This window comes from Pan paniscus, chromosome 2 (genome assembly GCF_029289425.2).
Source record: "Pan paniscus chromosome 2, NHGRI_mPanPan1-v2.0_pri, whole genome shotgun sequence".
In the NCBI taxonomy this organism is placed as follows: domain Eukaryota; kingdom Metazoa; phylum Chordata; class Mammalia; order Primates; family Hominidae; genus Pan; species Pan paniscus.
In genome coordinates, this window is record NC_085926.1 from 45272524 (window position 1) to 45516316 (window position 243793).

The 243793-nt window shown below is 43.0% G+C and overlaps 1 protein-coding gene across 2 annotated transcripts; it reads left to right on the forward strand.

The window, feature by feature from the left end:
* The first annotated feature begins 80631 nt into the window (after positions 1–80631).
* Positions 80632–240514, forward strand: LARS2 (leucyl-tRNA synthetase 2, mitochondrial). 2 transcript variants are annotated; one of them, XM_003818489.5, is made up of 22 exons: positions 80632–80972; positions 83876–83941; positions 86726–86980; positions 92541–92669; positions 109776–109867; positions 111968–112028; positions 138579–138668; positions 150418–150561; positions 165902–166009; positions 168104–168263; positions 177302–177406; positions 180302–180417; positions 183118–183401; positions 187879–187977; positions 192039–192176; positions 204753–204853; positions 207713–207895; positions 209522–209691; positions 211851–211928; positions 215635–215746; positions 233506–233633; positions 239028–240514. In XM_003818489.5, the coding sequence occupies exons 3-22, from the start codon at positions 86747–86749 to the stop codon at positions 239205–239207; spliced, it is 2712 nt and encodes a 903-aa protein (XP_003818537.1). In that variant the 5' UTR covers positions 80632–80972; positions 83876–83941; positions 86726–86746; the 3' UTR covers positions 239208–240514. The 2 variants fall into 2 exon arrangements, with proteins under 2 accessions (XP_003818537.1, XP_008970068.1); XM_008971820.5 differs by lacking the exon at positions 83876–83941 and having other exon boundaries at positions 80799–80972.
* Positions 240515–243793: the final 3279 nt, after the last annotated feature.

Below are 243793 nucleotides of genomic sequence, written 5' to 3' on the forward strand. Positions count from 1 at the left end.
TAGTAAGAGTTGGCACAAAACAACCAGAATGTAATCAATAACTGCCAGCTTCTCTAATTTGTATCCCTTTCCAACTTAAGACCAACCATGGAAAGCCAAATGTGCTCCCCTAAGCAATCACATAGGATGCCCCACTTCAAGTTCTCCCACCTACAGCACCCTCCATACCAGCAGCCTTCTATTGGGGCATATCTGGAGCCTTCCCTTTATTCACTAACAAGCTTTCCCACTCCCCTGCCTGCCTGGGAGTCTCTGCCAAACGCAACTGATGCTGCTGACTTATTTGCTACAGCAAGCTCTGAATAAAGAGCCTTTATTTGTTCTCATTTGGGTGGACTTCATTTATTTACACACATGACCCCCATCTGGGCGTCATCAAAGCTACCTTGCTGGGTTTCATGCGTGTCCGTGTGAAGAGACCACCAAACAGGCTTTGTGTGAGCAACGAGGCTGTTTATTTCACCTGGGTGCAGGCGGGCTGAGTCTGAAAAGAGAGTCAGCGAAGGGAGATAGGGGTGGGGCCGTTTTATAGGATTTGAGTAGGTAAAGGAAAAAGGGGGGTTCTCTGGCAGGCGGGAGTAGGGGGTCACAAGGTGCTCAGTAGGGGAGCTTTTGAGCCAGGATGAGCCAGGAGAAGGAATTTCACAAGATAATGTCATCAGTTAAGGCAAGAACAGGCCATTTTCACTTCTTTTGTGGTGGAATGTCATCAGTTAAGGCAGGAACCAGCCATCTGAATGTGTACGTGCAGGTCACAGGGGATATGATGGCTTAGCTTGGGCTCAGAGGCCTGACACTGGAGACTTGAAGGGAAGACAGACTCGGGCATTGAGCTCTCTGTATTTGTCAGTGTTCAGGCGGGAGGCTGATTCTTTATCCGAAGTAGTGCTGGCAACGCCTAGCAATCAACCCAGCACCTTCCCAGTGTAGCAGAGAACTATGATGAATGGTAGGAGGGCCATCTGCTGGCAGACTCTCCGAGAAACAGCTGTCAAAAGGTGTGCGTGCATGCACACACATGTTTTCCCAAAATTGTTTGTCTTCTTTACAGAAAGAAAACCCATAATGGCTGCTAGTATACCTTTAGAGTTCAGAGCTGTACAAGTGACCCACATGATATGTTCTCCTTTGCAGAGAACTCACACTGAGTATGTGCCAGCTGTCTGGAGCTGGATCTAAACCCAGCTTTCTCACTCTCCAGGTGTGATCTTGGACAAGTTACTTGACTTCCCGGGTCTCAGAGTCCTCTTGTTTTATTCCATGGACATATCCATGCTGCAGTGCTGGTCTAAGTGTAGTTCACACACCACCTGCATCTGTATCTCCTGAAGTACTTGTTAAGCATTCAGTTTTCTGGGCCCAACCCAGAATTAATGAATCAGAATTTCTGGCACTGGGCTAGGATTCTGCATGACTAGATAGCTCCCCAAGTTATTTTTCTGTTCATTAAATTTTGAGAACCTCAGGGTTACTGTATTTTAGGTACTTGAGAGGTTACAATGATGATCAAGACCTGATACCCCTCTTCACTGAAGGCTTATGTACATATATATCCAAGGCAAAGCAAATTGCAAGAAACACAGAAATGGAAAAACCAAATGCCGCAGGAAGAAGATAGGAATTCCAGCCTGGGAACTCTGAGAAGACTGGTTGAAGGAAGTGGCTTTCAGTCTAGGTCTTGGGGGAGATGAAATTTCATCCTGCAGACATGAGGACAGGGACAGAGGTAACCAGCAAGCAAAAAGACACTGTTAACTTTTACTGCATAAATAATTATCCCCAGCTGGGTGTGGTGGCTCACGCCTGTAATCCCAGCACTTTGGGAGGCAGAGGTGGGTGGATCACCTGAGGTCAGGAGTTTGAGACCAACCTGGCCAACATGGTGAAACCCTGTCTCTACTAAAAATACAAAAATTAGCCAGGCATGTGGCTCACTCCTGTAATGCCAGCTACTTGGGAGGCTGAGGCAGGAGACTCTCTTGAATCCAGGTGGCGGAGGTTGCAGCAAGCCAAGATGGCACCACTGCACTCCAGCCTGGGCGACAGAATAGGACTCCATCTCAAAAACAAAATTATCCCCAAAATTAGTAGCTTAAAATACCCAATATTTATTGTTGTAGTTGAGTCCATGGGTCAGCCGGGAGGTTCTACAAATCTGGACCTTGTATGGCTGATCTCAGCCTGACTTGCTCAAGTGTCCGCAGTCAGCAGGCAGGTCTGCTGAGGAGTGGCTAACCTACAACAGCCTCATTCATTCTCCTAGTGTTGGCTGGTTGTCGGCTGGGTGGTTGGGAAGATGGCTCTGTGATACTCCAGCAGTGTACTAGCCTGGGCTTCTGCACTTGGTGGTGACAGAGTTCCAAAGGTAAGAGCAGAGCATACAAGGCTTCTTGAGGCCCAGGCTTGGAACTCGCACATCATCACTTCTGCTATATTCTGTTGACCAAAGCAAGTCATGGGCCAGAGCAGATTGAAGATGTAGAGAAACAGCCTCCACATCTTGCTAGGACCATCTGCAAATATGGCAGCCATTTGCAAACTCTACCACAGACTTCAGCGCAGAAAAATGCTGCATTCCCAGAACCCAAGACAGCAGGGTGTTTGTGGGAACAGTGAGAGACCTGAGAACTGTGGTGGTGAATGTCCAAAGTCTCTCTGTAATTGACTCTCTCCTTTAACTGTTGAATGCCCAGAATGGGCAGCTGCCAACAGAACCCTGACAGAGGGAGGGGCAAAAGGAACAGTTTCCCTCACTTTCTTCCCACCCCAGAAGGGAGGAATATTTTATAACTAACAAATATCAGAATCATTGATGCGTGTGAGTTTTTAAAAGCAGACCAACTCTTAGTCTTATTTCCCTTTCTAATTCTCTACAGACAATGCACCCGTTATTACCTATTCCCAAGGCAGACTCCCCTGCCACTGCCCTTCCCTTGGTATGCCACTGCCAGAGTCAGATCCAATGGCCAGATGGAGGCCTGCCTAGGGAGCTGGTATTGGGGAAGAAGAAGGTTTTGTTTTCCCTGCATAGTAAGAGACACATTGAGTCAACACTTTGTCCACAGATCACTGATTACAATTGCATAGGCCCATTCTAAAAAGCTCAGTTAGATGCTGCCTGCCTATATGATAGATAGTATTGTCTCTGTTTCATGGACAAGGAAACAGAGGGACAGAGAGGCCCCGGGACTTACCCAAGGGCATCCAGCTAGGAAAAAAAGAAGCCAGGGCCAGGCGCGGTGGCTCACACCTGTAATCCCAGCACTTTGGGAGGCCGAGGCAGGCAGATCATGAGGTCAAGAGATCGAGACCATCCTGGCTAACACAGTGAAACCCCATCTGTACTAAAAATACAAAAAAAAAAAAAAAAAAAATTAGCTGGGCATGGTTGTGGGCTCCTGTAGTACCAGCTACTCGGGAGGCTGAGGCAGGAGAATGGTGTGAACCTGGGAGGCAGAGCTTGCAGTGAGCCGAGATCGCGCCACTGCACTCCAGCCTAGGCGACAGAGTGAGACTCCATTTCAAAAAAAAAAAAAGAAAAAGGGAAAAAGAAGCCTGAGGTTTGACTATGGAGTAAATGAATCCAAGGAAAGGATAGAGTTTCTGTACCATGGAGCATTTGAGGAGAGAAGAGCCCTGTTGATCTGGTTTTTTGGAGAGGAGGTGTGGTACTGACTTGTTTCTATGAGAAACCTGGCCTCAGGCAGGGGAGGGCTAGTGTCTATTTAACAACTAGCTCTGGAGAGAGTGGTAGCTCTGGGTCTTAGTTTGCTGATTACTGTGGTGTAAATACTCCGACCATGGCTCATTTCAAACTGTCAGCATGACGCTTCTGAATAGAGCCAGGAAGAAATGCACATGATGGGCTCTCCTGAGCTGGCACAAGCTGGCTCCAGTGCACTGTGGCCAAGGGGTGTGCATTAAGAAACATGAGCCAGACACACCGGCTAGAATGAAGTGATTCCACAGGTAGACAGAGGCCTCTGGCTGGTTCAGAGTGCCTAGCAGGGGAGGCTGAGGCAGGCAGATCAAGAGGTCAGGAGCTTGAGACCAGCCTGACCAACATGGTAAAACCCTGTCTCTACTAAAATATTAGCCAGGCATGGTGGTGCATGCCTGTAATCCCAGCTACTCAGGAGGCTGAGGCAGGAGAATTGCTTGAACCCAGGAGGTAGAGGTTGCAGTGAACCAAGATTGCGCCACTGCACTCCAGCCCGGGTGACAGAGCGAGACTCTGTATCAAAAAAAAAAAAAAAAAAGAATGCCCAGCAGTCTCTTTGCTGACTGCACCATCCTATGGCTTCTTTGCCATGCCCTTTCTGAAGAGCTTGAGCCATTTGGAGCTAAGGAACCCTGGCAGGGCATAGGGGGAAGGAGTTAAGAACTTCTCTCTTACACTCTATCTCAGAAGGGAAAGAATCTACGATCTTGACAAGTTTGGGGTTTGAAAAACAATGAGTTTCAACAAGGTCATAAGGGCTCTGCGGGGCTGACAGGAGAGCCAGAGGAGGATGAGTTTCCTGACCATCAGGGCCCAGGTGTTGTTAGCACTAGGGAACGTATTAGAGTCACGAAGCACCAACGTATGTTACTCGTGGCGAATCTGTACTGGTCTGCAGCAACCTCGATTCTTGCCTCCTCAGAAGAAAGAATTCGGCTGAGGGGCCCAAGATAGAAGGAGAGACCGAGGCAAGTTTTAGAGCAGGAGGGAAAGTTTATTAAAAAGATTTAGAGCAGGAATGAAAAGAAGTATAATTGGAAGAGGGCCAAGTGGGCAGCTTGAGAGATCAAGTGCTCTGACCTCTGACTTGGGGTTTTATACGTTGGCATGCTTCCAGGGCCTTGCGTGCCTTCTGCCCCTGATTCTTCCCTTGGAGTGGGCTGTCTGCATGCACAATGGCCTGTTAGCCCTTGCGAGGGGCCAGCCACAAATACGGTGTGTTTACTGGAGTTATACGCATGCTTACTAGAGACATTCTTCCCTTACCAATCTCTAGCATTCCTAGAGAAGGTCATATACCAGTTAAATTCTGCCACTTTGCCTTTTAGTGTACGTGCATGAGTGCACTCACCTAACTCCTGAAATCTTATCAGGAAGCAGCTGATCACCAGTTTCAGGTGTTTCTGTTTATTGGGAGACTGCCTTTCCCTGGTGCTGGCTGCAATCAATTATTATTTTAGAATGACAGTTAAGGCCAGCGGCCGTGGTTCACACCTGTAATCCCAGCAATTTGGGAGGCCGAGGCAGGTGGATGTTCTTTACTAAAAAAAAAAAAAAAAATTAGCTGGGTTTGGTGGTGGGTGCCTGTAATCCCAGCTACTTGGGAGGCTGATGTGGGAGAATCACTTGAACCTGGGAAGCGGAGGTTGCAGTCAGCCGAGATTGCACCATTATACTCCAGCCTAGGCAACAAGAGCAAAACTCCATCTAAAAAAAAAAATAAAGAAAAAAAGAAAGACAGTTAACAAACTGCCTATCACCTGATGGTCACCTGACACTCCTGGTTGTTGTTGGTGGGGCTCTTCTGTCCTGCTCATGTCTGATTAGCTACCTACTGTAACAGTGGGACAGGTGGCTGGGAAGGCAGAGAGAGGGGAAGGGGACCTCTGTTTTAACTGTGTTTTCTTAGACTCTGAATTTATCTGTTTGACATCCTTTCATCACTGGGCCAATTCCTCTCTTTTCTTATTTTCTGTATTCTTGATGCTGTAGCATTTCTGACCTTGCTGAGAGAGACTGCTCCTCCCAGGGCTAGCCAATTATTAGAGATAGCAAAGGGCTCCCTTGAGGATGCCTTTCATATGAAAACTAACCAAGCCTGAGCCCTGGATTTACTCCCTCCACCCCGCCCCCCGCCCTACATCAACCCAGGGCCCAGTGAGTGTCAGACAACTAGGAACAACCCCTATGGCCCCAAAGCCATCCAGAATCATTTACTCCTAAACTGCTTACCCTATCCCACCTTATCTTTCCCACAGAAACCCTAATAAATAAAGGCTCTGGCCCAGGCTTTCCCCTTTATGATTTGCTTTTGACTCAAGGATTCTCTAACTCAAGAGTTAATTAGGCAGTTCTGGGCCTAATGAGGGCATGTACAAGTTTCATCCACAAGGAAGGGTGGTCTGTGGAGCTACCATTTCTGCCACAGTTCCAGGGTGAGCTTAGGTCAGGGCAGCAGGGGGCTTCCCTCCCCCAGCCCCAGGAAAAACAAGTATTAATGTGTTGGAGTTAGGGTAGGGGTCCAGATAAATCTTCCTCAATATAGGTTTAGCCACGCAGCTTTACCTGAAGGCCTACAGCCCTGGTCTGTCTGGGAGGGTGTGACTCCTGAACTGGAGTCACTCCAAGGCTCAGCGGGGAGCTGATCCTCAGGGCCCTGGGAGCACAGTAGATGTTCCTTTAGACATTTAGAGGCATGATTCCAGGAGGGATTTGTGGAGGAGGAATCACAGGAACTGGGGCTTTGTTGACTCCACCATTTGGCCTAAGTCATCCTCCCTCCCTCCATTTTCTTGCAAGTCCTCCCAACTTGGGAACATTTTGTTAAATACTCCCATGTACACACCACCCCCTGTTCACCATGTTCCTGACACTTAGCTCCTCAGTGGGTCCCCTCCCTGGCATTGAAACGGAGGCAGATTTAATACGGTATGAGCATCGTAGGGAAGGGGGCAATAGAGTCAACATGCCAACGAGCCATGGCAGGAAGCTCTCCTTCCACTACAGCTGAAAGATAAGATCTGGAATGGCCCCGCTACCCTGCCAACCCCATCTATCCTCATGGGGGCTGCTCTGGAAAAGGGAAAGAGGCTGAGTTGAAAATATTTGTTCTGTTTATTTCATTCTGGTCCCACATAACAGACCTGGAGGCAACGATGAGCTCTAGGCTACAGACAGGCTGCCTTGTGGAAGGAGCCAGCTGGTTGCTGAAGGACTGTGGCTGCCTCTCAGATGGACTTGTTTGTCTTACAAAGCCCAGTCCGATTGTCCCCAGTGCAGATGGCAGCTGGCATAAGACCCTAATTGGAAGAGGATCCTGTGACCTCCAAACCAATTAAATGATTTCTCAGGAGCTGGGAACAGCTGCATGAGGAAAGCGCTTGTGATTGCTTTGAGAAATGGGTGATTTTTTTTTTTCTCCCATGGAAGTCGCTTTAGTGATCTTAAAAGGTGTTGGCTGTGGGTGCTATTCAGGTCCAGAAAATTGGTCTCGGGAGAAGGAAGAAAAGTGACATTAGCAACCTGGCTTTTTCAAAACAGGCTCTAACGAGGCTGAGCTGGGTTGTTGGATAAATCATTGCTTCCAACTATCAGGAAAGTTGCCTGGCCCGGAAATAGGAGAAGGAACTGCAGATACACTTCTTTGATTGGGCAGAGAATTTAGGGGATTCGGGTTTGGAGCCTAAATCGTCACTGGAACTCCATTCAGGAACGTCCCTTGGGTGATGAAACTGTTCTATGTCTTGATTGTGGGATTGTTGCAGGATTATACGCATCCATCAAAACTCACAAAACTGTAAACTTCAAAGGGTCAATTTTACTCCATGTAAACTATTCCTAATTTTAAAAACACACATACACAGTATCCTCTAGGCCTGCTCTCCTCACCTAGACCCAGGCAGGCCTCTGTGTGGTCTGTTAACCCCCTGCCCTGCTCACACCTTCTGGGGATCCTTGTGAAATTTTTAGAAAACAAGGAGGAGGAGAAAAAAACACCAACATAGGATTATGAACACGGAGAGATCTCTAAGTCCCCGGGGAGTTCTGATAATCCCGATGCCCAGGCCACCCCTGAATGGTGAAGTCAGAATCTCTGGGGCTGGGACCTGGCCTCATGATATTAAAGTTCCCCACACGCCAGGTTGCCTGTAATAACAGACTGAGACCCCCACTCTAAATGATGAGTGGTTCATCTTTTCAATCCTTCACTGTTCTGTCTTTGGAGATTGTGTCAGAAGACCACATTTGAGGCTCTACATTCTCCCACCCCTGTCCACACCACCCCAACCCTCAGGGGCTGGGTGCCCCCAGATTTCTGTCTTGTTGCTATGGGGATTTTCAATAGGCTCTTCTCTCTCCCACCCAAGAATCAATTTGGAACTCTGGCCGCGGGCTTGGACTGCCTCCTGCCACCTGCCATTCCTCCTTAACTTCCTGCTAACATGTGTACATATCGTGTCCCCAGAGGAAGGAACTCTGGTTCCAGCTCCCCGCACTGTGGGTGAGAGTCCCCATGAATGCTAAGAGAGGGCACATCTCTCAGCCTCTTTGAGCCTCAGGCTTCTCATCAGCACGATGGGGAGGGTTGATGAGAGGATGTGCAAGGATTCACTTTGGAAATATAAGCATTCAAAGTCTAATTAATATTTCTTATAGATGGTGCCCTGGGGGTGGGACCTCGTGTCCTTCATCTCTTGATTTCCGACAAGAGACACTGCAGCATCCTCACATGAACCCCCGATTATAGTTTGCCAAATTAATTATTATTAAAGCCTGTTTCTCATAGAGAAAAGAACCAAGCCACTTTTGGGCTGAGAAATCTTCTGGATCCCAGTAACAAGTGGGTGGGTTAGCTCAGAGCTCAGTGCAGGCCTCTAAAACGGCAGAGCTCCTGTTGGGGAACCTGAAGTGTCCCAGGTTTCTGAGGACTCCTGTCCTCACAGAAGCCCTGTGACTGTGACTTTGCCCATCCGCCAGGAGGCAGGACAGTGAGCTCTGCCTGCCCACGAGCGCTGTCCCTAGCACAGCACTGGATTGTTCTGTTTCCTTTGAGGCACTGATGAGGTACGAGACTGTCTCCTCTGGAGGGGAAAATTAAGAGGCACAGTGGGGAGCTGTGTTGTGTTTTGAAGCTTTTCCAGAATTGATTTTGTTGGGAGACATTTTTTTTTTAAAGAGTCCTTTCTTGAATGTTGGCAGAGTGGACAGACTGCCAGAAAAGGCTGTGATCCGGACACCCCACCCTGTCTGCGTGAGGTTGCCCCTGCCCCTCCGCAGTCCTAGGGAGGCTGCCCATCCTACCCAGGGTGCTGTGGGCTCCCGCTCAGGGGAAACAAGCCCAGGTGTGTGCTGCACTTGGCAGATCTGCTCAGGCAGCATCCGCATTTGTTTCCCATGGTTACTATAACAAAGTGCCACCAGCTGGGGGCTTAAAACCACAGACATGTATTCTCTTGCGGTTCTGGAGGCCAGAAGTCTGAATCAAGGTGTCTCATGCTCCCTCTGAAGGCTCTAGGGGAGAATCCTTCCATGCCTCTTCCTGGCTTCTAGTGGTTGCCCCAAATCGTTGGTGTTCCTTGGTTTGTAGCCAATCTCTGCCACTGTCATGATGTCACAGAGCCTTCTTTCCTGTGTCTTTATGTGACCTTCTTGGGAGGATATTAGTCATTGGATTTAGGGCCCACCCTAATCCAGCATGACCTCATCCTAACTAATTTTATCTACAGAGACCCTATCTCCAAATAAGATCCAATTAGACCTGAATTTTGGGGGGACACTCTCCAGACAGGTACATTATTCTTGGGTCTCGCTCACTCCAAGGCCATAGCGCCCTCTCCCGAGACCCTGCCCTGTGTTTTTACCCCAGTACCCATTGAGGAGCCACCATGGTCATGAGTTGGCATCTAGTGCAGAGCCTGATTGAACTCTATCAGAGGGGTCTTGTAGCAGCCTGAGCAGGGTGAGCTCAGCACCACTGTTGAAGACTGGCATTGTGGTGTGAGGGAAGGGGCAGGAGCCTGGATCCAGGAGACTGAGGTCAAGTTCCAGCGCACCCAGCTTCTCATGGAGGGACCTTGTGCCCTACTGCTGAGAAGGAAGCCACCTGCAGCCCCACGTTTAATGGGATAAAGTATAAGACTGTCTACATTAAAATTATCCCCCCATTCTCTGCAAGAAATTCCTGCCCAGTAAGAAAAAGTTATAAATAACTTTATTATTTGTTTTATTAACTTTCTGAAAATCCATTTATCTGCACTTTTACTTATCACTCAACTAGACTTCATTTGGGTAAGAAGACCCTTTCTCAAACAATGCATTGTTCATTTGGGCTTATCAAGCAACTGTTTACTCTTAAGGTTCATTCAAACTTTCCCCACTCTGTGTCTCCCAATCCTCAAAGTTTATATCAGTAACTTCAGGCCGGGCGTGGTGGCTCATGCCTGTAATCCCAGCACTTTGGGAGGCTGAGGCGAATAGATTGCCTGAGTCCAGGCGTTTGAGACCAGCCTGGGCAAAATGATGAGACACCATCTTTATAAAAAATACAAAAATTAGCCAAGCGTGGTGGTGCACACCTAAAGTCCCAGGCTGAGGTGGGAGAATCACTTGAATCTGGAAGGTGGAGGCTGCAGTGAGCCATGATCACACCACTGCACTCTATACTGGGAGGATGGGAGTGAAGAACTTCATCTAATCCCAGCCAGTCAGCTGCACCTCAATGAAGACTCATCTTAAACCATATCCCCCAAATCACATAGATATGCCACCCTTGAGCTGCCTGTTCTGAGGCAGTGGCCTCTCTTGAAGAAAGCAATCAGCTGAGATCTGCCAGCTCCACAGGTTATTTAGGTGGCATTTTGTGGGGAGTTGGCAGTTGAAGCCTCTCTGAGTGTCCATCTCATATAATATACACACACACACACACACACACACACACACACACACACACACACACACACACATATATATATATATTTTTTTGAGACAGAGTCTCGCTCTGTCGCCCAGGCTGGAGTGCAGTGGCACGATCTCCGCTCACTGCAAGCTCCGCCTCCCAGGTTCATGCCATTCTCCTGCCTCAGCCTCTCTAGTAGCTGGGACTACAGGCGCCCGCCACCACGCCCGGCTAATTTTTTGTATTTTTAGTAGAGATGGGGTTTCACCGTGTTAGCCAGGATGGTCTCAATCTCTTGACCTTGTGATCCACCCGCCTTGGCCTCCCAAAGTAATGGCATTACAGGCGTGAGCCACTGCACCTGGCCTCCATCTCCTATATTTTATATGTTATATACAGTACATGTAAAATATATCAATGCATATATATTTTATATATTACATATAAACATAATTTTGCTTTATATAGTCTGTAAAATGGGGATAACAGTTCCTACTTTACCTACCACACAGGTTCATGGGCTCCCCACTCTTTGGCATCCTGCACCAGAGAGGACAGTGCAGACCAGGGAAAATTCTCTCCAGCCAGGAAGCAGTCTGAGCCTGAAAGGAACAGTTGCCCACTTACATTTGGAGTCTCTTCAATGTGATGTGTCTGTGTAATAATTCTGTAAATTATAGGCCACTGTCTAAACCTTAGGGACAATTATTAGCAGTTAGATATTTTTGTCCCTCCACCCTCAAACAGAGGTTTTTGAACCAAATAGCAAAATTTTGTGAGCTAAAATTGGCTACTTTTATAGAAATTCTGGGCCCTCAACCAAGAGTTTCTTTTGTTAATTAGACATAGAAACCCCCAACCTCCCTGGGGCTCAGGATTGACTTGGATGATGTCGGGTTCCTGTGGGGAGATGGGGGCACAGTGCCAGGCAGTCTCCTTTGTCTTCCTCCACCCACCCTCTGTGCCTCATGTTGCTCTACCACACGGGAGTCACAGGAATAATTACTTGTCCAATAAGCCAAGAAATTAATATTTAATAATTGGGTACCTACTGAAAGTTTAGTAGAGCTAGACCGATTTTAGAGAGTTTTCTGATAGGTATTTTATGTAAAACGGAGAAGGAAATTTTGCTATTTTGAAGTTGCGCATAATTCCTCCTAGGTTTAGCAACATATTGTGATGGCTTCTCTGGGTATATCTAACATAGACAGTGATTCTGGGGGTGAAACTTCTGCCGATCAGGTAGTTGTGAACCGAGCAGCACATCTGTAGTGTGGCCAAGAGAAAACCAAGACACAAATCAACCTTCAACTTTCCTCATCTGTCCCTACAATGTCTTTGAGACTTGGTTCTGAGTCAGGACCCCATCAAGGTTTGGGCATTGTGTTCAGTCCCTGTGCACCTTTAGTCTGTGTTAGTCTAAAATAGTTCCCCAACCTTTTTGTCCCTTATGATGTTGACTTTTGGAGAAGATGATCAATTTCTTTATTGAATATTCCACCTTCTGGATTTTGTCAGATTGTTTCTTCATGGTGTTATTTAACTTGTTTCTCTCTTATGCAAAGTGAAAGTTAGGGCTCAAGTCTTGATTAGATTCATTTTTGGGCAAGAACATAGATTTTTAAAATAATCTTTTTCTGTGATAATAATACCAAGTTCATTGTAGAAAAACTTAGAGAAAAAAAAAATGAAGGTAGCCTGTAATCCTGCCATCCTGCCATGCTTATATTAATTTATACATCCACCAGCCATGTATGAGCCTTCTCATTTTGCCAAAACTTCACCAAGCCAGAACTTTCTTTAAAAAAATTTTGAAAGGTAAAAAAAAAGATATCTAATTTGAGCTTTTGTACCTATTTAAGGAAACTGAGCATACTTCCATATGTTCATTAGATGTGTTTCTTTTTCATCTAATCTATATTTTTTTCTGTGGACGCAAAGAGTCCTTTATCTATATTAAGAAGAGTAATCCTGTGTCATATATCTTGGAAAATAAAAAGTAATCTTGGATCTACCTGTTGAGAGAACTCTGGGGCAAGGCACAGAGGAAGCCCTTGGCATGGTGCCTGGCACATGGGAGATGCCCAGCACAGGCTGGGTGCACACTGCCCTTGCAGAGGTCTACCCCCAGGTGATCCCAGGAAAGCCCGGGGTCATGCCCCCTCCTGTGGCCACAGGGACCCTGTGATCAACCACCAAGTTGAAGCTCAAAGCTCCTCCTGACCCTGCCTCCCCATCTCCCACTTACTTCATTCCCCTCTCCCCAGTCGCTCCTCGTGGATCCAGCCCCACTTGGATTTGCCCCTTGATTTTCCCTCGGCTGAGCTACAGCACAGAGGAAGGTGCCTACCTTCAAAGAAAGCCTGGCCCAGGCTGGCCCTGGGCATGAGGGCATGAGAACATCTCCTGCAGGCTAATTATTTGGTGCCCCATGAGGCTGATTTTTTAAAAGACATCTGTAATAGGAAGTAGATAGAAAGCAATTTCCTATTTAAAAAAAAAAATCAGCATGCAGAAAGAGCTTTTGTCCTTTATGTTCCCAGAGTGGCTTCTCTAAATCTTCCTTCTGTGTTTTCCATGTTGCAGTCACCACTGGCTGGTCTACCTCCTCCAACCAGACGGTGAGTGCCCAGAAAGGGGAGACTTCCTTCAGTGGTCTTGGAGTGCCCAGCACCTGGAGCAGTGTCTGGCACAGAGAAGGCGCTGGGATGAATTACTCACCCTATTTCTCTAAAAGCCTGCAGTAGACACATGAGCGCCAAGAGAGGAGCAAGAAACCCAAACATTACTGATCTCAGACCACTGTGGACACAGATGCTCAGACCCTGATGGCTTGGGTCCCCATGCACAGGCTGCAGAGGGAAGCCCAGGGACTCCCCCTGCTCCCTTCAACTGTTCCAGGATTTTCATTTTTCCACATCCTAAGTCACATTCAGCTCATCTTGTCATAGATTAACTTTAAAATGTAGCAATTCAGCTTGGAGAGGGAGAGAGAGAGAGGAAAGAGAAGAGAGCTGGAGGGAATCTGAAAGCGGTCTGGGAGTGGAAGGGCCACCATGCTGCCCTGGACACCAGGAACAGGAAATCGGATTTGAGGCAGAGAAGCTGTAGGTGGAAGGGGCTTCAGAGAAGGCTCTAGGCTAGCTCGAACAGTTTACAACAACCTGATGTAGCTCTTCCCCACCACCTGTATGGTTTAAATCATTTCAGCATTTAAAAAAGAAAACAGCCCTGTTAGAAATCTGCTGTTGGCAAAGAGGAAAACATAGAAAATGATACCAATCATCCATTCTCTATTGTTTCTTTCTCTGGGCCCCATAGTGGCAAGATGCTCTCCTCTTTCTGGGCCCTCGCAGGATAAATGCAACTTCTAGGAATAGGATTCAGCAACCCACCCACCAATGCAATCCAGACGAGAACAATCCGCTCACCCTAACCACTTCCTTGTGTCCCTGTGCAGTTGCTTCTGTCCTCAGGCAGCCACTGATCTGCCTTCTGTCCTTATAGCTTTGCCTTTTCTAGAATTGCACATAAGTGCACTCACATAATACATGATCTTTTGACTTCTTTAACATAATGCTTTTTGATTCTTCTGTGTTGTTCCATGCATTGCTATTTTGTTCCTTTTTATTGACAAGTGGTATTTCACTGCATGCACATTCTACAGTCTGTTTTTCCATTCACATTAATGGACATTTGGGTTGCTCCCAGGTGGATCTGAATAAAACCACTATGAACATTCATGTACACATCTTTGCATGACCATATGTTTTCATTCCTATTAGGCAAATATCTAGAAGTGGAATGTATGGGTCTTATAGTAAGTTTAGGTTTAACTTTAAAAGATCCTGCCACATTGTTTTCCAGAATGGCTGCACTGCTCTGCATTTTGCCTGGCAATGTATGAGAGATCTGCCTGCTCCACATCCTTGTCAGCCCTTGGCATTCTCCGTTTATTTTGTTTATTTGTTTTAGCTATTCTCATCGCTGTGTTGTGGTGTATCATTGTGGTTTTACTTGGCATTTCCCCAGTGATGCTGAGCATCTTTTCAAGTGTTTATTGGTAATTTGTATATCTTCATTGGCAAAATGCTCAATATTTTTGCTATTTTTTTGTGTTAGATTGTTTTATTATTGAATTGCATAATGCTTAATATTTGTCAGCTAAATTTCTCTATGAAAATTTTACTCCAGTCTGAGGAGTAAATATCTGATTTCTGTCTCAACTGCTTTATCACACTTAAAGAGACAGATTTAATAAGAGAAAAACTCAAAATATGTTTCTATCCAGGTTGTGCTGACCACCACAAAGCTATGTCTGATCTACTGTGCATGTTAAAATGAAAAAAAAATTTGTGATCCGAATCCTAAGTATGGCTAATATGACTTTTGTTTCCCTTTTTCATGAAGATAAACATGGAACAATACTTGTCTAGGAAAACACCCATGTATAGGTTGACAACCACTTTTTATTTTCTATCTCAACTAAAGTTAGGTCATCCCAAGCAGAACTTGAATAAATCTATTCTAGACACAAATCCCTTAGCTTCTTGATTCTCTGATGGGTCATTGCTTGGAATGAGAAAATTCTTACCTCAGAAAATTCTTGGCTGGCATTCTTGGAGTTTCTGATTTTTACATAAGGTTCTAAATATTCTGGGGACTCTTCTATACAGTGCGTCTCTGCTTCTGGTTCATCCAATTCTCTACCATGGTGGGACACAGAATAAACCTAGTAAGTTTGGTAATTTAATAGATGTTACCATCTGTAGACTGCTTACCCTATGCCTGGCCCCTGGGACTTTGAGTCCATTGTCTCATTTAACCCTCACTTAAAACCTGAGAAATGGCTGTGATTATTATTCACGTTTACAGGTGGGGAAGCTGAGGGTTACAGAGGAGAACTAACTAGTCCAAGGCCTCACAGCCAGCAGGGGAAGGGCTAACATTCAGACATCAGAGCCCGTGCGGCTAACCACTCCCCTGAACCATCTCTCATTCTGTGTAGCACAATTACATCGTCTGTTCAGTCAGAACACGGTGGTGCTTGTACAGTGGCCTCCTGGGCTGGACACACAGTCAGGCTCTCCTCTTTCTATTCAACCTCACTCTATTTGGAGAGTCCGAAATCTAGTACTGTGTTTCCCAGACTGCTTGGCTGGGGATCTGGATGTGAATGAGGTTCTGCCAATGAGATGCTTCAATGCTAGGTTAGAGTTATGGGTTAAATTGTGTTCCTCATAAAGATCTGTTGAAGTTCTAAGGTCAAATACCTGTGAATGTGAATTCCCCTTATTTGGAAATAGGGTCTTTATAGACATAATCAATTTAAGAACATTTAAGAAGGTGTCATTAGAGAGGACCCCAATCTAATATGACTGGGGTTTTTTTTGTTGTTTTTTTTTGGAGATAGAGTCTTGCTCTGTCACCCAGGCTGGAGTGCAGTGGCGCAATTGCAGCTCACTGGAGCCTCCGCCTCCCAGGTTCAAGTGATTCTCTTGCCTCAGCCTCCCGAGTAACTGGAACTACAGGTGCATGCCACCACACTTGGCTAAGTTTTGTAGTTTTAGTAGAGATGGTGTTTCCCCATGTTGCCCGCGCTGGTCTTGAACTCCTGACCTTAAGTGATCTGCCTGCCTTGGCCTCCCAAAATGCCAGGATTACAGGCGTGAGCCACCGTGCCTGGCTGACTGGTATTCTTATAGGAGGAAAATGCCATGTGGAGACAGACACACAGGGAGAAGAACTCCATGTGACGCAGAGGCAGAGTGTGGAGAGACGCAGGCGGAAGGAGTGCCAAGGATTGCTGGCCACCACCAGAGGCTGGGAAGATGCAAGGAAGGATTCTACCCAGAGTCTCAGACAGAGCATGTCCCTGTGGAAACCTTGATTTCAGACTTCTGGCCCCCAGAACTGTGAGAGAATAAATTTCTGTTGTTTAAGCCATCCAGTGTGTGGTTCTTTGTTTTGGCAGCCACAGAAAACTAATACAGGAAGGGAGACGTGGTGCAGAGAGGGCTGGCAGTTAAGCCCCTTTGGGCATGAGTACTGCCGTCACAGCTTCGTGGTGGTGACCTCCTGCCTGTAGACCTCGGCTGTGAGGCTGGATCTTGAAGTCCACAGGCCAGTGGTGCCCCCAGACTTCACTTTCCCACCCCTTCCAACAACTTTTGTAAGCACAGTTCCCTGTGTTAAATCCTTTTCTGCTCTATTTCCTGTACTGAACCCTGACTGACACAAACTCACGCTGCTAAATACCAGGTAGACTTAAAAGCGGAGAAGACTCTCATAGGAAACGAGGGCAAGCTAGAATAGAAAGGCAGCTGTGGGGAGGAGGACTTCAAAACTGCCTGGCCCTGCATCCTCCTCTCTCATCTCCAGGTTAAGCATCCTTCTGGCCGGCCGACAGACTGCGTCTCTTGCAGAGCAGACATCCTAAATGTGCCTCACCCCAATTTAGTTTGCAAGCTGTGCTGGATTGTTATGTTGTCAGTGTTTACTCTGGGAACAACACTGTCCCAAATCCTGTTCCTTGTGTAGTGTGGGGTTTGATGTGGCCAACATTGAAGTTCTGCGAGATATGTGAGGCAGAAGCGAAGGCTGGTGCTGGCTGGAGGCACTGAGAGAGGGGCCCACTCATCAGCCCGCACCCTCCTTGCTCCAGTTCTCCCTCCTAACTGCCACACCCGCTGGCCAGCAATGGCCCAAGACACTGCCATATGCCTCACTGTGAACTCCGCCTGTGGTTCTCACCTTAGGATAGCTAATTCCTCATTTTATTGTCCCAGAACTAAAGACACTGACTGCCTGCAGTTCCTGCATTCTCTCCGTTTTGTAGGGCTTTGTATACTTCCTCCTGAAATTAGGATACATAGGATAGATTTCATTCCAAGCCTTCATCTTTCCTCTGTTTGCTTCCTGTGATTAATGTAGCTGTGGTGCTTGTCATATTCTGAGGTTAGGAGCACAGGTAGGGGAGGACAAGCAGGGATTTAAGAGTTATTGTTGGCAGCAGGATCCACCTGGTGGTGGTCACAGAGCTCACTGACGCATGTTGTACGTCTCAAGATGCCAAAATCACAAAAAGATTGGAGGGTTAAGAAAACCCCCGATGAGAAACATCCAGGCTCCTCATTCTGCCTGCCTTGATCCTTCTTCTTTATTAGAAGGGGGTTGTTATGGTGATGGAAGAGGGCTGAATTGGAAAGGATTTGTTGTTTTGTTATTATTTATAGACATGGGCATACCTTGTGTGAACCTTTGTGACAATTTTCTTCTTTGAGCTGAGCTTGAGACATATTCCGTTAGCACTGGTGGACACCAGGAGGGAGGAGGAGGTTGTTTTCTAGGATTCCCAGAGCCAGGTCAGCTTCTATCTTCTTGGCATTGCCCAAAGACCCCCAGGGAGCCACAGCTACTAGCAGAGTAGAGAACAGAGAGGACAGATGGCCTGGTGGCAGGGCACTGGCATGTTTTATTTGTCATGTTTTCCATCCACCTCTTGGGCTCTAAAATTTGTGTATTTTTTAGTGAACCTCTGAAGTAGTCATAGCCTTTGGATGGGTACAAACTGCTTTAACTTGCAAAAGAGATACAGAGCCTGGCTGGAGAACTCACTTGCCAGACTTGGGTAATCTGTCCTTAAGGAAATTCCTGGGCTATTAAAATCCTTTCCTAATATTGCAGCCAACACCATGTGTATTTACATATTGGAGAATCCTTGGGAAGTCCTCTCAATAGCTATGGCCACACTTCTGTCTACACCTGAAATCTATGGACCACCCAGCCCGTCTTGCCCTTTGCTTCTGTGACTCAGGAAAGCAATCACATCTCTACAAGCTCTGGGAAGACTCCGCTTACTTCACGCCCACTGCACTTGACTGCCAACATTATCCTTGAAGATGGAGGCTGTAATTATACCAATCACTCTGCCGGATAGACCTGGAGTATCCCCATGATTAATGGAAGAGATTCACTCAAAACACAAGATGTCTCATTTTCTAGTTGGGTGTACAAGCAAAATACTGCAGAAACATAGCCTCTACTACTCGAGCTAAAATGTCTCAGCGGGTTTCCTTTTGTTCCCAGGCAATTGGAAACAGCAGGAATATCTCCTTAGAACCCAAAACGATATTCAGGATGAGGAGGCATTAGAGGTCTCAGGTGGTTTTCTGAAAGAAGCTTTAAAAATATCTCATTTCAAAAGTCATTTTATATAAGTTCACTGCAGAAAAGTTGGGAATTAAAAAATATATATAAAGGAAACTGAAAGTCATCCATAATCCCACCAGCCACAGATAACCCTTATTGGAATTTTTGAGCACCTATTTCCATCTATTTTCAGTGCATATATATAGTAATGGTTTCCACAAAATATTCTGTTTTCTGACCTTCTTTTTATTTTACCATACCCAAATTATGATAAATACTGCCAATGAACACATACGGAGCATTAGTGATGTACCAGGACCAATTTTCCATGGTCTGCTGGAATTACTTCATTCAATCCTTCCAAGTACTAAAGGGAAAGATAAATTTATTTATTTATTCATTTATTTTTGAGACAAAGTCTCACTCTGTTGCCCAGGCTGGAGTGCAGTGGTGCAATCTCTGCCCACTGCAACCTCCAAATCCCAGGTTCAAGTGATTCTCCTGACTCAGTGTCCCAAGTAGCTGGGAGTACAGGCACATGCCACTACATCTGGCTAATTTTTGTATTTTTAGTAGAGACGAGGTTTCACCATGTTGGCCAGGCTGGTCTCAAACCCGTGACCTCAAGTGATCCTCCCACCTCGGCCTCCCAAAGTGCTGGGATTACAGGCGTGAGCTACCATGCCCGGCCAGGAAAGATACTTTTATCTCTTCCATTTTTACAGGTAAGGAAACTGAGGTACAGAGGTGTTAAACAACTTGCCCAAGGTCCTTAGCTAATTACATAATGGAGTTAGGATTCAATCCATGGCAGTCTGGCTGCACACTCATGCTCTTGGCGCCCATCATGCTGTGATCAGGTTTCCATGGCTAGCTCCCCCCACCCCCGCTTCCCGTGAGCTATTGACCTGAAAAGTCCTTGGTTCTTCCTGTCACAGCCTATGTAGGTCTGGCACCAAGGTATGCTGTGGGGTCCTTTTCTGAGCACCTACTATGTGAAAGGTACTGTGGCTGCAACTTTAACAGGGACTTATCATCAAGAATCCTATCAACAAGAATTCTCAAACGTGGTAAGGAGCCAGACACCAACTTCCTGGCATAGCCAGGGAATTCACAGAAAGACCTCCAAGGGGCAGACACCCTGGAGGCAACTGAGAGTGGTGACCTGATGTTAGGGTGACCTGGAAGTCTGCCACAGCCCAGCTTTCAATGCCTAAAAAAGGTGCTGGCTCAGAATAGCTGTGAATCCTGGTGGGGTCAACCTGGGCAGTGGTGTTGCTTGGGATCAGGCAGTGGAAGTACCTGAGAAGTACTGAGAAGCCTATCTGTTGCCATGGTACCCAGACAGCAGGAGGCAACCAGCTCGAGAGAACAGCTTCTGTGACTTCTGCACCTCCACAGGAAGCACTTTACAGAGGAGAGGACAACCCCCAGGTGGGAGTCGGGGCCTAACTCCAGCCTCAGGACAAGGAGGAGAGATGACATTTCCAGCCATGGTCGGCTCTCATGTAGGAAGGGCTCTGGGAAGGCTGAGCTCTGGCCACACTGCCAGCCTTGGCCAGGGCCACTCGTCATCAGCACCACAGCTGAGTGTTACCTGGGATGGGCTGTGGTGCCACTCCGGTGCCTCCCTCCTCCTTCTATCCTACAGGGACTACCATGAATCCTACTTACCGCACTGGAGAGCTGTGCAGATGGAAGGAAGTGGGAGATGTGGAAACACTTTCAACAACTGAAGCAGCAGGCCAAGAAAAGGTATCAATAGCTGTGCTTTTGCCCACAAAAAAGTGAGTCTTCTTCATTAATGTATGTCTTGAACATGGAACCCGTCCCCTCCAGGTTGTTGACTGGGCTGTGCCCCCTGTTGTCAGAGAAGTGTCAGTGTCTGGGACCATCTACTGGTGATATTTCCCTGCTCAGAAGAGTCATGACCACAGACCCCGGGCATTTCCTCTTGGCAGGCACTGTGCCCAGAGTTTTAGGAACAGGCTCACTGAGTCCATACATCAGAAGGTAGGTCCTAGGGCCACTCTTGTACAGAAAAGGAAATGAACCTTGGAGAAGCAGGGGCCACACTCAAGGCTGTATGGCTACTGAGGGGCAGAGCCAGATCCCAAACCCCTCACTCCAACATGGTGTGTGACTGTCCATCTGTGACACGTGCAGCTCCCTTCAGCCTGGAAATGAACCAAAACTTCAAATCCTTTGGGCTTCACTTGGAGCCATTTTGTTCAGGCAGAGATTCTGGGGCCCTGGGAAGTGGTGATATCAGAGGTAGTGGATGGGTTCTGTCTTCCCTGGTCCCAGAGTCCAGGTGCTGTGTGTTCCAGTCCCCTCTCAAAGCCCACCAATCTCTCCAAGAAGAGCTCCAGGTGGGAGCTTTGCCTGGCTTAGGGCCATAACTGCAGATCTGAGATTAGCACCTGCCATGCATCCCGTGCTCCATCAACATGCACTGGATGAAGGCTGCAGGCAGGACTCCTGACCCAGCAGTGAAGCTCGTTCTTATTGGTCTTGGCCAGCGTTCTCAGCCACATTCCAGCTCTCTGTTCTAATGAAGTCATTTACATCCCGCTCCAGTTCTACCTCCTCACCTTTGCTTATGACATCCTTCCTATCAGGTATGCACCCCCAACCCCCATCCCCAAGTCCCAGCCCAAATTCTTCCCTGTTAAAACTCCCTGTTAGACAGGCTTTCGTCTCTGCTCAGCTCTTGGCACACCTGTTTGAGGTGTAGGAGCCTCTCCAGAAGAGCCCCTCCCCTCCTGCAGCCCCTCTCCCTCTCCCACTCCCACTTGCAATTTCATCCTCACCACTTCTTCTTTGTAAGGAACCATTGCATCAAAGCTATTGTATTGTCACGGGAGATAGAAAATTATAAAGGCATTACATTTTTAGAACAATGTTTGTAGAATAAAATTAGCACTAGACATATTTCAGTCCTAGCTTCTTTTTTAAATATGAGATTGTGCATTTCCAAGCCTAATTTTTATATGCCCATTTAAAAATTGCATTTTCCCATGTACTCTCATCGCCACCAGCCCCCTTTCATTATGAGCTCAGGCGAAAGCTGTGGACTCTTACTCACATCACACAGGTTTATTTCACATGACACACGGCTTCACTGAGATAGAGAAGGCCCTGCCTTCATACAGAGACCTAAGTCAAAGCAAAGGGAATAAAATCTAATCCCATGCGTTCATTCAGCACATATTTGCCGAGCATCTACAACATGCCAGGCACTGCTTTGCAGATCCAGCAATGAACCACTGTTCTGTGTAGGGAGCCAGAACCAAGCAGGCAGGTGAGCAGCAGTTAGCATGTGTTAGGTAGGGGAGAGTCAAGGAGAAAACTAACTCGAGTCATGGGAATGGGGAGTACCTGGATGAGGATGCTAACAGGTGAGGGAAGGCCTTGCTGCAAAAGTGATGTTTGAGCAGAGATATGAAGGAGCTGAGGAAGCTGATCATGGGGCTCCAGGCACAGGTAGGAGCAGGAGCAAAGGCCCTGAGGTGGGTGTGTGCTTGGCAAGCCAGGCATACTAGAAGGCAGGCGGCCCAGGGAGGGTCTGGAGCCCAAGGCTGGACTCTCTGGCAGATCGGAAGGTTGGACTCTCTGGCAGATCGTCGGGGCCTTGTAGATGACTTTAAATGACTTTGGCTTTTGCCCACGTCAGCTGGGAAGCCTTTGCAGGATCTTCACTCATGTTTTTAACTTATGTCTTAAAGAAAGACTCTAGCTGTGGGTAGAGCACAGACTCAGGAGCAGGGACAAAATGGCAGCAGGAAAGCCAGTTTGGAGGCTGTTGTTGGTCTAGTGCTTTAAATGCTTTAGTTACTGCATTTCCTGATGATTTGGATGTGGGATGTCAGAAAGAGAAGACCACGTGATGCCAAAACAATGTTCAAAGTACCCCTGCACACATTATTAGAGTCACTGATAACCCTTGGTGGGGCATATGGGCAGGATGTCTCTTTATAGATGGGGAAACTGTGGCCCAGAGAGTAAAGGGGCTTGTCACACATTGCAGGTAAGAAGAGGTTGTGTAGGGGTCAGCATGGGGTTTTCCCAGTGGTGTTTCTCAGGGCTGTGTCACTGGCCACTCCGAGACATTTTATATCACTGTCCTAAGTTTTAAGAGAACCCAGGGAGAGCTGTGCAGGGCAGGAGGGGAGGACCCGGGCTGTGGTCTGAAAAGGGATCTGCACAGGGAGCCGCAAGAAAGGACTGAGCATACCAAAGGCAGGTCTTGGCGGCTGTGGTCAGAGGCTGTCTCTGCCTGGAGCCCCATGACTGGGGCTTCTCCCCATACTGCAGAGGTCCTTCTCCACCCACAGAATGACCATGACATCAGCACTATCCACCCTGTGTCCACGTCCCTCTGGCACAGGACTGTGGAGTAGGGTCTACCTATTAGCACCCACAGCTCCCAGCTCCCATTCCAGAACCTTCTTCATGGTGGGCACAGCATGAGTTGTCCACAACATACAAGTTTCCACTGGCCTTGGGACCAATGGGGAAACCCAGACCCTCTGAGGTAATTCAGGGAGGAAATGGGACAAACATGATACCTGAAGGGGCTCCCCTGCTCCACAAAAAGATAATTGGCTTTCGACACCTTATCACCCAGCTTATGAGGTGGAGTTCTGGCCAGAAGCAGAAGCCAGCCCTATGGTTCAAGAGACTTCAATGATGGGACTGTTCACAGAGGGTGAGCAGGTGAAGGAAATCCAGAGGCTAGCCACAGTGCGGGGCTGTTGTCACCTCTGGACCTGAAGACTGGAGGAGGAGAAAGAGTTATTCTCAGAGCCTTGAGAGAGCTGGGGCTGTGAGGAGGGGCCACTCCATGGGTGCTGCGGTCATAGCACCACCATGGCTAGAGAAGGGGCCAAACAGAGAAGGCCTCTCTGGCTTCTCTCTCCTCCCCCACACAGGTCTCTGCCAGTGCTTCCCACTGGCTGACTCAACCAGAATCTAGAAGGTGCGGGGACCCCTGGCGATGCAGTCCTCGGGACCAGCCTCCTGGTGCACAAGGCAGGGCAGAGAATGGATGAGGGGAGAGGCCAAGGGAAAATAGCATACCTACAGCTGCCTCAACCCTGGGGGGAAAGTGGACTTAAAAACCACATTGGGGCCGGGCACAGTGGTTCACACCTGTAATCCCAGCACTTTGGGAGGCCGAGGCAGGCGGATCACGAGGTCAGGAGATGGAGACCATCCTGGCTAACACAGTGAAACCCCGTCTCTACTAAAAATACAAAAAATTAGCCGGGCATGGTGGTGAGCGCCTGTAGTCCCAGCTACTCGGGAAGCTGAGGCAGGAGAATAGCTTGAACCTGGGAGGCCGAGGTTGCAGTGAGTCGAGATCGCGACACTGCACTCCAGCCTGGGAGACAGAGTGAGACTCCTCCTCCTAAAAACAAACAAACAAACAAACACACACATTGGTTATTCATTACCACTTTCGACAGATCCATGCTTAAGTTGCAGCTGGAGAAAATCAGTTTTCTGGAAAGAACATCCTGGTAGGAATAATGATCGGGTACTAAAACCCAGATACTGTGAAAGTCAGATTCAGGAGGGCTTTCTAAAACAGAATTCAACAGTCATGGCTTCAGATGCTGAGATCTTCCAGAAGGCAGAGGGATAGACTGTAAGGCCCATGAAGTCATTTCCAGCTCTAGTATTAACATACAGGAGTCAGTATTTTCCAAAATGGCCTATATCATTTTGATATAATGGAAATCTACATTATTTTCCAGGAAAAGTATATATATTAGAATAGCAACTGAGACTACTATGTAACCGTTTTCACAGGAAAAATGCACCTTGATAATTGGGATGGTGTAGATAGGTCTTCAAGTCCTTGTAAATTCTAAATAATTAGGATGTTTTAAAACCAAAAGGAATTCATTGTAAACTGTAATTAAATATTCCTTCTTAATTTAAATATTATTTCTTAAAAATTAATGCGTTCTAATTCCTCTTTTTCCCCATCTAAAATCTAGGTTTCCACGGAAGACCAGCTGGCCTTCTAATTTGAGCAGAATTTGCAACCGATTATAAAGTCAAAGATCAATGTTTAACAAAAATCAAGTCAGCCTGGAAATCTTTTATTCTCCTGAGCTGTGTAGGCAGCTTTTCTGATAGGGAACGCTCACTCTGCGTTGGCGTTTTGGAGGTGTTCTGCATTTGAAAAGCACCCTGCAATCTGCTTTCCCCCACAACACCCAGGCAAAGTTGACAGCATTTTCCCCTCAGTCCTTTCTATTAGTGCCGCAGGACAAAGGCTTGGTCACAAAGCTCCAGATTCACTATATCCATCCAGCTCTGCCAAATGCAGATCACAGTTTAACAATCTAACTTCTCGAGAGAGGTCTGCACTCCAGGCCCTGTGCTAAATGGGGAGGAACAGAAATGAATAACATATGGTCTTGGCACCGAGGACTTAGAACTGTGGAGGCAGAAACACACACACAAACAAAAACATATGACATAGTATTATGGGAGCCACCAGGAACAGCTGTTGGAATCCAGTTGGGCACAAGGAAGGGAATGGTCCCTTCTCCTCAGTGTTATTCAGCTGGCTGTAAGTCCTGGGGCTTTCCAAAGGATGGAAAAGAGGGATCTGGGACCAGCATCTCAACACACGCACTTTGTACCAAAGCTCCCAGCCCACCCACCTTTTCCCAGGCATCTCTGCTTCCTGAGGTTTCTCTGGCACCTCTATTACTGTGTTATCTCCAGGTTTCGGGGTCTGCTCACCCAAACCCTAGAAAGAAAAGCCCAGTACTTTCTGTGAAAGCCAGGTAGTGATGTAGAAAGTATCTACTCTCTCAACAGCAGGTACCCAAAACCCTCGCAGAGAAGCCAGCCTGGGGAAATACGATGATAAACTTCTTAAAGGCAGAGAGGGGAGGTTACAGGGTAAGAACCCAAAGGTAATGGTTAATGAGAGAGTAAAAGGAAGTTGTTGTGCTCCTGAGAGGAAGAAGGAAAGAGAAAGGAGGCAAAGGCACAGAGAAGTGGAGAGAAGCTGGAGGGTTACTGAGAGGGTGGGTCCCTGGGGTGAAGGTCACAGAAATGACCCACACTGGGGGCCAAAAGGAATTTCTAAGAATGAGGACGTCTGGCGCCAATTGTAAGTCGTAAACCCTTCTTCACATGCCATCACCATCACTCTCCCAATATGCATGCTCATGTGCACACACATTTTAGAGAAGACACTATACTCAGTAATACTTGGAGGTCTTTTGGTCAAAAACAAAGTGCTGAGCCTCGTGCCTGGGTGAATGCCCTTTGGCACAGAGATGGGGCCTAGATGTAGGGGCAGGTCCAAATTTCGTGGAATCTGAAGCTCAGTCTGGTGAGATCCTCTTATGGGAAAAGAATATTAAAATATTGCAAATTGGACAAAACAACACAACTACATGAACACTTTGCTGGGGACCTCCCACAAGTAAGTGCCTTGAGTTGAAGCTTCATTAGCTTCCCTAGAAATCTTCCTCTGGGAAGACATGACCATGGAAAAGCCAGACCCCACTTGGAAATCCTCAGAAAACTTGGAAGGGGCCTTTGGGCTTCCACAGGCTGTGCAGTGGGGGAGTTGAGTCAAGCTGATCTAGATTGTAGGGGCTGGCTGGATGTGACTTGACAACAGGGCTATAATCACTTTCCTAATCTCAAGAACAAAGTGTAATCTCAGAAGAGGAGAGAGCAGGGCTGAAGGAAATGCTAAAGGCAGTGCAGTCAGATGCAGAGGATGATCCTGAGAACTGGTGTTCCTGAAGGGATGAGGGGAAGAGTGACCACAGGCCTGTGGGGTGATATGAGCCTACTTTTTAAAAGCTCTTAAAGTCTTATTAGAAAATTGTGATGGAGAGCTCCCCTGCCCTCTCCGCCCTCCTAGCACATGCAGTAAAATCTTTCCTCCACTCTGATTACCCTCATTTTGGAGCTCAGAAAGAAGCTAATCAGAGGGCTAACATTGGAGAACCTACTTCAAACGCAATTTAGAATTCAGCATGATGAAGGGAGTCATCGGGTGTGTGATTGTAAAGAAGTATTTCAAAGTAATTAAGGCATGAAGGTGCAGGGCTCAGTATCTGGGGTGGAGAGGTGGATAGGGTCAGGAGAAACAGGCCAGTTCACCACCACTATCAGCTCCCAATAGTGGAGAAAGAGGGATGGACGCCAGCCAGCAAGCAAACAGCAGTTGTGCATCACACCCATAGTCACCTCTTACTACATTTGCAAATGTATCTTTCATTCCTGGTACCCTCCTCCAGACACTCTTGCACTCCCAACTTCCTTCTATTTTCAATGCAAAGTATCATTTTGGTGGCTATTGCCATTTAAGGAAAAAAAAAAAGCAAGAAAAAGGGAAGCTTTATGCTCCTTAGTGCTTGTGAGAGGGAAACATTTTACCTATGTTTTATAATGGGGCCAAGCAAATTTGGTCAAGATGGAACCCTTAATGTAATGGCCTCTTGCTGTGTCAGCATCAGTTTGAAGAAGAGGGAACCTGCCTGTGCCTGCACCTAACAGGAGGCCAGTCTGGCTCAACCCCATACTTTATGGGTGAAACACAGGTCCGAGAGGTTCAGCGCCATGCTGAAGGTCACACAGCAGTTTAGACGCAGGAGCAACACTACCTTCTTCCATTAAATAATCTAGGTCTTTGGAGCTTCAAGTGCCTGTTGGAGAGTGGGACCCTTTTCTTATCTGTCAGGCTCAGCATCACCTCATCATGGATGATAATGTGAATGGCACCTCCTGGAATGTACCCCATGGCAGCTGAATCCCAGACCTCTGAGATGGGCTCTGGGCCTCGGCCCCTTGCAGATAGGGAGCACAGGCTACCTGCACTTGAGGTCTGCACACAGGAGAGCCGGTGCCACGCTGGGGAGTCTGCAGTCAGATGTGGCTCTCTTGACAGTCAGTACCTGCCCCTTAGGGTTTAAAAAATGAAAAAAAAAAAAAAAAAGAAAGAAAGAAAAGGAAAGAGAAATCCCTCCAATCTCTGATCTTACAGAATAAGGCCAATTCCTCGTTTTGATAGAATCAAAACCTAAATCCATCTTTCCAAGAGACCAAAGGAAGAGACAAAGTTCAATAGATGTTTTTTCTTAAACAGTTGGATCCTATTTGAAAAGGAAAGGGTTTCTCTCTGAAGCTGAGAGACAGTAAAATGAGCATCTCTGCAGCATCAAGACTTCAGAAGTGTGGTTTGTCCTGTCCCCATCCACCCAGAGGCCGAGGGAAGCTGGAGTGTGTCAGGGTGTGGCTGACAGGACATTTGAACAGGGGATGCAGAACTGGAAGAGATGGTAAGTTTCTAGAAGCACTGGGAGTCTCCTGATGTCCAGTGACTTCCAAATTGCACCCTTTGGTTTCAAGGAAGGCAGAGCACAATGAGCAGCTCTAATCAAAGCTGGTTCTGTGATGAGCCTCCCAGCCCCATCTAAAATCACTGGGTTTAATTGTCTTGCTCTAAAGTACATGGATTCTAAACCCAGAGACCTCATTTTACCTTTATTACATTTCTAGGCTCTCCTTGCACCTAGGAACAGGCCATTTGAGTCAAAAGCATAGCAAAACTCATCAATCCAAGACCAAAGAGCAAGCAAAACCCATAGTATATTTCACCTGGAAGAAAACAACCTGTTGTTTATTCTTAAACCCAGACACACATTGCTTTGCCACCATGTATACCCCATTTTATCCTTCCAATACATTTAGCCAGCAATTGATGGGGATTTTCCAGAGCAATGTTCAAATATCAAATATCTGAGAGGTTGGACATCCTATCCCCAACAGAATAGGGCCTCGCAGCTAGAACAGCCCCTGGCATATAATAGGCGTCTAAAAACATTTGTTGAATGAATGAATGAAAAATTATTTTACTAGGAGATACCCAGAACGAGTCTTGCTGATACCCAAGGAGTGAGTAGGTCATTGCATATTCCCTGACCACCCCTAAAGTGGACACAGTGTGGGCAGGGAAAGGAAATAGTGCCCCAGGTCACAGCCCTGGAGGACCTGACTGTGTAATTTTAGAGGGAAAAATGCACTTGGAAGTTACGTAAGTTAGTAAACTTGCATCAGAAACAGAGCAGTGAGGAGGCAAACGGGGTAGTCCATCTGAAAGAGATGCCATTCACTCATCAGAACTGCTCTGAATGCTTCCTTAAAGCTGGTGGCACACTGGTGGCTGGGGGATGATGAATCCTGAGCTCACCCGCTGTCCTCCCACAGTCTTGAGCCTGGTGAAGTGGAGAGACGGGGAGAGGAATGCCCAGAGACAGAAAAAGTGTAGGTTTTAGACTTTAAAAGATATTGATTTAATAGTGCTTCCCTTAAAATTAAGGTAGAAATTTGATCAAGAATTAAGGAGCAAAAATTCTATTTTAAGTCCATGAAATTTAGTTTATGAAATCTACTTTTAGAGCCAAGGCAGAGAGTGTAGATTATGTAGTCCATCCCACTACCCCTTTATTATTGGATGTGGAAACAGAAGCTCAGATCAGCCTAGGAGCTGTTTTCCATCTAAGAAAGAGGGTTTATATGCCTCAGGCAAGGAGTTCGCAATCTTTAGACAGTCATATATGATGGGAAGAGCATACAATACAAGAACTATTTTCACTGCGGTCATGGAATTTTATTGACTTTTAAAATTTCATACATCCTTAAAGCTGAACATGAGATTTGTGTGCTTTTTCAAAGTGAGAGTATACACCTGACCCACGCTTCTTCAAAAGTATCATGGTCAGAAAAGATAGGGAAAGGCCCAGACACTGCCCAGATCAGAGGACACTGGGAGATATAATGACTGAATGTGCCCTGAGCAGTGTACCATGAGGATGTAAGATGTTATTAATACTAGAGGAACTTTGATGAAGGGCCTACAGGAATTTTCTGTACCATCCTTACAACTCTCTTCTATAATTCTCAAATTATCTGAAAATAAAAAGTAATTATCTGAAAATAAAATTACCTGAAGGAGAGTAATGATGTGTTAGACTGTATTTTCTACAAATGGTTGCGACAATGTTTCTGGTCCCACATGCTCTCCTAAAGTTTGCCACTCCCTCATCAAGAGGTGGAGCCCATGTTCTCTCTCTTGAATGGGGACAGATTACTTAACTTCTTTGTGTCTCAGTTGCCTCTGTAAAATGGGGAAAAAATACTAGCATTGTTTTTATTATTAAATAAGGGGATATATCAAAGCACTTAGGCCATGCTTGGAAATGTTGGATGTCATTATTATTGCAGGACACAAGTTAGGAACCCAGTTATCAGTACTGGGACACACTAGTCAGAGCTGAACAACAAAAGCAACTTAATACTGAATCCCTGAAGTTTCTTAAATTCCTTCTGCTTCAGGGGATAATTCTTCCTGGGTTGGGGACACCAAGTTTGCCAGGGGGATCTGGCAGGAATGGGATGGAGAAGACAAACACAGAGACCAGAAATGGACATAGCATGTAGTGCACTTGTTTAGGGAAGGAGTAAAACCCCAAAGTCTGGGGTGATCAGGAATGGTGTCAAGGAGATGGTGATCTGAAGTTGGACCTTGAAGGCTGGCTCAGGTGCAGGTGTGCAGAAAGGCAGGCGAAGTTAGCAGAGGCAGAACACGAGGCGTGTTCTCAGGATCTGCCTGACTGTAGGTAGGGGTTCCCACAGATGAGCTCCAGGAGATAGAGTCAGAAAGGTAAATTGGGGCCAGGCCTTGATTGGCTTTGAATGACCTACTCAGGAGTTTGGGTCGCGGAACAACCTAAGCAGAAGACACATTTCAGGAAGTGAAGTCTGGCCAAGGGTGAGCTGGATTGGAGAAAGAGGAGAACAGAGAGAGAGAGACACCAGGTGGAGGTGAGAATTGACAGGAAGTTGAGAGAGGCTGGGAATGTGGTGACCAATTCCCTGCCTGGTCCTCGCAAGCAAAGAGCAGGCAGTGGTAGGGGTGAGGGGTCCGCTTGGGTACAGTTTTAGTGCTATTTGCCTCAAGTTATCCTTCTTCCTTGATTTTTACCAGTAGACAATGGTAAAAAATAATCTGTACATTTCATTATTTAAAGGCTGATGGACTCTTGCCATGAACTCAAAGATTCCTGTCAATTTCATAAGCACTCCGTAGCCAAACCCTCTTCCTCCAAGGTCACACAATCCATCAAATGGCACAAGGTGGAGCTTATACCTGAGACTGGCCACTCAGGGCACTAAATCAACATACTGATGGTGATTGGTCCAGAGGTTGTCCTTGGACCCCAGTGAGGCCAATCAGAGTCCTTTCCTGGGATTGTAAGGACTTCGTGAGAAAGAGGGACCCCTTGTGGTAGTTTTAACAGAACGCCACAAGTTTTTGATACTTCTCCCTTAGAACTAGAGCCCATGTAGCCCAAGATGCTTCTCTTGAATCTGGGCAGGATTGTAACTGCTTTGACCATAGACTATAACAGAAGTGATGCCATTTGACATTTGAGGCCATGGCCTAAAAGATCTCTGGACTCTGTCTTGTTTGCTGAAACACTTGCTCTTAGAGCCCTGAGCCACCATGTGGAAGAAGAAAGACAGAAAGAATGAGAATAAACCCCCAGTCATTTAAGCCATTCCACTCAAGGTGCCAGACACAGTAAAAAGGCACTTAGATGATACCACCCCCCAGCCATTTGAGGCTTCCCAGCTGTCAGCTCTTATGAATTGAATGTTTGTAACCACCCCCAAATTCATACGTTGAAGCCTCAACCCCCAACGTAATGGTATTTGGAGATGGCCCTTTTGGGAGGTGATTCGGGTTAGATGAGGTCCTGAGAGTGGGGCATTCGTGATGGGATTAGTGCTCTTATAAGAAGAGCTACCAGTTGGCTTTCTCTCTCTCTCCACATGCATGTACTGAGGAAAGCCCATGCGAGGACACAATGAGAAGGTGGCTGTCTACAAGCCAGGAAGAGAGCCCTCACCAGAACTCAGTCAGGCTGACTGCCTGTTGTCAGACTTCCAGCCTCCAGAACTGTGAGAAAATCAATTTCTTTTATTTAAGCCGCCAAGTCTGTAGTATTTTGTTATGACAGCCCAAGTAGACTAAGACACCAACTGAGGTCCCAGACATCATGGAGCAGAGACCAGCTATCCCACCATGCCTTGTCCAAATTTTGACCCATAGAATCGACTAACATAATAAACAGCTGATGTTTTATGCCACTAAATTTGAGGATGATTTGTTGTCTTAGTTCAGGTGGCTATAACAAAACAACACAGATGAGGTGACTTAGCACAAATTTACTCACAGTTCTGGAGTCTGGAAGTACAAGATGGAGATGCAGCTGATTCAGTTCTTGGTAAGGGTTCTCTTCCTAGCTTGCAGACAGCCATCTTCTTGCTGCGTGCTTGCATGGCTTTTCTCTTGTGCTCTTTGGAGAGCACAAGCTCTCTAGTATTGCTTCTTATAAGGGCACTAATCCCATCATGCAGGCACCACCCTCATGACTTCATCTAACCCTAATTACCTCCCAAAGGGTCCATCTACAAATATTATCACACTGGGGAATAGGGCTTCAACATATGGATTTGGGGGAAATACACATTTAGTCCATAGCATTTTTTATGCAGCAGTAGATAACTGGAACATCCTCCTTCCAGAGCCTGGGTACTGAGGACCATGTAAGCCTTGAGTTACCGAAGGCCATATCTGCTGAGAAGTGGAGACAGAAACGAGCTGTCAGGGAGCTGGCAATGAAGAGGAGGAGAGACAGATCCAGCCTTCCTTGATGATACTGTTCAAACCTCTGGATCAAGCCAGACCAGATCTCCTCCTCAACTTTTCAGTTACATGTGTCAACAAATTCCTTTTTTTAAAAAAAATTTCTCAAGCCAGTTTGATTTGTCCTATGTCTCTGAAATGTTAACTAGGATAAAGGGATAAAAAGGATTAAAAGAAGGAAGAGAGAAATGGGCGATGGGGGAAATAGGACCAGACCTGTGTCCTATTTTCCACTTAAATGTAAGTGGTATGTATAGCAGATGGTCTTGGTTGCCTGTTTAACATCCACACTCTACCTTCTCTCCTGTTAACAGAATCTCAATATTTTGCAAGTGCCACCTTTAGGCACAGAGTTAAATCCAGATTGGTTCTAAGCTCATCAAAGTAGTCCCATGCCCCTTATCAGTGATTGGCTTGAGAGTGAGCATGTGACCAAGTTCCTCCAATGAGAGAGGTGGTCTCTGGGAGGAGCCTCTGGGAAAGACGTCCTCCTCTCAATAAGAAGACTGAAATGGGCCCTCTCCATCTCTGAACAGTGTCTACTGGGATGTGACACCTGGAATGGCCACAGACACCTTGTGACCATAATGTGCCACTGAGCAGAATAACTAGCAGAGAAAGAACCTGAGCCTTTGATGATATAAATCTGTTGATTGTCCTTGCCTGAGGCATACCCTCTTCTGCCTTTTGTTATGTGAAATGACAAACCAGTGTGAATGGCGGTCTTCAGCTACTTGCAGCCCTGACGTTGCAGAACCTGAGGGAAGCTGACTCACTCACCTTATTTTACTGAGGAAGGAACTAAGGCCCAAAGGGACAGCTGGGTGTTCAGGCCACACAGCTAACTCGTGGCAGTGTGAGACAAGAGCCTTACTTCCCTTCTGTTAACACAGGCCTCATCCTATCATACTGCTGGTTCTAGAATCTTCCAGGTCATTGTACTGCCCCCCCCATCTCCATCCCTACCCCAACAATTAGTCCAGAGCCTTCTTTTTTTTTTTTTTTTTTTTTTTAGACGGAGTCTCACTCTGTTGCCCAGGCTGGAGTGCGGTGGCGCAATCTCGGCTCACTGCAAGCTCCACCTCCTGGGTTCATGCCATTCTCCTGCCTCAGCCTCCTGAGTAGCTGGGACTACAGGTGCCCACCACCACGCCCAGCTAACCTTTTGTATTTTTAGTAAAGATGGGGGTTTCACCATGTTAGCCAGGATGGTCTCCATCTCCTGACCTCATGATCTGCCAGCCTTGGCCTCCCAAGGTGCTGGGATTACAGGCGTGAGCGGTGCTCCCGGCCAAGCCCAGAGCCTTCTGTAGTCAGATGTATCTAGGGAAACTCATCTGATTTGAATCCAGCAGGCAATATTCCATCTAATTAAGCAATTAGGAGCAGGAAGGCAACATCTCTGGAGCCTACCTGAGTTCTGTAATGAGCCTTTATAAACCACACCGGTTGTTGTGACAGATGCTGGGGTCTGCCGAGATCTCTGGACGCAGAGTTTTGCTGAGTCCCAGTGGGGGCTGTGGCTGTGGCTGTTTATAGAATCTGAGGTCTGCATTTGGATAATTACTTCCATGTGATTATCAGATTAATGTCACCTGGGCTAGAAGGTGTTTTTGCTTAAGGGAAGAAAAACAAAACCCTTTGAGGATGCCCAGTGATTGTGAACTTGAAAAGAGCCTGATCCTTAAAAGGTAGTGAACCAGTGTGGTGAGGCCAGACTACAGCCCCACAGTCAAGGCCAGCAGGTGTGCCATAGACACACAGGCCAGCAAACATACATGCCAAGAAAGTGTGTCTGTCGATGAGGTAGGGAAGAGCCTGAATGAAAATGTGTTGATTTTCCTACTTCCCTCACACACGCATACACTTAAACACACCCACACACATGCACTGCAAATTCACTGAGAAGCAGGGAGCAGCAGGGCTTCTGATCAGCACCCTGTAACACAGGAGACTTCTGTCAGGAAAGATTCAGGCTGGAAAATTCAGAAAGAGGACAGCTTGGGAAAAGGCTGGTCCCAATAGGAGCTACTTCCATCTTGGACACTGGAGCCACTGCTGTTGTTGTTACCTAAGGGTCAGACATTCAGCTCAAATTCACAGGCAGTAATATTTCAGCACCAAGACAAATATCTTTCTCTCAGAGGAATTCCTCAAAGATGTTTATGCTGCTGGGAAAGATGCCACTGGTCATGTGCCTGCCACTCAGCCTGACAAAAACGCTGGTCTGTGGGTAGGAGGCATCCAGTAGATGCTACAGAACAGTGTTTTCCCTCAAGGCCAATGGAGGGGGATGAAGTCCTCAGGTGGCACCTTGTGGGCAGGTCTAGGGGTTTGTATGCTTTTTTTTTTTTTTTTTGAGGCAGAGTTTTGCTCTTGTCACCCAGGCTGGAGTGCAATGGCACGATTTTGATGCACTGCAACCTCCGCCTCCCAGGTTCAGATGATTCTCCTGAGCCTCCCAAGTAGCTGGGATTACAGGCACCCGCTACCACACCCAGCTATTTTTTGTATTTTTAGTAGAGACAGGGTTTCGCCATGTTGGCCAGGCTGGTCTCGAACCCCTGACCTCGGGTGATCCACCCACCTTGGCCTCCCAAAGTGCTGGGATTACAGGTGTGAGCCACCGCACCCAGCTGGGTTTGTATACTTTTATGGCTCAAGGGCCTGTTTCCCTAAGTGGCTCTGTGTGGTGAGGGGTGGGTATACAGAGGAATTGGGGCAGAGAGTCAGTGGCCCTGTGTACAAGAGGGAGTGTGTGTGTGTGTGTGTCTTTACACACAGAAACCTGTAGGAATTTGTGTATCTCTGAATATGAGAAATACCTGGTGTTTTGGAAAGAGAGCCTTGAGCCAGGAGTTCAGAGCCACATCGATAGAAATAGGATATGAGCTAGGTATGTAACTGTCTAGTAACTACATTAGAAATAAATGAAGCCCACGAAATTATTTCAAAAATATATTTTAACCCAGCATACCCACAGCATCATTTCAACATATAACCAATATAAAAAATATATAAATGAGATATTTTTTCTGACTAAGTCTTTGAAATCTGGTGTATATTTTACTTACAGCAATATCTGAGTTTGGACTGGCCACACATAAAGTGTTCAATAGTTACTGGGTAGCTCATGCCTACTGTATTGGACAGTGTAGGTCTAGAGACTTGAATTTGACTTCCTGTCCTGTTTATTTCCAGCTTTGTGACCCTGAGAAAATGATTTGTTTAGAGCCTAAATGTCTCCATCTGTATAATACTAATAACAGCCCACCGCATGGCAGTTGTTTCAGTTCGTACCTAGCACATGCTGGGTGCCTAAGGGGACAAGTCAGTGCTGCTGAACTGGCTTGTACAGTGGTGTGTTGCAGCTGATTCATGACATTTCAAAAGAGCCAATTGTTAACTGTTTGGGAATTTTGCAAACTGGTGTTAAACCGTGGATCTCTTCAATTTGGCCATGGAGGGAGTACATTTACTCCATGGAAATCAGCAAACAAGTCACCCCTGCCACTCCAGAGGGCTGATTGTTAAATATTGACCTGCACACCACGAACTTGCATATGTTTGTATGTGATTGTAGGGGTGAGTGTGCACTGGAGGCTGCTTTCCCGGCTGGCTTTCCCTCACTGGCTCCTTGTTGTTTCCCTTTAGGAGTCCCCGTCTCGTGGTGGCCCTTTCCAGTTATTTTCTCCCACTTTGAGAGGCCTTCAGAAACGAAGGGAAGCTTGGACGGTTCTCAACATGCTACCCTAAGCCCTGTCATCTGGCTTTCTGGAATGCCAGAAATTTTGTGGGTGCATTTCCCAAATCAGAGCAGAAAAGCAAAATCAACAAATTTGGGTGACTCTGGAAACATTGCTAGAAAACGCAGGCATCGAAAGGGTTTGGGGGTTGAAATTTCCAGACCTCAGGCCAGGCGTGGTGGCTCATGCCTGTAATCCCAGCACTTTGGGAGGCCGAGGTGGGTGAATCATGAGGTCAGGAGTTCAAGACCAGCCTGGCCAAGATGGTGAAACCCCATTTCTACTAAAAATACAAAAAATTAGCCAGGCGCGGTGGCAGGTGCCTGTAGTCCAGCTACTCAGGAGGCTGAGGAAGGAGAATCATTTGAACCCGGAGGGTGAAGGTTGCAGTGAGCTGAAATCGTGCCACTGCACTCCAGCCTGGGTGACAGAGTGAAACTCCATCTCAAAAAAAAAAAAAAAAAGGAAATTTCCAGATCTCTGCCTCCCTTCTTTGACTAGAGTTGACAGCCTTAAGTGTGTCCTTTGCTCTTAAAACCAGCCCCAGCTACCAGGGCCAGCCTGGAGGTAGAGTTCTCTAGGATGCCAGCCAGCCCACAGGGGACATCCCTGCTTTCCCTGCCCTACCCCTACTCCAGACCTACCTCTGTTGACCTGTTCTTCAGGCTCCAGGGCTTTTTCCCTACCCAAAAGATGTTGCCTTGATGGTTCTTACCCATAGGAACCTCCACAGGTGATGATCTTCCACAGGCACCTCCATCTCCTGCCTCGTTTCCCCCCCTCCCGCTCCCCGACCCGGGACTCCAGCCCTAACCTTGGCCATTGACTAGGTGGGACAGGGAGACCTCAAAGGAGCTAAAGAGCTTTTCCTTAAATGTTCCTGGGACGTTAAAATACCTCAACATTAATAGAGACTTTTTAAGTGGAAGAAAATGCCAAAAATAGAGCTGGTCAAAATGCTGCAAAATGTTCCATGCCAAACTCAGAAAACGACAGAGTAGAGAGGATAGATTCTCCTTAGCAACACTCTGGCCAATTAATTCAACTCCCTGTATTCTCCCCCAGCAATATGCCTTCCCAGAGTCTCTCCCTTGCCCCCACTCCTAAAGGAAGATAATTAACATCCGAGCAGAGGTCTCTGAATGACATTCTGTCAGTGCTTCTGTCTAGTTCAGTACCATTTCTGACAATGACTTATGAAATGGAAATAATGTTTTAAATGTAAATTTCTTAATTATAGAAGTTAAGTTTCATTTAAGAAAAATTTTTAAATAGAGAAAAGAAAATAAAAAAACACTCATAATACCCCCACCCTAACACAACCACTGCCATCATATTTGTGCTTTTCCTGTCATCTCTGTCCCTATAAATAAGTTTTATTCTAACGTCGTGAGGTTTGTCTTGGCCTGGTTTCCCCAGAATGCAGAGACTGAGACAAAGGTTTCCATGCAAGTATTTTATTGACAAATGTGATTCCAGGGAGCAAAAGCAAACGGTGAGGGAGCAAAGCAGACAAGGCTGAATGATGGAACTGGCCACAGCTGAGTACAACTCAGAACCATCTGAGGAGCCATATCAATGAGCGAGGAAAGAAAGAAGGAAGCATTTTTCCATGGCTTCCCAGCCCCCATTTGTCAAAGGCTTTCCCCATGGGGTGTTGACTCCGCCACACTTCTGGACTGCCCTTGCATCAGTGCTGAGTGGATTTCCTCTAAGTCCAGGCAATGATGTCAACAGAGAAGCCCCAAGGTGAGAGGCTAGAGAAATGGGGCATTTATCAGGGTGCACCTGTGAGAAGCTGACTGGAATTGACCCACAACTGGTTACTCCAGCAGTGGCTAGACTAAGAGATAGGTGGGGCCAAGAGGACCTGAAGAGGTGTTCAATACAGTCTTTGTGATGCACACGTAATTTTATTACTGGCTTTTTCACTGAACATTATATATTTTCCATATTGATCAATATTTCTCATAAGTTTTAATGGTTGCTTGTTAATTTTCTAAGTAGATGGAAAGAGGCACATTTTGAATATAACTAATTTCTACACATTGTGTCATTTACAAACCAGTGACAAGTCAGCCCGCTGAAATGACCTATGAAGGGTCATTTTATACCTTTGTAGCATGTAAGGAATTGCCTTTCCTCAACCCATGTGGGGAGTGGGAGGACATTAATCTCAGTGCTAAACATTTCTGCTTCTATTTCAGCTATCTTTGGAACACAGACATCTTTGGAACAGGTTGATGATTGGAAGTCAAGGAATGAAAAAAAACTTACTGATTTCAGGGTTCTAAAGAAAATCTATCCCTTTTCCTTCTCCCCAGTGACAATATTTAGTAGGATTGTTAGAGAACCCTGGATAAAGACAGGATTAGGACTGCCTTCTCCACTTCTCATCCATTCAACAAGTATTTATTGAGTACCCGCTGTATGTCAAGTACGGCACCAGGCACTGGGGACCCAGAAATAAAGGACCATCCCTGTCCTCAGGCCATCTGGTGGACACAGGCATGTAAACGATCAAATATTGTCATGACAATGCTATAATAGGAAGCCCAGGACACAGGAAGGTAAGAGGTGGTTTGACAGTTATTCATCAAATGGGTGTATCATTAATGTATTGCAGCACAAAAAATTACCCTAAAACTTAGCTACCAAAAACAATCATAAATATTATCTCCCATGGTTTTGGTGGGTCCAGAATTGAAGAACACTTTAGGTGGTTCTGACTCAGGGTTCTGCACAATGTTGAATCAAGGTGCCAGCCAGAGCTGTAGCCATCTGAAGGCTTGACTGGGACTCAAGGATCTGCTCCCAAAAAGGCTCCCTCACATGGCAGTTAGCAGGAAGCCACAACTTCTCACCATGTAAAACTGAACTGCTTGAGTGTCCTTGTGACATGGTAGCTAGCTGCCCCAGAGCAGGTGACCCTTGAAAAGGAGATTGACATAGCCTCAGTAATCATATACCATCACTTCTACCCTCTTATATTAGTCCAGCAGGATGCTATTCAGTATAGAGAAGGACTACTCAATGGAAATGGAGATCATCTTGGATGCTAGTTACCACAATGGTTGATGGATTCCTTCAATTGCCATTTATTAAGCACCTGCCTGGAGCATGGCATTCATTCAGGACTGGGAATACCAGCATTGTCCGGAGTAATTGAGTTCAGTAACCAAGTCTTTGTTCAATTTTGTATCTCCGGGGCCTGGAACACAGAAAGCCTCAATAAATGCTTATTTATTTGTCAAAAGGAAGTAAAATATAACAGTTAGGAGCTGGGTCTCTGGAGCCGGTCTGCCTTAGTTCAACTCCAGGCTCCTCCTTTGCACGCTGATGCTTTTCCAATAAATCTTGTTTAACCAAAGTTGGTTTGTGTTGCTTACAATCGAGAACTCTAATTGATACAGTCTTAGTTTTTCCACCTATGTACTTTTACTAGTTCAGGATCCTATCCAGGACTCCACATTGCATTTAGTTGTCCTGTGTCCTTAGCCTCCTTTAGCCTGGGACAGCTCCTCAGTCTCGCCTTGTCTCTTCTGACCTTGCCACTTCTGAAGAGTGCTGGTCAGTTATTTTGTGGAATGTTCCTCATGAGGAGCCATATGAAGACCTTCAATGATCAGGGAGAGAAAGAAAGAAGGATTTTTCCATTGATCCCTTTTGGGATTGTCTGAGGTTTTGTCATGATTAGACTGAGGTAATGCATTTTGGATAAGAACACAACAGAAGTGATATTGTGAATCATATTAGAGACACATGGTAGCAACATGTCTTAGTACTGGTGATGTTGACCTTGATAATTTGGCTAAGGTTATGTCTGCTCCCTTTCTGTTTTCCCTTTGTAATTGATAATTATCTTGTGGCAAGATACTTTGAGACTATGCAGATATCCTGTTTCTCATCACTCTTTTGCCCAGCCAGAGCTGTAGCCATCTGAAGGCTTGACTGGGACTCAAGGATCTGCTCCCAAAAAGGCTCCCTCGCATGGCAGTTAGCAGGAAGCCACAACTTCATTCAGGACTGGGGATACCAGCATTGCCGGGAGTAATTGAGTACGGTAACCAAGCCTTTGTTCAATTTTGTTTCTCCAGTGCCTGGAACATGGCAGGGTGCAGTGGCTCATGCCTGTAATTTTAGTATTTGTTGATGGTTTCTGACAACAGTTATTACTGTGCTATTTGCCTAATGCTGATTTCCTATCTCCATCATTCTGTCTACATTTTAAATTGGAATCCTACTGTAAAGAGGAGCTATCCCTTCTCGTTTTGTATTTATTCAAGTATTTATTTCTATCAATATGGACTCATGGATATTTATTTTATTTTATAGATGATAATCCCTTCCTATCATTATTTATTGCTCAAATTAGCTCAGATTTGGCCATTGGGAATTCTCTCAAGTTGGCTGCTGTATGTATGGTAGTATTTTTAAAGTATCTTCACTTTTGCTGGGCATGATGTCTCATGCCTATAATCCCAGCATTTTGGGAGGCCAAGGTAGAAGGGTTATTTGACAACAAAAATTCAAGACCAAAAATTATTATTTTTTAAATAGCTGGATGTGGTGGCAGGTGCCTGTAGTCAGGTGTTTGGGAGGCTGAGGCAGGAAGATCATTTGAGCCTAGGAGTTCGAGGTTACAATGAACTATGATCATACTACTGCACTCCAGCTTGGATGACAGAGCAAGACCCTGTCTCTAAAAGAAAAAAATAAAATATCTTTATTTTTATCATAAAAGCAATATATGCCTGGATAAATGGTACATAAAACCTCTCTGTACTATTTTTGTAACTTCCTATAAATCTATAATTATTTCTAAAACAAAGTAAAAAAGTAATATATGCTTATCATTTAAAAATTTCAGGAAATTTACATGGCAGGGTGCAGTGGCTCATGCCTGTAATCTCAGCCCTTTGGGAGGCTGCAGTGAGAGGATCCCTTGATCCTAGGAGTCTAGGACCAGCCTGGGCAGCATAGGGAGACCCCATCTCTTAAAAAAAAATTTAATTAGTCAAGCATGGTGGTGGGTGCTTGTGGTCCCAGCTACTTGGGAGGCTGAGGTGGGAGAATTGCTTGAGCTGCAGTGAGCTGTGATTGCACCACTGGACTCCAGCCTGGGCAATAGAGTGAGACCCTGTTTCAAAAAAAATTTTTTTTTCAGGAAATACAGAAAAGTACAAAAAAATCATCATCTCCTCTCTTAAACATAATGTGTGTCTGTATTCTGATATTTTTCTCTACACACCATTTTCATATCATTTTAATTGCCATCATAACTTAATTGTGGCAACTCAGCACCAACATTCGAGTTTTGTAATGGAGAGAATGTGGGCCAGAGAAACAGAGATTAATAAAACCATTAATACCACCAGCTCTGATTTGCATGTGTCCACCCCATACACTCGGGCTCTCCCGGTGCTTGGCCTCATCTATTCCCTCCCCCAGCCATGTTAGGGAGGATGGTGTGGGCAGTGCTGATCAGTGGGGGTATTGGGAGGGTCTTGATCTACTGTATCAGGGAGAAGAAAGTATCAACGTCATTAGAAACAAAAGGAATTGAGCTTCTAAATTCAGGAAAATATACACAGATCAGGCTGACTTTGCAGAGGGAGAGAGAGAGATTATTAGAGGGAGAGAAGAGAAAATCAGAAAATGTTAAAATGTTACATTCTTGCTTCCAGGAAACAGAGGGTATGCAAGAACCCTGTGGGTGTTTAACCAAACAGTGTTAAGGTTCGGTCAAGGATGGACTTCTCGCCTCCACTCTGGGTTGCCCTGACAACCTCCTCCTTCTGGAATTGACATTATAGTGAGAAAGAAGGAAAAACAGGCTAATGAAGAAAACAGTAATTAGAGGCGGAACCAGCTGTGGTCTGGCTTGCTCCATCTTGGGGGAAGGTTGGGGAAGGACCTGGGAGGGGTGGAGGGCTCTTGGGATGGTGCTGCAGACAGAGGCATGAGACCTGGAGAGACATTCCTACACAATGGTGAATTTGAGTCTGTGTGCAAGAGACACCAGGGCCTCTCTCAGAAATTTTGATCCAGCCAGTCAGTGTGAATTAAATCTCAGTGGTGACATATCCTTATTGCTTCACCTGCTCTCTTTGAAATGGTCAAGGATGCTTAGAGGGGAACCCCATAACCCCAGGCTCAGGAAATAGCCCCCACTCACTCCTCTGGTTGGGCTGAGTCATCCCATCAGCTTTGGGCTTCCCTCTCTCCTTTTCCATCACAAAAAAAAAGGACTGGTATCTTCACAGGAGAGAGTGGGAATAGAAAGGGGAATAGACAGTAGTTATTACTCTCTTCTCTTTCCAGATAGGGAAACTGAGGCTGGGACATTAAGTAACTTGCCCAAGTTCACAAAATTAAGAAGCGGCCGGGATTCAAATCCAGGTCTGATCAATTCAAAGTATTTCCTTGGTAATTACCTCACTCTGTAATATAGAGCAGTGATTCTCAAACTTTCACTTGCATTGGAATCCCTTGGATGGCTTGTTGGGCCCTACACCCAGAATTTTTGATTTGGTAGCTTTGGGGTTTGGCTCAAGAATATGCATTTCCAGCAAGTTTCCAGATAGTATTGATTCTACTGGTCCTGGGACCACACTTTGAGAACAGCATATGTAAAGCAAGCTATTTAACCCTTGGACCTCAAGTATAGTCTTTGTAAAAGGAAGAGCAGGACTAGATCTGTTATCTTCAATTCTATCCTGAGGATCCCTCCATTTATGAGACATGTCTCAGCCGTGGGACAGAGATAAGGAGTCTTAAGAAGTTCAGGTCCCCTATCCTGACTTCAGGCAAAGCAAGTCCCCTTGAACTCCTTTACATATCAGAGTTCCACGTGAGATTTTATTGGAAAAGAGATTTCTACTATTAAACAAAAAACCAGGAATTATAAACTACTGAACAAAAAGATGTTAAAATACTGTTTGTTCCTGATATTTATTGCTGTGGCTTAAAACACTGTTAGTTTATGTCATGTTTTTGTGAATCAGGAATCTGGGCAGAGCTCAGCTGGGTAGGTCTACTCTTCGTGGTGCCCACTGAGGTTATTCAGTGGTACTAAGAATATTTGTACTCGTGAATATGTATTATTCTTGGAGCACCAGGCCCAGAGTAAGGGATCCAAGCGACAGAAAGAGGAAGGAACTGATCTTTTAACTCCAGCCTGGAAACTGGCACAGCGTCATCCTGCTGTCTTCTGTCACATAATCAACAGAGCTCCCCCTCCCCAGATTCGAGGAGAGAGAACAAGACCTCTCTTCTCAGTGGACATGATATTTTGTGGCCTTCTTTAACTTTTTAAAAATTTGTTGACTTTCATTTTAGGTTTGGGGGTACATGTGCAGGTTTGTTAATGGGTAAATTGTGTGTGGCTGGGGTTTGGTGTACAAATGATCCCAACACCAAGGGAGTGAGCATAGTACCTGATAGTTTTTCAGCCTTCACCCTATTCCCCCTTCCCCACTCTAGTAGTCCTCAGTGTCTATTGTTCTCATCTTTGTGTCCGTGTTTAGCTCCCACTTATAAGTGAGAACATGCAGTATTTGGTTTTCTGTTCCTGCATTAATTTGCTTAGGATAATGGCCTCTAGCTGCATCCATATTGCTGCAAAGGACATGATTTTGTTCTTTTTTATGGCTGCATAGTATTCCATGGTGTATATGTACTGCATTTTCTTTATCTAGTCCACCATTGATGGGCATTTAGGTTGATTCCATGTCTTTGCTATTGTGAATAGTGCTGTGATGACCATACTGAGTGCATGTATCTTTTTGGTAGGATAATTATTTTTCTGTAGGTATATACCCAGTAATGGGATTGCTGGGCCAAATGGTAGTTCCATTTTAAGTTATCTGAGAAATCTTCAAACTGCTTTCCACAGTGGCTTGAAATAATTTGCATTCCCACCAACAGTGTATAAGCATTCCCTTTTATCTGTAATCTCATCAACATCTGTTATTTTTTAATTTTTTTGGCGGGGCGGTGGTTTCGGGTTTTTTTTGTTTTGTTTTGTTTTGTTTTGAGACAAGAGTCTTGCACTGTTGCCCACGCTGAAGTGCAGTGGCAAGATCTCAGCTCACTGCAACCTCCACTTCTAGGTTCAAGCAATTCTTGTGCCTCAGCCTCCCAAGTAGCTGGGATTACAGGCATGTGCCATCACACTTGGCTAATTTTTGTATTTTCAGTTGAGACAGGGTTTCTCCATGTTGGCCATGCTGGTCTCAAACTCCTGGCCTCAAGTGATCTGCCTGCCTCAGCCTCCCAAAGTGCTGGGATTACAGGTGTGAGCCACCATGCCCAGCCTATTTTTTGACTTTTTAATAACAGCCATTCTGACTCTGGTGTGAGATGGTATCTCATTGTGATTTTGATTTGCATTTCTCTATTGATTAGTGATGTTGAGCATTTTTTCATATATTTGTTGGCTGCGTGTATGTCTTCTTTTGAGAAATGTCTGTTCATGTCCTTTGCCCATTTTTAATGGGGTTAAGTTCCAATAGATTCTTAGACCTTTGTTGGATGCGTAGTTTGCTAATATTGTCTCCCATTCTGTAGGTTGTCTGTTTATTCTGTTGATAGTTTCTTTTGCTGTGCAGAAGCTCTTTAGTTTAATTAGGTCCCACTTGTCAATTTTTTTTTTTTTTTTTTTTTTTTTGAGACAGAGTCTCACTCTGTCACCCAGGCTGGAGTGCAGTGTTTTGATCTCGGCTCACTGCAACCTCCACCTCCCGGGCTCAAGTGATCCTCCCACCTCAGCCTCCCAAGTAGCTGGGACTACAGACATGTGCCACCACACTTGGCTAATTTTTGTATTTTTTGTAGACATGGGGTTTCACCATGTTGCCCAGGCTGTCTCAAACTCCTGGGCTCAGCTACCTCAGTCTCTCAATGTGTTGGGATTATAGACGTTAACCACCATGCCTGGCCAATTTTTGTTCTTTTTGTTGTTTTGGGGGACTTAGTCATAAATTATTTGCCAAGGCCAATGTCCAGAATGGTATTTCCTAGTTTTTCTTCTACGAGTTTTATAGTTTTAGGTCTTACATTTAAGTCTTTAATCCATCTTTTTTTTTTTTTTTTTTTTTTTTTGAGACAGAATCTTACTCTGTTGCCCAGGCTGGAGTGCAGTGGCATGATCTCAGTTCACCACAACTTCTGCCTCCCGGGATTAAGCGAACTCCCCTCCTCAGCCTCCCAAGTAGCTGGGAGTACAGGCATGCACCACCATGGCCAGCTAATTTTTGTATTTTTAGTAGAGATGGGTTTTCACCATGTTGGCCAGGCTGATCTCAAATTCCTGACCTCAGGTGGTCCGCCTGCCTCGGCCTCCCGAAATGCTAGGATTAGAGGCTTGAGCCACCGTGCCTGGCCTAATCCATCTTAAGTTAACTTTTGTATATGGTGAAAGGTAGGGATCCAGTTTCAGTCTTCTGCATATGGCTAGCCAGTTGTCCCAGCACCATTTATTGAATAGGCAGTCCTTTCCCCATTGCTTGTTTTGTCAACTTTGTTGAAGATCAGATGGCTGTAGGTGTATGGATTTATTACTAGATTATCTATCCTGCTCCGTTGGTCTATTTATTTGTTTTTGTACCAGTACCATGCTGTTTTGGTTACTGTAGCCTTGTAGTATAGTTTGAAATCAGGTAATGTGATGCCTCCAGCTTTGTTCTTTTTGCTTAAGATTGCTTTGGCTATTCAGGCTCTTTTTTTGTTGCATATGAATTTTAGAATAGTTTTTTCTAATTCTGTGAAAAATGATATTGGTGGTTTGATAGGAATAGTGTTGAATCTGTAAATTGCTTTGGGCCGTATGGTCATTTTATCAATACTGATTCTTTCAATCCATGAGCACAGAATGTTTTTTCGTTTGTGTCATCTCTGATTTCTTTCAGCAGTGTTTTGTCATTCTCATTGTATAGATCTTTCATCTCTTTGGTTAACTGTATTCCTAGGTATTTTATTCTTTTTTATGTGCACCTATTGTAAATGGAATTGCATTCTTGATTTGCCTCTCAGAATATTATCTTACAGAAATGCTATTGATTTTTGTTCATTGATTTTTTACCCTGAAACTTTACTGAAGTCATTTATCAGTTCTAGGAGCCTATTGGCAGAGTCTTTAGAATATAGGTGTAGAATCATATTGTCTGCAAAGAGAGATAATTTGACTTCCTCTCTTCCTATTTAGGTACCTTTTATTTCTTTCTCTTGCTTGATTGCTCTGGCTAGGACTTCCAGTACTGTTAAATAAGAGTGGTGAGACTGGGGATCCTTATCTTGTTCCAGTTCTCAAGGGGAATGCTTACAGACTTTGCCCATTCAATATAATGTGGCTGTGGGGTTTGTCACAGATGCCTGTTATTATTTTGAGGTATGTTCCTTTGATGCCCAATTTCTTGATGGTTTTTAACATGAAGGGATGTTGAATTTTATCAAAAGCCTTTTCTGCATCTATTGAGGTGATCATGTGGTTTTTGTTTTCAATTCTATTTATGTGGTGAAACATGTTTATTATTTGTATATGTTGAACCAACCTTGCATCCCAGGAATAAAGCCTACTTGATCATGATGAATTAACTTTTTGATGTGCTGCTGGATTCAGCATGGTAGTATATTGTTGGAGGGTTTTTGCATCTATGTCCATCAGGAACATTGACTTGAAGTTTTCTTTTTTCATGTGTCTCTGCCATGTTTTGGTGTTAGAATGATGCTGGCTTTGAAGAATGAGGTAGGAAGGAGTCCTTTCTCCTCAATTTTTTGGAATAATTTCAGTAGGATTGAGACTAGCACTTTTTTTTTTTTTTGAGATGGATTTTCACTCTTGTCGCCCAGGCTGGAGTGCAATGGGGCGATCTTGGCTCACTGCAACCTCTGCCTCCAGGTTCAAGTGATTCTCCTGCCTCAGGCTCCCGAGTAGCCTGGATTACAGGCATGTGCCACAATGCCCAGCTAACTTTTTGTATTTTTAGTAGAGACGGGTTTTCACCATGTTGGTCAGACTGGTCTCGAACTCCTGACCTCAGGTGATCCACCCGCCTTGGCCTCCCAAAGTGCTGGGATTACAGGCATGAGCCACTGTGCCTGACCAAGACTAGTTCTCTTTTGTACACCCGGTAGAATTTGGCTGTGAATCCTTTTGGTCCAGGGCATTTTTTGGTTGGTAAGTTTTTAATTGATTCAATTTCAGAACTCGTTACTTGGTCTGTTCAGAATTTCGGTTTCTTCCTGCTTCAATCTTGGGAGGTTGTATGTTTCCAGGAATTTATCCATTTCTTCTAGGTTTTCTAGTTTGAGTGCATAGAGGTGTTCATAATAATCTGAGGATTTTTGCATTTCTGTGGAGTTGGTTGTAACGTCACCTTTCTCATTTCTGATTGTGCTTATTTGGATTTTCTCTCTTCTTTCCTCTGGGTTTTTTTGTTTTGTTTTGTTTTGGTTTTTGTGGTTGTTGTTGTTTTTCTTTTTAGCAGAGACAGAGTTTTGCCACGTTGGCCAGGCTAGTCTTGAAATCTTGGCCTCAAGTGATCTGTCTGCCTTGGCTTCCCAAAGTGCTGGGATTACAGGCATGAGCCACCATGCTTGGCCTTCTTTTTAGTCTTGCTAGCAGTCTATAAATATTGTTAATTCTTTCAAACAGCCAACTTTTGGTTTCATTGATCTTTTGTATGGATTTTCACATCTTAATTTCTTTCAATTCTGCTCTGATTTTAGTCATTTCTTTTCTTCTGCTGTTTTGGGATTGGTTTGCTCTGGTTTTTCTAGTTCCTCCAGGTGTGATGTTAGGTAGTTAATTTGAGACCTTTCTAACTTCTTGATGTAGGCATTTAAATGCTATAAATTTTTCTCTGTACACTGCTTTAGCTGTGTCCCAAAGATTATTATTATATATTTTTTTGAGTCAGAGTCTCCCTCTCTTGCCCAGGTTGGACTGCAATGGCGTGATCTTGGCTCACTGCAACCTCCAACTCCTAGGTTCAAGCGATACTCGTGCCTCAGCCTCCTGAGTAGCTGGGATTACAGGCATGTGCCACCATGCCTGGCTAATTTTTTGTATTTTTAGTAGAGACAGGGTTTCACCGTTTTGGCCAGGCTGGTCTCAAACTCCTGATTTCAATTAGAGGCATGAGCCACTGTGCCCGGCCCCAAAGATTATGTTTTGTTGTCTCTCTGTTTTCGTTAGTTTCAATTTTTTAAAAAATTTCTGCCTTAATTTTGTTCTTTACCCAAAAGTCATTCAGGAGCCAAGTTGCCTAATTTCCATGCATTGTATGGTTTTGAGAGATCTTCTTGGTATTGATTTCTGTTTTTATTGTACTGTGGTCCAAGAGTATGGCTGGTATAATTTCAATGTTTAAAAATTTGTTGAGATTTGCTTTATGGTTGAGCATGTGGTTGACCTTAGAGTATGTGCCATGTGCAGATAAGAAGAATGTATAGTTTGTTATTTTGAGGTGGAGTATTCTATAGATATCTATTAGGCCCAATTGGTCAAGTGTCAACTTTAGGTCCAGAATATCTGTTAGTTTTCCGCCTTGATGATTTAACACTGTCAGTGGGATGTTGAGGTCTCTATTATTGTGTAGTTATTTAAGTCTTTTTGCAGGTCTCTAAGGGGCAAGGAACTGAAGATGTCTCACACCTTACTGTGGAGGTCAGAGGGCTCCAGAAACTTTGCTCTTCTGACCACAGGCTACTCATCTTCCTAGATCCCGTTTTGGGGACTTGAGGAATGAACAGCCAGAAGGATGTTTGGCCATTACAGGGGCAGGACAGCACTCAAATCACCTCCTCCAGGAAGCCTTTCCTGATCTATTCCTTCCCTGCCTGCCCTCCTCTTTATCTCCAGGCTGAGAGATGTGTGGCTTCTCTGTATTCTGTAGCCACTGTGTGCTTACCATCATCACAGAGTGAAAGGCTTCATTGTCTGTCTCCACTAGTAGACCCTGAGCTCCTGAGAATGTTCTTTGGTGTCTTTTTTCTCTTTATCCCCAGGACATTGTTTAGCACAATGGTGTTTAGCACAATACAGGATGTTCAGACACTGTCTGGTGGATTGAATTGAGTTGTTCATATGTGGTTAGTTCAATTCAGAAGAAAGTGTGGTTATTTTTATTGGGATTAGTCTTTGCCTTTGGATCTGCTAAGCAAATTTAATATGTAAATAGGACTCAGGTGAAGAGATGTTAAGTACTCTTTAAAAAAATATTTTCCAAGACCTTAGGCAGCCTCTATTTGATGAACAGTTGGTTAATTTCAAATGATTTAAATGTATTTATTCAAGTAGATTCAATAGGACTAATCTCTAGTAGGCAAAATTCTGTTAATTCTTCTTTTCTTGTATTGTGTAGCCTTAGAAGTCATTCACTTCGATTTCATTTCCCTTCTTTCCTTCCTTCCCTCCTACCTTCCTTTTTTCCTTCCTTTTTCTTGGTAAGTTTCATTACTCAAGCTTCCCACTCATTCAGATGGGCCTTTGCCCCCATAATTAAAAGACTGAGTAAGCACTGGGAAGTAACCAGTGGTCATGTGTCTTGACTTTATTTCTGCATGGCTTTGATGTTGCAATCGGCTCTGTTACACCGGATCTATCAGTTAGCTCTCTGCTGCTCACAGGGTTGCCCATGCAACGGCAGCATCAGCATTCCCTGGGAACCTGTTAGAAATGTAGAATCTTAGGCCCAGAATCTCAGATCCAGGCTCAGGGATCACCCAGACCATTTGATCCCAGGGTGATTCATGAACATACATGTTTCAGAAGCAGAGTTTTAACTAACCTGAACAATGACTCTCCCCAGGCCCATACTTTGTACAGGATGTGGTAACTGAACCAGGAATTGAATACGTACCTTTTTGCAGTTTATCAGTACTAATTCACCTGTACCTTTGCTGGATCTACACACCAAACAGGTTTCCTTGCTTACCCAACCCACAACTCCTGGAAGGGGCAGCCCTACATATAATACCAGGGGCTGGTATTCTTGAGAGCTTACATTGCACCAGGCATGGTACCTTCTGCTTTATATGTGTTCTTACTCCTTATAGCAGACCTGTGAGATAGGTACCGCACCTACCCCCTTGTTTGTAGACAAAAAGCTGAGGTTTAGAGAGGTGAAATGGTTTGTTTGCTGCCAGCCAGCAGAGTGCTGGCCTGTAAAAAGGGCTCTATAATTGAGGGCTGTTAGCATCCTCATCCTATGTCTGGGGACAAGGTGATCCAGATTTAAATGGCTACAGAACAGTCCAGTGGACTGGCAGATTGCATTGTGGTGGTAATTACCTGCTTTCAACCCTTTGTGAGCTCTAGAATGGCATTCCCCTACTCAGGGCTGAGGGCCGGGGGACACTATCTCATTGCCTGGCCAGTCCCAAGGTTACTACCTCTTCCTCTTGCATGTTCTTCTTCTTCTCCTTCTCTTTCCTCTGTTTCTCAGTTTTCTCCTTCTTCTGCTCCTCCCACTTTTCCTCCTCTTCCATTTCCTTCTCTTGCTCTTTCTTGTCTTTCCCCTCCTTCTTCTATTCCTCCTCCTTCCCTTCCCTCCATTTTTTTCTCTTCCTTCTCAGCTCAACTCCTCGTTCTTCCTTCCCTCTCCTTCCCTCTTTTCTCCTAGGGCTCCAGGTAGAGAATGTAGATGATGATGATGGTAATGGTGATTTTGATGTTATCATTTGGCCAGCCTGGATTTCTAGTTTCTTGTCATCTTCCCCTCTGGTGGGAAAGGGATCATTCAGTGTAAGAATTTGAAGGTCTGCTGTGAAAGGCAATCATTATTAGACAGAGAAAGGCTGGTTTGTCTTACATATTTAGAAACTATGTTTGGAAGAAGGGAGAAACATAAAGGGTAAAAAAAGACTGAGGGAAATGAGGCGGGAGAAGAGAGAGAGAAAGACTAGAAAGAAGGGGCTTGAGGGAGCTCCTCAGATACTTATTCTGATTGATCCGAAAGGCGATTAATTCAGCTGTGTTTGGTACCATCCTCTCTACTTGGGTGTGTTTGTCATCAGCCACCAGGAAGCCACTGTCAGGCGAAGCACGTGCTGGCAAGCCCTTCCAGCCACTGAAGGATATGGTGGTGCAGTTACATCATTGTTGTTATTCATATCAGCTGACCAGTTCCCCAGCTCCCTCCTTGAGCCTTGTGCTTGTTAAATCTTTTACAGACACAATCTCTACACCCCATAAGTTGGGCAACATAAGAAACTAAAGCCTACGTGTTCTCTATTCATCTGCTGTATAATTGGGCCTGGAAAATACTTAACTAGGTCTTTGGGAGCAATACATAATTTGCTGTCCTGTGTATATAAGCTGAACTGCTGATTGAGGATCAAAGGAGCATGATCATTGATTTAATTAACTTATAGACTACTTGGTGGGGGGCAATAGACATACACATGAAGTCAGGGGCTAATTAACCCTACAAGAATATAAGAGACACTAAAAGTCACTATGACTAAATGCCCAATTGATGGCAGAAATGTAAGAGATATAGGATCCATTAAAAGTTCTTTATTAGAATTGCAGATATCACCAAAAGATGGGCAAGATACATTTAATACATTTGCAAATAAATGTGTGTCACCTATAACCCATTCTTAGACTAACAACAACAAATTCTAAATATCTGCAGGTCAAATGTAACTCAATACTGTTTTATAAAATACAGTATTTCTTCAAATAGGATCATCTTTTTCTAGAAGCAATCACAAGGCCTAAGGAGATTTGCAGCAATGGAAAGGATTTTTTTTCTCCCCTGTAATGAATAGATTAAAAGCTTAATCCCAAGGTCTGTCTCTGAGTCCAAGTATAATTGTGGTATGAGTCATTCTGAATGGGTTTTTTCATATATACTCAGCACTGTAAGGCATTTAGGGGAAAGCATCAAAGTTTTGAAAGATAATAAAAGAGACAACTTTCAGCAAACCTTGTGACCCTGAAAGGGATGCCCAAGTGAATCCCTTTCAGTATCAGGCTCCTAAGAAAACACTGATTTTACTTCAGGACACTTGAGGCCTGGATTGTCTTGTGAGGAGTTTCAGAAGGGCATCCACTCCTATATTCCTAGTTACTGACCTGTCAGATGCTGGCTTTGCAAAGATCGTCGTTAGTCCTTTGGCTCATCAATGCCAGGCCTATCCTGCAGGTCAGCGTGAAGCAATGTGAAAAAATGGTCCATCCAATTCCTGAGTCTATTCCCAAGAAGCAAGGCTTACAGCTAGTGGGAAATTGATTTATTATCAGTGCTTAAAAGAGAATAATTTAAAACTTTCTTGGGGTTCAGAAGAATAAACACTTGAAATAAGACCTGTTTGGACATCGCGTGGGTGAAGTGATGCTCTAAAGAAGTTGAGGCTCAATTTGAGGAAAACTGGGACAGATGACCTTCAGAGCAAGAAACAAAGCATGCCTTTCATCTTTACCTTTGTGCATGGAGGGGAAAGATTGACTACATGGGATGATGGCTAGTTGACAGGCCTGTTGCTTTTTATTCAACAGACATTTAACTCGTATTTATCAAGCAAGTATGTGTAGCAAGGATTGAGGGAGGCAGCCCAGCTTTAGTGGTTAAGAGCATGAGCTCTGGAGCCAGACTGCCTGGGTTCAAATCCCAGTCTAGCACTTGCTAGCTGTGCGGTGTTGAGTGGTTTTTCTTAATCTCCCTGGGTCCCAATTTCCTCATCTGCAAAACGATGATCATAGTACCTATTGAGAGGGTTTGTTATAAAGCTTAGATGGATTAATATTTATTAAGGGTTTAACACACTGCCTGATGACACATATTAAGTGCTCAACAAATATTAGTTGCTGAGGTTGATAGGTGCTGTGTCAGATGCAAAGATAAATCCAGAAGAGGGAGATAGCCAGGTACAGACTTTACACACAAATGATGTCCACATAAGAATGTTGGGTTTAAATTGCTTTTTTCCCTATCTTGTATCTATGTTCCATTCAGAAAGTAACAGGAGTAGAGGGCTGTCCCCTGGACTGGGGCCTAAGAGAAGGTATAGGGAACTCAGGGAGAGGCTCCTCCTCAGAGAATTCTTTTCTGCAGATTCATCCAGTTCAGCAAGCATGAGCCCTGGGGCCCCACCAATTCAAGGAGGAGCTAAATTGGCAGATGTTTATTGAGCCAGGACTATAATCAAGGAAGCTGGCTGGCTGCTGCAGGAATGGAGAAACAAACATTTACTGAAAGCCCCATGTGCCAGGCATTATATGAGGCATTTTCCATGAATTATTGTACTTACAAGTGGCACCATCCCTAAAAGGTAGGCATTCTCATTTTTACCCTATTTACAGGTGAAAAAAATCAAAGGTAGGTGATTTGTCCAAGCTCACACATCAGCAAGTGACTGAGCCTCAATTCTTCCCCAGAACGGTCTTCTTTCTGAGCTTATTCTCTTGCTATGGTATTTCCCGGGGTGTGTACAAGACTCAGTTCATGTCCTCAAAGAACTTACAGTCTGGCAGGAATATCACAGATGAAAACTCCATACCATTTCTTCCTCCACTGAATGGTCAGTAATAGGGAGAGATTTCTTCCTTTCCTATACAATCTTAGTATTTTTTTTTTCTTTTTTTAGGTGAGGTCTCACTCTGTCGCCTAGGCAGGAATGCAGTGGCACGATCTTGCCTTGCTGCAACCTCCACCTCCCGGACTCAAGCGATTCTCCCACCTCAGCCTCCCAAGTAGCTGGGACCATTGGTGCACACCACTACGCCTGGCTAATTTTTTTGTATTTTTGGTAGAGACAAGGTTTCACCATGTTGCCCAGGCTGGTCTCAAGTTCTTGAACTCAAGTGATGCACCCGCATCAGCCTTCCAAAGCACTGGGATTACAAGTGTGAGCCACAGTGCCCGGCCTCTTAGCACTTTTGAACCACTTAACAGGATGCTTGGACTGACTCTTTAAATTCAATAAAAATAACAAAAACATTAACTGCCATTATCGAGTGTCTTGAATGTGGCCAGGAACTTCATATGATAATCTCATTTAATCCTCCCAGCACAATGATCCTGTTTACCCACAGAGCAAGTGAGGCCCAGGGAGGTTTAGTAATTTGCCCAAGACTACATCATAAAAGTGGTAGGCCTGAGCTTCAAAGCCAGGCTATTTCCACCCAGAGTATGAGCTGTTAATGACTAAGCTATGATGTCAGAAGGGCCGTGTCACTCCTGTTTGCCTTGTACATGCAGTTGTTCCTCATTGTTCACAGTAGTAGTTAGTTATATTCTATAAAGATGTCTTGAGGACTGAATTTACAAACACCAAACCATTATTCCTAGGGAAGACAGGATTAGATTCCTGCAAGCCTCTAGTCATAACATTTTTGTCAGCTGATGAATACATACCCTTGTCTTTTGTGTGTTTCCAAATATGGTCTCTAAGCGTATTTTCTCTGTAAGGCACATCACAGCCTTCCTGCCCTTAGAAACACTAGACAGCACTTTAGCACTGTGGCTGGGACCATTTCAAACAGAGAAATCCCAATAAAATGCACAAAAATGTAAAAAGCATGACACTGAATATACTGCAAAAGGGACACTGCTTACAGGATTAGCTGAAACAAGAAGGCAGAGCATCACCTTGCTTAGCCTCAGCCAGGAATGTGCACCTAGGGGAGCTCAAATTTTTCACCCTCTCTGCATGTCTGTCAATGATCTTAAAAGTGCTGTATCGATTTTAGGGTTACACATCAATTTTAGCAAGTAAACAAATTCTCAAATATGAAATCCGTAAAAAATGGGACTCTACTATACTCCTCACCTTTTAAAAGATTACATCTAGGAGAGGCGGAGCAAGATGGTGGAATAAAAGGCTCCATGGATCCTCTCCCCAACAAGGACACCAATTTAACAACTATATACACAGAAAAAACACCTTCATAATAATCAAAAATCAGGTGAGCCCTCATAGTACCTGGTTTTAACTGCATATTGCTGAAAGAGGCACTGAAGAGATAGAAAAAAGTCCTGAATCGCCGACGCCACCCCTTCCCCATCCCTGGCAGCTGTGACCTGGTGCAGAGAGCATCTCTGAGTGCTGGGAGAGGGAGAGGATAGCAATTGTGAGGCATTGAACCCAGGGCTGTCCTGTTAGAGCAGAAAGGAAAACCAGACCAAACCCAGCTGATGCCTGCCAAGGGAGGGAGCATTTAAAACAGTCCTACCCAGCAGTCCAAACGTGAGTGCCTGCAAACCTTGCCTCCAAGGGCCAGAGTGCTCTCAGTCTCTAAATAAACTTGAAAAGCAGTCTAGGCCATAAGGACAGCAACTCTTAGAAGAGTCCTGCTCCTGAACTGGCCCAGAGACAGTAGAGTAGGGGGACAGGTGACCTACTGAGGCACCAGCTGGGGTAGCCAAGGGAGTGTTGGCATCACCCTTTTCCTAACCCCAGGCTGCACAGCTCATAGCTCCAAAAAAGACCCCTTCCTTTCGCTTGAGGAGAGGAGAGGGAAGAGTGGGGAGGACTTTGTCTTGCATCCTGGATACCAGATGAGCCACAGCAGGATAGGGCACTGGTCAGAGTTGTGAGGCCTCATTTCCAGGCCCTGGCTACCAGATGACATTTCTAGACATACCCTGGGCCAGAAGGGAGCCTGATGCCTTAAAGGAAAGGCCCTAGTTCCAGCAGCATTCATCACCTGCTCACGGAAGAGCCCTTGGGCCTTGAGTAACAAGCAGCAATACCCAGGTACTGCATCGAGTCCTTGGGTGAACCTCTGAGACTTGGTGGCTTCAGGTGAGACTCAGCATATTACCAGCTGTGGTGGCTACAGGGCAAAACTCCTTCTGCTTGAGAAAAGCAGAGGGAAAAGTAAAGAGGACTTTGTCTTACACCTTAGGTACCAGCATGGCCACAGAGGGATAGAGCACCAAGCAGACTCTTGGAGTCCCTGATTCCAGAACTTAACTCTTGGATGGCATATCTGGATCTGCTCTGGGCCAAAGGGGAGCCCACTGCTCTAAAGGGTGAGTCCCAGCCCAGGCAGCATGCACCACAGCTGACTTAAGAGCCCTTGGGCCTTAAGAGAACATTGTTGGTAATCTGGCAGTTCTCTTTGTGGCTTGTAGTTATGGGGAGGCTCCTCCAACTTTGAAAGGGGAGAGAAGAGTGGGAAGGACTACATCTCATGGTTTGAGTGCCAGCTCAGCTGCAGTACAATAGAACACCAGGTAAACTTATAAGGTTTTTGACTGTAGCCCCTGACTCCTGGACAATACAACCGGACCCACTTGAGCCCTGAGGGAACTCTCTGTCCTGAAGGGAAGGACACAATCCTGGGTGATTTTTGCCACCTGCTGATTGTAGAGCCCCAGGGCCTTGAGAGAAGATAGGCAGTAGCCAGGGAGTGGTTACAGCAGGCCTTGGGTGAGACCCAGAGCTATGTTGGTTTCAGGTCTGACCCAGTACACCCATAGTGGTGGTGGCCATAGGTGTGCTTGTGTTAATCTACCCCCAGCTATAGGTGGCTCAGAACAGAGGGAGAGAGACTCCATTTGTTTGGGAGAAAGTAAGGGAAGAAAACAAGAATCTCTGCCTAGTAGTCCAGAGAATTCTCCTAGATCAGGTCTAAGACCATCAAGGTAGTACCTCTATGATTCCGCAAGAACCACAGTGTTACTGTGCTTGGGGTGCTTTCTAAAGCTGATATAGCTTAGATGACCACACCCAAGCCCTTTCAAATGTGTGGAAAGTCTTCCCAGGGAGGATGGTTACTAAAAAGCCCAGACGGTGAAGACTACAATAAATACCTAACTCTTCAATGCCCAGACACCAAAGAACATCTACTAGCATCAACACCATCCAAGAAAGCATGACCTTGGCTGGGCGCAGTGGCTCGTGCCTGTAATCCCAGCACTTTGGGAGGCCAAGGCGGGCAGATCACGAGGTCAGGAGATCGAGACCATCCTGGCTAACACAGTGAAACCCCATCTCTACTAAAAATACAAAAATTAGCTGGGCGTGGTGGCGGGCGCCTGTAGTCCCAGCTACACGGGAGACTGAGGCAGGAGAATGGCGTGAACCTGGGAGGCAGAGTTTTCAGTGAGCTGAGATTGCACAACTGCACTCCAGCCTGGGCGACTGAGTAAGACTCCATCTCAAAAAAAAAAAAAAAAGAAGGAAAGCATGACCTCACCAAATGAACTAAATAAGACACCAAGGACCAATCCTAGAGAAACAAAAATATGCGACCTTTCAGACAGAAATCAAAATAGTTGTGTTCAAGAAACTCAGAGAATTTCAAGATAACACAGGGAAGGAATTCTGAATTCTGCCAGATAAGTTTAACAAATAGGCTGGGCATGGTGGCCCATGCCTATAATACCAGCACTTTGTGAAGCCAAGGTAGGTAGGACACTTAAGGCCAGGAGTTCGAGACCAGCCTGGCCAACATGGTGAAACCCTATTTCTACTAAAAATACAAAAAAAAAAAATAGCTGGGCATGGTGGCACATGCCTGTAATCCCAGCTACTAGGGAGGCTGAGACACGAGAATTACTTGAATCCAGGAGGTGGAGGTTGCAGTGAACTGAGATTGCACCACTGCAGTCCAGCCTGGGAAACAGAGTAAGACTCTGTCTCAAAAATAATAATAATAATTAACAAAGATATTGAAATAATTAAAAAGCATCAAGCAGAAATTCTGGAGCTGGAAAATGCAATTGACATACTGAAGAATACATTGGAGTCCTTTAATAGCAGAATTGATCAAGCAGAAGAAAGAATTAATGAGCTTGAAGACAGGCTATTTGAAAATACAAAGTCAGAGGAGACAAAAAAAAGAATAAGAAACAAGGAAGCACACTTACAGAATCAAGAAAATAGCCTCAAAATGGCATATTTAAGAGTTATTGGCCTTAAAGAGGAGGTAGAGAAAGAGATAGGGGTAGAAAGTTTATTAAAAGGGATATAACAAGTTTAAATACATATGTGCCCAATACTGGAACATCCAGCAAGTATTATTAGAGCTAAAGAGAGAGATAGGCCCCAAAACAATAATAGCTGGAGACTTCAACACCCTACTTTCACCATTGGACAGATCTTCCAGATAGAAAATCAACAAAGAAATATTGGACGTAATCTGCACTATAGACCAAATGAATCTAATAGATATTTACAGAATATTTCATCCAACAAATGCAGAATTCACATTCTTTTCCTCAGAACATGAATCATTCTCAAAGATAGACCATATGATAGATCACAAAACAAGTCTTAAAACATTAAAAAAATTGAAATAATATGAAGCATCTTATCTGACCACAATGGATTAAAAGTAGAAATTAATAAAAAGAGGAATCTTGGAAACTATACAAATACATGGAAATTAAACAATATGTTCCTGAATGACCAGTGGGTGAATGAAGAAATTGAGAATTGAAAACTTTCTTGAAACAAATAATAATGGAAACACAACATACCAAAACCTATGGGATACAGCAAAAGCAGTACTAAGAGGGAAATTTATAGCCATTACCGACTTTATCTAAAAAGCAGAAAAACTTCAAATCAACAATCTAACAATGCATCTTAAAGAACTAGAAAAGCAAGAGCAAACCCAACCCTAATCAAGATCAGAACAGAAATAAATGAAATTGAAATGAAGAAAACAATACAAAAGATCAATGAAACAAAAGTTGGTTTTTTGGACAGTTAAAATTGACAAACCTGTAGCCAGACTAAGAAAAAAAGAGAGAAGATACAAATAAATAAAATCAGAAATGAAAAGGAAGACATTACAACTGATACAACAGACATTCAAAGGATCATTAGTGGCTACTATGAGCAACTACATGCCAATAAGATGGAAAATCTAGAAGAAATGGACAAATTCCAAGACACATACAACCTACTGAGACTGAACCAGGAAGAAATCCAAAACTTGAACAGATCAGTAATGAATAATGAGATCAAACCCATAATAAAAAGTCTCCCAGTGAAGAAAATCCTGGAACCATATGGCTTAACTGATGAAATCCACCAAACACAAACCAATACTTCTCAAAGTATTCTAAAAAAAATAGACCAGGAGGGAAAACTTCCAAACTCATTCTACAAGGCCAGCAATGACATATCAAAAAACCTGATAACAAAACCAGATAAAGACACATCCAAAAAAAAGAAGACTGGCCGGGCACGGTGGCTCATGCCTGTAATCCTAGCACTTTGGGAGGCCGAGCCGAGTGCATCACCTGAGGTCACGAGTTTGAGACCAGCCTGGCCAAGATGATGAAACCCCGTCTCTACTAAAAATACAAAAATTTAGCTAGGTGTAGTGACGGTTGCCTGTAGTCCCAGCTACTTGGGAGGCTGAAGCAGGAGAATCACTTGAACCCAGGAGGCAGAGGTTGCAGTGAGGCAAGACTGAACCATTGCATTGCAGCCTGGCAACAAGAGTGAAACTCTGTTGAAAGAAAGAAAGAAAGAAAGAAAGAAAGAAAGAAAGAAAGAAAGAAAGAAAGAAAGAAAGAAAGAAGAAAGGAAGGAAAGAAGGAAATGAAGGAAGGAAGGAAGGAAGGAAAACTAACTACAGGCTAATATCTCTGATTAATATTGGTGCAAAAATTCTCCACAAAATATTAGCAAACAAAATTCAACAACACATTAGAAAGATCATTCATCATTACCAAGTGGGATATATCCCTGGGATGCAAAGATGGTTCAATATATGCAAATCAATTAACACGATACATCATATCAACAGAATGAAGGATTAAAATCATGTGATCATCTCAATTGATGCTGAAAAAGCATTTGATAAAATTCAACATCCCAGCCCACTCCTGTGATCCCAGTACTTTGGGAGGCCGAGGCAGGTGGGTCACTTGAGGTCAGGAGTTTGAGACCAGCCTGGCCAACATGGTGAAACCTGGTCTCTACTAAAAATACAAAAAAAATTAGCCAGGGATGGTGACGCATGCCTGTAATCCCAGCTACTTGGGAGGTTGAGGCATGAGAATCGCTTGAACCAGGAAGTGGAGGTTACAGTGAGCCAAGATTATGCCACTGCACTCCAGGTTGGGTGACAGAGTGAGACTCCATCTCAAAAAAAAAAAAAAAAATTCAACATCCCTTTATTATAGAAACCCTCGAAAAAGTGGTTATAGAAGGAATATACCTTGACATATTAAAAGCCATGTATGATAGACCCACAGCTAGTATCATACTGAATGGGGAAAAACTGAAAGCCTTTCCTCTAAGATTTGAAACACAACAAGGATGCCCACTTTGAATACTGATATTCAACATAGGACTGGAAGTCCTAGCTAGAGCGATGAAACAAGAGAAAGAAATAAATGTCATCCAAATTGGAACGGAAGAACTCAAATTATCCTTCTTTGCAGATGATATGATCTTATATTTGGAAAAACCTAAAGACTCCACAAAAGTAACTATTAGAACTGATAAACAAATTCAGCAAAGTTGCAGGATACAAAAACCAACATGCAAAAATCAGTAGCATTTCTATACGCCAACAGTGAACAATCTGAAAAAGAAATTTAAAAAGTGATCCCATTTATAATAGCTACACATAAAATTAGATACCTAGAAATTAACAAAAGAAGTAAAAGATCTTTATAACAAAAACTACAAAACACTGATGAAAGAAATTGAAGAGGACACCAAAAAATGGAAAAATAATCCATGTTCATGTCTTGGAAGAATCAATGTTGTTAACATGTCCATACCCAAAGCAACCTGCAGATTCAATGCAGTCACTATGAAAATACCACTGACATTCTTCACAGAAATAGAAAAAACAAACCTAAAATTTATATGGAACCACAAAAGACCCAGAATAGCAAAAGCTATTCTAAACAAAAAGAACAAAACTGGAGGAATCACATTACCTGATTTCAAATTGTACTGCAGAGCTATAGTAAACAAAACAGCATGATACTGACATAAAAACGGACACATATACCACTGGAACAGGATAGAGAACCCAGAAAATATCTACACAACTACAGTGAACTCATTGTCAACAAAGGTGCCAAGAACATACACTGGCAAAAAGACAGTCTCTTCAATAAATGGTGCTGGAAAACTGGTTATTCATACACAGAAGAATGAAACTAGACCCCCTATTTCTCACTATATACAAAAATCAAATCATAATGGATAAAAGACTTAAATCTAAGAGCTCAAACTATGAAACTACTTCAAGAAAACATTGGGCAAAATATCCAGGACACTGGTCTGGGCAAAAATTTCTTGAGCAATACCCCACAAGCACAGATGATCAAAGCAAAACTGGACAAATGAGATCACATCAAGTTAAAAAAAAAAAACTTCTGCACAGTAAAGGCTACAGTTAACAAAATGAAGAGACAACCCACAGAATGGGTGAAAATATTTGCAAACTACCCATCTCACAGGGATTAATCACCAGAATATATAAGGAGCTTGAATAACTCTGTGGGAAAAAGAAAAGTAAAAATCTGATTAAAAAAATGGTCAAAAGATTTGAATAGACATTTCTCAAAACAAGAGATACAAATGGCAAACAGGCATATGAAAAGATGCTCAACATCTTTGATCTTCAGAGAAATGCAAATCAAAACTACAATGAGACATCATCAGGCAATAACAAATGCTGGCAAGGATGCGGAGAAATGGGAACCCTCACACTGTTGGTGGGAATGTAAATTAGTACAATCACTATGGAGAACAGTTTGAAGGTTCCTCAAAAAACTAAAAATAGAGTTGCCATATGATACAGCAATCCTACTGCTGGGTATATGCTCAAAAGAAAGGAAATAAGTATATCAAAGAGATATCTGCACTTCCATATTTGTTGCAGCAGCGGTTCGGTTCTGGGATGGCTGCAGCAGCTGCTAAGGTTTTTATTACACACAGAAGGAAAGAGAATCTGGGATCTAGTATTCCTAGCAGAAGTCCTGTGCTTCCCCCTGATTGCTCTGGCTTAGGTCATGTTTCTGACTGAACTGTCTCTGTGTTCCTGGGATAGAATGAGCTGAGTGGTTTACACCGCACCTTAGACCTGGGGATGCAGGTCAAGTCCATAGACTAAATGGCCCAGAATTGGGTCAAGGGGTAGTTTCCTAAAGGGAATTCCAAAAGTGGTGATTAGGAAAGAGGGAGGAATAGATGCTAGGAAACAATAGATGATAAGTCCATCTATACCTTAAGCGATTTGGTTATCACAGCTGGGGCAATTTTATTGAAAAGTAATTCATATAGTAGCATGAATCTTGAGGTTTGCCTTCATCTCCAAACTGGGAGACTGAAAGTTGTTCCCAGAAGATCTAAATCAACGTCTAAAATGTGACAGCTGCCAGGCAAGGTGGCTCACACCTCTAATCCCAACATTTTGGGAGGCCGAGGTGGGTGGATCACCTGAGGTCGGGAGTTCGAGACCAGCCTGACCAACATGGAGAAATCCTGTCTCTACTAAAAATACAAAATTATCCAGATGTGGTGGTGCATGCCTATAATCCCAGCTACTTGGGAGGCTGAGACAGGAGAATCACTTGAACCCTGGAGGCGGAGGTTTTGGTGAGCTGAGATGGCACCATTATACTCCAGCCTGGGCAATAAGAGCAAACTCCATCTCAAAATAAATAAAATAAAATAAAATGTGACAGCTCAGGTAAGAATATACCTGGTTAAAGCATGGAAATAAATACCAAGTTGGAATTATGTATTACTCTTACACTTCTAGGTCATTTCTAGTGAGTTTGCCTTACCTAGAGGGGTAAGCAAGGAGGAATAGTCTTGTTTTTACCTTAAGGGGACGAGATGGTCAAAGCAATAAAGATTCCCATTCCTGGAGATGTTTGCCACAGGCTTTTATATTAGCCAAATAGAGTGCAGAGCAAGCAGCAAGAAGTAGGGAAAATGAACAGAGGGCAGAGAAATAATGTCACACTGATTCAAGTGACACAATGTTAAGGGATTCCACAAATAACTCAGCAAATTGATCATTAAGAAATTTTAAATACTACTTAAATTAATCCAGAATGCCTAAACCCTGGCAGGTTCCAACAGAGTAGGTGAGGCAAGGTGAGGTAGGAAGGGGGTGAGGAGGTAGCATGGTGGGGACCACAAAGACCATCTGAGAGGGTGGTTGGGAAGCAACAGTAGAGAGGAGAGAAAGAGAGATAGAAAGAGAGAGAAAGAGGGAGAGAGAGAGAGAGACTTGGAGGGTCAGGTTCCAGAATATGAAAGACACACAGATGGGAAGACAGGCAGAGGCACCCAGTCATGGAGTAGAATTAGACACAAAGATTCCCTGGAGGGCAGAGAGCCTGGCCAGTTCATCGCTGTAGGCCCATTTCCTGATGCGGGGCCTGCCTGTTGCGGGGTTTGCAGCATTGGCTGAATGAAAACCAAGGCAAAGGAGACAAGCAGAGAAGGACGACAGAGCTGGAGGGCGAGACACAAGGGTGGGAGATGTGCGGTGGTTCAGGCTGAAGATCAAATGCAATAAAAGAAAACACGTAATTACATTGGGAAGAAAGTCAATTTTGCGGGTGTCCATGTGTAAAAAGTAAAGTAGAGGTTCCTTTTCAAAGACTTTCCTCCCCATCTAATTAGGAATAAATAGTAACTTCTCTTAGAAGCAAAATTTATTGAAAGACCTGTGCTAACATTCTTAAATATCTGCTAGCCATAATAAGGAAATCAATGTACTTTATGTTCTTAGCTCCCACAATTTAGCTTAAATATTTGCCCTAGCATGCTTATACTGGTCCAAGCAAGCATTAGGTCATAGCCTGTTCCTCTTCCTTACTAGAAAGTGTTTTTACCTTTCTCAGCATTCCACAAGTTACTTCCTCCTTCCTTTGTTCCCTTCTACCTTTGCCTCTTTTAAAAAGTTCTAAGTTGCTAGCCAATCAGGACAAATACAGAATGTGAGGTCCCGCTCCAGCCAGTGGAAACCAGACACAGCAGTAGGGTGAATGCGTCAGGTTATAAATGACCCTGTTTCCTTTGTTCAGTGTACTTTTGTGGCAAAACTGCTGGCAAGTGTACCCTTTCTGCAGGAAGTAAAAATGGCCTTACTAAATAAATTAAATTTATGTTCAAGTGCTATTTCTTTATGGCACCAAGGAACAAGCATTTCAAACACATTCTACAGAAGCTTCCTATGATGTGGAAAACCAAGATAGTGTAATTTTTGAAAAAGGACTAAGCTTAAAGTTAAAAAGTAATAAATACTTATTTTTTAAAGCATTATTTATTTTTATTTATTTATTTTTATTCTTCCATAGGTTATTGGGGTACAGGTGGTATTTGGTTACATGAGTAAGTTCTTTAGTGGTGATTTGTGAGATTTTGGTGCACCCATCACCTGAGCAGTATGCACTGCACCATATTTGTAGTCTTTTATTCCTCACTCCCCTTCCATCCTTCCCCCTCAAGTCCCCAAAGTCCATTGTATCATTCTTTTTTTTTTTTTTTTTGAGATGGAGTCTCACTCTGTCGCCCAGGCTGGAGTGCAGTGGTGCGATCTCAGCTCACTGCAAGCTCCGCCTCCCGGGTTCAGCCATTCTCCTGCCTCAGCCTCCTGAGTAGCTGGGACTACAGGCGCCCACCACCATGCCCGGCTAATTTTTTGTATTTTTAGTAGAAACGGGGTTTCACCGTGTTAGCCAGGATGGTCTCGATCTCCTGACCTCGTGATCCACCCGCCTCGGCCTCCCAAAGTGCTGGGATTACAGGCATGAGCCACCGTGCCTGGCCCATTGTATCATTCCTATGCCTTTGTGTCCTCTTAGCTTAGCTCCCACATATCAGTCAGAACATACGATGCTTGGTTTTCCATTCCTGAGTTACTTCACTTAGAATAATAGTCTCCAGTCTCATCTAGGTTGCTGCAAATGCCATTAACTCATTCCTTTTTATGGCTGAGAGGTATTCCATCATATGTATTTATCAGTTTCTTTATTCACTCGTTGATTGATGGGCATCTGGGTTGGTTCCACGATTTTGCAGGTGTGAATTGTGCTGCTGTAAACATGCATGTGCAAGTATCTTTTTCGTATAATGACTTCTTTTCCTCTGGGTAGATACCCAGTAGTGGGATTGCTGGATCAAATGGTAGTTCTACTTTTAGTTCTTTAAGGAATCTCCACACTGTTTTCCATAGTGGCTGTACTAGTTTACATTCCCACCAGCAGTGTGGAAGTGTTCCCTGATCACTGCATCCACACCAACATCTACTGTTTTTTGACTTTTTGATTATGGCCATTCTTGCAGGAGTAAGGTGGTATCACATTGTGGTTTTGACTTGCATTTTCCTGATCATTAGTGATGTTGAGCATTTTTTCATATGTTCATGGCCATTTGTGTATCTTCTTTTGAGAATTGTCTATTCATGTCCTTACCCACTTTTTGATGGAATTGTTTGTTTTTTCTTACTGATTTGTTTGAGTTCATCATAGAGTCTGGATATTAGTCCTGTGTCAAATGTATAGATTGTGAAGATTTTCTCCCACTCTGTGGTTGTCTGTTTACTCTGCTGATTGTTCCTTTTGCCATGCAAAAGCGCTTTAGTTTAATTAAGTCCCAAATATTTATCTTTGTTTTCATTGCATTTGCTTTTGGGTTCTTGGTCATGAAATCCTTGCCTAAGCCAGTGTCTAGAAGGGTTTTTCCAATGTTATCTTCTAGAATTTTTATAGTTTCACATCTTAGGTTTAAGCCCTTAATCCATCTTGAGCTGATTTTTGTATAAGGTGAGAGATGAGGGTCGTTTCATTCTCCTACATGTGGCTAGCCAATTATCCCAGTGCCATTTGTTGAAAAGGGTGTCCTTTCCCCACTTTATGTTTTTGTTTGCTTTGTCAAAGATCAGTTGGCTGTAAGTATTTGGGTTTATTTATGGTTTCTCTATTCTGTTCCATTGGTCTATGTGCCTATTTTTATACCAGTACCATGCTGTTTTGGTGACCATGGCCTTATGGTATAGTTTGAAATCAGGTAGTGTGATGCCCCCAGATTTGTTCTTTTTGCTTAGTCTTGCTTTGGCTATGCAGGCTCTTTTTTTATTCTATATGAATTTTAGAACTGTTTTTCCTAATTCTGTGAAGAATGATGGTGGTATTTTGATGAGGATTGCATTGAATTTGCAGATTGCTTTTGGCAGTATGGTCACTTTCACAATATTGATTCTACCCATCCATGAGCATGGGATGTATTTCTGCTGAGACCAGCTCGGTTGGAGAGACCCTAACCCAGCAGCGCTAGAAGAATTAAAGACACACACACAGAAATATAGAGGTGTGAAGTGGGAAATCAGGGGTCTCACAGCCTTCAGAGCTGAGAGTCTCGAACAGAGATTTATCCACATATTTGTTAACAGCCAACCAGTCATTAGCATTGTTTCTATATATATTAGATTAACTAAAAGTATCCCTTTTGGGAAACAAAGGGATGGGCTGAAATAAAGGGATGAGTTGGGCTAGTTATCTGCAGCAGGACCATGTCCTTAAGGCACAGATCGCTCATGCTATTGTTTGTGGTTTAAGAATGCCTTTAAGGGGTTTTCTGCCCTGGGTGGGCCAGGTGTTCCTTACCCTCATTCCAGTAAACCCACAACCTTCCAGCGTGGGCATTATGGCCATCATGAACATGTCACAGTGCTGCAGAGATTTTGTTTATGGCCAGTTTTGGGGCCAGTTTATGGCCAGATTTTGGGGGGCCTGTTCCCAACATATTTCCATTTGTTTGTGTCATCTGTGATTTCTTACAGCAGTGTTTTGTAGTTTTCCTTACAGAGATCTTTCACCTCCTCGGTTAGGTATATTCCTAAGTATTTTATTTTATTTATTTATTTATTTTTGGCAGCTATTGTAAAAGGGGTTGAGGTCTTGATTTGATTCTTCACTTGGTCGCTGTTGATGTATAGAAGAGCTACTGATTTGTGTACATTGACCTTGTATCTGGAAACTTTGCTAAGTTCTTTTATCAGTTCTAGGAGCTTTCTGGAGGAGTCCTTAGGGTTTTCTTTTCTTTTCTTTTCTTTTTTTTTGAGACAGAGTTTCGCTCTGTCACCCAGGCTGGAGTGCAGTGGAGCAATCTTGGCTCACTACAACCTCCACCTCCTGGGTTCAAGCAGTTATCTCCTGCCTCAGCCTCCCAAGTAGGTGGGGCTACAGGTGCCCACCATCACACCTGGCTAATTTTTGTATTTTTGGTAGAGACAGAGTTTCACTGTATTGGCCAGGCTCGTCTCAAACTCCTGACCTTGTGATCCACCCGCCTCAGCCTCCCAAAGTGCTGGGATTACAGGCGTGAGCCACCATGCCCAGCCGTCTTTAGGATTTTCAAGGTGCATGATCATGTTGTCAGCAAACAGTGACAGTTTGACTTCCTCTTTACCAATTTGAATGCCCTTTATTTCTTTCTCTTGTCTGATTGCTCTGGCTAGGACTTCTAGTATTATGTTGAAGAGGAGTGGTGAGAGTGGGCATCCTTGTCTTGTTCCAGTTCTCGGAGGGAATGCTTTCAACTTTTCCCCATTCAGTATTATATTGGCTGTGGGTTTGTCATAGATGGCTTTTATTACACTGTATGTAATAGGCATGTCCCTGTATACTGATTTTGCTGAGAGTTTTAATCATAAAGGGATGCTGGATTTGGTTGAATGCTTTTTCTGCATCTGTTGAGATAATCATGTGATTTTTGTTTTTAATTCTGTTTATGTGGTGTATGACATTTATTGACTTGCATATGTGAAACCATTTCTGCATCCCTGGTATGAAATCCATTTAATCATGGTGGATTATCTTTTTGATATGTTGTTGGATTTGATTTGCTAGTATTTTGGCAAGGATTTTTGTGTCTATGTTCATCAGGTATATCAAACTGTAGTTTTCTTTTTTGGTTATGGGGTGATGCTGGCTTAATAGAATGAATTAGGGAGGGTTCCCTTTTTCTTTTCCTTGTGGAATAGTGTCAAAAGGATTGGTGCCAATTCTTCTTTAAATGTCTGGTAGAATTCTGCTGTGAATCCATCTGGTCCTGGACTTTATTTCGTAGAAAAATTTTAAATTACCATTTCAATCTCACTGCTTGTTACTGGTCTGTTCAGGCTATCTAATTCTTCCTGATTTAAACTAGGAGGGCTGTATGTTTTCAGGAATTTATCCATCTCTTCTAGGTTTTCTAGTTTATGTGTGCAAAGGTGTTCATAGTAGCCTTGAATGATCTATTGTATTTCATTGGTGTCAGTTGTAATATCTCCCGTTTCATTTCTTAATGAGGTTATTTGGATTTTCTCTCTTCTTTTCTTGGTTAATCTTGCTAATGGTCTATCAATTTTATTTATCTTTTCAAATAACCAGCTTTTAATTTCATTTATCTTTTGTATTTTTTTTTTTGTTTCAATTTCATTTAGTTCTGCCCTGATCTTGGTTATTTCCTTTCTTCTGCTAGGTTTGAGTTTGGTTTGTTCTTGTTTCTCTAGTTCCTTGGGGTGTGTCCTTAGAATGTCAGTTTGTGGTCTTTCAGTCTTTTTGATGTAGGTGTTTAGGGCTATGAACTTTCCTATTAGCACGGACTTTGCTGTATCCCAGAGGTTTTGATAGGTTGTGTCATTATTGTTGTTCAGTTTGCAGAATTTTTTAATTTCCATCTTGATTTCGTTTTTGACCCAGTGCTCATTCAGGAGCAGGTTATTTCTTTTCCATGTATTTGCATGGTGCTAAACGTTCCTTTTGGAGGTGATTTCCAGGTTTGTTCCTCTGTGGTCTGAAAGTGCTTGATATAATTTCAATTTTTGTAAGTTTATTGAAGCTCGTTTTGTGGCCTATCATATGGTCTATCTTGAAGAAAGTTCCATGTGCTGTTGAATAGAATGTGTATTCTGAAGTTGTTGGATGAAATGTTCTGTATATATCTGTTAAGTCCATTTGTTCCAAGGTATACTTTAGATCCATTGTTTCTATGTCAACTTTCTGTCTTGATGACCTGTCTAGTGCTGTCAGTGGAGTACTGAAGTCCCCCACTATTATTGTGTTGCTGTCTATGTCATTTCTTAGGTCTATCAGTAATTGTTTTATAAATTTGGGAGCTCCAGTGTTAGGTGCAAATATGTTTAAGATTGTGATATTTTCCTGTTGGATGTGGCCTTTTACCATTATATAATGTCCCTCTTTGTCTCTTTTAACTGCTGTTGCTTTAAAGTTTGTTTTGTCTGATATAAGAATAGCTAACCCTGCACACTTTTGGCGTCCATTTGCATAAAATGCCTTTTCCATCCCTTTATTTTAAGTTTATGTGAGTCCTTATGTGTTAGATGAGTCTCCTGATGGCAGCAGATAGTTTATTGGTGAGTTCTTATCCATTCTGCAGTTCTGTATCTTTTCTTTTTTCTTTCTTTTTCTTTTTTTTTTTTTTTTTTGAGACAGAGTCTCACTTTGTCACCCAGGTTGGAGTGCAGTGGCACAATCTCGGCTCACTGCAGCCTCTGCCTTCCAGATTCAAGCAATTATCCTGCCTCAACCTCCCAAGTAGCTGGGATTACAGGTGCATGCCACCACACCTGGCTAACTTGTTTATTTTTAGTAGGGAAGGGGTTTCACCATGTTGGCCACGCTGGTCTCAAACTCCTGGCCTCAAGTGACCCTCCCACCTTGGGCTCCCAAAGTGCTGAGATTATAGGCGTGAGCCACCACACCTGGCCAGGTCTGTATCTTTTAAGTGGAGCATTTAGGCCATTTACATTCAATGTTAGTATTGAAATGTGAGGTACCATTCCAGTCATTGTGCTATTTGAGGCCTGTGTAACTTGTTTTTTTTGTCTTTTATTTTTGCTTTTTAAATTATATTTTTGTTTTATAGGTCCTGTGTGATTTATGCTTTAAAGAGGTTCTGTTTGGATGTGTTTCCAGGATTTGTTTCAAGATTTAGAGCTCCTTTTAGCAGTTCCTTTAGTGGCAGCTTGGTAGTGGTGAATTCTCTCAGCATTTGTTTGTCTGAAAAAGGTTATCTTTCCTTGATATATGATGCTTAGTTTCGCTGGATACAAAATTCTTGGCTGATAATTGTTTTGTTTGAGGAGACTGAAGATAGGGCCCCTATCCTTTCTAGCTTGTAGGGTGTCTGCTGAGAAATCTTCTGTTAATCTGATAGGTTTTCCTTTATAGGTTACCTGTTGCTTTTATCTCACAGCTGTTAAGATTCTTTCCTTCGTCTTAACTTTAGATAGCCTGATGACAACGTGCCTAGGCAACGATCTTTTTGCGATGAATTTCCCGGGTGTTCTTTATTCTTCTTGTATTTGGATGTCTAGATCTCTAGCAAGGCCAGGGAAGTTTTTCTCGATTATTCCCACAAATGTGTTTTCCAGACTTTTAGAGTTCTCTTCTTCCCCAGGAACACTGATTATTGTTAGGTTTTGTTGTTTAACACAATCGCAGACTTCTTGGAGGCTTTGTTCATATTTTCTTATTCTTTTTTTGTCTGTGTTGGACTGGGTTAATTTGAAGACCTTGTCTTCAAGCTCTGAATTTCTTTCTTCTACTTGTTAAGTTCTATTGCTGAGACTTTCCAGAGCATTTTGCATTTCTAAAAGTGTGTCCAATGTTTCCTGAAGTTTTGATTGTTTTTTCTTTATGGTATCTATTTCCTTCTTGTATTGTTTTTTGGATTTCCTTGCATTGGGCTTCGCCTTTCTCTGGTTTCTCCCTGATTAGCTTAATAACTAACCTCCTGAATTCTTTTTCAGGTAAATCAGGGATTTCTTCTTGGTTTGGATCCATTGTTGGTGAGCTAGTGTGATTTTTTTGCTGGGGGGGGGGGAGGGGGCGTGTGTTAAAGAGCCTTGTTTTGTCATATTACCAGATCCGGTTTTCTGACTCCTTCTCATTTGGGTAGGCTCTGTCAGAGGGAAGGTCTAGGGCTGAAGGCTGTCATTTAGATTCTTTTGTCCCACAGTGTGTTCCCTTGATGTAATACTCTCCCCCTACTCCTATGGATGTGGCTTCTTGTGAGCCAAGATGCAGTGATTGTTATCTCTCTTCTGGGCCTAGCCATCCAGCAAGACTTCCTGGTTCCGGACTGGCATGGGGGGTTGTCTGCACAGAGTCCTGTGATGTGAACCATCTATGGGTCTCTCAGCCATGGATACAGCACCTGTTCTGGTGGAGGTGGCAGGGGGGTGAAATGACTCTGTGAAGGTTCTTAGCTTTGGCGTTTAATGTTCTATTTTTGTGCTGTGGTTGGCCTCCTGCCAGGAGGTGACACTTTCCAGAGAGCATCAGCTGTGGTAGTATGGAAAGGAACCGGCAGTGGACGGGGCCCTAGAACTCCCAAGATTATATGCCTTTTGTCTTCAGCTACCAGGGTGGATAGGGAAGGCGCATCAGCTAGGGGCAGGGCTAAGTGTGTCTGAGCTCAGAGTCTCCTTGGGTGGGTCTTGCTGCAGCTGCTGTGGGGGATGAGAGTGAGGTTCCCAGGTCAGTGGAGTTGTGTACCTAGGAGGATTATGGCTGCCTCTGCTGAGTCATGCAGGTTGTCAGGGAAGTGGGGGAAAGTCGGCAGTCACAGGCCTCACCCAGCTCCCATGCAATCTGAAGGGCCTGTCTCACTCTCACTGTGCCCCCGCTAACAGCCCTGAGTCTGTTTCCAGGTGGTGGGTGAGCAGGGCTTGAGAACTTGCGCCAGGCTACCCACCTCCCAGCTGCGAAAGAAAAGGGCTTTGGTTTTTCCCCCACCTGTGGAGTCTGCACACCAGATTCACACCCTCCCCTGAGTTCTGGCCAGAAGGCTTCTCGCCTGGTTCAAATTATTACAAAGTTAAGCTGGAGATTTCATTCTCCCTGTGGCATTTCCCCCCGTGCCTCTGGCCACTGTCCTGAAGGATCCCTGTGGTGCTAGGCAGGAATGGCCTGCCTGGGGACCCAGTGAGCTCCCAGGGCCTTTCCTGCTGCTTCTTCTACCCCTTTATTTTGCTCGGCACTCTAAATTGACTCAGCTCCAGGTAAGGAAACTTTTCCCACAAACTAGACCTTCAGTTTCTCCAGTGGGGGTGTTTAGTAGGGAGCGGAGGATCTCCGTTTCCCACTTTAGCAGTTTGGGCACTCACAGTATTTGGGGTGTCTCCCAGGTCCTGCAGGAGCAGTCCACTTCCTTCAGAGGGTCTGTGGGTCCTCTCAGGATTCCAGGTTTGTTCTTGCAGTCGTTCTGGAGCTAAAATTCCCTATGCAAGCCTCCGCATGCTGCTCTGTCCATCCGAGTTGGAGCTGCAATCTAGTCCTGCCTCCCACCCACCATGATGAATAGACTTATTGTTTTTTAATCACAAAAGTAATACCTGTCTGTTGTAAAAACTTCAGTAACTTAATACAAAGAATAAAACATTAAAGCCCACCTCTCTCTCCCTCTCCCTCTCCCTCTCCCCTCTTTCCGCCGTCTCCCTCTGATGCCGAGCCAAAGCTGTACTGCTGCCATCTCGGCTCACTGCAACCTCCCTGCCTGATTCTCCTGCCGAGTGCCTGCCGAGTGCCTGCGATTGCAGGCGCGCGCTGCCACGCCTGACTGGTTTTCGTATTTTTTTGGTGGAGACGGGGTTTCGCTGTGTTGGCTGGGCTGGTCTCCAGCTCCTAACCGCGAGTGATCCGCCAGCCTCGGCCTCCCAAGGTGCCGGGATTGCAGACGGAGTCTAGTTCACTCAGTGCTCAATGGTGCCCAGGCTGGAATGCAGTGGCGTGATCTTGGCTCGCTACAACCTCCACCTCCCAGCCGCCTGCCTTGGCCTCCCAAAGTGCCGAGATTGCAGCCTCTGCCGGGCCGCCACCCCGTCTGGGAAGTGAGGAGCGTCTCTGCCTGGCCGCCCATCGTCTGGGACGTGAGGAGCCCCTCTGCCTGGCTGCCCAGTCTGGAAAGTGAGGAGCGTCTCTGCCCGGCCGCCATCCCATCTAGGAACTGAGGAGCGCCTCTTCCCAGCCGCCATCCCATCTAGGAAGTGAGGAGCGTCTCTGCCCGGCCGCCCATCGTCTGAGATGTGGGGAGCGCCTCTGCCCCGCCGCCCCGTCCGGCATGTGAGGAGCGCCTCGGCCCGGCCGCGACCCCGTCTGGGAGGTGAGGAGTGTCTCTGCCTGGCCGCCCCGTCTGAGAAGTGAGGAGACCCTCTGCCTGGCAGCCGCCCCGTCTGAGAAGTGAGGAGCCCCTCCGCCCGGCAGCCACCCCGTCTGGGAAGTGAGGGGCATCTCCGCCCGGCAGCCACCCCGTCCGGGAGGGAGGTGGGGGTCAGCCCCGGCCAGGCCAGCCGCCCCGTCTGGGAGGGAGGTGGGGGGGGTCAGCCCCCGACCTGGCCAACCGCCCCATCCAGGAGGGAGGTGGGGGGGTCAGCCCCCTGCCCGGCCAGCTGCCCCATCTGGGAGGTGAGGGGCGCCTCTGCCCGGCCACCCCTACTGGGAAGTGAGGAGCCCCTCTGCCCGGCCAGCCACCCCGTCCGGGAGGGAGGTGGGGAGGTCAGCCCCCCACCCAGCCAGCCGCCCCATCCAGGAGGGAGGTGGGGTGGTCAGCCCCCCGCCCGGCCAGCCGCCCCATCCGGGAGGTGAGGGGCGCCTCTGCCCAGCCGCCCCTACTGGGAAGTGAGGAGCCCCTCTGCCCGGCCAGCCGCCCTGTCCGGGAGGGAGGTGGGATCAGACCCCCGCCCGGACAGCCGCCCCATCCGGGAGGGAGGTGGGGGGGTCAGCCCCCCGCCCGGCCAGCCGCCCCGTCCGGGAGGTGAGGGGCGCCTCTGCCCGGCCGCCCCTACTGGGAAGTGAGGAGCCCCTCTGCCCGGCCAGCCGCCCTGTCCGGGAGGGAGGTGGGGGGGTCGGCCCCCCGCCCGGCCAGCCGCCCCGCCCGGGAGGTGAGGGGCACCTCTGCCCGGCCACCCCTACTGGGAAGTGAGGAGCCCCTCTGCCCGGCCACCACCCTGTCTGGGAGGTGTACCCAACAGCTCATTGAGAACGGGCCATGATGACAATGGCGGTTTTGTGGAATAGAAAGGGGGGAAAGGTGGGGAAAAGATTGAGAAATCGGATGGTTGCCGTGTCTGTGTAGAAAGAGGTAGACATGGGAGACTTTTCATTTTGTTCTGTACGAAGAAAAATTCTTCTGCCTTGTGATCCTGTTGATCTGTGACCTTACCCCCAACCCTGTGCTCTCTGAAACATGTGCTGTGTCCACTCAGGGTTAAATGGATTAAGGGCGGTGCAAGATGTGCTTTGTTAAACAGATGCTTGAAGGCAGCATGCTCCTTAAGAGTCATCACCACTCCCTGATCTCAAGTACCCAGGGACACAAACACTGCGGAAGGCCGCAGGGTCCTCTGCCTAGGAAAACCAGAGACCTTTGTTCACATGTTTATCTGCTGACCTTCCCTCCACTATTGTCCTATGACCCTGCCAAATCCCCCTCTGCAAGAAACACCCAAGAATGATCAATAAAAATAAAAATAAAATAAAAATTAAAAAAAGAAAAATTCTAAAAAAATAAAAAATAAAAAAAATAAAGTCCACCACAACGAACTTAGCATTTTTTCAGAGATTCTTACCTTTTCGCAGACTTCTCTCCTCCAGTTACTTCCTCCCTTTCCTGCATCATCAATTTATCCTTGTATTTGATTATCTCCACCTTGTTACAAATGTATTCATGGATTTTCTTTTTCATTTTTCTTTTCTTTTTTTTTGAGACTGGGCCTCACTGTAGCCCAGGCTGGAGTACAGCAGGGCAGTCACGGCTCACTGCAGCCTCAAACTCCTGGGCTTAAGCTATCCTCTCACTCCAGCCTCCCAAGTAGCTGGGACCACAGGCATGCAACACCCTCCCTGGCTAATTTTTTAAAAAGTTTTTTGTAGAGACAAGGTCTTGCTATGTTGATCAGGCTGGTGGCAAACTCCTGGGCTCAACCAATCCTTCCATCTTGGCCTCCCAAAGTGTTGGCATTATAGGCATCAGCCACTGCACCCAGATTAATGCATTTTCTATTCCTTTTAAAGTCACCCAAGAAGGGCACTGCCTTCACTTCCATGGTATTGCTGCCAAAATACAAAACCTGAATAAAGCAAGAGGAACATTCTACAAAATACCTGATTAGTACACCTCTTCAGAAGTGTCAAGGTCATGAAAGGCAAAAAAGAGAGAGAGGATGTCCCAGCTTGCAGGAGACAAAGGAGACATAATAATTTAGTGCAAAATGTCCCTGGGCTGGATCCTAGCCTAGGTAATAGAAGGAAACTTGTGATAAAGACTATTTTTTATCTGTTTCTGAGAAACAAATTATCCCCCAAACATAGCAACTTAAAACTACAAACACAATCTCACACAGCTTCTGGGAATGGCTTAGCTGGGTGGTTCCGCCTCGGGGTCTCCAAGAAGTCTCAGTCAAACTGTCAGCTGGCGCTGCTGTCTTTGAAGACTACATGGGGTTGGAGGGTCCATTATACATGGACCTGGCTGTTGGCAGTTGGCTTCATTTCTTCAGCATATAGCCTTTTCTATAGGCTAATGATGTGGCTTACCCCCAGGGTAAGTGATGCAAGACACACACAGTGAGAATGACCTAGATAGAAGATGCAATATCTCTTATAACCTAATCTAGAAAGTGAGATACTATTACTTCTGCTGTATTCTATTGGTCAGACTAACTAACCGTGGTACAATGTGGGAAGAAACTACATGAGGGCATGAATACCCGCAGGTGAAGCTCATTGGAGGCTATCTTAGAGGTGGGATACTACAAAGAGTATTTAAGAAAAACTTAAAGCAAGCATCATATTTAAAGGTAGAACATTAGAGGCAACCCCATTCAAGTGAGGAACTAATGGAATAAGACAAGGATGCCCACTATCACAGCTATTACAACTCTTATCAAATGTGAAGAAGGCTTTCTTTGAGGACTGTTTATGATCTCTAGTATTGTTTGACTCTGACTTGTCCTTCAAGTTGAGTCCCGGCCGTAGGGGACAAATAGTGTTACGGGTGTGACTCTGGAGAGCCAAGCTCCTTTCATGAGATGGTGGCAAGTAAAAATATTTCTGAAGATCCATAAGTTAGAGTGTTAATAACAAACAACACTGTGAAAGGCATAAAATTAAACAAATGGCGATGGGTAGCAGTTCCTTTATTTACACTTGTAAAGAAATCTTTACACTCTTTTTGGGATATAAAATCCCAAAACTAATACAAACTCATCCCAGAAAACTAATCCCCAGCTAATACAGAATCTGTATTAGTTTCTTATGGCTGCTATAACAAATTACCACAAACTTGGTGGCTTAAAAAAAAGAATGCATTTATTCTCTTACAAGTCTGGATGTAAGAGAATCCCAAATCAGTTTCACTGGGCAGAAATCAACGTGTTGGCAGGGACTCATTCCATGTGGAGGCTCTAGGAGAGAATCTGTTTTCTTTTTCTTTTTTTTTTTTTTTGAAATGGAGTTTCGCTCTTGTTGCCCAGGCTGGAGTGCAATGATGTGATATTGGCTCACTGCAACCTCCACCTCTCTGGTTCAAGCAATTCTCCTGCCTCAGTCTCCCAAGTAGCTGGGATTACAGGTGCACACCACTACGCCTGGATACTTTTGTATTTTTAGTAGATAGGGTTTCACCATGTTGGCCAGGCTGGTCTCAAACTCCTGACCTCAAGTGATCCACCTGCCTTGGCCTCCCAAAGTGCTGGGATTATAGGAATAAGCCACCACACCTGGCCTGTTTTCTTTTTTTTTTAAATTATGGTAAAATATATATATAATGACAATTACCATTTTAACCATTTTTAAACGTACAGTTCAGTGACATTAAGTACATTCACATTGTTGTGCAAACATCCCCACCTTCCATCACCAGAACTCTTTTTATCTTCCCAAACTGGAACTCTGTATCCCTTAAATAATAACTTCCCACTCCCTCCCCATTACCCTATCCTCTGGCAATGGCCATTCTACTTTCCATCTTAGAATTTGATGGCTCTAAATACCTTATATGAAAGGAATCATACAATATTTGTCCTTCAGTGACCACCTTATTTCACTGAGCATTTGATTCATCCATGTGTAGTGTGTGTCAGAATTTCCTTCCTTAAAGGCTGAATAATATTCCATTGAATGTGTATACCATTTTCTTTTATATACATTTAAGCCGTGGATGGACACTTCGGTTACTTGTACCTTTTCGCTGTAGTGAACAATGCTGCTATAAACATGGGTGTACAAATATCTCTTTGAGGCCCTACTTTCAAACCTTTTGGGTATCTACTCAGAAGTAGAGTTGCTGGATCACATGAGAAAAATTTGTATTCCTGCCTTTTTCATCTTCAACTGCATGAGCTGCACTCCTTACATTCTTTGGCTCATGGTCCTTTCCTTCATCTTCTAAAACAGCACTGTAGCATCTTGTTTCAGTGATCACCTTGCCTCTTCTCTCAAATTTCTCTCTGCCTCCCTCTTATAAGGACCCTTGTGATTGCATTTAGGGCCACCTGGCTAATCCAGGATAATCTCCCTATCTCAAGATCCTTAATATAATCACATGTGCAAAGTCTCTTTTGCTATATAAGGTGACATTCGCAGGTTCCAGGGAGTAGAACCTGGATCCATCTTTGGGGGGCATTATTCAGCCCCATACAGCTAATAGAAAAAGCAAAAAGAATGCAGAAACATTGTTAATAGAAAGGTCCATAAAATCCTACTGTCCCTAGAGATCATCACAGGAAATAGTTTGGGATATAGTTTTTTATATTTCTTTCTATGCATATACTAACAAATGCCTTTCTTTTATTTCCTTTCCTTTTTTAAAAAACAAAAAATGAGGTAACATTCTACACAGCCCAGCAACTTGTCTGCTTCATTTAATAATGTATTCAAGCAAGCCCTTTAAGAGTGAAAAGGATTTACTTTCATGCTACTGCCTTCTTTGAAGTAAAAATAGCAACTTCCCAGTAAAGTAAGTGACTTTTAGAAAAATTCTATTTGAAATAATCTTCTAGAAATGTCAATGTTAACTGTAATTCACAATAGGCAAGACAGATTTTCAACCAAAATAAGGTTAGAGGCTGTATTTTGGGTAAATTAGAGAAAGGGGCACTCTAGTTATATATGGATGCACGTGACATACCTGAAGGCTAAACTGCATCAAGTGTGGCAGGTTAATATGCCAGCCAATGTTTCCATGGTATCAGTTTAAACTAAGCATCTGGTGTTTGGAGTGGGACCTGGTTGGAACCCTGTCTCCACCATCAACTACATATGTGACCTTAGGTAAGCTGTGTCCAACCTTTGGACCTCAGTGTCCTTGTCTTTGAAGAGGATTGGACTAGAAGTTCTAAGCTCTTTATGATCTTCCATTCTGCAACTTGAGAAGGGCACTATTCTGCCAGGATGGAGATCCAGTTTTGAATAACAAATCTTTGACTAATTTGCCTTATGACCTGAGCAAAACAGTCAGCTCTTTTGGGCCTCAGTTTATTTATCTGTAAAACGAGGAGACTGGACTAGAAAGGAGCTAGATCTTTTCTAGCTCTCGCATTCTAGGACAGCGAGTCTTCAAATTGAATGTGTCTAGGATCAGTTAGGAGTCTTGTTAAAATTCAGAGTCTGATTCAGCAGGTCTAGGGCAGAGACTGAGTTTCCCATTTCCAGCAAATTCCCAGGTGAGGCTGACGCTGGAGACCACACCTTGAATAACAAGGTATTTGGATGTTGAACTATTAGGAAACCTTGTTAAAGACATGGAAATGGGCAAAAGAGAATACTGTATGTCGCTTGGGTGGAGTATTGGGGGATTATCTGATGCTATAGGAGTGCATACCTTTGCCTGCCTCTCTGTTAACTAGCTATTGTTCATCTTTGTAAGAATAGAAGCTAAAATACGGAATATGAGGCCGGGTGTGGTGGCTCATGCCTGTAATCCCAGCACTTTGGGAGGCCAAGGCAGTCGGATTACTTGAGGTCAGGAGTTCAAGAGCAGCCTGGCCAACATGGGGAACTCCTTCTCTACTAAAAATACAAAAATTAGCCGGGCATGGTGGTGTGCACCTGTAGTCCCAGCTATTTAGGAGGCTGAGGCAGGAGAATTGCTTGAACCCAGGAGGCGGAGGTTGCAGTGAGCCAAGATCGTGCCACCGCACTCCAGCCTGAGTAACAGAGCGAGACCCTGTCCCAAATAAATAAATAAATAAATAAATAAATAAATAAATAAATAAAAATGTAGAATATGGATACAGTAGTCCCCCTTATCTTCAGTTTCACTTTCTGAGGTTTCAGTTACCTGCAGTCAACCAAGGTCCAAAAATATTAAATGAAAAATTTCAGCAATAAATAATTCATAAGTTTTAAGTTGCATGCCATTCTGAGTAGTGTGATGAAATCTTGCTACCTCCTGCTTGGGATGTGAACCATTGTGAATCATCCCTTTGTCCAGCATATCCACGCTATATAGCTGCCCAACTTAGTAGCCATCTTGGCTATCAGATCGACAGATCACAATAAGAAGGGTGAGGACAGTACAATAAGCTATTTCGAGAGAGACCACAGTCATATAACTTTTATTACAGCATATTGTTATAATTGTTCTATTTTACTATTGGGTATTGTTGTTAATATCTTATTGTGTCTAATTTACAAATTAAACCTTATCATAGGTATGTATGCATAGGCAAGAAAAACAGTATACATAGGGTTCAGTAGCACCCCAGTTTCAGGCATCCACTGAAGGTCTTGGAACATGTCTCGTGAGAATAGGAGGGACTACTGTAATCATGGGACGAATTTTGTTTGGTAGAGATACGATTTCAAGCCTGTAGGAAAGAAATGGCTCCCAAACATTACTTTTTCTTGTCCTATAGGATATTAACCAATTTTGCACAATCGGCAAATTCATTTCAGTATTCTTGACTGCCCACATATATGAGTTCTTCAAGTTCTCCTTTAAATCGGTTTTACCTTTTTGAAAATTATGCTTTAACATCACTGGTTCTTTGCAATTCATTGATTTGTTGATTTATTACAAGCATGAAACACTTGCCGGGTGTGTGGCACTGGGGGCATGGGATATACAAACTCCTTGAGGAAAGGGAAGGCATCATGCTTTCCTGACTCCCAGCACACTTGCCAGGTGAGAAAAGTACCTTACCCCAAACCTATTCTTGGCCAGGTAATTCCACTCCCCGCCCCAGGGCTAGAGGATTACGCAATATGGTGGAAGAAGGTGCCTCACTCATCATGCAGTCAATTAGGAATCAAGAGGTCGAGACCCGCCCAAGCCCAGGAGGCAGTTGTTGCTACGCTGGGATTCGAACCCTCGGGTCTGGGCTATATCCCAGGGCTCTTTTCACCAGCTGCCGCCTAGTTTATTCTGAGGCCACTAAATCAACGGCTTTCATCCGTCTGCTATAATTGTAATAATTTGAGTCCCAGACGTCTAGAGCTTTGCCGACACCAGAGCAGTTAAAGGGCGTGCCAGAGGCCGAGAGGCGGAGCCCAGGGCCGCCGCGCAGACGCCCCGCCCCGCCCGGCGGGCTGCTGGGAGTCGAGGACTGGGTTGCTCTCCTCCCTTCCCCGGTCCCGCCCCCGTCTGTCTGTGTCGACGGCGGACGCTATCGATAAAGTTGTTGTTTTGACAACATGGCGGCGCCCATGATCCGTGGCCCGGCAGTGCTCGCCTAAAGGTGGAAAACGAGGAGTAGAGGAGCCGCAGGCCAGAGCCTGTGAGCAGGTAAACCCCCGGACCGGGCGCAGCGAGATGAGAGACGAGGCCCAGTCTCCTCTTCCTCCGGCTTGGGAGATTCTGACTTGCTAAGGGCAGGAAGGGAAGGTGCGGGCTGTGTTAGGTGGTCCTGGAACCTTGCAGTTTCGAAACTGAAAATATCTGAGATCCAGGTCTTCAGGATCTTTGAGCCACCGACCCCATTGATAGCTCTGGACTCTTTCCCAGAAAAATGCACATATACACGTAGTTTTGTACTCAAGCTCCCCTCTCCACTACTCCCCTACCCCAGATCTTTGCTCCCCGGACTAGGGGTTTGGACCCAGTTGAAGGTCATCCCTTGCCTCTCTGGGGCCCACAGGTCGTTTTCACGTTAGGGCTCGGAGGTCCTCAGAAAGATGAGGTTCCAGACGAGAAATCTGCCTGAGGTCACAGGTAATTAGTAGCTGCAAAATCCAAGGTTTTTTTTGTTTTCACAAAACTTGGTTTCTTTAAGATGAATTTTTCCAGGTGCATTCCTGCACTTTCTTTTGAGTGTTGTACACAGATGTCCTCGTGTGCTTCTCCCCTGTGTCCTGTTTTTTTTTTCTGCCTCCTACTCAGGAGAACAGAAAAGGAAGGTGGGTTTTGTCTCACGGGTCAAAACCTAGATCATCCCACACACGCAGGGAAATGAATGACTCCCTCCTCAAGGCATCACTGTGGGCTCTGACGGCTCCAGCATTCAGCAGCCCGTCAGCTCTGCGTCCCAGCGCCTCTTCCGTGAAAGGGAAGACCCTGTGACTGCATGATGCACAAGAAGGAAGGCGGTCTTGGGACCACGGCCTAGAGGGCGGCCAGGGCACTCCCTCCTGCCTGTGCAGGGCGCTTCCTATTCTCAAAAACCTTCACCTTAAGCTCCAACTGAGATTGAGGTCAGGGTTGATTCTAAAGAGGGGTGGAGTAGTGGGAATTGATTCTTTGGAAGGTTGTGGAAGAAGAGAAGAGTCTTCTTATCTTAGAAGAAGATTCTGAGCATCTAAGGACGGAACTGGAGGAGCCCGAGCTAAGGAAGTAAAGGGCCAAGTTGATCATAAGTATAAGACATGAGCCACACCTTTCACATCGTCTTATTCTCACAGCCGTCTAATAAAATGGCTGCTCCTCACTGTCAATAAGAGGCAGTCCATCAGGGCTTTGGTGGAGGGGTACTTGGAGTGGCCAAGAACAAGGCCTGGGAAGTAAGGGAAAGGAATAGGGCTGAACCCTAGGAAGTTGTGTAATGAATCATAGCCATGAATACTGACTATATGTTGATTCTTATGAGTCCCCTTATGGAATTAGAACCTGAGTGGGGTCTTAGGGACTCCTGACTTCAAAGGATATGAACTATTCTTAAAAAGGTCTTAACACAGGTTATCAGATTGCCCCCCCCCAAAAAAAAGGTGGAATCAGTTTACATTCCCACCAGCAGTTGTTTAAAAAATGCATATTTCTTTTGCCAATCTGGAAACTAAACTTTTATTGTTTTAATTTGCATTTATTTGATTAGTAGTAAAGTTCATCTTTTTCATATTAACTATTTATATGTCCTCTTTATTAACCATTTATATGTCATCTTTGCTATTTTCCTTTGCCCATTTTTATTTTAATTTTATTTATTTATTTATTTTTGAGACGGAGTCTTGCCCTGTCGCCCAGGCTGGAGTGCAGTGGTGCAGTCTCTGCTCACTGCAAGCTCCGCCTCCTGGGTTCACGCCATTCTCCTGCCTCAGCCTTCCGAGTAGCTGGGACTACAGGCGCCCGCCACCACGCCTGGCTAATTTTTTTTTGTATATTTAGTAGAGACAGGGTTTCACCGTGTTAGCCAGGATGGTCTCAATCTCCTGACCTCGTGATCTGCCCGCCTCAGCCTCCGAAAGTGCTGGGATTACAGGCGTGAGCCACCAGACCGGGCCTTCTTTGCCCATTTTTATTTTTATTTTATATTTATTTATTATTTATTTATTTATTTATTTTTGAGACGGAGTCTCGCTCTGTCACCCAGGCTGGAGTGCAGTGGCGTGATCTCAGCTCACTGCAAGCTCCGCCTCCCGGGTTCACGCCTTTCTCCTGCCTCAGCCTCTCTAGTAGCTGGGACTACAGGCGCCCGCCACCACGCCCGGCTAATTTTTTGTACTTTTAGTAGGGACGTGGTTTCACCGTGGTCTCGATCTCCTGACCTTGTGATCCACCCGCCTCGGCCTCCCAAAGTGCTGGGATTACAGGCGTGAGCCACCGCACTTGGCCCTTTGCCCATTTTTAAAATTCGATTTTTAGTGTTTCTTTTCTCACACATGAGCTCAAGAGTAGAATAACCTTTTGTTTTTGCAGTTTTGGTGAACATTTTCTCATAGCTAATTGCTTGCTTTCCAATTCTGTTCTTAATGGTTTTGATATATAGATTTTTTAGCATCAGATTTATTAACATTTTCCTTTGTGAATTTTTTCATTGTTTTTATACTCAGGACAGAACATCCTGCACCCTCTTAAGATTTACTAAATATTCATCTGTGGTCCAGATGCGGTGGTTCACGCCTGTAATCCCAGAACTTTGGGAGGCCAAGGCAGAGTGATCACGAGGTCAGGAGTTAGAGACCAGCCTGGCCAACATAGTGAAACGCCGTCTCTACTAAAAATACAAAAAATTAGCCGGGTGTGGTGGCGGGCGCCTGTAATCCCAGCTACTTGAGAGGCTGAGGCAGGAGAATCTCTTGAACCCGGGAGGCGGAGGTTGCAGTGAGCCGAGATTGCGCCATTGCATGATCTCATTGCGACAGTGCGACTCTCTGACTCAAAAAAAAAAAAAAAAAATCCATCTGTGTTTTTATTTTTTTATGACACTTTAAAAATATTCTAATTTATTTATTTTATTTTATTTTTCTGCTTTTCAGATCCAGACCTACAGATAAAAAACATTATTTAATCTATCTGGGATTTACTCCGGCTTATGATTTGAGGTGGGGCTCTAATTTTAAGTTTTTCTCTTATTTGTTGAATAATCTATTACTATCTAATCTGCTCCTGCTTTTTTAAAAAAATGAACTTTAAATGCTTTTAAATACCCAGATCTGTTTCGGGATTCTCTAGTTCACTGGTTTATTTAAGCAAAGCAGAGGTCATTAGTAAGCCAGGTATTATGTGAACATTTTTAGAAAGCTTATTCTTGTTGTGTAGACAGACAGTGTAGACAGAGCAGTTCAAGTCACTGTATTTTATAATTTTGTTGTGCCCTTTTGTTTCTATTTGAGAGGATAGCCCAGAACACTCCTTATGTGTTCTTTGGGGATGCTGTCTAGGAGAGAAGTGGCAAGCATCCATCTATGTGTCCTCTGCTAAACAGGCGTTCTTTGGCTTGCAAAGGTATGAAAGTATTGACTTGGCAAGAGAACCATAAAATTTGTGACTTCTATATAATTAGGGAGTTCTAATTATAGCAACCTAAGCCCTAAAAATATATGCAATTGCCTTAAGTGTACAAAGTGTATGTATATTAGGTCAGTCATATGGAATTGCTAACATTTAACCAATTTCATATAGTTCAAATGCCTGTAATCAGATCTATGTACTTTAAAATAGCCAAGCCCAACTAATAGAGAGATTTCTTTTTTATCTTTTTTTTTTTTTTTTTTTTGAGATGGAGTCTTGTTTTGTCACCCAGGCTCTGGAGTGCAGTGGCGCTCACTGCAACCTCTGCCTCCCAGGTTCAAGTTATTCCTCTGCCTCAGCCACCCTAGTAGCTAGGATTACAGGTGCACGTCACCATGCCCAGCTAATTTTTGTATTTTTAGTAGAGAAGGGGTTTTGCCATGTTGGCCAGATTGGTCTCGAACTCCTGACCTCAGGTGATCCGCCTGCCTCAGCCTCCCAGAATGCTGGTATTACAGACGTGAACCACTGCCCATGGCCTAAGAGAGATTTTTTTTTTTAAGTCTGCACTTTATTCTATCCCTGAAGAAGCAAGAGGTGTTTAATGTAGTGAGAACTGATAATGTCAATGACTTTGGCAGACCAACTTGTAAGATGCCCACATTATGTTGCTGTCTTATGTGAGTTTGAAACTCACTGTTATAAGCCTATATTGACCTTCCTGGCAACATTTGTGTTCTAGTACCTTTGTGAAACAGGCCAAATCCTGATAGAAGTGGAATTTTGAGAGAATCAAAGAACATCAGCTTAGAGTGCCGGGTTTCTTTATTTCTCTCTGGTTTTGAAAAGATCTGTTTTCATCTGTTTTTTCACTGTAGCACTTCTTGAATGCTATTATGCCAGAAGGAGAAAGTTTAGGCTATTTAGTCTAATATTTATATCTTAAATATTTGATAAAAATCTCACCTCAACCCTTTGAATAGCAATAAAACATGAAACTTCTTCAATGAGGTCATTTCCAGTATTTACCTGTGGAAGAAGCCAACGAAACATTAAAATTGGATTTTGAATCACAACTGGATATCCTGGTAGGCCCCAACCTATGAGTTGTATTTCAAAAAATAGCACTCACTGTGACCACATGTTATATATTTTTGTTTCTTATCTGCCTCCCTTATTGTTTGTTTCTTATATGCTTCCCTGCTAGTATGTAAGTGCTATGAAAGAAGGGACTCTGGGCCAGGTGTGGTGGCTCACGCCTATAATCCCAGCACTTTGGGAGGCCAAGGTGGGTGGATCATGAGGTCAGCAGTTTGACACCAACCTGGCCAACATGGTGAAACCCCATCTCCACTAAAAATATGAAAATTAGCCGGGCATGTTGGTGCATGCCTATAATCCCAGCTACTCAGGAGGCTGAGGCAGGAGAATTGCTTGAACCCAGGAGGTGGAGGTTGCAGTGAGCCAAGATCATGCCATTGCACTTCAGCCTGGGCAGTAGAGCGAGACTCCATCTCAAAAAAGAAAAAAAAACAAAGAAAGAAAGAAGGGACTCTGTTTTTGTTTACTGCTATATTCCCAGTACTTAGAACAATGTGTGGGCCTAGTGGTAGTCAATAAATATTTGGTGGTGGCTCACGCCTGTAATCCCAGCACTTTGGTAGGCTAAGGCAGGTAGATCGCTTGAGCCCAGGAGTCAGAGGTTACACTGAGGTATGATTATGCCACTGCACTCCAGCCTGAGTGAAAGAGCAGGACCCTGTCTCTAAAAAGTAAGTAAATAAATAAATAAATATTTGGTAAATGAAGGAGAAACTAAATGAATTAACAGTCTTCTAAATAATGGTTATTTTCTGGTTCAGCCTACAGGGTATATTTAACTCATAATATGTATAAAAATTACTAATAGTAGTTCAGAATTTCTGGCCCTCCTGGGAGGCCTGTATTTAGACCCCTTCTGATATTTGAGCCTAACGCCAACTCAACATGTGCTTGAGCTCTTCTGAGGCTTAAAGACATAAGAAGTGAAGCCTGCTGGAGAGTCCCTGGGCTGGCCCATGGGGAGGGGAGGGAGGGCACTCCATGCCTTCCATGCAACTTGTGAGGTTGCGCAGGAGCTGGCCAGCTGATGGTCTCCATTTTTTCCTACAGGATTTTTGCATCTTTGATGTTAGGGGTTACTGACTCTTTACATTTTCTATTAAAAAGTTTGTGTTTAGCTCAATTGAATTGCTAAAGTATTCTTTTCAGGGAAAGAAATTATTAAAAGTAAGAGGAAAGCACAGGGCCAGAACACTGGACTGTGCCAAATGGAAAGATAAGCTCTGGGGAGGGTTTGAGGCAGCTCATAGTGTGCTTTCTGCCCTCTTTTTCAGGGCCTTCTCACCTTCTGAAGAATGGCTTCTGTTTGGCAGAGATTGGGTTTTTATGCCTCTCTTCTGAAAAGACAGCTAAATGGTGGGCCAGATGTCATCAAGTGGGAAAGGAGAGTAATTCCCGGATGTACCAGAAGCATCTACAGTGCCACGGGAAAGTGGACAAAAGAGTATACATTGCAGACAAGAAAGGATGTTGAGAAATGGTGGCATCAACGAATAAAAGAACAGGCCTCCAAAATTTCAGAAGCTGATGTGAGTGTTCTGAGAGATTCTAAGAGGGTAGAGAAGAGGGGTTGAAGGTTTGGACCCTGGGGTTAGACTACCTGGTTCAAATAAGATATTAAATATGTGACCTTGAACCAAATCATTGAATTTCTCTGTGCTTCAATTCTCTTATCTGAGTTGGAGAGTGATCATAATAGTGCCCACCTGCACTATTGGGAGGGGTAAATGGATTGGGAGGCATAAATGAGGTGATACAAGGGTAGTGCTTACAAGAGTTTCCAATGTGGTGGATGCACACAGTAATATTGCGCATGAGGTATATGACAGACAGCAGCAAACCAGGTGTTCTAGAGCAACATTTACTAGGGGAAGCTCATCAAAATAGGAGCTCTACCAGATGATGTGTCCTTTGTGGTCCATTGCATGGTGGGGCAGCACACAGGGATCTGGCAGGGTCATATCTGAGACTCCAGGAGAGGCACCTGGGCTCCTCGCTGGCTGCATGTTCTGAGAAGTAACTGCCCCTTCCCTGGCAATCATAGCCTCCAACTCTGTTCTGCTGCCTTAGCATCATGGTTTGGGGCATACCAGCCCTTTCACTGTTGTGACCTGGGGTAGAGTCTAACCTTGAGGTAGCAGCTACACGAGTTAGTGGACCCTTGGCTTCTGCACCAGGTACACCAGCTCGGCACTCTACCTGAGTTAATGGTGGAAGCATAATACTTGGCTGCAGCCAGTTTCCACAGAGTGCTCTCTGTTCCTTTTCTGGGAGGCCAGCTTGCTGGGAATCAGTCTGGAACGTGTTAACCCTTACCTCTTGATACTGGTCAAAATGACAGCTGGGAGATGCGATTGTTACATGAAATGTTTGAATCTGATTGGAGTTTTACTCTTAAATTCTGATCATCTCTTTGTAGTAGTTATAGTCAAATAATACAAACCCTCTATGTTTAATAAAGAGATTAGGCCCAAGGCAAGCAGCTGAATAAGTACAGCTGCACAAGACCACACCTCTCTAGACTTGCCTTTTCCCCATCTCCTGATTCGGTCATCACATTCATTCTTTCTCTGAGATTGGTGGTTATGAAAAATGAGTAAGGGGAGGAGAGCTATTTGTGTTAAACTGAAAGATGATTTTGGGCAATGGTTAGAAAGAAAAATTGCTATTGAAAAAGATGTAGTGTATAACAAGTAAAATGAAATGAAAAAAAGGGAAGGTTTGAATGTAATACATAATTTTACAATGAAAGCTTGACTTCTACCTCATTAGGAAGTGAAAAGCCCTTGTGTCAACATCATCAGACTAATGTAACTTAATAGATTTTGAAAACAAACTCTTAAGGAGCAGTTTAATTCTGAGTGAGGACAGTAAAATTAGCTTTTTTTTCCCTTTTGGTTTAGATAATCATTTATTGACTTCCAAATGTTTCGATGTTGTAGCTTACTGATTTTGTGACATCTCATTCTTCTTAAGCATACAGTTTTTTAAAATATCAAATGGATCAAAATAAATTGTTTTAGTAATTGGGGAGATAGCATAAGGGGCATTGTGTGTGATCCCCTGGCAGCCCCCTATCAGGGTTTGAATCAAGGAATGGCAAAGCAGAGTGAGCACTCAGTGAGTGAGCCAGAGCCTGGGCTGCAATGCTGGCTCTGCCCCAGGAAACCTGTGTGATCCAGGCCACATCATTTAATGTTTTGGATTCTGGGCTCCTTGCATTGTTTATCTCACAGAATTGTTTTGAAAATCAAATGAGAAAATGTGTGACAAAATGCATTTTACAACCTGAAGTGGTACATAAATAAAAGATACACGAAGATCAGAATGTGGTGTGTCTATCAGGACCTGAGACTATGACGGAATGCTCATGGATTTTGAAGCATTTATAATCGATCTCACTCTGGTATCAGATTCACTTGAAATCCACTCACATAAGTTTTTTGAAATGGAATGTCTTGAAATCACCATATTTATCATTTAAAAAAATAATTTCCATTTAATGAGCATTTAACCATGTGCCAGGCACTGTCTTTCAATTGATTATCTCATTTAATCCTGAAACAACCCAGGGGGTAGGTATTATCCTCATTTTTGGAGTAAGAAAACTGAGGCTCAGAAAAAGGTTTAGGTAATTTGCCAAGACATGGCAGAGCCAGGATTCAAAATCAAATGTGTGTTTGATTCCTGAGCTCATGCTTTTCCACACAGAAACCTTCTTTTGTCTCACCTTTGATTTACAGTTAGCAAACTGATCCCAGAAGGCAAAAGAATTTGCCCAAGGCCTCACAGCTAGTGACAAAGCTAGGACCAGAACTGGGGCTCCAGATTCCTATTGAGGTGCTCCTTTTACTCTGTCACCCTTTAGGCTCAGCCACAGCTTCAGAGCGTGATCTATAAAGAGGCAGAAGTCATCTTTCTTCTAAAGTCAGAAGCTGACAGAAATAATAGGACCCACTTATAAAAGCCATCCTTTCCCTATCATTTAAATCTTAATCTCTTTTAAAGGCTTAAATTCTTACACTTTTATATAATTATGAAAATTTCCCTTTCAGTCAGATTCTTGCTCAATTATAACAGAAACTCCCATCATTCCTTCTCTCTTTTCCACCCCCAGATGATAGAACTCATTTCATTGTCACAGAGGAAAATGACTTAATTCATGCAGAAAAGCAAAAGGCAGGGACAGACAATAAGCTAAATACCTTTTCTGTAATAAACAGAAATCTTCATGAATATTAAAGACTTTAGAAAACAATACTTTTCTATGTATCTTTTATGAACTCAGATTTGGATTTTGGCTTAGCTAGTATATAATTATTCATTCGATTTTGCTATTAATTTAATCTTTATTGAACAAATGTAAAACAAGAGATGCTAGTAAAGAAATTACAGGTAGAAAATGTTTGGGGCAAGATTGGTAAATTAAATACATAACAAACATTAGTATAATAAAAATAATTTTATGTAAAAACTTTCAAATGAAAAACTAGAAACAGCTTAGATCAAGGATTTTACTGTTTTCCTAGCTCCCAAAGAACTCTTAACAGCTATCTTCCCATATTCCTAAAAATTTCTGAAGAATAAGCCATAAGCCTAATTCATTGTAAGGAGTAAGGCATGAATTGAGTGGATAGTTTTCTTCTGATTCTGCACTAAGTAAAAGAATGGGGTCTTGTACCTCTTTGGAGGACTTGCTCATAAGCTGAGAAGGTTATCTGCCACTAACTTTCTTAAGGACAGTTATTAAGTTCCTGAGTTCCCACCAACCCCTGAATCTCAGGTCCTCTCTCAGATTTCTGTGGTTTTCCTAAGAGTTATAAATCTGCAGTTTCTAATTAAAGTGTGTGACCAATGTGTTGCTTTCCATCCTGTTTGTATAAATCCATTGTAGTTGTCATTTCAGCAGTTCCAGATGATTTTCTAATTTGTGTATGATCCAGATTTCTTAATTGTTCTCTTTTTCCCATCTCTTCCTTCAGGCAGCTTAACACTCCTTGGTAATTTCTAGAGGATGGGCAGCACAAAGAAAAGTTCTACTCTAGTTTTTGTGGGTTTCTTTTTGCCACGTGCTAATGGTTCCGTTAAAGGTTTGTTTAACTTCTTTGCTGAAGGAAGTTTACGAACTCCTTGGCAAGAATCTGATTTCTGGTTTCTTCTGCTCTACTGATTATATTTGGTTTATGTGTATTATCAGTCATGCGAACATTCAGCAAACAATATTTAAAAACCCCCTCCCACATATGTACATAAAAGAAGGGTTATGAATATTCTGTTTTGTGTTTATTTGCATTACTTCGGGGGAAACAAATTCTTAAAGAACTGGTGTAAAGTTCTAGGAAGGGAATAAGGCCAGGAAGAAAAAACAGAAGGCAGAAATAAATAAAAGCAGAAGTTCTGACCCTTAGTGACCAAACAGAATCAGTTACCCAGTTACCTGTTGCTCTTCCTTTCTCTCCAGCCCCTCCACCCTTGACCCTGTCATGAGATGATTTAAACTTGGGTGTGGGGAACCCTCCTGTTACTTGGGTAGGATTTGTGAAGTTTGCTGGGTAAAAAGTGCTCCATAGGGGCCAGTTATCAGGCTTTTGGAGCACAAAGGCCAACGAACATTTATCCAACATTTTATGAAACTCCTGCTGGCACTGGGGGCAGGCGTGGAGAAAGAGGTGATTAAAGCACAGTTCTTGCCCTTGAACAGTAGGTCCCCCCATGAACAGTAGGTCCCCCCAGTAGGAGTTAATTCAAGGACTACCATCTTTGTTTGCCTTATCCATTCATGTGCACACTCATGACGACATTCATCATTTTACCAGGGGAAGAATTAAGATGCCAGAAGTTAGTGATCCAATAAGGACTCATTGGCCTGTGTTCCTTCTGTTCAGATACATGTACAGTTGTCTATGTTTCTCATGATGAAGCTGCTTCTTTGGAAGCTGGAGAGTTATATAACCCTGGTCTGAGGCTGCTTATTTATCATCCCTGGAGAACAACAACCTTCTCCCTTTTTAAAAAGATCTTCTCATTACCTTCCCATTTCAACATTTTTGTTGAAAGATAGGCTCTCAATACAATGGGGAAACTCAGGACCCAAATTGGTACTTTAGGATCCTGTTATTACTGCTAAACCTATGTCAGAATGCAGCTATAGAGAATTTAGGAAGAGACTCCATTTTTAGAGATGTTACATCTATGTGATTCAACTATTGCTTCTTTGAATTATATGGATATATGTATGTTAGAGCTTCCTTCAGAAAAACAAACAGTTCTTTAAGGACCTAGATAGAAGCTGTCTTAAAAGAGAAGTGTTTTTTTGTTTTGTTTTGTTTTGTTTTGTTTTTTTAATGGAGTAGCCATTCTTTTATTCCTTTACTTTCCTAATAATCTTGCTTTCACTTTCTTCTACAGACTTGCGCTGAATTCTTTCTTGCGTGAGATCCAAGAACCCTCTCTTGGGGTCTGCATTGGGACCGCTTTTCTTTCTTTCTTTTTTTTTTCCATAGGTTTTTGGGGTACAGGTGGTATTTGGTTACATGAGTATGTTCTTTAGTGGTGATTTGTGAGATTTTGATGCACCCCTCACCCGAGCAGTATAGGCTGTACTCTATTTGTAGTCTTTTATCCTTCACCCCCCTTTCCACCCTTCCCCCCAAGTCCCCAAAGTCCATTGTATCATTCTTATGCCTCATAGCTTAGCTCCCACATATCAGTGAGAACATAAGATGTTTGGTTTTCCATTCCTGAGTTACTTCATTTAGAATAATAGTCTCCAATCTCACCCAGGTCACTGCAAATACTGTTAATTCATTCCTTTCAAAAAATAAGTTTTTAAAAGAGAAAAAAAAAAGATATATGGGTACTTAACACTTAGAGGTTGTTTGGCATTATTTTGGACATTCTTTAGCTTAAACCAGGGCTTTGAATTTTGCTTTTTGACATTTTAATTGATTGACATTCTGGGAACACTCTTTTTAAAAGGAAACTTTTAAAACGTTAAATTATTACTTTGCATAAAATGCCAAAATATTATGTATACATGCAGAGTTCCCAGAAAATGCTTAATAAATACTCATTGTCGTTCTTTCCTAGAAATCGAAGCCAAAATTTTATGTGCTTTCCATGTTCCCTTATCCTTCTGGTAAGCTGCACATGGGCCATGTGCGTGTCTACACCATCAGCGACACCATAGCACGGTTCCAGAAGATGAGAGGGATGCAGGTAAGAACAGGTGCCTGCTGGAGCAGCCCTTGTCTGCCACACGCAGGGTTGGCATGTAGTAATATGTGTTCAAGACAAATGAAGAAAACCAACTTTAGTTAAGATTAGGACAGCTTTGCAGATGGACATGAAAAGCTCAGTGTTTCGTTTTATGGATTAGAAGATATTATAATAAAGCATCTAGGTTAATTGGGGGGCAGCCATGAGTTGGGTGTTGTGCTGGGGTGGAGATCAGATGGGAATGGGGTGAAAGGTAGATACAAATGTGGATAACACTGATAATCTTCCCAGGAGATACTCACCCATGAGTAGAGAATCATTGTAGAACAAACTGAGGTCAACAGTACAAATACACATCAGTGCTATGAGTGGCAGGTGAGACTGCAAGATATTTCTTTCTGTTCTATTTGATATTTTCCATATTCTTTGAGCATGTATTTCTTTTCTTTTTTTTTTTTTTTTTTTTGAGGCAGAGTCTTGCTCTGTCGCCCAGGCTGGAGTGCAGTGACGCAGTCTCGGCTCACTGCAACCTCCGCCTCCCGGGTTCACACCATTCTCCTGCCTCAGCCTCCCGAGTAGCTGGGACTACAGGTGCCCGCCACCACGCCTGGCTAATTTTTTGTATTTTTAGTAGAGACGGTTTCACTGTGTTAGCCAGGATGGTCTTGATCTCCTGGCCTCGTGATCCGCCCACCTTGGCCTCCCAAAGTGCTGTGATTACAGGTGTGAGCCACCATGCCCGGCAGAGCATGTATTTATTTTCTAATGGAAAAAAATAACTTTTTTAAGAAAAGATATTTGGGGAGTAACAACTCTGGGGAGTTGGGGAAAGTGCCACTAAAGAAGGAACATCTGGTCTGGGCACCTGGCTCATGCCTGTAATTCCAGTGCTTTGGGAGGCCCAGGCAGGAGGATTACTTGAGCCCAGGAGTTCGAGACCAGCCTGGGCAATGTAGCGAAACCCCGTCTCCACAAAAAATACAAAAAATTAGCTCAGTGTGGTGGCACACACCTGTAGTCCCAGCTACTCAGGAGGCTGAGGTGGGAGAATCACTTGAACCTGGGAGGTCAAGGCTGCAGTGAGTTGTAATTGTGTCACTACACTCCAGCCTGGGCAACAGAGTGAGATGCTATCTTAAAAAAAAAAAGAATCTGATATGGGCCTTGAAGAATGAGGTGAAATTTATTGTGAGAGAGGAGGACAAACGCCCTTCCTTGGCTGATGTGGGCCATTCCTCTTTACCCCCCTGCCTGCTTTTTTTAAAAATTTTTTTGAGACAGGGTCTCATTTTGTCACCCTGGCTGGAGTGCTGTGGTTGCAATCACAGTTCACTGCAGCCTCGACCTCCCAGGCTCAACTTCCGACTCTGTCTCCCAAGTAGCTGGGACTATAGGTGTGCGCCACCACGCTCAGCTAATTTTTTGTATTTTTTGTAGAGACAGGGTTTCACCATGTTGTTCAGGCGTGTCTTGAACCCCTGGGCTCAAGCAATCCACCCACCTCAGCCTCCCAAGGTGCTAGGATTATAGATATGAGCTACCGCACCTAGCCCAGAGCCTAATCTTTACTAGCAATCTTTAGCAACACATCATCTTTAAGATGGGTGTTGGATAATCATAATATCTTCTTTAACCACCTACAAAATATGGCAGTATTGAAGAAGGGCTGAGAGCATGGCCCATTGAACCAAACTGCCAGGATTCAAATGCCAGCTCTTAATACTTACAAGCTGTGTGGCCTTTGAGTAGTTAATTAATTAACCTCTTCAACACCTTGTTTCCTCTCATCTATAAAATAGGGATAAAATAGTACCTGCCCCATTGGCCTGTTATAAGGATTCAAAGAGGATGACTGTGAAGCACTTAGATACCTAACACACAGTATGTAACCAATAAGTATTAGCAATTGCCAGCAGTGGACAGGAACCTGCACACACCAGCTCCTGAGAGCCAACTATGTATATCTCTGCCCAATGTTGTGTTTATTAGTCACCTTGGCAGCTTGAAATCTGCCATTGAGGGAGTATTTACATCATGGTAATCAGCAAACCTACAAGTCATGGCCTTTTCCTCCAGAGAGCCAATTGTTAATTAAACATTTACTGGAACCCCAGTGGCCATTGCTACTATGAACCTGTCAGGGCCTATACAAATGATATCTGCTGCCTCTCAGTTCTTTATATTTTATTTTAGCAAGGTAAGTACATCCATTGTCATAACTGGTTTGAAATTTTATGCTGAGCTGACATTGGCTGCAAGAAGTATTCCTAAAAGAGGGTCATGTTGTAATGTCTTTGTCACTTGAAGAGTTAAATAACTTTATACTACCAAATTCAGAGATTTGTGTTCCACTTTAAGATGGCTGAGGGTGTTTGTCTCTCTGGTTTTTGTCAGATGTTATTTTTCCCAGATAACTGTTTTTCATTATTTCTGCTGTGTTTATTAGAAAGAGGTGGGACAGGCCGGGCATGGTGGCTCATGCCTGTAATCCCAGCACTTTGGGAGGCTGAAGTGGGCAGATCACCTGAGGTCGGGAGGTCAAGACCAGCCTGACCAACATGGAGAAACCCCATCTCTACTAAAAATACAAAATTAGCCAGGCATGGTGGCCCATGCTTGTAGTCTGAGCTACTCGGGAGGCTGAGGCAGGAGAATTGCTTGAACCCGGGAGGCAGAGGTTGCAGTGAGCCAAGATCATGCCATTGCACTCCAGCCTGGGCAACAAGAGCGAAACTCCGTCTCCAAAGACAAAAAAAAAAAAAAAAAAAAAAAAGAAAGATGTGGGACAGAATGAATTGGCTCTTTGCCTAAAGATAAAGATAAAGACAATTCTTTATCTCACTGTGATAAAGAATCTAGTTGTGATTCTTTAATTAGATTTGTCTAAATTTTTTTTAACTTACGCCAACTTATTTCGGACAATTAGTGAGTGCAGGCAAATTGCCGACAATTAAGCTTTGTTTTGTTTGTGTTTTGAGGCGGAGCTTCGCTCTTGTTGCCCAGGCTGGAGTGCAATGGTGCGATCTCGGCTCACTGCAACCTCTGCCTCCTGGGTTCAAGCAATTCTGCCTCAGCCTTCCAAGTAGCTGAGATTACAGGCACCCACCACCACACTCAGCTAATTTTTGTATTTTAGTAGAGACGGGGTTTCACCATGTTGGTCAGGCTGGTCTCGAACTCCTGACCTCAGATGATCCGCCCGCCTTGGGACAGTTAAGCTTTTATAGCAACTGTACATTTATGATAGGGTGCAGGGAAGCCTTTTAGCAAAACAGGTGGTTGAGGGGCTTGTAGGTGGGATTCTAATTTCCTTGGATGGGATGAGATGTTACAGAGGAGGCTCAGGGCAGAGCTCCAGGCCCAAAGGAACTGGTACCCTTGCAGGCAGCTCAGGCCCAAAAGACAAGGAGTCCTCCTACCATATCTGAAGCCTAAGGTCAGGCTAGACCCAGAAAATGAACAACCTAGATTTGAACCTACCACTTTCTAGCCAAGCGACTCTACAGAGTCATTTAATGTCCCTGTATCCCACTTTCTTAATCTTTAACATAGGGATAACAATACTTTATTCCCCACAGGGTTATGAGGATTAGATAAGATAGTGCTTGTATCTGGCGCATAATAATCCCATAATAAGTGACAGCTGTAATTATTATTTATACTGATCTTATTCCTCAGAGCTGCTTAGGAAGGTGATTCGTCACCATTTAATAAATGAATCTTGTAATTCATATTATCCATCCTGTGGCTTGATTTGCTTCTTATGGTTGAAACCACTATTTGTTATTTGGTTGATGGTTTCTTAGTCTGTGTGATCAGCAGATACCTAAGGTTGTCTTTTTGTTTCACAGTTTCAGTTGCTGTGTTTAAGATAGCAAGCCCTCTTTTCAGGGTGTTCTCTAGGTTCTCCTGAAATTAATTTCTTATTAATTTTCATAGTTCATATTTAAGTCACAGCATCTCAGATACAACCACCAAATCTGGTGAAAACTTGTCTGGTCATTTTTAAGTGATGTGGGAAAAGAGAAACAAATCTTGGTTTCATTGTCAGTAATGTGAAAGAAAGTCTGTTGAGCTTCCTTGTCATTTTAAAATCTTTCCTGCCCAGTGTCAGGATTGGTCCCTGAGATTGAATAGACTTGGACTCAAGTTTAACGATCCTCACTCTAAGCAGGGAAGGAATATCTAATCTGGGCCTGCCGAACAGGGTCTGCCACATGTATTGATTAATTTAGTCAGTAAGTAATCATTGAGCACCAGCTCTATTCTTGAATGGAGATATATGAAATAGTTCTAAGGCACACTAAGAACAGCATTATCTCTGCCTCCCAGGTTCAAGCAGTTCTCCTGCCTCAGCCTCCCGAGTAGCTGGGATTACAGGTACACGCCACCACACCCGGCTAATTTTTGTAGAGATAGGGTTTCACCATGTTGGCCAGGCTGGTCTAGAACTCCTGATCTCAGGTGATCAGCCTGCCTCGGCCTCTCAAAGTGCTAGGATTACAGGTGTGAGCCACTGTGTCCAGCCAGTCCTTGCTATTTTTCAAAGTCCATTTAAATTCTTACTTCTACCATAAATCCATCCCTCAATTCTCCAGTTCACATTTGTTATGAAATAATTGAGCACTTATAGTCAGAACCACAAACTAGGGAGGTCTATATGTCATCCACATGTTGTTTTATCTGCCCAGTAATATAAGCTTCTCAGTGGCAGGAAAGGTCTTTCTAACTTCTTTTGTGTTAGCATGTCAAGTTTCTTTTTTTCTTTTTCTTTATACAAGATGGGGTCTCGCTATGTTGATCAGGCTGGTCTTGAACTCCTGGCCTCAAGCAGTCCTCCCATCTTGGCCTCCCAAAGTGCTAGGATTACAGGCATGAGCCACCACACCCAACCATCATGTCAGGTTTTTAATGGTCAAAGGTAACTAACATGTTTTTAGGTCTACAGCCTATAAGACCTAACAACTCCTTTGTTCCTAACAGCCTATAAGATAACAACTCCTTTGTTCCCAAGGAGTTTATAATCTGATAAGCCTCAACTGTTTGTGAGTTGATTGATTCAATGGATGTTTTTAAAAGCATACAACTCCTTTGTTTAAGTCTGGACTAAGTGTTCATTGTGCATATATAGCCCAGAATAATGTTTCTCAAACTTTAGAACTCACGTATCTCAGTGACAAAATCCTTGGGCTCAAGTTTGGTAAATATTGAATTAAAAGTTAAACTCTGTCATTCTAGATGATTACTTGACATTTAGATGATTATAAATACAAAGGCAACCACAGACACCCAATTCATGTGCTAGTTCTTGGTGATCAGGTTCATCAATCAGGAAAAATTAGACCATGCTGCTATAATAAACAATCCCCAAATCTCAGTGGCTTAAAACAACAAAATTTTGTTCCTTGCTTTTGCTACATGCCTAGCAGGAGGGCTCAGTTCAAGGTAGTCAGGACCTGGATGATGGCTGTTCTTACCTCAGTGAGTGCCTCCCCATCTCTGTGGCTGGGAGAAGGGGGTATGGTGAATCCCCACTGGCTCTTAAATCTTCCACTTGGACTCAAGTCACTTCCACTGACATGGCCACATCCAACCTCAAAGAGGGTAAAGAATATTCCCACCATGTGCCAGGATGGTGAGGAGGATCAAAATGTTTGTGAACAGCTCCAATGACCCCCACCTAAGGTGATCTAGTTGACCCAGAATATTCTTATCTTGGGTGATCTTTTTAAAAATTATTGATGTAAAAGTATACATTTAGAAACCATCAGGGAGACTAGCAGACCTCTCAATTGGAGCCTGTGGAATTTGAGAAACATTGCTCAGAACATGAAGTTGTTGCCATCAAGTTTGGCATCCAACCATTTATGCTCTGTAAAAATTTCTCTGTGTGTCCATGATTCTTAAACTTTAGGGTGCGTAATGATCCCCTGAGGAGTTAGCTAAAAAGGCAGGTTGCAATATAGTCCTGAGTGAGGCTCAGGAATTGGTATTTAAATAAGCATTTCAGGTAGTTCTGATGTAAGTGCTCTCCCAGATTTGGCACTTACATGAATGGGATCGGATGCTCCACAGAGCCAAATGGACATGGTTCTCTAGGTTGGAAAATACATCCCATTGAAATGAGAAGAAAACTAAAGGTCACAAGCAGCTGAGCAGACACACACAGATTAGACGTGGACTGTGTATGTAGAGGGGCAGGTGGTTTGGGGGTGATGAATCAATTAGGAAACGGGGTTAGTCAAAGCGGTGATGGTGTCTGCCCTACCCACATCATGGATTTGTTGTGAGGTTTGTGTATGTGAGATGATCACTGAGAAAACCCTCTAAAAACAATATGCAATTTTCAAGTGTAACCCAATTAATAGTAGCAATAAAAAGAGAGTCCTGAGGTTTGGATGTTTGAGCAGGGGCCATTTGAAGCCAGAGATAAATTATTCTCTTTCAGTAATCAGAAAAGGCTGTACTGCCAATCGGTTTCTTCTTAAACTCATAGAATGCCTGATGACATATTTAAAACTTAGCTCCATATGGTGATTTTGTTGTGTTTTCATATGTTGTATGCACAGATGGTTGGAAAATAAAATTCCCCACCTCCCACCTCGGCTGGTCTCCCCAGCACCTTCTGGTCCAGAAGCCGGGTGATAAAAGCATCAAGGTGCCAAGTCCCCCTCACAGAATTGGGCTTGGAATAATTTGTCTCAGGCAAAAAGCCACCAGGCATTGCCCAAGTAGAAGAGTTTTCTGCTTGGGCCTTTTTGCTATTCACTGCGGAGGAGGAAGAAAATTGAGGCTATGTGTCTGGCAGCTGCATAATCATAATATAATTATCCACAAATATCAGGAAGCAAGGGAAGTTCTTAGCAAGTAAACAATAATGTACGTTCCATCAGTTTTCAGTTTGCCAGTCAGTCAACAAGTGTTTATGAAGTGCCCGGAGAGTGCATAGCATGGCATTTAGTTTTCAAATTTGCAAATCTCTGTAGCATCTGAAAGTAGATAGTGAATTTCCAGGGCATATTCTCTCAGATGTCCTTCGAAGGAGAGAACGAACTGCTGGTCCAGTGCCTTGACTGGAAACTGGCTGATTTATCTGCCTGTCACATCCCTCCACATTCCCAGAGGAGGTCTGCTGCTTTGGGCCTAGGTACTGTCATTTGGTTTTTATAATCTGAAGTATTCACTTGATTTTTATCCCCAATCTGTAATAATGGTGAGTTATTACACTTGCTAAACAAAATTAAATATTGTGTTTCTCATTTCTTGGAAATAAGAAGTGTTGAACATACTCCAAAGACACCATGACACTCTGAAAATAGCAGTTTTTGGAGAAGCAGTAACCATGGTTGCTCTCAATTAGAAGCTGAATTGGTTTCAAATATAAAATTTTGTTTTGATGAAAGGGAGAGAAAGCTGGTAATCCCTAGAGAACTGGTTGGCCCTTTCATAGTAACAGTTACGCTGCTTCCCTCTCTACTGGGAAGGCAGATGACCAGCTGCTTGGGCTTCCTTCCCTTCCATCGCCAAACTCTACTCAGTCTTACTTCTTGTGTCGGATGAACAACTATATCTTTGCCTCTTTAAAATAATTCCTTCTTTTAAAAAATATATTTTAAAATTGTACATGAATTCCCATATTCCACCTATAACAAAAAGAAATACAACATAGATAAGTCTGTAGTCCCCTTTGGGCACCCATTTCTACATAAGGCCCCCCCGTCCCCAGGCAATAACCTCTGGCATTTTCCAGGTTATATGCCTTTAGAGCCTTCTCTGTCTGTCATATAGAACTGTGTTTTCTCCTGCATCTCTTTCTTCTGCTTCTTTTAGTTTGCTTGCCATCCATCCTGCCTGCCAACTCTGAGACACCAAGGCTCACCCTGGAGCAGGGCATGGGTGGGCAGAAGGCCCCACCCGGGTGTGCCATGGCCATGTGGCTACCGGGCCTCACCCCCTGGCCAGGGCTCTGACCCCTGTGTTTTTGTCATCAGTAACTCCTGGTCTTCCATGGTAACAGCTGGCCCCCACTCCTCTCTGATCTCAAAGTAAGGCAGGTTATGCAGTCCTGCTAGCGTTCTTGTGCTGGTCCTTGACCAGTTTGCTGTTAGATCCATCCCTTGCTTTTTGTACGGCAGAAGGGCTGACTCCTGCAGGTCCGGTTCCCAAGCTGGCCCCCTCCTGGTTTTGAACAGTAGGAAATCCTGGTAACATTGGAGGACAGGAGAAAGGGAGAGGCCAGAAAATTTCTCTCTCTCTCTCTTTCTCTCTCTCTCTCTGCCCTGGTTTGGTCTTCACTAATCTAGTTCCATCTGGGCAGTCCAGCCTGTTTGAGCTTCTGCAGCTGAGATCAGCCTTTGGGCTTTGTTAACTCTGCTTTCTCACTTTGTCTCTGCAGTCTAGAGATTGTGGTAATGTCCTGCCCTTCCAAACTGCTAGGTAGATTCACCCATTTCCTTGGCTTCCCACTCAACTTTAAACATATAGAGTATTAGTTAAACGAACCAGGTGGAAATGATGGTTTTTCAGACTTTGGAAGTTTATTTTGTGGATTTCCAAGTTATAGCTACTGGTACTTTTTCTTGATTCCATCTCTGAGTAGTATTACATTTATTATTTCAAAATTATCATTAGTAGTCTTCTGCCACCCTCTGTGATGTCACATTCCTATCTTTCCAAATTGACATGATACATATTTCAAAGTGTATTTTCAGTAGATGTTTTTAAAAATAAAATACGTGGAAAAAATGTTCTGAAGCTGCAGAATGCATTCATGTCCAAGAAGTTAACTTCTAGGAAGTTGAGAGGGTTCAGGTGGGCTCAAGCATATAAATAGAGATGCCAATAATTTATTTTTATTTTTATTTTTTTTTAGGGAAATTGCCTAGTTAGCACATGTGAGCTGTAAGTTCATTTCAGTCCAGTTACTTTTTCAACTGTGGATGGATTAAAATAAGTTATGGTGGTAGAAAGAAAGGAATTGGAATTCTAAAACCTAACAGGAGAGTTTGGAGTTCTTCCCAGTGAATGGACAATCTTGGCCATAGAGAAATCAAGGGCAAGAAAGTGTACCATGTATCTAGAGGTATTTGATCTGAACGGTGCATGAGACATGTACAAGGCTGGCAAGGGAAGCACCTGACCCAGTGTCTTTCACGTAAATAGGCCATAACAACTTGACCAAAAAATAGAAGCTGCTGTCTGTGGGGGAAGGGACAAGCTTTGGTATTTTGTAATCCTGTTGTAGGTCTTCACTTTGTTTCCCCCTTGACAGTGGTGAATCATCTTATAGAACAAAAGTGAGCTTTGCGCTTGGTCACTGGGCTCTAGGAAACCCAGGGTATAGAAACAAAGAGACCCTTTCCAATTTTGTGGAAATTTGGCTCACAGAGACATTTATTCCAGTGCTCTGGCTCATGGTGGGAAGAACAATTCTGACTTCAAGATGCAAAACAGCCTTCCCACAATCTGATTCTGTTATTCTCTCTAGGGCAAACATTTGTTTTTTTGTTAATTTTTGGTAAGAATCTGAAATATTAAGAAACTTTGAGATTTTTCTAACTTTATTTTCATGGACAGCTTAGATAACATGTAAGCTAAGAATATCTTTCCATGTTAATTCTATCTGAAAACAAAAATAGAAATGAATAAGTGTATTATGTAAATCTAGGCTGGTTTTTGTGACAGTCTCTGTATTGCCTTTATTTAAAAATATGGACGGCACCTAACAGAATGTTAATAGGCAGAAACATTGAATCGGTGCCATTTTGGCAGTTCTGACAAAGAAACCAAGTGGTAATTAAGTTTCCCCCCTTCTTGTGGAACAGTTACGCAACAGTTACGTTATTCTGCCGGTGACACAGCCCAAGGAGAATTTAAAGCACAGCTGGAAGCTGCTCAGGTGTTGTCCTTGAAGTATTGCAGAACTTTCTAGTAATACTGCCCATATCCCCAGCATTGGATTCTTTTTTTTTTTTTTTTTTTGCTCTTGAAATTTAAAAAGAAAAAGAGAAAGAATTGCAGAACTTAGTAGCAAATACAGAAGAATGTTTGTCATCTGTGGATCAAGCAATATTCAAGTGAAAATTGTAGCCTAAACAGTGTTTGTTTTAGTCATGATTCTTGTCTACCACGGACTAAAAACCCAGCTTAGACCAGCTTAAGCAAAAAGGGAGGCTTTGTTTTTACACATCCTGAAACTCACAGAATCAAAGGAAATGTAGGAGCTGGGCCCACTGGGTATTGGTACTAGGTCCTTGAAGTACATCAATTTCCCCAGTCTCTCTCCATTTCCTATTTCTGCTTCTCTCCACATGCCAGCTTTATTTTCTCAGACATTTCTACAAGCTAGGGGGCAGAGCCATCTGAAGCCCTTATGGCTTCTGACCAAGGAGAAAAGAGAGTCCTGTCCTCCTCCAGCGTTCCGCCTTACTCTGTACAAGCCTAGAGCTGTCTGGGGAAAGATTCAGGCACTTGCCTCTCTCTCTAGCCAGGGGGATGGGTTTTTAAGATTGGCAGTTCGTACTAACACTATATTAAGTTGGACGCAGAACAGTTTCCTAGAAGGGGAAGATGCTGTTTGAGAGGATGAAATGCTTTGGGTCTGCCACATTTAGTAAGAGGAAAAGAGACCTCAAGTCTCAACTGGATTGGGATATATCCAGTCAGTTTCTTAAAACTGCATAGAATAGATATACGCAGGGAATGTTAGAATTTTTAGAAAAGACATGTATGCACTGCGGGGGTCTAACTCACAGACCCTGACCCAGCAACAAATGAATAACGTACACTGACACAGATAGTATGCCTGTCAGTCCAGCTGAGCATCTGGGCCACTTACAGACTCCAAGGAGAGTGCTGTAAAGAGTTGCCGCCGAGGCCCCGACTCACTGGCCCTGCCGGCATTTATTCAGCACACATTCAATGACAAAGGCTTTGAGTAAACACCACTATAGGAAAATTGACCTGGTTCCCGACACCCCTAGTAGAGAGCAGTTATGCACCCGAGGTTGATCAAAGGTTGGTCTTAGGATCACATGAGTAAACAAGCTATTTAGATAAACTGCATTCCTTTGTACCTACTTTAAGCCATTTACTCAAGGTAAGGATTAGGCAGCTTTCAGCCATAACCCTATCCTGAGACTTTTGCAAAACCTTCCAGCCTTCCAAGAAGATTTGTGTCTATATCCTATAACTTCACTTAAAGTTTTTCTCACCAGCCTGACTGAACTCCCACAATGCACACTTACATATTTTGTGCAGAGATCCCTGATATAATGTTAAATGAAAAAAGTCATAAAATAATGTATATAATCATTTCTATTTTCTTTCTCTTTTTAAAATAAGCTTTTTAACTTTTTTAAAAAATTTATTTTAGGTTCAGGAGTACATGTGCAGGTTATATAGCTATACTCCTGCCAGAGTTTACCTAGATTATTTTGTGACCCAGATACTAAGCCTAGTACCCAATAGTTATTTTTTCTGCTTCTCTCCCTCCTCCCACCCACCACCCTCAGGTAGGCCCCAGTGTCTGTTGTTCCCCTTTGTGTCTGTGTGTTCTTATCATTTAGCTCCCACTTATAAGTGAGAACATGTGGTATTTGTTTTTTGGCCTGCATTAGTTTGCTGAGGATATTGGCCTCCAGCTCCATCCATGTTGCTGCAGAGGACATGATCTTGTTCTTTTTTTACGGCTGCATAGTATTCTATGCTGTAAACGTACCACATTTTCTTTATCCAGTCTACCATTGATGGTCATTTAGGTTGAGTCCACGTCTTTGCTATTGTGAATAGTGCTGCAGTGAACATACATGTGGATGTGTCTGTATGACAGAACAATTTATAATCCTTTGGGTATATACCCAGTAATGGGATTGCTGGGTCAAATGGTAATTCTGTTGTCAGCTTTTTGAAGAATCCCTACACTAGTTTCCACAATGGTTGAACCAATTTACGCTCCCACCAAGAGTGTGTAAACATTCCCTTTTCTCTGCAAAGGTTCTATTTCATGAAAACAAATAAGCAGGCTCCTATATATGTGTACATATGTTTGTATGTATGTATTTGAGTGGGGAGATAGATGTGGAAGGAAACAAAGGCTGGCGTTATTGGTTACATCATTGACGAGTAGTGACCAGGAGTTAAAAATAAACTTTGCCTTTATTTATCATTGTATTGTGCCATTTCATTTGTTAAATTAAGCTTGTATTACGTTTGTAATTTGAAAAAACATCAACTTATGTAAAAAGAAAAGCAGCCTATTCTGATTGACCTCAGGGTGGGTGTGGATGCAGGAACTGAAGATAGTAGCTTGGGATCATCTCAGCCTGGAAATCCAAGGTGTCCCAGATTCCCAAAACTGGGAAATGCAGCATAGGATGTGGCAAGCCAGCCTCCCCTGGGGCAACAGCAAGCTTGAGAGGTCCACAGGACTGCTTGTTCACTAAGCACATATCCCTTACAGAAAGCAGTTTTGAGTGGGTCACATCCACCACCACCTTCAATATGGCAAAGTCTACTGTAGCGCAGAGTCCTTGCCTGGGGCAATTGGAGGCAGGCCCCATCCTTCCAGTGCACAGATGGCTGCCTTCTGCTGATGGACTGCTCCTGGTCCAATCAGCTGTGGCAAGAACAGCCGGGCTGCTTTTAATCGAAGCACCTGATGTGAATCATTAATTATTCAGGAAAGAAGCACTGCTGGGCCTCTTTTACTGAAAAGGGGGCCAAGTACTTGATTGGCCCTTTGAGCCTGTGTGGTCCGTTCGGTTTGGGTAAGAACTTCCAATGCCTAGCACCAACCTTCTGCAGAGGCTTGTTAGAAGTAACCCACCCTTAGGAATGTACATGTTTGTGTGAGGATCTGTGTGAGATTCAGGTATTAATATCTTCCGTCCTCTTGTCAGAAAGCAACTATGTTAAATGTGGACAAAGAGATGGAGGCTGAAATTGTGGTAAGGGAATCAGTGATGTGCGATGCTGTGAGATGCTAAAGATCAAGAAAGCAGACAGCTGCAGCGGCCACAGCAGCAAGTGCTGCCATTTATTGGGTGCCTGTGCTGTGCTGGGCACCATGCTAGATGTGCCACAGACATCATGAACATGTCATGCTCCATAATTCAAGGTAGCTGCTTTCAGTCACCATTTATAGTTGAGACTCAGAATTAGTAAGTAATGTGCCTCAGGCTCCACTGATAGTAAACAGGCAGAGTTAGATTTAGGACCTTTGCCCTCAACAGGCTCCTGGAGAACAAGCCTTTGTTAGCATTTCCTATGCACTAGCCAAAGGAGTAGGAGCAGCTCTATTTTAGAGAGATGGTCTCAGTTCTTTAGATGGAATTGTTTCATTGGACTACTAAAAATCAACTTAAAAAATATTAATATGCATAGTGGAAGTATGCCTTTAAGGTAAGTGACTCCAACCACTGGAAGGGGTATGCCTGTTCTCTTACTGCTGCCTGCTAATACAGGGGCTTAGGAGAGAACAGATCTGGCGACTGGGATTGCAAGATGCACCTAGGTTGGGACACTTTGAAGTGTAAGTGCTTATGGGACCTGAGGCATAGGTGGCCAGTGGGCAGTACAAGTGTGCTTGTGCTGGACATAAAGATGGAGGAAAACTCCGGGTGCTCATATGCAGGTGGAAGTGTGGTTCGCTGCAGTCTTTCTGGGGATGCCATTTGGCTGTATATGTCAAACGTCTTAAAATTTTTCATACCCTTTTACCCTGTAGTTGCACTTCTAGAAATTTCTAAAGGAAATGTTAAGAGTATATACAAAGATTTATGCCCAAGAATGTTCATCCTGGCCTTTTTTATAATGGTGAAAAATGGAAATAACTTTTAGGAAAACAAATATAGCTGGTCATTCAAAGCAGTCACTAACAGGCTGCATTGACAGCATGTACAGTGAAAAAACAGGAGATAAAAAATACATATATAAATAATATATTCTCAATTTTTAAACATTAGATACAAATTTACCACATGTAACTGGTACGTATGGCTGTATGGTAGAATAACAGGTGAGTCTTATTTTCTACTATTTTTCTCTACTTACCAAATTATGGTGAATATGTAATTATGGAAGAAAACAAGACCTATTTCTTTAGTTGAAAATGTCCCATTCTGATATGCGTGTGTGGTGAGGTGGTGCCAGTAAGTGCCTCTCAGTATTCGTCATTATTTTAAGGAAATGTGTGTGAACATAAGCCTAGCTTCTCTGCATGATCAAAAAGCAAAGTAAGGAGCCGGGGGCAGTGGCTCATGCCTGTAATCCTGGCACTTTGGGAGGGAGAAGGATAGCTTGCAGCCAGGAGTTCGAGATTACAGTGAACTGATCGTGGCGCTACTGCACTTCAGCCTCGGCAACCAAACAAGACCCTGTCTCTTAAAAAAAAAAAAAAAAAAAAAAAGGCAGCAAAATAAAACTTACCCCAGGTTGACAGCCCATGAACTTGATAGGAAATAAGAGGGTCAACTGGAATGGGCTGTTTTCTATAATAGAAATATCAGAGTCTTCTTGGTCAGTCCTTCCCCACAGGCAGGCTTCAGAAAGAAGTGGCGTCTGTGGTTTTGTGGCTGGATTCAGTTTCAGAGAATGGTAGGGGACTGAATTTTGTAAGCAGTGTGTCTTTCCTGACAGGGGCTGGGAGCCTGGCTTCCTGAGACTGTCCCCTGATGCCACAGCAGATGTGTCAAACCATTTTTCCTGCTCATGGCATGTAGTTTGAGAGAGCTTGATAGTGAAGCTGCCAGCTCAGCTGTGACTGGCCACTCATTTGCAGACAAGAATGCCTTACTGGCCTGGGCTTGCTTAAGGTAATTGCTTCTAGACTCCTCACTCCTGCTGGGCCACAGTTGCTTGAACAGTCAAATAAGGGGTTGGGGGGTAGAGGATATATCTCAAAAGCTTCTTTGTGCTTGAAGATTTGTGATTCCTTGTTCTTTGGAGAATGAAAATATCTTCTAGAAGGTGATTAGAGAGCAGTACTCTTTAGAAATAATAATACTAGTGGCCAACATTATATACAGCACTTTACTGTGTGGCAGGCACTATTCTCAGCACTTTTCTTAACTCATTTAATCTTCACAGTGATCCAGTGAGGTAGTTATGCTATCATCCCCATTTTACAGACGATGAAACTGAGGAGAAAAGGAACCTACACATGGAACCTTTCTTATACCAAAAGCATAGCTAGTGGTTTGCAATTAATTTAAAAATATTGGCTATTTTAGGCCAGTCTCAGTGGCTCACTCCTGTAATCCCAGCACTTTGGGAGGCCGAGGCAGGCAGATCACTTGAGGCCAGGAGTTCAAGACCAGCCTGGCCAACATAGCAAAACCCCATCTCTACTAAAAATACAAAAATTAGCCGGGTGTGGTGGTATGTGCCTGTAATCCCAGCTACTGGGGAGGCTCAGGCAGGAGGATCACTTGAACCTGGGAGGCGGAGGTTACAGTGAGCCGAGATTGCACCATTGCACTCCAGCCTGGGCAACAGAGCAAGACTCCATCTCAAAAAAAAAAAAAAATATATATATATATATATAGAGAGAGAGAGAGAGAGAGGGGGAGGCTATTTTAGAAATTAGTGTAAATGATGTATAGGGCTTAGTCCAAAGCCTTACTTTTATCCAGTCTCAAAAGTTACTCTGTGGAATACCTTTTCTGCTGTGTTCCTGTGTATTTTTCTTAGTTTTCATCTATCTGGCTGTTTGGGTAGAGGTGGGGGTTTCCCTCCCTTACTGGTAGGGAAGAAAGGGATGAACTTCAGTACTTCAGTAGTTGGGCATGGTGGTGCACGCCTGTAATCCCAGCTACTCGGGAGGCTGAGGCAGGAGAATTGCTTGAACCCAGGAGACACTCCAATCTGGGCAACAGAGTGAGACATTGTCTTGGAAAAAAAAAAAAAGGGATGAACTTCAGGAAGAAATGGGGAGTGGACCTTTCAGGAGAGTATTGCCTCAATCAGGGGAGAGAGAGAGAGATAGAAGAAAGAAGTGTGAAACTCTTGTGTCTGGAGCAACCTGGAGCAGGGTGCTGAATGATGTACATTTAAGAGGGACTGTGTGCCGGATTCAGGCAAGCCGTGAGAAATGGACAGGTCCGGGCCACTGAGTAGGGTTGGGATGAACTTTCTTAGGTCTGGGTAGAGCTGGGACTGCCTAGAGCCACCAGTGTGGTCATTATGCGTGTGTTCTGCAGCACTGTCCAGCGCGGCTTTCTGCCATGATTTGAATATCCAATATCTGCACTATCTGGTTCAGTGTCCACCAGTCACGTGTGTCTGCTGCACACTTGAAGGGTGGCTAGTGAGACTGAAGAACTGCATTTTTTATTTTATTTACTTTTAATTAAGTTTAAATGTAATAGCTATGTGTGGCTACTGGCTACCATATTGGACAGCACAGCTCCATAAATGAAAAATACTGGCCAGGCGCAGTGGCTCACGCCTGTAATCCCAGCACTTTAGGAGGCCGATGCGCGCGGATCACGAGGTCAGGAGATCGAGACCATCCTGGCTGACACGGTGAAACCCTGTCTCTACTAAAAATAAAAAAAATTAGCTGGGTGTGGTGGCGTGTGCGTGTAGTCCCAGCTACTCGGGAGGCTGATGCAGGAGAATCGCTTGAACCTGGGAGGCGGAGGTTGCAGTTAGCTGAGATCGCGCCACTGCACTCCAGCCTGGGTGAAAGTGCAAGACTCTGTCTCAAAAAAAAAAAAAAAAATACTGACATGACATGAGCATTTGGAAAGCCTATACATTATGTGTGTGTATATATATATATATGTGAAACTGAAAGAAACTCTTTATAATTTCAGAAAAACAATTTGGGTTCAATATAGAGACTATAGAAAAGAAGAAAATAAAAAGTACTCATGAAAACACCTCCTCAGAGGTAACTTATTGGTGCTTTGGCATATACCCTTCTAAGTTGTGTTCTATGGTTATGTCATAGGTAGCCAGCTGGCTGTCAGATGCATAACCTGAAATCATCCAGCAAAAGATAAGTCATGTTAGCAGGAGAGAGTGCTGACTTTGCCCCAGAAGACAATACCAATGGAGTTCTTAGTGATTTGCCATGGTTGATGTTCCTCTTCTGGGTCCTAGGTCATCAACCCCATGGGATGGGATGCTTTTGGATTGCCTGCTGAAAATGCCGCAGTCGAGAGGAATCTACATCCACAAAGTTGGACACAAAGGTAAGTGTTTACAGGCATATTCAAATACTTGCATACAAAAACCTTTAAAAAAAATTTTTAACCTGTGCTTAAAAAATAGAAAGCAAAGCAAACAAAACACTGCAGCGTACCAAGAGATAAATAAGATTGTATATATTGGTGTTTGTCTTTTAACATACTGTATTCTTATCTAAGAAATATTCAGAGAGGGTTTTGGATATTTGTTCATGTGTTCATTTTGATGCTTTGTTATTTACAGTTATTTTTCCTTCGAGTATTTACATTCGGTAGGAAAAAGAAGAGGGTTAGGAAAAAGAAGAGGGTCGCATTTGTTAAATTTCTATAATGCTTCTGGTCTTCTTGACCGTAGTTTTACTATATCCGAATACTACATTATAATTTTCTCTGAAAATTCAGTTTATTTTTTGCCTTCACCATTCAGAAGCAAGAGGAACTTAGGCATTCCATGTAGAAATATATGGCCACTTTATTCTGGGTGTGGTTTTCTCCAAGGCGGAACACACTCGCAATCCCACCCAAGCCTCAGGCTTCCACTACACGTGGGCCAGTGGTGCTCATTCCTCTCCTTCCTGCTAAAGTCCTGAGGGCCTCACCCTAGAACTTGGCAGAATCCTCTGGGGCCACTGCATCAGCTCATTTCACAAAGGCCTGGGACGCTTCCCCATGCCACCCCTTAGAGAGACAGAAGGGCAGTTCCAGGGCCTGTGCCCAGTGTCTCTTACCTGTCTTTGTTCTAGCTTACCCAAGGATACATTGTAAAAGCATCTACTGTACTTCTGTCCATACTATGGCATCCAGGTCTCTTTTTTCTTCCTAGCCCCTAGCTTCTACTTTTCTAGTAATGTTTAATTCTAGATTAATTAATTTTATCACTAGATTTTATCTAGTGATAAAAAGAGGAGGAAATGATGATTCAAATAAAGTAGATCGAACATGGCTTGTGTTTGATATAAGGTAGACCAGGAGTTGGCAAACTACGGCCTGTGGGCTAAATCTGGCCCTACCTGTTTCTGTAAATCAAGTTTTATTGGAACACAGTCAAATCCATTTGTTTACATATTGTCCGTGTCTGCTTCCGTGAGACAGTGGCAGAGCTGAGTAGTTGTGATAGAGACTGATTGGCTCACAAAGCTGAAAGCATTCATCATCTGGCCCTTTTAGGTTTGCCAGCCTCTCTGCTGGTGAATAGCAGTTAAGATGATGGCCCCCTGAGCCAGGCTACCTAGGTGCAAATCCTGCCTTCCCTTCTTGCCAGCAGATCACCTTGAGCAAATTACTTAACTTCTCTTTACTTATTTGTGCTTCAGTTTACTTATCTGTAAAAGAGGGATAGTCATAGTTCCTATCTCATGTGATTGGATAAAGATTAAGCACTTCTCTGCAAAGTGCTTAGCATAGGGTCTTGCATTAAATAAGCTGCCATTAGCTAATCAGAGATTATACAGAAGATTTTTTCATGGTTTTTCATATTTTTAGTCTGCTAGAAACTAAAAGAGGATGCAGTAGAAATGAATTAGTCCTTTTTCTTTAAAAAAATGAAAGAGAAAAAGGTTTATTTCTTTATTCCATGTTATATTATAAGTTGGTTTACCTGTTTATCTCCCTGTTTCTCAATGGTGGATAGTTTTAGGTTTTAGGATTTACATTTTCATTAACAAAGCAGTGTGTGGTTTCTTTTGGATTCCCACAATTTATATATTAAGGCTTTTGTTTTCAGCCACTTTTAAACTTATAAATGCTTGCAAGCTTAAATAATATGGCTTAAATGCTTGCAGAATATTGACGTCTGGACGGGCCAGCAGTGCACATCTCAAAGGGGTTGCCTATTTGAATGGCCAGGGGAAGGGGCAGTCCTCAAGGCCAAAGACCATTGTGGTTTCTAGTGGATTCTGTATATGTCCAAATAATGGGTGTCTTCTAATCTGTTGGTATTTTTTGCTGATTCTTAATGGTTGATTTTTCTGCTAGGGCAAAGCAACACTTAAAACCCATTTGAATAATTTAGACTTTTTCAGTTTCCCTTTACATTCTCAAAGTGTAGTTTGTGTATGGCTTTAATCCCCCCTCTAAAAACCAAACCTTTTTCCCATTGTTTCACAGTAATATTAAACACATGAGGAAACAGCTTGATCGGCTGGGTCTGTGTTTCAGCTGGGATAGGGTAAGTCAACTCTTTTTCCTGAAAGGTCGTCATTTTAAGGAAGGACTTGATGGCAGGGAGCACTCCTCTTCCTCTTTGAGTTGGGAGAAGGCAAGGGTGGGAGGCAGGAAGCAGGAGGGAAGGATTAGCACTCTTCAAAAAAGTATCCTGAGTGGATAATTTGCTTGGAAACAAGTAATTTTCTGTGGGATTAAACTGAGAGTTAACTTCCTATTTAACTTTGGAGTTGGCTGTGATTTCTGTGTGGCAAAAGATTTACACAAGGATTTCTCTAGTTCTCAGCAATAGTTTTAAAAGACTGTTGGAATCTATATTAAAGTGATTAAATATCAATCCATCTGGTCCTTGAAGTAATTAGACATTGATTGACCATTTATTTACCTTTTGTTTTAAGTTCAGAAGTGAGGCTCATAACAGCCCATAATTATTCTGTCACATATAATCTTTTGGTGTTAGACACTTTCAAACTGTACATTAAATCAGTGGAGAATCAGTGGAGAATTCCAGACCCACGAGGAGTTCATGGAAAGCCACCTGGCTGTTTGGAACACTCATGTGTTGCAAACAAATTGTGAACTGGGCCCTTCAAAGCTGTGGCCCAAGGCCCACCCTTTAGACTTTGAAGAATAGTCTGTTAGGTAAGATGGACTGTTGCTTGTCTCCTCCACGAAGGGCCCCTTCCAATGCCACAGTCCCTCTTAACATCCCATTTACTCCACAAAACGATTGGGGTTTTCATTGCTGGGCCTGTCAAGTTTATGTTGTTTTCTTTACTAGAAGCATTGGAACAAATGCAAATGAGGCCTCCTCATCCCTCTCCCCAACAATTTCTTAAATGATTGAAATTTGATGAGTACAGTGAAAAAGAACAAAAGTCAAACACATTTGAATAAGCCCTGAATTATTATTTCCTCACACCAGAGTCAAGTTGTCCTGAGGTGCCAATAGGGAATCGCTCATAGAGAATGAAATACGGTCACAGGCAGAGAGAACTGAGTATTGGCCAGAGCTCTTTCAGGATGAGAGTGTTGATTCCTTGAGGGCAAAGTGGACTCAATAACCCTTTAGAGTGATAACTAGCCTAGTCCTTCACAGGAATATCAACCATAAATGACTTAAAAGTTGTTAGATTGTTTTCCTAATCATCACAGAGGATTAGAACATACAGAAAAGTATAAAGAACATAATGTGGCTAATTTAATATTTTGGTATGGTTCCTTGCAGTCTTTTATTTTGGAATTATAAACATTTATATAATTTACAAAGTTCAAATCAATATGCATATATTTTTTGTCTTGAATATTTTTATATCTCATTAACTATTTGAAAAAGTGACTTTTATAGCTGAGCAGTTTTTTGTTTTATGAATATATTATAATTAAGCTATCTCTTATTATACATTTAGATAGATTCTAATGTTTCTCTATTATAAATGCAGATTCTCAATCCTTCTTGTGCAAATCCGAAGTCCAGAAAGCTCTGAAAACTGAAAGTTTTTTCATAATTTATTTCACTGTTAAACCTGAATTGAACTGATATTTATCTCACTAAAAATGAGTATTCATATATTTTACTGTAAGAATAGTAAAATTACCAAGTAATATCCCAGACCTAGTTAGATAAATGCACTATTTTCTTTTAATTTCCAAAAAATCTTAATTCTGAGGCACATTTGGCTGACAGCATTTCAGATAAGGGATTTTGAACCTCTAATTCAATGATGTAGATAAATATCACCACTTCTACTACCATTGTCTGTTACTGAACACTTACCATGGGCCAGGTACAGAGTAGGTATGACCTTATTATCTCTTTGGATCCCTAGAGAGCTCTAAAAGGCAGGTACTTTTATTGACGTCATTTTATTGCTGGTCACCCAAGTGGCAAGGCTGGGCTGATGCATTGGTCAAGTTATGACTGCCGTGCTCCTCCCCCAAACTTAAGGCAGAAATCTTAGTGCAGATGATCCTGGACTTACAAGGGGGTTATCCTAAATTGAATAAGCCTGTCCTAAATTGAAAATATTGTAGGCATATAATACATCTAACCATCATAGCTTCACCTAACCTACCTTAAATGTGCTCAGGACACTTACATTAACGTACAGTTGGGCAAAATCATCTGACAACACAGTCTCTTGCAGAGTATCGGTTGTTTACCCTCATGACTGTGTGGCTAACTGGGAGCCGAGGCTCAGTTTTGCTGCCCAGCATCTCGAGAGTATCATACTGCTTTCTACTGAATGCATATCTCTTTCACATCATTGCACCACTGTAAAGTCGAAAAATTGTTAAGGCAAGCTGTCATAAGTTGGGAACCATCTATACACATATTTTATTATTTCCTTAAAATGAATTCTCAAAAAATCAAGAACAAATTTTGGTATTTATTGCCAAATTACCCTCCATAAAGGCTATACAAATTTCCTTTCTCAAGTTATACAGTTATTTTCATTTGTATTTCCTTTATTATTAGTGATTGTGAGGTTTTTTCATGTGTTTAATGAATGTTTGAATTTGAACAGGGTATGTATGTGAATGGTCTAATCATGTGTTTTCCCATATAGATAGGAGGTGTTTGTCCTTTTTTTAATGGTTTTTGTTACAAATAATTTTCCTCAGTCTGTCATTTTCCTTGCATTTTGTTTATAGTTGAATATTATTAGCATACAGATATGTACTTAGACCTTCTTTGAGATAGGATAAATAACATATTTTCTTCTTGATTCTTTGTGATTTAAGTTTTACACTTCACTGGAATTATTTTAGTATATGAGATAAGACAAGGAATTACTACTTTTTCTAAATCACCAGTTGATTAAAAAAAATTTTCAAACAATCCCTTCTCTTTGTTGATTTAAAAGGCAAACTTTATAATAGACCAAGTTATTTCGTCCTATCATTATACACCAAGTTCTGTTTGTGTTCATTTGATCCATTTATCCATTTATTATTTCATGACTAAACTATTTTTAATTACAATTGCTTTTAATACTTGGCAACAGAAGTTTTCTCTCATTGTCTGATATTAGCAATGCCATCTCCACTTTCTGTTGTTTATTAAAAAAAAAACTTTTAGCCTTTATTTGTTGACTTCTATTGGTACATCATTTATAGATACAATTAATTGAAAAAATTAAAAGATGGGCAAATATATGGGGGAAACCTTTGGGGCAATTTGGAGTCTTTGTGTTTAATAGGAAAGTGAAAAGCTATTTGTATTTATTTTCATAACTCGTATTTATTTTCATAACTCGTACTTATTTTCTAATTAAACTTTTTAAAACGTAGTTTTAGACTTCTTTTTTTAATGATGTCTTGCCTTTGGATTCTGTTTTCTATTATCTATAGAGACTTGAAAAGTATCAATTCCATTGTTCGATCTGCTAAAAGATAGCTTTAAGAGTGCTTTTTGAAAATAATTTGTATCAACATAAAAAATAGTGTATTTCTCTTGATCCTCATGTATGATAAGAAAAGTAGCAGGTAATTAACATTTCCCATTTTCTAAATCTATTTTCCAGGGGTTTTTTGTTGTTGGTTTTTATGGGGCTATATCCTGAGATGTTAGTCCTAATTTACTGTTTCATTGTTTTTGTTTTTGTTTTTTAGACAGAGTCTTACTCTGTCACCCAGGCTGGAGTGCAGTGGTGCGATCTCAGCTCATTGTAACCTCTGCCTCCCGGGTTCAAGTGATTCTTGTGCCTCGGCCTCCTCAGTAGCTGGGATTACAGGCACGCACCACTACACCCGGCTTATTTTTGCATTGTTGAAGAGACGGGGTTCTGCCCATGTTGTCCAGACTGGTCTCAAATTGCTGGCCTCAAGTGATCCATTGTGCCTGGCCGGTTTACTGTTATATTGCAATTTTTCTAATCATGTATCATTTCTTAACCATTGTATTTGATATTCACTTCCAGTTTTACAATCATATTCATAGCAATTATTTAAATTTTAATGCTCTTTAATTTCACAGCTTACAAGAAGACCTTTTAAAGGACAATCGTTCATTTAAAATTTTTTCATTTCTGAACATTTTTAAAACTTTGTTTTAACTCTTGGTTTGGTGTGATCTTCGCCCAGGTGTCACAGGTTACTTTCATAACTAAGAATGACTGCTGCTTTCACCTACAAACAGCAACTTACTGGGATATAGAATCTTTCATTCATTATCTTTTTTCTTTCTTATCTCTGTAGTAGACCTTGATCTATTGTCTTTTTAAAAAATACTTATAGGCTTGCAGGAAGTTGCCAGGATAGTACAGAGAGATCCTGTGTGCTCTTTACCCAGCTTTGCCCAATGATAACATTTTACATAATGTAATATAATATCAAACCAGGAAGCTGCCTTCGGTACAATACTATTATTAATAAGTAGAGTGCAAGTCTTATTCAGATTTCACCAGTTTTTAGATGTAATCATTTGTGTCTATTTGTGTGTGTAGAGTAGTATAGGTTCTCCTTAACTTAAAGTGAGGTTACATCACAATAAACACATTGTAAGTTGAAAATATCATAGAGTCGAAAATACATTTAATACACATAACCTAATGAATGTAATACTTTAGCCTACCTTAAATAGGCTCAGAACACCTATATTGGCCTACAGTTGGGCAAAATCATCTAACACAAAACCTATTCTGTAATAATAGTGAATATTGAATGTTGAATATCTTATGTAATTTATTGGTGTTCTATTGAATGTGTATCACTTCCACACTATTGTAAAGTCAAAATATAGGTCTAACCATTGTACATCAAGGACTATCAGTAGTAGTAGTAGTGTAGCAGCAGCATCAGTAGTAGTAGTTCTATATGATTTAATTACATGTGTAGATTTGTGTAACCACCACCACCTGATCCATTGTATTTTGATGGAGAAGTCTGAGGGCAGCCAGAATTGTCTCTGTACATATAGTAATCCTTCCATCTGTATTTTGATGCTTGTTTTTTTTATTCTTTTCTTCTTTGCCCTTGCCATTTTCCATTTTTCGTCAGAGTGTATCTCAGTGTCAATTCGTTTGCTTTAATTTTGCCTGGTGCTCAGTGACCACTTTTGATTAACAGTTGTAGGTCTTTCATTGTGACAGTTTCATAGGAGCCCTTTCTCAAGAACACTGTCCGTATACTCATTTCATTGTCTTCCATTGTTATCACCATCTCTCTCATGATTTTGGTCTCCTTTTTATTCTCTACCTTCTGGAAGAACTTTTTCATGTTTGCTTTTTATACCACTGATTCTATTTCTGTACAATCAATGTGGTTTTGTATGGTTTCTAGTACAGATATTAGTTTTGTATTTTTAGATTTATTATTATTTTTTCTTATCTCATTCAGTTCCCATTTTTTTTCTGAATCCTTTTGGCCAGATGCTCTATTTTCCTTCTTGTTTTTCTATCTTATTTATCTTCATAGACCTTATATGTTCAGAAATTTTCCTAAATACTAGGAGATGCCCTTGAAGATTTATTTTTGTTTCCTGTAATAAATGTTTTTTACAACTTTGGGATGCTGTGTTCTTGTCTGTTTGGGAATCTTTTCTTAGGCATCTGTATATTCTCCCTCATTTCCTGATTGAGGGGGACTAGTGTATCAATTTGGAGCTTTATCAGCCAGAGGGAGTGGAGTAGAAGCTGCCCTATAAGGCTGTTGTTCACTGAAACAAACTCAGAATGTGACCTCACACTCGTCCCTGCAAGCCATGTGGGCTAAGAGAGATTTAGAGTGTGGTTATCTGCAGAGCTGCGGAAGAGTTTGTTTGTGAATGGAAGTGGTCAGCAGCACAGCCACATCAGAGCCATGCTCTATCAGAATTTTTACTGGGACAGGCTTTTGGTGATTTCAGGCCCTTCCAAGTTTTGTCCATCAGTGCCTCATAGCCTGTATAAAGTAGGGTGAACATTGAGGTGTTCATGGTGTTCCCCACCATCAGCACATATATCTTTGCTTCTATTTGTCTTTCTCTCCATCATGTAATTTTCATCTGTAAAGAATCTGTTATTGCTGAATAGACAATATATAGCAGTATGTAGCTTTTAAGGTGAAGGCTCTTGTCTGTCTTGCTTGCTTGCTTTCGTGTAATCACAATTCCATCATCACACCTAAAACGCTTGATGACAATGCCTTAGCATCACGGAATCTCAGTTTGCAAATTTTTCTGGTTTTCTTATAAGCCTTTTTTTTTCTTTCCTTTTCTTTTCTTTTTTTTTTTTTTAATATTGTGGGTTTGATTGGCTACACTTCTCTTAGCCTTCTCTTCCCACCGTCATGTTGTTACAGTAGTTTAGGAGCAGTGCTCTCTTTCCATCCAAAACATATAGACTCTGAATCATTTCTGCCTCAGTTTATTTTAAAAGACAGCACGATTTGTATGATTACAAAGTGAAAATTATTATTACTTCAAAGCCCGTATTACCTTGGCACCTTATTTTCATAGAGAACTGGACCTCTGATAGGAGGCTTGAACTAATAACGAAGCCTCCAGAATAATAGAAAGACATTATTATTTTTTATCTTAAAAGAATTTAAAGAATAGCTTAAAACAAAAAGAACTTAAGGGCAAGAGAATGCATGAAAACTCAGTGGGGAAGATTCCCTTTGCAAGAGCTAGCAGTGGTTGCCTTGACAACATGTCACAGGCACCCGAAGTGTTTGACCCGCCCAGTCCTCTTTCAAGTGCTCACAGAGGTGGGGCACTTTGTCTAGCAGATCTCCGGCTCTGGATTACTTGTTCTCCCTCAGAGTCAGAAATTAACCTTTTCCTGAAGGTTTTTCCTTTAGTTAGGAGGGGAAAGGCAGTACCTTTGTTTTAGCTGAAAGATTTGGCAGCTTACCTATTTTTAGGATGGTTGGTGTTGACACATAAGGGGTAGTGTAGTCTGTCACCTTGAGGCCAGGGACCACATCTCATTAATAGACGGTACACTTGCAGTTGACCTCATGAGGAGCTGTGCCCACTCTGTGCTTGCCGGTCAAAAACATATGAGGTGTGTTTTTCATCGCTTCAGCCAGGACAGTGTTCTGGCAGTCTTCAGCCTTAACTAAAGAGGGATGTCTCCTGGGGCTGCCCAGCAAATGTAGCTCTTCAAGGAAGTTATTTGTTTTGTCCACAGCCCCAGCTGGTAGTCATGAGCCCTGTCAGGTCATCCCCATCAAGGATGTACACTCTGGCTAATGGAATAGAATTTCCTGATGCAATGCTTGTTGAGTGCTTTCAGGAGACAGGATCTTGGCTCATCTTGGAGACCTCAGTTTTGGTGATGGATCTGGCTATTAACACTTGGTGGGCATGGTCTGTTGCCCCTCTGAGCCTCAGCTTCTTGCCAAGGGAATGCTTCTTGTCATAAGATTAGGTTACTCTTTAAATGCCTTAGAAAATAAGGGTACAAAATCTCTCTCTTCCTGACTGAATCAGGCCTCCAGATCAGTCTTCTACATCAGCCAGGTACAACATTTGATAGAATGGGAGACTACAGTTATACGGATACGATGGGCATCAGGAGCAGTATTTAAAAGGTCTTGAAGATGAGATTGTTATTCCATGAAAATAACAAGGATTATTTTTACATATACTTACAGCAGTGGTTCTCAAACTTTGGCAAGCATCAGAATCACCAAGAGGGCTTGTTAAAGCACAGATCTCTGGCCCCATCCTCAGTTTCTGAATGTGTAGGTCTGTGATTTTGTTTTTCTATTCAGAAAAAGGAATCTTAGGAATGATCATGCTTCCAAACCTTATTAGGTAGGAATCAAAATACAGGCCCATCATCAATTCTTTCTGACATAAGGTAGAACATGAATGAATAATAAAAACAACTTTTGGAAAAACTAGGTAATGTTTTGCAAATACAAGACTTACTTTTAATAACTTCCTTTTACTGTGAAATGCTAGACATATATAGACTAGAGCATAAAACATGTATGTATAACTTAATACATTATAGTAATGTATAGCTACTACCTAGATTGAGAAATAAAACATCTCCTGCACCCAGAGGCTCGGCTCAACATGTGTCCTCCTCCAGTCACAACTCTGTCTCTCCTCTCTATAAGTAACCACTGTTCTGACATTGATGATCATTACTGCCTTGCTTTCCTTTTTTTTCTTTCTTTTTTTTTTGGGGGGCAGAGTTTTGCTCTTCTTGCTCAGGCTGGAGTACAATGGCGCGATCTTGGCTCACTGCAACCTCTGCCTCCCTCATTGAAGCAATTCTCCTGCCTCAGCCTCCCAAGTAGCTGGGATTACAGGTGTGCACCACCACACCCAGCTAATTTTGTATTTTTAGTACAGATGGGGTTTCACCGTGTTGGCCAGGCTGTTCTCAAACTCCTGACCTCAAGTGATCCACCCGCCTCGGCCTCCCAAAGTGCTGGGATTACAGGCGTGAGCCACCACGCCTGGCCACTGCCTTGTTTTCAATGTAGTTTTACCACTACATATGTGTTTGGGTTTTTTGGTTCTTTTTCTAGGATTTTTAAATTATGGTAATGTTCACATAACAAAAACGTACTATCTTAACCTGTTTTTTTTTTTTTTTTTTTTTTGAGATGGATTCTTGCTCTATCACCCAGGCTGGAGTGCAGTGGCGCGATCTCGGCTCACTGCAAGCTCCACCTCCTAGGCTCACGCCATTCTCCTGCCTCAGCCGCCCAAGTAGCTGGGACTACAGATGCCTGCCACCACACCCGGATAATTTTTTTTATATTTTTAGTAGAGACAGGGTTTCACCGTGTTAGCCAGGATGGTCTCAATCTCCTGACCTCGTGATCCACCCGCCTCAGCCTCCCAAAGTGCTGGGATTACAGGCGTGAGCCACCGTGCCCAGCCTATCTTAACCATTTTTAAGTGCCAGTTCATTGCTATTAAGTACATTCATATTGTGGTGCAACCATTATCACTCTTCATCTCCAGATGAACTCCTTACCTACGTACAGTTTTTAAAGTTGTATCAATGGAATAACATAGTATGTGTTCTTTGGTGTCTAGCTTTAACTCAACACTTTTTCCCCTCTATTTTTTATTATAACAATACAAATTTTCAAACACTTAGAAAGGTTGAAAGAATAGTACAATAAACATTCATATACCTTTCACCTAGATTCAATAATTATTGCTGTATTCGCTTTATCTCTTTTTATTTATACATATTATATATATATATATTTTTCCCCCTGAATTATTTGAGTATGTATTGCAGACATCATGGCTCTTGACCCCAAAGTACTTCAGCATTCCTATCTGAGTAAGTAGGAAGTTTTCTGACACAGCCATAATACCATTTTGAAAACTAAGAAAATTAACAGTAATTCCATAACGTTATTTATAATCCAATTTATATGGGAATTTCCCACTTGCCCCAAGAATGTCTTTTATAGTTGTTTTTACTCTAGATAAGTCCCCTGCATTAGTTTTCTGCTGTTACCATAACAAATTATCACAAACTTAGCATCTTAAAACAACATCAGCGTATTATCTGACAGTTTCTGTAGGTCAGAAGTTTGGGTGAGCTTGATAGGGTCCTCTGCGAGGGTCTTACAAGGCCAAAATCAAGGTGTTGGTAGAACTGTGTTCCTTACTGGGTCCTCTGGGGAAAAATCCACTTCTGAGATCATTTAGGTTGTTGGTTGAATTCATTTCCTTGGCAACTGTAGGACAGGTCCCTGTTTCCATACTGGTCATCAGCCAGGGATTGGTCTTTGCTTCTAGAGGCTGCTTGCATTTCTTCTCAAGCCTTCCACATGGCCCCCTCCAGCAATGCATTCCCTCTCATGCTTCAGATCTCTCCCATTCCAGCCAGAGGAAGATTTCTGCTTTTGCATACCCATTTGATTACATTGGACCACCTGGATAATTTAGGACACCCTTCTTATTTTAATTACATCTGCAAAATTCCTTTTGCCATTTAACTAACATATTCACAGGTTCAAGGGATTAGGGCATGGACATCTTTGAGGTGGTAATTCAGCCTACCACATCCTTCTGCATTTTTTTTTTTTTTTTTTTTTTTTTTTTTTTTTGAGATAGGGTTTTGCTCTGTCACCCAGGCTGGAGTGCAGTGTTGCGATCTCAGCTAACTACAACTGCTGCTTCCTGGGCTTAAGTGATTCTCCCACCTCAGCCTCCCGAGTAGCTGGGACTACAGGCACCTGCCACCACGCCCAGCTGATTTTTGTATTTTTTTTGGAGATGGGGTTTTGCCATGTTTTCCAGGCTGGTCTTGAACTAGTGAGGTCAAGTGATCCACCTGCCTCAGGCTCCCAAAGTGCTGGACTTACAGGCATGAGCCACCATGCCCAGCCTCTTTTTTTTTTTGAGACAGAGTCTTGCTCTGTCGCCCAGGCTGGAGTGTAGTGGCGCGATCTCGGCTCCCTGCAAGCTTGGCCTCCTGGGACTACAGGCGCCCGCCACCACGCCTGGCTAATTTTTTTTGTATTTTTAGTAGAGATGGGGTTTCACTGTGTTAGCCAGGATGGTTTCAATCTCCTGACTTTGTGATCCGCCCGCCTCGGCCTCCCAAAGTGCTAGGATTACAGGCGTGAGCCACTGCGCCCGGCCTTTTTTTTTTTTTTTTTTTAATTTTTTTGAGACGGAGTCTGGCTCTGTCGCCCAGGCTGGAGTGCAGTGGCGCGATCACGGCTCACCGCAAGCTCAGCCTCCCGGGTTCACGCCATTCTCCTGCCTCAGCCTCCTGAGTAGCTGGGACTATAGGCGCCTGCCACCATGCCCCACTAAATTTTTTTGTATTTTTAGTAGAGACTGGGTTTCACCGTGTTAGCCAGGATGGTTTTGATCTCCTGACCTCGTGATCCGCCCGCCTCGGCCTCCCAAAGTGCTAGGATTACAGGCGTGAGCCACTGCGCCCGGCCAATTTTTTTTTTTTTTTTTTTTTTTTTTGAGTCGGAGTCTCGCCCTGTGGCCCAGGATGGAGTGCCGTGGCGCGATCTCAGCTCACTGCGAGCTTCACCTCCCAAGTTCACGTCATTCTCCTGCCTCAGCCTCCCGGGTAGCTGGGACTACAGGCGCCCGCCACCACGCCGGGCTAATTTTTTTGTATTTTTAGTAGAGACAGGGTTTCACCGTGTTAGCCAGGATGGTCTCGATCCCCTGACCTCATGATCCGCCCATCTCGGCCTCCCAAAGTGCTGGGATTATAGGCTTGAGCCACCGCGTCCGGCCCAGTTTTTATTTTTTAATGGTTGTTATGGACTGAATGTATCCCTCTAAAATTCATATGTTGAATCTCTAATCCCCAATGTGATGATACTAGGAAGTAAAGCCCTTGGGAGATAATTAGGTTTAGATGAGGACATGAGGATGGGATCCTCATGATGAAATTAGTACCCTTAAATGAAGAGACCAGATAGCCCTCCCCCCGAGTCCCTATCTCTCCCTGCCATGTAAGGACACAGCAATACGACAGACTTCTGCAAGTCAGGAAGAGGGTCCTCACCAAGAACCCAATCGGCCAGCCCCTTGGTCTTGGTTTCCCAACCTTCAGAACTGTGAAAAATAAATGTTTGTTGTTTAAGCTACCCAGTCTGTACTATTTTGTTATAGCAACCCAAGCTGACTAAGATAAATCGCTTGTACCTCTACTTTTTGTTTTCTATATAATTTAAGAGACTAATACATTTAAAAAAATTATTAACCTAAAAGCTATTCTTGCAACTTTGGTTTGAAACTCCACTTTTTGTTGTCTACATAATTTAAGAGAAGAATACATTATAAAAAACAACTATTACTTTATGTTTTTGGACACACAGTGTATAAAGATGTAATTATGTGACATCAATAACTGAAAAGATTAGGGACAGAGCTGTATAGAGGCAGTTCATGTATGTTACTCAAGTTGAGCTGGTATAAATTCAAATGGGAATGTTATAACTTTTGGGTGTTAAATATAATCCCCATGGTAACCACAAAGAAAATAGTTATAGAATATACACAGAAGGAAATGAGAAGGGAATCACATTTTACTACCAAAAAAAAAAAAATCAGGTAAATACAAAAGACAGTAATGCAGGAAATGAGGAACAAAAAAGCTACAAGGCATATGAAAAACAAATAGCAAAATGACAGAAGTCTCTCCCTATCAGTAATTACTTTAAAAATAAATGGCTCAAAATCTTCAGTCAAAAGACAGATATTGGAAAAATGTATTAAAAAGCATGATCCATCTATATGCTGTCTCCAGCAGACTCATTTTAGATCCAAAGACACAAATAAGCTGAAAGTGAAAGGCTGAAAAAAGATATTTCATGCAAATAGTAATGAAAAGAGAGCAAGGGTGCCTGTAGTGATCAGACAAAATAGACTTTAAATGAGAAAAGGTTACAAAAGACAAAGAAGAGCATTATAAATAAAAGGCTTAATACAATAAGGTATAACTATTATAAATGTTTATGTACCTAATAATAGACCATCAAAATAACTGAATCAAAAATGGACAGAATTGAAGAGAGAAATAGACAGTTCCACAGTAATAGTTGGAGACTTTTGTACCCCACTCTCAATGGATAGAACAACCGGACAGAAAATAAGTAAGGAAATAGGGGACTTGAAAAATGCAATAAACAAACTAGGTCTAACAGACACACAGAACACTCTACATGACAACAGAGTACACATTTTTCGCAAGTGCACATGGGACATTCTCCAGGATAAACCATATATTAGGCCACAAATTAAGTCTAAATAGATTTTAAAAGATATATAAAGCATCTTCTCAGACCACAATGGTATGAAGTTAGAAATCAGTAACAGGAGGAAAACTGGAAAATTTGCATATTTGTGTAATTAAACAACACGCTCTTAAACAACAAATGGATTAAAAAATCACAAGGGAAATTAAAAAATACTTAGAGATGAATGAAAATGAAAACAACATACAGTCTTATGGAATACAGCAAAAAAGTGCCAAGTGGGAAATTTATAGCTATAAATGTTTGCATTAAAAAACAAAGATGTCAAATAAACAACTTTACCACTTACGGAACTACAAAGAGAAGAACAAAGTAAATGCAAAGCCAGCAGAAGAAGGAAATAAATATTAGAGTAAAGATAAGCAAAATAGACAACAGAGAATAGAGAAAATTAATGAAACTGAAAGTTGATTCTTTGAAAAAATCAACAAAATCGACAGATTTAGGATTGCTGTGTCTTCCTGGTGATTTACCCTTATATAATTGTGTAATGTCTGTCACTAGTAATTTTCTTTGGTCTGAAGTCTATTTTATGATATTTTACTATGAAGCGTATATGAAATATATTTTACTTTGAAGTGTACATTAAGTGTACTTTATAATATGTTAATATAGCCACTTTTTTTAACTTACTTCATCTTACATTAATATAGCCACTTTTTCTTTTGATTAATTTTTGCATAGTATGTCTTTTGTCATCTTTTTACTTTCAACCCACTTATTATATTTGAAGTGGGTTTTTTGTAAATTGAAAACAGTTGGGTCATTTTTAAAATACATTCTTCCAATCTCTTAATTGGCATGTGTAGACCATTTACATGTAATATAATTATTGATCTATTAAGACTTAAGTCTAGCATTTATTTGTTTTCTGGTATCTCCTGTTTTTGTTTCTGTTTTCTTTTTCTGCATTTCTATGAGTAAATTGAACCTTTTTTAGAATTCCATTTTGATTTATCTATAGTGTGTTTTAGTATCCCATTGGGTAGCTTTTTTATTAGTTGCTTAGGTGTTATGTTATAATGTAGCACAATCTACTGGTATGGTCATTTTACCAGTTTAAATAAAGTGTAGAGACCTTACTTCCCTTTGCATGCATTTACTTACTCTTTCCCATTTGTAACAATTGTTTTAAATGTTTCCTCTATGTACATTGAAATCCACATAGACAATGATAATTTTTGCTTCAACCATCAAATACAATTCAGAAAACTCAAGAGAAAGAAAGTCTATCGTATTTACCCCTATTTTTGCATCTCTCATTGCTCTTTTTTTATTAATGTTCTAAGATTCCTTCTTTTATTATTTTTCTTCTGCATAGAGAACTTTCTTTAGCCATTCCTTTAGAGTAGACCTGCTTAATGACAAATTCCCTTTGTTTTTCTTTATCTAAGAATGCTTGATTTCCCCTTCGTTTCTGAAGGATATTTTCAAGAGATATGGAATTTTGGGTTAACAGTTCTTTTCTTTTAGTACTTGAAAAATGTGCCACTTCTTTCAGGCCTCTGTGGTTTCTGATAAATCTGCTGTCTTTGAATTTTCTTCCTGTAGGTAATGCATTATTTCTCTCTGGCTGCTTTCAATATTTTTTTCTTTAATTTTCAGAAGTTTGATTATGATGTGTTTTGGAGTAGATTTCTTTGGGTGTATCTTGTTTGGTGTTCACTTAGCTTCTTGCGTCTGTATGTTTCTGTTGTTGCCAAATTTGAGAGAATTTCAGCAATTATTTTTTTGAATAGTTTTTCAACTCTATTCTTTTTACCCTTGCCTTAGGAGACTCTGATGACATGCATATCAGATCTTTTGTTATAGTTCCACATGTCCCTAAGCTCTATTCATTTTTTTTCCAGTCTGTTTTCTGTCTGTTGTTCATTCAGATTAGGCACATTCAGTTGTTTGGTCTTCAAGTTCACTGATTCCTTTGTCCCTTCCATTCTGCTGGTGAGCCCATCTACTGAGCTTTTATTTGTGTTACTTTATTTATTAGTTCTGAAATGTTCATTTGGTGGTTCTTTATAACTTTCTTTGCTGGGACTTTCTATTTTCTCATTTGATTCAGGTGTGTTCATAATTGCTTGTTGAAGCATTTTTATGCTGTCTGCATAAAATCCTTGTCAGATAGTTTTGACATTTGGGTCATCATGTTGTTGGTGTATGTCGATAATCTTTTCGCATTCAGTTTGAAATCTTCCTGGTTTTAGGTATGGCTAATGATTTTCTATTGAAACCGAGATATTTGGGGATTCTTTTAAGACTGAATTTTACTTAAACCTTATATTTTAGCAGGCCTCCTCTGATATTGCTATGGCAGGTGAAAGGGGCCACTATCTCTTTACTTCCAGGTGGATATGGAAGTCCGGGATCTCCACATGTTCATCACTTATACCTGAGGGGAGAGAGGGTCTCCTTGTTACTGCTGGAAGGATGGAAGTACAAGCTCCCCACTAGCCTTCCACCAGTATCACCCTGACTGTGAGTGGAAAAGCCACCTTGTTACTGTTCCTGTGGGTACAGCTGCCCAAGCTATAATTGTTCTATTTTTCTAGAAGAAAAATAACGTTAATTTTATCTGCAGCATCCTTTGAAAATGTTAGGATCAACAGGACAGAATCATCTGAAAGATGCTTTTGTGATGCCAGTTCTCTAGGTTTCCTGAATAATATAAGGGCTGTTTGTTAGATACAGGCATGTATCCCCACAGGGACTCCGCTGACACCATGGAGAGCACTGAACAGTGTGGAATTCCTGCCTCTCCATTCAACCTCCTCTGACACTGTTTTATCAAGGAGAGGGAGGTGTACCTCATTCCTGCTAGTTGGGGGTAGGAGTCCAGACTTGTCCTGTGGGCTGCACTGATACCACCAAGAGGGGGATGGATTGTTCACTAACGCCCAATAGGGCTAGAAGTCCCAGCTTTCTCCTCAGCTTCCTGTGACACCACCCTGGTAAGGAGGTTTCAATGCCTTATTATTGCCCCTCAAGGGTATAAGTCTAGGCTCTTCGCTAAGCCTTTGCTGGTGGGACTGCAGTTTTTTCTGTGGTATTGGCTGAAGTAGAATGGTTATTGTCTAAAAGTTTTCTATCTTGGCTAGGTTAACCTTTCCTGGTACTTTATCTAGATAGAGGAGTTCAGTCTTTCTTTTCTTCTTTTTATATTTTTTCCTTCTCTTCCCTCCCTCCCTTCCTTCCTACCTTTTCTGTTTTCCTTTCTTTCTCTCCTCTCTCTTCTTTCTTTTTCTTTTCTCTGTACTCATTGGCATTTCTGGGTTACCAGCTTTGTTAGCTGCAATTCTGGGGCTTACCGGGCATTTAAAAAGTCAACAGGACTTACCATTGTCATTCCTTAGGTACTCATGTCCCTAACCTGACTTCTCTTCTTCACTGTTTAGAGTCTTATGTTTCATTCATATATATATTCCAGAGTTTTTAGTTGTATTTAGAGAGAATCGGGAAAAGTATATTTACTCCACCTTCCCAGAAGTAGAAGATCAGCATGTGTGGTTTCAAAAATCCCTCACCTCTGGTGAGATTCTGATCTGTGCTTTCCTAACCCTTCTCTTAAAAATCACTGGACTCTCAAAATGATTTTCTATGATTTTTCCAAGTTTAGAGTTTTATTTCTTGTCCGTGTCACATATGAAATATTTCAGGTCATGGCATGTTTCTACTACTCATTGTTTATAGAATTTGCAGGCAGCAACACGGCTCATTTTGGGCAGTGCTGTCACTGTTTGCATCCGTGGAATTGATGATTGATATTTCCTCTTCCTCTGGATCCATGCCTGTGTCTAACAAATAGCCCTTATATTATTTAGGAAACCTAGAGAACTGGCATCACAAAAACATCTTCCAGATGATTCTGTCCTGTTGATCCTGAAATTTTAAAAGATGTTGTAGATTAAATTAATGTTCTTTCTTTTAAAAAAAACAAAAAACAAAAAACAGGGAACATTTGTAGTTTGGACAGCTGAAATACTGGCATCTGCCCAACTAGACTAATAACAAATTGCAACTCAAACCAATTAATCTCATCTGTAGTTTAATGGAGGGTTTTCTCTTCCCAACTGTCTAGTTAGAAAAGCCGTTTGTATTGTTAGAATGCCTTGATGAAATTCTTGTAAGCTGGCAAAGAGCAATTTCAAGAAATTAAGAGAATTGCTGCTTCTTGTCTGATTATGGATTATTTATAGAATCTTGTGTAGTTTGTAACAGGGAACAGTTTTCAGGTTACCATAAAAATGATAGTGCTCAAAAAATATTGGCCAAGAAAATAGAAAACAAAGGGGAGCTTACTGATCAAGCTGTTTTCAGTTAAAAAAGACAGTGTGAGATGTCTTTAAAACTGCAAAGACCATGATTTCCTTGCCATCAATACTCACTCTCTAAGTTGGCTTCAAGAGCACTTAATTAGAACATGAACATGAACCTGTCAAATGATTTAAGAATTTAGCTTTTAGCCCTAGATTTGAAAAACAAGACCTTTAAGAATAAAATGCATGCCCTGTAAAAAGTGTCTAGCATTTGTCATTTCCAATTTTCATTAAATGCTCATTTTCAGCCTAAAGTTAGTCCTAAGATAAAGGAACATATTGCATAAAAATGAGTTCTTAGACAAATGTTAGGCTCAAGATTAATTAATTACCCTGATATTAACACCTGTTCCCTCAATTCTGCAAAAAAGAGAACAGGAAAGATAAAGGAGGTTAGAGACAGAACCTTGGCAAAGATGGAATTTGACAGATGGTTGAAGAAAAAGGAATTAGGAGAAGAGGCTGAGAGGAAGCAGTCAGTGAGGCTGAGGAAGCCTGGGCAGTGGGAGTCATGAGGAATCACAGTTCAGGAAGGAGGAAGACGTGGCTATGTGGTCTAGGAGAGAGCTGCTGGCTGGGCCTATAGATGACAAGAAATCATTTGTAGTGGTACAAGTACTGGGTCACTTATGCTTGGATTCTAATTTTGCCTCCTAGTGGCTGTGTGACCTTAAACAAGTTACTTTGCATCTTAATTCTCTGATCAGTAAAATGGTGACTTACTCATTCAACATTTATTAAGCATCCTTTGTACCAGGGACTGTCCTAAGTACTTGGAATACATCGGTGGGGAGAAAAAGACAAAACCCTTTCTTTCATAGGGAGACCTTACCATTTACAGTTTCAGGAGGGGATGAAGACAGACAATAAACATAATAAATAAGAAAATAATGTAGTGTATTGGGAGGCAATAAGTGGTATGGAAAGAAAAAAAGGTAGAGTAGGTTAAGGGGAGAGCAGGAGGGCCAGGGGTAAATTGCAATTTTAAATTCAGAGGTCAAGCCCACATTTGGTAATAACTACCTCCTGGGATTGTGATGAGAAGGACATGAGAGGCCCCTAAACTGCCAATGCTGGACCAAGTACTTTGTCAGCCCCTGGTAAGCATTAGCTGTTACTGTTGTTATTACTGTTGTCATTCCTAAAAGAATATTCACCGTGCAGTTCCTTTATCTAGGAGTACTCCAGTTCACTCATGTTGCTTGATTACCGGCACCTCCTTAGAGCATACATGTTTAAGCCAGTCCAGTCATAGCTGGGCTGCACTTCCCATGGTGCCATGTCACTGCTTGACGCCCCTCTAAATCCAGAGACCTGGTTACTGGTTTTGCTTCTGCCACCCAGGAGCTGGGCAGCTTTGGGTGAGTTTCCTCGTGTATAAAGCAGTGCTCACCATCCCTGCCTCTCAGACCACTGCGGGAATGGTCTGAGAGGCAGGCATGGTGAGCGCTTCTTTATACGTGAGAATGTATAAAGATGAGAGGATGGGCTGGGTGTGGTGGCTCATGCCTATAATCCCAGCACTTAGGGAGGCTGAGGCAGGCAGATCACCTGAGGTCAGGAGTTTGAGACCAGCCTGGCCAACATGGAGAAACCCCATCTCTACTAAAAATACCAAAAAAAAAAAAAAAAAAAAAAATTTATCCAGGCATGGTGGTGGGCTCCTGTAATCCCAGCTACTCTGGAGGCTGAGACAGGAGAATCGCTTGAACCTGGGAGGCGGAGGTTGCAGTGAGCTGAGATCGCACCACTGCACTCCAGCCTGGGTGACAGAGTGAGACACTGTCTCAAAAAAACAAAACAAAACAAAGAAAAAACGATGAGAGGATGGAGGAAAGAGCAATTTGGGAAGCCTAGAGCTGGATCCCAACGTGTCCTATCATTTGTAAATTGCTGGGGGATTTGTTAGATACAAGAAGGGCTAATTCAGACTCAAAGTCAGGGCTGTACTGAGTGTCTGATCTTCACTCTCTGTCCCTCTCCTGCATAAGGACCATTTAGTAGCATCTAAGTGAGAAACCAGCCCTGTTCCCTACTTCCTCCTCCCTTGAAGCCCTGTTGGGGGTTGTGGGAGGGGAAGGCCATTCTCATTAGGTTTTCTGCAGCTTCCTTTTCAAGAATCATTTCTCTTCCAGCAAGAGAAATGAGCTGTCAGAAACTCTGGCTTTTTGTTTTGTTTTTTTTTTTTTTTGAGACAGTGTCTCACTCCATCGCCCAGGCTGGGGTGCAGTGGCATGATCTCGGCTCACCGCAACCTCCGCCTCATGGATTCAAGCAATTCCCTGCCTCAGCCTCCCGAGTAGCTGGGATTACAGGCGCCCACCACCATGCCCGGCTAATTTTTGTATTTTTAGTAGAGACAGGGTTTCACCATGTTGGCCAGGCTGTTCTTGAACTCCTTACCTCGTGATCCGCCCACCTTGGCCTCCCAAAGTGCTGGGATTACAGGTGTGAACCAGCGCGCCCAGCCAACTCTGGCATTTTTAAACAGCTGGTCATTGAGCACAGGTAGCTGCCTAATGAAGTTTATATATCTGTTGCCACGAAGGTGGGTTTAAAGTTGTTATTTCTAACTGGTTTTTTTTTTTATGTTTGTTTTGTGAAAACGGAGGATTGAATGTAAGGACTAAAGAGAATCTGTGTTGGGGTGGGGCTGAGGCATGCAGGGAGGATTTGAATCAAGAGCAGGCTTATGAGAGATCCCTCTTAGCATAGTGGTCGGAGTACTCTTATAGAAATTTCATACGAACCAAATCATGTTCTTAGCTGCTACTGAAGTCTGTTTCATTAAGTTCTGTAAAGACATAAAGGCAGGACAGGACCCTGTCTTTCACACAGTATTTGGGAGAGAGATATATTTGGGAGGAACTTCTTTGCAGTGGTTTTCAACACTGGCCCCACATTAAATTCCTAGAGGTGGGGCCTAGGCATTAGTAACTTTCAAAGTTCAATTCCAAGGTGTAACCAAGTTTGAGAACCAGTGCTTAGTGTAGAGGACTTAGCGGAGAGTGGCCGTCAGTGTCTTGGTTCTGGCAGATTTTCTCATGAGCCTGTCTCTCCCTCTTCCAACGCCGCAGGTGTACAGAGCTGTGGACTGGAAGCTTGAACCATCATCAGTGAGAATCATCTGATGTAGCCTGGATTGTTATTTTCTCTTTTAAGCTGCACAATAGGAATGCCAAGGCTAGTTTCTCTGCCTTTGAGCTGTATTATGCTTTTAGAATCCCTCCACTTTAGAATTAAAGGACCTGGGAAGGCATAAAAGACAAAGCCATCACTAAACATGTTTCCTTTTGATCCGTTGCAAATGACAAAAGTGCACATTACAAAAGATCAAAAAGCATGTGAACAACTCTCCTCTGTTTCCAAGACTCATTGTTTTGAAGGCAGGAGGCTCACAATGAGACTTGGGGAGGTGAAGTGATGCTTTGTTGCTAGAAACTGTGATGTGCAGTGGCCGCTCACCTTTCTGACGTGCTTACAGGGCCGCCGGATGATTGACTTGATAAACATGTTGCCTCGGGTTTTTTGTTTTGTTTTGTTTTATTAAATTCCTGGTAGCTAACCTAAATATCCTGAGGTTGTGATGCCACCAAAATACATGACGGCTTTGAATGAGCTGTTCTGAAATCTAGGGCCAATCACTGTCAAAGTGGACCGAGAAACCAAGACTAAATCCTGCCCAAGCAGCAGTGTGGGGGTGGAGGCAACCTAGCAGGCCCTCCCAGCCAGAGCTGACTGGGAGCAGCCTTGTGTGGATTTCTCCATCTGGTCATGTGTTTTGGTCTTTCCCTCATAAACACCATCTCTTTTTAGTCGAAAAGCCAATATTTGTTAAGGAGCAGAACACTATTTTTTACCCCAGTTCTTTCTCTCCCTTGTGCCTTGCCCCAGTAGGCTGATGGGTACATCAGCCCACCTCGAGTGGTACGGTAATGAAGCCAGCCTCACTCATCCCTGCCATCACACACTCTTTTTTTTTTTTTTTTTTTTTTTTTTGAGACGGAGTCTTGCTCTGTCGCCCAGGCTGGAGTTCAGTGGCACAGTCTCGGCTCACTGCAACCTCCACCTCCAGGTTCAAGCGATTCTCCTGCCTCAGCCATCCAAGTAGCTGGGATTACAGGCATATGCCACCACGCCTGGCTACTTTTTGTATTTTTAGTAGAGACATGGTTTCACCATGCTGGGCAGGCTGGTCTCTAACTTCTGACCTCAGGTGATCTGACTGCCTTGGCCTCCCAAAGTGCTGGGATTATAGGCATGAGCCATCGCACCCGGCCCATCACACACTGAGTAAAGCCAAGGGGTGTACTTGTTGATTTTTCCTGCAAGCCCAGCTGTATGCTTTGCACACGATTGCCTTTTAACCTCACAGCAACCCTCTAAGATGTGTTTCATTGCTTCTGTTTTCTAGTAGGGAAATGTGGTGTGGCCACAAACTAGTGAGGATGCAAGGACTTGAACCCAAGTCAGATAGCTCCAGGGTCTTTCCTGAGACCACACTCTCCCAGGCTCTTTCCTGGAGCAAGGAGTGTGAGCCTAAGGAGGCTTCAGTGGGGCACATGGAAGGTAGCCGAGTGCTGTGATTCTTCCTTCACAGACCAAGTATTATTTTATACCAGGAACAGTAAGGTAGGCCTCCGTGCCTCAGCCTTCTTAGACTTTGTCACTGATGAATCGCTGTGTCTCAGGAGCTGCTGGCCAGACTGGCTTAATTGTTAATTTGTGCAGAGTCATTGAGGTATGGGTGGCAGGTTGCAAAAGATGATGTTTTGAGCCTCACTTGTGTTCTAAGAGAGCTCAGATTGTGTGTTGGGCTCTGTGGTTGCCTGTGAATGTGCAAAATATTTTTAATGCTAAAAACCAGGTATTACAGAATGTAGAAATGCAGCTTGGAGGAACAATTCTAGTTGGAATCCCAGATTCGTAAATTTGATCTCTTGGCAGCTAGATTGCACTTTCTAGAGCTCAGGAAGATATAAAAGTTGACACTTTTATGTAGATTTATGTGGAGTGTGGCTGAATTGCCAATGCTTTTGTAGCTATAACTTTGAATTGCCTGACTTTTGTATTAAAAACAATGGTGCATTAATGTAGGCGTTGGCTTATTTGAAAAGCAGGCCAAAGGAAAAGCCTTTAACTTTTTATTTGACTTCTGTGGTGGTCTCCCTAAGGAGTCTTACCCACAAGCTATCCCACAGCTTGTGGGCAGATGTCAGCAACAGGAAGCCCCACCCCACAGACACAGGGTTCCCCCCCTTGGAGTTGCTGGCAGGGTTCAGTCTGGAATTTGGGTGCTGTGGGGCAGATTCTCATAGATGATCTTTAAACGTTTAGTTGTTCAACAACTATTTTATGGGAAGGGATGAACTCATGTTGTATCAAGAAAAACTGTATGCAACTTCAAAATAGGAAATTTACTACACAAATTTATTATGTAGATTTTCCAAGTCAGACAACTACTTGGAGGTACATTAAATGATTTAAAATTTAGGTAGTAAAATCAACCACTTATTACCAGTGAATAGCATTATGCACACATAATAGAGTTTCAGAATTTTATCTGCCTGCAACCCCAGACTTGACATGTCTCTCCTCTGGTTGGTCTCCGAGTTGGTAGAAGGCTTGGTGGTCGCATCATGCAGCATTCCTGTGTGCGCTGCAAGTCATGCTTAACAGAGATAGGGCTACCCCCGATGGAGAAGGGCAACTCACTTAACCGCCTCCATCTTTCCACTTTTGCTCATTGATGTTTAACATGTTATCAGTATGTATAGAATGGCCCCCAGAGAGTTGTTTGATTGATGCTTCTTTAATCAGCCTGTGATTATAGACTCAAACTGAAGAAATCTGAACTCACAGATCGGGGTTTCTCCACCTTGGCGCTATTGATTGACATTTGGGACTGGGTGATTATTTTGTTCTGGGGACTGTCTTGTTCACTATAGGTTTTTAAAGCAGCATCCCTGGCCTCTATCCACTAGATGCCAGTAGCACACATACAACATACACACCCCAGTTGTGACAAACAAAAATGTCTCCAGTATTTGCCAGATGGTCTCTGGGGAACAAAATTTTCCCGGTTGAGCACTCTTCCTTTAGAGAAGGGAAGAAAGGACTATTAACATCACCTCTGTGGGTACTGAAACCCCTAGAAGACCCTTGTCTACAGAACTGGGTTTTGAATAGGCACTTCCCAGTGAAAATATGAAAATAGACTCTTGATTTCTAGCCAGGTGACTAAAATAAAAGCTTTTCAGCAGTTTAATTTCAGAAAGATGGCTTTGATTATTTTGATTGAGATAAAGCATTAGAAGACTCAAAATAGCTGTTTTTGTTTTGCTTTGTTTTAATGAGAAAATCAGGGAAGGTTCCAGAGGGCTCTATGACTTTCAGGAGATGTATTTCTAAGTGGTGTCTGTTCCCAGCTGTGTTTATGATCCTTGTGAGACTGAACTCCTGGTGAGCCTTGCGAGTGTCTGTTCTGGCATTTCTTCATGGAGTGGACATTACTGAGGGTCGGTCGTGTGCCCTGTGTGCAGCAGATGGGAATAAAAGGGACAGGAGCACAGTGTCTTCCTCAGGGCACTCCCAGCCTCCTCTGGGCAGGTGAGTCACGCATTTCAGTACGACGGAACTTATGAGAGCTGTGAATATGCCTGGAAATGAACCCGCCAGTGATTTGAATAATGGTCCAGAAGCAGTGGTTTTCAAGCTGTACTCTTTTAGCAGTTGAGGTTGCTTTTTCTTCAAATGACATGTGCAGAAATGTAATATAAATAAAATAGATCAGATCCAAATTTGAAGCCAGGGTGAAAGCAGGGGCCTGTAATTCCCCACCCCTCCCTTTGCCTCAGAGCTGACACTTCCAAAGAGAATGCCCTTTCGTTACAGGTTTGACTGAAAGTAGGCTAACGCTTGGTTGGATGAAGATCATTGTTTTTCCTGACTAGATCTATCCTCTTTTTTTTTTTTTTTTTCTGAGACAGAGTCTTGCTCTGTTGTCCAGGCTGGAGTGCACTGGCGTGATCTCAGCTCACTGCAAGCTCCGCCTCCTGGGTTCATGCCCTTCTCCTGCCTCAGCCTCCCGAGTAGCTGGGACTACAGGTGCCCACCACCATTCCTGGCTAATTTTTTTTTTTTTTTTTTGTATTTTTAGTAGAGACAGGGTTTCACTGTGTTAGCGAGGATGGTCTCAATCTCCTGACCTTGTGATCCCCCCGCCTCAGCCTCCCAAAGTGCTGGGATTATAGGCATGAGCCACTGCGCCCAGCCCTTTTTTCACTTTAGGTAAAAGTGATTTTCAGAACCATCAACATAGATGAAGATAACAATGCTGTTTCATTGCTGTGTAATTTTTACTCTCACTCTAGGAAGCAGATTCATGGGCTTAGAGAAAAAAACACATATTTGTATATTTTATATATGTGTGTGTATATATAAAATATGTTGTATATGTGTTACATATATAATATATATTATGTGTTATATATTTACTAAAAGAATTTTGATATTATGAACAACTCAATAGAAAAATTGAGAAAAGAAAATATTGAACCTCTATCCCTTAGATTTAACAATTCTCATTATTTTCTCAAAATTATTTCACACACTTTTCTAAACCTCTAGTGGGTAAAGATTTTTTTAAAATAAAAAGATATATCCACAATGACCAAGTCTAGGAATATTTTTACCATACTACCTCCACCCCTTACCCACATCCCCTATCCCAGTTCATCTTGGGGACAACAGTGTAATAATTTGAATTTTGTGGTGAAACCTACATGAAGGAATCAAATTTGATTCAATGTCAGTAGTTCAATATCTCTATCTAGTTTATTCTTCCTTCAACAACAATTTTGGGTGCCTCAATGTGCCAGGACCTGAGCATACAACAATGAGCAAAATGAAATAGACCAAACATAGCTCCTGCCCTGGGTTTTGTTAACAGTGGAAGTTTTAAAATTTCTTGTCTAGAAAACTGAGGAAAACAAGTTCTGTGCCATGCTAGCTGGAGGGGTAGCCGTGGAGGAAAAGATGATGGATGAGGATGAATTTGGAGGTTTTGGGGAGCAAGCCCATTGGCAGAGTGCTGGTTAGGTTCTTGAGTTGGTGAAGATCTTTGTGCACGACACCCCTGTAGACATCTGTGAAGCTGGAAGCCAGAGCAGGCTGCGTCGTATGCATGGCTCAGAAATTATGGCTCTTGTGTTGTGGAAGCTGGCCTAGGTGGACAGCTACAATGTGGGCAAAGCCCTTTGACTGGCTGGTGGTTCACTAGTTGCCTTGAAGTGGGAAGGTAGAGCCAATAGTCAGAGTTGTGTTATTTTCCCTTTAAAAGAATTGTTTTCTAATAGTTATTACTCTGCTGTTTTTATAAAACAGCACAAAAAAGGACTCAGGAGTCTTACATAAGAAAAATAGCCCACTGGGGGCACAGATGTTTACCTGACACCTTGCTTAGTTCCTACCACATACCCAAAATCCAGGTTTGAAGCCGTCTCATTTATTCATCTTAAGGAAGACTGAATTATTTGCACTTTTGGTAAAAGTACGCTTTCTATCAAAAGTTTATTACAAGGCGTGGTGGCACACACCTGTAGTCCCAGCTACTGGGGAGGCTGAGGAGGGAGGGTCATTTGAGCCCAGGAGTTCGAGACTACAGTGAGGCACAATCACACCACTGCACTTCAGCCTTGGCGACAGAACAAGACTTCTGTCTCTTAAAAATAAAAAAGTCTGTTACAAACGGAGTCATTTGAAACATTCCCTCCCATCATTCATTTCTGCGTTAGTTTTTGAAGTTAAAGAGCACTAGAAAAGAAACGTGACAGTATAGAGGTTTTACGCTTATTTGACTTTATCAACTGTAAATTCTGTTTTTAAGAATTCTATAACAAATGTGTTTTTAGGACAGAAAGTAAATTTGGGGAACCTTTGATTTAGGCTTGGAAATATAAACCAAGTGGTTTCTTACTAAGTTTAATGTTTTTAATTGTTCTTCCTAAGTAAACAACAGCCTGATTCACATAATGGAATAAATGGAATATACGAGTCTGAAGGAGCCACTAGACCCCAGTTTTATGTGGAAACACAAGATGTATTTTCAAATGAGGATCATACTGAGGCAGGCAAATATTCCTCATGAATTTTGTGATTGCTTTCAAAATGAGCTACATTTGTGAATAAGCATCAGGCCCCCAGTGTATGTTTGTGCTGACAAAAATGTTAATACCCAATTTTGTACAATGTAATTCACTTGTTAGTGCCATAGATGAGTGGGCAGGAGGTGTGCAAAAGACTTGAAGTTGAGTTTCTCATTGAACATGCTCTCAGAAAGGTGTAGGTGGCATTTCAATAACATCTCTTTCCAGAATAAATTGTGACTCTCCTTACTTTACAAACTGGTGAAAATATTTTGAGCTGGTAAATATTTTTGTGATTTCATTACTTTTCAAAATTCAGTTGCAAGACTGAGCATGCATGGCTGGGGGGATGTTTATAATGGCCTGTACATTATTTTTCTTCTTTGTTGGCAGGAAATAACTACGTGTTTGCCAGATTACTACAAGTGGACTCAGTATCTCTTTATTAAACTGTATGAGGCTGGGCTGGCCTATCAAAAGGAGGTAAGTTAAAATTAGCTGGACTTTTAAAATTCAGTGAATCTCTTTAGGATACATCATTGTAGTAGCAGTGAAAATGAACGCTACCTCAAGTTCATAAAATCAGTCACAGCAGACCCAGAACGTAACTACTTCCTACTTAAGTTTAGTGTCATCAAGACAGGGTCTGGGCTTCTTTTACCCTTGAATTCTTACCCCATAACCTATTGTCTGGTTCCTGTAATGAGATCAAGGAGAGGGCATAAGAAGAAAGAACACAGGCTTCTCAAATCCTAGCTCAGCTCCCTCTCCCAGCTGTGTGAACAGCTGGGTAACTTAACCTCTAGGAAACATGGTTTTGTATCTGCTAAATGGGAATGGGGACATTTTCCTTGTGGGGTACTATGGTTTGGATGTCCCCTCCAAAAGTCATGTTGAAATTTAATTGCCATTGTGATGGATTTAAGAAGAGGGACCTTTAAGAAGTGAGTGGGTCATGACAGCCCTGTCCTAATAAATGGATTAATGTTATTATTGTGGGAATGAGCTCCCAATAAAAGGATGAGTTCAGCCAAATTCTCTGTGTGTGTGTGTCATACGGTCACTTGCTGTTCTACTTACTGCCATGGGATAATGCAGCACAGAGGCCCTTGCAGATGTTGGCACCATGCTCTTGGACTTCCTGACCTCCAGAATCAGCCAAATAAACTTCTATCAATAAATTACCCAGTCTGTGGTATTCTATTACAGTAGCAGAAAATGGAGGAAGACACAGGGTTCTTGGAAAGATTAAAGGTAATAGTTAAAGAACAGCTATCACAGTGGTCTCCCGAGAAATGAAAGTGTTTGTTATGGTGGGAGCTCAATAATGATAGGTAAGACTTGGAATGGTGGGAGATGAGGCAAGAGCATCATAGTGTGGCCTAGAACTATCCAGGATGATAGCCACTAGCCACATGTGGTTGCTTAAATTTAAAGTAATTAAAATTAAATAGTATTTAAAAAGTCAGAGCTGGGCACAGTGGCTCACACCTGTAATCTCAGCACTTTGGGAGATTGACACAGGAGGATTGCTTGAGGCCAGGAGTTCAAGACTAGCCTGGGAAACACAGTGAGACCCTGTCTCTACAAAAAGTAGGAAAAAATTAGTCCCAGTTACTCAAGACGGTGAGGTAAGAGGATCCCTTGAGCCCATCAACCTACTGGGGTAAGGCAAAAGGGAGAGGAAAGAACTGAGGTAAAAAATAGTGTTCTATTCCTTAACAAATATTGGCTTTTTGACTAAAACGAGATAGTGTTTATGAGGAAAAGACCAAAACACATGACCAGATGGAGAAATCCACACTAGGCTGCTCCCAGTCAGCTCTGGCTGGTAGGGCCTGCTAGGTTGCCTCCACCCCCACACTGCTGTTTGGTCAGGATTTAGTCTTGGTTTTTTTCCAGGTGGATCTCTGTCTTAGTTGGTTTGTACTGCTACAGTAGTGCCAAGACCAGCTCGGTCGGGGAGACCCTAACCCAGTAGCGCTAGAGGAATTAAACACACACACACACAGAAATATAGAGGTGTGAAGTGGGAAATCAGGGGTCTCACAGCCTTCAGAGCTGAGAGCCCCGAACAGAGATTTACCCACATATTTATTAACAGCAAGGCAGTCATTAGCATTGCTTCTATAGATATTAAATTAACTAAAAGTATCCCTTATGGGAAAGGAAGGGATGGGCCAAATTAAAGGAATAGGTTGGGCTAGTTAACTGCAGCAGGAGCATGTTCTTAAGGCACAGATTGCTCATGCTATTGTTTGTGGCTTAAGAATGCCTTTAAGTGGTTTTCCCCTCTGGGCAGGCCAGGTGTTCCTTGCCCTCATTCTGATAAACCCACAATCTTCCAGCGTGGGCTTTATGGCCATCATGAACATGTCACAGTGTTGCAGAGATTTTGTTTACGGCCAGTTTGGGGGCCAGTTTATGGCCAGATTTTGGGGGCTTGTTCCCAGCACAATAGAATACTTGAGACTGGTATTTTAACAGTTTTATGCAGCAGAAATGTATTTCCTCATAGTTCTGAAGGCTGGGAAGTCCAATATCAAGGTGCCGGCCTCTGGCAAGGGCCTTCTTGCTGCATCATCCTACGGTGGAAGGTGAGAGGGCAAGAGAGAGGGAGAGTGTGAGGGAGGGAGCAAGGGGAAGCTTAACTCACTATTTTTTTTTTTTGAGACAGAGTCTTGCTCTTGTTGCCCAGGTTGGAGCGCAATGGTGTGATCTCAGCTCACTGCAACCTCCGCCTCCCGGGTTCAAGCAATTCTCCTACCTCAGCCTCCTGAGTAGCTGGGATTACAGGCATGCGCCACCACGCCCAGCTAATTTTTGTATTTTTAGTAGAGACAAGTTTCTCCATGTTGGTCAGACTGGTCTTGAACTCCCAAACTCAGGTGATCTGCCCGCCTCAGCCTCCCAAAGTGCTGAGATTATAGGCATGAGCCACCATAACACAGCTGAACTCACTTTTATAACAAGCCCACTCTTGATAACTAACCCACACCCGTGATAGCAACATCAATTTATTCATGAGAGCAGAGCCCTCATGACCTAATCACCTCTGAAATGTCCCACCTCTTAACACTGTTGCATTAGGGATTAAGTTTCCAACACATGAACTTTGGGGGACACATTCAGACCATAGCAATCTCTTTTTATTGGATAGCTATTTTCAAATTGGCCTTAAAACAGAAAACATTGCTATTAGCATTCTATTTCTGTGGTTTACTTCAAAATACAAATTTTTGGAATAAACTTTATAAAGTTAACTGACTTTAGAAATATACTTTGTAAAGCATATTTAACCAAAATAACTCAGGTAAATGAACATTTAGGAATAGTATTTGAGCAGAGCATTACTAAACATAGCTGGAGTGTTTAAGTCTTTTGTTCTTAACAAGCACTGTCCACCAAATGTTCAGTTCTGTTGCAAAAAGAATCTGCTGTTGCTTTCACAAAACAAAAGTATTTTCAGCTGCAAATATGAACGTAAAGACCTCTACTTGGCAGAACATTAATTTCACCTTGTGAAAAACATTTTCTTAAAACTCTTTTTTAAAAAGTTTTATTCCATGGATGTAGTTTTAGAGGGTTTTGTTGTTGTGGGGGTTTTTAAATTAATATATCATAGTTGTACATACTTTACATGTGATATTTGATACATGTATACAGTGTGTCATGATCAAATCAGGGTAATTGGGATATCCATCACCTCAAACATTTATCTTTCTTTGTGTTGGAAATAATTACATTTCTTCTAGCTATTTTGAAACATACAATAAATTATTGTTAACTATAATTTCCCTACTGTATTATCAAATGCTAGAACGTATTCCTTTTATCTAACTGTGTTTTTGTACCCATGAACCATTGTCTTTTTATCCCCCCCCTCCCCTTCCTTTCCCAGCCCCAGCAGCCACCATTCTACACTCTACATCCATGAGATCCACTTTTTTAAGCTCTCACATATGAGTGAGAACATTTGATATTTGTAATTTCTATGCCTGGCTTATGTCACATGGTAACCTCCAGTTCCATTCATTTTATTCTTTTTTATGGCTGAATAATATTCCATAGTGTGTATATACCACATTTTTTAAATCCATTAATCCACTGATGGACACTTGGGTTGATTGATATCTTGGCTATTGTGAATAGTGCCACAATAAGCATAGAAGTGCAGATATCTCTTCGGTAATCCTGATTTCAATTCCTTTGGATATATACCCAGCAGTGGGATTGCTGAATCATGTGGTAGTTTTATTTTTAATTTTACAAGGAACCACCTTACTGTTTTTCATACAGTGTATGAGGGTTCCCCTTTCTCCATATTCTCACCAGCATCTGTTACTCCATCTTTTAATAGAAGCCATTTTAACTGAGTGAAATTATGTTTCGTTGTGGTTTTGATTTGCACTTCCCTGATGATTAATGATGTTAAACATTTTTTTCATATACCTTTTAGCCATTTGTATGTCTTCTTTTGAGAAATGTCTATATAGGTGTTTTGCCTGTTTTCTAATTGGAGTATTTGGATTTTTGTTTGTTTTTTGCTATTGAGTTGTTTGGATTCCTTATATATTCTGGTTATTAATCCCTTGTCAGATGAATAATTTGCGAATATTTTTTCCCCTTCTGTAGGCTATCTCTTTACTCTGTTCATTGTTTCCTTTGCTGTGCAGAAGCTTTTTTGCTTGATGTAATCCCATTTGTCTGTTTTTGCTTTTATTGCTTGTGCTTTTATGGTCTTAACCAAAAAAAAAAATTTGTCCAAGCTAATGTCCTGTAGCATTTCCCTAATGTTTTATTCTACTAGTTTCATAGTTTTCGGTCTTACATTTAAGTCTTTAATCTATTTTGAGTTTATTTTTTTATATGGTGAAAAATGGGGATTTAGTTTCATTCCTCTGTATATGGATATCCAGTTTTCCCAGCAGCATTTATTAAAGAGACTGTCTTTTCCCCAATGTATGTTTTTAGAAACTTTGTCAAAAATGAGTTGACTATAAGTGCATGGATTTATATCTGGGTTCTCTGTTTCATTTCATTGGTCTGTTTGTCTCCTTTTATGGCAGTACCATGCTTTTTGGGTTACAATAGTTTTTTAGTATAATTTGAAATCAGGTAGTGTGATGCTTTCAGCTTTGTTCTGTTTTTGCTCAGGATTGCTTTGGCTATTCAGGGTCTTTTGTGGTTCCATACAGATTTTAGGGGTTTTTTTCTAGTTCTGTAAATAATGTCATTGATATTCTGATAGGGATTGCTTTGAATCTGTAGATCACTTTGTGTAGTATGTGCGTTTTAACAATATTCTTCCAAGCCATGAACATAGTATATTTTTGCATTTTTTGTTTGTCCTTTTCAATTACTATCATCAATGTTTTATAGTTTTCCTTAGAGATCTTTAACCTTGCTTAAATTTACTCCTAGGTATTTTATTTGTAACTCTTATAAATGGGATTACTTGATTTCTTTTTCAGATTGATCATTGTTAACATATAGAAATGCTGCTGATTTCTGTGTGTTGATTTTGTATCCTGCAACTTTACTAAATTCATTTATCAAGTCTAAATTTTTTGGTTGGAATCTTTAGGTTTTTCTAAATATAAAATCATGTTGTCTGCAAACAAGAATAATTTGACTTCTTCCTTTCCATTTTAGTTGCCAGTTATTTCTTTCTCTTGCCTAATTGCCCTGGTTAGGACTTCCAGTACTATGTTGAATAAAAGTGGTGAAAGTGGTAATCCTTGTCTTGTTCCAGATCTTAGTGGAAAGGCTTTCAATTTTTTCCCATTCAGTGTGGTATTAGCTATAGGCTTGTCATATATAGCCTTTATCATGTTGAGGTGTGTTCCTACTATACCCGATTTGTTGAGGTTTTTTTTTTTTTTATCATGAAGGATGTTGAATTTTATTGAATGCTTTTTTAGCATCTATGGAAATTATGTGTTTTGGTCCTTGATTTTGTCGTATGACATGATATTTATTGATTTCTATATGTTGAACCATCCTTGCATCCCTGGGATGAATCCCTGTTGATCATGGTGAATGATCTTTTTAATGTGTTGTTGAATTCTGTTTACTACTATTTTGTTGAGGATTTTTGCATCTCTGTTTATTAGGGATATTGGCCTATAGTTTTCTTTTTTGTTATGTCTTTGTCTGGTTTGGATATCAGGGTAATGCTGGCTTTATAGAATGAATTTGGAAGAATTCCCTCTTTCTAGAAGAGTTTGAGAAGAATGGGTATTAGTTTTCTTTAAATGGTAGAATTCAGCAGTGAATCCATCAGGTCCTGATCTTTTCTTTGATGGAGGACTTTATATTACTGCTTTGAACTCATGACTTGTTCTATTCAGGTTTTCAATTACTTCATGGTTCGATCTTGGTAGGTTGTGTGTGTGTCCAGGAATTCATCCATTTCTTCTAGGTTTTCCCATTTGTTGATGTATAGTTGTTCATAATAGTCTCTAATGATCCTTTGTATTTCTGTGGTAAAAGTTTTAATGTTTCTTTTTCTGTCTGTGATTTTATTTATTTGGCTCTTTTTTTCCTAGTCTAGGTAAAAGTTTGTTGATTTTGTGTGAATTTTCAAAAACCAAGTTTTTTATTTTATTGGCCTTTTTCTTTCTTTTCTTTCTTTTTAGTCTCAATTTCATTTATTTCTACTCTGATCTTTATTATTTCATTCCTTCTACTAATTTTGGGTTTGGTTTGTTCTTGCTTTTCTAGTTCCTTGTGCATTTTTTATCTGGAGTTGCTTATCTGGAGTCCTGTTGATCTCTCTTCAAAGTTCTTTTTCCTGTATGGTACTTGTTGATTATCAATCTTGTGCTGGTATTTAGCCTTGGATGGTGGATATAGTTATTAATGGTTTATTATGCTTGGACATTCTAGGGAATGAGGGCGAGTCCCCTAATTTATGAGTCTGTCTTTAGCTGTCTACATGAATTTAGTAGCAGCTGGTGATGGTGCTAATTTACCCACTTGGTAAAGCTAAGTTTGCAGCATGGCCTTGGCTTCAGGAAGCATACTGAAAGAATTGCTACACACTGGCACCTCTTCCACTGTACCTCCTTGTGGCTTTGGAATGTGGTGACAGTAACAAATGGTAGCCTTGTGGGCTACCCCTGGACTCAGTCCAAATTCAGGCCCATTCTTGATGGAATGAAGCAAGATTGATTTTGAGAGCTAGATACTTTATAAGACCTATGTGATGTTGCTTAGTTAAGCATGCTTTGTCAAGAAAGAAGCTAATAGACCTTGAAAAAAATCAGTACCCTAAAATATATATTTTACTAGCCTTCTGGAACCTGAAGCTGACAGTATATTCAGAAAAGGTCTTTGATAGTTTAAAAAAAAAAAGAAAGAAAGAAAAGAAAAGCAGAGCTTGAGGGGAGAGAGGCGGGGAAAACAATGGAGAGTAGCCAAGGGCCGGAGGAGTGATATGCTGGCCAAGAGACAAAAGCATGCTGATGGTGGGTGTGATCTAGAAGGGACAGGCACCCTGTGTGAAGGGCGAGGCAGGGAGGCAAGGCAAGGAGGATCTGAGGGAAGAGGAGGAATTGTAATGATGAGATGAGAGGCGTGAGGGTTTGGAACAGTAGGGCTGGCTGGGGCAGCAAGCACCACAGCTGCTGTGTCACAGATAGGAAAGCTGATAAACACAAAATTAGGAGAATACTGCCCACATGATCCCCAAGGGAGCCCAAAGTCACCTACACCTCCAAGAGCCTAATGGCAAAGAAGAGTAGAGAGGAGACAAAAATGCCTGCTCCCACTGATCACTGTGCAGATTTGACCCTTTATGAACATGGCTCCTTTGTGTTTGTTGTGTTATGAGGTGCATTTTTAAAATGCTTCCTAAATGCTTCCCACAAATCACTCAAGCAAAAAATATTAGTCCTAATGTTTAACCCTTTAATAAGTGGGGAAACTACCTTCTTTGGAATGTCCAATTCCGTGATATTCCCAGATAACTATTGTGAGGGAAGCAGTGGGTAAAATCAACCCAGAGCTCAGTGTGTTTGCAGGTGTTTTAATGATTTCAGTGTTAATTTAAGGTTCATTTCAATACAGGCTTGACTTTATTTTACAAATAAGGCTAGTTAACTACAAAGGAACATGGAATTGGCTTCAGTAGGTGATAGACAGCATAAATGCCAACCAGGGAAATGAATAGAGTTAGTGAAGTTGCCCAGAAATTATATCCTATTCATAAGACTGTGCTTGCTTAAAAATCAGCATGTTCATCCAAGTAAATGTTCAAAATGTGGAAATCCAGGATTGCTGGATGAGGGAAGCTATTGATAGAGACAGTTGTCCAAGAGAGGAGACCTGAGCAAAGGGATTTAGGAAGCAACTCCAGGGCTTCAAGGGGTTGCAGGTGCTGTGCTCCCTGAGCCTCATGGCCCTGGATTTTGACGACTCCAAATTTAACCACTTTTGGAAAGTCTGAGCCTGAATCTGCAACTCTGTGGCTGAGGTGGATTGGAGTTCTGGAAAGAAATCATGTGGATTCTCACAGATGATGCATCTTTTGAGACACTATTTCTTTTGGTGTTTTCCCCCTTCCCCCCAAGTCTTTCATTAGGGGGATAAATTGCCTTTGTGTTTTGCTTTTTTTTTTTTTTTTTTGTCTTTCATTCAATGCCTGGGTTTTATTATGATGTGCAAACCTCTTAGGAGCACACCTTCCTCATTGTATTTTGTAACCTAGAGCCTGAGAGATGCCAGGCCATGTGGGAAATGTAGATAAGAAAATACAGTCCTATTTGTTCTTGCAATCTGTAGTGCCAAGTATTCACTTCTTCCAAATCCTCTGAGGTTTGCCAGGGACAAGAGACAGAGGTGGAGGGATATACGGTGCTCTTTTTCTACCTTTCTGTTTCATACAGTTTTAGTTGTGCATGGGTTGTCTGGAGTGGGGAGATGCCACTTGAATGAACTGTCTACATTACTAAGCAGTAGTTGGTCCTTTCTTTCTACCTGTTATTTTAAGTGGAACCCTTCCAGAACCTGTGTACACTGTGGGTAGAAATGTAAATTGCTATAGCCATTATGGAAAACAGTATGGAGGTTCCTCAGAAAATGAAAAATGGAACTACCATATGATCCAGCAATCCCACTTCTGGGAGTATATCCAAAGGAACTGAAATCAGTGTGTTGGAGGGATATCTGTACACCCATGTTAACTGCAGTACTATTCACAGTAGCCAAGATATGGAATCAACCTAAGTGTCCATCAACAGACGAATGAATAAAGAAAATGTGGAGTATATACACAATGGAATAGTATTCAGCTTCAAAAAACAATAAAATTCTGTCATTTGGGAATGACAGGGATGAATCTAGAAGACAGTGTGCTAAATGAAATAATCCAGGCACAGAAAGGCAAATATCATGTGATCTTACTTACATGTGGAATCCTAAAAAACATTGAATTCATAGAAGTAGAGAGTAGAATGATGGTTACCAGAGGCTGGAGGGGTAGGGGTGGAGCAAGGGAATGGGAAGTTACTGTCAGGAGTACAAAGTTTCAGCTAGACTGCAGGAATACATTTTGAGATCTACTGCACAGGAGGGTGACTCTAGTCAGTCATAATGTTTTGTATATTTTGAGATAACTGAAAGAGTAAATTTATCACCACAAAAAATGTTAAGTAAGTGAGGTGATGGGTATTTTAATTGCTTAATTATTCTACATTGTGTACATATATCAAAATATCACACTGTATTCTATAAATACAGTTATGATTTGTCAGTTAATAATTGTTTTAAAAGAAATAATTAAGACTGGGTGTGGTGACTCACGCCTGTAATCCCAGCACTTTGGGAGGCTGAAGCAGGCAGATCACCTGAGGTCAGGAGTTCGAGACCAGCCTGGCCAACACGGTGAAACCCTGTCTCTACTAAAAATACAAAAATTAGCTGGGCGTGGTGGTGGGCGCCTAGAGTCCCCGCTACTCGGGAGGCCGAGGCAGGGGAATCACTTGAACCCAGGAGGCAGAGGTTGCAGTGAGCTGAGATTGTGCCACTGCACCCCTGCCTGGGTGACAGAGTGAGACCCTGTCTCAAAAAAAAGAAGAAATAATTAAGTGGTACCCTTCTCTCCAACCCCCTAATACAGGCAGGGATAATAGATAAGGAAATGGACCTTTGGTTCATTAAAGTTTTTAGATCTAAGGTACTTTTGTCCCATATTTTGTGTCTATGTTCTTATTAAGTCAAGGCTTTTGGGGACCCTATCTTAGAAGGGAAACAAATGCATGTCTTTCCCACCCAACTCTAGACTTCACATACTTAAATTTTCCAATGGGGGTACTGCTTCTATATGTAAAATCGCAGCCCACAAATTACAACCCACAGATAGGTTAGCCTCCCCTCACCCCTACTTTTTATGTAACTTTTAGACATGTCTCTGGATCAGTCAGGGTCCCAGCAGGAAAGAGAGAGCACACCCGAAAGGAGTCATTGAAGACAATTTGATGAAGGACTATTTGTGTGGAGTTCAGGGAAACTCAGAAGGGACGGCAATGCGTTTGACCCTGGCAGCAGAAGGATGCCTTTGCTGCCTGTAGGCTGCAGGGGCAACGTCAGGGGGCAGTTAATAGAACCTGGGAGAGCAGTAGCTTTAGCAGCACGGGAGACCTGCCCAACAGAGGTGATGACCTTCACTAGAGGCACATGACCCCTGCTAGCCCATGGCCAGGAAGCAGCCAGTGTGCCTGTCATTGGTTGAACCCAACCGGAAGATAAGGGTCCAAGGGAATGCAGGTCGCAGAGGTCAACTTCTTGGGCCACAGATCAGGGCAGGAAGAGGGTCTGGAGGGGCAAATGGGTAATAGTGAACACAATCTCTTATTAGAATTGCGTATTAAAAATTTTACGGCTAGGCCTGGTGGCTCACGCCTGTAATCCCAATACTTTGGGAGGCCAAGGCGGGTGGATCACCTGAGGTCAAGAGTTCGAGACCAACCTGACCAATATAGTGAAATCTCATCTCTACTAAAAATACAAAATTAGCTGGGCCTGGTGGCACATGCCTGTAATCCCAGCTACCCAGGAGGCTGAGGCGGGAGAATCGCTTGAACCCAGGAGGCAGAGGTTGCAGTGAGCCAAGATTGCAACCATTGCAATCCAGCCTGGGCAATAAGAGCAAAACTCTGTCTCAAAGAAAAAAAAAATTACAAAAAATGTGTATGAAGTCAGGATATTTTAAGTCCCCAACACACCCCTCTGTACTCATTCCCTTCTTTGTACCAAGTGGTACCTGAATGTCATAAAGGTGTGAATGTAGATGGCAGAGGTATTTATTTTAAATGAAGATAGACACTAACTAGAACTCTATGAGATAATGAATCTTCATAATAGTTAAGACTACATGTTTTATGTGCTCTATCAGCTGAATGAATCCATGGAGACAGAGCTCAGAACAGCTACCATTGTGGGGGCAGGTATTGATTGGTAGAAGGCACAACAGAGTTTTCTAGGGTGCTGGAAATGTGCTTTATCTTGAAATGAGTGATGGTTACATGAGTATGTAACTGTAAAAATGTATCGAGTTGTACACTGAAGATTTATTTCCCTAAAATAATCCTATTCTGTCAAATTTTAAATAGGTACCATTTTTTCTTCTTTTATTCTGCTTGCTAAAATTTTCCATCCTATAAGTTCATCCTTTCATATAAGATACCAAAGTTGAGTTAGACACATCCTTAAAGGCTTCCTTCCCAAGCCTATTGTAATAAGATGGAAGCACAGAGGAAATTAATGTGTTTTTTGTACAACTTGCAAGTGGTTTCTTTACCAAGCAGTACTCCACGGAGCAGAGTCATTGCATTTGCAGGCCCTCTCCCATGTAAGAAACCTCAGGATGGTCTCATAAAATGAGTACTCACCTAGGTCAGGCACAGTGGCTCACGCCTGTAATCCCAGCACTTTGGGAGGCCAAAACGGGTGGATCACGACGTCAGGCATTTGAGACCAGCCTGGCCAACATAGTGAAACCCCATCTCAACTAAAAATACAAAATTAGTCAGGTGTGGTGGTGGGCACCTGTAATCCCAGCTACTTGGGCTGAGGCAGGAGAATCACAGGAACCTAGGAGGTGGAGGTTGCAGTTAGTCGAGATCACACCACTGCACTCTAGCCCGGGCGACAGTGCGACACTCCATGTCAAAAAAAAAAAAAAAGAGTACTCACCAGATTGTGCCATTTTGTTTCATGAATTATACAGGCCCTGGTTAACTGGGACCCAGTGGATCAAACAGTGCTTGCCAATGAGCAGGTGGATGAACATGGCTGTTCATGGCGTTCTGGAGCAAAGGTGGAACAGAAGTACCTCAGACAATGGTTTATTAAGACAACCGCTTATGCAAAGGTGAGTGTCAGCCTGGAGGCTCCCCACTAATGCCTTACATGCTGGCAGGCAACACCAAAGGCTTCTGGGTATGAGAGAGCCTCACTGTTGGGGTTGAGCTCTAGGAAGGGCTGGGAGCCATGGATGTACAGACAGGAAGCAGCTGAGCCTCATCACTCACTTAGCTGGTGATGGGCTGGTATCTTCAACTGTAAGTCAAGTATAGCACCTACATTGTAGGCCATTGTTTGCTGACGTTTCAACTTACTGCCACAGAGGTCAAAAATCATCCATAATTATATCAGTGATAAAGCTTTAAAAAAGAGAGAGGGGGGCCTTTAAAAAAAGAGAGAGAAAAGTGTCTTCAACTGTGTAGTTCTGATGAGACCTCCAGAAAGATAGAATGAAATCTCAGATAAGTAAATGGACTTTTGGTTTATTAACTTTGGTGCATGTCTTTCCCACCCAACTCTAGACTTCACATGCTTAAATTTTTCAATGGAGGTCCAGAAGAGATTATCTAAAAGAATTGAAGAGATGGCCGGCCTCCATGAGAGAAGGCCAAGTGAAAATGAACTAAGCCAGGCGCTAAAGCTTGATAAACTGGTTCTTGGGCCTTAGTTTTCTCATCAATACAATGAGCAGGTTGGACCAAGCAGTCTTTAAGGTGCCTTCTAGCTCTTTCCATGTTCAGAGATTCAAGGCAAAACCAATCATTGAAAGCAGGGGCTTGCTTATTAAGTCACCAAGAGCCTGGACAAAAAATCAGTTCTGTAGGTACTGGAACCACTCTGTGCAATGTGCCCTTTGAGCTTACCAAGTTTCAAGGTGCTGGAGTTGAGGGGTCACTCCCTGAAACTCCAGAGAGAAATGGTTAAAGCAAATTAGGGACATTCACATGGCAATTTGGTGACCTTTGTATTCTTATGCATGCATGAGACTGGACATAAGTAGGGTCTGAAAAGGTAAGGGCATCATGAAGGACTACTTATGGCATGTCATGTTGTTCTTCCCCTGTGGTAGTCACCATAAGAAGGATAGTTGTCCCCTTCCATGGTGGCCTGTGAGTTGCTTTGTGAGTATCAACTGAAATGGACTCTGGGTTAGATCCAATACTGTTGTTCTTATATGCAAAGAAAGCACAAGGTTCTCAATATCCCGTGGTCGCTACAAAACTTTGTGAATTAGAATTGTAGGACGCCAACTCACAATACCAATGCCATACAGAAATATGACCTCTAGTTTTCTCACATAAAAGACATGTCTTAAATGAGGTTGTTTTTCCATTTTCATTTATTCTGAATGCAGCAGAGAATAGCATATGGATTTGGAGAGGTGCTCATTAGAACTTGTTAACATGGTGCCTTGCTCCTTTTAAGCACAGCAATATTGGAGACTGAATGTGAAGAACAAAGCTGAGGATGTTGCATTCTCTATCACCCCAAGCAGTGGGAGCCCCTGTCTGCTGACAGTTGGGGTCCACTACATTACTGGGAAGGATGCTTGGTTACCTCTTGGACCTGTCAGATGATTCTGTTATAGGCATTGTTGGAAAGTCCACCTAATTAGCTCTTTTGTTTTGACCTCTGCCTCTAGTTGAAAATGTAATAACCTAACTGAGGAGCATTATTCTTTAAATTGTCAGCTGTGAATTTTCAACTGTTCAGTGGAAATGGTTAGTTACCATGGTGACTCACCTGGTTCTTGCTGAACTCCTGTGCAGATGTATTGAAAAAACTGTCTTTTGAAGTCAGCACTTGGTTTACTCTGAAAATCTGGAGAAGAGGGAGAGTAAGACTCCATGAAGCCTAACAGAGAACAGTGCTATGGGTCTGAGAACAGAACAGAGACACAGACATGAGGGGGCTGTGCAGTACTGGAAAACATTGGCATTATGACTCAGCCAAGGGTATATAGTTGAGACCCCCAGAAAGGCCATGTATTAGAGTAGGGATGACACCCTAAGACTAACGACAAAATCAAAATAGACTCATTTTAATAAAAAATAAAATAAGCCTGAGTGGTTCAAAAGGAACTTACAGAACAAAACTCAACATCTTTAAAGGGAGACAATGTAATCCAGACTCCCAAGGTTGTATCTGCAATGTCCAACATATAATTAAAATTTACTAGACTTGAAAAGAAGCAGGAAATTATGGCCTAAAATCAAGGGGGAAAAAAAGGCATTCCAATAGAAATAGATCCTGAGATGACCCAGATGTTGGAATTAGTAAATAAAGCCAAAGACATCTATTATATAAATGGTCTGGGACTTAAAGGAAAACATGGTCTTAATGAATGAACAGATGAGGAATCTCAGGAGAGAGTAGAAACTTTTTTTTTTTTTAATGAAGCAGTTAGACATCTAGAATATAAAAATTTAATATCTGAAATGAAAAATCCACTCTTTGGGGCTACAGATGGATAAGTAAGGGTTAGGTAGACATGAAACTTCAGGGAAGCTCCCCCCTCACACACCTATGTAGTGAACAGCATGTGTAGTGGCCTTAAAACAGAAAAGTATATGATGGGTTTGAAAAACTAAAAGGACACTGTAGCTTAAGCGAAAAGAGCCAAGCAGAAAGGCTCAAGATAGGGCTGGAGAGATGTTTAGGGGCTAGATCAGGCAAGGCCTTTAGGTCTTAAGGAATTTGCACTTTAACCATGGGGACCATAGGAAACCACTAAAGGATTCTAAGGAAGGGAATGGCATGGTCAGATTTATGTTTTTATAAGATCACTGTGGAAGGAAGGGCAAGTGTGGATGCAGAGAGACCAGTTAGAAAGCTATTGCAATGGTCCAGGCATGCAAATTTTAGATGTGGGTGAGAATAGTAGAGAGAAGTGAGTAGGTTAGAAAAATACTCAGGTGGCAAAATCCATAGAGCTTGGTAATAAATTGGAGGAGAGTATGTAGGAGATGGTAACATCAAGGAAGCCGTGGCTTGAATAGCACACAGGGAGTCCTGGAAGAGACATAGTCCTGACCCTTTTCAGTTTGAAATGGCCAGGAGATATTTGAGTAGAGATATGAAATAATAGGAAAATTACTATTTGGATTATATGGGAAATTATTTGGGAAATTAGGTCCAAAACTTCAAAGATTGAGTGAGATAGGACATCTATTTTAAAACCTGGTATGATAAAAATCGTCTTGAGTTAGTGAAGAAGTCCTGCTATATATAGATAAGATTGAGATGTTGAATCAGTTAGTAATGCTTTCGGCTGCAAGCAGCTGGAAACCTGAGAAATGGTGGCTTAAACAAATGGGAAATTACTGTACCCACATAACAGGCTGCCAAGACTGAACTGGGATAGGGTTCTGGGTTGTCATCTCAGTAGTTCTCTTGGCCCTTTCTTCCTGTCACCTTATGGCAAGATGGTTGCTGCAGCTCCAGACATCGTGTCTCCATTCAGAACAGGAAGAAAAGGGCTGGGTACCGTGGCTCATGCCTGTAATCTCAGCACTTCGGGAGGATGAAGTGGGAGGATCACTTGAGCCTAGGAGTTCAAGACCAGCTTAGGCAATATCGAGACCCCAATTTCTACCAAAAAAAAAAAAAGAAAGAAAGAAGCAGAAGGGGCAGTGCCAAAAACTGTTCCTTTTGTCTAGAAAACAAAAACTTCCTCAAAAATCCCCAGTAGAATTCCACTGATGTCCTGTTAGCCCCAAGTGTGTTTTGGCCACCTCCAGCTTCAAGGGAGACTAGGAAAGCAGGCTTGGGCTTTTTAGCTTCTGTAGTTGAGCTGGAGGGGGGAAGAGGATGGGCAGTAGGTGCTGGGATAGGCAGTGAGCTGTGCCCGCACAGTTATCTTTAGAGCTTTGTATTTGCATCTCGTTTTGCAGCTCTGTGGGCTGCCTCTGTGATGTATGACTGTGGTCTTCTTGGGAGCATGGCTGTGAAGGAGCCCTCCTTTCATTCACTTAACTTCCTAATTTTAAAGACAGTGCCTGATGTGAAAATTACAGAGAACCCAGCAAGATAAAGATGCTTTATTCAGGCTGTTCTGTGATATATTTGATTTTTCTCCTCTTACCCCCCACCCAGTCCTCCTAGGATTGTTTGCTTTGTGAAACATTAAAAGTGATTTCAGCCACTCATTCTGTGAAAAAGAAAACTTGCAGTAGGAGTATCTGAAGAACATGAATTAGTCTTGGCAGAGCTGTGTGGGCGGTGTCTTGTGGGCAGCACTGCTGAGGTGAGAGCAAGGGGAGGAGGATGGATTGGAGCCTTGTATACAGCAAGCGAAAGGGATTCAGAGTCTGATGGAATGCCTCAGTCCTGGCAGCAGAGTGACAATTGGAAGGAGAGGCAAATAGAGAGAAGGCCTCCCATTTGAACTTCTCTATTAGAGTTGTGATTTTGATTTCTCCTGCTGACTCCGCTGGCCCCTCTCGGCTGCATTGCAGGCTTTCAGCCCCTGGGCACCATGCACGCGCCCCTCCTTGGTGTTAAATGGACATAAACATGCCTTCATGGTGCTTAGTCAACCCCCATACCAAATTGGTGGTTATGTTTTCAGGAGTTACTTGACAGCTGCTGTAATACAAAGTCTGTGTTTGCCTCTCATTTCCTACCTGATTATCTCAGATCAGGGCTCAGGCCTTTCTTTGTACCATCTTACTGAACCCTCACTTTAATCTTTTGAGGGTAGGTACTCCTCTTATCTTCATTTTAATGATGAGCAGACTGAGGCTCATACTAGTAATAAGTAATAGCATGGGGATTCAAATCTGAGCAGCTGAGCTGTTAACCCGCAGTCTCTCCTCCTTCTCTGTGGTCTGAATTCATTCATTTTTTTTTTTTCCTGAGATGTTATTGAGTGCCTGGCCAGACCCTAGGCAGGGTGCTAAGAATACAGACAGAGCAGCTGAGGTCTCTGCTCTTAAGGAGCTTAGACTTTAGTGCCACAGACAGTGGTAGACATGAGCTGTCACATCTCCTGCAAAAGAGTGCAGGGGAGACGAGGAGGAGGAGCCCCAGATCTGCCCAGCGGTCTAAGGAGGTATCACTGAGGAAGTGGTGAAAGATAGGAAGCACAGAATGTCTACAAGGGAGCATCTTCTTGCCCTCCAGATGTGCAGGAAACCTTATTCTTCATCAAGTATTTCTAAGTAGGATGAACTTCTGCTGGTGAGAAGCAGATGGGCAACAGTGAGCCATTATGAAATCAGTGGGCACTGGAGGTAATAAGCGCCCATTTTCCTGCCCTCTTTGTTCCTGTCCTCCTGATTTCACCTGTGAGCTTGTGGGTAAAGCAGAGGTACCTTTACCAGAACACACTGGTCTTGTTTTACCCTGCAGAGCATGCACACATGGGGCTGGAGGAAAGAGGAGGTGAGGGGAGAGAAGGGAAGTTTGTGCCAGGAGTTCTTTGGAGGAGGTGGCGGAGGATGTTAGAGCGAAGAGACAGCCTCAGAGAAGCAGTGAGGCAGGGTCCAGCCTCCAAGAGTCATCTGAACTCTGGAATGAAGACCGTTAGGGGGACCTTTGTTCCACCTCTGAGGCACTGGGATACTTATGAAAGCATTTGGCTGCCCTCTAGAAATTGGGCCTCTTGCCTGGCTTTCTGCTCGTAACTTCAGATCCTGTCTCAGCCCCAGAACAGAGGCTGGGTCACAGGTAGCACCAGGAAGTGCCTCTCCAGTCACATCGTCCCCTTAATCCCCTTCACCCCTGTCACTCCTGTGTTGCTCTAGAAGCTTTGCAAAGGAATTGTTAGAGAAGTTTGGTAACTTGACCCTACTCTGCCCTCTGACCTCAAGAAAGCACCTCCTCCTGTTTGTGCATCAAAGCACTTCCTCCTCCTGTGTGTGCATACTGCGCCTTCTAAGGGGGTGGGGCGGCAGCACAAATTAGATGTTGGCAGAAGAGGCAAAATGACAGAACTGAGAGGAACAAGTGAGAAATGTTTAGCAAACTGTCAGCTTCTCTGCAGGGCTCTGAGGACCAGGCCAGGGCTGGGATTTGGTGATGATGATGCTGCTTGGGTTTATCTACAATGAGGGCTTTTTCTTAAAAGCTCTGTGGCTTCGAAGCTCTTACTGCATTTATCCCCACCATGCCCCTCTGTGGTCAGACAGGGCTGAGGGTGGCCTTATCCCTCCTCACTTTAAAAATGATTAGATACTGTGGGGTAGGAGGCCAGAGCCCATGCCGGCTCTGGACCCCTATTCTCAGACCAGTGCTGAGCCACACCCTCAGAGCCCTCAGCCTCCCTGCCAGGATTCTCCCTCATGCTGGGGCTGTCTCTTCTCTTGGCTACAGTAGATTCTGCTCCCAGTCCCAGGGATCTGGTTTTGACTCCCTGTCTCACAAAGCTAATTAATAGTTAAATTCTGCTCCTTCTTACATAATATCTCCTGCTTCTGTTTTCTGTTTTCCCTGCCTCTCCAGCGTCTTTTCTCTCCTAAGCTATTCTAAACTGAACTCTCTGCTTTTCTATCCTCCATCCTATGCTCTCAGCCCTCCTCAGCATGATTGCTGGCCAGAGTGGCCAGTGCCACAGGGACCAGGTGGAAGTTGTTACTGGGAGAGCCAGCCCCTCAGAAGTCCTTCTAGGGATGGGACTGGGCAGGGGTAGGAAGGGCACAGAGGCCACAGAAAAGTAGACAACTTGAGGCTGGCTTTTCCCTGTCACTTCCCAGGCGAGCAAAAAGCTGCCTGAATAGAGGGAGTAAAATCTTTAATAACAGCCCGGGGCCAAGGCGAGATGCTGGGAGGAGGCACCTGGCTGGCTCTCAGCAGGCCTGAGAGGGAACTTCCTCCAGGAAAGGTCCTCCAGGGGTTGGTACAGGGCTGGGCCTTCGCTCTGGGATTCAGAAACCAGTGGTGTTTCTAAATGGTACAGAGACAGTACAGGCCATCAGGTTTCCCTCCCTGAATGCAGGGCCTTCCTGCTGACCTCCCAGATGTCCCCCACCAATGCCTAGTCACATCTGTATGTAGTCTCTATTAGGTCAATTCTCTATCATCATCTCATTTCCCTTAGCCCTGACTTCTTGCGCACACTCCACTGTCCCTCCCTGTCAGGGAAATAAAGACAGGTATGCTTGGTACACGTACTCCAGATGTATGAGAATAAAAGAAAACTTCTGCAGTCTCTGGGTCAGCAACCTGCTCTGCAAAGAGAAAGGTTTTCATGTTTTGTTTCCAAGATGGAATGACTGCAAAGGAAAAATGGAAGAAATAATTTAATAGTATACTTCTTATGGTATATGGACAATGAAATACATTGTAAATTTGATCAGGAACCATAAAGATAGAAAAGCATTTTGTGTTCCTTTTGAACCCTGAGTGGCCTTTTTGAGCTCCTGTTTCTTGGGTGTACAGGTCTTCTTGAGGTGTCAGCCTGGACTCCATGGGAAGAGATGTATTTAGCGTCTTGTTGAGGGGTCTCAGGGATCGCTGCACAGGCCTGGTGAGTGTCACCAATGAACCTCTTCAGCTTGGAGAGTTATTTGAACTTCAAAGCTAGAAGAAACTTGAGAGAGCATTTAGCTCGGGTCTCTTTTTAATCCCTGCCCTGATCTGAAAAACATAAAAGCAAATAAACAGAAAACCCCTCATGCCTGCATTTACTGCTGCTTGAAATTGCAAAATCAATATGATGTCTAGAAACAAATTAAAATAAATGAATAAGGTGTTGCTTTATTTTGAGCAGCCCACATCATGTCCTTCTCACTCCTTCCCAGGGGGCTGATTGCCATCCTGAGGTGTGTGTCCCATCCTTGAAAATTGCTGACCCAGCCCACATCTTATTATATAATTGAGGTGCCAAGAGCAGGGAAGGCCCAGAACCCAACTTGGGTCTCCTCAGTCCCAGTCCTGCCTTCTTTTTTATTATTATTATTTGAGACCGAATCTCACTCTGTCTCCCAGGCTGGAGTGCAGTGGTACAGTCTCGGCTCACTGCAACCTCCACCTCCCAGATTCAAGTGATTCTCCTGCTTCAGCCTCCTGAGTAGCTGGGATTACAGGCGCCTGCCACCATGCCCGGCTAATTTTTGTATTTTTAGTAGAGACGGGGTTTCACCTGCATTCTTTACCCCTGCTCTTGGGGACAGTTCCCAAGCAACCGAGTATTTCTGAGAATCATGTGCAGACAATAGCCAGTCAGCGTGTGTTGCAGGAAGGCAGCACATTAGCGATAGGAAATGCAGTAAGTACAGAATGGGCACAAATGGCCAGGTAATGGAAAGTGTGGTGATTAGAGGTTTTCTGTTTTGTTCTTGGTGGAATTGACTCATTGTCCTCTCTGTCTTGCTTTTGTCATTATTTACTCCAATGCTCTGTCCTTACCCTGGGTTCTTCTGAGCCCAGCTGCAGAGAGACCAGTAAAGACTGATCCAATGGCTGCTGCTATGAAGGAAGCAAATAGTCATTAACAGATACATACATGTCAATACTGTGTTTTTCAAAATAACCATTCTCTTATGCAGAGAGACACTTTTCCACAGCACCTTTCCACTTCTCTGTGTATTTACTTACTGCTACCAGATGGCTAGCTCTAAGTGTCAGATTTGTTCAAAATAGAGACAGTAGAGCTGTAATAAGTTGAAAACTCAGGTAAAATACATTCTGTAGTTTTAAAAGAGTATATTAACAACATGCTTTTAACTATGTAAAAGCATATATATAAACACACATACAAGATTTTATCAATCCTGACATGATTAGTTTTAAATTGAATGCCCCATTAAGAAAGAAAAATGCTCTCAATATATTGTAAGATACCACTGATTGTAAGACATGTCCCAGTGTCAGAGTTTTTGGGAAAATGTATGTCTTAGAGTGAATAGAAGATGCGATATAAGTAGGATGGAAAGATACAAAACAAAATATTAATAGTCATCTCCCTGGGTATTTTGACCAATTGTGGGTAATTGTTAATTTTCTTCTCTTCCAAATTTTCCATAAAAAGATTATTGCTGGGCAAGGTGGCTCATGCCTGTAATCTCAACAAGGTGGCCAAGGTGGGTAGATCGCTTGAGCCCAGGAGTTCAAGACCAGCCTGGGCAACTGGCAAACCTCATCTCTACAAGAAATACAAAAATTAACTGCATGTGGTGGTGTTCACCTATAGTATGTACCTATAGTCCCAGCTACTCAGGAGGCTGAGGTGGGAGGATCACTTGAGCCCCAGGAGGTCGAGGCTGCAGTGAGCCAAGATCACCCCACTGCACTTCAGCCTGGGTGACAGAGTGAGACCCTATCTCAAAAAAAAAAAAAAAGATTATTATCATTTTGATAATCATAAAATAAAACGGCATGATATCCGGGTTAGATCATCATTTATTTACACATCTTCTTTAGACCTGAGTGTCTTCGAAAGGGATGGTCTTATGTTCTTGCAAATATTCAATCTATAGGGAGGCTTCCAACTTGAAGGTAAGTGAGTAGAATGTCCCCTGGGATGGCTGTTACCATTTTGTTTTTTATGATTAGACCAATAAAAGCTTTCAGCCTTGCCCTCAAGACTCTCCTTTCCTGGAATAATATGACCACTTTTCAGGCAAGGATAGTCTAATGCCACAGATTAGGCTGAGGACAATTTTCGAGTTGTAGCTATTTGACTACTCCCTCCCTCTCCTGTGGGAGTCTCTCTCTTATCTTGTAGACCCAGGGGCAGGGAGGTGACATAGGTGGCTCTGAGAATCAGAAGCAATCTCATCAGACAGGTGGCTCTGTCATTAGGAGAGTTTGGCCTTCATCGTCTGCATTCTTACCAGTGTGGTGGTGACATTTGAGAACCTGTAGTCACCTTCTCTCCAAAGTTAGTGGAATTAGAATTGTTCTGCTGCTGAAAAGGTGGGTCAGAGGGGGAAAGAAAAGATGGATAAGTGTAACCTGAGTGGATACGTGGATAAGAAGAGATTAGTCAAATTGGCTGCTGCCATACTTCCTGGTTCCCTTTACTGCATCCTTTTCCACAGATCACGTACATGGGGCTGTGTAATGAAATCCCCAGGGCATTCCCTGATGCGCATACCTAGAAAGCACATCCTTCTTTTCTAGCACCAGTGACACCATTTACATGTATAGGAGTCCTCTTATTGGAAGCTATTCTATAAAGCACTTGGTTTGTCCCTCTCTTTCCCATAGCTCTGGGCTGTGCACTTGTATGTGTGGCTGCTTGGTGCCTCTTTTCCTCTTGCCCTGAAATCCCATGAAACCACACCTTGTTGGCAAGTCATATATCATTAGCAGGATGCCTTGCTCCGAATGGATTATTTCCCTGCTGGGTTAACAGCACCCGCATTGGAATTGAGATTCTTGGATAGCACAGTGGTATTTGCAAATAAATGTTTTGCATTGTGATGCTACAACAAATGGATTTTGCTTGGAATACATATCACATTCCAATGAGAGGTTGACGCAGGGCTATCATGGGGAGGCTTTATTATATTTATGTATTTGTCATGTCTTCTCTAAAGTCAAACAAGGTAAACATCATGCCAAATGGGTTTTCTTGTTTTTTGTTTTTTTGAGACAGAGTCTCACTCTGTCACCCAGGCTGGAGTACAATTGCGCTATCTCGGCTCACTAGAACCTCCGCCTCCTGGGTTCAAGCGATTCTCCTGCCTCAGCCTCCCGAGCAGCTGGGATTACAGGCGCCTGCCACCATGCGCAGCTAATTTTTGTATTTTTGTTAGAGACGGGGTTTCACCATGTTGGTCAGGCTGGTCTCAAGCTCCTGACCTCGTGATCCGCCCGCCTCGGCCTCCCAAAGTGCTGGGATTACAGGGGTGAGTCACTGTGCCCGGCCGGGTTTTTTTAATGTATAAATCTTCATGCCAGAGTCAAAGCAGGACAGGGGACTAGAGTGCGAGAGAAAGGTCATTCCTCCAGCATATTCTAGAGGGAATGTCTATATTTTTAAACATCTTGCTGCCTTCATAATTGGTTTTCCTTTTTTAGAACTTAAATATATATTGTGCCTTCCCCCCCACCAAAAAAAGAAATTTTGGCAACAAGAATAAGTTTTAGAAAAATATATATAAATCATAATTCAAAAATAATTGCAAATCATACTGATTTATAAGTATGCTAAGTGTCAAGCTTTTAAAAAGTGTACATTTTAATTAGATGTTGTTGCTCAATCTTGTGTCTTCCATTCTCTCAAATCTGTGTCCAGCTCTTAAGGTTTTTGATTATCCACCCTTCCCTTAGTAGCTAATACATCCACTTGTTTTACAGGGTCTGTACTTCTCAGTTTGCTTGCACTTTTTTTTACCTGGGTCTTCTAAAACGTATCATGTTTTCAACCCACTTTTTCTAGAATTCTCATTTGTGGTCATGTCGTACCTTGTTCTTAATGCTTCAGCTCAACTTTCTGTCTTAGGAAGTATGGATTTATTCTTAGCATTACTTCTGCTTCTTTGAAGAGAAAGTCATATTAGCCGCGTTATATTTAATCCTCTTTTTATCCCCAGCTTTTTAGTTTTAATCTTTCTCTCTCTTATTCCTGATTATATTTTGTATTACTAAAACCTTTTTGATTGGATGTTACTTCAGCCCATCTTTTATTGGTGCATGTTCTTAAACACTGGCTCATCTTGACTCATGAATGCCTAATTCTGTTTCAATTTCTTCAAACATCTTCGTTCAGATGGTGTACCCTAGAGTGACAGTGGCAGTCTTTTCAGACACATCCTAGCACAAACGGATTTAAGGCCCCTTTGCAAACCACATTACTTCTATATAGGCCAAATAGCAACCACAGGGAAACTTTATAATCAGAAGATCTGGATAATTCATTATCTTGGATCTGCTGCTGATGGAGTTTAGGGAAATCACATGACCTCTGAACCCCATTTTTAAAATTTATTAAATGAGAGGCATTGAATAAGTTAATGATTTCCAAAGTGTTTCAAAGCCTTGGGAGTCGATAGGGAAGTATTGAGGAATTAGAGGAGAGAAAGGGCATTTCTTTCAACTCTTACATATTGGGTTCCCTCAGATTCGATTTGAAAAAGGTTTCATAGCACTTTTAAAAAGAATCTAAAAACCTGATATTTTCCCAGGTTTTTGGATTCTGTGAGCCAGTGGGATTTTAAGATTTGCCAGTATATGGAAGAGGTACACATACCAGTCCTGTCTGCCAGATGTAAAGACATGAAATGAAGCGAATACCATCTATCACTGTAATTACAACACTAAAAAAAAAAAAAAAAAAAAAAAAGAAGGATATAAACTAAACAAAAACCCCAAAAAAACAAAAACAGCTCTTTAAACAGCTGTAGCACCGTAACTGCTCACATCTTATTCTGGTGGAGCCCTGCTCTGGGCCAGCCCAGGATTGAAGGAGAGGTTATCAGCAGCTATTGGAAAAGGTACTTTCTGAATCCCTGTTCATCAGAAAACAGTCATTAATCACGTGTTTATTATACAGTGGGGACCGAAAAGAGCTTGCAGAGTTGTTCGAGATGTTGATTTCATTTAGTTAATTTTAAAAATTTCTTTTGGTTTTTCACAATATTCATAGATTTGGTTAGGTTTTAAGCAGGCATTGTTCCAGAATTAGCATATGAAAACATTCACATTTCATCCTATTTGAATCTGTCATCCTCATCAAGATCTGAATATTTTAAGCAAGGTACCTCCATAAGAAGTTTCCCAGCCTTGACGATTACATCTAGAAGAAAAAGCACAGTGAGAGGGTGAATACACTAGTGGCTCAGTAATGCTGGTAAAGGAATGGATGTAAAGTGCTATCAGAATTGGACTCAGTCAGGGAGATTGAGCCAATTTTCAGATCATGTAATGTGGATTTGATATGATGGAAAGACATCAGATCCCATTAGACCACATATGGATTTGCTTGGAAGTTAAATGGAGCCTCATTGGTCTTTGGAGAGGAAAAGCTATTGGTCATTTTCAAAGTTTATAATATACTTGCGTGCTCGTTGACATTTAAGACCCCCTACATTGCTCTAAAAATTGAAAAGCATTCTAGAGTACTTAATTTTATCAGAAGATTAATTGTTTATTAACATTATATTAGTATATAATTAACATATTCAAGATCTTCTACTTTTGCTACAATGACATCAAGGCATTACTGTATCAGCTAATGTAGATATATATGTATCAGGATGTTGAAACTTTTATAATCCATTGATGTTAGTTAGGCAACTTGGTTGCAAACAACATAAAGTTACTCTGATTAACTTAAGCCAAGGAGGAATTGATTAGAAGAGAATCAGGTTACTCACAGTTGAATGAGAAAGCCGGGGATCCAAGCTCAGGCAGAAATTAGGGGAGAACAAGGGCACAGCCACAATCTTTTCCCAAAATGGTCTGGTTAAGCCATTGCTGCCATTGGTACCAGCATCTCCAGCCTCTCAATCTGGTGTGGCATTTAAGCCAGTTGATCCTGTGCCTCTGGGTCACCCCACAGTGTTCTGAAACTGTACTGAGCCTATGACTGGTTATACTCCTTAGTGTTAGTGGGGAAGGGAGTGGGATGTGGTGGCAAGTTTGTCCCCTTTCAAGCTGAGTAATGAACCAAGAGACCTGAGTACAGTGGTCTCAGGCCTGGTTCCAATTAGCTAAGTGATATGGGGCAGATTGCTCTCTCCTGGGCCTGTCTGTCCTCATCTATAAAGAGAGAGGATTTTGATGACAATGTCAGCCCCATGGCTCTATGACCAGAGTCTTCCTTCTAGGAATAAAATAAAAATATAAATAAGATAATAGAAGCAGATGTATCTCTAATACATGCCTTTTAGTTAGAGTATGATAAGCTGAAGCCATCTGAAATACAGATATGGGAAAGCTGAATTTAAGAACTGTTGTTATAAAGTAGTAATTGCATAGCAGAGTATCAGACTGAATATGGACTTGGGAGTCAGCTACATCTTGCTACAAGTGTTGCTTCCACAGGTCTATCCCATACTTGTGGAGTGACTTGGGGAAAAGTTCTGAGACTTGTTTCCTCATCTGGGATGTGGAGTATTACTACTTGACTTGTGCTGTTGATGTGAAGATTAAATGAGGCAACATACATAAAAGTGCCTGGTACTTAGGAAGTATTCTGCAAAGGTTATTACTTCCCTTCCCAGATGCCTGGGGATCTGCTTCTGTAGTACTGCTCTCTAATTCTCTCCCTTGAGTACAGGGAATTAAATGGTAATTTAATGAGCATTTGCCCAAGATAAGGCACAGTTCTAGGCTTTGGGCCAGGCCCTGTGTGGAATATAAAGAAAAATCAGAGTTTGCAGTTGAGCCATAGAGATCACAGGCCAACATTTCCCTGTGCCATACTTTCTGAATTCAGATCAGGAGCACTGTGGGATTAAGAGTTGCAGTCTACACAATAACAAACTTAGCAGTTATGTTTTTGTCATTGTTGTTGCTTTACATTTTTATTGTAAAATGAAATATGGGTGATCATATAAAACAAGTATATAGCCTATTGAATTATTTTAAAGCAATAGTTTGCATAGATAGATGACAAATATGAAAGATGCTTTGGGTGCGTGTGTGTGTGTGTTTTTGTTTTTTTTTTTTTTTTTTTTTTTGAGACAGAGTCTTGCTCTGTCACCCAGGCTGCAGTACAGTGGTGTAATCTCGGCTCACTGCAACCTCTGCTCCAGGGTTCAAGCAATTCTCCTGCCTCAGCCTCCCAAGTACCTGGGACTACAGGCAAGCACCACCACGCCTGGCTAATTTTTGTATTTTTAGTAGAGATGGGGTTTCACCATGTTGGCCAGGCTGGTCTCAAACACCTGACCTCAGGTGATCCGCCCACCTCAGCCTGCCAAAGTGCTGATATTACAGGCGTGAGCCACTGCACCTGGCCTGGTTTTTTTTTTTTTTTATCACACATTAACATAGGAATCTTTGTGCTGTAGCCAAATGTTTATACAAATTAATGTCATGTTTCCCTTATATATTTATAAAATTAATACTTTTTAAATGCAAAGATAAAATTTATAATGTCCGATGTATGATATTGTTTAGTTGTGGAACACTCATGAATGACTTAGAGTTTCAAAATTCATAAACTTGAACTTAATTTTTTTAGTTCCTAGACTATGGGAGAGAACGTACTAAACACACTTGCCAAAGATGTGAATTGTGACCTTTGTTTGTTAATTTTCTTCTTTCCGTGAAACCTTGACTCCCTTGGGACAGCGAAATCGGTCAAACCCATCTCACTGAACTGAGTCATAATGAATGCATCTGTTTCTAACCTTTCCTGGCTTCCTCTGACTTAGTGAACAAGGAGAGAGCTAAATCCTGAATCTTCTTTAGTGTCCCTGCTTTTCCTACCTTAACAAGCCGCAAATCATTTGCTTTTTCTTAAATAAACCTTGTGCCTCTACTTCTTTGTTCTCCTTTCATTTGCACAGGCCATGCAGGATGCGTTGGCAGACCTTCCAGAATGGTATGGAATAAAAGGCATGCAAGCCCACTGGATCGGGGACTGTGTGGGCTGCCACCTGGACTTCACATTAAAGGTGATTAAGTAATAGCAGCTCCAGCAATTCATGATCACAAATCGCCTCTACATTTGGGACTCATTGAGTAAACCAGCAACTTGGGACTCCACAGCACCACAGTCCAAACGTGTACAATTTTAAATTTTCTAGTAGCCACATTTTTTAAAAGTGCAAAGAACAGGTGAAATGAATTTCAATAACATATTTTATTTAACCCATTACAACCAAAATGATTCCATTTCAAGATGGGCTCAATAAAAAATGATTTATTAAAGAAAGAGTTTACATTTTAGTACAGTCTTTGAAATCTGTGTTCTACATTTATAGTACACATTAGCCATATTTCAAGTGCTATGATTCATAGCCACATATTGCTACTGGCTACCATATTGGACAGCACAGACACAGAGGGTCTTCAGGGGTCCATGAACTCCCTGAAATTTTATGTGCAAAATGTTTGGGCATTTTCCTGAGCAATGGGTCCATTACTCTCACTGTAGTCTCAAAGGGGTTCATGTCACAAAGCAGATTAAAAGCCAGGGAAGCAGAAGCTAACTGTGACATCATTTCAAAACTAGATAGACTTAGAGCTTAGGGATTATGTTTGAAACTGCTGTGGAAACAGTGCTGAAAGGTCACAACATAAGGCCCACCTATTCTAGAAGGGGTCCCTAAAACTTCTCTGTCTCTACTGACTAGAGAGTTGTTCTATTGATATTTTTTTTATCCTTCTGATTTCTCCTTCTGTCATCAAGACTTTTCTGCTCTGTTCATTTAGTGTCAAACCTGCCCTCACTTTCGTCCCCGTCAAAACCTTTAGGAGGAGGAAGCAGCAGCTGAGACAAAGTTGGCCTTCCTTTCTAGACTCTTGCCTGCTGACAACCATACCTGGTGTCTGCAAGCACCTGCCGCTTGCCACTCAGCTCATAATTCCCTGTGCAGCCTCCTCACAAAAGTGATCCAACTTACTCCAACTGCAAACATGGAAAGCCTCCCATAAGGGAGTGTATACTTTGGAAACATTTCAATAACAAATCCTGGACTGAGCTTTTCCTCTTACCGCTTTCCCAAGAAGGTGGCGAGAGTTCTGAAATTCAGTCCTGCTGTGACTTGTGTTTAAATCTGCAAGGCCATCTCTTTCAGGGCCTTTGCATTTGCCTGAGTGTGGTCCTCATGTTGAAGGCCTTTGCTTCTTAACTAGCATTCGGTGTGGGTCTCTGGGCCTGCCAGCTACTGTGTATGGAATATCTTCTACACTTTCTTCTTTGCCCAACATTTTACTGTGAACATGTTTTTATCTCCATTCCTGGAACCACCTGAAAATAAGATGGGGCAACATAGTGTCTCAGGAAGGAAGCATCTCAGTCCTACAGGGTAGGCCACATCTGTGCCTCTGTGTCCCCAATTCTGGCTCCATAGGTGACACCTAATTGGCAGTTAGGCCAAGTGGTAGACTGTCTTTTAGTTCATCATTGGCACTCTGTCAATGTGTTTGAATAAATGCATGAAGGAAGTAGCACCTGTCCACTCTGTGTCCTCCATGTCTGTCACATTAATTGGCACTCAGTGGATGGCTAATGTGTGCTTCTTCCTTAAAAGGCATTTTAACCAGCTCTAGGGACTCATAGTCATGAACTCAGCTCAGGCCATCCTTTCTCTCTTCAAAACAGTAATAACCTTGGCGCCTGTTTTTCTTGTTAGAAAAGTAGATGCCTTTTTTTTTTTACTCTACCCTTATATCCTTGAAGAAAATACAGCTTCTTTCTCAGAACACAAACACTCTAACACTAATAGTTATTTTTGATTTGTAAACAAAGGAGCCAGAAAAACCAGGAAAGTATCTTTCTGAGCATTCTTGGACCACCTTCAACTTGGGAATGCCTGCATGCCTGGTGTGGGGCAAGTGGTAGGGGGTGTTTCTGAAAGAGGAACTGTGATCCTCTTCTCAGCTTCTGCCAGGCACCATCTCAATCCCCACACCCCTGGCCCAGTGGTCAGAGCTGTGGTCACTGTTGGGGAATGAGGAGGGAAGGGGAAGGGGATACAGTTAGGGAGCAACACAGCCCAAAGGGAGGACTGAGAAATGACATCACTCTTCTTTCCTACCACCAGGTTCATGGGCAAGCCACAGGAGAAAAGCTGACTGCCTATACGGCCACCCCTGAAGCCATTTATGGCACCTCCCACGTGGCCATCTCGCCCAGCCACAGACTCCTACATGGGCACAGCTCTCTGAAGGAAGCCTTGAGGATGGCCCTTGTCCCTGGCAAAGGTGAGCTGGCAAGTTAACGGCTCAGGTGGTAGGATTGCTACCTTACATTTGGATGGCGCCTCCCAGAGTTCAAGGTCCTTTCCTCTATTTCATCTTGCGTGGGTTGTTCTTTGCCTTAGCCTGATTTTTTATGTTTTTATTTTGAAACATGAGGATAAAAAAGAGCTCTGAAAATATTTTTATTACCCCTGGTTTCTCCATGAGGTACTAGTTTGTCTGTGTCTTGAGCTTCTGATTGAAAGCTCAGCTCTCTCCCTTTCAGTATAATCTAAAGTTCTTTTCTCCTAGTTGTAAATTAGGAGAAGATATAGGAATCTATTCTATTAGGAATAGAATCTTCTCGTAATTTATAATTTCACCATCAACTAAAACTACACTGTCAGAGACCAAAGGGAAGCCAGTAAGAATGAGAGCAAACTTTTCCAACTCAGTTTTATTGTTTTAAAGAATTCATGTGGTCATCTGAGCAGTGTCCTGCTCCATACAGATTTTTAACATACCTGCTTTATGAATGGATCAAGCTGACCTAGAATTGGCATATCAAGTTGTACTTGGTCTGTGAAGATTTGAAGATTCTGTGGTTGCAAGCAACAGATTCCATCTCTGACTAACCCAGAGGAAAAGGAGAACACATTGGAAGGCTGTGGGGAAGCCCGTTGCTAGAGGAACAGCTGAAGAGGCAGTCCGAAGGGGGACTTGGAGAGTGCAGCCCCAAGAGTTTGGAGAACAGGAACTCACAGACAGTCCCCTGAGTGCCACTGTCAGTAATTCTGCTCTAACACCGCCTTCAGAGCCTGAAGCACTTGGTTCAAGACTCCTCTTGCAGGGAAAGGTGTTTGACTGCTATAACTGGGGCCCCCAGCCTCTTTCTTGGCAAAGAGAGGCCAGGCACCTTCCTTGGTAGACCACAAAGATTGTCCCCAGGGAGGGAGAGGGAGCTCTCCAAAACAAACTTGAGGGCTCTTACCAGATAAGGGGATATGAAGCCTGGGTAGGCAAAAAGAAGTCCATTCTAAGTTAGAAATAAGTCTCTGAAGTAATTTAAATATTTCCACAAATATCTCATCCCTATTCTCTTTCATGAACTATAAACTTCAACCCAAAGTATACAATCTGAATTATTGGGGTCTGAAATAGCATTTGACTAAAAAAAGTTTTGGATGATGATATTAAGTTGCCATCTCTGAAATGACCAGAATGAAACATTTCCTAATACTAGGTTGGAGAGATAGACAATGTCATCCCAATTTCTCTCTGCTTAAGACTTTGTTTACTTAGACCATTAAAGCCGGATTCAAATCAGTGAGCACTTTCTAAAGAGCCTGCTGCATGCACTCTTGGTGGGGCATAGATGAGCCATTCCAGTCTTAACTGGATGCCCCAGAGAGGCAGAACAGAGGACAGCCAGATGCATATGCCACTCGCCCCACACAAGGCAGATGTCACCTCTCAGTTTCACCTCTTTGCAATATGTATTGAAATAGAGAAAAGAGTCTTTTGAGTTAAAATTTCTATGCATGCTTATAAAGCCCAATATAGCTGTCTCTCTCAGGTTTATTTTCTTTCCTTGCTCAAAAGAAAAACTGGATATGTTTCAACTGTTTAGTTTAAAGGGAAATCTCATAGTTTTACTCTCATGAGCAATTTGATATTCCTTGAGGGCTATGGTGGCTGAATAATATCTAAAATTGAAAAACTAAAACATGTAAACATCTCTAGCCCTTACATTTTCTCTTATGGCTAATTTGGGGACACAAATAAGGTACTATTAATAGGGGAGCTATGATTTGTTAATGAGCTAACGAATTATAGAGGATGGAGTTCCTGAGATGAAAGGCACTGTATAAATTCAAAACATTTTCATATGTAGGAAACGGAGAAATTTTTTTAGTACACGCAAACAGCACTGTTTTCATGAACACATGGATATCGACACACCTGACCTGGCCTAGTCATTTCATTTTGGCAAATTTAGTGCCAAATGTAATGTTCCATTTGAAGGGCTCATTTAGTTACTTTCTCCCCTCTTTTTAATAATCTCTGAAATTATTCCAAATGGAACATTACACTTGGCAGTAAAATTTTCCAATTCTAATTTTCAGAGTAGAAATACTCTTTTTGCAGATGTCAGTATATTCAAAATCTCTAAATTAATTTGCACATCAAGTCCCTGGATTTTTGACATCATAGTCACAGAAGGCCAGTACAGTGCATTGAGTGTAATACAATGTTCCCAAAAGGTGAATTCAGGTTACCTAGGAATGTATGATTTATGCCTCTTCTGGCTTTTGGGATTACATTTTAAACCAGGATGTTGTATCACTGCTGTCATTTACCATTGCTGACCACCTCATTTTTTTTCATTGAATGTCAGATTTTAAGGATGATTTGTGTTGAAGCAGTGACCACCGAGTGTCATGGCAGCACACAGTTGTGACTAAATTTATCACTTGCAGGAGTTTCAATTCTCAAACATGAGCTCCTGTAGTTGCTAAGTTTATTTCTACATATCGGCTCCTGATTTGGCCTGAGATGACCAAGATTCTGGTCCTAGATCCATCCATATGACTTAAGGAAGGTCACGTAAGCTTTGTAAGTTTAGCCTTCCTGGCAGAGCATGTATTGGGGCTGTCAGCCAAGGTGGTCTTGGAGGACCTTGTGGGTAGAGAAGAAACTTTGAGGGGCCCTGTGGAGGAGAGTGACACATGTGGCCAGGGTGATGGTAGAGTGGCAGGCTGGCTGACTCCATTAATTGTGGAAAGAGATGGCGAGGCCCCCAGAACAGCAGGGATCAGGATGGAGGGAGGGAACAGGTCTGAGAAGTCTGTGGAAGGCTGCGAGGGTGGAGGATCCCTGGATGATTTCTTGATTTCTAGCCTGGCCAACTGGGTTGCCGATGTTATTGACTAAATGTACTGTTTTGTGCTTAGCATCCTTAATTTGGCACAGATTCCTTTAAGAGAGGAAAAAAAGCAAGGTGCTCCCCTAGAGCTCTTGAAATTTAGTTTATTTCCATAATCATTGACGTCGCCTCCTTTTCTCAGCTGACCAAATCTGACTTAAGTCATGTTATGTAAGCTCTGACTTGATAGGAACTAGAAGCCATAAAAGGCATCAATGGGGAAATATCATCAGAATTCTAGAAGCTGTTCTGTCTTTTCCTGAAATCTTTTCTTGCATTCCTAATATTAAAATATTCAAACCCTGGGGCTTTGGAACCACACACTTCAGCTCTGAGTCACCAACTATCTACACAATGCATTTTTTGCTGAAAGGGCAGATGAGGTCTCTCCAAAGGACAACTTGGAACTCTGTTGTTATTGACACATTACAGGCACATTAGAGAGCAAGAGCCTCCCTGGAAGCCCCAGGACATTAAATAATAATTAATTGCTCACTACTGTTTTGTCCTTGTCTCCATAGTATCCATATGGGGTGAGGACAAAGGGTGAGAGCAGATCTGTAATCTGGGGTAATGGTTTGGTTTTCCATCAAACTGTTTCAAGTAGAATTCTTTGATGTTATGTGAAGGGAAAAGCTTCTGTGCTCAAAAAATCTGGAATAAACAAAAATAAACAGGTATCTTTGCTTTGGACTTCTCAGAACCTTTGCTGTGCTAATGTGCACTGTGACTGTCTGAGAGAGGAAGTCATAGGCACTCTTGTCACACCCAGTTGACCACGGAGCCCTGTTTCCATGCAGTATCCCTAGGAACTAGTTATATGGACTGCTGCCTTGGTGAACACCAAATGAAAGTCATTTGTCTGTTTTTCCAGAGGGTGTGAGAGACCTGCCTTCTTTCCAGTGGATGCCCTGAGGGCAAAGGACAGATACCTTTTTGTCTGGAATGTTTCCTTTGTAATTACTAAAGTGTTTTGCTGTTATCTAACTGCTATTGTGAAATGCTTCAGTTTCTTCAGATTTCACTTTCTTAGATTCCTGCATCACATCACTAGCACAGGAATGATTACTGAACACATTAGTAATTAGGAAGGAAGGAAGAAATATGGAGAACACTAGAGACCTATTCAGGAACTTTGGATTTTAATCGTGTTGTTTCTAGGAAATAGATTTTGACCAGGTATAGCATGCGAGCTGCTACCGTGCATTCATTGCAAATCTGCTAATATTTAAGTTCAAAGACCAATTTTTGTCCTAACTGAGAAACTGGTATAATATAACTTTTATGTGTAATAAGAAGCAGTTCAACTCTTTCAAGCAGTACACTACATTTTTTTATATTACTTTCTTTTGTAACAACTGAGCATACCATATAAGAACCTACTTAATGTATACAATTCCATGTTTTTTAATATATTCACAAATTTATACAACCATCCCCACAGTCAATTTTAGAACATTTTCATCATCCCAAAAAGAAATCTCAGACCCTCTGGCAGTCATCCCTCCCCGATTCTTGCCTAATCTCCAGCCCTAGGCAATCACTAATCTACCATCTGTCTCTGTAGATCTGCCTATTCTGGACATTTCATGTAGATGGAATCAAATATAATATTTGTCATCTTATTGTCTGGCTCCTTTCACTTAGCATAACGTTTTCTTTCCTTTTTATTTCCAAGTAATCCTCCATTATACGGATAGGCCACATTTTATTTATCCATTTTATTAATTGATGGACATTTGGGTTATTTCTACTTTTTAACTATTGTTATAAATAATACTTCTATGAACATTAATAAAGATTTTTGTGTGGATGTATGTTTTTATTTCTTTGGCAATATACCTAGGGGTAGAATTGCTGGGCCATGAAGTTTCAGGAACTGCCAGACTATTTTCCAAAGTGGCTTCACCATTTTACATTCCCACCAGCAGTGTATGAGAATTCCAGTTTCTCCACATCATTACCAACACTTCTTATTGTCTGTGGTCATTTTGATTATGGTCATCCTAGTGGATATGATGTGATACCTCAGTGTAGTTTTAATTTGCATTTCCCTGATGCATCTTTTCATGTGTTTATTGGCCATTTATATGTCTTCTTTGGGGAAATGTCTATTCAGTTCTCTTGCCCCTTTTAAAAAATTCATTTTCATTTTAATTTTTAATTTTAGTTTGTCTTTTTATTATTTTAACCATTTTTTATATATTCTAGATACTAGTCTCTTATCAGATACGTAATCTACTAAGTTGTTCTCAACTTCTGAGAGTTTGTCTTCATGGTGCCCTTTGAAGCACAAGTTTTTCATTTTGATGAAATTAAGTTTGTCTGTTTTTTCTTTTGTTGCTTTTGCTTTTGGTGTTATATCTAAAACGCTGTTGCCTAATAAAAGGCCACAAAGATTTATACGTACTATATTTTCTAAGAGTTTTATAGTTTTAGATCTTACAATTGGATCTTTAATCCATTTGGAGTTAATTTTTGTATATGGCATGAAGTAAGGGTCCAACTTCATTCTTTTGCACATGGTCATGTTACTTTTTAACTCACGTTCCCACATTATCTTAAAAATCAGGCTGCTTCTGCCTCTTTATTTTCTGGCCTTCACTTAATATGCTATCAGAAAACATTTCTGTGTTTTTATGCGGGCTTCACAATTGTTTTTTAATCCATACATAATGTCCTATCAACTCAATGTACCTTAATATCCTAAGTCTTTCCCATCATGTTGAACACTGGGCTTTTTTCATGTTTGGGGCTATTATGGAGATAACTGCTGTGACCATTTATGTCCACATGGCTCTTTGCTTCATAGAATTTTCCTTAGGAGATATTCCCAAGTGTGGGGTTCTTTTGGTCAAAGGTTACAAACATTTTTCTATTTTTCTATTTTCTATTTCTATTTCTACATGGTTTCTGAGAGGGCTATATAGAGTGCCATATCCAATGATGTATGCATTTCACAGCAACTTCACAAACATTAGTGTCACCTTGCTAAAACGTTTTGCTAAGTTATCAGATATAAAATGATAATACTTCAAGATCACTCCAATTTTCATCTCTTTTTAAAAACTAATTTGTTTTTTAAAGTCCAAGTGATATACGTATATTATATGAAAAGTCAAAGAGTACTAATAATAACAAGAACAATAAAAGCAGCCTCCTTAACCAAACACTTTTATTTTAGGTATATGTTTCTTAGGATACAAGTTCAGTGGCTATGACAGAGGCTTAAACAGGAGTTTATTCTACCTACATGAAACTCTTGAGCATGTGTGATAAGTCTACTTTGTGAGGTGGTTAGGGCAGTTATCCTCTGTCTTGTCTTCCTGCTCTGCCCTTCTAGAGTCTTGTCCTTCTCTGTGTTTGTAAGTTGGTCTACACTTGATCTGCATTCCAGTGAAGTAAGAAGTGGTGAAGGGTGGGGAGAAGGGCATGCTCCTTCCCTTTGAGGCTGTGACCTAGCAGTTGCTTCTGCACATCCTCCATGGCCACACCTAGCTGCAAGGGAGGCTGAACAGTGCTTCCGTTGGCTAAACACACTAGCCATGCGTCCAACTCAACATTCTATTGCTGAGTTAGAAGAGGAGGCAGGTACAGGGGTCAACTGGTAGTCTGTGCCACCTGCTGTTTCTCTGGCATAGACATCCCTATCTGTATGCCTGTCCATGTGCCGTATATGCCTATACTGCTGTCTTTTGATTCACCAGTTCTAGATATTACCTAGTGACTTTTATTCTATCACCCCTCACCTCCCAGCCTCCTGGTAACATCATATTATAATTGCAAAATTTGCAAATACACATTTCTTCTTTGAGAAAAGATAGCGTGGAGGCCAGGTGCAATGGCTCATGTTTGTAATCCCAGCACTTTGGGAGGCTGAGACAGGCAGATCATCTGAGGTCAGGAGTTCGAGACCAGCCTGGCCAACATGGTGAAACCCCATCTCTACTAAAAATACAAAAATTAGTCGGGTGTGGTGGCATGTGCCTGTAATCCCAGCTACTTGGGTGGCTGAAGCACCAGAATTGCTTGAACCTGGGAGGCAGAGGTTGCAGTAAGCTGAGATCACACCACTGTACTCTAGCCTGGGTGACGGAGTGGGACCTTGTCTCAAAAAAAAAGAAAAGAAAAGATAGTATGGAATCAGAAATATGGGTCTCTACTTTGAGAAGTGAGTCTGCACTCAGCCAGCTGCAGCAACAGGTGTCTCCCAGCTAATACATCTGTACCATGGCTGCTGGCTGGAGACCCGTTGGGGTTGCATTTCACTGTTTCCCTACCATATCTCATTCTGTGCTTCCTGACACCCAAGGTGATAAAAGATAAGAGCTGGCTTAGATGCCTATATAATCTGTCACTACTCTTTGAAATATAGACCCTGGCCAGGCACAGTGGTTCTCACCTGTAATTCCAGCACTTTGGGAGGCCAAAATGATAGGATTGTGTGAGCCCAGTAGTTCGAGACCAGCCTGGGCAACATAGGGACATCCTGGCTCTACAAAAAATTAAAAAAAAAAAAAAATTAGCTGGGTTTGGTGGTACACACCTGCAGTTCCGCTACTCAGGAAGCTGAGGTGGGAGGATCAGGGTGAGACCCTATTTCTAAATAAATAAATATCTTAAAAATAATTTAAAAAATAACTATAGATTTAATTCTTAGGCTTATTTTAATTTTGGGGTTTGCAAAGTAGATAATTACATGAAATCTTAAAACATGGCAAGTATTATAAATAGTAAGAATTCATAAGTTATAACTGTTAATTGCTTATATTGTAAATTAAGTCAAGTGAACTCACTAATTGTCTACCATCTCTCATCTCTTCTTCCACTGAGACTTTACTTAGGTCATTATGCTTCTAGCTCTCCATATAGTCACATATATGCACGTATGGCTTGTCTCCTTGTTACAGTAGTTGTAATACACTTCATTTAAGATGATACAGTGTTAGCTGGGTACAGTGGCTCCTGCCTGTAATCCCAGCACTTTGGGAGTCTGAGGTGGGAGGATCACTTGAGACCTGGAATTTTAGACCAGCCTGGGTGACATAGCAAGACCCCTGTCTCTACAAAAAAAAATATATATATATATAAATTTAAAATAAGATGTTATTTTAAATAACAATACAATGTAATAGAATTATTGTATTATAACATAATACAATAATACAATGTTAGAATAAATCCAAATTAAGTGTTTTATTAGGGCCACATAAATATTGTTCAACTGAGCCAAATACATTTTCCTTTTTATATAACTTTTTATTTTTCCTAGAGTTCATAATGTCTTCCTTTTTTTTTCATTTACTTTGTATTCTTTGAATTTCTGGCTAAGTCTTCCTGTACACCCCCCATATTTCTTTGAAACTCCTCTCAGTGCAGTTTTCTGCACGTTCCAACCTGCCACGTAATCTATCCATTTCCTTATTTTCCCAAAGATGCTTCCCAGGGCACTGTGTACTGCTCAGATCTGACCTGGTCATTCTCCAGGCCTCTGCTGCAACCTGGCCTATTAGAACTTCCCTCTGTCTTTGTTCTGTGAGTGTCTTCATACTTTTTTCTTTGTTGGATCCCTTGTTTCCTGGATCCTATGTCTGTCTCTTTCTTGATTTACCCCTTCATTTTGCTGGAACACCTTCTGTAGTAGCTCCTAAGAAAAGGGTAAGTGGGTAGGAACTCTTTTGTCTTAAGATGTCTGGAAATCTCTTCCCTCCTTTCTGCTCAGTCATTTTCTACTCCCTCTCCACTTCCATCTTCAAGTGTTATGATGGTTTGGAATTTCTGATGTCCCTGGTTTCACTACAGATAGACTTTGTGTTTCTCATCTTCTGTATATTTGAGGTATTTTTCAAAAGGAAAAGACGGTGAAGGGAATGTCATTACTCCACATCTGGAAAGCAAAAATGTTTTTTCACTTTTCATGAGCATGGAAGAACATTTTTTCATGTGCGTATTTAATCTTTTGATTATTCACTGGTGTGAATTATCTATTAATACCCTTCAAAGGACAACTTATTTAACAATTAGCAGAAAGCACAGAAGTTCTAGTGCTTATTTTTCTCACTTGCTTCCTCTGAGATTCAGATGGTGTTGGTGTCTCAGTTGAGTGGCATCCACAGTTATTTGCTCTTATTTTCAGATTGCCTCACGCCTGTAATGGCTGTGAACATGCTCACCCAGCAGGAGGTCCCTGTCGTTATTTTGGCCAAAGCTGACTTGGAAGGCTCTCTGGATTCAAAAATAGGTAAGCAGCTATTAAAATGTAACCACAACGGTATATTTTGCAGACTTAGGATCAAAATACTCCCCTGTTGCTGTCATCTGGAAGAGCTGACTATAGATTCCATGGTCTGATTTGCCTCCTCATAAAAATGAATAACCCTTCATTTAATCATCCCTTGTTTCAGAACTACATTTTGAAAATATACTAGGTATATTGCACTTTGCTCGTTGCTACTGAGAATAAGAAGTATCTGACCTACAAATCTTGCCAGTAGAGTTTGTTGTTAAGACTTGTACATATGATATGAGGAACAATGCAACTCAGATGAAAATCCAATTTCAAGACTTATAGAACCATCCCAGGTATACTACCAGCTTTAAAAAAAAAAAAGGAAGAAAAGAAAACTCATAGAACCAACAGCAACTGCTGGGACGGGGGTTCAAATGAAGCACAAATGATAGATGTGGGCTGGGTTTTGGTGAAGGCTTTGTGGAGGAGGCGAACTCGAGCTATTCAAGAAAAGGATTGTGAAACAGCACTAAAATTGAAGGCATATTTAGAACTGTAAATTGGATGTCCTTGGCAGCCTTACTCATTCGTGAGCATTCTAAACTATCGTCATGTAACAGGAAGTCTGAGAATGAACAAAGAGAAGGGAACCTAAAGACAGCTCTGTCCAAAATCTGCCTCCTTTAGGACAGACCTGTGCATTTTTCATTCCAACATTCCTACTGTAGATTCCAGCCAGTCCCCAGAGTCCCGAAACCTTGCAGAGAAAGTTATTTCCACACTATTTCCTAGCACACAGAAATAGCATTTCTTCTTAAATTCACATTTTTCCCCTCATAACGCTCAGATCAGTGTTTCATGAAGTTGTTTGAAGAAACGTCAAAGCAGAAAATCGATGTTACTCTCTTCTAACCATTTAAACCTAGAAAATGTGTTGTTCAAAGAAATAATTCCTTCTGTTACTTTTATGCATTTTACAATTAGTAAAATTTATTAATATAACCAGCCGGGATAAACATAAAGGCAGTTTTTATTGATGTGGCTTTTGGGGGAGTTTTTTGTTTGTTTGTTTGATATTTTGAATCATTACTGACACAATATTGAGAGTTTCGAAGGAAAAAAATCGGATTTTTTTAGGTGCATATGGAAAACTGTTTCTCCTGTTGTCTTGATTTCCCATAGTTTCTTAATTAACTTTTTCCAAATTTTTGCTTTTTGCCCTCCAAGAAGAACAAGAGCAGAAATAAACAGGAGATAAAGTGGTGTTTTTGCCTCCCACCTGCACTGTTAGAAATAGTTCACATTCAACTGAGCATAACATGACTACCACCATGGCCTGAGGCATCCTTTATACGGCCAAATACATTTTGTGGTTACAGTGTCTCCTTTTAAACACTACTCCTAGTTCTTCCAAATTCTATTTTAGAATGTAGTAAATGACTATTTTCCTTTCTTGACTATGAACACCTTTTGGTAGTATTTATTGCTTGCCATTTGTCCTCATCCTTCAACTCCACTCAACATTTATTCAACGCATTAGATGCATTTTGTCTATAATCTCAGCTAGAACACTACAAAACTTTCCATCATGTCACAGAGCTTTTCATCATGTTTGGGACCTTTAGAACATGTCTCCCAAACATTCAACCACTGTTTTAGGGCGTTGTTCCGAGATCTGACTTAAGCACCTTGTGTAATACCCTTAGCTTTATATCTCTCAGTTTTCACACAATGCGTTGTATCCATGAGTATGTCAGCAGCTTTTACAGATGACCCTATAGCAGGGGTTCTCAACCAGGGGAGATTTTGCCACCAAGAGACATTTGGCAATTTTGGAAACATTTTTGTTTGTCACAACTCAGGGAGTGCTATTGGTACAGTTCAACATCCTGCAATGCAAAAGACAGCCCCCGCAACAAAGTCCACAATGTCAGTAGTACCAAGGTTGAGAAATCCTGCCCTTACAAAACCAAAGAGCTGGGGGGAAAAGAAAAAAAACCCATTCTTATGAATACCCGAAGCCAAAACAGCGGGCCTTGGCCCCCCTGGGTGAGTGATTTATTAATGCTCAACTTCTCCTCAAGGACATATGTGGGTTAAAGAATAAATGTCTACTTAGAATGTACTATTGCCTTTGGGAACAAAACATAGTTACCAGTTTTTGACTTCCTGACTGAGTGGATTTTTCTAGGACTGCTAGGAAATGCTGGAGGAGTCAGCCCCGCTTCTTGAGAGAACCCCACTGCCCTCTGCCACTGAGAGAATTCAAGACAGAGGCTTCCACAAATGCTTATGATTTTCAGTGGCAAAAAAAAGCACTCAAAAATGTATATATTAGGATTGTAACTATTAAAAAAAAATAGGCTGGACACAGTGGCTCACACCTGTAATCCCAGCACTTTGGGAGGGTGAGGTGGGCGATCACTTGAGGTCAGGAGTTTGAGACCAGTCTGGTCAACATGGCGAAACCCCTTTTCTACTAAAAATACAAAAATTAGCCAGGCATGGTAGCGCACGCCTGTTATCCCAGCTACTCAGGAGGCTGAGATATGAGAATCACTTGAACCCAGGAGGCGGAAGTTGCAGTGAGCCGAGATCGTGCCACTGCACTCTAACCTGGGCAACAGAGCAAGACTCTGTCTCAAAACAAAAACAAAAACAAAAACTAAGCAGAGGAAAAAGACTTAAAGGAAGTAATACCAATATGGTAAACTAGTTGTGTTTTGGCAGTGGGTTTCTCCAAGACCGTGTTCCATTTTCCCAACTAATGTGATGTGGTTTTAAAACTTCTATAACTAAAAGAGATAGTCTCCTTTAAGAAGCTAAACCTGGGTGTCAGTACTGTCAGTTGTTTTGTGATTTGGGCACTTGTGAAGGAAATGTTTTCTTTTCTTCTCCTCTGAATAGGAATTCCCAGTACTAGCTCAGAGGACACCATCTTAGCCCAAACCCTGGGCCTGGCCTACTCTGAAGTCATTGAAACTTTGCCAGATGGCACAGAGAGACTGAGCAGCTCTGCTGAGGTTGGTGACTAAGAACTTACTTCCAGAATGATCACCTTGATACGACTTTGATAGACATTTTCCTTCAGGTGCAAATTACAACCTGTTCCTTCACTCGTCCCCATACCTAACAGCCTTGTGGCCTCATATCTATCAGAACAAAATAATATTCTTCAAGATCTAGAAGTTTGCCAATTGTAAATCAAATTCAGTCCTTGAATAGAATGGTATCGAAGTAACTAATTTTGTGTTGGTAATCTCTGCTTGAGAAAAATTATCTTTTCTAAGGAATCTCTGGTTCCTTGGGAGAGGTGACTGAAATTGTTTCTTTTTCCTAGAGGAGATATCTGTTCTCTCCAGATTACTGACATTATTTCTGCCTAAAGTGTAACTCACTTATAGAAATGAACAGGGAAGTTCAGAGTCATGTTTATTTGGTCAGGGTTATCTCTTGCTAGCATGAAACAGCAGCACTTAAAGATGGTACATCTGGCAGGATTTGAGCCCAGCCTCTATGTTGAACTAACCTGGAAAGTAGGATGGAAGAGGTAGGGTGAGGGATGGGAGGAGGTAGTGGGAGCAGTGATTCTCAAACTTGAGCGCACATCAGAATCCCCTGGTGGCCTTGTTAAACCACAGCCTGGCCCCCACCCCCACCCCAGGGATACTGATTTAGTAGTCCCAGGTGAGACCCCAAAATTTACACTTCTAACGAGTTTCCAGATACTGCTGCTAATGCTGCTGGTCCAGGGAACACATTTTGAGAATCAAGGGCTTAGAACCTTGCCACTTAATGTCTGGTCCCTGGACCAGCAGTACTGGCATCACATGTCTTAGATCCCACCCTAGTCTAATAAGATCCCTATATGATTTGTATGCACATTAAAAGTTTGAGAATACTGGCTTAGAGCACTCTTAAACTTAACTGCACATTGGAAACACCTGAAAGTTTTAAAATAATACTGATGCCTGGGTCTCACTCCAGATACTCCGATTTGATGGTTATTGGTGGTGAGGGGGGCATGGATCAGACATCAATAGTGTTCAAATCTCCCTAGTTGATTCTGATGTGCAGCAGAGTCTGGGAACTACTGACTTAACATAGTGATGCCACACCTGGCCATGGCTCTGAATCACCTGGGAGGTGCTTACAGGTCCCACCTTGGCTGATCTTGATTAAGTGAGACCTGAAGATCCAAGTTTTTCAGGTTTGTGACTATCTGGCTATATTTATATCTATAGAATAAAGGAATAATGGTCAGGTTTTCTCCTTTGTAAGGAGTCCATGTTTTATAACCCCATGTTTGTGGCTTTACTTCATAAACTGCATCCCCAGACATGAGTCATGCTCTAAGATATGGACCCTTAGGCCTTTTTTTAGACCTTGTTTGAGCAGGTTCCCTGGAGGTGGAGCAGAGCGAAATCACAGTATCTGTAAGGAGCCCCAGTTAACCCTCTACAGGGCAAGAAAGGGGACACTTGTGGCCAAAATTAGGCTTCTGAAGTGCCTAGTGAAGCATCCACTCTTTAGTACAGTACTCTGAGTATTAATTATGCTTCCTGGCTTCTTTCACACAGCTTCAGATGGTTTGTTGAAGCCTCTCCTGGCTCTAGGCTGAATATCTAGAGTAAAAGAATTATTTCAATAAGTAGAAGTAGAATGGTTAGGGAAAAGCCGCTTTCATCTATGAGCTTCTGGAATGGAAAGACAGTGGTGTTAGGAGAAGACTGACTTTCAGGAGAGCTTTTTATGATTTGCATCACGACTGTGATAATGGGAGTGCAGAAAGACACTTCAGACCATTCATGAAAAGGGCTGCTTTTGATAAACATAGCTGTATTTTCTTATTCTTTATGCCTCTTGACTGTAAGCTCCTTGAGGACATGGGAAGATCGTATTTATCTTTGTGCCTCCAATGGCTAGCACAAGCCCAGCACGTATAGATGCCCAGTGGGTCTTCACTGAACAAATGCAAGGGTACCCGCAATCCAGGTTGTTACCAAGCCACACTGGCTCAATTCATATAATTAGTTTGGCTCTCTGAAAAGCACCAAGTGAAAAGATAATTTCTCTTTTGTACTGTTAGTGGTCTGTCCTGCTGTCTATAAAACGGGAGCATTTAAATATAAAAAGAGTGGTCTGGTTCTTCAAGCCGAAGCCTCAGAATGTTCCTCTGCTTGCCTGGATTCCTTCTGCTTTAGGATAATATTGGATTTTTCTTTTCTGAATATTTTCCCCCCAACAGGGGAGTAGTCATTAAAAATCCATATCATGCAGTTCTGTACTGGCAGCTAAAAGCTGATATTTGATGATCTCTGTAGGTGTCACAGGGCTCTGGTGATAAAGCCACAGAACCAGGGCCAACTTAGACACATTAGACACAGTAGACACAGTGCCTAGGGCCCACAATACTTTTAGAGGCCTCTGCAAAAGTTTTAATTTCTTTTAAAATCAGAAGAAAAAAATGAACTTTTAGGGTCAAAAGTTATATTTGTCTTTATATTGATGCAGTTGTAAAATATAATTTTTAATATTATCTGAAGGAGCAAGGAGCCTACAAAGGCAGAAGCACCTAGGGCTCATGAAAGTCATGACACAGCTCTGCACAGAACTGGTCCCTTGGGAGAGCCACACATAAACATGGCAGGACTGGTGGCAGCATCAGGGTGGTGACTGGTGCTATGCAGAGAGGAGTGAGCTTTCTTTTCTCTCCCTGTCAGTTCACAGGTATGACCCGGCAGGATGCTTTTCTAGCCCTGACTCAGAAAGCCCGGGGGAAGAGAGTGGGTGGAGACGTGACAAGTGATAAACTGAAAGACTGGCTGATTTCACGGCAGCGGTACTGGGGCACACCAATCCCCATTGTCCACTGCCCAGTCTGTGGCCCCACACCTGTGCCCCTGGAGGACTTGCCTGTGACCCTGCCCGACATCGCGTCTTTCACTGGCAAGGGAGGCCCCCCACTGGCCATGGCTTCAGAGTGGGTGAACTGCTCCTGCCCAAGGTAAGGAGCCACATCCCTGCAGCGGTGACTGTGCCTATGGCCCCATACCTGCTAGGGCTTCAGACAGCCTCCTCCCTCCTGGTGCTAACTCTGCTCCCTTTTTCCCTGACTTCCATGAGGCTGGAAAGAACACTGTGGGTCTTTGGGGCCCTTTAAGAGAAGGGTCTGGAATCTGTGGCCCTGCCTCTGCAATGGGCATCCTCCCTTCTCTGAGCTGTTGGAAGCAGCAGTGTCAGTTCAGATCTATCCCAGAAACATCTGATCCTACTGATGGAAAAGCTCTAAATTTTCCTTACAGCTTTGTAAAAAACCACTTTCCTCCATTTTGATATTCCAAAGAGCCACGTGGAGAGGGGAGAAAATGTTCTCTTCTCCACCTTGCAGTTTTCCAATATAGTGACTGTAACAACAGTGGAGATTTTATCATGAGTAGCAGAGTAGTTGCTAAGAGAGCAAGTGTGCTCAGGGCTGCATTCTTTAATATGCTGAAGCACCATGGTTCCTTTCTCCTCATTTTGGAAGTGGGATTATGTTTTTCTGTCTATTCACTGGCATGTCTCAAGCGTGATTTTTAATGATGCTGTCCATATCAGCTAATTAAACAAATAGCAGATACCAAGTTCCAGTATTTTCCTTCTTCTGCGGAGAAGCCATTTTTCTCTGCCTTATAGATCATGATGAGGATGTTTTAAAATAATTTTGTATTCTGCCAGTATAGAGCTGAGTTACTAGGTTGACAATTAGGTAACCACGTAGTGTAATTGGAAGTCTTGAGCTGGGTGTCAGATCAGTGATGGATTCAAGTCCTGGCTCTGCCTCCTAACTAACTGTCTAGCCTTGGGAAAGTCATTTACCTTCTCTGAGCGTGAAATCCCTCATCAGGAACAAAAATAACCCCATTGAAGGGCTTTTCAGAAGACTAGAATTAACACATGTGATCCTGCACAGTGATACCTTCTAGGCCTTCAATAAATAGAAGCTTTACGGCCATCCAGCCAGGGACTTGCCAGCCATCCTCCCAGGTCCTCACTGAGGCAGTTTTGAAATTCAAGGTGGAACTTGGAGGGAGGTATATAGGAAGGCCCAGACCATTTTAGGGTAGAAATGCTGGCTCCAGGAGGAAAATAGCACACCCTCTTTGTTGATAAGCGCTGACAAAGGGCTTCCCTACCAGAGATGTTGGTGGCCTGCATACAGCACAGCAGTTGTGGCCTTATTGATGAGGATAAGGTTTCCTGCTTGGCTGCAGAATTACTGGAGGGCAGAACCTAGGCCTTGGTGTTGGGCAAGGCTCCCTGGATGATCTTTTTTTTTTTTGAGATGGAGTCTCGCTCTGTCGCCCAGGCTGGAGTGCGGTGGCGCAATCTCGGCTCACTGCCAGCTCCACCTCCCGGGTTCACACCATTATCCTGCCTCAGCCTCCCGAGTAGCTGGGACTACAGGTGCCCGCCACCAAGCCCGGCTAATTTTTTGTATTTTTAGTAGAGATGGGGTTTCACCATGTTAGCCAGGATGATCTCCATCTCCTGACCTCGTGTTCTGCCCGCCTAGGCCTCCCAAAGTGCTGGGATTACAGGCATGTGCCACCACGCCCAGCCCCTGGATGATCTTAATGAGCATCCAAGGCTGAGAGCTACTGAGCCAGTGTGGCCGAGCAAGGCAGCCCAGTGGTACAGACTACAGGCACCAGAGCCCACCAGATGTGGATTCCTTACCCTTGAACTACAAGACCTTGGACAAGTTTCTTAACCTCTCTGAATCCTAGTTACTCATCTGAAAAATGGGGATATGAGCAGTATCGGTCTCATAATCCCCAGGACTACTGGGGATTAAATGAGATAATACTTCTGCAGTACTTGGCTCAGTTCCTACTACCCAGTATTATTATCATTACTATTGGAGCTAATCCTGATAACATTATCACCATTATCTATCACTTCTATCCCTCCTGCTTGCCACGTAGCTTCTTCCTTATCATCTAGTTTTTAGTATCAGCAATAAAACATGTTAGTTGCCTTCAAGTCCAACAAGACCATTAAAAAGGAAATCAGCATGGCAAATGTTAGCCAGCTGTTATTCCTTTTATAAATTGAGCCCGCATTTTCTCCCTCACTTGGACCTCACTTGCACAAGGTAAGTGAGGAAGACGAAGTAATCTTTATTTTCTAATTATTTCCCAAAATAGTGTCTGTGTTCTGGTTGATTGCTCTCCAAATAAAAAGACCTGGCTTTAATTTAGAGGCGCACTGTTGAGATCAGCTTCTTAGAGCAGCCCTGGGTGGTAGGAAGCTGGATTCCCCGAGGGCTCTCTCTGAAAAGCTTCTACTCTTAGAGACCACCACTGTTCTCATTGGGAGGTCCCCTGATTAAAATGCAGGGGGTCCCAAAGCCCTGCCAGATCTAGGGCGCCCATGCTCTCTGCTCAGCCACTGCATTTAACCAGCTGACGAGGGAGCTGGAGGACTATGTGGGGGACTGGCCATTTCCTTGGGTAATATTTGTAAAGCTGGTATGAACTACTTCACAAATGGAAGACAGAAATACAACCCTTCTTTTATTCTTAAATTAAAAATACACTCAAGCCCATACATGCTAAATTAGCAGAAGATTTATCAGTTCCTCCTGGGATTCCTCATCCCTTCTCCCCAAATTCTCCAATAACACCCAAAGACTTACACTGCCCAAAGCGCAATATTTGGAGGGGTGATGAGCTTCACATCCATGCCTTAGAAGGGAGAGCCTGCTATGGCTTCCCACTGCCACAGAAGGCCCTGTTGATAGCTGGTCCTACCCATCAGACAGAAGGTGCTGATTCTCTGCTGATCCAGGCCTTGAGGAGTCTCCAAGGCAGCTAATCCCCGTCCTGTGCTAGGCTTGACTAAGAGCACCTTCTTTTGAGTTCCTAGGTAGTGTGGCTTTTGGCACCTGGTTCCTTCAGTCCCACAGGCCCACAACTCTAGGAATGTTCTTAAGAATGAGTGTAGCAGCTGGGCATGATGGCTCATGCCTGTGATCCCAGCACTTTGGGAGGCTGAGGCAGGCGGATCACTTGAGGTCAAGAGTTCGAGACCAGCCTGGCCAACATGGTGAAACCCTATCTCTACTAAAAATACAAAAATTAGCCGGGCATCATGGCATGCGCCTGTAATCCCAGTTACTGAGGAGGCTGAGGCAGGAGAATTGCTTGAGCCCAGGAGGCAGAGGTTGCAGTGAGCTGAGATCGAGCCACTGCACTCCAGCCCAGGTGACAGAGCCAGACTCCATCTCAAAATAAAAATAATGAGTGTAACACTTGGGCCCTTGTGAGACCTTGGTCCTGCTGGACATGTCTGTCCCTAGGACAGGGATTCCTTTTTCTATGCAACCCTTCACATATCAAGGATCTCACTTTATTCTCTGTCTTGAACACCAGGGCTTTCTTCACTCTTCCATAAGGAACCTACCTTTAGGCAGTGGTCTGGTGGTAGATATGTAATTAGCTTTGGAGGGGGGTCCTGATTTCTAGCATTTGCCAATTTCCGTGATGTACATACTCCCATCAGGGCCAGTTTCAAGCTACCAACTTGCCATCTTTTGTCACAGTGTTGTGAAGAGATGCCCCAATTGATTCTTACAGGCTGGCATGAGCTGGAGCAACCATTGCCTTTGGGGCTTCCAAGTTGGTTTGTCTTCCTCGAGTCATCCTGGTAGATTTCTGCACCTGTCACCCCAGAACAGAAGTAGAAGAAAAATCCAAGTTGATTTTCCACACATCTCCCTATATTTGGTTCTCATTTGTCTTCATGCATTGATTGGCTTCATAAGCATCATAAAGTAGGCATTGGCGAAAGCAATCTTGACATGCCTGGAACAGAAGTTAAGGCACAAAAGAGATACCTAATCCTGTCTTGTCCTTTTGGATGGTGAGGCTTTCTACCAGGTTAAATTCAGAGAAGTGGAAAATAAGGCTTTTAATTGTTGAAAATTGAAACTTTTATTTGTAAATAAATTTCTTTAAAACATCACATACTATACAATATAAAAAGAGAGCTTTCCCTGAATTGTCTTTTCATATGTGGCTTTATTCTTTTTTTTTTTTTTTGAGACAGAGTCTTGCTGTGTCACCAGGGTGGAGTGCAATGGCACGATCTTGGCTCACTGCAACCTCCACCTCCCGGGTTCAAGCCATTCTCCTACCTCAGCCTCCCAAGTAGCTGGGACTACAGGCACACGCCATGACGCCCAGCTAATTTTTCGTATTTTTAGTAGAGATGGGGTTTCACCATGTTGGCCAGTATGGTCTCGATCTTTTGACCTCATGATCCACCCACCTCAGCCTCCCAAAGTGCTGGGATTACAAGCGTGAGCCACCACACCCAGCCTGTGGCTTTATTCTTATGACATTTTCAATTCATACTTATAGCTCTCTCAAAAGCTGATGGAAAACTGCATTAAAATTTAAAAAGAAACCAATTGATGAATTTCATTTCTTTCTTAGGTGCAAGGGAGCAGCCAAGAGAGAGACAGACACGATGGATACCTTTGTTGATTCTGCTTGGTACTACTTCAGATACACTGACCCTCATAATCCACACAGGTAAAACGTCCCTGCTGATGTCTTTGAGCATTTGTCAGTGTGGCTCCTCCTAGAAGCAAAGACCAAGATGGAATTAGACATGCAAGAGATTTCTTGGAGGGAAATGCCTGTGCAGATTAAAGGGGAGAAGAGGAGGAGTGGGCAGAGAGTGCTCTTAGACCACGATGGAGCTGTGACAGGTGTGAAAGGAGAAGGGAAAGGAAGGAGGATCAGGTGGAGGAGCCTCAGCCCACAGCACAACTCTGAGAAAGCCTCGACCTGGCCAGTGGGAAGGCCCAAGCAAAGCTTGTCCATTAGAGTCTTACAGTCAGGCTAAAATGGCTCTGCTCCAGCCCCTCCCTCTACTCTCCTGGGAGCAGCCTGGGAGAGCAACATGGGCTGGCAGGAACACACCAGAGTGGGTCCACAGATGCAGCAGCTGGAAGCTGTCAGTCAACTGTGCACCTCGGAACAGGCTCTCTTAAAGGGAGAGTGCTACATCATTAAGTTAGATTATTCACAGCCAAGTAAATCCCAAGTACAACACAAATACAAAATGGAAAAAGAAGGAAATGCTACTGTGATACCCTCCTTGCAGTGAACTGCATTTGTATGATTGTAAAGATGTAATGTTATTTATTTAACTGAAAAGAATAATGTAACTCTACAGAGAAGGTAGCAGGTAGGGAGGGTGAGACAGCTAAGAAGCCTCACCTCTTACCACATAGTAGATCATTTCCTAAATTGATAAATCAATAAAGAGTATAAACATGTTTTTTTTTTTCAATAATTGCTGGGAGAAACAACCAAAAGAATTAAAAGTGGCTAAGAGACAGCCCTGAGGCAAGGAAAGAATTGGGGCTGGAGACCACTGTTTTTCATTGTAAATCTTTCAGTACCATTTTGATTTTTAAGCTGTATTCATGTGTTTATTTGAACCCCGCCCCCCCCCCCCAAAAAAAAGAAACAAATTAAGGAAAAGAGAGCAGTAGGTAGCCTTATAAAGAGAGAGAATGAGAACCGAAAGAAACTCTTCCAGAGCCCAGGAAAAAACACAGCATTGTGCTTAAAAGGGCCTTGCCTAATTGCTCTTGTCCATGGCAGAAACATTCTGGAACCCTGTTGCCTACATATAAAATATGCCTCCCTATTCTTCGTGGTTCTAAAATAATATCTTTCTAGTGAGACAGATACTCCTGCCCTCACCCTGCCAGAATTTCAACCTGCAGTGTTGTGATTCTGTAATTTGAGTTCATATCAGATATAAGGGGGATCCTTGTCAGGCATGGTGGCTCACGCCTGTAATTCCAGCGCTTTGGGAGGCCGAGGCAGGCTGATCACCTGAGGTCAGGAGTTGGAGACCAGCCTGACTAACATGGCAAAACCCCAACTCTACCAAAAATACAAAAATTAGCTGGACACGGTGGCACACACCTGTAATCCCAGCTACTCAGGAGTCTGAGACAGGAGAATCGCTTGAACCCGGGAGGCAGAGGTTGCAGTGAGCTGAGCTCGCGCCACTGCACTCCAGCCTGGGCAACAAAGTGAGACTTCCTCTCAAAAAAAAAAGAGAAAAAAAAGAAATGAGGGGGATCCTGAGTGAAAGACACCCTGCAAAGGCAGGAAGGGTGCAAGGCGACGACTGTGGCTGGGAACCACCAGCATGGCCTTCTCTGGCCCACAGAGGGGCTCCCCTTCAGGGCCTTCCCTCTATAAGGGGCCATTGGTGCATTTCATGTAGTAACAACTGGCTTAGAATGCAAGTGAGGTCAGGCTCTTTCCTTTCTCAGAGTGCTTCAAAGGAAAGCCTTCACACAGATGAGAGAGACCTCAAGTTACCGTGGCGGGAGAGACATCCTGAGACCGTCACAGCCCCCAGTTTGTGAACAGCAGTGAGCACTTCATTTCCCTCATGACACGCTGTAGTTAGCTTCAGCCCCAGCGCGAGTTCTTCCTGGGGTGGTTTCCTGAGTGGATCATAAATCTGAGCTGTAGCTACTTTCAACATTTCACTCCTTAATATATCCCAAACTTGTTTTCCGGCCAAATACCATCCTTCACTTTCCTTTCTTTTCTGTCGCCTGGATTGGCAGTTGAATTTCTTTAGGGAACTATTTTTCACGAAGAAAAAAAGTGTTTTTTAAAAATTTTATCAGAATTCTGGTACAGTGACTGGAGAACACCAAACTATATTAAGATGCAAATATGTGGTGGTAGCCAGGCTCTTTTTTCTAGCCTCAAAGCTGAAGCCAGCCAAGTCTATCCTGGGGAAAAAGGTGGCTTGAGGTGTCAGGGAACCAATTCACAAATATTCGAAGTCCTCCAAAGGCAAAGGTTTGCTTGATTGGCTGACCTCAAGGGACGGCATTACCTTGGCAACACAGAGGTCTGTCGCCAGCCAGTCCTGCCCCTCCCACCGAAGGTCCCAGCCAGAAAATGGAAATGACATTTCCTTTCCTCTCCAGTGTCCATTAGGACCCAAGAGTATGAGAAAGTCTTTCTATTAGTATCTGTTAGGTGAGAGTTATTGGGCTATTATATGACAATTCACCTTAAATATGCTGCATCGCATTCAGTAAGCAATATACAGTCTCTTGCTGAGTATATTTTCAGACTGCTTTAAAAAATAAAATCAAATTTCTATTTTAAAATAAACATTTACAGCTGGGGCACAGTGGCTCACATGTGTAATCCCATAACTTGGGGAGGCCGAGGCAGGAATATCACTTGAGGCCAGGAGTTCAAGACCAGCTGGGCTGAACGTAGCAAGACCTCGTCTCCACAAAAAATGTTTTAAAAAAATTAACTGATGGCCAGGTGCAGTGGCTCACACCTGTAGTCCCAGCACTTTGGGAGGCCGAGTTAGGCAGATCACCTGAGGTCAGAAGTTCAAGACCAGCCTGGCTAACATGGCAAAACCCCATCTCTACTAAAAATATAAAAATTAGCTTGGTGTGGTGGCAGGCACCTGTAATCCCAGCTACTCAGGAGGCTGAGGCACAAGAATAGCTTGAACCCTGGAGGTGGAGGTTGCAGTGAGCCGAGATCACGCCCCTGCAACCCAGCCTGGGTGACAGAGCGAGACTCCGTCTCAAAAAGAAAATAAAAAAAAAAAAAAGAAAAAATTAGCTGGGCATAGTGGTGTGTGTCTGTAGTCCTAGATACTTGGGAGGTTGAGGCTGGAAGATCGCTTGAGCCCAGGAGTTGGAGGCTGCAGTGAACTATGATTGTGCCACTGCGCTCCAGCGTGGGTGACCAAGCAAGACCCTATCTTTAATAAAGAAAAAAAAGTTTTTTAATGTGAAAATAATAAATAAACATTTAGTATCTGCATGTTAATCTTCATTGTAAATACCACATTGCCCTCTATTGGTAGGAACTCTGACATCTCAATTGTGTAATCATAATAATAAAAATTAAAGTGAATCTAGATATTCAAGGTGCATTGTAGCAAGATGCCTTTTTTTGCTGGTATGTTTTCCTCTTGTCCTCATTTTATATGCAAATTGCTTTTGTTGAAATATGTCAGTAATATCTTCTGTAACCATTTTTATAATTTCATAAATTAACACTTACCTGACTTTTTTCTTTTTTATTATATAAGCTTTTCTCATATATATATTTTTGTTTGTTTGTTTGTTTGTCTGTTTTGTTTTTGAGACAGAGTCTCACCCTGTTGCCCAGGCTGGAGTGCAATGGCACGATCTTGGCTCACTGCAACCTCTACCTCCCGGGTTCAAGTGATTCTCCTGCCTCAGCCTCCTGAGTAGTTGGGATTACAGGTGCCCACCACTACAACTGGCTAATTTTTGTATTTTTAGTAGAGATGGGGTTTCGCCATGTTGGGCAGGCTGGTCTCGAACTCCTGACCTCAGGTGAGCCACCTGCCTCGGCCTCCCAAAGTGCTGGGATGACAGGCATGAGCCACCGCGCCTGGCCTTCTCTTATATTTTAAAAAGAAAATCATTGTTATTCCCTGATACAGTTCATTTCAGGGCATATGCATATTACAATAGGCCGGTTTAATTTACACAATTGTGGCAAAGCAGGTTTTTAAAAATGCCTCCATCTCTTTTTTACAGCCCTTTTAACACAGCAGTGGCCGATTACTGGATGCCTGTGGATTTGTACATTGGAGGGAAAGAACATGCCGTCATGCACTTGTTCTATGCAAGATTCTTTAGTCATTTTTGCCATGATCAAAAAATGGTTAAACATAGGTAAGCACTTATACTGCTTTGCAAAATAATTGAGTTCCATGAATAGCAACTTTAAGCAGGTGTCAGTTCTTCTGAAGCAAGGTAAATGCATGTAGAATACTAGTTTTCTAGTATGCTTTAGAGGTTGTCAACCTTAACCATTTGAGGTCCATTTATATTGCGTAATCAGTTCTGGCATGTGATGTTGCATGCTTGCATAGAACCTAGCCTTCAGTGCTTCTCTGTTTAACTGAGTTAAGTAATTAAGAATTGTACCTGTGAGGCAGGGAGGAGTGGCCCATAGTGTTTTATAGCATCTCATGTGAGGTCATGCTTATCACCCAGTCCTTCCATGTCAGCTCTTGTTCCTAAGCTTGGCTGAATCCCACCTTGATGCATCCCTCTAAAAAATGTATAGAGTGGATTTGAAATAGAGAATCACATTGTAAAAACATCAGTAAATTCTTTTCCTGTTGGCCTATTGTAACCCTTTCCTCATAATGTTCAGAAAAATGTGTGTGTACTTTTCCCCATGAAACATATCATATATAAAAATTACATATTTAATGTATTTAAAGAATGGTACAACACATTAAATATGTAACTTTTATTTATGAACATACATGCCCCACTCCTCAGTTTAAGAAACAGAGTATTTCAGGTACCTTAGAATCCCCAAGGTGCCCCCTCCAATTGTGTATCACTCTTCTATGCCCACCACCTCGCCCCTAGCTAATACCGATCCCAGATTTTTAATTCCTCACTTTCTTGCTTTTCTTTAAAAATGTATCATTTGTGCATGTATTTTTAAACTATATATTGTCTGGTTTTCCTGTGTTTGAACTTTACATAGGTAGAATTATATTTCAGGTATTCTGTCTTGCTTTCCTCACTCAACAGTTTTTTGAGATTCAGCAGTGCTGACGGATGAAGTTATATTTCATTCCTGTTTCACTGCTGCATGATATTCCATTATATGGAATGAAACTTCCAAAAAAGAACTCAGTTTATGTATCATACCACCATTAATGGTGGTTGGAGTGTTTTGTGCAATTATGAACAAAACTGCTATGAACCTTCTTGCACGTGGTTCCTGACATATGCGTCACCATTTCTTTAAAATGTGTACCTAAGAGTAGAATGGCTCGATTGTAGGATACGCACATGTTCAGCTGTCTTGAGAAACACCAAACTGTTTTCCATAGTGATTACCTAAGCCTATACTCCCACTAGTAGAAATGAGGGTTCCGATCACTCTACATCGTCATCAACATTTTGTACTTTCCAACTTTTAAATTTCACCAAACCAGTGGGTATATAATGGGTCATGTTGTGAGTTAAATTTGAATTTCAAGACACCGATTTTTTTTTTAATTTTTTAATTTTTAATTTTTGCAGGTACATAGTAGGTGTGTATTTATGGGGTACATGAGATATTTTGGTACGGGCATGCAATGCATAGTAATCACATCATGGAAAGTTGGGTATCCATTCCTTCAAGCATTTATCCTTTGTGTTACAAACAATCCAATTATACTCTTTTAGTTATTTTTAAATGTTTAATTAAGTTATTGTTGACTATAGTTGATTTCTTAATGAAGTTTATCATGTTTCATAGGTTTATGAATCTCTGTGATCAAATCCCTGTTTGTATCCTATGCTTTTATTTTTTCTAGATCATTTCTCTTTTATTGATTTGTAAGGGGTTCTTTAAATATTCTTGATACTAATCCTTTTTCAGCTATATGTATCGCAAGTAGTTTTTTCTAGTTCTTGGCTTGTCTTGTTTTTATGGCATCTTTTGATGAACAGAAACTCTTAATTTAATGTAGTAAAAATTAATAATCTTTCCTTTATGGCTACTGCTTTCGGTGTGTCAGTACTGTTAATGGAATAGTCCATCCTTTTCCCCACTGATCTGTAGTGCCCTCTCCATCATAAATCAAGTTGTCATATATTCCAGGGCTTATTGATAGGATCTTTATTCTGGGACTACAGGCGCCCACCAGCACGCCCAGCTAATTTTTGTATTTTTAGTAGAGATGGAGTTTTCACCATGATGGTCAGGCTGGTCTCAAACTTCTGACCTCAAGTAATCTGCCTGCCTCGGCCTCCCGAAGTGCTGGGATTACAGGCATGAGCCACTGTGCCCAGCCAATTTCTTTATAGCTATCTTCCAGTTTCTAATTGTCTCTCTGTCTCTATCTGCTGATTAACCCATTCTTTGAGTTTTTTTTATTTTAATTATTCTTCATTTCTAGAAGTTCTAGGTTTTTAAATTTTCCTTTGTGGTTTTTATAGTATTTTCATGCTATCTTTTAAGCCTTTATTTTCTAAAATAGATTAAACATACTATTTTATATTATCTGATAATTCTTTATCTAATGTCATTATGGGTCTGTTTAGTCATTTGTTGTTTCTGCTGTTCTCACTCATGATGCCTAGTTCTTTGGGGGATGGGGTGCAAGGGGTGTTTTAACTGACCTTATATTTCTTGAACCATTTTTTTTTTTATAGGAACTCTTTGGAACCTCTCTGCTAGAGGTGATTTTGTGTTAGCTTCTCCCTGTTGCCTGGAGATGCTACCAATCCAAGATCACTTTAAACTGAATTTTCTGCTTGAGGTTTTTAGGACCATATAGGTAATATGAATACAGTCCCAAACCCACATGAGGGTCAACTTCTGCCTACAGATTCTCAGGAGAAATACTTTTCTTTCCTCCTACACATCACCATGGTCAAGATAGGCAAGTTTCCTTGTTTGTCTCTTCTAACCACAGGTTTATTTCTAGTTCATTGATGATTTCTGGTTCATTGACGATTCCTGCCTTGTTTGAGATCTTCTTCTAGACTCCCAAGGTTGCGTAGGCTTTAGGTTTGGTGTCCCATCTTTTGTGTACCATGCCATGCACAAACATTTATGATCACAGGGGTTCTATAGCTATGCCCAGGGTGGAAGCTGGCTTCAGTAACTGTGTTTTCCTAAGTTGGGTTTGGTTTGGTTTTGCCAGCTCAAATGTATTTTATACTCCAACTGACTTTTTCACTTGTTTTTCATCAGGACAATAATTCAGGCTCTCTTGTCTGCTGTATTACCAGAAGCATAATTGCTGGATTTTTTTTTTCAGTTGTTGTTATGTTGTTTTTCTGTTTGTTTGTTTACTACAATATCCTTCAGAATATTTTTTAACTACAGAGAAGGAAAGGGGGGAAATATCTGATTATTTCCCTATCCAGATAACCCATGTTGACAATTTAAAAAAAAGTAATACATGTCTAAACCATTTTGTAACTACACAGAAAGTGAACATTGTTGTCTCCCTCCCTGCACGCCACTCTTTGGCCCTTTCCTCGACTTTTAGGTTTCTTTTTATTTCTGCCAGGAAAATATTTTGCCTATCCCCACGTGTGTTTTTATTGATATACTCATTTTAAATGTTGCTTATATTGCATACATGTCCTTTGCTTCTTTGACCTAATAATGTAGCTTGGTGGTCTTTCCATATCAGCACAAACAGATATCACATTCTTTTTAATGTAGGCATAGTATTCCCTCATGGATATACCATAATTTATGTAAGCGGTCACCTATTCTTCCAATTACTATTTTTTTTTTAAGTCCAGTGATCCTCTTTATTGATACGCTTAGCAAATAATTGGGAGCATATATGTAGGCTCAAGTCCTAACACTGGGGAATTCTGGGTCAAAAAATATGTGTCTTTAAAATTTTGATAGATAGAAAAATATTAACTTTAAAACTTTTGAAATGCAGACAGAAACCCATTTTCATTACAATGAAGCACATTGAAAGCTCCTTCCCTTCACTTAACCCTCGGACCAGATGGCTGACTCTGCACATGCATGCATGGATTAAAAGAAGTCTACTGTACAGAAAATTAATTTAGGGTCTAAATTAAATGCTTAAAATAAATTTATTCTCATCAGCCCCAGAGACCTTCATGTATAAAAATAAACTGGTCTGCATCAGAAGGACACTAAAAACATTAACAGCATTACTCCTCACATAAACAAATTTGTTAAAGTGTTTGTACTTTAGGTTCTAGAATTTACCAGTTCTGCTTTGCATTTCTTATGTCTGGAAACTAATTTACCTAACTAGATAAAGATTGTCATTGATAAGGGGAATTGTGTCCTGTTACTGTCATGGTCTCACAGATATTACACATTTTTAGTGTTTTTTTTGTTTTGTTTTGTTTTTTTAAGAAATTGAGTTTAGATTGGATGTGATGGCTCACACCTGTAATCCCAGCACTTTGGGAGGCCAAGGCGGGTAGATTGCTTGAGGTCAGGAGTTCGAGACCAGCCTGGCCAACATGGTGAAACCCCATCTCTACTAAAAATACAAGAATTAGCCGAGCATGGTGGCATGCGCCTGTAGCCCCCAGCTACTAGGGAGGCTGAGGCACGAGAATTGCTTGAACCTGGGAGGCGGAGGCTGCACTGAGCCAAGATCGTGCCACTGCACTCCAGCTTGGGCAACAGAACAAGACTCTGTCTAAAAATTAAAAAAAAAAAGCAAAGCAAAGAAAAAGAAATTGAGTTTAATCCCTTGAAACAAACAGATAGAAGTTTATATTCTTCAAAGGAAATGTTCTCCAGTTCATGCAGTTGTGCACACCTATGTTCTTAGCTACTCCAGAAGCTGAGATTGAGGCTGAGGCAGGAAGATTACTTGAGCCCAGGAACTTGATTCCAGCCTGGGCAACATAGCAATACCCTGTTTCTAAAACAAAACAAGAAACAAAGGAAATATCCTCCATGGGCTAGGGAGAATTGATTCAAACTTAAGTTAAAAACCAAATACAACTTGAGAAACATCTCAGGCCAGGCGTGGTGGTTCACGCTTATAATCCCAGCACTTTGTGAGACCAAGGTGGAAGGATCACTTTAGGCCAGGAGTTTGAGACCAGCCTAGGCAACATAGTGAGACTCCATCTGTTAAAAAAAAAAAAAAAAAAAAAAAATAATGAGCCAGGTGTGGTGGTGCACACTTGTAGTCCCAGCTACTTGGGAGTCTGAGGCAGCAGAATTACTTGAGTCCAGGAGTTCAAGGCTGCAGTGAGCCATGATTGCCACTGCACTCTAGCCTATGCAACAAAGTAAGACACTGTCTACAAAAAAAAGTTGGGGGAATAGCTCCTTCTTATGTAGGTCTGGAAACAAAGACCATATGTAAGTGATTTCTAGCTCCTTAACAGTAGAGCATATTTCTGCCAGTTTCTGAATGATTTTTTATGGAAGTACTCAATCAGTAAATTATTCAATGGCCAAGTATCCTAAGGTATAGGACAGGGTCTGGCTATTTTTATGACTTATTTACAATAGTTTAAGACTATATTCAAGCAGGAAAAAGGGTTTGCTGCATGCTGATGTAATTTTAAAATGCAGTTTCAAATATGACTTTGTTTTTACTCAAATGCATTGCCAATTTGCAGATCCTCCAGGTAACACCTGGATTTTGCTTTACCATCAACATTAAGGAACAACTATATGGTGTAAATTGAAATAGACCTATGGAGTTTTGTTTTTTTGAATCTGTTTTTAAATTCTGTTCAAGATTCTGTTCCATGCTTTCCTCCTCCAAAAGAGGCTTATTTTAAGTACTGAAAAGGCTGACCTTTGAGGAAGGTACAGAAAGTCATCTTAACTGTTACTCAGTGCTGCTGTCAGCATTACTCTTGTTGGATCACATCAGGGCAGCAACAGCCTCTGAAAACTCTCCCGGTGCATTACCTCTTTCTTAGAGGTGTTTTGGTAAACCAGTCAGCCACACATGAAATGAAAATCACCCACTTTCTGAGATGAGTAATTTGGAATTCTACAGTCAGAATTTTTGAGAGCCTCCAAACAACTTTATCAAGCTGGGCTGGGAGGAAAAATTGAGACCTGTCAACCACATGTGTATTTCTGAAATCTGTATAAATCAGGATTTCCTAGTCTAGTTCTGTATTCCTTTTGATTAGCATTGTAATTTCAGGAGGCTATTTGAGACGATAGTACAGCTATTCCATTTTAGTTTAACATTTCTGAGCCCCTCAGCCCTTGTCTCAAGTAGCAGCTCTGAAACAGGAATCCAGAGACCTCTGTCCATGTTCAGTGGTGCCCCTGATTAGCTGTGTGGACAAGAAGCTGAACTCCTTTGGGTCTCAGTGGCCTCATATGTTAGGAACTCATTTATCTCTGAGCACTCTTTTCACTCTGATTCTAATTTCTTCAAATACAGACAGCAAAGGTTTATGTATATCTAATCATCTTTCCTGTTTTGTAAGAGTTGTGGACATTTTTTTCATCACCTGCACATTTAGGCTTGCAGTTTGAACTTTAAGGTCTCCTTACCATACGTAAGAGGCTGGCCTCCAAGTTAAGTGTGCCACCACACAGGACAGCAGGTGCCTTAGTTGTGTAATCTGAAATACCAAGTTAATGATTAACCAGGAATTAATGTAAGCAGGAAACCTACAAAAGAAGATATCCAAATGATTAATAAACATTTTATCACACTATAAAATAATAAACATCTTACACTGTAAAATGTTTCCGTCCCAGCACGATGGCTCACACCTGTAATCCCAACACTTTGGGATGCCAAGACAGGAAGATCATTTGAGTGCAGGGGTTCGAGACCAGCCTGGGCAACACAGCAAGACCCCATTTCTATGATTTAAAAAAAAAAAATTTCCCTCACTGGCAAATATAAATTATTCAGCAGTGAGATGCCATCTTCCATGTAGTAAGGAAGCTAGCATAAGAGCAGCTCTCATATATTGCAGGAAGTAGCTTGGAACAATCTTTCTGAAAAGCAGTTTGGCAATACATAGCGAGAGCCTTAAAACTATTCATTTTTGGATGCACTAATTGCACTGCTAAAAATCTATCCTAAGGAAATAATCAGAAATGCAAACTTATGCACCAAGATGTTCATGTAAGTGTTATTTCAAGTAGCTAAAAATTTGGATACAATCTAAATGCCCCAAAATGCTGAGACAGGGTAAATAAAGTATAACCCATCTACGTGGAGCACACTTATACAACACTTTCAATTAAATTACAAAGAATGTTTAATAACATGGAGAAATTCATCTGAAGTAATGAGAAATAGAAAAAGCAAGATACAGCTTGGTTATCTTTGTCTTTATATATACAAGCACATATATACACATACTCAAAGCAAGAGAAAAGACTAGAAAAACTCATGCCAACATGTTAACACTAGCTATCTCTGGGTGGTGAGCCCAATATACTTCTGATTTTTTCCAGATTTTTTACAATGATTGTGTAACTTTGTCATTTACAGTATCGTATATATTCCAAAGAAGGAAAATATGCTGAGCCTCCTGCTGTGGTTGTGGGTGTGGGGTAGGATCAGCTTTCAGTTTCCCTCCTTCTGGTGGTTAGCACCAGGTTGAAAGAGAGGGGGCACATTAGAGCGTGGGAACATGTCGTGGCCCATCTTCACTGAATGAGATCAGGAAGCCTTTTCTCTCCCTTTGTGGGAGACCGCTGTAAACATGGAATCTTGTCACTTTTTGTTGTAGCTCTGTAATGCAACTTAGACACTAAATTCCCCAAACTGAATTTCTCCCTTCAGTTTGGAATCAACAGAAAGTGGTGGCTGTCAGAAGCAAGCAGCTGCTCAGGGAGCTCCCATGAGAAGGGCAGGCCGCCTGCTGACCGTGGAGAGCACAGCAAGCCCCTATCCACAGAGCTTTCTTCTCTGTTTCTCTGATCATGCCAGAAACGGGGCTACTGGGAAAAGGAACAGGAAGGGAAGAGAAGCTTTACTTGGGTCCTGCTGTATTAGTAAGCCCTCCTTCTGCACCACTAACTGGCTGCTAGGAAATGGGAATGGTGATATTTCAAGAATGAGCCATGGCTAATACTTAGAAACTAGGCTAATTATGTGACATGATGGCCCGGGGCACAGAACAAGGAAGAAGAGGAAGGTAAACTTAGTCTGATTTAATGAAAAGTCCAATTTGGAGACCATTTTCAGAGATCTATGGCCTTCAAAGATCTGCAGCCTGGCAGGCCACTCTCCCACGAGGTCAGGGGAGTGGGCAGCAGGCTCTCTGGGGCTTCATGAATAGGTAAATGTCATCTGCAGCAAGAAGGTGGGGCTCTGATACATCCTGATATTCTTTGCTCATACTGTAATTAGCACATTCCTTGTATATGGTGATTTTTTTAAGAGCACTTAACATGACCAATCAATCAATGTTCTGAATTTCCTTGTTTATCCTAACAATTAGCAACTCCCTTCCTTCCCTCCCTTCCTCCCTCTCCTCCCTCCCTACCTTCCCTCCCCTCTTTCCCTGCCTCCCTCCCTTCCTTCTTTCCTTCTTCCAAGTGGGACAAATGTGGCCTTCAATGCCCAGCAGCTATCAGTTGTTGCAATTTCTGAGTTAGTGCAGTCTAAACTAATGAAGAAATTGTGAAGATCTCCCCCCAGTTTTCATCATTGTGCTTACATATAGCTGTGCTTCAGTGCAAGCACGCATGATCTACCTCCAGGGATGTACCGAAGGAGTAGGAAGAAAGCTGACTCAGATAAATCCAGGGCCTTCTTCAAGGCAGAGGCCCTGCCTAATACTCCCGCGTTTGATGGTCCCTGAGTCAGAAGGGTTTGTTAGTGGTTTAGAGTTGCACATTTTCCACTCACTTATAAAGGCCCCTGCTGTGCACAGTCACTATGATGAATGAATAACTCAGTTGCATACACAAGTCTGTTCCCAAATACCATCTGTTGAGTGAATGAATGAGTGAACAAAAGGGAAACACATTACCCCAATTGTGAATCTGAATAATGAACTTGGCAATGTGATGTGATCTCTGCTCCAGCAGGCCTGGGTTCCAAGTCCAGCAGGGCCCTTGATGTCCTTTGTCCTTCATTCCTGTGCACCTTGCGCCTCCAAATCACATTTGGTACATCTTTCTTGTAGTGCTGATGGTTATTTATGAGCATGTCTTGGGCTGCCTGTTCTTATTGTAAGCTCTCCAATTAATTGCCTAGTGCTGTGTACCCAATTATCATGTAAATACGTGTTGAATGAATAAACAAGTGTGACTCATTCAGAGCTAAACTACGCATGAGAGTAGACATGGCCAGCTTCAGCCAAGAGAGTGAAAACCAGATTCCCAACGCCCTATAGCCCATTCCCTGGCTCCCTGGAAGAGTGGAGGGAAAACACTTGGGAATGAGCAGGATTCTAGGAGCTGGGAAGCGCCCCTTTCCCCACTGGGAAATTCCATGTGAGCACTCATCGGGGCATTCCCCTGCTCTCATTCTCTTGCTTCAGCTGCTTGGGATCTTTCAATGCACCCCTCCCTGCAAAAAGATGGTGGCACTAGCTGGAAAGTATAGCATCCAGTGCCCCACTTCACTCATTTCTTTCTTCCCTCCTCTCTTGCCTCCACTTTGTCCCACTCACATTATCCCCCACCCCTGCTGCTGGTAGGTTTATTCATCCACTGAAACAAGCTTGATTGAGTTCAAGGCAATTAACATTACTGAGCATCTATTAGGAACTGGAGACTGAGAGTGGCCTTTAAGGATTTTCAAGGCCAGGAGCAGTGGCTCATGCCTGTAATCCCAGCATTTTGGGAGGCCGAGGCAGGAGGATTGCTTGAGCTCAGGAGTTCAAGACCAGCCTGGGCAACATAGTGAGACCTCATCTCTACCAAAAATACAAAAAATTAGCTGGGTGTGGTAGTGTGCGCCTGTGGTCCCAGCTGCTTGCAGGAGTAAGGTGGGAATATCACTTGAGCCCAGGAGACTGAGGCTGCAGTGAGCTGTGATTGTGCCACTGCACCCCAGCCTGGGTGACAGAACAAGACCCTGTCTCAAAAAAAAAAAAAAAAAAATCATCCTCCTACTCCTCACAGGAGAAAGACAGGCAAGCAGCTTACCTAAATACACAATAAAATGTAATAGCTGCTAGATACAATTACAGGCACTACACAGGATGCATCAGGAAGGAAAAAACAACTAATTCTAATTCTGACCAGGAGATACCTTCTCAGTGGAGATGGCATTTGAGTTGAGCCAGGAAGGAGGACTAGAGTTTTGGTAACAGTTTGGGAAATGGCGTGAGTAAAGACGTGGAAGCACGTGCAGGCAACATTTGAAAGAGCAGAGGGAGTGGCAGGGGACAGGGAGAAGTCCTGGATGGCTATGCGGAGGAATTTGGACTTGATTGGGAGGAGGAGCTCTTCAAATATGACTGCACTCTTTCTTTTCCTCCCTCACAGCTCTGAGAGTTGTCAGGCATTGGTTTGGTTCAGTGATCGTGAACAGGCTGGCTCCCCAAGGGCAGAGATTGCTTTGCCCAACATTATATCCCCAGTGCCTAGCTCAGTGCCAGGCACATAGCAAGCACTCAAGAAATACCAAAGAAATAAGCGATACATTTCACATAATAACTCTGTGCTTTCTGATTATATGGTACGAAGAAGAATTCTGAGACTCGTTCTGAGCACCAGGAGTGCTGCTGTCGATGAATGGTGTCTGGGTGGTTGTAGGCAAGGGCACTGGGGATAGTTGGCTAGGTTTTGCCATCCCTGCTCTAGATGATCCATCTGAGATGGCCCCTGCTGCACTGCAACCCTCAGAGAAGACAGTCCAGAAAAGCTTCAACTGTCAAGTTTCATTGTTGGGAGCTTTCAGACATTAGGATATATTCATGTAACTAGCAGGCCTTGGTGTGGGTGCACTGCTGAGGACCTGCCTGCCAGTTCTGGGGAAAGCCTCCCATGTGGACATCCCCTGAGAGCTCTCACTAAGAAATGGCTACAAGCGGGTTAGAAACAGGCAGATGAAATGATAGTGTTAGCAGTCAGGCTATAGGGGCCCATAGTGAGGAGACAGTGCCTAGAAGCGGATGGAAGGTTGATTTCACGTTCTGCTAATTGGGCTGAATGCCAGTTACACAAGTGTGTTTTATGTTGTGAAGATTCATCATTATACCCCTAGGACTCACACTTTTCAATATGTGTGCTATGCTTCAACAGTTTACCTTAAAAAAAAAAAAGTTATAAAAGACGAGGCAGGAGAAGTTGCAGCCTTGGGCTGAACAGCTGGGGTTAGTCAGTTTTTCGCAGGTTGCAATTCTGTCCGTTCTCGGAAGGTGGCAGTGTTGTGCCACTTGATAAAATACAAGACCTGAGAACAGGATTCCTTGGATTTCCAGCCCCTTCTTGAGGCTTAATGCTGCTGATTTTTTTTTTTTTTTTTTTTTTTTTTGGAGACAGAGTCTCGCTCTGTCTCCCAGGCTGGGGTGCAGTGGCATGATCTCGGCCCACTGCAACCTCCGCCTCCCGGGCTCAAGCAACCCCTGCCTCAGCCTCCCAAGCAGCGGGGACTACAGGTGCGCGCCCCCACACCTGGCCAACTTTTTGTATTTTAGTAGAGACGGGGTTTCACCATGTTGCCCAGGCCAGTCTCAAAGTTTGAGCTCAGGCAATCCACCCGCCTCGGCCTCCCAAAGCGCTAGGATTACAAGCGTGAGCCACTGCGCCTGGCCAATGCTGCTGATTTTGATCATCCTACCTGTCTTTATCTTTGAATCCAGATCATTCCCTCCTAACTTTTGTCCTAAAAACACCTTTAAAAATTTACCTTGAGCAACCAAAGCCATGTACTGGTGATGTTTGTGGGGAACATCACTGGATCTCCAGGAAATGAGTGCTCCTACCTGATACCCTGAACACGAAATACTTAACGTGTGTTATCAGCAGTTATCGCCATAAATCATTCTTTGAGTTTTGAATAGGTCTTGCTGAAATGCCTCAAAATTGAATCAGGCAGATTCTTAAGAATAAACAACTGCAAATTTGCAATAATTTCAGTATGAAGGTCAGCCTGTTCTTATCCTCTTATGAGAAAAAGTTTATATGTCACTATTTACCCAGTAAGGGTATAACTAAAACTACTTTTTAAAACAGGTACTATAAATAAGTTATAATCCATTCATATTTCAGAACACTAGGTAACTTTTTTAAAAGTGAGATAGATCTATATGAACTGCCATGGAGAAATCCATTCATATCATTAAGTGAAATACCATAAAGTATACATAAGGTATAATCCCACTTATATAAATCCCCAAAAATCTATAAAACCATATGTGGGTAGGTATACATTTATGTATACAAAGGCATTGAAAAATGTCTCCAGACTTTTCCAGGGATATATACCAAACTGTTAATAAGAGCTGCCTCCTGAAAGGGACATAGGCCTAGAAAGGAGTGGTAGTGTTTGGATTTGAACAGAAGGTTTATAGTCATATATGACTTATATGGTTTAAAACTTTTTTTAGGCCAGGTGGGGTGGCTCACACCTGTAATCCCAGTACTTTGGGGGACCGAGGCAGGTGGATCACGCCCGGCCTGAATTTATTTTCTTATCACTTATTTCTAAGGAGCCATTTGTTTAAGCTGGGTTTATAAGTGGCCTTGGTCAGCCCACCTGCTTTTATGAGGCGCAGCTACTTCTGCCCATCCGAGGGAAGGTCTGTGTTGCTGTTTTCTCAATGCCTCATGTCCCACTCCTGTTTTCTTTTCCTGTCATCTTTCCTCAGGGAGCCTTTTCATAAGCTGCTGGCCCAAGGCCTTATCAAGGGGCAGACATTCCGCCTACCATCTGGACAGTATCTACAGAGAGAGGAAGTGGATCTCACAGGTAAGAATGGCCCATCCGGTCCCATCCAGGTACTCCCAGAGAGCCAAGGCCAGGCCTGAGAGCTACTGAGCAAGCAGGCATCTGCCTCTAGAGTGGGGAGGATGCGAGAGAGAGACCCGCTGGCTGTGTGGTCTCTAAGCCTCAGCTCCCTCTGGGCCTGCGCCCCCTGAAGCCTGGTCCTGGACTGGCCGTCTGCTCCTCTGCTGCAGCCCCCTTCAGCCAAAGTGCCACCTCAGCTTCTGGCAGGGTTTTCATTTGTATGTAACAGAGTCAACTCAGGCATCACCTCCTATCCCAGACCATCTTTGAAAGCCCACCTCAGGGATAGAGCCCCCAGGCCCAAGACACATTCTTCCAAAACTGGGGTACTCCCAGTGTTTCTCCCAACATGTTCTAGTGGCACATTTCAGAACCTTGGGGGGCAGCACTCTGTTTACTCGTAGCACCCCAGAGCAGCCCCCTCTTAGCATTTCCCAGTAAAACACCTCCCCCTGATTCCCCGAACTTCCCTCCTGTCCCAGCTCTCCCAAGCCTTTTCCTTCCACTGCATTTTCACCCTTTACCCTTTACATTTCACCCTTCATTTTCACCCTGAGGATCACAAGATCTTCAGGTGCCATGGTGAGGATGTATCACGTGCACCCAGCACACACGTGGAATATATGACATGTTAGAAAATGGGTAGGGGCAAGGTGTGGTAGCTCACGCCTGTAATCCCAGCACTTTGGGAGGCCAAGGCAGGCAGATCACCTGAGGTCAGGAGTTCAAGACCATCCTGGCCAACATGGTGAAACCCTGTCTCTACTAAAAATACAAAAATGAGCCAGGCGTGGTGGCATGCGCCTGTAATCCCAGCTACTCAGGAGGCTGAGGCAGGAGAATCACTTGAACCCGGGAGGTGGAGGTTGCAGTGAGCCAAGATCATGCCACTGCACTCCAGCCTGGGAAACAGAGCAAGACTCTGTCTCAAAAAAAAAAAAAAAGAAAGAAAGAAAACAGTTGGAGACATGCAGTATACATAGGGACAGCTGTGAGAAACCCCCAGCACTGTGACCATTACATTTAGAAAAACTAGTGCATAATGGATGAGATTAGGTCACACGACAACCCTGTAAATGGTAGGCAGCCTCTCCAGCCAAACATTAGAGACAGGGTTTAGGGAAGCAGTCGATGCAATTACCTCATCAAAGCAAAATATATCAAGGTTTATAACGGTCCGTGGGAGAAAAAGAAGCTGGAGAAGCAGAACCGGCAGTGTTTCTCCAGCATGGATGACAGAGGGAAAGAACTAAATTCAGGTGCACATAGAATTCAGCCTCACAGTTAGTGAAGTGTTCTCTGTAACAGGCAAGGCTGCCCATGTATAACTGTGCAGTTTGTGTGCTACACAAAAGAACCAAGCCAAGGCTGTGATTTCAGTAGGGCCTGAAATGCAGCCGTTTGTCAAGCCATACATTTCAGGGCAACATCTGCCAAAAGAGGGTGACTTTTTCTAACGTCTCAACTTTTCTGCCCAGAAAGATACATTTTTTCCTAATTTGCACAACAGTGTTTTAAGGTCTAGACACAGCCTGGGGCAGGGTAAAGGGGCCAGTGGTTCCCTGAGTCTCACCACAGCGTGGATAAACATCTAGGACTTCAGTCTCCCCTTCTCTGCTGTCATGGGGTCAGGCAGTATTGTGAACATCTTTTCCCTTCCCACGTAGTCTTGCCTACTGGGTGAGAATACTTTGATCAGCAAGGGCAGGTTTCTGTCTCCTTCATGGATGTAACTCTCATGAAGTATGGAGTTGGCTTTTAGGTCTGTACATCAGTCCCCTGTTAGCTTGGTTGCTGTTGGAATCAGAGATTATTTGGCTGGAAGGAAAAGAAATCCACCCAAACCCAGTTGCAGAAAATAGAGCTAGGCCCCACTGCTCATAGGAAGTCACCAGCCACTCCTTTTTCCTTCTCTCTTTCTCAGCTCTCTCGTTCTTAGTTCTTCTTCCTGCTTCTCTCTGTTCTTCTGCCCTGTTCTCCTTCATCTGCCAGACTTGGATTCTGCTCTCCCCAATTTCAATTTACCAAGTGACCTTGGGTAGCTGCAGTGGCAAGTCTTGCCCCATCTCCTTAGGACCTGATGGTCCCAGTGCTCAGCAACATGGAAACTGAGTTTCTGTATCTCTTAGCTCCAATTCGTGAGATAGAGGCTTAGCCTTGCCAGGTGCTCTTACTAGTCCTCTCCAGTAGGGCTTGGCAACAAGGTCACCTCATCCAAATGCGGCCATTTAAGACCCCTTCCATCAGCACCATCTAGACCAGTGGTATGTGAGTAGGGGAGGAGACAGTTCCAAAGAATAGGGTGTGGGTGGCTGGCACCACAAAGGGACCAACACATTTACCATGAGCCCGGTAAGTGAATTCCATGTGCCCTGAGAGTATGAGATCATGTTTTGGTGACTGCAACATGGATGGGACAGGTCAGGCTGCCAACTTCCATAAGAGACCCTTAATTCATCAAGAAAATGGCAACGTGTGCGAGTTTTTCAAAATTCTTTTTTACTTTCCTTTTTTGTGTATAAATAATTCACTTGTAAAGGGGGGAATTGTTTTGTTTTATAGAAAAAGCTGGCACAGGCCATTATAACTGTCCTGTTTATTCGCGAAGGTTTGTGGGAGGAAGGTGGGCCTCATTCATTTAAAAATAAAAATATTTTTATAACAATACAGAGGGAGAGAAAGCGGCTTGTTAAGTGAATTAGTGTGATTCTTCAAATGGACACTTTCCATCGCTCACCCAGTTTTTTCTTATTGATGCTATTTCTATAGAAGCAATTCACAATCACACATACCATACCTATGGATTATTTTGGCATCTAGGTTCCGTTCCTGTTCATGCAAAAACGAAAGAGAAGTTAGAGGTGACGTGGGAGAAGATGAGTAAGTCCAAACACAACGGGGTGGACCCAGAGGAAGTTGTGGAGCAGTATGGGATCGACACGATTCGGCTCTACATCCTTTTTGCTGCCCCTCCTGAGAAGGATATCTTGTGGGATGTGAAAAGTAAGTCACCTTCCTCTTCCTGACTTGCTTCCTTTGTGATCTGCCCTGGACTTTGAAGGAGTTTGAGGAAGGAAATGTCTTTGCTGAAGACAGTAGTAGAGAATTCTAGGAATCAGTTCCATAGAGCAAGTAGCAGCTTGACCAGCATCCTGCACCACTCTTAGACGGGTGTTGACAAACATAAGCGAGCCTCAGAATCATTTGGGAAACATGTTGCAGATGCAGATTCCAGTGCTCTGCCCATGCCTGCTGACACAGCCTCCAGAATGGGGCTCAGGAGGTGGCCTTTGAACAAGCTCAGCGGTGATTCCAGTGCACACTCTACGAGGACCACGCTTTGAGAGTGGTTTCCTTGGAGACAGACTGGCTTCTGAGCTACTCCTAGGCCTGCTATAGTCCAAAGAGGCCAGTTCCCTCTTTCTTGATGTACCCTGCAAGGTTTTTTCTAGAACAGTGTCATTCTCCCTCACCAATCCAGAAAGCCCCGGGAGGGGCCTGGACCTGTTGTTACCTATGGCCTCTTAGTCACCCACAGCACCCTTCATCTCCCCACTTAGGGGAGATTTGTCTCTCCAGAGTTGTTTAGTACTAAAATGACATGAAGTAAAATAATCTTGAGTATCTGGCTATTCTAGAATAAACCCGTCCAACAGTCATTCATTTTTACTTCATGTGATCAGCCCTAAGTGTTGTTGTGGGAAGAGGAAGTCAGATGCCTGGAAACTTGAACCTTGTGTGAAGTATCCATGTCATTTGAGAAATCACTGTTTATTTTGATTTCCAACTAGCTGTGGCTAGTGGGAAGTGTGGTCTGGAACAGTGGTCACAGATGCCAGTCCTAGAACTAGCTGCCTCAGAATCACTGGGGGGCTTGCAAAGCACAGACAGGTGGAGGTTCTGGCTCCCACCCCTAACCCAGGGGACAGGCTCCAGGAATCTTTCTAAGAAGCCTCCCAGAAGGTTCTGCTGTGCATTCAGGCTTGAGAATGCCTAGCCTAGTGGCCAGACAGTACAAGGACCTGGACTGACCCTAATTTGGCTACTGGTATAACCCAGGGCCACCAGGTAAAGCCATTCAGCTTTACCAGAAGATCAGACCAGCAGCTGGATTGGATGAGCTTGTGTAAAATATGGAAAACACACATACCTGCAAGGACAGGGATTGTGCCAATGTGCTTCACACTCTACAGCAGTGTGGCTGCAAGCACAGTCATGCTATCCACAAGGTAAGAGCTTGCACCAGCAGGAGTCAGCACTGTCTCCAAAGCACCATGTTAACTCCATGGCATTTTTGTCCCAGCAAGCTTGCTTAATCAAGGCGGCGGGGCACCAGGGCTCATCTTGACCAAGCTTCTGAGCTCATGACCGTTGGTGGGTGGCACTTTGAGTGGCCCTGCCATCCAGTGCTCTGAATCTGGGCACTAAAATGAGATAGAATTGGTCCTGGTCTGAATTCTCAGACACTGAAGGCCAGGGAGGATCCTTCAGCCTGCCCTCAGAGGAATCCATCAGGGTGCAGTGAAGTGTCACATCAATTCACAGGTGTTTTTCTCCGCTTAGTTATACCAAGTCAATCACCCTTATGTTGCACACTCTCTCTTTCTCATTTACTGATGCTGAATTCAGCTGATGCTCTCCCTGGGGTGCTGAGATGGCAACAACGACTGTGGACCTTGACAACTCGGTTTATTGAGGCCAGGGCTTCTGGGAAGTCTCCCCAGCCTCAGCTGCTGAGTAACAAGGAGAAAGCCGAGGCCAGAAAGCTCTGGGAGTACAAGAACTCCGTCATCTCTCAGGTCAGAAACTCTCCAATTCCAGGGGTTAACTCTGTAACCAAGCACTCTTTGGTAACCTTTGCCTGTGGTCTTTGCTGCCCTCCCTGCCTTGGGTTGGGCCACTGTGGGTCTTCCTTCCTGGCAATGGCGGTCCTTCTTGCTTTGATTGATTGGCCCTACTGTTTTGGGTACTTTACCAAGGTGGATCAACAGTGCATACGTTCTAATGGAAAGAGATGCCCCCAGGAAATGGCTCTCTGATGATGTCTCACATTTGTCCATCCTGGGTCTCAGGAAGCTGCCACTTTCCATGTTTCCACATTTAACACATCCAAGCAGAGAACCAAATCCAGGATCACCCTGTCATCCAGGATAACACCGCGTATGTTACATTAACAGAAATACAATTTTAGAGTTGGAAGGGGCATTAAGAAACTGTCCTCTGTAGCCTCCTCATTGTACAGATGGGGACAGAGATGATGTCCAGATATCTTGCCTAACGTCACACGGCTAGTGAGGAACTGAGCAGAGATTAGAATCCCAGTCCTCCACATAGTGAGGACTTTCCCACTCAGTTACTTTGTTACACAATATCCATGTGAACTATTGTGGGTTAACTTCTGCAAAGTCATTGTAATGGGTATCTGATATCCCAAATTCTTCTTAAGCTGATTTAAAAAAAAAAAAGGTATGCTGATTCAGACATAAAGTTAATCAGTGTCGCTCATCTGCACTCTGATAATGAAGACAATAATGCATGGCAGGTTTTTGCCTCTCTGGTTTGTATAACCTGAAGTGGCCCTGGGTCCAGCATGGTCTTATTTGTTGACACTTCTTCAGCTTTATTTCTGGCCTCTGTACCCTCTCTGTGTGGAGGAACAGAGCTCCCTGAATGAATGTAGGGGTCTGAGTGATGCCTGAGCGATTGAGTTCATACCACATATTTTCTCCCTGGATTTGGCAAATTCTTCTATTCTGTCAGATAAAAGAATTAGGTTATTTCAACAAGTTGGAAACTCTTGACATCCTTAAAGATGTGTTACTTTTCTGTATTCTTGCCTATAGTCAAAATGGAAAAGCACAGAAACATGAAAAAGCTGACAAGTTGTGTTAATGTTCTTATGTTGACTGTACATTTCAAAATGTAAAATTGACAAGGCGCAGTGGCTCACACCTATAATCCCAGCACTTTGGGAGGCCAAGGCGGGCAGATCACAAGATCAAGAGATTGAGACCATCCTGGCTAACATGGTGAAACCCCGTTTCTACTAAAAACACAAAAAATTAGCCTGGCGTGGTGGCATGCGCCTGTAATCCCAGCTACTTGGGAGGCTGAAGCAGGAGAATCGCTTGAACCTGGGAGGCAGAGGTTGCAGTGAGCTGAGATTGCGCCACTGCACTCCAACTTGGGTGACAAAGCGAGTCTCCATCTCAAAAAAAAAAAAAAAAAAGTAAAATTAACCTTATCCCATATTCTAAAAACCGTCACTGTGAAGCAAAGTCACATAACCAAGCAGAAGTGGCATCCTTTATTCCTGTTTTCTGTTATGTTGAGTTTACCCATCAGTGGGTCCTGCATCCTATTCATGTTACTAGCATTGTTTTTTTTTTTTTTTTTTTTTTTTTGACAAAGTCTCACTCTGTTGCCCAGGCTGGAGTGCAATGGCGCAATCTCAGCTCACTGCAGGCTCCACCTCCCAGGTTCAAGAGATTCTCCTGCCTCAGCCTCCCAAGTAGCTGGGATTACAGGTATGCGCCACCACACCCGGCTAATTTTTTGTATTTTTGTAGAAATGGGGTTTTGCCACGTTGGCCAGGCTGGTCTCGAACTCTTCACCTCAAGTAATGCACCCACCTCGGCCTTCCAAAGTGCTAGGATTACAGGTGTGAGCCACTGTGCCCAGCCACTAGCACTGTTTTTCTAAGCACCTACTATGAGAACCAACAGTATCCCAGATATGTGGAAGAATAGTCTTAAACAGTGGAAACAGTGTTGACTTTGAATTTTAAAATATTTGTGTAGATGAAACATAGCGATTATTTGAGATAGTAGATATATTTATAAATATCTTTGCATCCCATTCATTTTCCTTTTTTTTTTTTGTTTTGATAATTCAGTCTTTTTGTGGAAAGCTTAAAAGAATTTTGAAATAAGTAAATAATTGAACCTTTACTAATAGGTGACCACCCATTTCACAGAGGACTTCTCACTGAATTCTGCAATTTCTCAGCTGATGGGACTCAGCAATGCCCTCTCGGTAAGTGGCCTGTCCTCATTTGCTGGTAGCAGAGGAGGGAGGGAGAGGTGTGGCAAGGGGCCCCACAGGGTCCCAAGAGGGACAGAGAGCACCCCCACTGTGTCACCGCCTCAGTGTGGCTTGATTATCTTAAGGAAACATTTTTCCATAGTCACAACCTAGTTTTATGCTGGAATGTTCTTAAAGATTTTCTGGTCCAAACCCCCTTCTCCCCCAATATTTTACAGATGAGGACATTGAGGCCCAGGGAAGTTAGATGACATGTCTGGTTGATTAGTGACAAATCTAGGACCAGACTCAGGCCTCCCTGTCTTCTGGCTCTTTGCACCCCCGCTGTCTGATTTCATGAATGAATTGTGATACCTCCTCGGCATCATTACATTTGATATTCATTTAACCTGGATGGATCAGGATCGTTCTCACCAATGCCAAAAGTCAGCCTTTTCAGTATGGACTTCCTTCTTGCTAAGTGTGACTACCATTTTTCTTGCCAGGGAAAGGATTTGTCAACAAATGTTCTTAGCTACTGGACAACAAAAGCATTCATTAAAGCTATTGACAAATGCTTTTTTAAAATGAAGTCCTCTCCAAGCTTTTAAGATCAGTGGGGGCCAGGCATGGTGGCTCATGCCTGTAATCTCAACGCTTTGGAAGACCAAGCTGAGAAGATCACTTGAGGCCAGGAGTTCAAGACCTGCCTGGGCCGCATAGAAAATAAAATAATTAGGCCAGGCATGGTGGCTCACACCTGTAATCCCAGCACTTTGGGAGGCTGAGGCAGGCGGATCACGAGGTCAGGAGATCAAGACCATCCTGGCTAACACAGTGAAACCCCATCTCTACTAAAAAATACAAAAAATTAGCCAGGCGTGGTGGCAGGCACCAGTAGTCCCAGCTACTCAGGAGGCTGAGGCAGGAGAATGGTGTGAACCCAGGTGGCGGAGCATGCAGTGAGCCAAGATCACGCCACTGCACTTCAGCCTGGGTGACAAAGCAAGACTCCGCCTCAAAAACAAAGTAAAAAAATAAAATAAAATAATTAGCCTGGCATGGTGGCGTACAGCTGTAGCTGTAGCTACTCGGGAAGCTGAGGCGAGAGGATCGCTTGAACCCATCCTGGGCAACAGAGCAGGAGACTCTGTCTCTAAAAATAAAATTAAAAGGGTAATTTTTAAAAAGTAAAATAAAGATAAAAAAGAACAATGGAAGAAATTTCAAATTTGACTACATAAAACTTGACATTTTCATATGTTAAAAAAATTTATAACATGTCAGACAGAAGGTTAATATCCGTGTAAAGCACTCTTACATATTAATATGAAAATACCTAACCAAAAATGGTCAAAGCATATGAAAAGATAATAACTCATAGAAAATGTTATAGAAATAGCCAATACATTTGTGGAGAAAAAAAAGTCTGCCTCTCTAATTATCATGAAAGGCAAATTTAAAACAAGATGCTTTTGTTTTTGTTTTTGTTTTTTTTTAAATACCTGTCAAATTTGCTGAGAATACTTTAACGTAACTATTCAGGGCCAGGCACAGTGGCTCATGCCTGTAATTCCAGCACTTTGGGAGGCCGAGGCAGCAGGATCAATTGAGCTCAGGAGTTTGAGACCAGCCTGGGCAACATAACAAGACTTCATCTATAAAAAATTTAAAAATTAGCCAAGTGTGGTGGCATGCACCTATAGTTCTAGCTACTCAGGAGGCTGAGGCGGGAGGATCCCTTGAGCCCAGGAATTTGAGGTTGCAGTGAGCTGTTTGGTGCCACTGTACTCTAGCCTGGGTGACAAAGCGAGACTCTCTCTCAAAAAAATAAAAATAAAGGCATAATTATTCCCCATGCTATTGCAAAGATGGCAGAATAGACTTTTACACGCCAGTGATAGGTGTGGTTGGTGTAACCTTGCCAGGAAGCACTTCGGCTATCAGGTTGATTGTGTTATATCCTCTGATCCAGGAGTGTTCATTGCAGATAATTTATAATCACAGAGACTCGGAACCCCAGTGTCCTCTGATGGGGGAATTGTGAAATGACTTATGTCATATCAATAAGAAAGGAATGTGCCACCACCATTAACCTCATGTCTTGAAGAATACTTAATATCAGAAACTGTTTATGATATAATGTTAAGTAAAAACACATGACACAAGGCCAGGCACAGTGGCTCACGCCTGTAATCCCAGCACTGCAGGAGGTCAAGGCAGATAGATCGCTTGAGGTCAGGAGTTCAACACCAACCTGCTCAACATGGTGAAACCCTGTCTCTACTAAAAATACAAAAAATCAGCCAGGGTGTGGTGGTGCACACCTGTGCACCTGTAGTCCCAGGCACTCAGGAGGCTGAGGCAGGAGGATTGCTTAAACCAGTAGGCAGAGGTTGCAGTGAGCTGAGATCACACCACTGCACTCCAGCCTGGGCAACAGAGAGTGACTCTGTCTCAAAAAAAAAAAAGATAAAAAAGTGTTCATATGAGCTGGGTGCAGTGGTTCACACATGTAATCCTAGCATTTTGGGAGGCCAGGGCAGGCAGATGGCTTGAGCCCAGGAGTTCGAGACCAGCCTGAGCAATATAGTGAGATACCCCATCTCTATTTAAAAAAAAATTAATTTTTAAAATTAAAAAGAAGGAAGTGTTCATATGGCAAGAATACCAATCCTGAAAATGTTACATGTGCAATAAGCATTTATATACACATTTTTGCATTTTTGGAGACAAGGATAAAATATACCTTTTTTTCTAGGTTGTATAATTATGAGTAGTTTTTCATTTCCTGTATATTCTGTGCTGAGTGTGTGTTAGTTTTTTAATCAGAAAAAATAAAGCAAGACACTGAAATGAAACTGTAATGAATTTCTGTCTTTCCATTCCGGAATTTGGGAAGTCCTTAATAATAACACACAGAGCTAAACACAACTATGTTTGCCGGAATTGACCAAAGGTATTTCAGAGAATAGGGGTCCCTAAGTAGGGTATAGAGGCCCCCCTGCCCTAGGTGTTTCACAGTTTAACACCTTTGAGCAGGTCTCGGTGCATTTCTCTGTGGACCTGCAGCACAGAGGAAACCTAGCAGAGTGGGTAAGAGTTTGGCTACAGTGTGCCTGGGGGCAGATTGCCCTCCCTTGCTGATCCTTAGCTGCTTCATCTGTCCAATGGGGTAAGAATACCACCCTCAAAGAGTGGTGAGGACTAAATAAGTTAACATCATGTATTTGTTGTTGCTGCTGCTGGAGCTTTTTTTTTTTTTTTAAAGATAGGGTCTCACTGTTGCCCAAGCTTCAGTGCAGTGGTGCAGTCATAGCTCACTGCAGCCTTGACCTCCTGGTCTTAAGTGATCCTCCCACTTCAGCCTCCTAAGTAACTGGGACTATAGGTGTGTGCAACTGTGCCTGGCTAATTTTTTTTTATTTTTTAATTTTTCATAGAGATGAGGTCTCACTATAGTGCCCAGGCTGATCTCAAATTCTTGGCCTCCCAAAGTAGTGGGAGTATAAGTGTCAGCTACCACACCTGGCTTGCTGTAGTTTATCTCAGTGCTGTCATTAAGTAGGGGAAGTTCATTGTCCCAAGCAGAAATGGATGGCAAAGGGGGTTTCTTCCTACCAGCTTGTGTCTCTGGACTTCAGACACATTAATGGTCTTTCTTACCCGTGCTTATTTTTACACCTCAGTCTTCTTACTTTTTTTTCCTCTTCCTTAGCAAGCCTCTCAGAGTGTCATTCTCCACAGCCCTGAGTTTGAGGATGCTTTGTGTGCCCTGATGGTGATGGCTGCTCCAATGGCCCCTCATGTAACCTCAGAGATCTGGGCAGGTACGTGGCAGAGTCTTTTTTTGACCAGTTACTACTAACTAGAATTTGTCGAAGCCTCTTTTTGAACAACATTCAGGACTCAGATGTCCTCAGACATAGGGTCCAACATTTGGCATCTATACTCAGCAACCTCTCTGTCCTGTACTCTGAATGGTAGTACTTCATCCACATGGTCACCCCTACCAAAAGGAAAGACACTTCCCTGCTTTGAATAATGTGCCCAGACTAATGTGGGTGTTGATGTTACCATCTTAATCCCTTCTCGTGACTCAGCCCCCCAGTATCCACATATTATGACCTGCGTGGTCTTTTTAAGATAAAAACTCATGTTTAATACCACTGTACAGATGGAAATTAAGTTATAGGTCTAAACTTATACTGTAATTCAGCACTCTTCACCAATTATTCCTAATCTAGGCATCAAAGCAGGCCTGACTGCCTGCTTGAATTTCAGCCCCTAGAACTCTCCACATCATTGGAACTGTTAGCCTGGACAAAACCAGGACTTCACATAATCATCGAATTGGGATTAGGCCAAGCATATAGGGAGGGGCAAAGTGACATGTAATTGAGCTCCTGAAAGATCATGCATGGGAAAGTCTTCAGATGTTTCTAGAAATAGGTCATCTGAAATGCATGTGACTTGGCAGTTTCGTTGACGTAAAAGATTTCTTCTAAAAAAAAGATCTCTCCTAATTAAATTTACTGATGTGGTGTCACAGAGAAGAAATGCATGTTGTTTAGTTGAGCAAACCACGAGTCTCAGTGTAAGCTTGAGTGATAAGAAGAATTTGAGGATTATTTGAAATTCCCACCACCCAAGCAACTTTATGCCTACAGGAAATAGGTGGAAATTACAGTAGGATTTATAGTTGACAGAGTATTGCCTGTGTCTCTCACAAAGCCTTGTTTATTGCCTTCTACTTTAAAACATAGTACTCCTTGTTGATTTGAGGGACTCATTGGGAATTGGGCCCTACCATCTCCCTCAGAGTTGCTTCTTAATTCCTCAGGAGGAGCAGTGGTTCCTTTTTCTTTTTAGCTAAGATGAGACTTATTTTTCCAGGGTCCCCTTTTTTACAGTATAAGTGTCTCTGTCAAAAGGAAGTGTTTTTCATTCCTTGAGGAAAAGCGAATCTGTTTTATTTCGCTTTCATTGTAAACCCATGAGCTTAGTTTGGATTTTTATCCTTTTTGATATCTAAAGCCACTTTAAAATTAAACTTGTTCAGCCAAATATTGAAGTTCACGTAGTGGGAGGATTTGCCAGCCAGTTTTTTGTTTATGTACCATATCTACAGTTTCTGACTTTAAGCATCAACCAAAAAAGTGGAAAGGGCTTTGGAAATCAGGAACTAATCCTAAAACCTGGGTAAGGATTTGGATGGGTCTGACTCTGAAGTTTCCTTTGGTTCATTCTTTGCTGCTTGCAAGACTGAATCAAGGTCCAGTTTACTTTAGCAGGAAAGAGATGTGGTGTAGCTCCCAACAGATTCTGCCCTACTTTATATGCTTTAAGACATCCTGATTGAGTACAAGTGTATTTCATTGTGTCTTAAGTCATCTTCTGGGTCTTTCCAGTTACTCTTTTAGTTACCCTTTTTAAACCAAGCTTTTGCAACTCCTGGCCCCCTCCAACAGGTGGCTTAGTTGGAAGAAGTCAGAGAGGCCTGGGTTGAGTGTACCCAAGATAAGTCTGAATTCTATATTAATTCCTGTCTTTCCATTCTGGAATTCGGGAAGTCCTTAATAATAGCATGCAGAGCTAAACACAACCACATAGCTTAAATACTAGCTACCAGTCAGTGTCAGATGCCTCTTTCATAGGGGTTGCAATTTTAAGTGACAATGAGGTTGTGCAACTGATTTAAAGTAGGAGGGGAAAGAGAGAGGAGGAGGAGAAGGCAATTATAAGGACTTCATGAGTTGAGCAAGGTTTTAAACGTAAAGACAAAGGAGGTGAGGAAAGATGGGAAGAACTGAAATGTGTTTTCAGTGGATCTACAGGGGAGACAGTTTTTAAGTTTCTCACATTTTGAATCTTTAAGGGAGACAATTTTTGAGTCCGATTTGTGTTAGAAACCTCTTTATACAATTAAAGAAATCATACCATTGGATAATCAGAATTGTTTTATCCTTTTTGTTCTAAGGAACCTCTCAAATGAACAATTTTGTTCCTATCAAAAGTTCCCCAAAGGGATCACTGTCATTCCAAATTGTCTTTGGAAATTTGTGGCACTTAAAAAGATATGCACAGGAGTTAGGGCTGTAATTAGAAAACATAAAGAAAGCCTGTGCTTGTGGTGGAGGAGGCAGTTTTAGATCAAAAAGACCAAGACATGAGCCGCAACATATCCATGGGTTGCTGCTTGTGGAATTTTGCATCTTGGTGCTTGATCAAAGTCAAGTCATCATTGATCAGGAGCCAGACAAAGCCTCCTGCTTATCGGCAGACAAAACTAACATAAAAGCAGTTCTCAGGAACACAAGAACAAGACTGAGGAAGAAGTCATTATGAGATTTTGCAATGGTGACTCGGGCACAGCGTGTCTCCAAGAAGTAACTGACTGACCACTTGACCTCTTCACCCTTAGGGCTAGCTCAAGGACAAATTTATGGGACCTATTCCCATCCTCTCCCAGTGGACAAACAACATTCAAGATAGTACACAAGCAGATAGATAGGGCATTAGGCCAGCAGGTGTTAGTTACTGGAAAACAGTTTCACCAAAGAACAATAGAATTCTGATCAAAAAACCAAATGTCCAAAGTGGGACCTATTCTTAAGAAAATAAGATAAATGCAACAGTAAAATCTTCAGTGAAATCCTGGAGTTCAATTCAGCATGAACGTAGTTCCCAGCCAAGGGTGAGTGGCACCTCATCCAGGTAGAGACACAAGTGGGTCTTAGATGCATGCACTGTTTCTGAGTCAAAGGTTCCAGTCAAAGATAGTGAGAGTCTCAGTTGAAATTCCATGAACCTGCAATTCTATCAGCATCCTCCAGCCAGAGACCACCAGGAACACACCTTCAGATAACAATTTGGGTTTATTACCGGGGGAAACACTGGGCATCTCAGAGGGTGCTAGGAAGGACCTGTTATATAATGAATTTGGGCTTTGGTAGAGTAATTTGGGGAAGGGTCTCAGGAAGTGAGGATTTGCTCTGGATTGAGTGCTGTCAGTAAGTGGGGACAGTTTTGTGATTGGGTATCTTAAGAAATCTTATCTTGCCGGGCGCGGTGGCTCACGCCTGTAATCCCAACACTTTGGGAGGCCGAGGCAGGTGGATCATGAGGTCAAGAGATCGAGACCATCCTGGCCAACATGGTGAAACCCTGTCTCTACTAAATATACAAAAAATTAGCCTGGCATGGTGGTGGGCACCTGTAGTCCCAGCTACTCGGGAGGCTGAGGCAGGAGAATGGCATGAACCCAGGAGGTGGAGCTTGCAGTGAGCTGAGATCACACCACTGCACTCCAGCCTGGGCGACAGAGCGAGACTCCGTCTCAAAAAAAAAAAAAAAAAAAAAAGAAATCTTATCTCTAGGGAGGTACACCTGAGCAAGGATAAAGTTGTAATTAGTAAAGAAATAGCAGTCCCTCATATCTGCCTAGAGAAGGGGATGTTTGATATTTTGTGTGTTTCACAGTGACCTTGTCTTTGTGCTTTGACAAAATTATGACATGGTCTTGTTTTGGTCTCCTTTTATGTTTTCAATGTGACTGTCTGATGTTGGTGTTCAGTGAGATCATTTGTGTTGAACAGGAGAATAATATGGCCTAGCTATGCACAACTGGTGAATTTCTTATAACACTGAGGCCTAGCTATAATTGTCAGACTAGTTCCCAGATGATAAGGACTGAGAATAAAAATCCCCTAACCATCACCCTCTAGAAATAAACAGCCACCATCAGCATCTTAGCACAGATCATTGCAGTGGATATGGTGGCTGGGTGCAGTGGCTCACGCTTGTAATCCCAGCACTTTGGAAGGCCCAGGCAGGAGGATCACTTGAGCCCAAGAGTTCAAGACCAGCTTGGGCAACATAGGGAGACCCCATCTCTACAAAAAATTTTAAAATTATCTGGATGTGGTGGCATGTGTCTGTAGGCTCAGCTACTCGGGAGGCTGAGGTGGGAGGATCACTTGAGCCCAGGAGTTCACGGCTGCAGTGAGCCATAATCATGCCACTGTACTCCAGCCTGGCTGACAGAGCAAGAGCCTGTCTCACAAAACATAGAAAAAGTAAAATGATTGTGTTCACTTACCTATGTGTATTGTATTTTGTGTCCACTTGTCTGTGTTGTGTTGTGTTTTGTCATGTCTCTTTATAAAATTTAAATACCCTAAAATTTACCCATTTTAAGTATATACTCAGTGTTTTAAGTAAATTTATATACTTGTGCAACCATCACCATGATCAGTTTTAGAACTGGATTTCCATTACTGAAAAAAGGTTCCTCACACCATTAGTCAATCCCACACCCACTCCAACCCCCAGCATGACTAATCTTTCTGTCTCTGTAGTTTTGCCTTTTCCAGAAATGTTATATAAATGAAATCATACAATGTGTAGTCATGTCTGTTTTATTTCATTTAGCATAATGCTTTTGAGATTAATCCATGTTCTGTTTATAGTAGTTCATTCCCTTTTATTGATGACTTGTTTTATTGTTAAGCTAGAGGTCATCTTATAACCTGATTTACCCACTTAAATATTCCATGAACATATATTTATGGGCCATTAAATACTTTTCTACAACATCTTTTTTTTTTTTTTTTTTTTTTTTGGAGATGGAGTCTCACTCTGTTGCCTAGGCTGGAATGCAGTAGTACAATCTCCACTCACTGCAACTTCCCCTCCCAGGTTCAAGAGATTCTCCTGCCTCAGCCTCCCAAGTAGCTGGGATTACAGGCACCTGCCACCACGCCTGGCTAATTTTTGTATTTTTGGTAGAGACAGGGTTTCACCGTGTTGCCAGTCTGGTCTCAAAACTTCTGACCTCAGGGGATCTGCCTGCCTCGGCCTCCCAAAGTGCTGGGATTGCAGATGTGAGTCACCGCGCCCAGCCTACAACATCATTTTTAATGGTCATACAGTTTTCCATTGTTTGAATTTACGCACTCCCTATCATTGAACATTCAAACTGTTTATAGTTATACATTATTTTTTTAAAAGCTAAGTAGCCGCCGGGCACGGTAGCTCACACCTGTAATTTCAGCACTTTGGGAGGCTGAGGTGGGCTGATCACCTGAGGTCGGGAGTTCGAGACCAGCTGTCAGGCTCTACTAAAAATACAAAATTAGCCGGGCGTGGTGGCACATGCCTGTAATCCCAGCTACTCAGGAGGCTGAGGCAGGAGAATCGCTTGAACCCAGGAGGCAGAGGTTGCGGTGAGCTGAGATTGCGCCATTGCACTCCATCCTGGGCAATGAGAGCGAAACTCCATCTCCAAAAAAAAAAAAATGCTAAATAGCTAATGTTTACGTGCAAAATTATTTCCTAAGAACACATAACTAACTGTAATTGCTTGGTCAGAAGAGATACAAAAGATTAAGGCTTTTGATGCACACTCTCAAATCAAATTCCAGAAATTCTCTGGGTCTTCTATGAATATGCCTGAACAGAAACATGAGCAGATATCATGATTCCAGATGTTAAATATGGATTTTTCAATCCCTTTGTGATAAACCCATTCTGCAAACTGGAGTAGCCCAACCTGGGCCCATCCCATGTCTTTGAAATCCTGAGTGATTGCTCACACCTTTGCAGCTGTGAGGATGGGTAACAGGGACCCATACACCTGGGCCCAGAGCAAGGAGATATGTCTTAGAGGAGCTCAAGCAGCAGGCTGTGGTGGTGGTGTCAGCATCAGAGCCCTAGTGCATCCTGTCTGGACAGACTTCAGAGAGTCAGTCAGAACACGACTTCAGAGAGTCAGTCAGAGCACAGAGCAACAGTTTGACCATCTTTGCTTTACACTGGGCTTAGGTTGGTTTCTCAGGTTAGCAAAAAATTAAATTCTCAGTATTTCCAGTTTAACAATATGATATTTAAGAATATGATATTTGGAGTTTTTTGTTTGTTTGCTTGTTTGTTTTTGTTTTTTTAACATATAAACTTTTAAAATAACCACATTAGGCTGGGCGCTGTGGCTCACGCCTGTAATCCCAGCACTATAGGAGGCCGAGGCGGGTGGATCACGAGGTCAAGAGATCGAGACCATCTTGGCCAACATGGTGAAACCCCATCTCTATTAAAAATACAAAAATTAGCTGGGCATGGTGGCATGTGCCTGTGAAGTCACATACTCAGGAGGCTGAGGCAGGAGAGTTGCTTGAACCCGGGAGCTGGAGGTTGCAGTGAGCCAAGATCGCACCACTACACTCCCACCTGGTGACAGAGCAAGACTCCGTCTCAAAAAAAAAACTGCATTAATATTCCATGTGTGCCATGACTTAGTGTGTCTAACATTTCACTCCCATAAACAATCCACCATGGACAATTCTGTGCATAAATCTTGTTCTCACTTCATATTATTTCCTTGAAGTGGAAAAGATATGAATCTATTTAAGACTCTTGATATATATTAACAAATTATTTTCCTAAGAAGTTATTCCATCTTCCACTCTAGGATCTGTTTTTGAATTGTACATTGTGCTTCAATGATTTAACTATTGCATTTTTACAGACAGTTTTAACACCTGGCAGACTAGCCTTTCTTCATTTCTTTTCTTATAATTATTTTACCTCTTCTCACCTGTTTATTTTTCTCAGCAAAACTCTGCATAATTTGTTAAGTTTCCCCAAAATCACCATGACATTTCAATTGAAATGTGGTTAAACTTAGAATTAATTCAGGAAGGTTTCACATCTTTACCTCATCCAAACTTTCATCCTAGCTCATAGTCTGTCTCAAGTATTTTCTTTTCTTTTGTGTTCTTGTAGACTAGAATCTCTTTCTGCTATATTTTCTGACTGATAATGGCTGGCATATTTTTCTTCTGTAAAACCACATTGACACCAACATTTGTTTGATTTCAGTTAAGATTTATTGTGAGTTGATAGTCTTCTTAATGCTGTCAGATAAAGGTTAATACCATGGAAATCTGATCAGTTAAGAAAAATATATGTAGACTGATAAAAAACTATAAGAAAGAATTAATCTATTAATCTAATAGATTAATCCAAGTAACTTGAATCCTCTGGAATATATGAGGAAAATAACTCATTATTTTCTTAGTATAATTGATTTTTTTAATCTTTTAAATTTTTTAAAATTTATTTTTATTTTTTGAGGCAGGGTCTCACTCTGTTGTCCAGGCTGGAGTACAGAGGCACAATCTGGGCTTATTGCAGCCTTGACCTCCTGGGCTCAAGCAGACCTCGTGCCTCAGCCTCCCAAGTAGCTGGGACTGTAAGCACATGCCCCCACGCCCGGCTAATTTTTGTATTTTTTTTTTTTATAGAGATAGTGTCTCACTGTGTTGCCCAGGCTAGTCCTGAGCTCCTGGGCTCAAGCAGTCCTCCCTCCTTGGCCTCCCAAAGTGCTGGGATTATAGGCATGAGCCACTGCACCCAGCCTACTGTCCTTTTAAAAAGATGTAATTGAGAAAAATTGCATATATTTATGGTGTACAATGTGTTGTTTTGATATATGTACACATTGTGGAATGATTAAACCAAGGTAATTAGCATATCCATCACCTCACACATATCATTTGTTGTGATGGGAATGTTAAAAATCTACTCTCTTAGCAATTTTCAACTAAATAATGCATTGCTATTAACTGTAGTCACCAGGATGCACAGTAGATCTCCAGAACTTATTCCAATGGCATATATTTTTTTAAATTTTTATTTGCATATTTGTTTTCTATCCTAATTCCCTACTGATCTTACTTTAACAGGTAAAATCCTCTTAGATTTTCTAGGATTCTATGATCAGCAAATAAGGATGTTTTCTTCTTCTAATAGTTATACCATGGTGTCTGATTATTTTCTTTATTATACTTTTTAGAAAACCCTATGCAGTGTTAAAGAATGCTGGCTACAGGCAATCAGGTCTCATTTCCAGATATAAATGCAACAAACGCTTCCCCGGTTAGATGTGATGTTGGCTGTTGGTTTGGGATGGATAGTCTCTGTCATGTTAAGGAAGCAGCCTTCTGGTTTTGTTTATCAGCACTCATATTAGGAATGGGAGTTATATTTTACTTAATGCCTATTGTCCAGTTGTTGAGGTGATGTATTATTTGCTTTTAATTTTCTCTTTTGCCCTTTAGATATGATTTATGTTCAGTTAATTGATTGCCTAATATTGAGATATCCTCAGATAAATTCATATTGACCATGTCATGGTAGACTTAATATACCATTAAATTCTGTTTGGGAAAAAAATCTATTTGCAAAAAAATCTATTTGCTGGGGTTATATAGAATTTTGCAGTTATTTTACTAAGACGAGCTTTTTCTCAATATGCATTGTTAGGTTAGTGAAAGAGGGTTTCACTGACTTCACAGAGGGAATGAGTTGCCTCTGTCTTTTTTTATTTTTTTTGAGACAGAGTCACACTGTGTCGCCCAGGCTGGAGTGCAGTGGTGCCACCTCAGCTCACTGCAACTTCCGCCTCCCAGGTTCAAGCAGTTTTTGTGCCTTAGCCTCCTGAGCAGCTGGGATTACAGGCACGTGCCACCATGCCTGGCTAATTTTTGTGTTTTTAGTAGAGACGAGGTTTTGCCATGTTGGCCAGGCTGGTCTCAAACTCCTGACTTCAGGTGGTCCGCCCACCTCAGCCTCCCAAAGTGCTGGGATTACAGGTGTGAACCACAGCGCCCGGCCACCTCTTTTTACTGTGTTACAGCAGACTTCAGGACAAGATCTTAACTTGTTCCTTGCTGAATAGACAGACACCCTTAAGGGAGGGTGGTATTAGGCCCTGACAAGCTGCAGCCATATTATATTATATTTTGCAGACTTTTATTATCTTCTTAAGCAGGAAACATGGCTCTTTCATTTAGCTTTGGTGGTCACATTAAGTCTTTTTTTTTTTTTTTTTTTTTTTTTGAGATGGAGTCTTGCTCTGTCGCCCAGGCTGGAGTGCAGTGGCGCGATCTCGGCTCACTGCAAGCTCCGCCTCCTGGGTTCACACCATTTGCCTGCATCAGCCTCCTGAGTAGCTGGGACTACAGGCCCCCGCCACCATACCCAGCTAATTTTTTGTATTTTTAGTAGAGACGGGGTTTCACCATGTTGGTCAGGATGGTCTCAATCTTCTGACTTTGTGATCCGCCCGCCTCGGCCTCCCAAATTGCTGGGATTACAGGCGTGAGCCACTGCGCCGGCCCCACATTAAGTCTTTTAAGTAGCCTGCTGTTAATTCTGTCGTAGTCTTTTCTATAAAACAATACTGATCCAATTTGTGATAAACTCACCCACTCTCATCGCAGAATATACATTTCTCCCGTTCATCTTCCTTCTTTGGCCCACTTTATCTGTCTACCTCCTTCATTTTGTTTCTCCCAGGAAGGACTGATGTAAATGGGATTTTCAGAAACTCCCTCCAGCATGCCCCTCTCTGCATCTGGAATACAGGGGTCAGAGGATCTACTCTGTCTAGGGTCCTTCCTCTCCCTGGCAGGTCTTATGGTAGTGTACACTGTGGTTTGCCTCTGTGAGTCTGTCCTTCATTTCTGTGACCAGATCTCCAACAGGACATGTTCTAAAGAAGTGTGGTAGAAACTAGCCCATTTCAAACTTTGCACCGTGATTTTTCTACACGTCACCCCACTGGGGCTTTTGTGATCAGTTTTATAATAAAGAGTGGATCTAGATTGAACCTTAGTTTTGCTACAGTGTTTCATTCAGTCATTCCATAAACATTTATTGAGTGTGTACTATGTGTCAGGCAGTGTTCTAGGCATTTGTAGGAAAGCAGGAGAGAGCAGTTGGAGCAGTGGACATTGTGTTCATTTCAGTTGCAGTCCTCCCTGAAGTTTTACAGATCTATAGCAACTCATTTTTTTTCAGTTCAAAGAAGCAGTGGGAAACCTATGTCTCCTGCTCTCCCCCATGAGATGTGTATCGTTTTTTCCTGAATGAGCAGCTGGGGACATAGCCCAGGCAAGTGAGGAGTCGTATGTACCAGGAATGTCCCCCTAGGTCATTACTCATGGGTATTAGGTGCCCCCAGGAGAGAATGGGGAAATGATGCCTCCTGCCTCTCCCAGCATCTGAGGAGGGTTAATGTAACAGAGTGTTGAAAGTCCTTTGCAGACAGAAGCACTATATTGTGATAGGGCCTTAATATTATCTTCTCAGACTGTCAAGTCATTCCTGTCCCAAGGATCTGGGACAGCTTTTATGCATATTTCATTTTTTCTAAAACACTTACCTTTCATATACCTTCAGTTTTATTCCTGCATCTTAGAAAGATAACTCCAGAATGACTAAAGAAAACATGGTCCACCAAGGTGGCATGTCAGAAATGACCATTCCTAGAGTTCCCCTGAGAGGCTGATTTTCAAAGAAGTTCTCCCCAAAGAGCAACAGAATTGAGATCTATATCTTAAGGGAGATGTGAAGTCCTCTTGGCATAATGGCCATTATTGCCCTGGATAAAAAGCAAACATTTTAGAGACGCCGAAAGTACTTAGAACCTAACAGTCCTCTATCAATTGCTTAAAGAGTAAACAGAGACCTTTTATAAGAAACAGACCCAGCGTCTTGGCAGTTTGCAAACAGGATGAGGAAATCTTTTTTTCCTTCCTGAAGCTTCGGATCTGAGAAGCTAAAGACACCACATCTGAATTCACAAAGTTTCTTTTGTTTACCATAATATTGTCCTATCTAGATGAGGGTGGTAGCTGCTTGCCTAGGGAAATTTTGAGTATTTGGAGCCACTGATACTGTTTCTAGACAAAAGACTCAAGGGTTCCTTTGCTGGTCAACAGTAAAAGAGCAGAAAATCATCAAACAGGCACACTGGCTCACTCCTGTAATCCCAGCACTTTGGGAGGCCGAGGCAGACAGATCACCTGAGGTCGGGAGACCAACCTGGCCAACATGGTAAAACTCTGTCTCTACTAAAAAAATACAAAAACTTAGCCAGGCGTGGTGGCACATGCCTATAATCCCAGCTACTCAGGATGGGCTGGGGCAGAAGAATCGCTTGAACCTGGGAGGTGGAGGTTGCAGTGAGCTGAGATTGTGCCACTGCACTCCTGCCTGGGCGACAGAGTGAGAATCTGTCTCAATTAAAAAAAAAAAAAAAAGAAAAGAAAAGAAAGAAAGAAAGAAAATCACCAAACAGCGAGCTCCTTGGTGGTGCTCGTGTTGGAGACGTAATTTCACCATCCTGAAAAATGACCCAACAGGCAACAGCTTGGATGGATCTTAGGGGAATATGCTGATTGAAAGAAGCTAATCACTAAAGCAATCTACCATATTATTCCATTTATATAACAGTCCTGAGATAACACAGTTGTAGAGATGGAGAACATATTCATGGTTGCCATGGGTTAGGAGTTGTGGGTGGTGGCCATAAAAGAGTGGCGCTAGGGAGCCTTGTGATGATGGAACTCTTCTGGCTCTTGGCTGTGTTAACTGATGGTGGTTACATGAAACTACACATGGTTATGCTAAGTTACACACACACACACACACACACGCACACCCACACACACACACATTAGTTATTAAACTGATGGAATCCAAATAAGCTCTGTGGATTGCATTCATGTCAACTTCCTGGTTTTGATATTGTGATATAATCATGCCAGCTGTGACCACTGGAGGAGGCTGGGTGAAGGGTGCACAGGACCTCACATAGGACCTCCTGAACATTTCTTTGTAACTTCCTGTGAATCTATAATTATTGCAGAATAAAGGATTTTTTTAATTGCCTTTCTAAACTCATAAGTCTTGAGTGTTGAGATTCTAATTCTGGAAAATAATATAGACTATGAGAGGAAGGAAGGGAGGAAGGAATTTATTTCCAATTGAAAGTTTTATTTTTTATTTTTATTTGTTTATTTTTTGAGACAGGGTCTCACTCTGTTGCCCAGGCTGAGTGCAGTGGCATGATCACAGCTCACTGCAACCTCAACCTCTCAGGCTCAGGTGATCCTCCCGCCTCAGCCTCCTGAGGAGCTGGGACGTAGGCATGCGCCACCACATCTGGCTAATTTTTTATTTTTTTGTAGAGACTAGGGCCTAGGCTAGTCTTGAACTCCTGGGCTTAAGCGATACCTCCACCTCAGCCTCTCAAAGTGCTAGGATTATAGGCGTGAGCCACCACACCTGGTCTGAAGAAGGTTTTAACACCTACACATACACACACACCTAACCAGATCCAACCATTCATCTTACTACTGTCTGAGGCAGGCATTCCTCCTGCTGTGTGTGGCAGAGTACGTGGAATGTGCCTGCAGGAGCACTCGGAGCCCTGGCTGGCCTGTCCTCAGGGCACTGCTCCTGGGGAGTGAACTCACTTCTGTATGTGCCCAGCTTCGGGAGAAAAGTGCCTACAACCATCTGCAGAAAATCTGTCCAGTTTCCAGTGTGCCTCTCTGGGCTTCTTAAAGCAAAGCGAAACCTAATTTTTAAATTGAAAAGCATGTCTATACGTGTTTTGTAAAGCATTCAACGTTACAAGAGAGTGTGTCCTAAGCTGTCACTCAGTTGCTTCCCAGAGAACCTTTGTCACCAATGCTATGTTTAATCTGACAGAAGCATGTGATGGATGGATGTGACATGTCTACCTTTATAGAGATGTTAACATCCTATACAAACATTTTTTGCTCTTACTGTTCTTTAGAGTAGTTCTGTATCAACACTATTCCATTCTTTTTTTAACAGAGATAGGGTGTCCTAACCAGTGAATGTAGTGATGGGCATTTGGGTGATGGTCCTTCTTTTGCTCGGTGTGTGTGTGTGTGTGTGTGTGTGTGTGTGTGTGTGTGTGTGTCTTTGTCTTTGTGTGCCTCTTTGAGATTAGTCCCTTGTCCAAAATATAAGTTATTTAAAATAAGTAAGATCTCCTTAACATTTCTGTTTCTCTGGCCATTTTTATAGTTCTGTGGTGACTTTTCCTTCTCGATATTTGCCTCTGGTGTGTGACTCGTGATCTCCAAGTAATCCATCAGCACCTTAATTTTGAGAGCACAGTGAGAGAGCCTTTACGTCCCTTAGGGATTCTGAAGGAATTCTCCCTCTTGAGGTCTCAGTCCACAAATCTATTTTTCTTCATAAAATAATTTGGGATGACTTTCTTTGTAGCTTTTTATAAAAAGTGGTTGTGAAATGTAGCTATTGTGTTTTGCTGTCTTTACACTGTACTCATTGACTTCAACAAAATTATAAACGTAAAAATCATGTAAAAGTATGTGTGATAATTACAGGGGAGAATAAGATACCCACTGATGCTCTGATAGTTTTTTATACATGAATGTGTGTGCTGTGTAGATGTTGTTGCTGGTTCAAAATACTGTCAATGAAATTATTTCTCTGGGTAAAGGATAAAGCAAAGTGGCCTCACTTCCTATTCACTTCCTTGGAATTGCCAAGGCTACATGAGGCACAGCAGGGATCGGACGCCGCCGAGTCCCTGAGTCTTCCCCCGTGGTGTGTCTATGAGTGCAGGGGTGAGGCGATGAGGTGGAGGCAGGCCTGAAGATGGCCACCAGGAGAGGACTGCCATCCACAGAAGCCATGATCACTCTGGGGTGCCGTGGTGACATGGCGACCTCACCACCTCTCAGTGGGAAGAGGAGGCTTGTTTCGGTTATTCTGCAGGAAAGTCTGCAATAGTAGCTCTCCCAGAGGAGGGGAAGGAAGGGGGTGGGCTGTGGGCCATAGCCGACCTTGTCAGGTAGGCTTGTGTGCCAGGGCCTTGCCACTTCCCAGCCTGTGTTTAGACTGTGTGTCCTGAAGGCCAGCTCTCCACCTGACCTCTCCCCTTGGCATTACCACATAAAGGAATCATTCTATTTTCCACGCAAATGTTAGGTATTCTTACTTCCCTAAAATGAGCAAGGAGGCGAAAACGCTACATAAAAACCAGGGTCCTGAGTTTCTGTTCCTCACTGCTGAACAGGATGGCCCCACTCCCATCTATATGGAAATGTTGGCAGGGGCCCAGGCTACTATAAATAAGCATCCTGACTGCTCCAGGAAGGCTGGGCTTCCTCATTTTTTTTTAAAGTGGAATTTGTAACAGCTTCTGCCCAGAACATTTGTGTCCAAGGTCCTTTCATCTCCCAGGCATCCTGTACAACTGCCATACGGAGGTTTTGGAAATCTTCCCGCTGCAGCTGGGTCACAGGACAAGCCACACAGGACCAGCTCACTAAAAGAAGTGATGATCTCTCTTCTGTGACCTCCGTCTCATATTCAGATGTGAGTTTTAATAGGATTCCATCTGAGGAACAAGCAGGAATCTTCTTTCTCCTTCTGCCAAAAGGCACATCTGTTAGACACAGAATAGGTTCATTAGCAAGCGCAAAAGCCCCGGGCCACAGGAACCATCTGGGCAGCAGGAATCTGTCTTTCATACCACATGATCCTCAGCTCCTAAGGAGTCTTCACTTCCCTCAGGCTGACTGGCAACACAGGGTTACAGCAAGAGTGCCAGGTAGTAAAACATGGAAAGCTACAACAAATAAGGCTGTGGCACTGGCACAAGAACCAAGACAGGTCAACAGAACAGAATGGACTGATGGACAGTGCAAGTCACAGCGGTCGGTGGAACTCTCAGTTCCAGTCCACAACAAGATAAGGAGCTTGTGCTAGCTCCTAAGTCAGCTGTGTCACTGAGGACACCACTGAGTTAGGCTACCATTTTTTTTCCCTCTCAATGAAGGAGGTGATGTGTTGATTTACATTCTGGCCCAAGTTATTTACCTTATGGCAAACAAGCACTTTGAGTAGCTCAGAAGTGAACAGTTTTTGAAACAGTCCCTGATATAATACTTGAAAGAAAAATCACAAACCAATAGGGAAGGGAAGATATATTCAACAAATTGGGTTTGGAAAGTTGACCATGTTATTTTTTTTAAAATAATGTTTTTTCACAGTAAACACAAAATAAATTACTAATAGATTTGAAAGTTAAATGGAGAAGAAAATGAAATCATGAAAAGAACCTAAAAGAAAAATCTTAAACTGATCTCACAGGACGAAAAAATGTTAAATATTTTTTCAAATTAAAAAAGTCATAAAATATCCCTTGTAGAAAATCTGTAACATAGTCTTTAAAAAAGAAAGAGAAGGCTGGGCACAGTGGCTTATGCCTGTAATCCCAGCACTTTGGGAGGCTGAGGCAGGCGGATCGCCTGAGGCCAGGAGTTTGAGACCAGCCTGGCCAACATGGTGAAACCCTGTCTCTACTAAAAATACAAAAATTAGCCAGGCGTGGTGGTGCACACCTATAGTCTCAGCTACTCAGGAGGCTGAGGCACAAGAATCGCTTGAACCTGGGAGGCAGAGGTTGCAGTGAGCCGAGATCTTACCACTGCACTCCAGCCTGGATGACAGAGTGAGACTCTGTCTCAAAAAAAGAAACAAAGAGAAATTACCCATACTTCTACTCCCCAGAGATACTACTTTGATTTATTTACTACCAATGTTATTACTATTTTGTTGCAACTGATGTTATTACTATTTCCTTCCAATCTGTTCATATAAAATTTTTATTAAACTAGGGTCCTATTATATATATAATTGTGTGTCATTCTTTGCCATGAAATTAAATATCATTTTAAAACATGGGAAAAAAGAACATACAAAACTGTATTTACAGCATGATCTTGTGGTGGTGGTGGTGTTTTGTAGAGTTGCTTTATATATACAAATAGTTATTAAATACATTAAATTACTATATTTTAAAATAAGTTTAAAATGCTATCTGGGGTTGGGTGCGGTGGCTCACGCCTGTAATCCCAGTGCTTCGGGTGCATCACCTGAGATCAGGAGTTCGAGACCAACCTGGCCAACATGATGAAACCCCATCTCTACTAAAAATACAAAAAATTAGCTGGGCATGGTGGCAGGCGCCTGTAACCCCAGCTACTCAGGAGGCTGAGGCAGGAGAATCGCTTGAACCTGGGAGGCAGAGGTTGCAGTGAGCCGAGATCGCGCCACTGCACTCCAGCCTGGATGACAGAGTGAGACTCTGTCTCAAAAAAAAAAAGTTAAAAATGCTATCTGGGTGAACGTGACTTCTATTTTTATATTTTGGGCCTTTCCAAATTTTCTGCAAGGAGTGTGTACACTACATTTGTCATCAAGGAAGATAAAACAAAAAGTTGTCATTCACAACCCAGTGTTATTGGGGCTGGTTTTGGTGGAATTGACTCCCTCTGTCACAAACTCAGCTTCAGCCCATACCCTGAGCCATAGACCTATCCCTCTAATGCATTGTACTAGTCTCAGGGCTAATAACAAGGGAGAGGTGTCAAAGGGCCAGTTCCACCTCCACCACCAGTGGAAAAGCTATTCCCAGGTGAGGACTGCAGCTGCCAGGGCACTGCTCCAGAATGGGCATGCTGGCCATATTCACTTGCCCACTTCTGCCCAGGGATCTATTTTTCTGTGGTGTGTATTCCCTGTGCCTTTGGGGGCATCTCTTATACTCATGAAATCAACAGAGGCTTGCATGTATCTATCTGTCTATCTATCTATCTATCTATCTATCTATCTATCTATCTATCTATCTATCTATCTATCTATGAAACAGGGTCTTGCTCTGTCACCCAGTTTGGACTGCAGTGGGGGAATCATAGCTCACTACAGCCTCAAACTCCTGGGCTCAAGCAGTCCTCCTCCCTCAGCCTCCCAAGTACCTGGGATTATAGGCATGAGCCACCATGTCCGGCTAATTTTTTTTTTTTTAAGAGATGGGGTCTCGCTGTGTTCCCCAGCCTTGTCTTAAACTCCTGGCCTCAAGTGATCCTCCCATCTCAGCCTTCCAAAGTGCTGAGATTACAGCAGAGGCTTTTAAGTCAAAGCTTTCCCTGCTAGGACAAGCCCTAGTTAAAGTCCTGGAGCACTGGCCACTGCAGCTGCACTTGGACAGCTGGCCCTCTGCTACCCTTAGTGCCACCTCTTCTTGGGGGCTGCGGCACGAAGCACTCTGGGAAACGGGGCTTGAGAGGGTTTCATTCCTCAGTGTTTCCTCGTGTTTGGCCCACGCTGAGCCAAGGAAAGCTCCTTCCATTCCACTAAACGGAGGGCTCCTCTCCCGAGAGGAAGTTTGCAGGAAGGTTAGGATCCCCCTGCACGTGGTGAGGAGTGTCCTGCCGTTCACTGCATCCTGGCTCCAGTAATTGTGAGTGAAAGAACAGGTTGGGAGGCCTTCTCAGACCATAGAATGCATAGGCAAGATAGGTAGCGAATGCTGCTCAGTACTTTGGAATCAGCTCTCAGGGTAGCACAAAGGCATTCCTTCACCAGCAGAACTTCAGAGAGATGACCCATTCAAATCAGCAGCCTTGTTTTTCCAAATGCACACTTTAGAATGGCTTATCCATCCATCTTTACAGCTCTGCGTGCCATTTGTGAAAAACAAAAGCTACCCAACAACCTGGGATTATAAACCAGGCCAAAGTGGTGAGCACCCAGCAGCCATGGTGTGGCTTCCCACCAGCTCCTCACACAGCTCTAAGCCAGGCTGTGTTGGGATGGAAGCTTTGGTCCTGCTCTCATAAGCCTCCCTGTTCTTAGAGTGACCCCACCCTTCTGTGCCTCGGCATTGCAGGCCTGGCGCTGGTGCCGAGGAAGCTCTGTGCCCACTACACTTGGGACGCCAGTGTGCTGCTCCAGGCATGGCCTGCCGTGGACCCGGAGTTCCTGCAGCAGCCTGAGGTTGTCCAGATGGCAGTTCTGGTAAGTGTCTCCCCTCAACCCCAGAACCCAGCAGTCCCTGCCCTGCTGGTGGCCCCTAAATACTGTGGTGGTTTTGAGAGGTCTATTAGCAGGCCTTTCTAGCTCACTCAGCTCAGCCCTCAGCCACACCTTGTGGCCGGAAGGCACAAAGGCCTGTCTTTCCTTTGCCAGTACCCTCAGTTTTGTAGGCCACCACACACCAGAAGCATGTGAGCATAAAACTCTCATGGCCCTCAAGGGCTTGGAAAGGGGAGTAATAAACCTGGCCTGCCTTACAGGTTCTCATTATCTTCCTTTCCAACTGCGGACCGTGTTTCAGTCACTCTCAATTTCACTCGGATGCTCCTGGGGACTTTTGGGGGCTGGGGAAGGGTGACAGTGAGGTGGTTGGCTGTGGAGTAATACCTGTAAAACATATTTCAGAAAGGCTCCATAATTTTTACTTGAAAATTAGGTGATTTTAAATACATAAGAGGAGTTTATCGTTTAAACCCTTTCTAAGAGCAAGTAACCCCCTTATAGTTTATCCTATATGTGATTTTTCTACATTTGTTTAAGTTGTTAAATGAGACACATATATGGTGAATATCTCTTAAATATGCTGATGTGTCTGAAGAAAAAAAGAGGACAGGGAGTGGACTTGGAACCACATGTCTCCCCGGAACCACACATGGGGCCAGGTAATTCACATTCAAAATTGTCATTTCACTCTTATCACCCTATAACGTGGGCGTTGCCATTCTCATTTTTTCAGTTGAGGAGACTCAGGCTCAGTGAAGTTGGTCCACCTTGCCCAGGTTTATTCACAAATGCTTAGCAAGTCTGACTCTACATCAGGCATAGTGCTCTGGGGATACAAAATCAAGATAGGACAGACAGGTTCCCTGCCCTCATGGAGCTTAAAGCATAGTAGAAGAGATAGGGAAGAATAAAAAGGAAAGAGTAAGATAAATAAAATGGCTGCAAATTGTGAAAAGTGCCCTGAACAAACCCACCTAGGGGCTGAGGGAGGGCATAACCCCACAGAGGTTGGCCAGCCAGGCCCTGGCCCCTCTGCACCTGTGCAGACCCAAGGCCCAGCAGGAAGCTGGAGGTTTGGAAAGACAATATTTTGCCCAGGAGACCAGGCTCCTTCACAGCCCCTTTGTCTCTGCACCAACTCCCCTGGCACTGTGTTCTCTGCCACCCCACCCCAAGGGAAGAGGATGTGAGGGTGCCCTGGCAGGCTTCTTCCAAAAATCTTCAAAACCAAAACCAACCATCCTTGTAGCATGGAGGAAATTTCTTTTCTTTCTTTATTGTTATTATTATTAAAACCATCCTTGTGGCATGGAGGAAATTTCTTTCTTTATGATTATTATTATTATTTAATAGAGACAAGGCCTCACTCTGTTGCCCGGGCTGGTCTCAAGCTCCTGGGCTCAAGCAATCCTCTTGCCTCAGCCTCCCAAATTGCTGGGATTACAGACATGAGCCACCACACCCAACCCAGAATTTTTTTTTTTTCTTTTTCTTTTTTTTTTATTTTTTGGTGAGACAGAGTCTCTCTCACTCTGTTGTCCAGGCTGGAGTGCAGTGGCACAATCTTGGCTCACTACAACCTCCACTTACAGCAATTCTCCTGCCTCAGCCTCCCAAGTAGCTGAGATTACAGGCATGTGCTACCATGCCCAGCTAATTTTTGTATTTTTAGTAGAGATGGAGTTTCACCATGTTGGCCAGGCTGGTTTCAAACTCCTGACCTCAAGTGATCTGCCCGCCTCAGCCTCCCAAAGTGCTGGGATTACAGGCAGGAGCCACCGCACCCAGCCCCAGCCCAGAAATTTATTTAATTTGAGTAATGTTTATGAGAAATAAATAGCTCATGCATCCCTGAGAACTTGTCCTCAGCCCGGTTGAGAAATGCTAACTTGAGAAAAAGAGAGGGCTTTAGTCTATGAAAATATCTATCTTAAATTACCACTGCAGAAAAGAAATTGAGTTTTGATCGTTGGTAAAAATAATTTTAGATAATCATTGAAATGCAAACCTAAAATGAAAAGCATGTGTAAGACTCCCTGCAGGTACACCCAGCTTGAGAACCCAGGCTGGGTCAGCACCGTGCCAGCAGCAAGGACTTCTGTGAAGGCCTGGGTTCTCGCTCCATGTGATCTCACTTTGTGTCCTGGCCAGAAACAGGCTGCAAGCGCAGTTTGATGTCATTCAGTTCAATTGTGCCCATGTTCTTTGTGTCTATGACATGCTGGGCTCTGCCCACACCAGGGATACAGAGACAAGAGCTACCGCCTTATCACCTTGGAACAAAGGTCTGGGGGCACATGAGCTGTCACACACAGTTTATGTAAGGGCTCAGAAGTCAGGCCATCCTGGGTATAAGTCTCAGTTTTACAACATATTTAACACCTCTAAGCCTCAGTTTCCTGAGTTATAAAATGGAGGCACACACAGTGCCTGCCTTATCCGGCTATTGAGAGAATTAGGTAGGATAATGCCAGGAAGTGCTTAGCCTGCTTCTGGATGCACTAATGACAAAATCCTCTTAATACAGAGTGAGCGCCGACCCAGGGCCACGCTCTGCCCTAGAACTTCCCAGGTGTGAGCTTATTTACTAAGCACAGTGGCCCTGTGAGGCAGGCTTGTTGTTATCCCCATTCACAGACAGGCAGATGTGTGACTAACCCTATCTTACAGGCAAGGAAATGGTGGCAGGATGGAGCTAAATAACTCACTGAAGGTCACACAGCTAGTCCAGAATCTACTCTGAATGGTGACTGCTGCTAGCATCAGTGTTGCCACTTCTGGCAGTTGGAGAATCAGAAAACACGTTATGAGGAAAAGGACAGGCAGCTTTGGCTTTGAAAGAGGAGCAGCCTCTCCCCAGTGGAGAGAAGGGTGTCGCAATACCAGGAACAAACATAGGGGGACAGAGACCCGGGCTGAGCCAGGGAGGTACTGGAGCAGAGGGCATAGGGCAGTGCTGGAGACAAAGCTAAAGGTAGGGAGTGTCCCCTCCTCAGAGGCCAGACATCCCTCAGAGGACAGGGGGCTACCAGGGTGTGTGAGCAGGAGAGAGAGGGGCTGTGTCAGGTCATCCCGTCTCTACCACTGCCTGGGGTGGAGCCTAGGTGGACAAGTGACTTCACTTCATGTGCCTCAGCTTCCCTATCTGTAAAATGGGATGGGATATTCATGCATCGACTCACAGGTTCATACAAGTGAATTGCATAGTTCAATGCTTGGCACAGAGTGAGAGCTCAGCAAATGGAAGCTTGTACTGTTATTAGCCATCGCAAGGCTACCCTCATGATGGGGACAGGTGATGGATTCGAGTGGGAGGAACACCTGTGGCCTGGGCCCTGTCCGGCAGGTGTCAGAAAAGTCCAGGAGAGTCATGCTTAGGCCCTCTCCAAAGATGGAGGTGCAAGAGCCCCACAGCATAGCAGCCTCTTTTTGAAGTGATGTCAATGTGCTTCTTCCTCTTTGGGCCCTTGAAGCTCAGGCTCAGTGTTGAGTCCCAACCTGACTTCTCTGCCCATCTCATTGGCGCTTTATGCCAGAGACAGGGGGAGCATGATTGGCACCTACTCACCCTGAAGGGACTGCCTTGGTAAGGCAACTCAGGGGAGGCCTGGGGAGCCAGAACCGTGTGAGGGTGCCCGAGGCAGCATGGGAAAGACTCAGAGCACGATGGCCACATTCAGAGATCACATGCCCTGCCCCCAAAGCCCCAGCTGTGGACAAGAATGACTCAGGTCCCTTGGACAGGCTGTCACCAGTGATGACTTAGGACCAGCCTGCCCGGCTCCAGCAAAGCACAGGAAGCTCGAAGGTTTAGAAATGGGTCATTGTTGTGCTGAGGCCATGCGTCAAAGAGGACATCTCACAGCCAGCTCCTTCTATCCTGGCCAGCACTCTTGACAAAGGCAGAGGGAGTGCAGCTTAGTGAGCTGGTCCCTTTACACAGGTTATTCACTCCAGAATCTGGAGAATTCTGTCCTTAAGGAAAAAAAAAACAAAAAACTAAGCTCAAGATCCCACAGCTTGTAAGACCAGGCCTAAGAGTCAAACCTGAATCTCCCCACATGAGAGCACCATGCTCCCCCTCACCCAGCACCCCCTCTGTGGGTGGTGGCCCAGAGGAGATGTTGCCCTGGGCTGCTCTTCCATAGGAGGAAAGACATGATTCACTAATAACTGCATGTCCTGAGAATTCCCTGTTGGGGACCCCAGGACTTCACTAGGGGCATGGCTCTTGGGTGACAGTTGGGAGGTCTCTTCCAGGGTCTCAGTCCAGCCAAGCATGTGGCCTTGCAAGAAGGCAGCTTCTAATGGCTCAGAAACACCAGGGCAGGGGGGCCACAGTCCTTCACACCACACACTTAGTTCCCCAGCTTCAGAACGCTTTAAAACGCTGCAGCATGGAGCCTCACGCTTTCAAAACAGTATTTCATAATATGCCAGGACTTTGTGTTTTATTCGTCCTCTCCCTGTGACCTAGGCTAATGCAGGCAATAAAAATGCCACCAAGTTCTGCAAAACTGAAAAAATGAAGTGGGTGATTAGGGGACATTTGATAATGTGCTTTGGTTGAAACTTGAGGAATTATTCGTAGTAACTTTTCCTAAGACTGTGACTATATTTTCCAAGTGAAAAATAAGAGCTAGTGAAAGTAATGTGTGTGTAGATTTCGGAGCAATGGGATTGAGGATTTGGAAGCATGACTTCAGAAACTGAGCCACATGGTCACCTTCCCTCATTGAATCAATATTCGGTGAATACCCACCTGTGTCTGGAACTGTACTGACCCATGTTAAGCGAGAAAGAGTGATTAATGTGACAAGATGTGGGTCCAATTTCTAAGTCGTCACACTAGAGCGCCCCCTTCTGGAGCCAGTCAGCAAAGAGAGAAGTTTGACTGTGTCCCCCTTGAAACCATCAACTGTTTGGTCCACTTGAGACCTAGGTAAAATCTGAGGGGACAGCTCACTCTAACCTGGATCTGAACTTAAACTTGAGCCCCGATGACAGAATAATCCCTTTCTGCCTGGAAATGGCCCAAGCCATCTCATGCTGAGGCTTTTGGACATAATCTCTACGACAGCTGTGTATGGGAGCAGTGCTCAGAAAATGCAAGGCGGTCCTCACTCCACATACGGGCACTCACATGCAGTCTCAGTGTCGGTCTCTTTCTGCAGGTCTAGGCATTAATCCTATTCAGCTGGTTGCATTTTACCCTTATGGGAAGCAGAGTGCTGACTTCCTCCTTTCTCCACCTCTATTCCTTTCCCCTAAACAAATGCAGCCATGCCCTTTACAGGCAGGAGGTTTGGTATTGGGCTGCCTGCCACTCTGAGGATGTTCCTCATTGTTTATCTTGGCTTTTCTCCTTCTCAGATCAACAATAAAGCTTGTGGAAAAATTCCTGTGCCCCAACAAGTTGCCCGGGACCAGGACAAAGTCCACAAATTTGTTCTTCAAAGCGAGCTGGGTGTCAGGCTTTTGCAAGGACGAAGCATCAAGAAGTCCTTCCTGTCCCCGAGAACTGCCCTCATCAACTTCCTGGTGCAAGATTAACAGCCAGGAGGCTGCAGCTACCACGAGGGCCTCTGAGGAACCTCCTTCCAGGCCTGGGATGAGGGGGCGATGTCTGCTGGCCCAGGGGAAGGGAAAAGACAAATGTCTTGACTGTTGACCTCGGTCCTGTGGCAGACTGCAGTCAACAGTGTGCCTCTGTAGTGTGGCCTGGTGCTCGGGTGAAGGTGAGCTGGGCAAAGGAGAAATATGAGCTACTGAGGAGGGGGTCGGACAGCCTGCCCCTCACCCCCCACCCACACTGCAGGTAGAGGAGGCCATCTGATCCCATGGGAAGCCATCAGAGACACTGCTGGTGGGAGCAGGAAGGAGCAGTGCCCCTCGAGCAGCCAGGAAGCCTGCGGATCTGGGAAATGGCTCTGCCTTAGGCGCTCCTCGGGAATTTGAGGCCAGCCTGAGGAACTGCAGGACTCAGGTGCAATGTGCCAGCCACTTGGAACTGCTAACTGAGCCTCCAGATGGTAGCGAATGGTCTCTTTGCCTTCAGGCTGGATGAGGAAGTCATTTAGGAAATGTTCAAATAACCAATATGTGGAAATGGACACAGGGATCTTCTGAAGTTGCTTTGAATCAAAAGGCAGGCAGTGCTGGTTCCTCTGCCTGTGTCCCCACCACTCCCCAGCTCTGTCATGCAGGCCTGTCCTCCCCAACCCCAGCTGGACGTGCCTCCCAGGCCTGCTGTGGTTCTGACACACAGGATCCCAGGCAAGGCACCACTTCCTCACATGAATGAGGAGCAGCAAGTCATGACCACTCCCTTGGGTATACAATTTGCTGTGTAGTGAAGTGGAACCAGGCTCAGGCTGCTGGTCCCAACCTCAGAGCCCCACCGCAGCCCAGTAGGGATGCAGCAGGCCCCAGAGGGCTCATGTGGGCCCCAGATGGCAATGCCACCATTGTTGATGTGACTCCAGAGCCAGTTATTAGGAAGAGCAAGCTCACCACAGAGGAGTGGAACTGAGGCCCCCCAGATGTTGCCTCCGGTGTCCAAGCCACAGCAGTCTGGCTGTTGGGAAGATGGCCAGGAATGGACTCATACCATTGGCACATTAGGCTAATCCTGGTTTTATGTGAAGTCAGCAATTAAGTGTTCCCACTAGAACTGACCTAAGCCACTGATTAATATTTAATGAGGGAAGGTAGGGGAGAATCTAGCCATTTTGTAATGCCAGAAATCTATATATGTTATCTGATGCCATTTTTCTGAAGTAGCCTCACATGTGGTCCCCCTGCAGTTCAGCAGTTAACAGATGACTTTTTTAGTGTAATAAAATGTTTATCATCTATGACTTCAGGACATATGTGTGATCCTGGAATACACCATATTCCAATTTCAGAGTTAATTACAAACAGATTGAGGTATTCCATCATCATCGGAAGCATTGGCTGTGTGTCTGACTCCACATGGAATGCTATAAAGTGGGATACATGTGGTTCTTCTTGTTCCAGAACTTACAGTCCATGGTAGACAACACTGATACAGGCAAACTAGCAACAGCAATTAAGTCACTGGTTCTCAGACTTAATACTCTGCCTGGTCCTCATGCCCAGATATTCCAATTTAATTGGTCCATGGTGTGGCTTGAACATCAGGAATCTTTAAAACTCCACAAGTGATTCTAATGGGCAACAAAGTTTGAGAATCACTGGACACATTGATGCACTTGAACCATCATTTCTATCTAGTTCTTCCTCTTCCTAATCTTCAGGTTAGCGGGGATAAGTTTGGTCCAGGACCAAGAGTCGGACCAAAAGGGAAGACAGGGGCCAGAAGTCTAGAGTGCTAGAGCCGACTTGAATGTACTCAGTCTCATTGCACATGGCAGTGAATATGGATTAAATATAAGCCCATGAAAATACTTGGTACAAGGAAGAAGGAGTGAGTGTTTTTGATTATCTTGTTATTTCCTAGTAAGCTAAGTGGTCTTGAACAAGATGAGGGAAGGGAGCCCTTTATTTGCATGTGATCTGACCAGAGCAATGGGCCAGTAAATCCTCAAGGCTGCTAGACTGACCAGCTGGCTGACACCAGCATGGCTCTGAAGAAATTGCTCCAAGAGGATAAAGCTTTTGCCAACAAGAGCTCATCAGTACATACTAAGAGACAGTATGGGTAATGGAACAACGGGACAGAAAACTCTGACCCCTGGGAGTGAGGTGGTGGGGAATAATCTCAGCCATTTATTGACTGTCTTGTTGAGGTCAGAAACTGGACTCAGCAGGTTCACAATAATTATCTTATTTAATTCCCACAAAAACTCTAGAGGGAAGGAATTATTCTCTCATAAAAGAAGAAACCCAGGCTCTGAGGTTCAATAATTGTCTCAGTTTTCACAGCTAATAAGTAGGAGAACCGGGATCCAAGCCCACATCTTCTGTCCTCCACGTTTGCCTCCCCGCCATGTCTACCAGTCCCCTCACCTAATTGTCCATGTTGCTTGATGTACACAGTCAGGTGAGATGGCTCCCAAAACCACTGGCATTTTGAGCAGAGTGTGGCTGGGGTTTCCCTCCTGGAAAGCCTGTAAACCTGGGAAATCACAGAGGTGGTGTCCTCTCTGCAGGGGCAGTGGTGGGTGAGAGGCCAAGAGCATGTGGTTAGTTCCAGAGAGCTGGGAAAGGTCATCCAGCAAGTGGAAGACGTAGACTCGTGGGCGGGTATCAGGGTTATTTCTATTGGGGCAATAAGAGAACGGAGTTTGTGCCCAGGGAAAGTGGTGCTCCATGGCAAATGCTACCACAATAGGAGCCAGCTGTCTGCCTAAGAAAATTGATCTCTGAGACCCTAAAACAATTAGTAAGCTGGGAAACAGCACAGGCATATTTCATCCCACCCTAAATGCACACCTTCAGGGGATTGGCTAAGAAAAGCGGGTACATCCAGTCAATGGAAGGCGAGGCAGCCAGCAACAGATGGTTTTTCAAAAGCATGTAGCTTGGAAATTTTCTCATGAATCAAGGAAGATACATGCACAATGCAATCCTGACCATTTTTTTTCAACGCTTACAAAGAAAATTGAGAGCAGGAAATTTGCTTGCATATCATAGGCTGAGACTCCTACAAGTTATTTTTTTCCTTCTGTCTACTTTTTTGCATTTTCTCATTTTTATTGGCCATGAAGTATTTCAGTAATACTTCACGAGGCAAAACATCAAAATGTACAATTTTGTGAAGCTCTAAATGAGCTAAAAACCTGTTTCCCTTGATTTTTCTTTTCTTCTCCCAGGCAGGATATCTAGCTGCCTGTGAGGATGTATCCTAGCTAGGAAAACATGCTCCTTTCCTTGTATGAAGTGGAATCCAAAGAAACAAAAAGCAGCCCCCATGAAGTTCCTGCTCACGGAGTTGCTCAGTCTGGGCAGGTGTGGGGAGCTCCCTTTCTTGTATCTCAGTCTTAGGCTCTTGCGACCTTACAACAGAAGGACGGAAGGCAACGTTCCCCTAATGGAACTCTCCTGCTCACTTGCTGTCAGATTCAAGGTTGTGGATGAGACCGAAAAAGGAGGCATTATCACCTCCTTTTGCAGATAACGAAACTTGAGACCATGACAGTAAGTGATGATGTATCTTGACCCCCAATCTGTGCTCATTCCACTTAGAGCACCCCCTCCCCGTACTACCATCAGGCAAAGTGTAGTGCAGGAGGTAAACTTTCTTTCTTTCTTTTTTTTTTTTTTTTTTTTGAGACAGCGTCTCACTTCATCACCCAGGCTGGAGTGCAGCGGTGCAGTCTAAGCTCACTGCAACCTCTGCCTCTGGGGTTCAAGTGATTCTCGTGCCTTAGCCACCTGAGTAGTTGGGATTACAGGCATGGACCACCACACCCAGCTAATTTAGGAGGTAAACTTTCTTAACTGGCGGGCCCAGCTGGACTGTATAAGTCAAGGAAAGGCAGAGGGGTAGATAAAAAGGAGAGTTTTCCCTCCTCTTTCTTCCTGTGAGAAGAGCAAGCAGAAAACAGCTGTTTCGTGGGCTGGGTCCTTGCCTGACACTCAGAGCGTGGGTGGCTAAAGGCTCTCATCCAAGCTGATGAGCTTGGAGAAAGGAATCTAGGGTGACCAACAACGAGCAAGTAGGGAAATCCCCCGAGGGCGGGTGGGTGGTTGGTGATGGTGCTGGTAGGGAGGGGAGAGCCTGGAGCAGCCAGGGAAAGGCCAGTCCTGTAGGCAGAGGCCTCAGATCCAAGGGTGGGCCCAATGACCTCACTCCAGGCCTCCAGTGCCCTCCCTCAGCCTGTCCACATGAGGGGCTGGAGGCAGCTGTGCAGAGATAATGAGGCCCTGGAGGGGAGGTGGTGACCAGGACTGCTGGAACCCAGTGCCCCATGACTCATCTCCCTGTGCCTTAAGCCCTGAACTTGAATTTCAGTTCTTATTCAGCCTCTGGAAGAGCACACCTAAGACAGACACCCTGTATACAGGGGCCATGGGCTGCAATCCCCCGACATTACAACAATAATATCTATCATTTCTGAGGACTAATTATGGGCCAGGCCCTGTTCTAAGTGCTTTGCCACATAAGGAGCCTTGCCCAAGACCACACACGAAGGTGGCAGAGCCGTGATCCC

What these genes read in the sequence shown, in the direction of transcription:
- LARS2 (XM_003818489.5), top strand. Translation starts at nt 86,747, where the DNA reads ATGGCTTCTGTTTGGCAGAGATTGGGTTTTTATGCCTCTCTTCTGAAA. An exon ending in GACCCTCATAATCCACACAG is followed by an intron (nt 187,978 to 192,038) that starts GTAAAACGTCCC and finishes TCTTTTTTACAG; the next exon opens with CCCTTTTAACACAGCAGTGG. An exon ending in AGAGGAAGTGGATCTCACAG is followed by an intron (nt 204,854 to 207,712) that starts GTAAGAATGGCC and finishes TTTGGCATCTAG; the next exon opens with GTTCCGTTCCTGTTCATGCA.